The 212,196-nt window shown below is 38.2% G+C and overlaps 44 protein-coding genes, 2 long non-coding RNA genes and 5 pseudogenes across 67 annotated transcripts; 22 read left to right on the top strand and 29 right to left on the bottom strand.

The window, feature by feature from the left end:
- Positions 1 to 2,170: 2,170 nt before the first annotated feature.
- LOC111803103 (protein E6) lies at positions 2,171 to 3,214 on the bottom strand. Its single transcript, XM_023687376.2, has one exon. The coding sequence runs from the start codon at positions 3,148 to 3,150 to the stop codon at positions 2,344 to 2,346; it is 807 nt and encodes a 268-aa protein (XP_023543144.2). The 5' UTR covers positions 3,151 to 3,214; the 3' UTR covers positions 2,171 to 2,343.
- A 1,182-nt stretch (positions 3,215 to 4,396) lies between these two features.
- Positions 4,397 to 4,974, bottom strand: LOC147790443 (uncharacterized). Its single transcript, XM_087127806.1, has one exon. The coding sequence runs from the start codon at positions 4,969 to 4,971 to the stop codon at positions 4,507 to 4,509; it is 465 nt and encodes a 154-aa protein (XP_086983932.1). The 5' UTR covers positions 4,972 to 4,974; the 3' UTR covers positions 4,397 to 4,506.
- On the top strand, positions 4,818 to 7,000 carry LOC111803827 (uncharacterized). 2 transcript variants are annotated; one of them, XM_023688409.2, is made up of 4 exons: positions 4,818 to 4,958; positions 5,440 to 5,647; positions 5,868 to 6,307; positions 6,404 to 7,000. In XM_023688409.2, the coding sequence occupies exons 2-4, from the start codon at positions 5,483 to 5,485 to the stop codon at positions 6,840 to 6,842; spliced, it is 1,044 nt and encodes a 347-aa protein (XP_023544177.2). In that variant the 5' UTR covers positions 4,818 to 4,958; positions 5,440 to 5,482; the 3' UTR covers positions 6,843 to 7,000. The 2 variants fall into 2 exon arrangements, with proteins under 2 accessions (XP_023544177.2, XP_023544176.2); XM_023688408.2 differs by lacking the exon at positions 4,818 to 4,958 and having other exon boundaries at positions 5,250 to 5,647.
- Positions 7,001 to 7,121: 121 nt separating this feature from the next.
- On the bottom strand, positions 7,122 to 19,438 carry LOC111803826 (homeobox-DDT domain protein RLT1). Its single transcript, XM_023688407.2, has 18 exons — positions 18,608 to 19,438; positions 18,036 to 18,485; positions 16,559 to 16,632; positions 15,266 to 15,670; positions 15,074 to 15,163; positions 14,749 to 14,913; positions 14,415 to 14,637; positions 13,702 to 13,802; positions 13,026 to 13,112; positions 12,783 to 12,935; positions 12,531 to 12,686; positions 11,928 to 12,137; positions 11,161 to 11,829; positions 10,528 to 11,049; positions 9,553 to 10,185; positions 9,314 to 9,415; positions 8,529 to 8,792; positions 7,122 to 8,367 (listed from the first exon to the last, which is right to left on the bottom strand). The coding sequence occupies exons 1-18, from the start codon at positions 18,753 to 18,755 to the stop codon at positions 7,507 to 7,509; spliced, it is 5,313 nt and encodes a 1,770-aa protein (XP_023544175.2). The 5' UTR covers positions 18,756 to 19,438; the 3' UTR covers positions 7,122 to 7,506.
- A 448-nt stretch (positions 19,439 to 19,886) lies between these two features.
- Positions 19,887 to 23,197, bottom strand: APE2 (Glucose-6-phosphate/phosphate translocator-like protein). Its single transcript, XM_023688406.2, has 12 exons — positions 22,846 to 23,197; positions 22,696 to 22,770; positions 22,501 to 22,566; positions 22,341 to 22,419; positions 21,951 to 22,071; positions 21,764 to 21,859; positions 21,561 to 21,673; positions 21,412 to 21,489; positions 20,529 to 20,645; positions 20,337 to 20,436; positions 20,160 to 20,260; positions 19,887 to 20,084 (listed from the first exon to the last, which is right to left on the bottom strand). The coding sequence occupies exons 1-12, from the start codon at positions 23,121 to 23,123 to the stop codon at positions 20,067 to 20,069; spliced, it is 1,242 nt and encodes a 413-aa protein (XP_023544174.2). The 5' UTR covers positions 23,124 to 23,197; the 3' UTR covers positions 19,887 to 20,066.
- Positions 23,198 to 23,647: 450 nt separating this feature from the next.
- On the bottom strand, positions 23,648 to 24,493 carry LOC111803824 (protein DMP4 pseudogene; annotated as a pseudogene).
- An 870-nt stretch (positions 24,494 to 25,363) lies between these two features.
- Positions 25,364 to 34,169, top strand: LOC111803290 (uncharacterized). The gene is made up of 2 exons (XM_087127772.1): positions 25,364 to 26,525; positions 31,374 to 34,169. The coding sequence occupies exons 1-2, from the start codon at positions 25,768 to 25,770 to the stop codon at positions 33,604 to 33,606; spliced, it is 2,991 nt and encodes a 996-aa protein (XP_086983898.1). The 5' UTR covers positions 25,364 to 25,767; the 3' UTR covers positions 33,607 to 34,169.
- Positions 34,170 to 34,540: 371 nt separating this feature from the next.
- Positions 34,541 to 35,840, top strand: LOC111804231 (Protein kinase superfamily protein). The gene has a single exon (XM_023688963.2). The coding sequence runs from the start codon at positions 34,732 to 34,734 to the stop codon at positions 35,755 to 35,757; it is 1,026 nt and encodes a 341-aa protein (XP_023544731.1). The 5' UTR covers positions 34,541 to 34,731; the 3' UTR covers positions 35,758 to 35,840.
- Positions 35,841 to 36,935: 1,095 nt separating this feature from the next.
- Positions 36,936 to 44,216, top strand: LOC111803492 (NAC domain-containing protein 10). The gene is made up of 3 exons (XM_023687922.2): positions 36,936 to 37,112; positions 37,194 to 37,383; positions 43,629 to 44,216. The coding sequence occupies exons 1-3, from the start codon at positions 36,969 to 36,971 to the stop codon at positions 44,069 to 44,071; spliced, it is 777 nt and encodes a 258-aa protein (XP_023543690.2). The 5' UTR covers positions 36,936 to 36,968; the 3' UTR covers positions 44,072 to 44,216.
- Positions 44,217 to 44,406: 190 nt separating this feature from the next.
- Positions 44,407 to 53,883, bottom strand: LOC111803490 (uncharacterized). Of its 2 annotated transcripts, XM_023687920.2 has the most exons (14): positions 53,241 to 53,883; positions 52,076 to 52,237; positions 51,504 to 51,569; positions 51,151 to 51,294; positions 50,655 to 50,768; positions 49,619 to 49,720; positions 49,342 to 49,527; positions 48,954 to 49,043; positions 48,748 to 48,882; positions 47,484 to 47,606; positions 46,997 to 47,082; positions 46,299 to 46,911; positions 46,079 to 46,156; positions 44,407 to 45,748 (listed from the first exon to the last, which is right to left on the bottom strand). In XM_023687920.2, exons 1-14 carry the CDS (start codon positions 53,505 to 53,507, stop codon positions 44,705 to 44,707), a joined length of 3,210 nt encoding a protein of 1,069 aa, XP_023543688.2. In that variant the 5' UTR covers positions 53,508 to 53,883; the 3' UTR covers positions 44,407 to 44,704. The 2 variants fall into 2 exon arrangements, with proteins under 2 accessions (XP_023543688.2, XP_023543689.2); XM_023687921.2 differs by lacking the exons at positions 52,076 to 52,237; positions 53,241 to 53,883 and adding an exon at positions 51,647 to 51,761.
- Positions 53,884 to 54,052: 169 nt separating this feature from the next.
- Positions 54,053 to 54,672, bottom strand: LOC111803493 (monothiol glutaredoxin-S5). The gene has a single exon (XM_023687923.2). The coding sequence runs from the start codon at positions 54,603 to 54,605 to the stop codon at positions 54,192 to 54,194; it is 414 nt and encodes a 137-aa protein (XP_023543691.2). The 5' UTR covers positions 54,606 to 54,672; the 3' UTR covers positions 54,053 to 54,191.
- A 1,033-nt stretch (positions 54,673 to 55,705) lies between these two features.
- Positions 55,706 to 59,160, bottom strand: LOC111803310 (MLO-like protein 12). The gene is made up of 14 exons (XM_023687650.2): positions 58,817 to 59,160; positions 58,684 to 58,741; positions 58,432 to 58,589; positions 58,240 to 58,356; positions 57,787 to 57,847; positions 57,586 to 57,674; positions 57,414 to 57,488; positions 57,240 to 57,328; positions 57,095 to 57,144; positions 56,967 to 57,007; positions 56,710 to 56,883; positions 56,595 to 56,630; positions 56,391 to 56,519; positions 55,706 to 56,307 (listed from the first exon to the last, which is right to left on the bottom strand). Exons 1-14 carry the CDS (start codon positions 58,922 to 58,924, stop codon positions 55,879 to 55,881), a joined length of 1,614 nt encoding a protein of 537 aa, XP_023543418.2. The 5' UTR covers positions 58,925 to 59,160; the 3' UTR covers positions 55,706 to 55,878.
- Positions 59,161 to 59,623: 463 nt separating this feature from the next.
- On the bottom strand, positions 59,624 to 64,576 carry ETT (Transcriptional factor B3 family protein / auxin-responsive factor AUX/IAA-like protein). 3 transcript variants are annotated; one of them, XM_023688324.2, is made up of 11 exons: positions 63,131 to 64,571; positions 62,916 to 62,975; positions 62,418 to 62,597; positions 62,256 to 62,340; positions 62,037 to 62,127; positions 61,786 to 61,950; positions 61,583 to 61,702; positions 61,422 to 61,497; positions 61,081 to 61,240; positions 60,153 to 61,006; positions 59,624 to 59,929 (listed from the first exon to the last, which is right to left on the bottom strand). In XM_023688324.2, exons 1-11 carry the CDS (start codon positions 63,428 to 63,430, stop codon positions 59,885 to 59,887), a joined length of 2,136 nt encoding a protein of 711 aa, XP_023544092.1. In that variant the 5' UTR covers positions 63,431 to 64,571; the 3' UTR covers positions 59,624 to 59,884. The 3 variants fall into 3 exon arrangements, with proteins under 3 accessions (XP_023544092.1, XP_023544091.1, XP_086983760.1); XM_023688323.2 differs by having other exon boundaries at positions 59,624 to 61,006; positions 63,131 to 64,576; XM_087127634.1 differs by having other exon boundaries at positions 59,624 to 61,006; positions 62,916 to 62,972; positions 63,131 to 64,576.
- Positions 64,577 to 69,573: 4,997 nt separating this feature from the next.
- LOC111803180 (OPA3-like protein) lies at positions 69,574 to 73,002 on the top strand. Its single transcript, XM_023687469.2, has 4 exons — positions 69,574 to 70,029; positions 71,423 to 71,557; positions 71,690 to 71,776; positions 72,615 to 73,002. The coding sequence occupies exons 1-4, from the start codon at positions 69,901 to 69,903 to the stop codon at positions 72,774 to 72,776; spliced, it is 513 nt and encodes a 170-aa protein (XP_023543237.2). The 5' UTR covers positions 69,574 to 69,900; the 3' UTR covers positions 72,777 to 73,002.
- Positions 73,003 to 73,918: 916 nt separating this feature from the next.
- On the top strand, positions 73,919 to 77,810 carry LOC111803247 (transcription factor VOZ1-like). Of its 2 annotated transcripts, none has more exons than XM_023687570.2 (5): positions 73,919 to 74,272; positions 74,683 to 74,939; positions 75,129 to 75,278; positions 76,021 to 76,543; positions 76,664 to 77,810. In XM_023687570.2, exons 2-5 carry the CDS (start codon positions 74,712 to 74,714, stop codon positions 77,212 to 77,214), a joined length of 1,452 nt encoding a protein of 483 aa, XP_023543338.1. In that variant the 5' UTR covers positions 73,919 to 74,272; positions 74,683 to 74,711; the 3' UTR covers positions 77,215 to 77,810. The 2 variants fall into 2 exon arrangements, with proteins under 2 accessions (XP_023543338.1, XP_086983587.1); XM_087127461.1 differs by having other exon boundaries at positions 74,644 to 74,939.
- A 64-nt stretch (positions 77,811 to 77,874) lies between these two features.
- Positions 77,875 to 84,098, bottom strand: LOC111803246 (deneddylase). Its single transcript, XM_023687569.2, has 8 exons — positions 83,552 to 84,098; positions 82,807 to 83,010; positions 82,168 to 82,656; positions 81,376 to 81,486; positions 81,008 to 81,196; positions 80,688 to 80,912; positions 78,462 to 78,582; positions 77,875 to 78,376 (listed from the first exon to the last, which is right to left on the bottom strand). Exons 1-8 carry the CDS (start codon positions 83,978 to 83,980, stop codon positions 78,264 to 78,266), a joined length of 1,881 nt encoding a protein of 626 aa, XP_023543337.2. The 5' UTR covers positions 83,981 to 84,098; the 3' UTR covers positions 77,875 to 78,263.
- Positions 84,099 to 84,593: 495 nt separating this feature from the next.
- On the top strand, positions 84,594 to 87,363 carry LOC111803083 (uncharacterized). Its single transcript, XM_023687353.2, has 8 exons — positions 84,594 to 84,886; positions 85,538 to 85,575; positions 85,811 to 85,900; positions 86,018 to 86,098; positions 86,184 to 86,218; positions 86,365 to 86,450; positions 86,917 to 86,982; positions 87,082 to 87,363. Exons 1-8 carry the CDS (start codon positions 84,820 to 84,822, stop codon positions 87,114 to 87,116), a joined length of 498 nt encoding a protein of 165 aa, XP_023543121.2. The 5' UTR covers positions 84,594 to 84,819; the 3' UTR covers positions 87,117 to 87,363.
- A 2,937-nt stretch (positions 87,364 to 90,300) lies between these two features.
- On the bottom strand, positions 90,301 to 92,275 carry LOC111803909 (WUSCHEL-related homeobox 9). Its single transcript, XM_023688523.2, has 4 exons — positions 91,963 to 92,275; positions 91,088 to 91,867; positions 90,667 to 90,869; positions 90,301 to 90,585 (listed from the first exon to the last, which is right to left on the bottom strand). The coding sequence occupies exons 1-4, from the start codon at positions 92,072 to 92,074 to the stop codon at positions 90,580 to 90,582; spliced, it is 1,101 nt and encodes a 366-aa protein (XP_023544291.2). The 5' UTR covers positions 92,075 to 92,275; the 3' UTR covers positions 90,301 to 90,579.
- A 2,524-nt stretch (positions 92,276 to 94,799) lies between these two features.
- LOC111803913 (rac-like GTP-binding protein RAC13) lies at positions 94,800 to 96,106 on the bottom strand. Its single transcript, XM_023688526.2, has 6 exons — positions 95,951 to 96,106; positions 95,677 to 95,874; positions 95,547 to 95,610; positions 95,401 to 95,465; positions 95,260 to 95,325; positions 94,800 to 95,120 (listed from the first exon to the last, which is right to left on the bottom strand). The coding sequence occupies exons 1-6, from the start codon at positions 96,047 to 96,049 to the stop codon at positions 95,022 to 95,024; spliced, it is 591 nt and encodes a 196-aa protein (XP_023544294.1). The 5' UTR covers positions 96,050 to 96,106; the 3' UTR covers positions 94,800 to 95,021.
- Positions 96,107 to 96,878: 772 nt separating this feature from the next.
- LOC111803911 (Integrase-type DNA-binding superfamily protein) lies at positions 96,879 to 98,206 on the bottom strand. Its single transcript, XM_023688524.2, has one exon. The coding sequence runs from the start codon at positions 97,841 to 97,843 to the stop codon at positions 97,010 to 97,012; it is 834 nt and encodes a 277-aa protein (XP_023544292.2). The 5' UTR covers positions 97,844 to 98,206; the 3' UTR covers positions 96,879 to 97,009.
- A 2,425-nt stretch (positions 98,207 to 100,631) lies between these two features.
- On the top strand, positions 100,632 to 103,041 carry LOC111803908 (GDSL esterase/lipase At5g45960). The gene is made up of 5 exons (XM_023688521.2): positions 100,632 to 100,977; positions 101,055 to 101,185; positions 101,304 to 101,537; positions 102,298 to 102,568; positions 102,698 to 103,041. Exons 1-5 carry the CDS (start codon positions 100,674 to 100,676, stop codon positions 102,889 to 102,891), a joined length of 1,134 nt encoding a protein of 377 aa, XP_023544289.2. The 5' UTR covers positions 100,632 to 100,673; the 3' UTR covers positions 102,892 to 103,041.
- Positions 103,042 to 103,170: 129 nt separating this feature from the next.
- On the top strand, positions 103,171 to 105,624 carry LOC111803912 (ATP synthase F1 complex assembly factor). The gene is made up of 4 exons (XM_023688525.2): positions 103,171 to 103,668; positions 104,272 to 104,351; positions 104,432 to 104,490; positions 105,119 to 105,624. The coding sequence occupies exons 1-4, from the start codon at positions 103,366 to 103,368 to the stop codon at positions 105,421 to 105,423; spliced, it is 747 nt and encodes a 248-aa protein (XP_023544293.2). The 5' UTR covers positions 103,171 to 103,365; the 3' UTR covers positions 105,424 to 105,624.
- A 602-nt stretch (positions 105,625 to 106,226) lies between these two features.
- LOC111804270 (apoptosis inhibitor 5-like protein API5) lies at positions 106,227 to 113,839 on the top strand. The gene is made up of 16 exons (XM_087127628.1): positions 106,227 to 106,518; positions 106,621 to 106,782; positions 107,049 to 107,148; positions 107,232 to 107,297; positions 107,569 to 107,666; positions 107,761 to 107,835; positions 107,984 to 108,133; positions 108,814 to 108,879; positions 108,976 to 109,041; positions 110,006 to 110,116; positions 111,377 to 111,466; positions 111,598 to 111,704; positions 112,353 to 112,467; positions 112,575 to 112,640; positions 112,725 to 112,828; positions 113,294 to 113,839. Exons 1-16 carry the CDS (start codon positions 106,432 to 106,434, stop codon positions 113,487 to 113,489), a joined length of 1,659 nt encoding a protein of 552 aa, XP_086983754.1. The 5' UTR covers positions 106,227 to 106,431; the 3' UTR covers positions 113,490 to 113,839.
- Positions 113,840 to 114,575: 736 nt separating this feature from the next.
- On the bottom strand, positions 114,576 to 115,559 carry LOC111804186 (E3 ubiquitin-protein ligase ATL41). Its single transcript, XM_023688904.2, has one exon. The coding sequence runs from the start codon at positions 115,507 to 115,509 to the stop codon at positions 114,781 to 114,783; it is 729 nt and encodes a 242-aa protein (XP_023544672.2). The 5' UTR covers positions 115,510 to 115,559; the 3' UTR covers positions 114,576 to 114,780.
- A 1,916-nt stretch (positions 115,560 to 117,475) lies between these two features.
- LOC111803639 (magnesium-chelatase subunit ChlI, chloroplastic) lies at positions 117,476 to 119,468 on the bottom strand. The gene is made up of 3 exons (XM_023688143.2): positions 119,279 to 119,468; positions 119,008 to 119,114; positions 117,476 to 118,646 (listed from the first exon to the last, which is right to left on the bottom strand). The coding sequence occupies exons 1-3, from the start codon at positions 119,382 to 119,384 to the stop codon at positions 117,597 to 117,599; spliced, it is 1,263 nt and encodes a 420-aa protein (XP_023543911.2). The 5' UTR covers positions 119,385 to 119,468; the 3' UTR covers positions 117,476 to 117,596.
- A 527-nt stretch (positions 119,469 to 119,995) lies between these two features.
- On the bottom strand, positions 119,996 to 121,715 carry LOC111803637 (HXXXD-type acyl-transferase family protein). Its single transcript, XM_023688142.2, has 2 exons — positions 120,726 to 121,715; positions 119,996 to 120,641 (listed from the first exon to the last, which is right to left on the bottom strand). The coding sequence occupies exons 1-2, from the start codon at positions 121,679 to 121,681 to the stop codon at positions 120,092 to 120,094; spliced, it is 1,506 nt and encodes a 501-aa protein (XP_023543910.2). The 5' UTR covers positions 121,682 to 121,715; the 3' UTR covers positions 119,996 to 120,091.
- A 235-nt stretch (positions 121,716 to 121,950) lies between these two features.
- On the top strand, positions 121,951 to 131,433 carry LOC111803636 (uncharacterized protein At4g18490). Of its 7 annotated transcripts, XR_015422786.1 has the most exons (16): positions 121,951 to 122,134; positions 123,283 to 123,372; positions 123,736 to 123,862; positions 124,095 to 124,283; positions 124,411 to 125,163; positions 125,419 to 125,601; positions 125,998 to 126,099; positions 126,236 to 126,421; positions 126,542 to 126,719; positions 126,860 to 126,927; positions 127,016 to 127,055; positions 127,189 to 127,341; positions 127,598 to 127,710; positions 127,801 to 127,882; positions 129,970 to 130,079; positions 131,058 to 131,433. XR_015422786.1 is itself a non-coding variant. In XM_087127943.1 (15 exons), exons 2-14 carry the CDS (start codon positions 123,309 to 123,311, stop codon positions 127,862 to 127,864), a joined length of 2,220 nt encoding a protein of 739 aa, XP_086984069.1. In that variant the 5' UTR covers positions 121,951 to 122,134; positions 123,283 to 123,308; the 3' UTR covers positions 127,865 to 127,882; positions 131,058 to 131,433. The 7 variants fall into 7 exon arrangements, 5 of the variants coding, with proteins under 5 accessions (XP_086984069.1, XP_086984068.1, XP_086984071.1 ...); XR_015422785.1 differs by having other exon boundaries at positions 127,598 to 127,882; XM_087127943.1 differs by lacking the exon at positions 129,970 to 130,079.
- A 684-nt stretch (positions 131,434 to 132,117) lies between these two features.
- LOC111804106 (SGNH hydrolase-type esterase superfamily protein) lies at positions 132,118 to 135,585 on the bottom strand. Its single transcript, XM_023688799.2, has 6 exons — positions 135,242 to 135,585; positions 134,976 to 135,112; positions 134,597 to 134,827; positions 134,042 to 134,109; positions 133,776 to 133,940; positions 132,118 to 132,513 (listed from the first exon to the last, which is right to left on the bottom strand). The coding sequence occupies exons 2-6, from the start codon at positions 135,072 to 135,074 to the stop codon at positions 132,348 to 132,350; spliced, it is 729 nt and encodes a 242-aa protein (XP_023544567.2). The 5' UTR covers positions 135,075 to 135,112; positions 135,242 to 135,585; the 3' UTR covers positions 132,118 to 132,347.
- Positions 135,586 to 135,862: 277 nt separating this feature from the next.
- LOC111804104 (pyruvate decarboxylase 1) lies at positions 135,863 to 138,805 on the top strand. The gene is made up of 7 exons (XM_023688797.2): positions 135,863 to 136,569; positions 136,732 to 136,895; positions 137,010 to 137,571; positions 137,665 to 137,753; positions 137,832 to 137,949; positions 138,138 to 138,326; positions 138,407 to 138,805. The coding sequence occupies exons 1-7, from the start codon at positions 136,093 to 136,095 to the stop codon at positions 138,575 to 138,577; spliced, it is 1,770 nt and encodes a 589-aa protein (XP_023544565.1). The 5' UTR covers positions 135,863 to 136,092; the 3' UTR covers positions 138,578 to 138,805.
- Positions 138,454 to 143,384, bottom strand: LOC111804105 (GDSL esterase/lipase At1g28590). Its single transcript, XM_087127947.1, has 8 exons — positions 143,221 to 143,384; positions 143,013 to 143,128; positions 142,290 to 142,369; positions 140,429 to 141,122; positions 140,084 to 140,326; positions 139,856 to 140,007; positions 139,511 to 139,778; positions 138,454 to 138,930 (listed from the first exon to the last, which is right to left on the bottom strand). The coding sequence occupies exons 4-8, from the start codon at positions 140,697 to 140,699 to the stop codon at positions 138,683 to 138,685; spliced, it is 1,182 nt and encodes a 393-aa protein (XP_086984073.1). The 5' UTR covers positions 140,700 to 141,122; positions 142,290 to 142,369; positions 143,013 to 143,128; positions 143,221 to 143,384; the 3' UTR covers positions 138,454 to 138,682.
- A 2,474-nt stretch (positions 143,385 to 145,858) lies between these two features.
- LOC111804103 (protein INCREASED PETAL GROWTH ANISOTROPY 1) lies at positions 145,859 to 149,509 on the top strand. 2 transcript variants are annotated; one of them, XM_023688796.2, is made up of 6 exons: positions 145,917 to 146,056; positions 146,125 to 147,099; positions 147,631 to 147,944; positions 148,034 to 148,145; positions 148,870 to 149,007; positions 149,097 to 149,509. In XM_023688796.2, exons 2-6 carry the CDS (start codon positions 146,254 to 146,256, stop codon positions 149,226 to 149,228), a joined length of 1,542 nt encoding a protein of 513 aa, XP_023544564.2. In that variant the 5' UTR covers positions 145,917 to 146,056; positions 146,125 to 146,253; the 3' UTR covers positions 149,229 to 149,509. The 2 variants fall into 2 exon arrangements, with proteins under 2 accessions (XP_023544562.2, XP_023544564.2); XM_023688794.2 differs by having other exon boundaries at positions 145,859 to 147,099.
- Positions 149,510 to 149,964: 455 nt separating this feature from the next.
- LOC111804102 (uncharacterized) lies at positions 149,965 to 152,397 on the top strand. The gene is made up of 4 exons (XM_023688793.2): positions 149,965 to 150,305; positions 150,418 to 150,494; positions 150,921 to 151,032; positions 152,073 to 152,397. The coding sequence occupies exons 1-4, from the start codon at positions 150,043 to 150,045 to the stop codon at positions 152,200 to 152,202; spliced, it is 582 nt and encodes a 193-aa protein (XP_023544561.2). The 5' UTR covers positions 149,965 to 150,042; the 3' UTR covers positions 152,203 to 152,397.
- Positions 152,398 to 152,509: 112 nt separating this feature from the next.
- LOC111804101 (protein trichome birefringence-like 38) lies at positions 152,510 to 155,130 on the bottom strand. Its single transcript, XM_023688792.2, has 5 exons — positions 154,838 to 155,130; positions 154,545 to 154,716; positions 154,097 to 154,272; positions 153,865 to 154,023; positions 152,510 to 152,950 (listed from the first exon to the last, which is right to left on the bottom strand). The coding sequence occupies exons 1-5, from the start codon at positions 155,128 to 155,130 to the stop codon at positions 152,659 to 152,661; spliced, it is 1,092 nt and encodes a 363-aa protein (XP_023544560.2). The 3' UTR covers positions 152,510 to 152,658.
- Positions 152,759 to 154,831, top strand: LOC147790442 (uncharacterized). The gene is made up of 2 exons (XR_015422588.1): positions 152,759 to 152,900; positions 154,412 to 154,831. It is a non-coding gene; the product is annotated as an uncharacterized LOC147790442 (long non-coding RNA).
- Positions 155,131 to 156,194: 1,064 nt separating the features above from the next.
- Positions 156,195 to 157,445, top strand: LOC111804100 (large ribosomal subunit protein bL34c-like; annotated as a pseudogene). Its single transcript, XR_015422587.1, has 2 exons — positions 156,195 to 156,405; positions 156,904 to 157,445. The product of XR_015422587.1 is annotated as a large ribosomal subunit protein bL34c-like (transcript).
- Positions 157,446 to 157,812: 367 nt separating this feature from the next.
- Positions 157,813 to 160,157, bottom strand: LOC111804099 (uncharacterized). Of its 3 annotated transcripts, none has more exons than XM_023688790.2 (5): positions 159,807 to 160,157; positions 159,346 to 159,459; positions 159,080 to 159,239; positions 158,344 to 158,444; positions 157,813 to 158,109 (listed from the first exon to the last, which is right to left on the bottom strand). In XM_023688790.2, the coding sequence occupies exons 1-5, from the start codon at positions 159,894 to 159,896 to the stop codon at positions 157,966 to 157,968; spliced, it is 609 nt and encodes a 202-aa protein (XP_023544558.2). In that variant the 5' UTR covers positions 159,897 to 160,157; the 3' UTR covers positions 157,813 to 157,965. The 3 variants fall into 3 exon arrangements, with proteins under 3 accessions (XP_023544558.2, XP_023544559.2, XP_023544557.2); XM_023688791.2 differs by having other exon boundaries at positions 158,326 to 158,444; positions 159,346 to 159,390; positions 159,807 to 160,155; XM_023688789.2 differs by having other exon boundaries at positions 158,326 to 158,444; positions 159,807 to 160,145.
- A 289-nt stretch (positions 160,158 to 160,446) lies between these two features.
- On the bottom strand, positions 160,447 to 163,002 carry LOC111804098 (U-box domain-containing protein 45-like). The gene is made up of 2 exons (XM_023688788.2): positions 162,410 to 163,002; positions 160,447 to 161,737 (listed from the first exon to the last, which is right to left on the bottom strand). Exons 1-2 carry the CDS (start codon positions 162,886 to 162,888, stop codon positions 160,885 to 160,887), a joined length of 1,332 nt encoding a protein of 443 aa, XP_023544556.2. The 5' UTR covers positions 162,889 to 163,002; the 3' UTR covers positions 160,447 to 160,884.
- Positions 163,003 to 165,455: 2,453 nt separating this feature from the next.
- On the bottom strand, positions 165,456 to 166,531 carry LOC111803662 (dof zinc finger protein DOF1.5 pseudogene; annotated as a pseudogene).
- Positions 166,532 to 167,453: 922 nt separating this feature from the next.
- On the top strand, positions 167,454 to 168,517 carry LOC111803661 (protein LIGHT-DEPENDENT SHORT HYPOCOTYLS 10 pseudogene; annotated as a pseudogene).
- A 95-nt stretch (positions 168,518 to 168,612) lies between these two features.
- Positions 168,613 to 172,366, bottom strand: LOC111804357 (trihelix transcription factor ENAP1). Of its 2 annotated transcripts, none has more exons than XM_023689123.2 (2): positions 170,990 to 172,277; positions 168,613 to 168,944 (listed from the first exon to the last, which is right to left on the bottom strand). In XM_023689123.2, exons 1-2 carry the CDS (start codon positions 171,834 to 171,836, stop codon positions 168,931 to 168,933), a joined length of 861 nt encoding a protein of 286 aa, XP_023544891.1. In that variant the 5' UTR covers positions 171,837 to 172,277; the 3' UTR covers positions 168,613 to 168,930. The 2 variants fall into 2 exon arrangements, with proteins under 2 accessions (XP_023544891.1, XP_023544892.1); XM_023689124.2 differs by lacking the exon at positions 168,613 to 168,944 and adding an exon at positions 170,312 to 170,633 and having other exon boundaries at positions 170,990 to 172,366.
- A 1,665-nt stretch (positions 172,367 to 174,031) lies between these two features.
- On the bottom strand, positions 174,032 to 175,016 carry LOC111803203 (uncharacterized). The gene has a single exon (XM_087127362.1). The coding sequence runs from the start codon at positions 174,930 to 174,932 to the stop codon at positions 174,324 to 174,326; it is 609 nt and encodes a 202-aa protein (XP_086983488.1). The 5' UTR covers positions 174,933 to 175,016; the 3' UTR covers positions 174,032 to 174,323.
- A 1,878-nt stretch (positions 175,017 to 176,894) lies between these two features.
- Positions 176,895 to 177,619, top strand: LOC147790441 (uncharacterized). The gene is made up of 2 exons (XR_015422589.1): positions 176,895 to 177,032; positions 177,138 to 177,619. It is a non-coding gene; the product is annotated as an uncharacterized LOC147790441 (long non-coding RNA).
- LOC111803659 (uncharacterized) lies at positions 176,910 to 178,651 on the bottom strand. Of its 3 annotated transcripts, none has more exons than XM_087127359.1 (5): positions 178,412 to 178,651; positions 177,727 to 178,120; positions 177,573 to 177,649; positions 177,452 to 177,506; positions 176,910 to 177,373 (listed from the first exon to the last, which is right to left on the bottom strand). In XM_087127359.1, exons 1-5 carry the CDS (start codon positions 178,412 to 178,414, stop codon positions 177,018 to 177,020), a joined length of 885 nt encoding a protein of 294 aa, XP_086983485.1. In that variant the 5' UTR covers positions 178,415 to 178,651; the 3' UTR covers positions 176,910 to 177,017. The 3 variants fall into 3 exon arrangements, with proteins under 3 accessions (XP_086983485.1, XP_023543937.2, XP_086983484.1); XM_023688169.2 differs by lacking the exon at positions 178,412 to 178,651 and adding an exon at positions 178,212 to 178,400; XM_087127358.1 differs by lacking the exon at positions 178,412 to 178,651 and adding an exon at positions 178,212 to 178,398 and having other exon boundaries at positions 177,452 to 177,488.
- A 2,201-nt stretch (positions 178,652 to 180,852) lies between these two features.
- Positions 180,853 to 184,040, bottom strand: LOC111803148 (plant cysteine oxidase 4). 3 transcript variants are annotated; one of them, XM_023687434.2, is made up of 6 exons: positions 183,919 to 184,040; positions 182,996 to 183,159; positions 182,709 to 182,872; positions 182,462 to 182,609; positions 181,323 to 181,526; positions 180,853 to 181,243 (listed from the first exon to the last, which is right to left on the bottom strand). In XM_023687434.2, exons 2-6 carry the CDS (start codon positions 183,093 to 183,095, stop codon positions 181,113 to 181,115), a joined length of 747 nt encoding a protein of 248 aa, XP_023543202.1. In that variant the 5' UTR covers positions 183,096 to 183,159; positions 183,919 to 184,040; the 3' UTR covers positions 180,853 to 181,112. The 3 variants fall into 3 exon arrangements, with proteins under 3 accessions (XP_023543202.1, XP_086983486.1, XP_086983487.1); XM_087127360.1 differs by having other exon boundaries at positions 182,462 to 182,872; XM_087127361.1 differs by having other exon boundaries at positions 182,462 to 182,872; positions 182,996 to 183,244; positions 183,919 to 184,002.
- A 116-nt stretch (positions 184,041 to 184,156) lies between these two features.
- Positions 184,157 to 186,782, bottom strand: LOC111803170 (CBL-interacting serine/threonine-protein kinase 12 pseudogene; annotated as a pseudogene).
- Positions 186,783 to 188,727: 1,945 nt separating this feature from the next.
- LOC111804076 (shaggy-related protein kinase eta) lies at positions 188,728 to 193,444 on the top strand. The gene is made up of 12 exons (XM_023688758.2): positions 188,728 to 188,948; positions 189,906 to 189,998; positions 190,150 to 190,209; positions 190,301 to 190,573; positions 190,656 to 190,730; positions 190,855 to 190,911; positions 191,438 to 191,578; positions 191,650 to 191,700; positions 191,778 to 191,873; positions 191,992 to 192,075; positions 192,305 to 192,406; positions 192,818 to 193,444. The coding sequence occupies exons 1-12, from the start codon at positions 188,934 to 188,936 to the stop codon at positions 192,908 to 192,910; spliced, it is 1,140 nt and encodes a 379-aa protein (XP_023544526.1). The 5' UTR covers positions 188,728 to 188,933; the 3' UTR covers positions 192,911 to 193,444.
- Positions 193,445 to 194,237: 793 nt separating this feature from the next.
- LOC111804075 (protein CLAVATA3 INSENSITIVE RECEPTOR KINASE 4) lies at positions 194,238 to 198,180 on the top strand. 2 transcript variants are annotated; one of them, XM_023688757.2, is made up of 11 exons: positions 194,238 to 194,516; positions 194,611 to 194,743; positions 194,887 to 194,958; positions 195,174 to 195,317; positions 195,424 to 195,495; positions 195,569 to 195,628; positions 195,805 to 195,878; positions 195,959 to 196,105; positions 196,230 to 196,568; positions 196,691 to 197,082; positions 197,453 to 198,178. In XM_023688757.2, the coding sequence occupies exons 1-11, from the start codon at positions 194,420 to 194,422 to the stop codon at positions 197,774 to 197,776; spliced, it is 1,854 nt and encodes a 617-aa protein (XP_023544525.1). In that variant the 5' UTR covers positions 194,238 to 194,419; the 3' UTR covers positions 197,777 to 198,178. The 2 variants fall into 2 exon arrangements, with proteins under 2 accessions (XP_023544525.1, XP_086983801.1); XM_087127675.1 differs by lacking the exons at positions 194,238 to 194,516; positions 194,611 to 194,743; positions 194,887 to 194,958 and adding an exon at positions 195,086 to 195,116 and having other exon boundaries at positions 195,212 to 195,317; positions 197,453 to 198,180.
- A 1,502-nt stretch (positions 198,181 to 199,682) lies between these two features.
- On the top strand, positions 199,683 to 201,857 carry LOC111804074 (uncharacterized). Its single transcript, XM_023688756.2, has 2 exons — positions 199,683 to 200,691; positions 201,424 to 201,857. The coding sequence occupies exons 1-2, from the start codon at positions 200,165 to 200,167 to the stop codon at positions 201,641 to 201,643; spliced, it is 747 nt and encodes a 248-aa protein (XP_023544524.1). The 5' UTR covers positions 199,683 to 200,164; the 3' UTR covers positions 201,644 to 201,857.
- Positions 201,858 to 202,604: 747 nt separating this feature from the next.
- LOC111804073 (large ribosomal subunit protein uL5z) lies at positions 202,605 to 204,705 on the top strand. Its single transcript, XM_023688754.2, has 5 exons — positions 202,605 to 202,745; positions 202,852 to 202,959; positions 203,056 to 203,098; positions 203,210 to 203,405; positions 204,297 to 204,705. The coding sequence occupies exons 1-5, from the start codon at positions 202,743 to 202,745 to the stop codon at positions 204,490 to 204,492; spliced, it is 546 nt and encodes a 181-aa protein (XP_023544522.1). The 5' UTR covers positions 202,605 to 202,742; the 3' UTR covers positions 204,493 to 204,705.
- A 937-nt stretch (positions 204,706 to 205,642) lies between these two features.
- On the bottom strand, positions 205,643 to 207,147 carry LOC111804072 (receptor-like protein 51). Its single transcript, XM_023688753.2, has one exon. It carries the CDS (start codon positions 207,140 to 207,142, stop codon positions 205,856 to 205,858), a length of 1,287 nt encoding a protein of 428 aa, XP_023544521.1. The 5' UTR covers positions 207,143 to 207,147; the 3' UTR covers positions 205,643 to 205,855.
- A 200-nt stretch (positions 207,148 to 207,347) lies between these two features.
- Positions 207,348 to 207,836, bottom strand: LOC147790440 (uncharacterized). Its single transcript, XM_087127674.1, has one exon. The coding sequence runs from the start codon at positions 207,831 to 207,833 to the stop codon at positions 207,348 to 207,350; it is 486 nt and encodes a 161-aa protein (XP_086983800.1). The 5' UTR covers positions 207,834 to 207,836.
- Positions 207,837 to 212,196: the final 4,360 nt, after the last annotated feature.

Raw genomic sequence — 212,196 nt, 5'->3', positions numbered from 1 at the left:
CGAGTTTAACAGGGAGAGGTTGCCACACCCTTATAAGAAATACTTTATTCTCTTGTTCAACCGACGTGAGATCTCACACGATAGCTGCACGAGGAAGCTCGTGGATGGAATGAAAAGACCCCATATAGAAATCCTCACAAATTTGAAGACATTGGTTAAAAATAAAGTAAGCGAGCAAAGCCCAACACGATTGTTGGGTGGAAGCCGACCATGTCTTTCTTGACCAAACACACAATTGGGTCAGAGCAACTAAGCCCACAGCCAACCACAGGCCAAGAACCTCGCCCAAAAAGTAAGCAACCAAGCTAATCAGTTGATCTTCGAGGCCACATTTGCAAAAAATAAAAGAAAGTGGGCTGATTTTGAATGTCAGTAGGCATTGGCAGTAATTATTACACAAAAGTAAATAATGAATTGAATGAAATTGAATCGGGCGATATCTTCTTCTAATGAGCTATGTCGGCAACGCCTGAAATTGCACACACCCATCTAATTATTGTCTCTTCAATTACACGCCATCTCGTGGCTCCGCCATTACACATTATAATCCACCAACTCTTCATTTATTTATTTCTGAATCCCATTTAAATTTAATTCAGTTTTTTTGTACAAAATTAAATGTGGCTTCTTGTAATTATATCTTTTGTGGGGGTAATAAAATAATTTATATAACCCTACCTAAACATATCCTATTAGGTCACATTAGGACAATAATTAGGCCAACCATTACCTAAGCCATATTATTATTATAGTAATTATTGACTAAGGCATTAGTGAATGGTATATAGCTAAAATGGATAACATTGAGAGCTCAAAGCTTGGCTGAGATGAAATTAGGTCTTTCCTAGCTCAACCCATAACTATATATCTAAATCACCCACATGCTTGCATTAATTATCATTCGGTTACGTCTCAACATCAATCAAACATGTCACAATGCATGCATGCATGCAACATCCATTTTTTTAGTGGCAAAATAACCATACTTATAGTTTGTTATGACTGAATTGGTGGTGATGATGTGAAAATTTGAAATTTTGAATTTAAAAAAGAGGAACATGAGTCAATTATTTTCGAACCGTGCTCGTTTGACAACCACTCACTTTTAGCTGAACTTAGAGTAATAATAAACGCGTATTCGTCACTAGAGCCATGTTTTTCAATATAATTTGTCAAAACTCAAGACGTGAGCTCATATAATATTCAACCGATACTACAATAATGCTTAACAACTTCTTAGTTTATTAGATATAATTTCGATAAGTATGCAACAACGAGCAGACTGAAATAAAAAAAAAAAGTAAAATAAGAACTTATTTGGGTAACGTCCATTAATTCGAAAGGCGTGTAAAGTTGAATTTGTATTGTAATTATTATTATTATTATTGTTTGTGTGGTGTTTTTAGTTTGGGGAAATTAAATGGTGGGAGTGAATAATATTGTTGGAATTTATTTCAAAACGAAGACAATAAATTATAGACTTTATAAAATTTGTATAGACTGCGTCAGGTTTCATTTATTAAATGTCACACCCACGAAAGCCCCACAAAACCCAAAAGCGAGCCGCTTGGTTCGTTTTTTCGCACCGTATTCGTGGCTCAGCTTTAAAAAAGAAAGAAAAAAAGAAGTGAGTCCAAATCCGTCATTCACGGCGACACTCCCCAATCACACCCCCACCCACCTCTATTTTCAACCTCTTTTCTTAATAAACAAATAAATAAATAAAAACTTTAAATTTACTAGCAATTTTGAGTTATATTGTTACAAATGACTGCCAAATACAAAATGACAATGACAACGCGACGAACAACAAAAGAAGTGCAATTCTTTATGGACCACCGGCGTAGCTGTCCGACGGCCCCATTGAATTCATTGCTCCCCTACCCATCTTCTTACAACCTCATGAGACCGACTGGATTTGGATTTTCTTTTCCCAGATTTAAATTTGAAAATGGGGGTTTCGTCACTTAGCGACAATGATTCACAACACTCCCATCTGTCGTTGTTGTTACCATTTCTCGAGTATATATCAACCGGCAGGTCCTTGATAAGCTCCAAAATGGAGTCACGGATATCCTCGCCTTATCTACTCATTTATGGAACACTATTTTAACCACCAATATTGTAACAGTCTAAGCTAATCGCTAGCAAATATATTCATTGCATCATATGACTTAAAAGATATATTTATATTTATAAGTAATAAGCGCACATTAAAGATGTATGCTTTAATCTATGGTGGAGTGGTGAGATTCATGGTTTTTTGAACAGAGCACAATTAAATATGAAGTAAATAAAGCAAAATAAAGATATTTTTCACTTAATTAAGCAGTGGGTTGAAATTTATGGCACGAACTCATCGAGTTCCTCCTGGAATTCTGCCTCATCATTCTGATTCTGATACCTTCCCATGGAATTACCGTACTCGTATGTGTTCCCATTGTTGTTGTTGTTGTTACGGAAATAGCCCCGGGACCTGCTGTAATGGTGAGGCTCCCTGTCGAGGTCATAATAGTACTTTCCATTCTCCATGAATCTCGTGTCGCTCATCCCTTGTCGTACCACATTGTTGGCATTGTTGTTGTTGTAGTAGAAGTTGTTGTTGTCGTCGTCGTGGTCGTTGTGGTATTTTTCCTGGTATAAAGGAGTTGTAGTGTAATCATTTCGCGAAAGGCGGGTGTTGCGGAAGCTTTGTCGTCCGTTGTCGTAAAGATCCTTGTTGTAATAAAACGAATTTTGGTACGGCTTCGTGTTGCTGTTTTGGAAATTGTCGTTGTCGTCGTACTCCTCTGACTCGGATTTGTAAGGAACGGCGTCGTTTCTTCTGTATTTATTGTCGTCCGGGCGGTCACCGGAGAAATTGTCGTCGGAATTTGGAGGGAGCTGGCCGGATTCATGGCCGTAGAGGCCGTAGTTGTTGTCTTGGGTTTGAGGGAGGAAGTTGGGGTCTTGGTCTTGGTCTTGGTCTTGTGGCTTGGCGCTGGTTTTTTGTGGGTTTGTCAAAGGATCCTCGGCCTTGTTGGGGATTTGGGTTTCTTTGGTGTAGAAGGTGCCGCCATTGTTAGGTACTTTGCTGAAGAAATGGCTTTCCCTTGCATGAACTTGGAAGAACAGAAGAGCGAGAAGGAGGGTAGAAATGAGTTTCGCCATGGATTGATTGAAAGGATGTGTTGTGTTGTGGAACTGTGTTGTATAGTGAAGGAGAGGTGGATGGGTCGCGTTTTGTTCTTATAGGCCTTCACTCTTCTTTACTCATTAGAGTGCAAGTGGGTTGGAGCGAATTTTGATATTGGTGGACCCTACGCTTTTATGAGAACTTGAAAAAGTCGCTGTTTTAGTTACCATTTTCATGATGTTTCTAATTACGTGTCATTTGTAAATGGTTAATAATTATATTGGTAAATAAGTTGGGATGAGATTAAATATCCATAAATGATGAATGGGATAGAAAAAGGAAATTTATGGACATGAAGGAGTAGGACAATCATGTGGGGATTGTGGGAGTGGGTGGGACAAAACCCAAATAATGGCATTTACTGCAACCATCATGTGCCCTTCAATTCAAGCTTTTCTTTCGTTCGTTCTCCCCTTGAGAAGAACGTAAGATGCCTCTATCACAATCGCATTTTTTTTTTTTTTTTTTATAGTAGATTTTGTTAGTGTGCATCACTCACTTCCAATATCGAGTGAATCAAATCAATTTACATTCGTATTGCCTATGTCCGAACAATGCATGTTCAAGCTTCTAACATTGTTTTGAGAAGTAGGTTTTAAAAAACGGGAACAGTGAGATTTTTTAAAACAAGTTTAAAAGTAAGATTGACAAAAGGTTTTGAAGGCAATATTATAGACTATAAGCAAAATGTCATGATCGAGGTGTGTTGCCAATGACTGTATGCCCATGCTACCTTGCCTATTTTTATCAAACACAGATTGTACCAGTGTTAGTCTTCTAGAATTAAATATTGCAAAAAAAAGAATATATTTTTTTTCTATTGACCTACCCACCTACCCTCCAATAATTTCAAACCTAATATAAAAACCGAATTGAAGAGTTCAAAAGGGTAAAAGCTGGGCAGTAAGTAAGTAAGTAAGTAAAAAGAAGGCAGTAAAAAAGAAATTAAGAATAAAGAGAAAGTATAAAAAATAAATTAAAAAAAGGTCTAAAGGTTGTATTTTTATTAAAGATAAAGCTCTATTGCTTGACCAAACTTAAAAACCTTTCAAAAAGAAGTTCTAGGTTTTTTCTTTTTATTTATTTATTTATTTATTTTTAAGTTGACTATTTATGTGTTTTTTCTTGGAGTAAGTGAGATTCAGTGAGCGTGATTACCGGAAGAGTAGTTTTTATTTATTTTATTTCTTACAATAAAAGAAACAAAGAATAAAGCGAAACAATAAAATAAAATAAAGATAAAGTAAAGATAAAATCATAAAACAAAGAGGATCCAATGAGAACCTTAAATTTGTGTTCATTTTACAATTTCATATAATTTAAGAGTTGGATTAATGAGTGGAAGACAATGGCTTCCATAGCAGAAGACAAAACAGCAACATATTGGGAATCATAATTGGGATTAAGGGATTAACATCGCTGCCCAGACGCTTTCTTCTCAGCCTCATTCTCACGTACTTTCTCCTCTGTTCATCGTCCCACTGCGCGGCGTCGACGCCTTGAGCGAGAAGCAACGGCGGGGGGAGTTGATAAGGGCATTTGGATCGCCAAGAGGTCATGGGGAGCCCCAATCGGGAGAGTCTTTTCAGGAACAGAGAGAAGCCCCATTGAAGGTGAAGAGAGGGGAAGGGGAAAATAGAAGGTTTGGAGCAGAGGAGCGGCGGGTAGTCCCAATTCAGGTAGCAGGGGATCTTGGTGGCGATGAAGAACTGAGACGCAAGCGGCGGAGCGGTGGTGGGGCACACCAGAATATGCGTTAGGGCTTCAAGCTTTTCAGTCCACGGTGCGTCTTCCATAAATCTTTTTCACTCTAACAAACATGAACAGTATCTGAAAAAGGATTATAGAGAGAGATAGACCTGGGCCTTGTTGGGCCCATTTTATATTTGGGCCCATGAGTCTTTTGTTGTTTGGGCCTAATGGCTTAGTTTCTAGTCCATTGGGCTTGGGCTTAGGTGGATAAAATTAATGTTCCAAGATGATGGTTTATTGTTAATAAACCAAACTAAATTAACAGTTATGAAAGTTGATAAGAGAGAAAATGAATATTCAGTCACGTGCCTGGCCTTGCCTTCTAAATGAATCATTCAGAGAACCATCTGGAAGCTTCCACGGCCTTCTGGATCTCTGTGGTTCTTCCGGACTCATCCTTTTCTATGCCCCGACGCCTTTTTTCGGCACTCCAATTTTCCGAATCGCAATTAGCTCTCTGTAAAGTGTGTACAAGATTCCAATTCTAGCTTCGATTTTTTTTTTTTGTGCAGATTTTGAGCAACAACAACTAGGAGGTTGAGAAGATACACATACATGGGTGTAGATTATTACAAGATTTTGCAGGTAGACAAGAGCGCCTCAGATGATGATTTGAAGAAGGCTTATAGGAAACTTGCCATGAAATGGCATCCCGATAAGAATCCCAACAATAAGAAAGAGGCCGAGTCCAAGTTTAAGCAGATCTCTGAGGCTTATGAGGTAAACCCTACCGTTTCGATCGATCTTTCTTTTGTGGGAATTAGTTACTTTGCGATCGAATTCATCGTTTCGGTTTTTCGGTTTTCGTTTTCTTTTGGTTCAGAGGGTTTTTTTAGTCGAACAAACGGATTTCTCCGTGTGTTTTAGGAATTACTAATGGTTCTTTTCGATGTTTCGAATGCATGAATTCAATTATGGATTTTATTGAAACTTGTGGCAGGTTTTGAGTGATCCGCAGAAGAAAGCAATTTACGATCAATATGGTGAAGAGGGTTTGAAAGGTCAGGTACCTCCTCCGGGCGCCGGAGGTCCAGGCGGTGCATCGTTCTTCCAGACTGGGGATGGGCCAACGATGTTCAGATTCAACCCTAGAAATGCCAATGACATTTTTGCCGAGTTCTTTGGATTTTCGACCCCATTTGGAGGAATGGGCGGCGGCGGTGGCGGCAGTGGCATGGGCATGAGGGGCGGTTCGAGGCCATTTGGTGGCGGCATGTTTGGGGATGATATGTTCGCTTCATTCGGTGATGGCCAGGCGATGAGCCAAGGTCCGCGAAAAGCTGCTCCAATTGAAAGGAGACTGCCCTGTAGCCTTGAAGATCTCTACAAAGGCACCACCAAGAAGATGAAAATCTCCAGAGAAATAGCTGATGCTAGTGGGTATGTCCACTTCATTTCCATTATTTGCTTGTTTTTCTTGAGGTTTTGAGAGGAAGCAACTTAATGAATAACTCCTCGTTGTACTTCATATTGCAGGAAGACATTGCCTGTGGAAGAGATTCTAACAATAGAAATCAAGCCTGGTTGGAAAAAGGGCACAAAAATAACATTCCCAGAGAGAGGGAACGAGCAACCAAACATGATTCCAGCAGACCTGGTTTTCGTTATAGATGAAAAGCCACACAGCACATTCACAAGGGACGGAAATGACCTAGTCGTCACAAGGAAAATCTCTCTTGCTGAAGCTCTAACAGGTTACACAGCCCATGTCACCACACTAGATGGAAGGAGCCTGACCATCCCTATTAACAATGTCATTCATCCAGACTATGTGGAGGTTGTTCCAAAGGAGGGCATGCCAATACCGAAGGACCCCTCCAAAAGAGGAAACTTGAAGATCAAGTTCGACATCAAATTCCCCACATACTTGACTTCAGAGCAGAAATCTGGGATTAAGAAACTTCTGGTGTCTTAAGAATTTAGTATCGTATGAGGGTTTCTGTAATCGCAATGCAAATCTGTTTTTACATTGCTTTACTCGAGGCTTCACTGTCTCGAGGTGTGGCAATAGAAGAAACAATAAATGTGGATACTCATGCATGAAAGCTGAATTTGAGCTTGTTAAGTTGTCAATTTGTGTATGTTTACGTATATTTGAACAATAATTGTAGGTAAATTTTAGTATGATGATGAAATTCTGTAGTCGGTTCTTGTCGAAGTGCGCGCATGAACATGAACGTTGAAGACGAGTTGATGAACAAAGAGAATACCCCTTTTAAAACAGGGGAGTCCTGTGAAATTTCGACAATTCTACAGAGTAATCAAGAGAGGCGAAGGATTCCCGTTTCCCCCCCAACCTGTAGCAACTATATCTTTACAAATTTTTATTATCAAATAACACTACTCTAAGAGGAATGATACATTTTCGACCAATAAATTAGACTTAGACTAGGGATGATGATGATGATGATGATCTAGGAGGTAAATGGCAGACATGGGGGGATCTAAGACTAGAAATTGATATTTGGGTTGGGTGGGGGAAACTGCTATTTTGTTCCCCTGTACACAAATTCAGCCGGTAGTGAAGGGTATCTCAAAATTACGCAGCTTCTCAAGGTGGTGGTCTGATATTTTGTTATTTAATCACTATAGTCGTCGTCTGAAACACCGGATTCTGCACCACCATTGTTGTTGCCTACTATCCTCCTCCTATTTGGTGAACAATCCGACTCCTCGCTGGTATCATCAACATCTAACTCCTCCTCTATATCATCGTTTCCCCCCTCTTCAGTGCCATTGTAGTCCTCTGATAAATCCACGTCCTCATCGCTACCCATCTCTAAATCACCATTGTTCCATCTATTGGAGTTGGAGTTGCCTTCAAACCCAAATTCCCAACCCCCTTCCTCATACCCAACAACTCCCTGCCCATCCTCTTCCGACTCCATTGCTTCCACGTTGTTGTTCACATTCTCTTCATTCTCTTCATTCTCTTCATTCTCTTCATCTTCCATAACGTTCTCTTTATCTTCCATCACATTCTCCTCTTCATCTTCCATATCCATGAATCTATCCATTTTTTCATCCTCCCATTCCCCAAGATAATCTTTTGGGGATTCATCTATGTTATGAGCACTACTACTAGGCATTAGCCCCAGCAGTCCTTCATCTGGAATGCTCTTCTCAGCCCGTCTCTTCCTTACCGTACGGCGGCCCCGTATGCCCATAACTTGCGTTCCTTGTCCCAGCTCCCTCTGTCCTTGATTCATCTTCTCGTTACTCTTGACAGTTTGCCGGACTTGGCCAGATCTAGATCCGTTGACTTTTTTCTGCCACTTTTTGCGGCGTCCATAATCTCGACTCCCTCGACTGCGTTTGTAGCTGGTCCTAAAACCTTTTGGATTGGCTGAGTTTTCGTTCTTCATTAGATCATCATAATCCAAGTCGTTTAGTTTAGTCCGCTCCTCATTCTTAACCTGGACATATCTGTTGGAAAAGTTCTGCACAGAGACAAGTAAATTAGTTTGGAAGGATAATACACATTAATGGCAACAAGGCATATGTTCCGACTAAGAACAAAGCAAACATTGTATCAACTTATTTCATGATACATCCCCTATTATACTGCAATAAGAAAGCAATAAGAGAAAAAGTAACTTACTATATGTTCTCCGACTTCCTTATCCTGGTCAGGCTCTGGTTTCTCACACCCGATGTAATAAATTGATGCATCTACCTCACAAAGCCTTAAAGCAACAGCTGCACTAGTCCGTGGAATCCAGGGTAATGTAGGAACAGACCCAATATCGGATGGGTCATGCATAACAGTCCCAGAGACGGAACATGAGCCCAGGTGCTCGTCTGTTGTAGTAAAGTCTGATTTTAGAAAGTCTCGCTTAACCGCACTTTCAAACAGGGTTAATATCTGTAAGATTCAATAACAGGAGATAGCAGTTAAAGCTTCATCCATTGGAAGAATCATGAAAGCAGAAAAACTAGAAACGATTAGCAGATTTGATATGAACAGATCCAAAATTCAAATACAAAATACAAGATTGAGCAAATGATTAGACACAGGAACCCGTCAGGGATGCACATTGAACTGTGCATGTTAAATATGTTACTAGAATTTAAATATTTCCTCCATTTGGCAGCAGCATAATATGGCCATTTTCTTTCTGCTGCCAAACAGCACCAAATTAAGCATAAGCTTGCAAAGTCCATCAACCATTAATTTCTAGCATCCGACTGATGTCGAAAAGAAAACTTAGAAACGTTAACACAAGTTCCTGTTGGTTCAAGCACGTGGTAACAAATTACTTAAATTACTTTGGGAGAAGATATTCGATCATGGCACAAGCAACCCAGATTTAGGATGATGGGGGTTTATGGAAGTAACAGATAACCAGTAGTTTTGAAGATCAAGGGTTGAAGGTGCAGAATTACCTGTAGAAGCTCCTCAATAGATGGTGATAATTTCATCCTGACACCCCAATCTTTCCTATGCTCTGTCCAGAACGATTGAAAAGCTTCTAAAGGAACATGTACCTGTGAAAAAGTAAGTCCTAATGATATACAAGTGCCGAAAGAGGTAAAGGCAGCCAAAATTGCAGGCATTAGCCCTCAAATTTAAAAATGAAATAGGAATTATGTTGAATATGGCTTTAATGGTTACTGCTGCTCACCTCAATGAAAGCTAAGAGGGCCTTGAGCAACCTACTTTTGAGGGGAAGAGATGCATCCAACATGTGTACATCCAAAGGGTTAGACATCCTTTCCATCTCACAGTGACGTTTATGTTCGAGAAACTTAATATCATTCTCACTAGTGCCAAAAGTTTGATGGCACGAAGGACAGTGAGAATGTTGGGACTCAAACAAGCACAGACAGGAATCACAAATGTCCAGCAGCGATATGCACCTTTTTTCTCCAAATTTCATGGCACATAATGTTGATGTGCCAAAGAACTCTCTTAACATCCACCTTTGCAAGTCTTGATACCTTCTAAATGCAGCATTCTTTTCGTTTTCATTTCTCCCAAGCTCAATTCTGAATGAAGATGATGTTACCACTGTATCCAAATTTAAACCGCAAACGGTACTGCCAGGGCTGTTAAAACCAGTGTTGCAATCAGGACTAGAACTCAATTCATCGTTTTCATGTTTAGGTGCAATTCCACTTTGAACCATCACGTTGGCACACTGCAGACTCCTTCGAACATTTTCCTTAAATGACGTCTCTATCATTTGCAACATTATGCGTAGGTGTGATTCTCTAACCCCGCGTGTGTCCAAAGCCATTGAAAGAGCATCAAAGTCCTACAAATAAGAGAGAACAATTAATGGGCAAAGGTAAAAAGATGGATGTCAGAATCTCAACACAAAGGACAAAAAGGGTTGGCCCAAAAAAATCAGCCGTTTGAGAGATGAAATAGGTTAAACAATTGTAAGGATAACAAACATCTTACATGAGAAAATTCTAAAGCATATGCGTGAGTATTAACAAGTTTCACAAAGTAACTGCCAAGTTCTTCTTCCTCTTCCTCTAATGACACATTCTAGTATTGATTAATCTAATGCTAAAAAAGAAGGATCAAAGCATCTAAGACAGGCAGGATCTTATATAAGATTGACCAAACACCACAAAATCAATAAGTCTACCTCTTCAGAATCAATAAGCCTCCACTTTCCATCATACATTTCAACAAAGATTCTACCAGAACCAGGATCATTGCTTGAAGAGGACGCAACAAATTGCCAGTATCGATTATGCCTACGATCTCGACCAAGAGGCAAAGATCTGTATGTGTACATTTCTTCAGCTTTGTGGGCAATATAAGATTTTAACTGTGAACGTGACCTCTTTGAAGCATGTCCACATTGCTGAGCCAAAAAATTATCTGAGCCTGGGAAAAGATCTGGCACTAAAGTAGCCCTCTCATTAGACACATTACCAAGGTTTTCTACAGTGCTTGGGGTTGTTTCATCGTTCTTCTTTTCGGTAACAGGAAAAGGGCTTTGCCCACCCTCCATAGTGGAACCATTGTGTTCAGTTTCCACCTTGCTCACAATGTGAATTGGAAAATCAGATTTAGTAATGATCTCTTCTTTTAGACGAGATTTATCAATCTGAGCCTCTGCCAACATTTGCTTCTTAACAGCATTGGCAGCTTCCAAACGATCCTATATAATCATTATAATTGGAATTAAAATCCTCCAATAAAATAAAGAATCTAAAACATTTAATAACTATCATGAAGAAGTTCCATATATCAAATTGGAAGTAACATCTACCTCAAGAACAAGGCGAATAGAGTTTCCTTCATTTGCAATGCTGGTCAAGGCAATAAGGGCATTCAAGCGCTCCTCAACACTAAGATCATGATATTCACCTTCTGTAAGTCCTTGAATCCATGATTCACCTTCCTTGCTTTCATCAATCTCCATATTGTCTTGATCAAGATCACTAATATTAGTCTCATCAATGGCAGCATACTGCTCTGTGGGTATGTTTAAATATTTTGTGTCCTTGGAGCCACTTAGGGGGAACGACGGTATATCTTTGGCAACTGCATTTTGTAGATTTCCAGCAATATCATGGCATACATTCTCATTGTCAACTCCTAAGTTAGCATCTCCTTTGCTAACATCTTCATTCACCAAAGCTGTTGTCGCCATATCATCAACTTCAGGATCTTCATCAACATCATCACATTCAGATTCTTCGTCTCTTTCAACATCATCTGCATCTTCTCCAACCAAAAACCCATTTTGGAATACCTGAATTTTCTTTCTGGCTACTGAAAGTATTTCCTCGGCATCATCTGGATCCTTCCTATAAGGAGCTCGCACACGATATGTGGAAGGAGCAATTCTTTCAAAAAGCTTCGTATCCCTTGTCAAAGCAACAGAAATGGAAGCCTCTGGTGTCTTGCTTGTAGACAGATCTCTAAGTCCAGATCTCTATATAAATGACTTATGCGTAAGATTTCTTGTTAAAACCAGACAGCATAAAAAAGTATTTTATAAAAATTCTCAATCAACAGAAATATCAGGCTCACCTGTATCTTCTCAGCAAGTTCTAGTACTGTTAACCCCTCACTTCCTTCTAGTGAAAGGACATGAAATGCAGCAAATTTGACAGTTCCAGGAGTTAGCCGATGCCTAGATCTCCGAGGAGCTAGCAAACCTTTCTCTTGCATGATAGCAAATGCATTTTCAGCTGCTGAACCATTGCGGAGAGTAGAAACTACATCCTCACCACATTTAGCCTACAAATCAAGACTAACTCAATAAGAAATAAATAAATAAATAAATAAAAATTGACAGTTGAATTGAAAAGGTCCCATTTGAATATGAAAAGGAGAATTCTTGCAAGTACTAAAGGAAGGTCCATATTTATAATAATTTGGGAAGACGGATATCTATGAACAAACATTGCCTTGGAATCCAGAATATGTAGCTGATGCAAATGATCGATCAAAGATTTTTTTAGTATTAACAGTTAAACAGAATAGCCCCTTCACTATCTACAGTAGCATCTCCCTACTTGCTAGTTGACATTTCTACTTAGGGACAACAAATTTTCTGGTAATGAAGAACAGAAATTAGAGAGTTCTATTACATAGAAAAAATTCCCATTGCAAAAGAATTAAAAAATAGACCTCATCGTTGCTACGCATTTCAGACCATGCCAAACCCCTCTTCTTCAACTGAGGTCCAAATCCAGCTGATAGTGCTAGTTGTCTAAATATTTCTGGCCATGTTAATGGGTTTAAATGTTTCTGCCAGTTGCAAATGTCAAATCCCCACGCATATGCCTGATACAATAAAATAAATGGCAGATGGTTCTGAATAAGATACAGAAAGAACCATCTTAGAATATACAAATAATTTATATTATTCGAAGTGATTACCCCTTCGACAATCTGAGGATGTCCACCTCCCGAGTTGGCAATACCATTCTGGTTTATTCCCAATCCAGCAGAAGGTGTTCTTGCAACATCTTCGATATCTTTTACAATCAGACTCAGAAGACAAATGTGAATCTCACCCAGTAATCTTGAATCCTAGGATTGATTAAGAAAGGTGTCAAAATGGGTAGGAAGCAAACTTGAAAAGATTTGATTAGGGAGAAAATGTCCACATGGGTGGCTTACATAGTCATGAAGAGCTTGCACAAACTCGTCAAGGGTAAAGGGCCATAGCTCAAGAACATCAGAGAATGTAATGAAAAATCTCCATACCTGAAAAACAAACACAAGATATTTAGGTGTCCATTTCTCCTCTCAGAAAGATGTTTCAGCATCAAAACTTGACAAGTTTTTGCAATTGCCACTTGGCAGAAAAAAAGGCTATAAGATGAAGTTAATTGATGCAACATGAACTACAAGTTGCTTGAAGCACAGAACCAAAAGACTCAAAGTGCTAGCAGGGAGCCGACAGCATTTTGGAAATAACAGACATATTCTCAATGCACAATGTGAAATCAAATTACATCCTTAATCCCAGATAAATTATTGGGAATTTGATGAAGATACAACACTCGAAAACTTTCTAAAAGAAAAATTGTGCAACATTACAATCTTGTATTTTAAGAGAATAAGGTTGCATTTAACAGTAAACAAGTAACTTTTAAATTTAATGCATACATACAAGTAAATGACCCAAAAAATTCATATTCTAAAAAACATGGAAGTGCATTTACAAAAGCATGGGTGTAGAAATAATAACCTCCAAAAGTTCAAAAATAAAAAACCATCATGAGGCAACGACACTACCATGCCTCTTAAAAGGCTCATTAAATTATACAAAGAAGGAGATTTTGAGATGTACCATGAGAAGGTTGCCAATGTTCTCCTCTGAATTGATCCAAGGCTGAATGCCGAAAGGTTTTTTCAATTGCACAGACTTGGGTGGAAAAGCACCTAGATAATCTGAAAAATAATATGTCAACAGCTTATTGTAAGATTCAGAAACCTATAAAATAGTAATAACAATAATGATAATAGTGACAATAATGATATTAAGAAAATAGCCAAGTCAACCGAGAACAAGAGTCCTAAAAGCATCTTATCATAAGAACAGAAGTTACATTTTTTCTTTTATATATGAGAGTGTTCATGGACGCTTGCGCGCACATCAACTATTCTCACGAGACAACCGTCTTATCATATTAAATCCTAAGTAGGTGACAACATAGATTGAGCTCATTTTCTCTAAGCCATTTATTATTTACATGACCTTTATTAGTTTGGTACATGATTTGTTCTGTACATAAGTAACTGGAGTAATCTGATTTGTCATTTCGATGAACTAATTGGTATGCCAGTTTCAAAAATACAAATTAATTGGGCTATGAATATATATATATACTTCACTCATTTGGAGATACAAAGAAATGGAGGGAGATGGAATTGAACTGGCAAACAAGCAACGACATTGAGCTCACAAGCCTGACTACCAAGTACTACATAATCTTACAATATTTGAGTTATATAAAAAGATATTAGTTTCTTAAATAGGTGGCTATTCAAAACAATGCAAACCTTGGAATGATTCAAGATTCTGCAAAGTGTCATGATCAAGACTTAATATGGAGGAGAATCCTTTATTTGCAGCAGCCAGCTCCATCAGTTCAAGCTGTTCATCCTCAATAAGCTCCATAGACTCACGGGCAATCCTACGAGCAGTAGCCTTCTCAATAGCAGCTTGGCGTCTCACTGCTTCCTTTTCTTTGCGAATAGCTTCTTTTTGCCTCCTCTTTTCAGCCTACAGTTATAATAATGATGGTGAGCAATGAGCACTTATTACCTATTTTAGTAATTTCTGTAAGAACCCAGCAGCTAATGAGAGACAAACATTTAAACCTTCTTAACCTACCCTTAAATACTCCCTCTGCAGAAACTTCTCCTTCCGTTCATGTTCACGTCTTTCCTCACGCTTCAATCTCTCCTCTTCCCGCTGCTTTTCTCGCAGTAACTTCTCCTCTTCTCTCCTTCTTTCGCGATCTTGCTTTTCCATTTCTCTCCTCATTCGTTCTTCACTCTACCAGAAAAAAAAAATAATTGTTTTTCTGTAAGAGAAGTTTCTTTCCATTTTTCTCAGTAAAACAACGTACATACTGTAAACATAGTTTTTAATTATAAAATAAAATTATAACATAATTAATTTGAATAATTTAAATAATAAATGAGAAAATAAGAACCTTTTTCCTCAAAATATCTTGTTTCTCAAGCTCTTTCCGCATTTTTATTTCATGGGCTTCAGCTTCTTTGTTCAAACGAGCTTCTTCACTCTACAGAAGGAAACCATAAGAGGTAAGATGATTCCATTGACATTCACACACACACACACACAAAAAAAAAAACCATAGCATCTTTTGAATACTTGGGAATACCTTGCGTTTCCTTTCCATCCTAATCATGACGTCCTCTGGAAAAACATGCCCATCAGCCAACACATAATTTTCTTGTCCAACAATTGGGTGTTCAGTAAACTGAGAATTCATTCTGATACTTGCAAAAGAATCCCTTGGAGGGACACACGTGCTATCTTCAGCAGGAGATGAAATTGTAACTGCCTGTTTCTCCTGTTGAGACAGAAGACGAACCCTTGAGACCTGACCATGGTAATTGTGGCTCCTGTTCGGCTGTTCATGACCAAGCAAATACGGTGTCCTGGCTGCTGTAACCTCAACTAATGAATCTGGATAATGTGATTGGGCAACTGGACCATAGGCATCAGCTCTAATATTAGATTGGTCTGGCATAAATGGATGTTCTGTGAATCCCCTTGCAGTCACCTGCATGAGAATTCAATCCATTTCAACATGATAAACCAATAGAATTAGACAGCATACGTGAAATCTTTTTCCATAGTAAATATATTAACTAAATGTAACATCTGTGTTTGAGAATGATCAGATTGTATTTAAAATTCATTACAATCATCTCATTGCACCTTCTATAACGATTTCCTGTCTAGTTGTTTGGAGGTGGTGTTTTACCTGCTGTTTAGGAGGGAGGACCGACCCTGCTGTTAAGGGGAAAGGAAGAGCCCAGTTGAGGACAGCCTCTATTGCTATCACCTTGCGGATCATTTAGCTTGATAATATTTAGTGGGTTGAGATTTTATGGGACGTGTTGACTACAACACTTCCTTTGGGTTTATGTTACTACCATGGAGTTTTATAACAATCCCAGGTAAAATAAGAGCCCTTTCTTATAATAACAATATTTGTTTCTGTTTTCTGTATTTAAGCTTCTTTTGAGGTGAACTAATTGTTTTTGCATGTGTATTCCTTCATTTTTCTTAACAAATATTATATATACACACAAACAAACACACATGTACTGAAATTTTATTCAAAGAGGCTCACTACGGTAGCAATTAGGGGAGCTAAAAACATATATTCCAACTGTCAATGTGTTCTAAAGAATAAAGACAGTCTGAAGCAACTCTCAAGGGGATTAATGCAAAGGAAAAACGAAGTGAGGACCCTTTTTGTGATGTGCCCAATAGAAAACATTATACATAAAAATAAATAAAAAACTAGCGTTAAAAATAAATGAGATGGAGAGAATAGAAAAAATGAGGAAAGGTTTAGATCACGATGAATCACCATGTCATCATTGGGTAGAAATGCTAAAGTACAATAAAGCACCATATTCAAGTAACAAAATAGACTAACTTTATTTGATTTAGCATCCCGTTGTTCGTATTTTTCCCCATACGAATGGCCAGATCGCTTCTGCTGCTCAGCCACTGTAATCCAAAGAAGTAACAAAATGATCAGCAAAATACTAGTCATCAAGAATACTGCTGGAGTTTAGCATCAAGCCATACTGACATACTCAAGAAGATAACAAAACAACATTCTAGGAGGAAATGTGATCATAACAGAGTATGGCTAATGCAGAACAAATAGATTTTTGAGATATAACTAAACAAGTACAATGAACCAAGTAATTCTTCTCGAGCAGTTATTATCCATTAAAGAAAAAAAATTATGGAAATTTTTCTGTTCAAATAAATGAAAACCACAAATCAACTTTACAGCATCAGATGGTAGTCTGTATACAAGTTTGAAAACAACTAAGGTCAATAAGGATACCCTTTACATCACAATAGGTCTGGAGAGAAGTGCTTTTAACTAATTTAAAACGCTTCTAATCTTTTTCTTATATTTTGCGATGGGACCAAGCTAACACCAAGAGCTTTCCTGTAAGGCCCCTCACACCAAACACAAAAAAGGATAAAGCCGCCACAAATGATTCCTATCCAAGAAAAGAAAAAATAGGAGAGAGAAACAAACAGACAAACAACCCATCTAACAAAGAAAGACCGTTTGAAAAACTAATTGTTCCGAGAGTTCCACTTCACATCACCTTGGAGTCCCACTAGCAAGCCAGTGATACTCACAGTCACAATAACCTTATACCACAAGAAGAAGGAGCTAAAGGAAAACACTGAAACCAGTAAGCCAAAATAGCACTGATCTTTTTAACTGGCTTTGGCACAATGGCCCCTCACACCACCCTCAATCTCTTGGCTCGATCCTATAAATGCCAGTAACTAAACTAATCAGCCGAAAAACCTTCAAATAAGAAGTCTGACTTCTTAGGACATGAGCAAAGTTTAGAGGTTCAAATATTTCACCAGCATATCGTTGAACTAAAAAAAAAAAACAAGGGGTTCATTGGGGATCAATGAGGCTCCTCTCATAAAATTCTTGTAGAACTTAAACAAAGCCACGTTCACAGCCTCCCAATTAAACCAAATTCTTGGATAACATTAAGTAAGTCGACGATCAAAACCTCCTATTTGCAATTCAACTTTCATGTTCGGGTGCTCCGTTCTCATTGCTTATCAAACTGATATTTGACTTACCACAACATCAGAAAGGCTACATCTATTGCAAGAGCAGCTATAAACATGCTGCAATATCATAAACAGTACACTCCGATCAATGATTAATGCCAAATGAAGTTCTTTAAGTAACTCCTTTGGCTTTTCTAGAGCTTTTGTCCTCTTTATATACATATATACATCAATAAACTCATTTCTAAAATAAAAAAATAAAATGTCCATATACATGTAGTAGAAAGTTTTAAGAAGAACGGTTTAATAACAATAGAATAATATAAATAAATAAAAATCAGCCATACCTATAGGTGCTCCGAAAGCATCAGGTGGTAATGAATCAAATTCAATCCCAAGAATAGGTCCGTCCTCCCTCAATGGCTCTCCTAACTGCGATTCGACGCAAGCAATAGCTCTAAGTTCCATAACAGACCGTGAAGGTTCATAATACCTTCTCATCATTGGCATATCATCTCCAACACTTCTAGGTACCACATTACGCAACCCAACATCACCAAATGGACTCGAACCCGAGCCCGACCCCGAAGCGTAATCACTACCCGGCTCGGCCACTGCTCTCAATTCGTCAATGGGAGAATCAGGCAACGCCGGTGCCATCACCTTCCGGGGTTTCTTCGCCGGTTCCTTCTTGTCCTTCAACCTCCTGTGACAAAACCACATCTGCAATTGCCGATCGGTAAGCCCCAATTTCTCCGACAGTTCAGCCCTTGTCGACTCTGATGGGTATGTGTCCACTGATCAAATCAACCAAACACAACAAAATCAAAACACCAGAAGTTAAAAACAAATTCTCAAAATTGAAAGAAGAAGAATAAGAAGAAAAAAAAAAAAAAAAGGAAAGCTTTTGTGAACGAACAAGCATAGGCCTTCTCGAGGGTTTCAAGCTGGAAGGGAGTCTTCATCTGGCGCTTGGGCTTGCTAAGACCCTCCCTTGAGTTACTAATTTTGTTAATATCATCATTATTGTGGTTGTGATTTTCGCCGTCCGAGGCAGCAGCTTCCATGGAATTGGAAGATGAAGATCGAAGGAAGAGAACAGGCAAACCCTAGAATCAAAAAAAACCAAAAACACTTGCAAAACAAAATTGAAAAGGGCGAAACAATGGAATTACGAATTCCCTTTTCCCCACTTAACCTAAATACCGTAATAGTCAAGGAACAGAAAAGCAGTATAGAAGAATTATCATCATCGAATAACAATAACGATAATAAAAGAATAATAAATGATGAGAAAAGAAGGAAGAAATTATAGGAAAAAGCAAATTCAGGAACAAATAACCAACAGTCTCCTCTCACTCTAATCCAATCTCCCATAATTCTCTTTAATTTCTTTTCATTAAACGCTTTTAAATCAATGAATGTCAAACTACACTTTTTTTCTTTTTCTTTTTTTTTCCCCCGTTTTTTTTTTTTTTTTTAAATTTACCACCACACCATCCCCAACTCCTCTCCCCCATGTGCTTCTGAATTTTGATGAACTTTTAAGCCACCTTCATTCTTCCATCCAATCCATGAACCCTAAATTGCAAACATAGGCTCCAACTTCACGAATTACTTCTTCGGCCCCTTTACCCGCCAACCTCGCTGCTTCGTCTCTCATTGGTGCCTTTAGTCTTTTCACATCCACATCCAACCCAAACACGTTATGTTTTCGTTTTAATTCTTTTTTTTTTTTAAATCATTATTTACACATTAATTTTATCTAATTTATTTTCAAAATATAAAGAAAATCTTTTTTAGATCATAATTTATCTAAAATCTTATTAAAAATTTGAAAAAGAACAAATACGCTCTAATTAACCACACACACGAACCTTATTTATAAGAATTTATATTCGTGTCTAGCTAATTAAATATCAGGATTTTTCTATTAAATTCTAATTATATATTAAAATGGGGTATTTTAGACTACGAGAAAAATCTACCTCATGGTCCTAGATTCGTATTCTTTAGATAATACAAAATAAAATATATCTCTACTATTTTAACGAAGTATATTTCATGTGACTTTTATCCGGCAGTGCCGAGTACTAAAAATAAAAATAAAAATAAAAAATACATTTTTAATCCTTGAAATTTATGTTTTTTTTTTTTTTTTTAAATTAGTCCCGACAAAAAAAAAAAAAACGGAATAATTTGAACAATTTTGCGGATGTTATGGAGATGGCATTGTTTTAAAATAAATAAAATGAGACAGCAAATGTGTGGGCTTACAATCTGATCATAATTTTCTTCATCTTTTTTGTTGTTGATGGAATTATTTAAAAATTTACAACACCAAATCCACCCCTCATCCCCAAGCTGCTGCTTCTTCTTCAAGCCACCTTTGTTCGCTGTCCACAAAAGAAAGCTTGTTTTAGAGAGGAGAAAGAAGCAAAAGCAAGTAAGCTACTGTATATAGAACTCACTCGTTTCTCTTCTTCCATCTTAGCCTTGATGTATGAGTAAAGCGCCACTCCTGCAATGGCAATGCTGGTTCCAATACCAGTCTGGGTTGAAATTTTGTTGCCTGCCAAGCAACCACAATGTTTTAATGCCACATTACTTGCAGCTATTGAAACCAGAAAATGAAAGGAGTATTTTACCAAAGACAATGATGGAGAATCCGATCACAAATACACGTTTCAGCACATTGCCGACTGCGTGGGTGAGTGGTGCCACCCTCTCCAGGGTGTTGGTTGCTAACTGTCGAGTTATTCAAAGCAAAAGTGTTCGCTTTCAAACCATTGAACTATTCAGCCTTTCTTGGATACCAAACAGACGAAAAGGCAACGTACCTGATTGTAAAGGTGATAAAACATCCCTACCCAGAAGAGATCTGACACGAATTTGGTTACACCAACTTTGGCTATGGCATCGTTGAAACCAAACTTCAACAGCTGAGGCCCCTCCACCTATAAGACCACAAATTACATAAAATTTAATTATATCAATATTCTACGCTTCAACCCACTCATAGGATTGTAAATATATAGAGTTTTTAATCTGTTCGAGTGCTCCATAATATACTTTGTTCGAGGGAAAGATGGGTGAGAGGGCGTCTCACATTGGTTGATTAAGAGGATAATCATGAATTTATAAGTAAGGAATACATTTCCATTGGTACGAGGCGTTTTGTTCCACACCAGATTTTTGTTCTCATTGAGCTCATCATAATATCAGAGTCATGCCCTTAACTTAGTCAAGTCAATAAAATCCTCACATGTCTGAACAAAGAAGTTGTAAACTTTGAAAGTGTAGTCAAAAGTGACTTAGGTGTTGAATAAAGGGTGTATTTTGTTCAAGGGCTCTAGAGACGGAACCGAGCCTCAACTAAGAGGAGGCTATTCGAGGGTTCCATACGTCTCAAGGGAGGCTATATGGTGTACTTTGTTCGAGGGGAGAATTGTTGAAGATTGTTGGGAGGAAGTCTCACGTTGGCTAACTAATTAAGAGGATGATCATGGATTTGTAAGTAAGGAATACTATCTCCATAGGTACGAGGTATTTTAGAAAAATCAAAAACAAAGTCATAAGAGCTAATACTCAAAGTGGACAATATCATATTGTGTTATGTAATTCTTAACAGAAACCAATATTTGTTGGCAAGCAAGATATTCTGTCAGCAACAAAGGTAGAAGTTTAGAAGTTGATGGGTTAGTATAGGTAAGTGAAACTTACAATTACAGCAGGTGGAATGCAGAACAGGAGAGCAATGATGGAAATATAGGCATAGACGTTGGTGCTGTCCATGTCAGTCTGTAAACAAAGCATAGATCAGTTCAAGTTACAGATAGCAGAGTCTAAAAGAGCCAAGGGAAGAAGATAACCATGGCTTTCTTTGAGTAAAGACTTCTGTAGGTAAAGGAGATATTGGAAATCATAGCACTAATGAAGCCAGTCCAGTTAAATGAAAGCTCAGTCAAGGACGCCATTGACACACCTGCATTCATCAATCCAAAACAAAACCATCGTCACGTGAAACCAAATCCATATGACATTAAAATGCAGAGGTAAAGGTAGAAGGATTTACCAATGACAACGGGAGCCAATGAAAGCCACAAGGTAATGGGAATGGATTGCCCCAAAATGAATTGAGAAGCGGCGGCGTTAAAGAACGGTTCCAGAGCTGAAAATCATTGAACAACATTTATAGCGAAACAACAAAATCCAGGAACATGTCGCCGTAAACTGAATCGTTGGTAAATTTGGTGGTTTACCTTTGACTGTGTGTGTGAATGAGACAGCTACAGCTGCAAATGAGACATTGCTAGTGACATGGCCGAGTGCATGACAGAAAGCTACAGGGATCAGCAACTTCAGAAGGGTTGAGTCAATAGGCTGCATGCCAAAACAAACAATCCCTTGTGTTGAGAACAGAGCTACCCTTATACCAAGCTTTTACATACTAAAATATTCAATCAAATCGCTTAAATGTTCGAACCAAATAGGCTACATGACCCGTAAATTTAATTATATCAATACTTCAAAGTACAATTTATCATAAAAATCATTAGGAGAATAAATACCAAGTTTGTTGGCAGCAATTTGAATGAACAAAGTTTAAAAGAAGACAAAATTGGTATCTGGGCTGGAAAGAGTTGACTTACTGCTCGCTTAGGAAGACCGACAGCCCAGCTTATCAAACAGTACACCACTCCGACGAGCAAATGGATCACCGACACAAAACTGCCACGTAAACAAACACTGGATGTATTAATAACTATTTATATATATATATAGAAAACATAGAGGGATGAAATCACATACTATGGATAGGGGAAGTAATTATATATCTTCTTGTTGAGGATATTGAAAATCACGTTCAAAAAGTACCTACACAAAACAAAGGACACCACGGTAATTTCGCACAACCAACTCTAAATTGCCGTGACATAATAATTGCAATCCGGTCTCCGCCGTGCAGGACACGGGACCTACACTACAGACTACACCTAAACCTACCACATGAAGAAGAAGAATCCGGTGACCAACGCCGGATACTTCTCAAAGAAACCCACTGGAGCAACCTTCGCTTCCCTGCAAGAAAATAGGATCAGTTGGAAGGTGAATCTGGGAGCCAGTCCGGTTCATAACTGAGGAAACGAACCTCACCCAGCGGAATCGCTGCCTCCGGCGGGAGAAGAGGAAGCCGCCGCAAAGGCAGGCCGAAGGATCTCCCGTTTGGCCGAGGCTAGATTCTGCGTCGAGAGGTTATCGAGAAGTAGAGACGGCCGTAGTTGTCTTCCCCAAATCAAGTTAGCTCCCTCGGCGATCGGCCTGGTTTGAACGAAGGCGATATGGCTGTTGGTGGTGGTCTCCCTATGCAACTTGCGGAGACTGGAAATGCCGCCGGCGAAGGAAGTGGCGCGTGAGAGGACGTGGGACTCCATGACTACAGCAGCAGCAGCACAGTGTGAATATTAGCGAGAGAGACGCAAATGTTCTTTCGTTGGCTACGACGAGGATTTATTCTGGCGGTAATTTGTTGTGATGCGTATTATTGGATTCAGTGCATCAAGAAGTAGAGTATGGGCTCGTGCAACCGCCAGCTGGGAGGGTTGATGGGGAGGGAGAGTGACGTGGCGGCAGATGGGATGAAGAAAGAGAGAGAGAGGGACTGTGTGTGGCTGCGATTGGGGATGTGGTGGGGTCCAGTTATCGGGAAAGAGAGCGAATGAGAGATGGGAAGAAGCTGAGTTGTCAAAATCCTGAAGGGGTTTGTCTGTATTCAGATATCTCCTTATCATATCCACTTCCACTGTCTTTTCTTTGTGGTTTATATGCCATTGCAAACTCCAAAAAATAATAATAAATAAACTTACAAAAATTTAAAAAAAAAAAAAAAAAAAACATTCTAAATTTCTCCGTATAAAATTATAAACTATAAAAATTAAAATACTTTTAATCATAAACGTGTGAATTTTGAAGGATTTCTTCGTAAATACATTGATTAAAATAATGGGTGGGGGTGGAATGAGTGATGAAGAGAAAATAATGACAATAACAATGAGAATCACACGAAGTATCTCCTACTCCAAGTCAGCATCAGTGCCAGCAAATGGGAATGCCGGCGAATAATGGAGGAACTCCGCCGTTAAGTGGCAGAGATGGGGAAGCCAATTCCATGGCGTCTGGTCGGAAAAAGAACAAACAACATGCTACAAAACACGCCAATCCCAACCGGCAAAGACGTCAAGATCTCCTGCGCCTGATCGGACGGCGCCGGGTAAAAACAGCTCACCACATTCTCATCAAACAGAGCAATGGCTGTAAAAACCAGAATCGACATGAAAGCGTGCAAGAAATCAATAAATCTCAGCCGATACTTGGCAGCGTCCGCAGCCGGCAGCTCCTCGGAGCCGTCGATAATCCACATGCCTTTGAAAGTAGCGAATCCGTAGCAAACATTCCCCTGGCTGTCTCTGAAACTGTCAGTGAAACTCTGAAGAAAACAGGAGAGTCCACACAAAGCAACGAGCGCGGCGGTGAGGTAGCGGGAAATTGAGTCGCAGTTGCCCTGATTGTTGAAAATTGGGGAAAGAAGTTGAAAGGCGAGGACTGTTCCGGTGGGTAGAAGATTTGCCAAAGAAGCAGTGCTTCGAAAGGTTTGGGAAATGGCTTTTTGGATGAGGGTTTTTTCATCTCTTGATGGGATGATCGTTGTTTCTCGTAAAAGGGGTTGGTTTTGATCGTTTGGAGATTGGGTTTCTTGGTCGGCGGGTTTGATCTCCATGGCTTTGAAGGTTGAGTTGATGGAAATGGGGGAGTTTTGAAGTGTATTAATATGAAGTAGAGGAAGATGAGTGGAGGAAAAGTGAAGTTAGTGGTGGCTTGAAAGCAATTGAGACGCCGGAATTAGAAAATTTGTTTGGAATATAGAAAGAATGGAGTAAGATTGAGGCAAGGAAGTTTTGTTGCTTCACTCATATGTTCACGTTGACGCATATCCAAACGGTCGGAGTCGTTTGACATTATAGAACTCTCTAAAATAGCTTAAATCGAACCATATTGTAGCAATTATCATGAAACAACTATATTGTAAAAGTTGAATATATGATTTATAAATGAAAAGTAATATATAAAAAAAGAAAATTGTTCAACAATTCGATGGTTATGTATTCGTGCTTCTTAACGATTCAATGAATATATGATCGAACTATTCACAATATCAATAATAAATAAAATAAGATATGAAAAAATTAATTTTTGATTTACAAATAAATATATATATATAAACTTTGCCACTGAATTTTAACAATTTTCAATTTTATCTGAGAAAAACATCTTAAACTTTCATTATAAAAGAACATTTTTTATACGTGGTTTTTTTTTTTTTTTTTGTATTTTTTCTTTCAGTTTGGCTTTATAATTTAAAATTTTTAATATTTTGACTTTCTCATTAATATACTTTATTTTGAGAAAAATAAAATAAATATCAACCCTACAATTTATTTTTAAATTATTTGAATTTAAAATATAAATTTTTAAAAAACTAAAAAAACAGTTTACAAAATAATTATTTGATTTAACCCAACAAAATAGAAGAAAAAAAAAATAATGTAAAAAAACGAAACCCATTAATTGAAAAAGTAAAAACAGTAAAATTGGCAAAAAAAAAAAAAAAAAAAAGTCAATAATATTTAAGACATTTGTAAAAGATCTAAAATTGAAATGGTTGAAAAGATAAAAGGTAATTTTAAAACATTTATAATTAAGGATAGAATTAAAATTTTAGAGAAAAAAAAAAAAAGGAAATACGAAGGTTATTTTTTTAATAATTTAGTCTTCTTCTCTGTTTTTCATCTTCTTCTCTCCCACCAACCAGGATTTGCTTATTTACGGTTTGAAAAAGAGCTGTAACAATGCCTCAAAAATGGAAAATCCTCTGAAACAGAACCCCACCGCCTCCCCTACCATCTTCTTCACTACTCACCCTCTTCCCCGGAGCTCTTCTTTCAACTCACCCTCCTCCACCATCCTCCCGTCATCGGAACCCCACCGCCCACTCTTCTTCTTCTTCCCCCATTTTCTTCGATGCCTTTACGTCCCCTCCTGTTCCTCCTCTGTTTTCCTCTGTTTTCCTTCGCCCTCAACCAAGAGGGTCGAATTCTCCTTGACTTTAAGCGCTCCGTCGACGCTCATAACAATGCCTTCTCCTCCTGGCACGACGCCGACCCGGACCCCTGTTCCTGGTACGGCATCATCTGCGATGTAGATCATCACGTCATTTCCCTCGACCTCCCCAGCTCCGGAATTTCTGCCCCTTTTCCTGTTCATCTCTGTAACCTTCCGCTTCTCCTCTACGTTTCTCTTTACAATAATAGCTTCCATTCCCTTCTTCCGCCGGACCTCGTCAACTGTACAAATCTCGAGTATCTCGACCTGGGGCAAAATCTCTTAACCGGTTCTCTGCCTCCCTCCCTTGCTGATATGCCTAATCTCCGTTACTTGGATTTGTCCGGCAACAATTTCTCCGGCGAAATACCACCCACCTACGCTCGGTTTCAGAAACTTGAGGCGTTTTCCCTTATTTTGAATCTGATGGGTGGTGTGATCCCTCCGTTTCTTGGGAACATAACCACTCTTAGGATGTTGAATCTGTCTTACAACAGTTTTGAGCCGGGAAGAATCCCGCCGGAGCTGGGTAATCTAGTGAATCTTGAGGTTCTTTGGTTGACGGGTTGTAACTTACAGGGGGAGATTCCTGACTCGCTGGGACGGCTCAAGAATCTCGTTCTTCTTGATTTGAGCATTAACAATCTTTCTGGGTCGTTCCCCCCAGCGCTGACGGAGTTAACTATTAAGAGGATATTTTGCGGTGATAATTAGTTAGAATATATCTCAGATATTTAGGGAGTTGTTAGTATAGATTTGATTAACGGTATATTTTATTTATTTACCAGATTTAGTTAGATATATATTTTTTCTATTTTTAGGTATTAGTTGATAGTTTGTATCCTATATAAACGTGGTAAACCTGAATGAAGATCATACTTTCGATCCCAATTCTATTTCTATTTCTCATTCTTAACATGGTATCAGAGCACCGATCTTGGTGTTCTTAAATATCAAAATTTCCTTTATGGCGGAATCAGCCAAATCCAGCTTCAAAATTTCGGATGTTGATTTAAAACATCCGTACTATATTCATCACTCTGATCAGCCAGGATATTCACTTGTTCCAATCAAATTAAATGGAGCAAATTATCAATCCTGGAGTAAATCAGTTATGCATGCTCTTATTGCCAAGAAGAAAATTGGCTTCATTGATGGCACAATTCAGGAACCGTCCCAAGATGCAAATTCAACCGAATTCGAACTCTGGAATCAGTGCAACAGTATGATAATATCTTGGTTAACTCATTCCGTTGAAGCAGATATCGCTAAAGGCATTATTCACGCCAAGACAGCTCATCAAGTGTGGGTTGATCTTCACGATCAATTCTCACAAAAGAATGCTCCAGCAATTTTTCAAATACAAAACTCGATAGCAACGATGTCACAAGGAACCATGGCACTGTCAACATATTTCACCAAGCTCAAAGCACTCTGGGATGAACTGGAAGCGTACCGCACACCATTTACCTGTAATCAACGTCAAATACATATTGATCAACGCGAAGAAGACAAGTTGATGCAATTGCTCATGGGGCTCAATCAGTCTTATAAAACGGTGAGATCTAACATATTGATGATGTCTCCATTACCTAATGTGAGGCAAGCCTATTCATTACTTGTACAAGAAGAGATGCAGCGTCAGGTAACTTCCGAACCTACTGAGAAAATCTCGATTGCATCAGCAGTGCAAAAGAAAACAATATATTCAAAATTCGCCAAGGACAAATTGTGTGAACACTGCAATAAAAGTGGTCATACAATTAATGAGTGTCGAATTCTTAAGTTTCACTGTAAGTTTTGTGATAGAAGGGGCCATACAGAAGATCGGTGTCGACAGAAAAATAATTCTGGAAGGACAAGACAAGACAATCAACACAATAACCGTGGATATCGATCATCTGCAAATATGGCCGATGTTTCACAGTTGAATACAGAAGAACAGTCACCTAATTCCATTCCAAATTTTTCTTCTGAGCAATTACGACAGATAGCACAAGCCTTATCTGCAATCAATCATCACCCTTCTGGTAATTCTGATAATCACATCAATGTTGCAGGTTTGTTTCCCATATCTACATTATCTATTAACTCTGCGAGTTCTAATTCATGGATTCTCGATAGTGGAGCTACAGATCATATAGTATCAAAATCTTCTGTTATGACTGAACCAAAGGCTGCCATCATGTCTACAATAAATTTGCCTAATGGAGAGACAGCACGTGTGTCACATACTGGCAATATTTCCCTTAGCCCTAACCTTCAATTAAACAACGTTTTATGTGTGCCTTCATTCAATTTAAACCTAATGTCGATCAGCAAACTTACCAATAACTTGAAATGTTATGTCACCTTCTATCCTGATTCTTGTGTTATGCAGGACTTGGCTACGGGGAAGATGATTGGCTCGGGTAAACAATTTGGAGGTCTCTATCATATTTCTTCATCTCCAATCAAATCTTCAGCTCATCAAGTATCTCAGTCATCTGATTTGTGGCATTTACGCCTAGGTCATCCTTCCTTTTCTCGTTTTAAATTTCTAGCTGATCAATTGCATCTTAATAATGCGAGTTATTCTCATAATTGTAGTATCTGCCCGTTAGCAAAACAAACTAGGTTGTCTTTCCCAAGAAGTTCAATAACAACCCATTCTGCTTTTGATCTGATACATTGTGATGTTTGGGGACCACATAAAATTCCTACCCATTCTGGTTTGCGTTTTTTTCTCACTATTGTTGATGATTTTACTCGATGTACTTGGGTTTTTTTAATGCAACATAAGTCAGAAGTACATCATTTGTTAATGAACTTTGTTAAATTCGTTCAAACTCAATTTCATACTACTATCAAGATAGTTCGATCAGACAATGGGACTGAGTTCCTATCTTTGCAACCATTCTTTACTTCTTGTGGTATTGAATTTCAGCGCACTTGTGTCTATACTCCACAACAAAATGGAGTCGTAGAACGCAAGCATCGCCATATCCTAAATGTAGCTAGGTCTCTTCTTTTTCAGTCACAGGTTCCACTTAATTTTTGGGGAGAGTGCATTTTAACGGCTGTTTATCTTATAAATAGAACGCCATCACCATTATTATCTAACAAGACACCCTTTGAAGCACTCTACAAACGACCACCTACATTTCATCATCTTAAAGTTTTTGGTTGTAAATGTTATGCAACTATAGTACATCCTAAGCAAAAATTTGAACCTAGGGCAACTCCTTGTGTTTTCGTAGGATATCCTTGTGGTCATAAAGGTTACAAGTTGTATGACATGCAATCTCAGAAATTCTTTATCAGCCGTGATGTCAAATTTTGTGAAGATGATTTTCCTTTTTCATCAGCTTCACAAACTTCGACATTAGTTCCTTCGACTCCTATTGTACCACTTCATGATCCATCCTACTCAAACATCCATCCTCCACCTTCTATTCCTTCACCTCCTACTCCTCCTTCACCTCCTATCCCTTCACCTACTACTCCGTCGTCTCCTCCACCTTCTCCAGATTCGCCCACTAATTCCAATCCTATCCCACTTGATACATCAGCTCCACTTCGACGTTCTACTCGTACTAAACAGCCTCCAGCTTGGCATAAGGATTATGAGATGTCTTCTGGAGCCAATCATTTAACCTCTAGCTCAAGTCCCGGCACTGGCACCAGGTATCCCCTTCATCATTACCTTTCATTCTCTCGTTTTTCTCCTACTCAACGTGCTTTTCTAGCTCTTATTACATCCCAGACAGAACCTAAAACCTATGACGAGGCAGTTGGCGACCCGTTATGGCAGCAGGCTATGAATGATGAAATTGCAGCTTTGGAACGTAATCATACATGGTCTCTCGTTCCTCTACCACTTGGTCATAAAGCTATTGGTTGTCGTTGGGTGTACAAAATTAAATACAACTCTGATGGTTCTGTTGAACGTTATAAAGCTCGACTGGTAGCAAAGGGATACACTCAGGTTGAAGGTATTGATTACACAGAAACATTTTCCCCTACAGCAAAACTTACTACACTTCGTTGCTTACTCACTGTTGCTGCTGCTCGAAAATGGTTCACCCATCAGTTGGATGTTCAAAATGCCTTTCTCCATGGTAATCTAGACGAGGAAGTTTATATGTCTTTACCACCAGGTCTTCGCCGACAGGGGGAGAATACAGTATGTCGGCTCCATAAATCTCTTTATGGATTGAAACAGGCTTCTCGCAATTGGTTCTCCATATTTTCTACAACTATACAAAATGCAGGCTACACTCAGTCCAAAGCAGATTACTCTTTGTTTACTAAGAGTAAAGGTATTTCTTTCACTGCAGTTCTAATCTATGTTGATGATATTCTGTTGACAGGCAATGATCTCGAAGAAATTCAATATCTCAAGACTAGTTTACTCCAGAAATTTCTTATCAAAGATTTAGGAAATTTGAAATATTTTCTAGGCATTGAATTTTCTCGATCTAGAAAAGGGATTTTTATGTCTCAAAGGAAGTATGCTCTAGACATACTTCAAGACACAGGTCTTACAGGAGCACGTCCAGACAAATTTCCTATGGAGCAAAATCTGAAACTTTCTTTAACTGAAGGAGAGAAGTTGAATGATCCAAGTAAATACAGACGGTTGATTGGCAGATTAATATATTTGACCGTCACTAGGCCTGACATAGCTTATTCAGTTCGTATGCTTAGCCAATTTATGCATGAACCAAGAAAACCACATTGGGAGGCAGCTCTTCGAGTTCTGAGGTACATCAAAGGCACTCCTGGTCAAGGACTTCTACTGCCATCTGAAAACAATTTAAGATTACAGGCATATTGCGATTCTGACTGGGGTGGTTGTCGAACTTCCAGACGATCTATTTCTGGGTTCTGCATTTTCCTCGGAAATTCAATTATTTCTTGGAAGTCTAAAAAGCAGACTAATGTGTCCAGATCATCAGCAGAAGCCGAGTATCGAGCTATGGCAAATACTTGTTTAGAGTTAACTTGGTTAAGATACATTCTTCAAGACTTGAATGTTCCACTGTCCGAACCAGCATTATTATATTGTGATAATCAAGCAGCATTACATATAGCAGCCAATCCAGTTTTTCATGAACGTACGAAACACATTGAAATAGATTGTCATATAGTTCGAGAAAAGTTACAAGCTGGAATCATCAAACCGTGTTATGTTTCGACCAAAATGCAATTGGCAGATGTTTTTACTAAAGCTTTGGGAAGACAGCAATTTGACTTTTTGAAGGACAAGTTGGGTGTGATCGACATACACTCTCCAACTTGAGGGGGAGTATTAAGAGGATATTTTGCGGTGATAATTAGTTAGAATATATCTCAGATATTTAGGGAGTTGTTAGTATAGATTTGATTAACGGTATATTTTATTTATTTACCAGATTTAGTTAGATATATATTTTTTCTATTTTTAGGTATTAGTTGATAGTTTGTATCCTATATAAACGTGGTAAACCTGAATGAAGATCATACTTTCGATCCCAATTCTATTTCTATTTCTCATTCTTAACATTAACCCACATGTCCCAGATTGAGTTGTTTAGCAATTCGTTGTCCGGTGCGTTACCAGATGGGCTTTCGAAACTCAAGTCGTTGCGGTTGGTCGATATTTCGATGAATAAATTCTCTGGGCCTATTCCGAGCGACTTGTTTGAGTTGCCGCTCGAAAGCCTTAATGCGTTTGAGAATAAGTTCGAGGGTAGCTTGCCGGAAAGCATGGGGAGGTCGAGGACTTTGACAGAGGTCAAGCTATTTTCAAACAGATTCACGGGGGCGTTACCAGGACATTTGGGGAAATATTCGCCTCTGGAATCGTTGGACATTTCCAACAACTTCTTTTCCGGCAGGCTTCCCGAGGCCTTATGTGAGGATGGAAAACTGTTGGAAATAATGATGATCAACAATTTCATTTCCGGCGAACTCCCGTCGAGTCTCGGTGATTGCCACTCCCTAACCAGGATTCGATTAGGGAACAACAATCTTACGGGTCATGTACCTGAAAATTTATGGGGACTTCCAGGTGTTGTTCTGCTTGAACTTGCAAACAACAGCTTCTCTGGTCCAATCTCTAAGAACATAGCCAATTCCAAGCGGCTGAGTTTGCTTCTTATTTCTAATAACAAATTCTCAGGAACAATTCCAGAGGAGTTTGGGTCTTTGGAGAATCTGGTACAGTTCGCCGGTGACAATAACAAGTTCGTAGGGAATTTCCCTGAGAGCCTCACGAAAATACATACGCTTGCCAAGTTAAATCTTAAGAACAACATGCTTTCGGGGTTGATTAGCAGCAGGCTTGATGCCTGGAAGAGGCTAAATGAGCTGAATCTGGCTAATAATAACTTTTCTGGGCAAATTCCCCGGGAAATTGCTAACTTGCCTGTGCTTAATTACCTCGATCTTTCAGGCAATCAATTTTCAGGGGAAATCCCATATGGGTTACAGAACACGAACCTCAATGTTCTTAATCTATCATACAACCACTTAAATGGGACGCTTCCTTCCTATTTCGAGAGTGAAGTGTATAGAAATAGCTTTCTTGGTAATCCTGATTTGTGTAGGGATGGAAATGGAGCGTGTCGTCCAATTAAATCTAGTAGAGGAGGAGGAGGAGGAGATTGCGATGGGGATGGAGTTTGCATTTGGATGATGCGTTCCGTTTTTGTATCAGCAGGTGTAATTTTCTTTGTGGGAATGGCTTTCTTCCACGTCAAGTACAAGAAATTCCTCGCCTCAAGAAGTCTAAACAAATGGACAATGACATCGTTTCAAAAGCTGTCTTTTAGCCAGGACGAGATTGTGGGTTCCTTGGATGAACACAACGTGATAGGCAGTGGCGGCTCTGGCCAAGTTTACAAGGTTGCTCTCACCAATGGTTCCACCATTGCTGTTAAGAAGCTTTGGCCCGAGGTGTCGAACGACCGCAAGAGCTTCGATCTCGAGAAAGTTTGGAGTGAAGATGATGTTTTTGATGCAGAAGTGGAGATTTTGGGTAACATCAGACATAAAAACATAGTGAAACTATTGTGTTGTTGTAGCAATGGAGTCAGCAAGCTTTTGGTGTATGAATACATGCCTAATGGAAGCTTAGGTGATATGCTTCATGACAGTAGAAGTGCGTTATTGGATTGGCCAACAAGATACAAGATAGCCTTGGATGTTGCTGAGGGGCTGTCTTATCTTCATCATGATTGTGTTCCTCCAATCATACACAGAGATATCAAGTCTAATAACATCTTGTTGGATGCTGATTTCGGAGCTATGATAGCAGATTTTGGAATAGCTATGGCTGTCGACGTATCCGAGGTTAAATCGATGTCGGTGGTTACTGGTTCTTATGGTTATATTGCTCCAGAGTATGCTTATTCATCGAAAGTGAACGAAAAGGGCGACATATTTAGCTACGGGATGGTGATCCTTGAGCTGATAACAGGGCGGCGGCCAACCGACCCCGAGTTCGAAGAAAACGGTCTAGTGAAATGGGTATGCAGCAGTTTAGAAAAGGAAGGCATGAAGCATATTGTAGACCCGAAATTGGATTGGTGTCACATGGAGGAAATGTTGAAGGTCCTCAACATTGGGCTCCAATGCAGCAGCCCTCAACCTGTGAACCGCCCAGCCATGCGGCGAGTGGTTAAGCTGTTGGAAGAAGTTCGTATGGATAGCCACCCGATGATTGGAGGGAGAGAGGGAAGATTGAAGCCATATTGTTTGGATGATGTTTCAGATAGTGAAAATGTGGTATAGTTCTTTAAGTTGATATCAGTTCGAAGAAAACGGTCTAGTGAATGGACTCGCTACGTATCGTTGTCAGTCAGCCTCAGTCTCAAGGGTTTCAAAATGCATCTACCAAAAAGATGTATTTACACGCTCATATAAGAAATGTTCCGTTCTCCTCTCTAACCTATGTTGGATTTCACAATCCACTACCCCCTTGGAGGCTAGTATCTTCACTGACACATCGTTCAAGACCTAGCTCTAATACCATTTGTAATGGTTCAAGTTCACCACTAGCAGATGTTGTCCATTTTGGCTTTATGTATCATCATCAGTCTCACGATTTTGAAACAGAGGTTCCACACTTTTATAAAAAAAAAAAATGTTTTATTCCCCTCTCCAACCGATATGTGATCTCATAATCTATCCTTCTTAGAGGCTCAGTGTCCTTGCTTCGACATGGAATCTCACAATCCACTGTCTTTAAGGGCAAGCGTCTTTACTGGCACACCTCTCAAGACCTAGCTCTGATATCATTTGTAACACCACAATTAGCAAATAGTATCACTTTGGCCTGTTACATATTGTTTTCACACCACTTATAAACAAGGTTTTGTTCTTCTCTCCAATTGATGTTAGATCTTGACAATCCACTCGAGTGGTTAAGTTAGGTTGGTAGTTTAATTAGAATAATTAATTGAGTTCTAAAAACTTGTTAAACCAGAACCAAAACACATGCACTTTTTATAAAAAGTAGAACATAATTAAATGCTTAAGCTATGATCAACTCAAAGTCAAAACCATGGTCCCGCAAAACAAAATTAAAGCATTAGAAATGGTAAAAACTATGTTTTAAAAAAATTAAATAAATTAGGGTGAAAACTATCCTGTATTTATGAAATTATAAAATAAAAAAAATTCTAGAATTTTTTAATTTAATTTATTTTGACATTTTGATTTATTAAATTGGTGGAAGCAGCCAACTATGAACAACCACAACTATAAACAACGAAAAGTTGAACATTTCTCACCCAATTTTCAAACCCCTTTCTCATCTTAATCTCAATCTCTCTCCCTTTCCTCTGTGATTCTTTCTGAAATTCTCTGTTTTAATGGCGGAAACCCACTTCTTCTGTTTTATCCATTAACGCCAAAATGAAGCATACCCAAAAGCTTGCTTATTACTTCATCTTGGCACTCTGTTCTTCCTCTTTCATCGCACTTCTCTCTGTTCTCCTCTTCTTCATCTGCAGAAACAGCCACCGTCATCGCCAACTCGCCGACGAAACCCCGCCGCCGTCAAAGCCCTCTATCCGATCCTACACGCTAATCGACATCGACACCGCCACTGAAGGTTTCAGCCACCGCCGCGTCATCGGTCAAGGCCGATTGGGCACCGTCTACGCTGCCTTATTGGACACGGGCGAGCTCATCGCCGTCAAAAGAATCTACCCATGGTTGGTTCTAAGCAATAATAACGCTGGATTTGGATTCTCTTCTGTAGTTAAATCCCTCTCTTCTGCCCAACACCCAAATCTCGTCACCATCACCGGCTACTCCGAAGCTCCCGGCGAACGAATCATCGTGATGGAATACGCCGGCGTCGTGAATTTGGACATGTACTTACACCAAAACCCAGATGGGGGATTCCTCTTAAATTGGAGCCATCGTGTGAAAATCGCAGCAGGGACAGCCAGAGGACTTCAATATCTACACGAATCGATGGCCCCTAGCGTGATCCATGGCTGCGTGAAGCCCTCAAACATACTAATCGACGCCAAATTCAGCGCGAAATTGAGCGATTACGGGCTGAATTTCTTAGCTGCGAGAGAGAAAAGGGGATTGGTAGGGTATGTGGACGAGGAATACTGGCAGGGGAAAGGCGGGCAGGGGAGTTGCAAGGAAAACGACGTGTACGGATATGGGGTTGTGCTGTTGGAGCTTTTGAGTGGAAGGGGCTGCGAGGAAGGGTGGCTGGTGAAGTGGGCGCTGCCATTGATAAAGGAGATGAGGTTCAGTGAGCTACTGGACCCAAGAATCGAGTACCCTTCTGATTTGAAGCCATTGATGAGAATGGGGAAGGTGGCTCTGGCTTGTGTCGGGAACTGCAGAAAGAGCAGGCCGGCGATCGGTCAAGTGGTTGCCATTTTCAACAATCTGGAGGCTCAGCTATGCGTTTGATTAATTAATTAATGAATCAATCTCCTTTTTGTTATGTAGATATATTTAATTACATAATTAATGCGATCTATTCTTTATGTTCATGTCCTCTTCATAGTTCTTCTACGTAACCTTATTAAAATTTTAGTATATAATAAAATTAGAAAAAGTTGGAAATATTGACTTTTCAGGGAGTTGATTCAATTTACAAGAAAATTGAACAAAATTTTTTAAATTCTTTGAATATTGGAATATTATAATCTTCAAATCAGAGGTGGAATTTGGCTGGAAATTTGTGTATAAATTGGAGGATTTGTTATGGCGGTGGAAGGGACCCGTTCTCTCAACCAATTTTTGTTTGACATTTTTCGCCCTTTGACCGAGGGGGACTTCCCTACTTGATTAGTAGTGTCACAATCGCACTTTTGATGGCAGCGGATTTGCGATTGTGCAGCACTCATTTTCCAACGACAAGTGAGCTAAGCCAATTCATTCTTACGTCGCCTACGGCCAAGCTAAGCCAATTCATTCTTACGTCGCCTACGGCCAAGCGACGTATACTCGAGCCTCTAGCCTCGGTTTTAAGAGAATGTTTTAGAAAACGATGGCAGATTGAAAGTGACGTTATGTAAAGAAGCAAGAGAGAAATAACAACGGCTCACCATATATAACTTTGAGTAGGAAGAAGTTGACAATTAGTCGTATCCCCTATAGTACATTATGAGGCATTTATGTCAGACATGCCTAAACATCATACTTGTTAGAAATACAAAAGTAAAACACTAGAATATGAAAAGACACAAAGGGTTTGACTTGTCATGGGCATGCGGTCATGGACAACAGGTTTTGGACGAGCATGACCGTGACACGTGGCTCGTATAATTCCGAGTCTACACTATTCATATATTTTGGTAAAATTGAAAGTAAAGATGGGGGTAAAAGAGTCCAAAAAGTGAATTATGGGTGAAACAAAACTCCATGCATGTATACTCGCTGGCGCAGTGTGGGCCTGCACCCTTGGCGCACAAGTTTGTTTGTAGGATTGGCGTGTTCAACAACTTTCTTTATTCCCAACTTTGCCCCTCCCGATTCCAATATTTATTTATTGGGTAAAGTCGATAGACTTTGGAAGGGGAAATGAGTGGAAGTGTCCATCCACTTAACTTGGGGTCCAAGTACATGGGGTTTGCATTTAATCAAAACCTGGAAGTGGAAACAAATGTGGTGGTGATATGATGATCTGGTTCAGTAACACAAACGACGCCGTCTTCACAGACGGAAACCACCAAGATGACCGATCACCCGTCGCATTTCCAGCCCTAGCTTGCCCAACCTGCGCACACTCTCTTCACTTCCAACTCCAACTCCAACTCCAGGTTATTTATTTAAACATGATGAACGACACGAGATGATAAGATTTTGGAGTCATCTGTGATATATTTGATTAATTAATTTAGGGCGGATTGGAAGATTGGGGGAGGGCTCCGGCGGGAGTGAAGTTCGATCCAAGTGACCAACAAATTCTGGAACACTTAGAGGCGAAAGTGGAACGAGATAAGCGAAAGCTTCATCCTCTCATCGATGAATTCATTACTACATTAGAGGGAGATGATGGGATTTGTTACACCCACCCTCAAAATTTGCCTGGTACGCAAACATTGTTGAACACAACTCACTGTGGGAAACACTCGCACTCTTTATTAACACCAATCGAGAAGAGAATACAAGACACTCTGTAGAATACTACTGCTTTTTATTGTTTTTGGATTTCTTGGATGAATAACCTAGGTAGGGTGGAGAGGTATTTATACTAAGAGTAAGCAATCTATATTTAACCAATCTAAATCTAGACCTAACCGATTTGAATCTAGACCTAACAAATTTGAATATTTCTCCTAAAATCTCTACTAAAATAAATATACTGAGCTCATACAATAATTGGGCTTGACTCTATTGGGCTAGTGATGATATTTCAACACTCCCCCTCAGCACTAGTCCTCATTCGCTGCACCATGTTGAGTTGACAGCGAAAACTCTCATGTTTGCCAGTACTCAGCCCTTTTGTAAACAAGTCTGCCACTTGGTCATCTGTCTTGATCTGCTGCATCTCGATTTCTTCCTTTAGGACCTTCTCTCTAATGAAATGGTAGTGCACCTCCACATGCTTTGTTCTAGCATGAAACACTGGATTTTCTGCAAGGCGAATCGCAGATTGGTTGTCGCAAAGAAGTGATATTGGATAGTCAATTTTCTGGTGCAAATCTTCCATCAAGAGTTTCAGCCATGTACTTTCCTGAGCTGCTCCAGCCGCTGCTCTATACTCTGCTTCTGTAGTTGATAATGATACTGTTGGTTGTCTCTTGCTACACCAAGAAATTGTTCCCAAACCAAACTTGAACACATACCCAGTGGTTGACCTCCGAGTATCGTGGTCTCCTGCATAGTCAGCATCACAGTATCCAACTAGCTTGCAGTCTTTGCTTCTTTTGTACAAAAGACCATAGTCGATTGTACCTTTGATATATCTCAAGATCCGTCGAGCTGCATCCAGATGAGACTTCTTTGGACTTTGCATGTATCGACTCATAACCCCAACTGCATAAGAGATATCAGGTCGAGTTAAAGTTAGGTAGATAAGACTACCTACTAGTTGTCGGTACGTTGTTTCATCGTTCAACTCTTTGCCTTCATGTGCACAAATCTTGGCATTTATCTCCATCGGTGTTGAAACTTGCTTGCACTCTAACATGTTGAACTTCTGAAGCATATCACTTGTATACTTTTGTTGGCAGAGAAACAGTCCTTCATCTGTGCGATCAACTTCTAGGCCTAAGAAGTGTTTAAGCTCTCCTAGCTCTTTCATCTGAAAGCGTACTGATAAATTTTCTCTTGTTTGATAAATTTCTCTTTCATCGTCTCCGGTGATAATCAAATCGTCCACGTAGACCAACACAATTGTTAAATTTCCTTCTCTTTCTTTGATGAATAGGCTAGAGTCTGCATGCGCAACTGAATAACCACTTTGGGTAAGAAATTCAGCAATTTTACCATACCAAGCTCTCGGTGCTTGTTTCAGTCCATAAAGAGCTTTTCTAAGCTTGCATACATAATTAGGATTAGCTGCACTCTCAAATCCCTTTGGTTGGTTCATATAAATCTCCCTGTCTAACTCTCCGTGCAAGAAGGCATTCTTCACATCCATTTGCCACAGTTTCCAATCTTTACTTGCTGCGAGTGCTAGCAGGACTCGTACGGTAGTAATCTTTGCCACTGGACTGAATGTTTCATCATAGTCTAGTCCATATTGTTGAGAAAATCCTCGAGCCACGAGTCGAGCCTTGTATCTCTCGATTGATCCATCCGGTCGACGCTTTATTTTGTAGACCCACTTGCAAGAGATGGGTTTGACATCTCCTAGTCTTGGCACTAGTTCCCAAGTTTGATTCTGCTCCAAGGCTATAATTTCTTCCTCCATCGCTTTCTGCCAAACCGAGTTTTGTGATGCTTCTTCATATGTCTCTGGTTCGTAAACTCTATCTTCTACAATAGCTGCATTTGCATACTTAGGATTTGGCCTTCGGATTCTATTTGATCGCCTAAGTTGTTGATGTGTCGTTTCATTTTTATCAGATTCGCTTTATTGAGTCACCTCTTGCTTGTCAATATCAATGTCACTTGGATTTTCAGGTGCATCGACATTTGATTGAATTTGTGTAGTTTGCTCCCCCAGCTTCTGTTGTAGAATTTCTTCGATGTTTGAATCTGGTAAGACTTTCTTCTCCGAGGACCACCATGTAGATGCTTCATCAAAAACTACATCTCTTGATGTATAGTATTTTCCACTTGTTGGATCACAGCACCTCCATCCTTTTCTTTGATTGTCGTATCCAACAAATACACACTTGACTGCTTTCTTGTCAAACTTGCTACGTAGATGGTCAGGCACAAATACATAGCAAACACAGCCAAATACTCGGAAGTAACTAATTGTAGGTTTCATATCCCATAGTATCTCAAATGGTGAGACGAACCCTAGCTTTGGTTGAGGAAGCTTGTTGATCACATGGGCAGCAGTTCGCATAGCTTCAGCCCAAAATCTTCCTGGAACGTTCTTTGCGTGTAACATGCTTCGACAGGTTTCTGCAAGGTGTCGATTCTTTCTTTCTGCTACACCATTTTGTTGTGGCGTGTTGGCACATGTAAATTGACGTCGTATCCCACACTCGTGTAAATATTGATCGAACTCATCTGACGTGTATTCTCCGCCATTGTCTGAACGTAGACAACGGATCTTCGCTCCTACTTCTCCTTCGACCATCATCTTGAATTCTTGAAACTTTGAGAACGTGTCAGACTTTTCTTTCATAAAGAAAATCCACACATATCTTGAGTAATCGTCAATAAATGTCACCATATACCGCATTCCGCTGATCGATGCTTGTTTGACTGGGCCGAACAAATCAGAGTGAATTAACTCTAATGGTTTCTTTGCTTTGAAACTTGACTCTTTGTATGGTAATTGATGAGCTTTACCATATTGACATCCAGCGCAGACAACGTCTGTTTTGACTTCAAGTTGAGGTAGACCTTTGAGCATAGATTTCTCCATAATCAGCTTCAACTTATGGTAGCTAATATGTCCCAATCTTGCATGCCATAGATCTGTCGTCTCATTCTTTCGGGTCTTGTCAACATAGGCAGACTCTGCAGATAGGACGTAGACAGACTCCACTCTTCGTCCTTCTATTGTCGGCTTTCCTATTATCTTAACATCTTGATAAACTTTTACATCTTCTGGCCCAAATAAGACATAGCTTCCTGATGTTGTTAGTTGTGACACTGACAACAAGTTCTTCTTTATACCCGGTACATGGTAAACATTATGTAGCGACACTGTATCAGACTTATTGCCAGGCATGATTGTCGTATTGCCGATTTGAGCAATTGATAACTGTGTGTTATTTGCTGTACGTACCATACGACTTCCTTTGTACTCTTTCTTGTCTTGCAATTTTCTCTGATCGCCAGTCATGTGATTTGAACATCCTGAATCAACGATCCAGTCATTCTCATAGTTGATATGGTCTTCCATTGTCGCCATGAGTGCTAGCTCGTCTTCTTCTATGGGACATAGTACCTCTGCATCCCATTCATCTTCTATCTTCTTTTTGGATATTGCCACATTGTTTTCAATGGACTTTTTCCTGGACCAACAATCTCTAGACATATGGCCCTTTTTCCCGCAATTATAGCAAATACCACCAAATCTCGTTCTTTGGAAACTCTTGTTGTCGTTCTTCTGAGCTCTCTCAGGTTGTGCAATCCCTTGGTGGCTTCTTTTGTCACCATTGTATCCACGTTTGGTAGACGGCCTATTATTGCTCCGACTTTCACTCGTGTAGAGTGCTTCTTCTTCACCCTTCAATGTGAAGCCTCCCATTTGTTTAGCCATGGCTTCTTGGCTGGCTAACAAATGTTCGAACTCTACAAGTGTTGGTTGAGTGGACCATCCTTGTACAGCAGTAATGAAGCTTCGATATTCCGGTCGTAATCCGTGGATTATAATCCTCTTCATTCGAGATTCTACAATGGCGGACTTTGGGTCTAGTTCAGTAATCTCCCGACAGATTGATTTGACCTTGTGGAAGTACTGAGCAATTGTCATATCACGTTGTGTAATTGACAACAACTCATTCTCCAGAAGTTGTAGCCTCGTATCGTTCTTCTTTGAGAACAACATCACGAACGTGTCCCATGCTTCTTTCGGTGTCTTGTCATCCCAAATATGTTCTAACATCTCTTCTCCGATTGTGGTCTTCATGGCAAACATTGCTTTGCCTGCTTTGATTCTCCATTTGCGCAAGGCGCCGTTGGAATCATCCTCTGGCGGCGTAGTTTCGCACCCGCCAACGATCTCCCAAAGATCCTGTCCTTGTAAATAGGACATCATGCATGTTGCCCATGTGTTGTAGTTGTTGTTGTTGAGTTTCTTAATTCCTCCAACGATTTGGAAATCACCCATCGTGTTGGCCATACCTCAGTAATACCAAACAAGTTCTTTTGACACAAGACTTGCAGAGTCACAGACTTCTCACGATACAAAAGAAACTCACTCACTACTAATCTTAAGAAATCGTTTCTGATGTGGAAGATCAGACAGAGCTGCAACCACAGAGCATACTAAGAATTCCAAGAGATCAGATAACCTACACTCACCTCGCTCTGATACCAAATGTTGAACACAACTCACTGTGGGAAACACTCGCACTCTTTATTAACACCAATCGAGAAGAGAATACAAGGCACTCTGTAGAATACTACTGCTTTTTATTGTTTTTGGATTTCTTGGATGAATAACCTAGGTAGGGTGGAGAGGTATTTATACTAAGAGTAAGCAATCTATATTTAACCAATCTAAATCCAGACCTAACCGATTTGAATCTAGACCTAACAAATTTGAATATTTCTCCTAAAATCTCTACTAAAATAAATATACTGAGCTCATACAATAATTGGGCTTGACTCTATTGGGCTAGTGATGATATTTCAACAAACATATCATGAGTACATAGTCAATCCTACTTTTTATGTCTTTGATGTCATTAGCATAGTTACTATTAGTATAACCAATTAGACTTTTTCTTCTATTCTCTGATAGAACGTTCCAAATTCGCATGTTTCTTTGAGATTAACTATAATTCTCTTCACTTCTTGCCGGTGGAACTTCTTTGGACTTTTCATGCATCTACTAACTTTACTCATAACATACATGATGTCTAGTCGGGTAGCTACTGCATACATTAAACAATCAATCTTTTTTTTTTTTTTTTTTTTTCAGAGCATCTTGTTAATTTCTTTTCCATCTTCATCTTTGCCCAATTTACTTCTTGGAACCATTGATTATGAATAGAATTTGAATGGATCATTCCAGAGATTAGCCACATACTTATTCTAACACTGAAAAATACCTTCCAACTTTATATATTACTTACAAGATTAAGAAAAAAATTTATTTTTCTCCGGTCAATCATGGGAGATTCTGACCTCATTGATTTCTTGAACTCCATCATCAATGCACCGTACTTTCTATAAAAATCAAATCATACTAATTTTCTTCTCATCCACCTTAGTGAATAAAGTGGGTTTATGCTCTGATTTTGTAAATCCACACATCAAAAACTATACCAAACTCAATGTGCTTATTTTAGTCCATATAAAGCACGAACTAGTAGACTTTTTCTCCGGTTAGATGTCAAATTTGTCTTCTTGCTTGGAAAATTAACTGAATATGTTTTTGTTCAACAATCACATGGATTTGAAAGAGGGGAGAAAGGAAAAGTCTAAGTTGAATCATGTTTTGTATAGACTATACTTAGCCTAAGAGCCTACACATAATTGAATTTTGGAGTCATAGAGCGCAATATCTTTTCCACTACTTCGATATCAATTTTGTTTCAGTAGCCTTCATCTTGTTCATAATTGCAGAAATAGTTGTTGATAGTGACTCCTATCTTCATGTGGAGTGTCTCAAATTCTTCCTCAATGTTTGTCATTGAGCTCGTTTAACCCGAGTTGAACTTTGATATTTTTTCTTCATAGAGTCCCATATATCTTTGGATATGTCTTTTTTGAGAATTATTTAAAGAATGGAACGATCCAATGTCTAAACAAATAATTTTTTGTTTTTATGTCTTGGAGCTTTTGATCATCAAGTTAATGTTGCTATGTCTGTATGTCGTTTTAAAACGTGCAATTGGGATTCTCCGTCAACCTATTAGAATAGAAAATAGTTGCAAATGTATTTAGTGATATATTTAATTTAAAATTTTAAGAAGGAAGAGGAAGATTAAACGTACATGAAATTCGAAAGCTTTGTGCTTGGGAAATTGCAGGAATGAGGAAAGACGGCCAAATCCGGCACTTTTTTCATCGCCCATCAAAAGCATATACGGCCGGCACAAGAAAACGCAGGAAAGTTAAAGCAGACGAAGAAGGCAGCGACACAAGATGGCACAAAACCGGGAAGACAAGGCCAGTCATGGGCGGCGGCGTTGTGATAGGTTTCAAGAAGATTTTAGTTCTGTATTCCAACCATGGGAACCAAAGGAAGCCTCAAAAGACAAACTGGATAATGCATCAGTACCATCTGGGTGTTACAGAGCACGAGAAAGACGGCCAATTGGTCGCTTCAAAGGTCTTCTTCCAAAAACGGCCTCGCCAAAGCTCCTCCCATCAGAACCCGACTACACAATGGGATGGCGGTGGCCATTCGCCTGAAATAAGTGCAGTTTTTATTGATTGCAGCAACCCAATGATGAGTTCTAATTACGTGTAATGAATAATTAACTAGTTTTAAGAAGTTGAATTCAACCATAGTGTTGATAAGCTTAAAATGTACGTTGTTAGGTTCAAGTTGTAAGGTCCAAACCCTCAAAAAAGCCTCCGGCATGGCAACTGTATGGTATTGTTCATCCTCCTCATCTTCTCTCTCTCTAGATTACGCATGCAAACCCATCCAAAATGCCTACAAGTGAATCACATTAGAGTACTAGTTACATACAAATTATCCAATAACACATGGATTTAAGAGTTCTAAAGCTAAAATTCCATCAAAGAAAAGTTGCTGCAGAAGAGGAATGTAGAAGAGAGGCACTGTAAAAACAGATCTAGTGAACCCAAAGCTGAAGGCATTCTTGGCTGTCAAGTTAGATACATATTTGTTCCCAACTAACAAATATAACCCACAATTTTTCTTCTTGATACACGGGCATAGACTCGCAAAAGGTCAAACACTGAATACACAAAAATTCAAACACATTCTAGAAATCAGATGGTGAGAAAAATCAGCGCCAAAATCCATAATCCAGACTTGAAAACGCTCTCTAATCCTACAGGATAGATTAACAATTTCGTCTTCATGTAGATTACATTCATCAACCTATACAAATCCTAAGCACAAATCTACTTATCATCGTTTGAGTACGCATTTCTCATAGAGCGCAAGAATGTCCTTTTTGTTGGGATTCTTCAACTGAAGCAGTTCGGCACCAAAATTATGTTTTGTGAGTTCTTGCCTAAGCTTCTGGACAGTGAACTTGGTATAATCCTCCTGATTTGGTTGTTGGCTATGATGATTATCCTCATTGCCCTCGAAAATTGATCCACCATCCTCCGGCTGGGTGTACCTCATGGGACTGTTAGTGCTTCTAGATCTTTTGTTTACTCTTAAAATTCTCTCGCTTGTATCCTTGTCTTGAACGTGTTCCATGCCCATCTCACCATCATCCGCCCTAAGCCGTTTCGCATGAGAAGCAGTCTTCAGCTTACTATCTAAAGCTGTCTCATTAAGACGAATTTTAGTCACCTCTTGTTGGAGTAGATCAATTTTTGCATGAGCAGATTGCAACTGAAGAGAGAGAGCCTCGGCCCTATTGTTGGCCTCTGCATGTGCAGAACGTTCTGAATCCAGAAGGCCCTGAAGAACTTGAACAGTGCTTGTACGCTGCTCATTGTTTGATTTCAATAGAGACTCAATTTCTTTTTCTCTTTCTACAACTCTGGCTTCCAATGACGCAACTCTTGAACGAGCTTCCATTTCTGACCCCCGAATTCGTTGCACCTCTTCCACCAAATCTTTATTCTGCCTTTCCAGATTTTCAATTTGCCTCTCTGCCCTCTCGATTTGGGCCAACCGCTCCATTGCCAACCTCTGCATCTCATTCTTTCCCTCTTGAGCAGCACTAGCTTCATTTCTTGCTTTATCAGCAATTTCAGTAGCCTTCTTAGCGCCAAGTTCGGCAAGTCTACACCTTTCCTGAACTTCATCAAACCTTTGGAATTCAGATAAGTACTTCTGATCCAAATGAACCTTTTCTTGTTGCAAAATCCTTGCTTCTTTCTCAAATGATTGAGCCCTTGCATTTGTTGTTTCCAACCTCTCTTTTAGTTCTTCTATTTCATGCCTCAAAGACGATACTTCCACATCATAACTCCCAATTTTTGACTCGGCAGCCTGCAGACGAAACATTATTTATACATGAATGATATGTTTTGTTTTCATCATTGAGATGCAAACTGATATCCACATGCTGTGGCATGCCAGCATATAAGAAGTTGAGAATGATGGGAAAAGCCTTGAAACATAATATCGGATGGAACTAAAATTGTCGCAATATTCCATGATGGCTTTGCTTATTTAACTACTTATTTTTTTCACTAAAAAAGTGAATTTTGAATTTCAAATCATCTACTGTGCCACGAGACTGACTTCAGTAAACACAAATCATAAATAAATGGGCTAAGAAATGTCCTGTCAACATCTTTTGAGATCTAAGAAGTTTACCTTCAGCTCAAGCCGTAAAGTTGTCAAATGCTGCTCGGCTTGCTCAATTTTTGTTGCCTTGTCCTTCAGTTCATCCTCCTGCATCATGAAAAAAAAAGAAAAAAAAAAAAAAGAGAGATCAGATACTTCCCATTATAGCACTCCAAGAATTCAAGTGTAGAGGTAGAATATGCTTGCAAATGTTTGTGAGTTGTGAATGGGGTGGGTGATGAAGGCTCACCTTTTCAGCCAAAGTAATGGAGAATTCTTTCCTCAAAGTATCTTCCCTAAGCCTTGTTTGTTTATTCGTGCGTTCTTCTGCAAGTGCAGCTTTCTCAAGAGCAGCTTTAGTATCTCTTAAAGCAATGTCAAATTTCCTCTTCCACTCTTCTGCCTCTTCTTGTGCAGACTGAGATTGTTCCCGAGCAGCCGCCAGCCTTGCTTCAGCAGCACTACTCCTAGACTTCAAAACAGCAATTTCTGAACTAGCTTGATTTTCCTCGGCTTTTAACTTTGACAAGACAGTTTCATATTTTCTTTTCCAATCCAATGATTCTTGATTTGCTTGGTCCAATGTTTTCTTCAGGCTAGAGCATCTCTCGTCAAGAGAACTGCAATTACCCTGTAGATTAGATATGCGGTTCATGTAGTCATCAGCAAGTTTTTTCTTATCATTGATGGCATCCTCGTATCGCTTCAGATATTCAGACTTGTACTTCTCACTGGCTTCCAGCTGCTTCTTAAGCAAATTCAGCTGATCTTCAATTGAGCGGCACTTCAAAGCGAGGGAATTCTTCTCTGATCCAACTTGATCTATAAGTCTTTTTATAAGGTCATGTACAGGACCATCCAAACTGCAAAGTTCCATGGTATTGGTCAGGTCACAATAATTCAAGAAAAGATCCAAAAAAAATATATGGGACAAACACTAATATAAACCTCCGGTGTAAGAAAGTCGCCAGTTTCTGCCACTTTCCAGGACCGTGGGATGATGCTTCGTATTCAGACAGAAGAGCGCCAAGAACCTGCACAGGCATGCCAATAACCCAAAGCAAAAGAGAAACTCAATTATGAATCAATAAGTACATGGGAGAAGAGACTTTGACAAAGAAGGATGAAGGTTCAATAAATACAGTAGATGAAAATATGTTCAGCTGATTCAATCACAGAAAAGAAACAGAGACCAATAATTCAACAACAGTTTATATTTGTTATGTTATCGCAAATCACAGTTTAGGTGCAAATCACAGTTTATACTTTCCAATAAACATAATTAATTCAACAACTAGAGTTGCTTCCAGACCACCAAAATCATCAGCATAGCTGAACATTATTTTGTTTATTAATAAACCAAACTGTGCCTGTCAGAAGCTGACCACAAAAATAGTTCTTAACCCAAAATAATGACAAATAAAATCTAAATTACCTTCACAACATTATTTATATTTGCATCAGAAGCATGGCAAGCAGCTCTCAACCTCTGTTCCATGCTTTGTATAGCATTTGTGCATTGCAAGTCTGCTTCTGTGTATGCATTTCTTTTGTAATCCTGCATTAGACAACCACCAACTCATGTAAATAAAACAGAGAGCAGAAAATATTCTTTCTAAAGACCAACTTCCAGAAAAATTGGAAAATAAAATATTACGTGAAAACTTTGACAATGTCATATATAAGATGATATGCAGTTCCATACTCTAGTAAAATTGCTTCATTTTGTACATTGATAGCGCACAAAAATGTCCAAAGAGAAGAAAGAATGTCCCATCACATATTTGTGAACACTAAGCTCAGACAATTCTACAACATCGTCATTACTAATTTGTAGGGGAAAGTTCAAATTCACTCCTTTACCTAATTCAATATCAACCTTCTCAAATTAAATCCTAAAACTCAAGCAAATGAAGAAATTAATACCTACTTAAAACAAATTAGAAATTTATTAGGAAATAACTAATAAATAATAGAAAGTTCAACCAACAAAACACATAATATAAAGTCCAATTAGGAACCGGTAAAGGAGGCCCAAATAATCATCACAAGCAAAACCAGCTAAAAAGACATCCAAAGAAACAAGGAACAATGCCCAAAAATAATTCTAATCAAGACACAACTATACCTACATGAAGCCACAATTTACAATGGTATAACCGAACTAATGGAGAGTCTTAATTTTATCACTTGAAGTTCAAGGTTCATTCGGGAAGAATTAATGACTTGAAGGCTTAACTAAATACAAGGGTAAAAGTGAATTCTTTTCCTCCAATTTTAACATGAAACCAAACGGTCGTTAAGATATAAAAGATAGGTTGAAAAAAGGGGCTACCAAAATCATATTAAAACTTATGACAAGAAGTTGTCAATCTAAAAATAGAAAATAGAGAATTCTTAGAAAAAAGTTGGGCCATAAAGACTCGAGAAAGACATTGAAACCAGTCGGTCTGCAGTTTCTCCAAAAATTCCAATACACCCAATAAAATTTTCCCGATTTAGCCAAAAATCAACTTACCAAACAGCCTTTCCTTCAACAAAAAAGCATATGTAAGATTACTGTCTCAAGCATCAGAGTCTTCATTCCTACTTGGACCAACTCAAACAAAATGTTCGAGGCCTCATTTCATAATTTTCTATTTCCAATTGACCATACACAGATAAAAACATAGAACTAACAGATTCATAATATTCCTTACCTCAAATGCTTTTCTATAAAATTTCTCCAGTAATCCCTCGTATTTTTTCCTCACTGGACCAGCGCCTACAGCACCCAAATTAAATGCAGCAAGTGATTTTTGAACAGCAGTTTCATGGGCTTCCCTCAAGGCTGCCTACAGAAAAACCATGTTATCAAGCAACAAAAACATCTCTAATGAAGATGTAAGTTAGCATTTGCACGTACTTCTTCTGGTGGCTTTGACCGGTCAAAAGTAGACGTATAGACTTCAGCAGCATGATCATACGCCCTTCTACACTCTGCCTCTTCAACACTCTGCACATTAATGATATGGATGAGAATTATCTTCTAGTTTCTTGTTTAATTCCTAATTTGCTAAAGGTGACAACAATTTCAGACATGATTGCACTCCACATAATAAATCTCAATGAAAGGAGAGAAATGTGTGCAGACAATGCAGACATCTGTACATTCAAATTGAGAAATGAGAAAAATAAAATAAAACAAAATAAAAAAAACTGCTTACAAGCATCTCCAGAAAGTACATTACACAAGATTTCATAAGATATGTGTTCCCTGAAAAAAAAAATAAGAGTTCATAAGATATACTAACCTGCCAAGAGGAGGTTATTGTAGGCACTGCACCCTGATTTAGAGCATCAAGGTAGGACTCTGTAATACCCACCAAGACTGGACCTGTCATAACAGTTGCTCCTACTTGCTTAGGCCTTGTCCTCTCAAAAACAAATTTAGTAAATGCATCAAGTCCAGACCTAAATTCAGGCCTTAGTTTATCCAACTGCAGAACCACAGAATATCAAGGAAGTTTGGTTAAATTTGGCTTCAAAAGAAAATTATGTAAAGAAAATCCATAAGCCCAAGTTACTTACAGAAATTTGATCAAGTCTTTGGAGATCATTTTCATTATTCAAAGGACGCACAAGCGTAAAGCAGTCTCTATCAGGAAACAGAGCTCTAATGGAATCACGAATCTGTCAGAAAATGGATAAAATTACAGATCAGACAATAGTTGCAAACAAAAACATTCATTTTTCGACAACAAATACAAGTACAAATGACAGCGATCTAATGTGTTCCAAAGTCATAAAAAGCAGAATTTTAAAATTCTATGTTCACGAGCTAACAGAGAGTAAATATCAGAAGACATTGGAAAACAACAAATCTTACAAACTAAACAATTGGGAACCCTCTCCTTTTCCAGAGGACCTTAAATGATGTTATTATTTTGTGAAGAAGAAACAGGCTTTTCATTGATTAGCGAAAAAGATCAAATGATCATGATAGAAACTCTGAAAGGAGAGAACAGAAGGAACAATGCAGAAATAAAAACAAAGAAACCTAAGAAAGAGCATTAATAAGAAGCCTTAAATGATGTTGCTATTACTTTTTCCTTTCTTTTTCCTTTTTTTTTTTTTTTTTTTTAAATAAGAAAAAGAGGTTTTATTGAGAAAATTTAAAGAATTATACAAGAGCAACAAAGAAAACAAGCTCACAAAAAGAGAAGCTAACCTGCACCCACTGGAAAGGACTCGAGTCCAAAATTATCAACTCATGCTCATAATTACAAAAGAATGAGTAATAGAAGCCCAAAAGGACACATTAAACCTTAAATGATATATTAATTAACAGAATCATTAGGAAAAAGAAATCCTTAGAAATCTAACTGATAGGGACTAGTTTATTGAAGAAATAAGTACAGCCAAAAGAGATGCATCAGCTACCTACTCTCCCAAGACTCACTCAAGTACAAGTAATTATGAACTAAGAGAGAGTTCTAAAAGAACTTATACGACTTAAATAAGAGTAGCTTTTTCTCTCTTTTCTAGACCTAGAATATGTGAGAGCCCAAATAACAGAGAAAACAAAGTCAACAAACCACAAAGGTGATAGATGTCCATCTAATACCTCGTTCTTAGCAGCAATGTCTCTTCCACTACCTTGAACCGGCCTCAATGCAAGCTCCAGATAATCCCGAGGCGTTATTCTCCTATTATCCTCTACTAGATCCAAATAGAAGTCCTGCACATAATTCTTATTTTAGATACGACCACATAATATAACTAAAAATAGATAAAATTAAACCAAGTAGAGGATCTAACATGATAAGAAGGTAATGGTGAAGTAATTCTCTTTTCATTTTAAAAAAAAATAAGCATCAAGGTTAGCAAAATGAAATAATTTTAAAGTAGACCACATAAATACAATAGCAAATAGATAAAATAAGCACAAAAAAAAAAAAAATGATCTAACGTAATAAGGAGGAGAAGGATCTTACATTGAGAAGTCATGTAATCAGAAAATATTATGCACGTTACAGAAAAAAATTAGAAAACATGACCTAATGTCTGAATGCACTTTGAAACAAATTTATGAATATTAATAGTAGAGAAGTGTATTGTACCCTGAGAAGCCAAACAAAGATTGGAGAGAATTGACCAAGTTCAGCAGATGTAGTTCTGCCAGAAGCAGCCCTAACACGAATATGTTTAGTCATTTGAGTGACAAGAGATAAACGGTCAAGTGCGGCTTCATCTATTCCACCCATCTGAACAGAGAAAAAAAAGAACGAGTTCCATAAAGAAAAATGAAGTTGTGAAAATGATACAAATTATACAACAAAGAGAGAAGCATTAAAAAAAATTATTTAAGTATCATATTCCAATTAGAGAGAGATAAAACAGAGGAAATGTGCAATTCAACATAGTCAAAAAGAGAGGTTTCTAAAAGATAAGGATCAACATCAGTTGCCTCTACCTGATTATAGACAAACATGCTAGATAAGAGAACAGCCAGAGAAAAAATCTGGGTGCTGTAAGTTCCCTGAAAAAAAATTGAGGAACAAGTAAGAAAAATAGATGGAACAAATTAAATAGAAAATGAAATTTGTAATACTGCACCTTCAAAGGAGGCAAACACACGGTGAAAGAAGTACTTCATTACTATAAATTAACATGAAGCAGATTTGAAGCTCAATACACGAAGAACTTAAATAACAGCACCACCATCATTCGTATCAACGTCACATCAACTAGATAATTGATAACCAGAAACAACATAAAATAGTGGACTGAAATCATACTGTAGTGTATTAGTTTGAAGAGTTACCTTAGTTTCCCTTCTTTACTGTGCAGATACTGTTGTATGTTTTTAATTGTTAAGTTGATTGAACATTTTCATTCTTTCGATAAGTTTACAGAGTAGTTACTTAGGTTAATTGTGAGTAACTATTTAGATGGCCTAGCTACCTGTACAAAGAAGCTTTAGTTTGTTGTTCGGACATCGTCAAATTAATGAAATTTCTCAACAAGAATTGATTTCTATCATACCGTTTGATCATAGGCATCAATTCCTTCACTATCCAATAGTAAAAGATTGTACTCAGTTCCATCAAGGGCAGTTCTTTTCAAGGGTGTACTCCAGAGCCATAGCCCTTTAGTACAAGGTCGATGGGTAGATGCTACTTGAAATCCACTACTCCTCCCAAGAAGCTTCAAAAGAAAAGAGCTGATTGTAAGTCCACAAAATGACACTACAAATGTAGGGAGGCAAAGTGCTCCACAAAATATCGTGAAAGTTCTATGTAACAATCACAATATCTTGAAAATGATTTGCATAAAATCAAACGCTGAACCCCACCTCCCCCCCCCCCCCCCCCAAAAAAAAAAAAAAAACATAGCCGTCTTCAAGCAAATTAATTTACACTTTAAATACAAGATAGATTCCATCCGTGAGTCATGAGAAACAAAACTAGCTGTAGTGAAAAGAGAATAACCCGAAAAATTCAAATTGCATGTGTCTACAGGGATCCACAAAAATTATCCCAAGAAAAAGATAAGAATCTTGAAGGGCATTTGGTTCAAAAATTGAGTTTGTATAACTTGGAGTTGAAGAGCAAAGCCTATAGTTTGGTACATAGATTTGCTAATTCTATGCTATAAATTGCCAATACACTAAGCTATATAAATTATTGCTACATACTACGCACTTACCTTTACAAATCACAAACCAAGGGGGGGAAAATACATAAACCCAAGCTTCTAAACTCATTTCGTTTCGCAATCTACACGTAAGTTTCAGTATCCTAGCTTTCAAACCCCGTTAAGCAAATGCACTCTCATAATATCGAACTTAGGAACTTAGAATTAGAGTTTTCAGTTATTTAGCATAGTCCTAAACAAATACACAAGGCAAAGGCCCACATTCCCACTCGAGTACTACAATTCAGAAAGAAAAATAAACTCGATGTACACGTGCCACTTCCTCGCACCTACACAGTGATAAACTTGAATTCCAGCTCAGAGACGTTTCTCTTCAGAGCTACCTATTTACAGACCGAAACCATAGAAACAAACTAAAAAAAGTGCAACACCTCCCAAAATCTTGACTTAGAGGCCAAAACTCAAAAACCCTAGATTTTGAATGAACCCACCAGATGACAAAGGTAATTTCCAGAGCATATTCTACACAAAATAAAGAACAGAAGAGACTAACTTGATTCAAAATGAAGCTCTTGCCCTGACGAGCACGGCCACAAACGGAAACGACACCAATTGGCTCTTTTACAAGCTGTAAGGTAGCGACAGCTTCAGGATCCATCCGAAACTTTCCCTTCTCATCGCAGTAAACAAGACGAATTGGCCTCGGAGGACCAGTCCCCGTCGAAGACAAGGAAGACGGCGAAGACGCAAGAGAGGGAGAAGGAGACTGCGTCGAGGATACATCGGCGGAATTCTCTTTCCCTCTGAAAAACTTGATCATCTTCTTCTACAACCCTTCTTCCTTCCCGCCTCTCGAGATCAAATTTCGCGCCCTACACAATCTTCAAAGAACAAAAATCTCCACTTTACCCACAAATGTCACAAATAACAATGGGAAATAGCGGTTTAATTTACGTCAGTGGGTGCAATAGTGGAATCGGAAGCGGTAGAAATCGGGGAGGGAAAAGCAGCGTACGGGTTTTTCCGGGACTTTCATGGTTGCAGTGCCCGAATATGATCAGTGCAAAATTACCACGGAGCCCAGGAAATTGGGGGTATTGGAGGGGCTTTTCAGTCATTTCGGCTTAACCGTCCTTCAAGCCGATGACACAGCGTGGTTACAAGGCTAGGCTGGCAGCTGGCAGCTGGCAGCTGGGCATAAGTGCTTCTCACATTGAGTATTTTCATTTATTTTCCTTATTTAAAAGCCCAGCACGCGATGAATTGCCCAAATTGTTTCATGAAAATTGTGACGGCCCATTTATATAATCGGCCCAATAAGAAAGGCCCAATTAAACGATTCATGAAGCATCTGCCACAATAAAAGGGAGAAAAAGGTGTGCTTATTTTTATATATAATTTTTTCACTTAAAATAATTTACATGACTTTGAATCTCCTCTGAATCAGAAATTTAATCCAATGGGAATTCAAGATTTATGAAAATTTGAATTTCCCCTTTTGTAATCAAAGCCACAAAGCACCCGCATCCTTTAACGCCGGCACCAATTCGCCTGCAATATGAGCCGCCATCACTTTTTCCAACCCACCAAACATTTTCCCGCCGACAAACACCACCGGTAACTGCACTCTTCCCTCATTCCCATCTCCGGCGCCGGCAACAAATTTCCCAATCTCCCCGGCAATATTGACTTCATCTTCCTCACCGACGGCGAAGACGGCCGGGTTCGCCCCGTGGCCCAACAACAGCAGTTTCAAAACATGGCTCATACAACACCCATGCCTCGCCAGAACCACAACCGCGTTCTTGGACACCATTTTTTCGACACTCGCAGCAGCCCCATCGGCAGAAGCCTCGGGTGCCTTGCGGGAAGACGCAGCGGCCGGCACCCACGTCCTGTACGGAATTGCTTGGTGCATATTGTAAATTTGGTCGAGAAAGAGAGAGATTATGTAGGGTATTGGCACATTGGCATAATGGCATTGGGCATTTATTTATATTCAACAATAACCGATTGGGCTGTGGAAAAGTTAAGCGTCAACGCGGGTAACGCAATCTAGGACGTAACCGAAACTGTGGGTGACGATTAATTGCGTCACAGCTTACTTGGTCAGACGGATTCCATTTGGCACCGTATTAACGCCCGATGACGATTTTATTTAATTTCATTAGGAGCTAATTAGGTGTTAATGATGATTGGTGTACAAAGCAACCCATCTAATCTCTCTACCTTTCGGATGGGGACATTTTACGGAATTCAACTCCCATCTATAAATAAAAGTTAACTTATAATTTTGGTATTTAAAATATGAAAAGTGACATAAATGAAATAAAACCCAAAGGCTATGGGATGGGACTTTATTTAATGATAGTGACGTGGTTGGATTTATTGTAATCGTGGAAATTAGGAGAGGAATTGACGTGGGGTTTCTTGGTTTGGTTTGCTGAGATATGGGTGACAACGAAAAAGTGGTTGGATGACGTGGGGGGTTGTGGAAATCTCACGTGGCAGAATGTTCTTTTGTGATTAAAGGGCTAATTGTTTTGTAAGGAAGTTAAGTTAATTCCGGAAGGCCCAGCTGCTTATGTGGAAGACCACGTACTAAGGAATATGATTTAATATTACCTTTGGGGGTGAGATGAAAACCGCAAGTCTTTTACGTCCCGTCCTATGAACATCTCTATTCTCTTTACCCTACTCGGTGGGTGGCCATATGTACTCTCTACCGTCTCTCATAAATAACCAAATTAAAGAGGTGGTTAATTCAAAATAATAATAATAACTTACATAGTTGATGACATCAACAGAATTCATAAATAATTTGGTTGAAAGTTGAGTTTTAATTTTATTTTCAATAAAAATTGATTAAGCCACCCTCTTAGCTACCCTTCCTAATTTCCTCTTCAGTCAAACTCTTTAAGTACGGCATAATCGTAATTAAGCTGATTATAATTCAAAATATGTACTTATTTCAATTGATTAAATAAAAACTAAGATATTTGAATATTCGAAAAAATGTTGATGGAAGGGCCAAACTTATTCAAAATATTAATAAAATGTACAAATATATAGAAAAATATAATACAATATATAGTAATCAAATTCTATCCTTCTTTCTGCACGTTCCCAAAAAAGGAGAAAGAAAAAAAAAAAAAAAAAAAAGTAATATTTAAATTGAAATAGAGCACGTGCTACATTGCATGTCGTGAAAAATTGCGGTGTATTTTGGTAGCCCAGTCAAAGCCATCGAAGGAGCTGGGCTTGTGATCCGGCTCGTCCACTGGACGTTTGCCTTTTAGCTTATCATCATCATCACAACTTGAAAGAGCAGCAGAATCCGAACAAGTATTATAATGTTTATTGTTCCCACCCGCCCCTTGTAAACGACCACAATCCACAGATGCCATTCCCATTGCCGCTGCCTCAAGTCTGAAAGAAGGCGGCGAGTCAACCCCCGCGTCAACTGATGCACGCGGCGACGAATGCGGGAAGTTGCAGTCGCAGCCATGGCGCCCTCTTTGCCTTCTTCGAGCTACCCTTTTCTTCGCTCTCCCTTTCCATTTCCTCAGCCCTTCAACTACCCCCTCCGTGAACACCGTTTTCTTCATCGAGCTCCCCATCTTTCAACACCATTATTATAACCCACGTTCAGTATATGAACACCCATTTCAATTCTGTGAAAGCAGGGGAATTTAGTACTTGCCTGAGCCACCAGAGCATAGAGAGGCAGAGTGACATAGCCACAAATGAACTGCACCAGCACACCCACCGCAACTCCTATTACCCAATCTGAAATCTCTCTTTGAAAGCACGATCTCATCCCAAATTTCAGCTAAGTCACCAGTTCATTAATTAGCTTTGATGCTACAACAATCTAGCAGAAAATCAAAGTATCCTGCATACTTACCCATGCCCATGCAAAGAATGCTAATTGAAAAGAATTCTGCAAAGATAGCAAAAACTTAGAATCCGGCTTTTGTAAACAGTTTTAACTTTGGACAAAGATTATTGCAAAGAATTGCCTGGAAGAAAATGAAGTGTATGAAATACAGAAGCAACTTAGGCCGGCCCAACCAAAAATATTGGTCACTGGGCCTAACGAGCAGAGTTCCTCGGACGACATGGGACTTCCCATGGCTGTCTAAGCACATCTCAGTCATGATGCCTTGTAGCTTTGTCCCAACCAACAAAAGCATCTGAGAAGTAAATTCAAAAGAAGATTACACAAAACTATCATTCCAGCTCAAAGCAGCGTATAAAAGGTATAAGAAAATCTTACTAATAATGGAATAAAGGGAAGCCATAGATGGCTGTGAAACCCTGTATCAAATTGAATGGACCTTGCACGTTAAATTTTTTAGCTTCTTGTTTGGAAGAGAAAGTAACAAAGAGGACTTTGATTGTTACCATGTGCACTGAAGAATATGAAGATAACAGAAAAAATCCAAACCCACCAACTGCAACAAGTAAACATTCACATAAAGGGTCAGAGGCTTGATTCATTCAAATGAGGCTACGATACTTGAAGAGATGGATTGAATAAAAATGCGACCTGATCCCCACAACCACGCTGAAGTCATTATCTAGAGCTCTTGTTATATAGTTTTGGAAATCGAAGTTGGTTCCTTCCCCAAGATGGGCCTGTAACAATTTTCAGAGATTTAATACACAATATTAGTCAAACACTGCTACTTGATATCAAATACAAACTCAGGGAAGAAGCTACCGCAATGAAACCATGTCTAAGAGTGAGATAATCGGCTGCGGAGACAGATTCATAAAATTGTCTAAGAAAACAGGCCTACAGTTCAAACACGCACAACAAGAACAAGAAAGAAATGAACAACTTTATGTGGGAAGAAAGATGATTAATTGAATCAAAAGAAGAACAAGGATACCGGCCATCGAAGAATGTGATGGTCGCTCCAGAATTTTAGATGCCTCTTTCCAAAGGATGTTTGACGAGCAAATTGAAATCTTCTTGGATCTTATTAATTAATTATTGTCCCACATAGAAACAAGACAAAACACAATAGTCAATGGGGGGTGGACCAGCTCTGAGATTTTTGTAAATTGATATTGATATCATTAAGTATTACCGGTTGTAAATTGATACTCCAACGTTCTGGTTTTTGCTTCCCAGTACTGCCATCTCCTCATCTGCAACGAACAACATCACTTGTGAACTTAAATTACAAATTCAGAAACTTAATGAATAAAACTTCAAAAGTAATTGAATTATTAGAAAGTTTTGAAAGAGTCACGGGACTTATTAAACCAGAAGATTATTGAAGATTAGTCAAGAAGCTTATCTCAAAAGTCTTCCTCACGTGCCAATAAATTCATTTAAACATCTACCCTACACGTAATTTGCTGATGATCATCAACGCTACTCTTTTTCCAACATTAAATGAATACCTATCCAAATATCACTTTCTTTCTTTATTTTCTTTGAATCAGCTCGCTCATCTTTCAAATTATTTTTCTGCTAAATATTTGTTGTTTATCAGTTCCATACCAAAAATTACGGGAAGGAAAAAAAATGAGGTTACCTTGGCGATTCCAAGACTGTAGGTGAGGAGACTGGAAAAGATGTGAACAAAGGCTAAACAGATGATCAAATACTTGACTTGCTTTGCACCGTCTCTAGATATCAACGAGGCTTTGGCCTAATGAAGCGATTGAGTTAAGATAATAGCTAAGATCTTGCATATGGTTTTATGAACTATGATTCTGTGGCGGACCTGTGAATCACACTTGGGTTCTTCCACGAAGTAAGTGGCCGAATTCGTAGTCGGGCAGGGAAGAAATATTTTATTCGAACTCTTAGGGATGCAAATGTTAGCAATTGCTTTCTCGCTCACCGTCAATAACAACGATACGAATCCCAAAAGCATCAACTCTACACAAATTCATTCAAACGCAACACACACACATAATCAAAACTATATATGTACAGAGAGCTAATTCGGAATACAATTTTTGTAATATCTGACCCGATTTGATATTGTCCAGAGCCCGCCTAAGCGATTTTCTCCTCTTCATGCTCAAAAACTACAAATCAAATATCGGAGTTAGTTCAGATGCATTTCCAAATCGAATTAATAATGAACAATATACTAGTGGTACCCGTTTCACAAGGAAGTGAAGCAAATACTCTGTGCAAATGGATATCAGAATCAGCAAAAAACACACTGTCGCCACTGCCCATGTGGGAGTCCGTTCCAGGCTCACCATTTCTCTTTTCTTCTGTGCTTTCTGAGAAATCTTGCGAAAGACGACGCTGAAATGAAGAGACGGTAGTGGGTTTTAATGCAGAGAGACAGAGAGAGAGAGACGACAAGCGTAATGGAAAAAATGTTCTACGATCATGCCATAACAATATTATTATGCTTGGGACCTGATAAACACAAATTTAATGCACAGAGAAATTTTTTTCTTTTTTTATTATTTCAAAATTATCTTTAGAATTTAATTTTCATTCATGGAAAATCAAATGAATAAGAAGTGGAATAATGTGAAAAGGGATTAATGCAAGAAAAATAAACGATGTGAACAAAAGAAAATGGAGGGAGGCTTGTAGAAGACTCCAGCGAACGAGGCAGCCATTTGAGCGGGGCGCTCAACATTGTTGGTACCAACACTATGGAATCTGCAGTCATTGTCATAGGAGGATGGACTTGTGTATTTGTAGCTTTTAAGAATCACAAACTTACTTCCACAATGATACGACATTATCCACTTTAAACATGAATTCTCATCTTTGTTCCTGATTTTCCAGAACCGCTCACGACAATAGTGATGTACTTTTTACTTATAAACTCATAATCATTTTCTTAATTAGTCGTTCAACGCTTCCCATTCAATGATTGAAGCGTCCTTGACTACCCCATATATTCAAATCTCTACCATACATTTGATATGCAACATTCAAACTTCTACAAACTGGCATAGCTGCTGCAACTTATAACATTCATTCTAAACAATACACAAATTACAATCTGAGATAGAACAACAACAACGACAAATGGGTATCATTACAATCAAAACAAAGCGCCAAGCGTTCTTTTCATTCGATAATCGACGTCCCAAAAACTAGAGAAGGTTTCAAAGTAACAAGCATTGTTTTTTAATTCAGATACAAACAAAACTAGGCAGCAGTCTTCTTTTGTTAACCCCAAATAAGTCAAGAGCCATTCAGTAGTAGGTACTGTAATTTGCATAGTGGTACTGAAGAGCCCCCTGCATAACAATGCAGATCAGATTTATCAGGCCGTGACACTCTTTCTTATCCCACCTTTCTTGCTTTGAAACACAAAAAAATTAAAAAAAATAATTAGAAGCTGAGCATCTACATAGCCTGATTGTAGAGGGGCCTCTCATTGTTCGATCTCGAAGATTCGATCGTCGAATATGTTTATGCAAAATATATTGCCTCTACGGCACGAGCAGATATGTTACTTACTTTGGTACAGTTGCTCCCAACCACCTTGCTCATCAGAGGAGACTTCAAAGGACATTGAGCTCCAATGGTGGTTCCTGCATGAATGGGAGTTGTTGCTGGAGAACCCTTGTCTGTATTCCCAACATTCTTTTCCTCTGTCAATGAAAACCCAAACAATCTGCAGCCAGCTTTGGTAGTTGAAGACAGATCTTTACTGCCTGAAAACGCTGAAGCTGTTGTTGTAGAAGGATGGGATAGGCCCAGCAGATTCAGCTCGCCCAATGAAGTGGGACACATGCTATTGTCGGTCATAAATGCTGTCCCAGAATTATGGGATGTACTTTTGTTCATAATCCCACGGTTATGTGAATCAAAGCTTAGAACAGGAACCATTGACTGCTGAAACATGAATACAGAAGATGGTGATGAGACTTGAGCAGAAGGAATGGAAGAGCGTGTGTGGAAATTTTCACATTGCATTGTCGTGGGCCATCCATCTCTAGTCGTAGACAATCGAAAACCATCGACAGGACCGCAACCACCACTTTCCTTAACTTCATTGGTGGCCATGGCCCTACCATAAAAGGGACCTGGAAATATTTCTTGACCTTGCAAGACCTTTTGGAATTGGAAGGATTCATCAAACACGAAACCCCGTGAGGAAGTTTCGGAGTTGATAAGTCGGTTTCTGGGACCATTTCTCATCAGAGCTATACCAGAACCATGTAAGTCAGGCAACAATCTCCTCTTCTCAGGTGGATGATAACGAGTGTTGTCATCACAGTCAGTGGGAGTATTGTAGCCTAAAATTTCTTGACCTTGCAAGACCTTATGGAACCTTAAAGATTCACCAAAGTCTGTTGCTCCAATCCCATCTGCAAGTAATAACAGATAGAACAAATGAGTGCTTGTGTTATAAACTATCTGGTGGTGTAAATGACAGACTCACGTGGAACTGGAAACTCTAGTTTTGTGGAAGAGAGACCAATCCTGGATCTTTTCAGACCAGGTGGAACCAAGTTGCTAGACATAGAAACAGAACCAGAGGGCTCGATCTCCCAAGGCGAAACCCTGCCATGCCTGTTGATTTCGCCATCGTCCCACCTCACCTGAGAAAACATCAGATTAGACAGTATAGATCAACGTTATTGAACCTCTGTGATTCTCAAAATTGGACAGAAGAAAACAGAAGATGCCATGCAAAACTTTAGTGAGAAATGAATACTTTATCAAGAACTGTATGAACTTAAACTCTTCTGTGTAAAAGGAAAAGTTGTCAATGTTTCATACCATAAGGGACCTCCACCGTGATCCCGGCCATCCAATAGGATCAACATCGCCAATTCCAGTTATATGTCCAGTGTGTCTGTGAATAGGAGTATGATGGAAATATCAGTGAAGATTCCAGCACCATATTTTATCTATAAAACAGCAAACCATTAATAGCACACCTCAGATCAGCAGCATCTTCGGTTTCGAAACTCAGCCTAAACCTCATTCCAACAGAGAAGGAACGGTTCATGCTCTTCAAGAACTTATGAAAAGGCAAGACAAACTGTGAAGAGGTAGCCCTGCATAAAAAGGCAGAGATTCAAAATCCTTAAGAACCATGCGATATGAAGGAACTAAATCAAATGGTGTAAGAATTAGATACCTAGGATTGTAGCATACGCTGAAGGAACTTTTGGAAGATATTGCATTAACCACATCCATGATACTACTAGAGTTGAGCTTCTGACTGCAAATATTAGAAAATGTAGAACCACTTTTAAGCTGTGCAGCTCTTCGTATTCCCAGTCTTAATTCACCATCGTTTCCCCTATAAGTAAAAGCATATGATAATCATACACAAGGCATGTGTTCCTCAAAGTTTGAAATTTAACCAGGCTCCCAAGTCTTAGATACCTAAGAAAAAGCACTGCATCACCAGAAACAAGCCTTTTCTTGTTCACAAATGCACTCCATCCAGTGGTTAGCAAATGCCTTCTAGGCTGCCCTGCTCAAATCAGAGAGGGAACTCAGAAGCACATACTAGGAAAAACGAACGGCTGCGGTCAAGTAATCGCATAAAAGGATTCATCTCCGAACGTAAGGCACCAAATATGTGAGATTCCAATGTCATACCACGATATATGTGCCTGAACTTCCATTTTAGCCCAAGGAGATCCTTTGCAACAAGCTCTTGTGAAGGCCTCTGTTGATTATAATCCTGTTGAATCAACAAGATTCGAGAATGTTGAATTATCAATAAGTGTTTAAACAAAAAAGCTTGAGCTTAACAATTACCAATGGCGGGAAGCAATCCTCCGCTGCACGCCTGGGGACGGAGAATCCTCCATGAGTACTGGTGTCTGAAGCAGTAAGGGTCTTGCAGAACATGTGAGGTGTTGTGGTCTTCTCACCTTCTTCGACATCCTCCTCCTCAATGTCATTGCTCATCTCTTCCTGCATCTTGTGCTCCATTTGCTGTAAAACAAGAATGATATTCAGAAACAAAATCTTCTCATCTGATTCATAGAAGCATAAGGGGTGAAGGAAGAAGAAAATAACGCGCATTACCAAATAGAACAGAAATTATAGCCTACTAATAAGAGATAAGATTCGTATTGTGCAACAGAGTTCATCCAAGCCTTGTTTTGGGAGTTTCAAATATCATCTTTTCGACTAGAAAACACCCTAAATGATCAAAATCAGCCCCTTCAAGCCTTTTCTTTTGGTTGGAGGGGGCACAGTATCTTCTCCGAGTGGAAACGACACATAAAAATGGGGAAAAAAGAAACTCACCTCGTTTTCAGGAAGCAATGAAACCTGAGCATAAACCTCGTCACTCCCAGCCTCAGCCTGCTTTAAAAGAGCATTTTACAAAGAGTTAGTGAAACCCCATCATCCCAATTCAATTGCTAGAAATCAGGCAGAATCGGGAAAATGGGATGAACAGATCATGAACACTGCAAAAAGCTCACACCCAAAAGAGAAAGAAGCAAGAAAAATGGGCTTACGTGAAGCTGAACATCAATGACGCGACAGAGGATGTGGGGAGGGAGATCAGAGGGCGTAGCCGGAAATTCTTGCATCTGCTCCAAGTGACCCTGCGGCAAGTAGACAACCAAGTTCCCTTTCTTGGGCAAAGAGGTGAGAGGGCCAGCACAAGCATGCCATAGCTCCAAGCAAATAGAAGAGGTAAGAGAAGGCGAAGGAGAGGAGGTCAGAGCAGAAGCAGAGGAAGAAGAAACAGAGGAAGCAGCAGAAGAGGGAGATTCATCTTCTTCAGTGGTATTAAGATCGATGAGAGCACCCATTTGAATCGTAGCCCTAGAAGAAAGAAAAGAGGTGCAATAAAAGTAGAAGAAGAACAAAAAAGTTCTTAAATAGAAGCCTGAAGAGATTAGGGGTTTCAGAGAGCTTCAGAAACTGAAGAAGAAAGAGTTCGAGGTAAGAGGAGAAGGAGCTCATGCCTGCATTTTTAGAAATGGGTGCACCTTCGCTAATGCTAAAAGAGGGTCTCGCTCAGAAAACAACACACTCCACACCCTTCTGACCCTTCTCCCTCTTTCTCTCTCTCAGCTCTGTCTCGCTCGACCCTTTTACGCTTACACCCAAATTTCGTATTTTTCTTTTATTTTTGGATGTGGGAAGATAGAATTAGGGAGAAATGGGTTTGGGGGATATCAAATCAAGATTTGATGTGTTAATTAAAACAAAAGTAACAAATTTTCACCTCCCTTTTTCTCTCTCTCTGCTTCTGCAGCAGAGACTGAACTGGAGCAGTACTGCAGCCGCTGCAATACTGCGACTGCAAGGAGTGATGTATGACAGAAAGACGAAGAAGAAGAAGAAGAAAGAGAAAGAGAAAGGGGGGGAAAATTAAAAAGAAAAAAGAAAAAAAGAAAAGTAAGTAGAGGAGTGTCTGTAGTGCATTGGTTAGTTAAATTCCAGCATTATTATAATATCACGAACTGAATAAACAGCGATTTGTGTACGGCTCGCCCGTATTTCCGGTGGGATGTCTATCCTGTCCCTTTCTACCTCCACAAATCCCCCTCGTATCCCTCATCCCTTTGCATTGCTTTCCTCTGTTTCCCTCTCTTTCTCTCTCTCTTCTGCTACAAATTTTTAATTCCGTTTCTTAATCATTTCTAATCAACTTCATGTTTCTTTTTTCTCTCCCTTAATCATCATCATCCTCTTCTATTGTTCTAGCTCTTCATACCTCTCATCAGATCCTTGTGCAATCCTGTAGATCCCTTGAAAACGAATTGAAGCAATAAGAATCAACAAAAACCATTCAAATCCTTTTCTTTGAGACTTACCCACGTTTTCTAGCAACTCGATCTCCGTTTACGATCTCTATCATCCCCTGATTCTTCCACGAAAATTGAAGAGCTTGAAACTAGGATGAATTTAGCTTAAGAACATTCAAGTTTAAACCCAGAAACTAATTTTTTTATAACAAAATCAAAACTCCCTTTTCTCATACCTCTTTGTCTAAATTAACTCCAATCTCACTCTTAATCCGTGTCAATAGCATCCGTTCGAGAGAAAACGAAATATTTCTTATTCAGCTATTAAAATCTCTCCGCTATACATGTTTTAAATTTGCGAAGTTAATAGCAATACATAACGGATCAAAACGAGCGATATATATGTTAACGGTAGGCTTGAGCTGTTACAAATAGTGTCAGAGCCAGACACTAAATGGTGTATCAATGATAATGTTGTGCCAAATGAGATAGATTATGAGATCCCACGTTTGTTGGAGATAAGAGCAAAACATTTTTTTTACAAGAGTGTGAAAATCGTGAGGCTAGCCATAGATAACAGACAAAAGTAGACAATATCCACTAGTAATAAACTTAGGTTGTTACGTTACATTGTTCGACAACTCCTCCATCTTAAACTCCCTCATCCTTGGAAATCCAGCGTTGCCATAGGTTATACCATAGTACAATAAAATATTCCAATATTTATTTATTTTAAAATATTACGTAAGTGTCTTATCGAGCAAACGATGATGGAATAACGTGTATATAACTTTTAAAATATTAATTATTAAAGCTTAGAGATAAATAAGCCAATGTGTTATGATTTCCTTTGACAAAAAAGTAAGGTACCATATGGAAATAGCGTAATCATTTCTATCCGAATTAGGGACACTATAATTAATTAGTGGTTGGGACAATATTGATGTTTGTTAGTTACCAACTTATTTAAACCTCTTTTTTAAGATTCTTTCCCTATTTTGCTTACACCATTTTGTCATTATTACAACAGCTGATTAACTTTTCTAATAAATGAGGTTAATTAACCTTATTTCAAACATTAATTACCTTTCCACCCCCATTAACTAACATTAATTCATTACTTTCCAATATTAATTACTAGTTTTCCTAAAAAAAATATTAAAAATAAGAAAATAAAACTTTTAAAAAATATATATTAATAAAATTGAATAAACGTTGTATCACAAGCTTACTTCACTTCACAACATCTCTCTCTCTCTATTTTGATTTTCTCTCTCTCTCATGCAATAGAAAAGTTGGCTTTTTGTTGTCTTTCTCCTTCAATTTCCCAAAAAAGACATTAATTGCAAAAAAAAAAAAAACACTACTTTTCCAATTTTAAAATCAATTATTAATATATATATATTAGACTAAATTAATTTAAAAGGCAAACAGACAGTTTTCATTAATATATTTATAAAGATAAAGGGGGTTAAATGTTACTTAAATTACAAAATTTATAGGTATTTTTATTAATTTAATCGATATTTAAAATACGAGGAGATGGAAAAAAACATAAAGTAAAATGACGAGAAGAAATGGGAAAGCAAAATAAATAAAGGGATTGTAGGTGTAGACATTATAATTAGCAAAATTCATGTTCATTATCATGTGGGAATCTTTTTTCCCCAAAAGGAAAAAGGGGCAAATTTGTAAATATGGTACAAAAGTTTGGACAAATGTGTCAACAGCAATTTTAGAATGGCAGGTCACTTTCAGAGTCATCAATTGCAATAAACCCAAAATACAGGGCTACCCAGACCAGACTTTTTTTTTTTTTTTTTTTTTTTAATTAATTTATTCAATAAATTAAATTATAAATAAAAAAAGGTGGAATAGATGGACTAGGAAGCTCCATAACCCGGACAAAACGGGTTACAACTCAATGCCAATCCGTCCTCTCTCAGTCTCTGCTTTTATCCTTTACTGGTAGCCTTTCACCCTCACGCGCCCTCTGCCCCGCGTGTTTCTCAATCCTTCCACTCAACCATCTTCCACGGTTTTAAAACGTGTCACCCAGAACTCAATAATTTTAGTATTAAATTTATAATTATGAGGAAATTAGTGAAAAATTAGTACATATAATTAATAATTGAAAAAGGAAGAAATAGGCGAAGATGGAAATTATGCAAACATTCCGATACTATTTTGCTATTCTCTTGTAAGTGTTTTGAACCAAACAAGACATAAAGGTGAAGAGATCCTTTACCTAATTTGCTCGTGGTTTAAAGGATACAACTCGTTTTTCCCTTGTTTTCATTCTTTTTATTTTCTGGGATTGCGCACTATTTATGAGTCAAACTAACCCGCAACATAAAATCTATCTTTTCACTAGAGTATACCTAGACATGATTCTATATATTACCAAAGAAAGAGGCCTAGTATGAACAGAGGTATATCGTCATTAATGAGATCTACCCCATCAACTATGAGTTATGATGTCCCTCTATTATTCCAGCCACTGTGACAATTAAAGTTTTAATTTGAGTAATGATTCAATTAATTGCTTAAAAGTGGGCGTAAAGAAGGATTAATGTTAATAATTAAAATGCACCCTTTGTTGAAAGAAATAAGATTTAAAAAGTGTACTTTGGAATAAAAATGGATAATTAAATAATTTGTGTGTTGGTGGCTATGAGTATAGGCCACAGCTATTGGTCATTGGGAAACATATCACCAACACATTATTACAAATATAATCTTTATAATAAGCTTTTTTGTACCATCTACATCTACGCCTCCCTAAGCCCTACGCCCCTCCTTTTAAAAAAATATTAATCTCTATAATAATAAAAAATATAATAATTTCATAGGATGTCTCTCTTTAATCAATACCATCATCATTCATTTCAATAAAAGACAAATTCTTTATTTAATTAAATGTTTTTTTTTTCAAAATTCATACCCGCAAATAACTTTCCAATCAATTAACGTTCATCTTGTTCTCGATCAAAGAGAAGTACTTATTATACCCATCGATTTTAGCTATTATTTTAGAATCTACGTGTCCTAATATGAGAAGAATCATTGAAAAGTCGTGTAAATTGAAATGAGTTATGTGAAATCCCACATCGATTGGAGATGGGAACGAAACATTTTGATAAATTTAATTTTTATTATTAAATAATTTAAAATTAAGGTGGGTGAATAATTTTAGAACTGGTTGGGTTTATAAATCAATTATTGTGATGTAGGGAGTGGAAGGCTCACGTGCAAGGCATATAGGGGCAAAGGATAACAAAGAACAAAATGTTAGCCCCTACATGTGGACACATCAATTTGTCGTTATTATGATAATTAAAATTCCCATAATCAAGTTGAAAGCGTTACGATATAATGTGTTTGACCCACCGGCCATAGGTTTAACCACGGTCAATTTCTCAAGTCAAAACTATATATTATAATGAATTATTATTAAAAACTTATAAAGTTTGCACGAACACTCGACTTCATTTCACCATGAATCACTCGAGAATTGGAATAATATACCAAAAGTAACCTTTCTTTTTTACCCCAACTTTTTTGAAAATTTGAGATTGGATTCACTATGCAATTTTTTTTTTCTTTGGACCAAAATCAAACTACTTATACTTTATTGAAATTCGTCAAACTCATCTAATGACCCTACGAATTACACTATAATTTAGTTTTGTAAGTATCTTAATTATTACTCCACGCAACAATTTACTTTTAAATCACTTAAAAAAATAAATATATTAAAATTCTTTCGTCCCTTAAGTATTGCTATTGCTGTCAATCTCACAAATTTAAAACATGTCTATTGGGAGGAGATATCCACATTTTAAGAATGACTTGTTCCTCCGATACGAGATCTGACAAATATATTCACGACCATTATATAAATTTATATATATTTTGTTTTTCAGTGATGAAGATGTGCATGGTATGACGATAGAAAATTTGGAAGAAGAGAATGTGAATAAAGTGATGGGGTTAGAAACAAATAAGTGCTCGTTATGAACAATCATTTTCTCTTTTTCTCTTTTTCTTTTTTCTAATTAAGACGTGGACCATTGTGACCCATTGATTACCGAGGGTTGTATAAAAGTTTTTTCCTTCTTTGTTCCTTTCTAATTTTTCTCAAATTATTGTGCTTCCAATACCTTTCTCTCCCTACCAATTTTAACTTCCACAGTTGAAATTAATGTTACTAAAGGGGGAGGTAAAAATCAAGAGAGTAAATAAATTATTTGAATAACCTTAAACTCTTCATCATTTTCAAACAAACCTCACTTTTTACCATTAACTTGATAAAAATACTTCTAAATTTTAATTAATGATCTCAAATGACTAAAAGTATTTATTAGTGACAAAAGGATAAAACTAAAAATAAAATTAAAGTATAAAAAAGTAATTTCCTTTTTATTTTAAAATTAAACCACAAGCCCTTACTTTTTTTTTAATCTCAGAAGAAAAATAATGAAAACAATAGGGGTGGATTAATAGAAGCCCACTCTAGAAATAAGGCGCGTGTGAAACAACGCAATAGAAGATGGGGGCTTTGAGTAACACGCGCGTTGAGAGGCGTGGAAAAGAAAACTAGGGGGAGATTACATGTGAAGGAAAAAAAGGGAAAATGAAAGGATCAGAAAAAGCAGTTGTCTTTGTTGGCAGAGAGAACCCTCGACTTTTACGCGGGTGCTGCTGCTGCTCCTTGTCGTCTCAGCCTTTCAGCGTACTTTACACCCTTTCCCTTCCCTAATCCCTTCAATCCCTTCAATCATCTCACCTGCACTACACGCGCCACCGTCGAAATCTTCTCGAAAACTCCACCGGTTACTCGTATCTGTATGCCATTCGTACACGTGGCGGCAAGTATGTCCAGAACCAGACCCACATACGACTTGCCAAAAGGAACTAGACCGGTCTTTGTCGTAACAGAACCTGTCGGCTACTTATATAAACCCTCTCGTCTATGATCGTACGGTCCGCACCAGAAAATTAGTGCTAATACTCACTAAATTGTATTACTTTTAAATTTTTCCAAAATTGCCCTTTCCTGTGTCGGATTAAAGCCCGGATCCGACGCTAGAAATTTGTTAGATTTGGGCCTTTTTTTTGGCTATTTTGCCGTTTGGGCCAGCCCAATTACTGGCCCATCGTTTTATTTTTATTTTTATTTTTTTGAGATCCGGCGTCGTCTAGGGTGGCTTCCGACTGGTTGAGATGAGGTGGCGGCCAATTGTATAAAAAGTCAAGTCGACTTTGTCTCGTCGGCGTCGGTCCCACAATCCAATTAGCAAATCGAAAATTCGTCAAGTTTGTTCGCGGGGAACCTACACTCTTGCTCATTTGGCGAATTTTCTCCCACATTTCCTCATTTCCGAATCAGTGACTCATCTTCATGTTCATCTTCTTTGACGATTTTTGATTCGTTGATCTCTATTTTCTTTGACCGTCTGTTGTTTGTTTCCAAATAACAGCAAAATCAAAGCGTTCGAATCAGATCACCCCTTTTAGCTGTAGGTATGGTCCTCCCGTTACTGAAGCTCGGAACGCTAGCGTTGAAAACTCTGAGCAAGCCACTCGGTAACAGGCTCAAGAAGCAAGCTGCGTTGCACCCCAGATTTAGGCAGTTCATCATCAATGTCGCCCAGGTATTCTTTAATTTATTTCTGCATCTCCTGTTTTTTTTTCTTCTTTTGAAATAGGCTCCGTGGATTTCTGCTCATGGGTTCTCGATTATTTAATTGTTGTTGATTATTCTGTACTATTTATATAAGATCGCCTGTCATTGAGCTATTGCTATTATAACCAATAATTCAGTGCCCCTTTCATGGTCTACTTTCAAGTTTTTCCTCTGATTGATTGGTTTTGATCATTCATTGATGCTTTATCTTCTCCTCAAACAGTTGTGCTTGTTGGATTAAGAAGCTCTTCAATCGTGTCCCATGCCAAATGAAATTACCGAAACACTCGTATATGTTAATGAATGTGAAATTAAGGAATTTCCATGCATTAAAATTTCTGTGCGTTCTCTGGAGATGGTCACTAGTTGTAAAAGTAATGTAATATTTTCAACACCTTAAGTGACTGGTAATCTCTCCTAAATCTACCTAAATTCTTGAATTGCGTCCCTCTACTTATAACCTCCAAACTCTAGCGAGCTTCTTTAACGAATTCACCAATTTCTACCAATACTATTTATCCATCCAAGATCAATCCATTTTTGCTCCATTTTTACCTCAGAAAGCCTTTTCAGTATCTAGTTGGAAAACCAGCTATTTTCTTCCTAAACTATGAAGACGGGAACAATAACTTGACAATGTCCTTTAAATGCAAACTAAGCTTCAGAAAGAGTGCAAGGAAGAACTGTTATCATTCTATTGGTTAGAACACTTGGACAAATTCACACTAATAGGTTGCAAGACTTGTAGTTCAAATAAATTCCATTGATACCAAAGTTAACAATGCCTGCCTAAGAACATCATGGAACAACTAACAAGTACAAGAGGTTGGCTTTGGGAGTATTTCGTAATTCATCTCTTATGAAGTGCTTTACCTATCGGGACTAGCAATTTCATTATTGGTTTTTTTTTTCTCTCCATGCCAGAATTCCCTAAATGATGCTAGAGAAGAGTTTTTTTTTTCTTACCCCTACTAAAAATACTTCTATAGAAAACGTAGTGATATTCACTCAAGACTCCGACCTTTGAGGGGAAGAAATTTGTGAATGGACACTTCCAAATATTCGTTTATTTCAGGTACTGTGTTTCTCCTTCACAGACTTAGGCTTCACCATCAAGGAATGCCAGCCATCGATGAAGTTTTACCTCGAGTCATATCAAGCGATTTGTTTTAGCCTGTCCAATTGTAGATGCGTTAGAAAGTACAATCTTCAAAGGGTTAAGTTGCATTGATTGTTTAGGGCGACACTCAAGTATCAGAATTGAAGTGGGTGCTTTATGTTTGAATGTATATTTGCATACTGCAAGTGTCACTTTATGAGTAATTCTTAAGACTGCATTTCTTCAATGCTGTAACTAACAGAGTAACCATCGGATGTCAACTCAAATGCAAAGACGCATATATAGTCATGCCACTGATGTAGAAATTCGCCCTCTGGACGAGGAGAAAGCAGTTCAAGCTGCCGTTGACCTGATTGGCGAACTTTTTGTCTTCTCGGTAAATACTCATTTTCAAGTAGAATCACTTCCTTTTCTTTTGGTTGACAATGTCTAAGCTGAAACATATTATATACCTTGGATGTGTATGTGCTTTTGATCTCTTACAGAGCTTCCTTCACGTTGGATATAGGTAGCAGGAGCAATAGTGATATTTGAGGTTCAGAGAAGTGCTAGATCAGAAGCCAGAAAAGAAGAAGTACGCAGACAAGAAATGGAGGTAATGATATAGCTATTTTCTTCAGTGGCATAACAGCACAAAACTTCGTAGATCACATTTTGCTCTTTAGTAGTATGGCTGTTTGAATTCACGTACTGATAGAGCAGCGAACTCTTCTGGGAGAATTGTCTTTAAAGAAGATTTTTACTTTTTAAGGCTAAGATTCAGATAAATATTTCAGGTAAAATACACTTTTGGTTTGTGAGATTTGAGCTTGGTGTCTATTTATTTGGAAAATTGTTCTAAATTGTCCCTTAACCATTAGATTACCAACATAAACATGACCTGCTGAAGGGCATGGCTAGAATCCACCAGACTATCCAATCTACATGATCTCTTGTTAGAAAGAAAGGGAAGGTCGAAGAAGGGAGGCGCATCTTGGGTTTGGTTTTGTACTGTGAGGAAGGAACTGGGTTAATCTTTGGAGAAGGAAAAAATAGTTGCAGTGATAAAGACTTGAGAGAGTTGAAAGTTGTGGACAGACAGAGACAAAGTTAGTATTAGCTAACACACACCCCCGAGTAGAAAGTTTGGTAACCACTTGAATTGAGGAGTTGAACTGAGGTAAGGTTATGATGCAAGGGTATAGGAATGAATCCTTCGACCATAAGAAATATTATTGTTGGAATGACTGATCAGGGGTTAGCGACAGAGTGAACTTATTCCCATACGAAATCAACACCTATATTCCTCACCACTTCTAGCTTTACCCATCCAATTGTGTAATCTTTTGGCCAATCCAACCCCACCTCCTCCCAAGAAAAAAAAAAAAAAAAAAAACTCTTAATATCAGGTTTCTCGTTTTGTAGTTTTTTCTGATGTGATTTATTATATTTAGGCACTGAGGCAAAGAGACGAAAGTTTATTAGCAGAAATGGAACTTCTGAAGCATAAACTTGTAGAATTGAAAGAACATGCCAGAGGACGAGGTCTTGGTGGTATTTTGAACTTCAAACATGCTCATTCAGAAAGTGGGAATTCAGCAAAGCCGCTTGATTAAGTTGCAAGTTTGTGCACTGAGGGCGGGATATGGATATGATCTAATCAACATGCTTTTGAACAACCAAGGTGTATTTTCCTATTTCTATTGACATTGCACCATTTTTAACCCTTTTGCTATTGGTATTAGTATTTTACATGTGTAAATGAATAAAATTCTTTCTATCACCCTGCAAAATTGGGGTATAAACTGTGGAAGTATGGAGTTAATGAAGAATTTCAGGATCTCTCTCTTTCTATCTTCTGGTAGAACTAGAAGTGCTTCAATATTACTACTCTCCTTTGTTTACAGACAAGTGTTATCTTTTTGGTCTTGAAAAGTAGATTTGCGGATCATATTGTTATTTACAATTCTAAATTCTGTAGAGATTAGCATCACTCCCTTTTCAATTCTTTAAGTGGGAAAGATAAAATTTGAACATTCTGAGACTTTGATGAGTATTATGAGATGTCAGTGAGCTGAATTTATGAAATTATTATAGTCCATAGCTTATTATTCCTCAGAAAAAGTGATGATTATAACACACACAACCATGTGGATCATTACTCTCCCGAGCTCGATTGGGTATCTCTCTGTTCTGAAAGGAGAACTATGTTGAAGAGGAGATAGAGTTGGTGGGAATCTAGGAGATGGATAGTGGAAATTTCCTTTATTCTTTTATTCTCATATTTAATCTTTATTTATTTATTATTTTTTTTTTTTTTTGGTTTGCTTTTGAAAAGTTTTACCCTTTTTCTAGCTTTTCCTTTCCATGCCTTGTTTTCCTAAGCAAAGCATTCATTGGTTCTTTTTTTTTTTTTTTTTTTTTTTTCTTTTCTTATTTCAATAATGATTTTTTCACTGAAACCCATGGACAAAAATAAAAAATTAATCACGTTTTTTAATAATAGCATAATGTAAAATCATATATTGTCTGTTGTCTTTTAATTTTAAATTAATTGTTGGGATTAATCGTTAATTACTATTATTTTTTAATTAGTTAAATCTTAAATGTGTATAAAAAGATGAAAGAAATAGGGAAAATTTGGAGAAATTAATTTTTGAGAAAATAAATAGTAAAAAGGTGGATTTTACAGCGAGTAAAAGAGTAAAAAGAACAATAATAATAAAAAGTGAATAATATATATATATGAGACGGTGGGAATGAAAGTGGAGGGAAGACGAAATGGTTACAGAGTTCTCAAAAGCAAAAATCATCTGTAACTGTAACTCTCTTTCTCTCTCTATCTCTACTTCTCTCTCTTCTCTGCGCCTACAAAATGAGATTTTAGAGTGAACAAAATTGGGGCTTCCAAGGTATTGGAGTGAACAGCATCTGCTTTTCGATCACTCCCTTCGACGCGAATATTTCACTTCCATTTGTTCTTCTCTCTTTTCTCTTCTTCCACCCGGTGTCTCTGCACTTTCTTGCTCCATATTGTTGTGGCAGCTTGAAGCCCTGTTCATAACTAGGGCTTGCGACTTCACCTGCTCCCAACTCTGCTGCCACTTCCCCGGTAATTTTATGTCTGCTCTATGGGTTTTGATCTGATGTGGAATTTGCTTTCTTCGCTTCTTCCAGTTTTTTTTTCTTTTCTTTCGTGTCCATTATTTCTGAAATTTGGTTCCTTCATGCTCATACTCGTGGATCGGCTTGATTTCGATTATTTCTGAAATTGACCACTGCTCGGACTAGTGTTGAATCGAACTTGCTTCAAAAGAATTTTGGGGTTTTGTATTTTTTTCAATGGGTTTGTCTATAATCGATTTTTTTTAATTAGTTCTTCCGGTTAATATCGCTTCTCCTTTGATGAATTTCTGAGCATCAGTATACCTCAGTTGGTTTTTTGCTGCCTCTCTGCTGAAATTAATGGATGATTTTCCACAGATGTTACCTAAAATGCACTTGTTTGGCTGAACCTCGTAGGGTCTTGAAGAAAAGTTAAGAGTTCTGCAATGGGAAAACATTCGAAGACCAGTTGCAAGTCGGCTTCCCACAAGCTATTTAAGGATAAGGCAAAGAACCGGGTCGATGATCTGCAAAACATATTTGTAGATTTGCAGTATGCAAGGAAGGAGAGCCGCACGGTTGATGTGTCAGTTCTTGAGGAACAAGTCCATCAGATGCTTCGTGAGTGGAAATCTGAGCTGAACGAGCCCTCTCCAGCATCCTCTTTGCAACAAGTTAGCGTAGTATATTGAATTCCTTTTCAGTGCTTAAGATGAAGAGAAATATGATAATCTGCATAATTTAAGTATGTGGTATTGATGATGAAAGCTAGCCTAATTGAATTTAAGTGGTGAATCATAAATACTTCAATGAGAAGGCATGCATTTTTGGATAATGATTATTTTAATGTATGTTTGACTTAGGGTGGAAGTTTTGGGTCATTTTCATCGGACATTTGTCGATTGTTACAACTTTGTGAGGAGGATGATGATGCGTCTAGTCCATTAGCTGCTCCTAAGCCTGAACCTAATGAACAAAATTTGCAGGTTGGAGATGCTATGGCACATCAGGAGGTGGGATTTTTTTTTAATGTTCATTTTACGGATAGATTTTACATCGTTTGTGTCTCAGTTTGTCGTTTCCGTTTTTCTTTATTACTGTGGCCCTTGATAGCTGTTGGATGTGATGGAGTATGTTTAAACCAAAGATGAAAGGTCCAATTGTTTAGAACTTTTCATGCTATTTTTGTCTTGATTCCGGCTTTTGCAAAACATAACTGCAAACAGCAATTTTAGATTTGAAAATGAATTATCCAATTGTATTTACTAGGAAAAAATAGTTATTGCCTGTTTTGCAACGTGGCTCTTGGCCACGATCAATTCTTGACGCCCTATTAGATTGGATATGGGAATCATAGCAAAGAAATGAACTTGATATGCATCTAGACCCTTTTTATGCAGTCGCGCCATGCATGTCAACTATGATAGTTGGTGAAATTACAAATTTTGCTTCCAGCACCATGTTTTCCTGACCATCCCTTTCTCTAACACAGATGAACATTGGGATACAAGCATGGAGTTATTGATACATGCCTTTATGGGATTTTCTATCTCTTGCCCCATGACCTGGACTTTGACCATGCAATGTGTTTAAACTCTAAAAGTTGCATGAATATAAATTTTGTTGGGGAAGTTGGTTCCTTCCCTTCTATTTTAATTTTTTGTGCTTTTATTGAAAGAAAGTACGTGTTTGAAAATCTGCTGCCTTTCATGCTTGTTATTATAGGTTCTTAGTATCACTATTAACCTACTTCAGGGATTTAATGTGAATCGTATACACCAAGAACCAAGCTTCCCTCTAGTTGATCAATGCAAGAACTCCCCATCAGGAGTTCATGGTATGGTTATGAATAACATGGAAGGACCTACACATTCGGAGTGTCATCCGTTTGATTTACAGCAAGGCATTGAGCACAACTTTTACACTATCCTTAATGCTAGAGGTTTGTGTGGAGAGGGTGCAATTCCTCATGTTTCTGGCTACTGTCCCAGCATTTGCCCTCCACCTGCTGCTTTTTTAGGCCCAAAATGTGCGCTTTGGGATTGCCCACGACCTGCCCAAGGGATGGATTGGTGTGGGGACTACTGTAGCAGTTTTCATACTGCCTTAGCATTGAATGAAGGCCCTCCTGGAATGGGTCCGGTGTTACGACCTGGTGGCATTGGTCTGAAGGATGGTTTGCTTTTTGCTGCTCTTAGGGCAAAGGCACAAGGGAAAGATGTTGGTATCCCTGAATGTGAGGGAGCTGCCACGGCAAAATCCCCATGGAATGCTCCTGGTAAGTTCTTGCATTGATATGAAATGCACGTACTATAACATAGTTGAAATTGGTTGTATTGAATTGTTAAATATGCTTCGTTGAACTACATTTACCCAACATCTCTTTCTTATATTGCAGAGCTTTTTGATCTGTCAATACTGGAGGGTGAGATGATTAGGGAGTGGCTATTCTTTGATAAGCCTCGTAGAGCATTTGAGAGTGGGAATAGAAAGCAGAGGTCTTTGCCTGATTACAGTGGACGTGGTTGGCATGAATCAAGAAAGCAAGTGATGAATGAGTTTGGAGGACTGAAGAGATCTTATTATATGGATCCTCAGCCACTGAACCACTTTGAGTGGCATCTTTATGAATATGAAATTAATAAGTACGACGCCTGTGCTTTGTATCGATTGGAGCTGAAACTTGTCGATGGGAAAAAAGGTTCCAAGGCAAAGGTAACCAACGATTCAGTTACTGATTTACAGAGGCAAATGGGGAGACTGACTGCTGAATTTCCTGATAATAAACGCCTTGTGAAGGGGAGGACCAGAATTAACACAAAAGTTGGTATTGGAAATGTTTACCCCTCAGCGAATAGAGTCATGCCACCCAATGGAACATATGACTATATGCTTCATGCACAATATGATTACCTGGTGGAGAATTTGAGCGAATATTACCTTACATAGTTATGAAGCTCTGCTGTTGAATGAATTGCAGGCTGATGGTTTCAATCGGAATATGATGGAATCGAGTTTACGGTTTATTCTTCCAGAATTCGGTTTTTCTTTTTGGCCTCGAAGAACATAAATAACTTTTTTTTTCTTTTTTTCTTGTCTCGTGGTATACCATCTGATACTCATGTCATGGTAGCTGCAACAGATACACCCTCATGATGGAGCTTGTAACTTCTGGAAACGGTAAGGCAGGTTGTTTCCCTGATATTTTGGGTTACAATTTGCAACTGGAATATTCTTAGTCACTGTAACTCCGCAGAAGACTAGTAGTGATATACATATTTGTTTCCGCTGGTGATACAAACTCCAATAATGGTTTAGGTCCTCTGGATTTCGAGTAAATGTAATCCGCCTACACTATGTTATGTATGCGGATGATACTAGTTTACATTTTATTTGATGTCAATTGTCAACATACACATCTTGAGTAATCTTTTCAGTCATCTCTCAAGATATTGAAATTTGTATATGGCTCGAAGGTTACAACCTTGTTAACCATTATCAGAAATGTAGATTTAATGCATCATTTCCTGTTGCATCCTTCTCTATTGTCCTGTCTTTGATATTCTTAATGCAAGTGGGCTGAATATTAAAAAATGTTGAAGAACAAGGGAGGGGGGTATTTGTAGGTTTCATTTGCAAATAGGCTAAAATCTATCTTTAGCAGATGTCTCATGCTTCTCTGGACCCAATTGTCTGTCTTACATGAGTTGTGTCACAGTAATACATACAGTTGCTTGTAGCCTCTGTATTTATTAAACAGGAAAACTAATCTGGACAACATTAATACAAAATTTCCTAAGCTATCTGAATGACTATCTATATTGACGACATTGAGGAGATCTGAGCGAAATGCATGCATGGGATGGCAACTTCTTTAGGAGGGGCTGAAAGCCTGTAAGATTATCCAGAAGCGGCATTAGTATCTGAATATCCAAATTTTATGTTGAGAATGGCGTTTCTGCAAATCAATACTGCTGCCTGCGAACTCGGGGTATTGACTAATATGTGGGCCTTGCCAAAGCAAAGTAAGCATCAGTTTTCACCGACATAAGCAACTCTATCACAATCACCTCATTCGGGCGTCTGATCCTTAACCCAGATTCAAAAAGGCCTGCTTGATACACAGAAAGATAAATGCACAAGTTGAGGACAATTTATTAGAGAGAGAATTTACACGCAAGAAGAATTTAGCTTACCCGGGGACAAGTTCCTCCCACCATATAATTGCTTTGCTAAAGGATTTGCAGCCCAATAGTTAACAGCAACCCGACTGGTTGGTTGGAATCCTACAATCTTTCCTTCAGTCGACAAGACCACCTAAGTTTTTACGAGCAGGTGAGCAAGCACAACATATATAACCAATAAGTAAACAAAAGGTACTTAATAGTCAATTTACTCTAGTAAGAGAACTTTTGATATTGAGCATGCCTTATGCAGAGTCTTGGACTTCGAGAAGTATTCTATTTAAGACTAACCAATATTGCAGGCAAAGGTGCTGAAAGCCTTATCAAAGCTTGAAACATCTTCAAACCAAAATTTTGTGGAGCAGTTTCACAAATATTTAAGGAATGGACACTTTATACTTGCCTAAGAGAAAATATAATTTGGCATGTCAAAAAGAAATAAGTTATTATCACAAAAAGACCATTAAGGTTTAAACTTCAGACCAATTAACTTGATGAAAGAAGATAAGGCCTTGTTGCATGTATTTTTTTTAAAAAATTGATCTACGGTTTCTGCAAGCTAGATGGCACTGACTGGAGGAACACAAATAATGGAATCCATTGAGATAGATAATGAGGTAGTTGTGGAAAGGATGAGGAAGGAAAGTGGTAGGATTTTCAAATTTGATCTGGAGAAAGCTTACAACTCCCGTAGAATGAAAGTCCCTTTTATAGAGAGATCTTTCGTTCCAATCAGTTAAACTGAAGATAGAGATGCATTTAGATTTTAGACCCAAGATTGTTGATCCTTCTTAACGGAAAATCTAGATTCATATTTTTTTACCTTGAAGTCTGGAGAAGTTTAAGCCAAGCGGTACACTTTTCCCTCCTTATTAATCCTACTGAGAAACATGCAAAGTAAAATGCTCTATCATATGGCTAGGCGGGTTAAAAAGAAGGCTCTAGGATTGATAAAGATAATGTCCATCACACCTTGCAAATCACACAATTCTATTTTGACAGGATAAGCATGGCTGAAAAACTCAGTCTTGGAAGCTGGCAGAAAGAGAAAACTGGAAAATAGAAGGAATGTGTCCATAAAAGGGGGTTGCAGTTGGCACCATTTTGGAAGAAGAATGTACGATTTGTATAGAACGAGAGATTGTATAGGGTCATGAGATGATTGGAATAGTTGGCTGTCTGATCAGCTTGAACACTAGTTTTGTCCCTTTGATCCAGTGTGGTTTCTGTACTGGTAATTTGACAGAGAAACCTAGCGCTGATGGCAAAGTGATATGAAAAATTCACGGCTAACCTAATGAACTTTGACATAGGATCATTGTGTTTCTGATGGAAAAGAGAGATAAGGGTAGTTTACAGGAGAACTAAAAAGGGGAGGCTGCTACAGTCCTTGACGTAAATATTTTAAATCCCAGGGTATGATATCACGAGACTAGAATATGGTAATAAACCGGCTTTGGAAGGGCGGATGGCAGGTTGAGCAAGCACAGATGCAGAAATTTCTTGCTTTAGCTGTCACAACCTCACAGGGGATTCAGCGAGGCTTGGAAGAGGAAACCAAGTCCTGGAAAATATTATCCCGAAGAAGTTTGAATTTAGTGAAACTTCGTGACTTCCGCAATTTCTTGTAGTTGCTGAATGGATTCGGCCCTACAAATGGTGAAGATAAAAGGAGGTGAACACTTGAATCATTAGGTGAACTCTCTGTGAAGACCCTGTTTTCAAGGGTCGTGGATACCAAAAATCTATGTTAGCTAAATTTCAGCACTATTAATATGGAAAGTTAGAAGGATCAAAATTCAAAAAGGTGAAATATTTCGGTTAATTGGTTTCTCATGAATACCTTAATAGAGCTGAAGTCTGCTGAGTAGAAATGCAGATGAAACCCAAAGTCATCTAGTCTTCTTGTGTTCTTATTTGAAGTAGGAAGTGTGGGAGTTCCTTCTCCTTTGTTTCAATTTCTCTAGGATCCTTAATCTCTCAGCCAAGTTTATATAACTTCAGAGAAAATCTAATTTGACCTTAACGATTCGTTTTTCTGAGGATAAAAAACACCCCGTTGCAGAAATAATATATTTCAAAATTCAGTTTACCACACCGCTTACCAGGAGATGAAAGAAAGTTTTATCGGCATGCTTAAGTTTCACTACTTGCATTTGAGCAGACAATGCTCAGGTCTTTGCACACTTTTTAACAAAACGTGAAACAATGCAATAAACAAATAAAAATTCAGATCACCTGATAACTAGCTATGTCCTGAGCAGAAGATTTCACTCCATCAACATTATCTTGTTCTATCGTACCAGATGGAGTATCTTCACTACCTGTATCAGATTCAACCACCCTCAAGTAATCAGGAGCTTCCCCAATCCACGCACCAACTCTCTTATCTGTGTGTACATCACCATGCCAACCGAAGGCATCTTTTATAATATTTACAACTGAGATGCAGTATTCTTCCAACTGTCAATAAAAGGTTCATATATTAAACTTTACATCTCAATAAAAATATGGATCATGTCAGAAAATGGAAAATAAAGGGGAAGTCTGGTGAATACCTTTTCTGCTTCTATAGCCTGATTTTTCACAGAGCTAACTCCATAAAGTGATGAAACCGGCTGTTCTACATTATACCTCCCAGACACATGAACGCGAGGCAAAAAATATTGACCAACAGCAATAATAGTAACAAAAAAAATTCCACCAGCTAAAGTCTTGGATAGAAACCCCCAGGAGGAATAGTTTCTCTGCAACATGTGGAGCATATACTTCAATAGCAAACAACTTTTGTTCCCAGAAGAAAGAAGAAAACAACTTTCCTTATGGTTTGCAAAGAAACCAATAAACAATCAAATACATACACACAAGTAGGCACAATGCACATACATTTATAATTACATATGTGTGTGTACATACAAGCAGATACCTTTTTGTTTAACAAGTTAGCAGAATGCACGATTGCACCACATTGCAGTTGTTTATCAGGCAGAGAATATACATCTTCATAGAAAATGTCTAATATGTTCGCCAATCCTACCTGCATAACGAATGGTCAGATAGTCTTAGAATAAGAAGTATGAACACTGTTATAAACAGTGTCTGCATGTCTAACGTACCTTAAAGTGTTAGATTGATTCCTATGTAATATATCTTGGATTCAATACGAACATATTGAAGACATGCAACACTAACATGGAAGAATATTTAAATCAAGGAACTGAGATATGCATGAACAAAAGCACAAGAACATGCAGAAACTAAAATAATAATGATAATGTTAAATTTTACTGGATAAAATTTAAAGACGTAGTTCAAAAATATTACATTCTTGAAGTTATATACATTAATATTTAATTTCTCCTGAAATTGAATAGATGTGAATACAAGTTTGTATCCTTAATTCTATACACCACACAAATTATTAAATCTGAGATTGTTAATGTGCAAAATATATAAAGATAATATTTTGTTCAGTACTCGCCATGCCTGAATCTATAAAGATGTACTCTCGTGTCCATATCTTGTGTTTGGATTGATAAGTAAGTAGAGACATAAGAGTGTGTCTAACACATATTTATGATAACATAACTATTGCCCTCGGCGAAAGGTGCACTCCAAGAAGGTAGCTCTTGAACTAGGCTAAATAGTGAAAATACCATCACTGGACACATTAAGATAATACAGAAAGATAACGGCTGAGAAGGAAAGATCAAAATACCATTTGGGAGTGGGTCAAAAGGACTTCCCACCTATTCTCAGCAGATTCTCTCCAGCCTCCAAATTTTAAACCATTGAACTGACGAGCATCAATTTGTAGCCTGTAAGAAGGTACATACTCGCTAGCCCATGCACTGAATTCAGCCCCACCAATTTTTTCTAGTTCAGAGAGTTCAGAAGGCATCCACCAATAGTTCTTCGATTGGAAATTCCTACGTTTCCAGCTCTCCTTATTTGAATTAAACTTTTGTAATAAACTTTTGGCATCAGCTACCTCGTTGTCCAATAACTTGTAGATAATAACTGAAGAATCCTTTGATGCAACAATTGTGGACTTCCGGAACCAATCAAAAAATCTAGTTGAAGTTCCACTTGCTGTACCATTGACAAATTTTCCTTCTGTATTTCGAAGAGCGCACATGCAAACAGCTTCTGCAAGTACAGAGATGGCTCGTTCCTCGGATGAACTGAGAGTGAAAGACATTGGAACCTGCCGATATGAAATGCATAAGAGAACTGAACCTATCAGTATCATGCGAAACCTGCAGCATAGACATGCTACTGTGATGTTTCAATTTTTCAAACAAACAAAAAATCAAAAAACACGAAAAATAGAGGAAAATAAGGCGAAATGACAAACCTCTCTTGGATTTTCAAGATCTTCCATATTCCTTTCAGATCCAGGTATAAAGATAACCAGTTCAAAGCTCCAGAGCTGTTGCAATACTACTTGTCTAAATGTCATAGCAAGTATATTTTTGGACGAGGTACTCAAATTAAAATCTTGAGCGAGAGACTTTTTGAGATTCCTAGCCTTTTCCTTGACTTCTCTGGCAGGTAAAAACTGTTAAAACAGTTAACTTAAGAACGACAAGTACAATCAGAGGTCTAATTTTTATCTAACAAATTGACGATATTATAGAAAGAGGGAGGAACAGATACCATGTGACAGATTATAGTTAAGTTGTTGTGTTATACAACAGGACTCACATTTTCATATATGAGAACATTATACTACAGTCGACATAATTGTAAGCGAACATCGAACAATACTTGAAATGGACATATTAATCATGGAGCTATTAAAGATAGCAAAGAACTAGAGATGGAGAACGCTACCATATCAATCACATACATCAATTACGGAGTTAATTGTTTCGATGGTGGAAATCAAAATAAGTTTTTTTTTTTTTTTTTTAAATGCAAGTAAAAGTGGCGACTCCTGAAACTAACGTGCCAGGTGCAAACGTTCGGGGGCAACGCATTCACGTCAAGACTCGAATTCATTCCAATATATGGAAACTATAGTGATGCCAATGAGTATTCATAGTTGTAATTCGCAGATAGAGCACCAAATTACGCAGCCAGGTTAGCAAATAACACACCAGCCGGGTCGAGACCGTGCTGTGCTCGTCTGAAGTTCCCGGAAATACAGTCTCCACAACCATTGCAGACATACCAGAATCAAGGTGCTCAGAGGCGGCTTCACCGCCGTCAGCCGCAGCTGCCGTAACAGACTGCCGGAAATCGACGCCTCCGACTAGAGTAAGCCGAGACAAATCATTCTCGTACGTCCGAACGCAAGGAAGAATCTTCTCATCGGACTCCAACACAGCTTGAAGAACCTCTTCCTCCGTCGTCGGGATTGGCCTCCTACCAGAGCAAGAGATTGTAGAAAAGCAATGCCTTGAGTTTTTCAGAACAATTTTGGGAGTATGAATTGAGGGCATAGCAGACAGTCGGTGAGTTCTATTGGAATGGAGAGGAGAGCGCTGGATAAAAGACGAACTCAACGCCATTGGCGACATGGCCATGTCTGAGCGAGTGCTAGGGCTTTCGCTTTACAGTTCTAAATATGGTCTCGCTGCTGGAGAAGCGATGTTCCATGTCCAGATTTTTTTCCCTCCCAAATTCTTTTTTCGAGGGTTATTTCTCCATATATACCCTCCCCAAAATACCGTAACAACTGCACCAAATATCAACTATACCGTTTATATTTAATATGATTATATATTTATTATTATTATTACTTCCCCGTATGTCTCATCTTAAAACGTATGGTTTCCACACTCTTATAAAAAATGTTTCCACGCTCTTATAAGTAATATTTCAACCGACGTGTAATCTTACAGTCCACTCCTTTGATGCCCTAGCGTTCATTCTCGAGTTTTCACACTCTTACAAAAAATGCTTCAAGCGATGTGAGATCTTACAATCCACCCTTTTGGGGTCCAGCGTCTTCACTGGCACGTCGTTCAGTATCTAGTTCTTATACAATTTGTAACAACTCGAGCTCACCGCTAACGGATATTGTCTGCTTTGATTAATTACTTTTATTTATTTATAATGGTAAATGTATTATTAATATGGAGGGTGAAGATATAAAGGAAAGGATAAGCAGGTGATTATTGGGTGGCGGTTCGGGTAGGGTTTGGGAATCCGGTTGGCGATTTGCACCGCAGAGAGATGTAAACGGGACGGGAACAAATAAGCCAACACAACTATAAATTCACTTCTCGGCGGAAAGGCGGAGAAGTCACTAACTTCGTCTTCCACAACTAAAACTAAGAGGGGACTTCTATTCTACGTCGATTCTGCTTCTCTTCTGCTTCTTCGTCCGTTTCTACCTTCTCCCTGCTGCTTTTCGTTGACGATGGGAAGAGGAAAGTACAAGAGCAAGCCCACCGGTCGGCGCCAATTCTCTACCCCTGAAGACATGCGTAAGCAATATTTATCTCTCGTTTCTTTTTAACCACCTTCGGTCGATTATCGAGAAAGTCAAGATCACGAGATCTTTTTCTGCGACTGCTATCGTCTTATTGCCTAATGTGTTGATTTTATATATTTGAGGTGATAAATTCGAGTTGTTTTGTTAGGATATGAGATGGTAGTGGACATGGAGAGTCCAGTAGTTGGAATGATGCTGGATATATTAGTGATTTTAGCTGTTTTATATGTTACTTCTTTATATTTTAGATCAGTTTCGCCGACTATGAGGAGGTGTTTGGTGGTGAGATCTAGGCTTAGTTGATTGTGGAAATTGTTTCACTTTTTGATGTGGATGCTGAAATGATTGTAACCTAAATGAAGCGTCGTGGTTATTGTGCGTGGTGAACGCGTTTTGCTTTGGAATTGCTTCTTAAAACTAGTAAAAGTTGGTAGAGATGGATGGTGTCGAAGAATTAATCTTTTAAAGCAAAACCCAAAACTTGATCACAACGCATTATGTAAATACGCTTGTGATTAGAGTTCTTCCGTTCTTATGATTCACCATTAGAAGAACTGCCATACTAACTAAAGATTTCATTGTTGAGAAAGTTTAAGATGGCTGAAAATTGCACTGCTAACTTCAGTTTCTAAATTAATTGTAGTTGCCGGAACCTCCACGCGTCCACGCACGTTCAAACAGGTTCTCTCTCTCTCTCTCTCTCTCTCTCTCTGTATCTTAAGACACGCACACACTTAGTTCCCTCTACCAACAACATATAATTACAATGCCCGGTAGTTGGGTTTGTCAATTGGGTATGGATAATACTCTGATGTGTTGCAACTTTTCCTTCTGCTTCTGCTTCTTCAACTGCATGGTCTTGTTCTTTCTATTTACTTATTTTTCTGCACATGATGTATTTAATTTATTATTATAGGTAGAAGCTGAACACAAGGAGGAGGAAGAATCTGAGGAAGGATCCGAACAAGAATCGGGAGGTGAAACTGATGATGAGGATAAACCTAGAGTTTGTATTCAGTCACATTTTTTTTCTTTAATCTACAAGTCTGATTGTCTACATATTTTGTTGTTTGTTTGAGCTGAGCGAGACTAAGTCACTTAATATGTTGTTAAATTCTGCCAGAGGAAAGGCACTCAAGGTATTATTGAGATTGAAAATCCTAACTTGGTGAAGCCAAAAACCTTGAAAGCTAGAGATATTGATGTAAGTTAAATAATCATCCTTACGGAAGGTTTTGCAATTTGAACATTGTTATACAGTGGAGGAGTAATTTCACTTCATTTTGCAGATTGGGAAAACAACTGAACTTTCAAGGCGTGAAAGGTTGTTACAAAGCTCTATTTTCTTTGTTTTAACGAATATTTAGCATTTACTTAATTTTTATGATTATTATTCTGGAAACGCAGTATATAGATTTAGGTATGCACACAGTTTATAGTTTTTTTTCTTTTCTTTAATTCTTTTTCCAGAGAGGAGATAGAGAAACAAAAGGCTCATGAGCGATACATGAGGCTTCAAGAACAAGGGAAAACTGAACAAGCTAGGAAAGATTTAGGTAATCCTCTTTCGATGATCAATTCTCTGGTTTAAGTGTGTGTTCTATGCTCTGAGGATGAAACCTTTCTATTATCGATGTGTCATCCAAGATTCGTATGTGCATTTTCTTTTCATTCTTTTCCTGAGTTAAAAGAGAAAAACATATGGGAATGCTCAGAATGATCACCTGCTGTTGCACTTGCTTTGTATTCACGTCTTGCACATTCACATCTTTTAAATTTGGTTCAAAATGCACTTTGTTCGATAACATCATGGGGAGCCAATGCTCTGTCCTGAACAACTTTTGTCATGTGTACTAATGGTAGCTGCTGAAGGGTGTGAAAAAAAATTGAAGGCATTACTTTCATTGCACTGTCTTAGAACTCAACAATACAGTTATACAGCCTATAGAACAGATTCTGTTCAAATAAGGTCATAATTGGTTTGTCTGATATTGAAATTTTATTTCATCATATGCTGTGCAGAACGTTTGTCTCTTATTCGTCAACAAAGGGCAGAAGCTGCTAAAAAAAGAGAAGAAGAAAAGGCTGGTAATATATACAACAGAACACTATCACTATATAGTTCTTATAGTAACATTTTCCTTGTAACATTGAAACTGATATCCACTTTCTCCCCCTCACTTTCAGCCAAAGAACAGAAGAAAGCAGAAGCTCGCAAATGAGCTCCGGGACCCTCCGAGTTCTTTTCTCTGGGACGAAAGATATGTAATCTCTACAATTTTACTTTCTAGTTTGCCTAGACTAATATTGTCAGCAACCAAGTAATGTTCTCTTCTTTGGCACAGAAGTGACCATAGTATTAAGCCGTTTTACATTTATAATTTACGCAAGTATACTTCTGATATCTCTACGGCATAAGAGGTTTGATTCAATATGACTTTAATATTAGGTTATAACCTTTATTCTCTACGCCTTTATACCTTATCAATTTAGAATATGTTTCCATTTTCTTCTTTAAATATTGGCCTAGAATACTGCTGAGAATTATTAGATTCAACATTGGATGGCTGAATTTATAGAATCAGCGTATCAGGAATAAATGTAGTCTATATTTCTGGGAGGATATATATATATATATATATATATATATATATATATATATATATATATATATATATATATATATATATATATATATGTATGTATGTATGTATGTATGTATGTATGTATGTATGTATATATTGCTGGGCACTATTTTTTATGCCTCCTGGTTCTTCACGCGATAAGGAAGGTGAAAAAAACAGAAGAAAAGTAAACTTGGACTACATCACTAGGATGCAAATCTCGAATGTGGTGTTTATTTTGTGGAAGGATCCCTTCCCATATTGGAGAAATGGGGATGTTTTAATGGCATGGTAATTTCTTTACCTTACTTTTTCTTCTCAAAACAACTCTTGTTTTCTTGTTTTTTCTTTACGAGAAAAATTAATTGATCCATCTTAATTTTATGCTAATGAAACTTTGAATATTAAATATTCTAGATTTCACAGATTATCAATTAAATAGGTTAAAATTTTCTAGGTAACAATATCATAGTAAATATTAAATATTATCATCATAAGAAATAGTTAATTTTCTTTTCGCTAAAAACCCATTTTGTGTTTATCATATCACCCTTAGTTGGATTAATTCAATATTAATCGAATACTTAATATTGCTTACAAAATTATCTCCAATTAAATTAGATATTAGCTTGTTAAGAAAAATTCACTACTGACCTACATATAAAGAAAATCAAATATTCTAAAATTGAAATATTTAGTATATGTTTTTTTTTAAGATAAAATATAGTTTTGTTATATTTATTCTTTTTTTTTTAAAGTTAAATATCATATTAAAAACAAAATCAAACATTTCGTAAAGCTTCATCTACATTCGATGTCCTGATTAAATATCAAATTTGAAAAGAAACTAAACAATAACTATAAAACTAATAAATAATATTCATAAGTGGTTACCTGATTCCCCTAACCAGTAGAAGATTCTAATGCTAATATAATGTCAACGTATTTGAAAATAATTTCATAAAAAATTGAAAATCCATTTTTAAAAAATCTAATATTTACATCTGACCAAATTAAAATAAGTTGATAAATCATAACATATGAATTAGAAAAAAAAAAAAAAAAAAAAAAAACATTAATAATGTGAATAATTGGGTAACTCTTTGGGAGCTCTCTAATCCAAACTTGAATATCACGTGTAATGCACGTGGTAAAAGAGTATATAAAATAATCAAAAGGGTAGAATAGAAATGTCCCTCCGGGTGAGAAGTGCAGATTTTTGTTGGTAAAATTGGTGGCCTTCACCATCACAGATGAATACATTTGTAAGTCACTCCAAGTTCAAGTTGTTTCCTACTCATGACTTGAGACAACCCACTCTGGAACTTGCAGCAAAAAGGGTTCCAAATTTGCAGCAAAAATGTGGCAGAAAATGGAAGAACAATCCAATCAGCTCGACTGTTCTACTGCCAAAATCCCAAACAATCCTCATCTGTCGCCTTTGATGATGATGAGGAAGAAGAAGATCAAACCTGATGGTTCATTCAATATTCCTAAAAGGCAGGGCTACTTCTGTATGATTTATTGGTTGGTATTACTTCTTGTCCCACTTATTTAAATTCAATATCTTGTATGGTGGGATAATGATTGTTCGACTTTTGTTCTAGCCTCGCGAACAAGTCAGTCGTGTGAAAAATTGAATTTTACAGACAATCTTAACATATAATGAGCCTTGAGTCATGTTTGACATAAATGTTTTAGAAAACGTGAACGAGAAAATGCGTTGGAAACAGCTTGAAAGAAATCAATGTTATGAATTAAAAACGAATTAGCAACAACCACAACTTTGATAGCAAATCCCCTATAGTATAGTTTCGAGCATTTTAGTCATGACAAGTGTAGACATGATTTCGGTGAGCTGTCACACACCCTTGTATTGATATGACATGAATAATAAAAACCTAACTACACATGACGATAAGTAAAAGAGGTTTGGAACGAGCACACAACCATGAACAAGACGTCCTAGCCAAGTATAACCGGAACATTTGACAAGCAGCCACAAAGAACACGCATTGGACAAGCATGACCATGACATGAAGCAGTCTTGCTTACCAAAAATTCTTTACATTCAAGGGAAAGGAAAAATTCTCGCATATAAATTTGAATTGCCATTGGCTCAATCTATCCACCTCAAAAAAGTTAATAATATTCCTCGATAGAGCCGTTAGATTCTATTTCTCGAGATTATAAAGTCTATTAAATACTATAAGGAAGATCCAAAAAAAACCAAGAGATGTGGGTAAGTATTTTACCATAGGCGGACCGCTGAGCCAATTCTAGCTCGAAGACAAACTAGAATAATATCCGATCTTGTTTCTAAACGGTTTTCTTCCGAAAAGTATCATCAAAGAGTTGAGTTTGTTTATCCCTCTCTTTCACCATGAAAGAAGCTGAACTATTACTATGAAAAAGGATTACACTCTTAAACACAATGATTAAAGTCTATATTGATATCAGCAATCAATTTCATTGCAATAAGGAAAAACCAAAACCAAATTTGAATCAATTTAAAACCAAAACAAGGATTACAAAGCAATAAAACTTGCTGAATTTGATTAAAAAAGGGATAATAATTAAGCACTGCCTTAACTAGCCCAAGGTAGTGGTTTTAATTTAAAGTGGGTGCAAACCAAAAAAGTAACTGAAGTGCAAAGCCAGTACCTTTTTGACTCAACAAATTTGGCAACTTGAACTGAAATTAGGGTTTCATTTCAAGAACAAGAAACAAGCAAAAAAAAAAAAAAAAAAAAAAACCCTAAAAACCTGGTAGCGTTTGAACCAAATGATATCATCTAATTTGGCTGTGCATCCCAGCCCAAGTTCATTTTTTTTGAATCGGATGAACACTGACGGCATGCTTAACACATGCAAGTTAAACGGGAGGTGGTGTTTCCGCACACATAGAAAACTTGGATATAAACGGGTCGATACAAACTAGGTTGCATCATGGATTTATAAATAAAGGTCGGTCAGAAACAGTAAAATTTAAACCCTAACAAAGCAAAGAAGCACATGCAGCAGCTAACATTATTCCCAGTACTTCTTCTTCTTGTTCTTCTTATATCTGCAAATGCAAAGTGAATATCATAAACCAAAGAAATGAGTAATAAAAGTAAAGAGGAGGTGATAGAAGCAAAGGGCCAACCAGATAATAGTAAGCGCCATGTTGGAGTGAGTGGAGAGTGAGGCCCCAGTCATTGGTCAGGACAGGCTGACCGGTGGAGTGAATCAGAACGGCATCATCACCAAAAGCCTCACGAACATTAAACGGCCCACAACCAACCTCGAACGCTACACCATTGATGAACACCGTTGATTTTCCTCCTACTCCATAAACTTCACCTACACCTGCAAACACACAATCATTCCTGCTCAAACCCCCATGCATACGTCCATCTAACGCTACATTCTTCAAATCATAACCTAAATCATACTCATATCTCTCAAAAATTTCAACTTATTTACCTTTTTAACATCCTTTGTTTATTTACTCTCAAACCCATTTCACAAAATCCTTCCTTTTATGAAATAAATGATTTTTTTTTTTTTTTTTTTTTTTTTTTTACCTTGAGGAATTGCGGTGGAAATTGTTGTTTGGGGAAGGCTTTGATCCGTAGAGATATTCAAATAAGGATGATAATTCATGAACTGTGGCTGTGGCTGTGGCTGTGACTTCATCAAATCTTTCTTAAATGGATCAGACTCACTCAGCAACAGGTTTGTGCAAGACTCGAACCCATGGTCAGGAACGTGTTGCACTACACTACAAAGCTCAGAAAAGCAAAACCCTTGACCCAAATTAGAGATTACACCGCCGCCGTCGCCGGTTTGTGGCATTGGGAAGAAGAAGGATTCAGGCAAGAGCTCGTTGGTGGGTTGTTGAAGGTAGCTCTGAGACACCGAATTGGAGGTGAAACTTTTCATGGGTGATATTTTGGGAGAGGATTTGTCGGAGGAAGAAGAGGAAGAACAAGTGGCGGCGGGGTTGGTGGGGTTGGTGGGGTTGGCGGCGGTGGGAGAAAGAGTAGTTGTTTTTGTTGTTGTTGTTGTAGGAGCGGCGGCGGCGGCGGTGGTGGTGGTGGTTGGGGAATTATGATTGGATTTGGAGTTATGGAGATGGCGGAGTTTGTTTTTGCTTCTTGATTTTCTGTTTTGAAACCAATAAAAAACATTGGCATCACCCACTTGGCCATATTCTTGTAACTGACCTCGAATTTTTCTAATTTCATCTCTTGGAGGATTCACCATCCCTGAATTGAAAATCGCTTCAAGAATCCTAATTTGTTCAGGCTTTGGATTCCATCTTGGCTTTGGGTCTGGACTTTTCTCTTCATATCCACCAACAACTGTAAAAACAAACACAAAAATTGATCAAAACATAATAACAACTAAAAAAAAAAAAACACAGAGACAGACAGACAGACAGAAATTGAAGAAGAACCTGTGTTGTAAGGGGCAGATCTGAGGCAGTTGATGTCATGTTGCCATTGGTGATGGGAATTGCAGGGCTTGGACTTGAACATGCTTGGCCAGTGACTGTTTGATGAAGCCATGACGATATCTGTCTCTGAATACCCTGTTCTTGAATTTTATAGGGCTATTCAAAGATTCAATTTTTATGAAACCCCACAAGAGGAATGGGTTTTTGAAGAAAGTTGGTGAGGGAAGATGAAAAGGAATGGATGTTGGGGGCTGAATTAGAATCTTTTGCTCAGCATACACACCCCTTTTTTTTTTTTTTTTTTTTTTTTTTTCTAAAGAGACTATTGTAATGCAAGGGTTGTTGCAAAACATAAATAAGGGTTTTTTTTTTTTTTTTTTTTTTTTCAAAGTCAATAGGAATATGAAATGGAGGCTTAATTTTGATTGGAAAATGGTGATGGGGTATAATAATTGCAAGCTTTACTTATATTGGCCAAAATAAGGTGAGTTTTGGATTGACTCGAGGGATTATTATTTATTGTCCCCTTTTTATCTTTTTAATCAACTCTTCCCTCACATATATAATACTTACCATTTTTACACCACAAAAAAACCCAACCCCAAAATTTCAAACTCAAATCATCCGTTCTTGCTCCTAAATTCATGATATTTCTCTTAATCAGTCGACGTGGGACTATTCTACTCAATAATCCTTGACGTGGGTTGTCCTTTAGAAGATGTAGACTCGATCCTAACTCATCAACTTTTAATGAAGTGTAATAATAAGTAGAAAAATGCATTGTATGGGGTTTGGTTTTATTAGATTGGTGGAAGAGGAGGAGTAGGGGAAGTAAAGATCGTACCTTTAAGTGAAAGTGACTTTTCACTATCAAAGCTTGCACGCAACACACACAGTGGCGGTGGCAGATAGCAGAGACAATATTAATAGACAGAGAGAGAGGCAAAGAGACAAAATAAAAGAAGCAAGGTTAGGTTATGGGGTATGGCTGCTCAAGGATTTAGTTTCTCATTTGTACCCCTACTCCCATAATGGAATATTTTCGACCACATTCTTATTCTTATGCAGATATTGTCTTAATTGAGCTTTTCCTTTCGGGTTTTCCCTCAAAATTTTTAAAACTCGTCTGCTAACCGATGTGAGATCTCACAATTCACCCATTCAAGCCCAGACGAGATTTTTAAAACATGCTTACTTTGGAGAGGTTTTTCACACTTTTGAAAAAATGTTTCGTTCTTCTCCTCAATTGATGATGTACATTTCATTAATCCGTGTCTCCAAACCCTAATCTCCACATGTGTGAGTGTTGAGAAAGTGTGGTATTTCCAACTCCCCATGCAAATACCAGTTGGAAAATGAAGTTCATGTCGGCGCAATTCCGACATGCTAACCTCATCAATCATCATCCCGCCGGTGGGAGCCATCTCTTCATTACTTCTATAAATTCTTTCAATCTTGTTTTTAATATTCTCATCCCATTCAAAAATCTTCATGGATTATTTGTAGTTTAAACCCCACAATTGATGTAGAATTTGACGTTAAAAGCATAAAAGTAATGAACATTAGACATAAAATCAAATTGTTGTTGAGATTTATAGACTAGATTCACTTCATCTTAAAAGTGAAGGTACAAAATACCCAATTTTGAATTAAAATCCTGTTTTTAGTAAGTTGTTAAGCTGATTATGTTGATGTGAATGAAGTCATTGATGAGGTGTTCGTAGTAGAGAGATATGGTTTGTTGATTTAGGCATCAATCAGTGGGGCCTTGATGGTAAGGGGTAGGCCAATGAGGAGGCCCTGAGTGTCCTCCTCTTACACAACAACCCCCTTAATTTGAAAGATGGTATAAGATGGGTCACTGGAGGAGCGTGATGACAGCCCTTATCTGCGCCTATGTTTGGAGCAGACACACACCAAAGTTACCAGAAACTAAGGACACAACAATTTTAGCAACTGGAAGTAGACTTAAACACCCTCCCATTCCCTTCTTTTATTAACCCCATTTCTACACGTTATGTTCTTACATCGAAACTCCCCATCACTTCGTCCTAATCTAAAATTTAGAGGTTCAAATGTTCGTATGGCGCATGAGGTAAGGGAGGGTTTTGAAGTTGTAGGTTTATTAAAATATAAGCTAAATTTGCGGCAACAGAAGTCAGTAAATGCTAACGTGCATGCAGTAAATACACATAACATGCTATGGTTTAATTGCTTTTTGTTGACTCCACTTCTACTCATGCACCCACCCACTCCCTCCTCTTCTTATATAATACTGCCTTAATTAATCTCCCTCGACTCATGAATTTAAAGTCATAAAAACTTATGTCAAATAAGCTCGTTCATATTCACACGACATAATATTTAATTCTCTGGACAAACCATTTGTAATGTGACAAAACATGTCGTAAGGAATAAAAACATAGAATAAACAAAAAAAAAATGTGTATTGATTGATGGTCAACTACCTCCCATTTTTTCTTATTATAATATTATATGTTTTTAAAAATAATATTGATATACTTTTTAGTTATGGATACCATATATATCCGCGCGAATCAAGGAGGCGTCACCTTGGGAAGTTAAAAGGGTAACGATCTTCTAGAGAATACGTTTTGATTCTTTTTTTTTTTTTTTTTTTTTTTTTTTTTAATTTGTAATTAGTAACTGTAATAAACCATTTAATTATTAATTAATTAAAGGGAAATAGGAAAGGCAGCGGTCAATAGAAAACGAAAACCAAGGTTGTGGAGATTAATGAAAATTTTAATTCTATAAACTTAATTACTAAGGAATTATTGTGTTTTAACTTGTTTATTGATTTTTGTTACTAAGTGTTTAATTTAATCATCTTTATTTCGTTTGACTGGGCTACTACCATATCAAAGCCCAATGGACAGTGGACGTTCTTGATGTGGCCCAACCCAAGCGATTATGGGCTCATCACTAGAAGGCCCAAGGTGTCCATTGGGCCTAAAAAGCTGCTCACAATAATAAAATATATAATTTAAATGGATGGGAAATATTTTTTTTTTTTTCCAATTATTTGAACTTATTTTTCAAAGCAAAGCACAAGTCCTCTGCTTGCAAGGCTTCTTCTTTGGTCGTGGAGGCCTCAATGCTACCTTTATTGCTGCATCAAATACATTCTTAACGTTCTGCACCCAAAAAAGAATTCAATGGTGAGGATGGTTAGGACAGAGTCCCACATCGATTAATTTGAAAAATGAATACGAGTTTATAAAGGGAAAGATTCAATTTAGTTAGGGTCTGGCCTTTATGGATCAATCTCTATACCTTTTGGGTTTTGGAGCTGCATTCAATGTATGTAATTCCCCCGATCATCCGCCTCAGTTCCTCGCCCTGAAGAACAACCTTCAGTCCAATCAACAAACCCAAAAACAGAATCCAGTTTTTTTAAGTGATTAATTTCTTTACCTCAGCTGTGGTTATGGGTGTTGCGGTTGGATGATCAATCAGATACTGCCTGTCGTCTCGTAGATCTGCAAGTTGTTGATTTCGTTGAATGTTACCATAATTCACTCAATTTGCGGGTTAATGGTGTGAAGTTAAGGAGTTCTTACCAAGCTTAGTCCCAACCAGAACGATGGGGACGTTTGGAGCGTAATGTTTAAGTTCAGGAATCCACTGCAACATAAAGGAAGAGGGCTTACCTTTATGACATAATGGGAAATTTGAAAGAATTTAAATTACCTTCTTAAAGATGTTCTCGTAACTGGGTTTGCTGATGAGAGAAAACGACAATAGGAAGACATCAGCTCCTCTGTAACTCAGAGGCCTCAGTCTGTTGTAATCTTCCTGTCCGGCAGTGTCCCATAAGCCAAGATTGACAGTGCTGCCGTCGGCTACCACATTGGCGCTGAAGTTATCGAACACGGTCGGAACATAATCCTACGAACAAGAACGAATGAAAAAAGGAAAAGAAGCGAAACCCATTATTTGAAATAGGGAAATGGGAAATGGGTACCGTGGGAAAAGTGTTGGTGGTGTAAGAAATGAGCATACAAGTCTTCCCGACGGCGCCGTCCCCGACGGTGACGCATTTGATAAACCTGGCGGTGTTCATGGTTTGCAATGGAGGCTTCGTTGTGTAATGGATGGGTTTTAAAGGACATAGAGTTGTACAAAAAGAGAGAGGAGGGGAAGAGCAGAGAAAGCAACAAACTCCAACCACTTGGAACCGAAAGGAAAGTGATCGAAAATGGAAATGATTGCAGAAGGGGAAAGTTGAGCAATTGTTTTTGTTTTGATTTTGGGTATCTTTTTCTTCAAGTGGAAGATAAGATATAGAAGGGGGAGTTTGGGTCTTTGGGAGTTAAGAGTTGGGTGAAGTTCATCTATCTGGGCTTCGGCTTTAGCAGCTTAGATGGGGTTTGCCTTTTAGCCTCCCACCCACTTTTTCCTCTAAACAAGCCCATCTCTTGTTGCTTACACACACTGAGACCGACGCACCCAATCAGCTTTGGACTTACCCCAAAATGTGGTAAAGTTTCCAATTTGCAAGTGGTTGTACATTTGTTTCCTTTCGTGTTAGAGCAGTTGGCAAGTAACCAATAAATTTCGTTTATCGTGGATAAGAGATTCCATGTCGGTTGAAGAAGCGAAAGAAATATTCGTCGTAAGGGTGTGGAAATTTCAAAGCTCTCCAGCTTCTCAATTTCCCACGGGCGGTGGTGGCAGTGACCGTGAACATGATAACAACGACAACTCCTCCACAGTTGAAGGGAAAGCTTAAGACTGAGTCGACTGGTAATAGCTCGAGCACCATTGTGCTTAATAGAATTGGATTGGAGTTTGGTATATTAGTTCATCATTGTCATACATTATTGTTTGTGTTTCTCTCTCTTTTTTTGTGTATATTTCGAGAAATAGAACAAAAGTAGACAAATTTGATTGGAGTAAATGGTGTTTTAGCTTAAAAATGAATTATGGAAGTTATGAAAACAGTAATGGATCACAAATTGATTTAGTGACAAAAACCTTGCTGTTACCGATCCAATTGGAGGAGTTTTTGGACAAGATGTTATCATAAAGAAGACAACAAGCTGTCTAAATAATCACTCCCCAAGTCTTGAAACTCGAAAACGTCGAAATCGTCGAATAACATGTTGTTGGTGCTGCTTTTTCTCTTTGGAGTTGGCTGTTCCAATTCCATGATGCTGAAATTGAGATTGTCTTCCCAATCCCGTGTCGATCGCTTGCCCGTGATCGACACACTTCCATGGCTGCCAAGAGGCGAATAAGAAGAAGAAGAGTCATGTCCTTGAAAAGAAGGCAAATGATCATTCTTTGTTGACAAATGCATTCCCATAGCCTCAGCAACTGTCTGGACAGGGAAATTGAGATGTGCCTTTGGACCTCTAATTCTGAGTGCAGCTTTGTCATAAGCCAATGCAGCTTCCTCTGCTGTTTTGAATGTCCCAAGCCAAACCCGAGCGCCTTTCCTCGACGAATCTCGAATTTCCGCTGCATATTTCCCCCACGGTCGTCGCCTCACACCACGGTAGTGTTTCGTCGTCGCCACCGTCTTCCCCGATCGCCTTCTATCAACATCGAAACCAGAATTACTAAATGGGGTGTTCTCCAAATTCTCATTAAAACATTGCTCTGCATTGCTAACAGGAACAACCCCATCAAGCAGCTCCTCCCACGCCTCATCTCCCATGGATACCCATCTTCCAAGACTTGGTAGCCTCTCAAGAACCCCCTCCATGGATCCATCTCTATAACGAAGACTAGGTAGCTCTGTCCAAGATTTGCCACTTTTTTTCCCTCCTTGTCCATCCAATCCACTTTGGCCTATAAAGTTGGCCCAAACATTCTCTAAGATTGCTTCAGATTGATCCTGTTGGATACCCATTTGCAGTAAACAAATTATAACACAGATCCCACATGAATCAACGAAGTAAGAGAAGAAGACAGAGGCATCGGTAACCGAGCTTTATAAATAAAGGCGACCCATGTGAAGTTGATACAGCTCAGATTAAGCGCAATCCCACTCCATTCCATCAGGAACACAAAAGGAAACTTGGCCTTGAATCCAGTAATCACCTAAATTGATGGGAAAGTAATGGGGGGATTAATTTAAAGCCCCTTCAATTGACTTCTGTGGTTCCCATCTAATCATTGAATTAGGGTTTATCCATTTGATAAACAGAGAAGCAACCCAGAAAAATAAGCTGGATACAGTGTGTATTGGCGATTCTTATGATTGGAAAAATTATGAAAAATAACTCCCAAGTTCTTACGGAATTTGGAAGGGAGTTGATGCTTTATGTAGCTCCGAAAACAGGAGCTGTTGAAGCTTTAAGGAGTTTCTTTTAAAATGATCATATTCCCATTTCTTAACAGAGCAATAAGCGAGTTGACATTATCAAAAAAGGAAAAAAAGACAGAAACCCCTTTCAGACTCGGACATTCCTTTTCCGGAGAATTTAAAATTTCAAAGACATGTTCCTAAGAAATACACAAAATGGCTGCGCGCCGACTGTGTAAGGTGTCTGGTGTTACCTTAATCCGCCGTTTTGATGCTCCGGTGGTTGAACATTTAAAATTGCAAAAGTTAAAATAAATTTATGAACAAGATGATATTTTAGTTCTTTTTAAGTCTAGAAGCATGTTAAACATAACTCCAAAATTGTTTTTTTCGTTATTTAATTCTCTCGCCACTAATAGATATGATGTGATGTTGCACGTTGGTTGGGGAGGAGAACAAAAGACCTTTTATAAGGGTGGGTAAACCTTCCCCTAACAGACAGGTTTTAAAGCTTTGAGGGGAGCGTGAAAGTGAAATCCCAAAGAGGATAATATCTGCTAGCTGTGGATTTGGGTCGCTACAAATGGTATCAGAGCCAAACATTGGACGATGTGTCAGCCTTCTCGATGTTCCCCAAATGGGGGTAGACATGAGGCAGTGTGCGAGTAAGGACGTTGGGCCCTAAAAGGGGGTGGATTGTGATGTCCCACCCTTTATAAGGACGTGGAAACCTTCCTCTAGCAGACGCGTTTTTAAAGCCTTTAGGGAAAGGCCAAAGAGAGAGGACAATATTTGAGCGGTGGATCTGAGTCGTTACATATTGTTGTCATCATCGGCCTCATAGTTGTAAAACATACATAGAAAGAGATTTTCACATTCTTATAAGAAATGTTTGATTCTCCTTTTCAACCAACGAGAGATTTCACAATCCATTTCCTTAGAGTCAGAGTGTCCCAGTTAGAACGATGAGCCTCCAATGGGGTGAATTGTGAGATCCCATATCAATTAGAGAGTTAGAATAGTTTAAAAACCTCTCTTTAACAAACGTGTTTTAAAGATCGTGAAGTAAACGACGATACGTAACGAATCAAAGCATACAATATTTAATATCGGTGGGTTGATGTCATAATTGTAGTTTATGTTATTAAAAATTGGATGAAATAACTTTTGACAATTATGAAGACATAAAATTTTCTTGGAGGTGAAGGCATGAAAAGAGGAAGAAGATATCATAAATAAATGGAATGCAGAGCTGTGAGTTCAATGTACAATCAAATGAAAGCAAAACAAGTAATCTAATTTGCTCAAGAAATTAGAAACACTTCCTGTAAACGAACGCGTTGACTTTTTAAATTTGACATTTTTTGGTTGACCTGAATCCATACATGATAACGAACAGATGGGTTTCCAGAAGTTTCAAACTCTGGATCCATTTGGGCTTCAACACAATCGCTTTATTTGGGCTTGGCCCACTTTTTATCCAGCCCAGTAGCCCATCAAATTTATTATTTGATTTTTTTTTAATAATTTATTCTATTGGCTAGACTTAATCGAATAATTACGTGCTTGTCTATTATTTTATTTAACAACTTAACGATTGCATTTATTATTATTATTATTATTATTATTTGTTTCCTTTTTTAATTATTTTCTTATCCACCCAATTCTTTCTAATTATTTATTTAGAATTTTAAATCGATAGTTTATTTTTCCTAAAAGTTATAAAATGGATCAAAATAGTAATTTAATTCAATTAATTGTTAGTTGAGTAACAAATAAAAATGGAATTACTAGAATTAAAGTATTTAATATTACTTAGCCATTAAGCTTAGCTGAGTGTATATTAAAATATGAGTGTATCTAGAGCAGCACCCATATATTCTCTTTATTTGTTTTTTTATCTGGCTTGGTAAATAATTTTTAATTGTCAAATATATATATTCAAGTAGATACATGAAAGATTTATATAGTTTGTCAACTTGAATGGGTTAAGACATAGTTATGGAATTTATCTATTTATTTTTAATTTAAAAGATGTCAGCAAATAAGGTAAGGTACATTATTGTATTAATGCTCAATTAAATTCACCGATGTGACTAGCAAACGGACACCCATCCATCGCTATTTACGATCAACAACTAACTTGCTTCAAAGTCACAGAATTCCACAAAAATACACTATAATGTACAAACATTGACACATTGTGTGATTTTTCTAACACATTTTTTTTTGTTGGAATTTGGCGCAGTAAAAATGTAAATTGACATTAAACGATTTAAAATATTCATGAAAGACTCTCTACAATGATATAATATTCTACTCACATATAGATATAGATAGGGTATTATTTGATCATAAAATTCAGAGGAGCCACTTTGCACCTATTTTAACTGTCAAATAGGCTCATTCTTTCCCATTTCTGACCCACGTAGAAATGTCGTCCTCCACTCACCAACCAAGCCCTTCGCTTCTTTGTTATCAGCTTCTATATTGCTTCCTCGCCGTTCTAACGTTGCCCGTTTCCGGTGGCCGGCGCTCGTCGGAGCAGCAACATTCTGGGGTTTTCAACACTTCAACCACCACTATTTTAGTGTTCGGAGACTCCACAGTCGACCCCGGAAATAACAACTTCATTCCTACCGTGTTTCGGAGCAACTTTCCGCCTTATGGAAGGGATTTTCTCAACCACGAGCCCACCGGAAGGTTCACCAACGGCCGACTCGCCACTGATTACATCGGTAACGCCCGCCACAAATAAATTAAACTTAGAAATCCCTAAACATTGATTTATTTAATTATGTGTCTGTTTGGGTAGCTTCATATGCAGGCATCAAGGAGTTGATTCCTCCTTATTTAGACCCAAATCTGGAGATGAAGGACCTATTGACCGGAGTCAGTTTTGCCTCGGCGGGTTCTGGATTTGACCCACTTACCCCAGCCATTTCTGTAACATCTTCGTTGAATTTGCATTTTGCATTAATTTTAATTTAATATATGTAAAAACTAGAGGAAGAAGGTGAAAGATATTTGAATTTAAGTTTGTGATGTGTTGTGTTGTTGGCAGAATGTGATTCCATTAAGAAAGCAATTGGATTACTTGAAAGAGTACAAGAAACGGGTAGAGTCGGGGATTGGCAAAGACAGAGCCGAGGCGCACATCAAGAAAGCAGCGTTTGTAGTCAGTGCAGGAACAAATGACTTTGTGTTAAACTATTTTCTTCTTCCATTTCGACGCCAAATCTACTCTGTTTCTTCTTACCAGCGCTTCGTTATTCAGCTTCTCATGGACTTCCTTCAGGTTCATTTCCCCCCCCCCCCCCCCTAACCCCACCATTCCATTTCTACTGCTGCAATCAAACTAGTTGGTAGCTTACATAATTATGGCACAAGTTTGTGGGAAAGTTATATTAGAACTGTTCAGGCCAGAGCTGCCCACCCAGCCACCGGTTATTGTCCTTTTTACTTTTCGTTTACTCTTAACGTTTTTAAAACGGGCCATGTCTATACCCTTATATAAAATACCCTTAAGATCTTACAACCCATCTTTCTTGGGGCCAGGGTACTCGTAGGCACATCAGCATACTCGTTGAGACTAGCTTGACGCATTTTAAAAACTTTGAGGGAGTCTGAAAGAAAAAATCAAAAGAGAATTATGGTAACCGTTGGTTTGAGTTGTTCTCTTTATTTTCGACCGTCAATAATGAGAGTGGGGACAAAATGAAGCAGAGTGGGTGGTTGCCATGCCACTGCAACATGAACTCCTCATTCTGTTCCTGTCTCCTTCCAACTTGTCTGATGAGTTGTTTGGAATTTAAAGCATACCCTTTTAGTTTTGAGAGAATTTTATAGTACTATACTCCCATCTTTCGAGCGTTTCTTTCAAGACAAATGAGTAATAGAAACATAATGGGCAAAATCTTGTAGCTTGGATTGTGTTTTTTATTCATATACTGTGGTACCATACTTTCATGCCTGCCCTGTATGTGGAAACTTTATTGAATGGTTTGTGGTAATAAATGAGGAATGGTCTTTTTTTGAATCATATTGTTTGTTTACAGGGCTTATGGGAGGAAGGTGGTCGAAGAATTGCGGTGGTGGGGCTACCACCAATTGGCTGCCTGCCTATAGTCATCACCTTGAACTTCGATAAAACCACGCTCCCACGGGGCTGCGTCGACTCTTATTCCGCCGCTGCAAGAGGCTTCAATCAAATTCTTAAGAAGGAGTTGAAATCCATGCAGTCAAAGTTAGCCAAAGATAACGTTAAATTTTATTACGTTGATTCTTATGGGCCACTTGCCGACATGATCCATAACTTTCATAACTATGGTATTTGGATGAAAATAAGTTGAAATTCATGGGATGAAAATGTTTTTTTTTTTTTGTTTTTTGTTTTTAAAGTGAAGGGTAAATAAGTAAATGAAGTAATGAGAATGTACACGTGTTGATCTGTGATAGGGTTTGAAGAGGCTGGGAGTGGATGTTGTGGGAGTGGGTACGTGGAGGCATCGTTCTTATGCAATCCGAAAACCTACACGTGTCCTGATGCCAGCAAGTACGTGTTTTGGGACTCCATTCATCCCACTCAGACGACCTATCACAATATCTTCCTCGCCGGTCGGCCAATCGTCGATGCTATGTTAAAACACTAACGGCATATATTACATCTTTATGTTTTTTTTTTTTTTTTTTTGATTGTCGTTAATTTTTTTACGCTTTTTATTTTATTATTTCCAGTCTCGTTTCTGCATCCAATAAAATGAGGATAATACACGTAATTTTATTTTATTTTATTTTATTTATTCCTCCTTATTAATTTTTATACGATGGAAAAAATTGCAATATTATGGGCTGGTGCCTGATGTTAACGGGACTCGGTCCAGCCCAATCTATCAGCCGGCCGCCTTTCAGGTTTGGTACTCAAGCCTGCATTCTTCGGACTCGGATTTCAGGCGCCCTTTTTTTGCTCGACAGTCTTCGGGCCGCTATCTCTCGCGCTTTTCGCGGTGATGATGTTAAAGCGGAGTTGGTGTTCGAATCGCACATAAACTGTTTGGGAGTGTGAATGTTCGATGTGATAAAAAGTATTGTTTCCCCGATTGATTTTTTTATTTCATTTCTCCGCGATGCGAAGCTCTTCGTTACGAACGTTGAGGACCATTGCTGGTTCTGCGAAATTTTCTCTCGCTAGTGCTTCGCCGGCGGTTCGACAATCTTCTCGTTCCTATTTTGCTAATGTGAGTCTTGAGAAACTGCAGAAGGAAGCTATTCCTTGTGATTTCCTCAAATGGTGTTCGATTGGTTTCTTTCGGACTTCAAGATTCGCTTCGGGGTTCGCCCCCTTGCAACAAAAGCCGTTGGATTCGATTATGGATATGGAGAGGGCGAAAGATCGGTCACCGGAGGACCTCGCTTCCATCTGGGATGATGTAAGGTTTCTTCTTCTTCTTGTTAATTTTGTTTAATTTTAGTCACAATATTCGTTTCTGTTTGTAGGATTCCAAAATTCTTTATAGTCGAAATGTGTAATCTCTAGGATCGGTTAATTTGGTAGAGGAGATTAATGTGCGAGAAAAGACAGGTTTCATGAATTCGAGTACTTTGGAGTATTGTTAGAACTTAAAATCGGCGGAACCTTTGTACTTTGTAGTCATGAATGAGAGAGCTCCATTTTGAATCTAGTCACTTGCTCCTACGAATTCCAGATGAAATGAATTTTATACTACACACTTCCAAAGTATGTTCAAAATTTCCAGAATCTAGAACCGAGAAGCGAAAGTGCCCCCCCTTGGATGGATAATCCATTTATTGGGACAACGACAATGGCTTCGTAAATTGTTCTTCAATGATTGTTTACATTTTTTCATTTAGAGGTTCTTCAATGGAAGATATTTTTGAGCTAACTCAAACCTTGGTTAAATGTTATCAGTGTTAGTAACTTGAGTGAAACCATGGATGATTTTATTGTTGTCACTTTTTCACCAAAATGTGCAATTATTCTCACATTCTTTTGCGGGGTTCTGCTCTACCAGTATCATTTGGGAAGAGGTCATATTGGGGCATCGATGAAAGCTAAACTATATCATTTATTGGAACAACGAGCAGCAGATTGGTAATTATCAAACATTTTATAATTCCCGGTTTGATTCATTTTCAGTATTTTGCCGTTCTAAGTTTAGTGCAATCTTGCAGCCGACACTTCGTCATTCCTTTGTGGCGTGGAAGTGGTTATACTACCATGTTTGTTCAAGGTTTGATCCTTAACTCGTGGCTTTAAGTTATCTGTTTATATTAATTGAAAGAAAGGGTCCTTATCTGAAAGTTATATAATTTGATGCCGTTACTTAATCCCTTCATGTGTTTTCTTTTTCTCCCCCTCTCTTTGTTTAATAGAAATAGGAATAATATTTGAAGAAAAAATAAATACACAGAAATTAGAATACCATCAAGGGATTAATCAAAGGGTTATTCTACAGTCATCCATCGGTTTATTTTTTCTTCAAATAAACCTGATATATTTGAAACACCAAAGCTTGATGGTAAAGACCAAACCTTGAAGAAACATGTGAATTACCATCAAGCTTTGGTGTTTCAAAGAAATCAGGTTTCTTCTACAATAATGAACTTCAGGTTGCTATGGGAGAGGGTCTTAAATCTGGATGAAACGATTTCGTGGTCTTATCTTTGCTCATTGTAATTGTTTATAGTTTAGAAGTTTGAAGTCTTGCTTAATCAAAACAGTGCTGGAAAATTGTTGGTGATCGAGATCTTATGTATATTTGGGCTGTGGGATATAAAACATAGAATTTAGTCTTGCCAGCAATGCTTATAGTTCAATTTAAATGCTTAACTCGGTTATATATGCAAATCATTTTGCAGTTCAAATGCCGTATATCCTTTTCACTGGCCTTGAAGATTACAAGGCAAGAGGAACTCAAGCAGCTCCCTACTTCACCGTGGCCTATTACAAAGAATTTGCAGAGAGCAAGGATTTAGTGCTTATTCGAGGTGATATTGTGTTTACAAGTAAGCTCACCGACCAGGAGGCAGAATGGCTTTTAGAGACCATACAATCCTTCTATCTGAACGATGCTCGGTACAAGCTGGTTGAACGGTTTAACAAACAAACACGTGATTTTGAGTTCAAGGATGTCTTACAAGCACTGGAAATGCCCATTTTATGATTTCTGCGGAGCTTAGCAGGAAATAGTGCCTTCTTGAAGGTAATAATAAGAAATTTAGGAAAACATGACCAGCCTTTGTAAAGCTATCATTTATAGTTCCTCATAACTTTGTAGGCTGTTTTGACCTTTAGAAAGAACCATCCTAGTTCATAAATTTGAGAACAACGTCATAAATTGAATCCCAAAATTTAATTTGTCTGATTGGGTGAAAATTGGATTATGAGATCAATTTTTTTCTTTTAAATTTAATTTATAATTTTTGAGTTATTTAATTTTCTTCACCTTTCAGGTATATAGTTTGAGATGTATTAAATACTTTAGAATATTACTTGAATAGAACTAGAAATAAATCGAGCGAACAATTATTCTTATCACATAGTGAAGAGTAACTCGTAACTCCTAAATATTAAAACTCATCTAAATGCAAATTTGTGTTTCATTGATTTTTTTTAAATATAATTAATGATAATATTAACAAATAATTAAATATCGTCCAAAATCTAAATAAATTAGCAATAAAGTTTTATGCGAGTAGAATAAATCGAAGTAAAAAAAAAAAAAAAAAAAAGATAAACTGAAAAAAATAGAAGTGGAAAAACTAGAATCTAAAAAAGGAAAAAATATAAAACGAAAAAAAGGAAAACAGTAATAATTAAATAGCAAAAATAATTAAAAAGTAAAATAAACAAAACATTTTAGTAATGCCTATTATTAATATTGAGAAAGGCCCAAGGAGAAAAATGGAAAGTTAAAGACGACGTCGTTTAGGGAAGCAGATTAAAATGTCTCGGACGCGATGTTAGAAGAAACAGACACCCCCTTTCTCTCCTTTGCTTTCAACACTTCAAAACCCTCGGTAACTCTTTCCACTAACCTTCCAAATCTCTCTGTTCCTTCGTTCACAACCTCTTCTCGCACATACATTGCCCCTGCAGTCTTCTCGAATTCGCTTTGCCGCCATTCCTCCTTCTTGGCGAATTGCAGTTCCAATTCCTGGAGTTAGCGTCAATGAGTGAGCCCTCCAAAGAGGCCCTGCACATCGAGAAGCTCTATGTGTTCGGCGAGCGTCTCAATGTGGCGGAGGACAAGTCTCAGGTTTCCTGCTCATTCCACTGCTCCTCTCTTTCTTTTTAGATTTTGAAAATATGTTGGGGCGGGTTTTGATTCTGGGATTAACTCTGTTGCCTTTTGTTTCAGCATGTGAAAGATTATCAAGGGATTATAGACGCAGCAAAAACGAGTACCAAAGCCAAGCAATTGGCCGCTCAACTCATTCCAAGGTTCTTCAAGTTCTTTCCCAGCCTTTCTGGTCCTGCCATCGACGCTCATATCGATCTGATTGAAGAAGAAGAGCTGGCGGTTTGTATATCTCGAACTTCACAATCCGTTTTAGTTATCCTGTATGGTCGATAAACTTTGTGAAAGAAAGAAGTTACGGAAAGAAAGAAAATAACATAAAATTTATTAAATCTGCTTGCTTGATTGGTTATCGGACGTTTCTAGGGCGGTTCTCCACTCTCCTCGTGATGATTTTTTTTTTCTATACATTTCTTGAGCTGGTTTTATTAAGTGCTTTTTTTTTACGTTTGATTTGTAAGGCTTCTTCTGTTTGTATGACTTTGCAGATACGAGTTCAGGCAATTCGAGGACTTCCTCTTTTCTGCAAGGATACACCAGAAAATATTGGCAAAATTGTTGACATTCTTGTTCAAATTCTTGCATCGGGTAAATTATTTTTCAGTTCTAAAAGGTATTACAGATTACTATACTTAATTGGAAAACTGATTTAGTGATCTTTAATGCCTTAGAGGAATTTGTGGAGCGTGATGCTGTTCATAAAGCTCTAATGGCTCTCTTGAGGCAGGATGTTAAAGGTAGATACTAAATATTTTAATATGATGTCCATTTTTTTTTCTAGTGTACATGATGATACATACATAGTTTAAACTTGTGCATGACTCAACTAGCTATGTCATTTGATCCAATGTCAGAGGTTTGAATCCCCACTCCGTTGAACTTAAAAAAAAAAAATAATAATAATCATGCATAAAGTGTCAGTGATGCAAATTTTCAAAATAACATGAACGTTTCTGTTACAAAATTTTAAGTCTTATCATCTTATTATATATGTGTGTGATGATGCAGCCTCATTGACAGCGTTGTTTAAGCACATTGGCAGTGTTGATGAACCAACTACTGATGAAGTTATTCGTGAGAAGGTCTTAAGCTTTATCAGAGATAAGGTGAGAGGGTGATATGAGCAATGTCATTTGCAGCTAATATTAGTTATTCGTTGGTACAAGTTAGTGGATCATTATCTTCCATTTATATCTGTAGGTTTTCCCTAGCAAATCTGAACTCTTGAAGCCCCAAGAGGAAATGGAAAGACACATAACAGATTTGATAAAAAAGGTAAACTTATAAAAATACATACATTTTAATCTATTTAAAGCTTCTTCTTCCTCTTCGGCTATTTATCCATTCGGAGTTTATACAATACAGATTTAATTTTATTGCTTTACTAGAGGATGAGCAAGTAATGTTATTAAGTTTATTTCAGAGTTTAGAAGATGTGACTGGAGCTGAATTTAGAATGTTCATGGACTTCTTAAAAAGTTTGAGTATATTTGGAGAAAAAGCACCCCCAGAGCGATTGAAAGAACTTATCGGAATCATTGAAGGGCAAGCTGATTTAGATGCTCAGTTCATTGTGAGTATCTTTCGCTTATGATAACATTTTCACATTTGTGAATGATATTTTCTAACACAATGTGCAGTGATGCATATACATTAACATCTCTCTGCTCTATTTCTTTACATTTCCATCCTGTATCACTCTGTAATGAAAGCTTTATACTCTCATGAGTGCCTACTACATCGATTTGTTTGATTAATAAGTAATTTTTTTTTGTTTAAATTGATTCCTTTAACAAGTAGTAGTAATATTTGAGGAAAATGTGACAGTATTTAAAATAGTTTATTGAACAGTATCCTATTTGAAATTTGGAAAGAGTGTGATTCTTCAATAACCAGTTGTGCATTGAGAAGCTTTATGACAGATTGTGAGTGTAAAAGTTTCACAATCATGAGTCTGCTGCACTATTAATTAGATTAGTTGGGTTTAGGACTGAAATGAAAAATACAGCTCTGTTTGAAATATATGAAGAGGAACACGATGATTGTCTTGTTCATGCTTTGGACACAATAGATTATTTGGTGATATTTCTGTGTCTGAGTTAAATTATTATCTTGTTGCCACTATCACGTTACTGAGTTAGTATCAACAGTTTTCTTTTTGATATTTGCTGCCAAATATAATTTCCCCTATTCATTTTTCATTTTTACTTCTATTTTATTAATTACATTCCATCAAATGGGGCTTTAATGCAGGTTTCAGATGCAGATCATATTGACAGGTTGATATCATGCCTTTTTATGGCTATCCCTTTTGTTGTGGTATGTACATTTTACCTTGTACATAAGTGAATGATAATTTCACCATGTTTCTAATACTTTTGTGAGACTACTTACCATCCATGTCATCATATACAGAGGGGTGCGTCAAGTTGCAAGTTCCTCAGCTATCTGAACAAACATGTTATTCCAGTTTTTGAGAAGGTGATAATAATTTCTTTATTTCTCTCCATGCAAACCAAATTACAGTTTGTTTTTCCTAGTAAAATAAACCATTTTCCAGCCCTGATCTATTTGCAATCATATTTTATTTAAAGGCTTATTCCTTATGTCTCTAATTTTGGAATATGATTGTTTTGATTGTTAAATGATAACTATGGATTGGAGCTAGTGGAAAAACAAATGGGCTTAAGTGATTGGTTCAAACTATGGTGGCCACCTTTTGAAATTCTATGTGTTCCTTTGGCAACAAAATGTGGCAGGCTTAGCTGGTTGTCTTCCCAGATCATTTGAGGTCTGACTATGTTGACTATGGCCCTCATGAATCAAAAGGAAAATATATGTCAATGACTACTCTTTTACAAACAATGTGTGTACATATTATTTTTTACTATGACTGGCCGAAGCTGAGTCAAGAGCTTGTTACTTCTTAGTGGATTTGAAGTCTTGGTGATGAAATTAAATTTTTTTTTTTTTAGTTCTAGAAAAAGGTTTTTCTTTCTCAATATGTTTGCATTTGGATATATTCTTAGGTTTTGGTGATCATGTGAAAAATAGTTAACAGGGTGGGATGGCATTTATATTTGAGGTTTATAATTTATCCTTTTCCCCTATTGATATTTGAACACGATTGCAGAATTTTTTTAAATTTCCACATTTACTTTTTCCAAAAAAAGGAAGATAAAGTTAATCATAAATCTATTTTCCAATTATTTGTTGGATTATCTATTTTTAAATGAAGAGTAGAACATTTCTTTTCCTCTGAAGATGTCTTATTCCAATTCAATGGCTGCCTTCCGCTATATGAAATCTTCACAATGCAATCATTATCCTTGTACTGCCTGAAGGATCTTATTCATAATCCTTCTGATGTTGATGTCTAAAATTTTTGTCAATACCCTATGTCTGAAATTTAATCTTCTAATTTTTTCTCCATTCTGCTTTTCAGCTGCCTGAGGAACGCAAGCTGGATTTGCTTAAAGCCCTTGCAGAATTTTCACCATACACAACACCTCAAGATTCACGTCTATTCCTTCCTTCTGTTGTTCAACTCTTGAAGGTAACTCTGACTCCCATCTTTTTTAAATAGTGACTGAGGAGATTTGGCATGTGTGGGGTGGACTAGATATCATTGTTTGAAAAAAAGCGTCTCTATAGAGAAAGGCTGGTAAACTGTGCTTTGCTTCAAGAAGCAAGGTGTCCCCTCTGGGGTGTGCTCTCTGTCTCATGGTGCACCTGTTTTTTCAATTCTTTTTGTGAGAAACTAAAAAAAAAAAATTCCAATATCCTTTACTTCCCCTATTAATTTTATACGACAGTTATAATTTCTTAAACATTTCATTATCTTATTATTAGTAATATGATATTTTTAATTTCTTAAACATTTCATTATCTTATTATGAGTAATACGATACTTTTTTAATGACCTTCCTCGGCTGGCTTTGTTTTATACGTTATAGGTTGTGCAATTGTGTTATAATACCATTTTGTTTCCATATATAAACACTTATTTATATTTTCTGTCATGCTCTCCACCCAAAAAAAAAAAAAAAAAAAAAAATATCCACTTTATTTTTTTCTTCACAGGGTATTGCACTTTAGTACCCCTCACGCTCTAAAAGGTGCACTCTTAAATAATGATTCATAAGGTTGTTAAGAACAAATATTTTTATCCACTTATTGATGGGGCAAAAATCCTTTGGTCCAATGGTTTCTTTGTCATCCTTTGGAGACTTTGGTTTGAAAGAAATTTTAGAATTTTTCGTGATCAAGAAAACTAATGGGAATTTTTTGGGATTTGGTTATACTTTTTGCTTCTACTTGGTTTTCTACCTTTTTTTTTTTTTTTTTTTTTTTTTTTTTTTTTTTTTTTGTAATTGTAGTCTAACTCATATTTACACCAATTGGGAATCTTTTTTTAACCCATTGATGTGTGGCGATATCTCATCTCCCCCACCTTTTTTTTTTATTTTCTCTCTTGATAATGAAAGTTACGTTTCTTATAAAGGAAAAAGAACAAGTATTTTGATAACTATCCTTTTCTAAACTGTCTTGGGAAGTACTTTTGCAATCCCTCAAGCCTTTAAGAAGTCATCCCTTTTTTTTCCACTTTATAGTTTTTAATATTCCGTTGCCTCTTATCCTATGTATATTTATAGGATATATCTGTCTTATGCAAGTATTAGTTTGTGTTCCTTGGAAGAATTTCGGACTGCCTTTTATCTCTATATTCTTGTCAAATATCGGTTGGTTAAAAAAAGAACTTGGTTATTCTGCTTATTAATCTATCATTAAAAGCATTGGACCCTTCTATTCACAGAAGTATATGCCTGGGAGAAAGACGGGAGAAGAGATGAACTTTACTTATGTTGAGTGCCTGTTATACACGTTTCATCATTTGGCTCACAAGGTTAGTTTTTTTGTTTTTTTTGGGGTAGTAGAAAGCAGTAATCTTTGTCCCCGTTCTAGTAATCAGATTATAATGTTAGAATCCTTTTGAAGTCATTGGTGTGGCATTCTTATGCTATATTCGTGCTCTAGGTCCCCAATGCCACAAATAGCTTGTGTGGTTACAAGATTGTTACTGGCCAGCCTTCAGATAGACTGGGGGAGGACTTCTCTGGTAACTACAAGGATCTTACAGAAAGGTATTCATTCTTTAAGTAGTTTATAATTTTTGCTTAAATATCTTTTTTTCTTATATATAAAAAAAATGGAATTGAAGTCTCCTCTTGCTTATAAGACAGGTCACTGTGGTAATATTATTATTTGTCCATGAAGGGACTAAACTAATCTGGTTAATGTGTATCCTTCAAAATTTTTCTTTTTACCTCTTTATTCGCCACCAATTTCTTTATCATGTGCCAACTCTTTTTCTCCATTTATGCAATTCTACTTCTCCATTCATGCAACTAATCCCTTCATTCTTCTCATAAGACTCTATTTTGTGATGGTCTAAAAATTAGTAGCTCTTCAAATTAATTAACAACTCCAACGATGGACTCTTTTATTTTATTATTTTTAGTAATAGGTTTAGTTGATTAGGCCATCTCATCCATGCAGAATCTCGTGATTATTGTTTTTTTCAGTTGTTCCGAAACTAGAATTCTGGAAATAATCATTTTAATCCCCTTTTCCCCCTTTGGTTTCAGTTATTCATCTGATTGTTTGTCATTGAATAGTCAGTAGGGTGTCCCATTTGCTGTCTTTTTCATCTTTAAAGCCTTGCTGAACCTTCACACCCCCACACCACCACCACCACGCTGATTGATGGTTGATCAATTTCCGACCTGCAGGTTAACTAATATCGAGGAGTTGACTAGAGCTACCATTAAGAAGTTAACTCAAGGGATGGATGAACACAACAAGGCGATGGCAGCAGCCAAGTCGGAGGAAGCAAAAAGTAAAATTGTGAGTGCTTCTCTCATTAAACCTATGGTCTTTCACTTTAGTTTGCCATAAACATGTGGTCATTGTTCTTTTTTTTATTTTTATATTTTTGTCTTCTTGTTTTGTAGAAAACCCAACAGCAAAATGCCAAAACTGGCTTGCGGACCTGCAATAATATTTTAGTGATGGCAAAGGTTAGAAAGCAGTGTGCTTCGTAACTTTGTTGTAATATTTTTGATATTTGGTTCGTCTAACCCAATCTTTATTTTTATTTTCAGCCCTTGCACGCAAAGGCACCCTCATTTATTGGGGATAAGAGCATCAACCTATCTTGGAAGGAAGTAACAAAAACTCACGTGTCCACTACCACAACCGCAGCTGGGTAAGTTAACTAGTAATTTAGGCCCTTTGGTCAATGATTGTTCTCCCTTTTACAGATTATGTGCTACCAGTAGTGTTTCTTTTTTGTTCCTTGGATGAGTAGGTGGTTAAACGAGTGTAGTCTAGAAACTTTGAGGTTTATGTTTATTTGGTCCTTGAGTTCAAGAGTGTTTAATGGGTTCCTAAACTTTCAACTTTGTAACTAGTAAATCTGTGAAAAACATTTGAAAGCTCGAGGACTACGTTTGTAATTTTTAAAATTCAAAGGCCAAACTGACATAAATCTCGTAGTTCATACTAAATTTAATAACTATTTGGTTCTCATTGTAGGTTCTTACATAGGCCTAAGAGACTTTTGGACGATGAACTTCCTATATTCACTTTATTTTTATGTAACATCCCACTAGAGCGGTCTGCAATGAGCGACATCTGTGTTCTTAGAAAAAAAAAATGTCTTTCTGTGCAGGGGAAAACGGCCTGCTGCTATTGCAGCTAATGTATCAAACAACATACCATCAAAGAAAGGTCGTGGACCGGGTGGTTTGCATAATCAGCTTGTTAATAGGGCATTGGAAGGGTTATCTTATGGCGGCCGTGGAGGGATGAGGGGAGGTCGAGGAAGAGGTTGGGGTGGACGGGGAAGAGGAAAAGGTTACCGTTAAAATTTTGTGTGCAGCAGCTAAAGAGATGGAGGACATCAGATATTCACGTTGAGAAGAAATTGATGATATAGTAGGAGGCATCACTGAAATGAGTTAATCTGCCGAAGAAGTTTTGATATTAAGCTTATATGGTGATGAGTTTGCAGATTCAAGGTGTAAAATGCTAACGATTGAAAGTCTCTAGAGACTGTAAAAGAATATTAGATTGGTTTCAGGCTTTGGGTCATTCTTTCCCCGAGTTAGTGACAGAAAACGGCGAGATGAGTTAACTAAACACTCTTAAATGTGGATGCTACTACGATTTGCTGACTTTCAATGTATTTTTATGACAGCCGACGACTTCAACAGTAGGATGATGTTCATGCTTCTATTCAATATTTATTTCCCTCTAGTTGTTGATGGCGGTCGACTGCCTTCATTGTCTACTTTTAAGGGAAAAAACGTGTATTTCATTATAGGCTTGGGCAAGATTTGTGTTTCTTGCCAACTTTTTACTATTTTACGTCTACGATTTCTCTTTAATCTGGTTGTTGATTGATTCATCATCAACAATAAAAATACCAACCACACTAAAAACACCAAGGAAAATACGTAAGAATATGAATTAAAAATATAAAACTGGATTCAAATATTGAGCAGGTGAGCTATATTCATACGTGAGTTTGACCAAACTGTTATTATTTAAATCAAATTGAGAATAGCAGGTTTAAAACTCCTTTCATACGTACCATAATGGTAAAACATTCAGAAACAAGAAGCTATTATTTCAATAAAGTAACCTAAGATCCTACGCGGCTTTGAAAAATCTTCATATTGAAATCAACAACTTCCTCTAGAAATTTGATTTGAATTTCCCTAACTAATCTTCCCAAGGGTCACAGTTTAATCTTATATCTAGACCAAGTCACATGAATATAAAAATTAATTTGAGTATAACTCACGATAATGATCAAGAACCACATATTCTACTCTGGGATATTTACTCATATCTTTTGAAGTCTGGGAAATTAAATTTTCATATCTATATATATACATATGCATGAAAAGCAAAGGCATATGAAGGATTATAGCGGAAAGGGAAGAAAGTTGCAAATAATTGAACAAAAAATACATGTAAGCAAATGTATAAAGAATAAGTAGGCGAAGTGCAAGCAAAAATCCTGAGTTATTAGAACAATATTGGAACACCCAAGAACAAAAACAGAGGCAGTGATGGTTTATAAAATTGTGTTCATGCAGCACGAACCTGTAAGCCAATAACAAGTGTGTGTATGCTGTACAAAAATTGAAATCATTGCCTCTCCATGTCTGCTGGTCGAACCGAACCTTCTCCACAACTGTGAACCCTAAACGATCTCTCTCTGTCTCTGCTCATCATTCTTCTAAAAGAGCTCAGCCGCGAGCTCGATTGCTCCTCCGTCAATGGCGGAGCCGTCGGCTGAACTGTCTGAGACCGTTCTCTGCTCATTGTCCTTCTAAACGAGCTGAACCTAGACCCGGATTGCTCTTCCTCTAATGGCGGAGCCGTCGGAGCCTCGCCGTGCTCCGTCGCTGTAACTATCGGCTCCACCGCCGTCCGGCAGACAGGGCAAGTTGTGTTGGAAAAAAGCCACATATCGATGCACTCCACATGGAATATGTGCTTGCAATTGGGGAGAATCCTGACGGTGGCTTTCTCTTCGATGTTGCTCAAGCAAATCGAGCACTCCACAATTTCACCGTGATGATCGGCTTGCTTGTGGATAGATTCCTGCAGAAGTTTGGCTATAAGAACAGGGTCCAGGCCGGCCTTAGGCGCCAGTGCCGTCGCCGCCGTATGATTCTGGCGATCGGCCCGTGAAATCTGGTGTTCGAGATTAATTAATCTGGATTGCCTTCGGCGCCTGTGGAGATATCTGAGATAAAAATGGAGGAAGAGGATGACCAAAACGACGACGAATAGACTGAAAATTGCAGAGATCATGATCTTGTGGCGGGCTTGGAACTTCCGTAAGTGATGATCTTCGTCGTCGGAACCCATGATTGAATCAAGGGCGTTTTGTGTTTTGGTTTTAATTTCATACGAATATATATATATATATATATATTTATTAATTTAATTTAAATTTTTTTTTGGAGAACTTTAAGTTTGAAAGATTAAAATTTCATTATATTTATTCGGCAAAAGATGACTCTTTAAGTCTTTCATAGCCGTCGATTTCAGTATTGACTTTAATTACGTTAAAATTAAAACTTGGTCTCAATTTTATTTTGGGCCACAACTTATGTTAATTGTATTTTGGCCCCCTCTTTTAACATTTATTACTTATAATTTTCAAAGTTTTTTTTTTTTTTTTTGGTAATATTTTCTATTTTTTCTTGGTTGAATGTACGATTTTTTTGGCGCAAGATACATATCTAGTTGGGATAATTGAAAGTAATTTTTGTTATTTAATAAATAGATTAGGTTATTAAATAGCCTATAATTGCGTTATGAATGCAATAATTATTTACTAAATAAGTATACCTGGTGCAAGGCGAGTCCCTTCATTACAACTTTAAATAAATATATACATTTATTAATATTTAATTTTGCAATTTAAATGTCCAACCTGGCTGATATTTGTCTATTTTGGGCAGTTACATGTGTTGTTTACAGTTTTAAAACTTGTCTACTAAGGAGAGTTTCCACATTTTGATTAGGAATACTTTATTCCCCTTTACAACCAATGTGAGATCCCACAATCAACCCTCTTTGGAGCTTAGCGTCTTCGCTGGCACACTGTTAGGTGTCTAGTTTTGATACCATTTGTAACAGCCGAAACCAACTGCTAGCAGATATTGTTCGGCTTTCTTTTCTGGGTTATGTGAGATCCCACGTCAGTTTGACAAAGGAACTGATCATTCCTAATAGACACATTTTAAAACGGTAAGGTAGACGACAATATATAATGAACTAAAATGGTGGCTTGAGCTATTACAAATGACAATTAACGAACAATATAATTCATATCCTATATTAGCAATTTTATTTTATATAATTAATCATATTAGCTCGAGTATATTGTATTTATTTATTTATTTTATGTTTATTCTCATCGCAATAATAAGATGATTAATTTATTATAATTAATGTCTAATGGACTGTAGTGTGTTTAAATTAGATTTGAAAAAAGATTTATTAAAAATTTGTAAATGCGCTGGAAATAATGAATATGATAAAATAAATAAATAAATAAAGTATCCTAGGCACGTGTTGAGAGACTAAATAATAAAAAAGATTTAATTATAATAAATAAAATTAATTCCGAATAAAGGGGCGGAAAATTGAGGCATTACGATATTACTTCTAATTTGACTTCACATTTCTCGTAGGGAATTTTCTATGAATTTTCAAATTGAACGGTACATTTTTTAAAAAAAAATTTATTTTTTGGGGAAAAATAAATTGGCGCTTTCAGTTTAATTACACAGAAAACTAAATCTTGACTTTTAAAGCATCGTTGGAAACTGGGAACTTAAATAACAAAGATGATTTTTCTAAGATCATTCATGTTTTATTACACAGAAAACGAAATCAAAGACAGATTCCAAGCTTCGTGTTCGAAACGCAAGAAAAGAAACATATTTAGGTTTCCGTTCATTTATTAACACATTATAATTTTCAAAATTCTTTCTTAAAAAAAAGAAAAAATGCTGACTCAAGAGAGTGGACGGTGAGATCCCACACATGAGTTGTGATGATATTCAGTATGGAAATGAAATGGAAAATCAACTGGTTATGGATGAAGAAAAAGGTGCCAAAAAAAAAGCGTTGAAGATGATGAAGAGAACACTAAGAAAGAAGAAACAGCACCTTACCTAATGGATGCCATTATAGAATGCAAAACGTGTTAATGATTTTGAAATTATTTTAACTTACAATGCTTAAGCTGAAGTACCATAAATGGCTTCAATTCTACTGCTTCTTTTCCTGTATCTAAACAGCATTACCTGTGCATTGCAAATCTGTAAAGTTCTGCTCATATAAATGCAAAATGAAACACTACAAACAAAAAGCACAATGGTGTCACTTTGTAACAACTTACAAAAGGAGTTGCAAAGATAAGGCTACCTGTATCACCTTTCTCAGCTAAATACCTCATAAAATTTCTCAATCACAAGCAAACCAGAATCAATGGACTCCAATGGGTCTTTTCTAAGACGGTGTCTTAAGCAGTTGGGAATCACGGTAGCTATGTCCTCAGCAGCAACTTTATCCCTTCCCTTCAGGGCTGCAAGAGCCTTTGCAGCTCTATTAGTCACGATGTCGCCTCTCAATCCATCGACATTCAATTCCGCGCAAACTCGCGAGATTTTCACTTTCAGATCCTGATCTATCTGCACAGAAGAAAGTGAACTCCTAGCTGAGGAAATTTGTTGTTGCAACTTTTCTTGCTCAACCTTGTAAGATTCACGGAACTCCTTAGGATTCTGGTCGAACCGGGCCCTCTCCTCGACAATCTTCACTCTCAACTCGGCATCCCTTACAGTGCCAACTTGTGCATGCATTCCAAACCGGTCGAGCAGCTGTGGCCTAAGCTCCCCTTCTTCTGGATTACCTGAACCAATCAAAATGAACCGAGCAGGATGGGAAATGGAAATGCCTTCTCTCTCAACTGTGTTCCAACCAGAGGCAGCAGAATCCAGTAGGACATCAACTAAATGATCATCCAAAAGATTTACTTCATCCACATACAGAATGCCTCTGTTAGCTTTAGCAAGAAGGCCTGGCTCAAACGCCTTCACACCTTCAGTCAGTGCCTTTTCAATGTCAATAGTCCCACAAACTCTATCTTCAGTAGCACCCAATGGGAGATCAACCATATTGATTTTGGTCATCACCACTGAAAGTTGCTCTCCTTTCCCCAGACTTTCCCTCACTTCAATACCCATTGATTCAGGGTCCTCAGGGTCAGAATTGTAGGGATCCCCAAACACAACTCTGATTTCAGGGAGCAAATCGACCAGGGACCTAACCGTGGTTGATTTTCCTGTTCCTCTATCACCCATGATCATGACACCTCCGATTTTGGGGTCAATAACGTTCAGAAGAAGGCATAGTTTCATCTCATCCTGCCCTACTATGGCAGCAAATGGATAAACAGGCCTCTGACTCTCTTCTGAGATATTCGCAGCCTGAAAAGTCATGAATATATTATTCACTCATCTAATCTTGAAATCCAATCGTTCTTATTTTCCCCTTTCTTTTCATTCTAAAGAAACTGTAAAAGAATTGTTTAAAGCAAGATCCTCTAAGTTCATTAACCAGCTAAGATATCATAGAAGTAAAGTTCTTATCAACCATTGTCCTCCATCTATTGCGATATTCAAGAAATTGTAAATCTAGTCGAAAAGGCTTAAATTGTATGCCATCAAATTTTCTTCAGTTTACAGTTAGCTTACTAGAACTGGAACACAAAAAGTAGTTTTAAAGAGCTTCATGAATGCAGCTTGTATACACAGAAACGAACTAAATTGTAGGTGGTGGGAAACAAACCTTCTCGACAGTGTTTATTTCAGTGGCAACATTGCATTGGACCTGAGGCCTTCCTTTCTTCCCCTGAATCCCAATACTCCCAAAAGACTTCTTCCCATTACCATGACCTGCAAAATTATCAACTTCTTAAGAACTGCTGAAATTCAAGATTCTCATCATCAGATTTTCAAATATTAGGGTTCAAGAGAGCATAAAAGAAATTAAAAACGAATTAAAAGACGACAATAAGCAAAACAAGAGAGAAAATTGGTTAGTTTGTATGGAAATGTACCTGGAGTTAGAGACAGAAGAGGGGCAAAATGCCGAGGGGAGGGAGAAGAGATAGATCGAGAGGCCAAGATCGCAGTTGAGGAAGGTCCTCCCAGAGCGAACGCCATGACTGAGTTCTACTGTGGGTGCGAATCCTTGAAAACTCCTTCTCAACCTTAATAAATGGTTTGTATTGGTTCGTTGGGTTGCGGATAAGAGAGTGGATAGATTTCTCTCCAAAGTTCTGCTTATTAGCCTACTCATACACTCATACCCACCCTTAAAAAAATTTAGGCTAAATTAATACCCTAAATTATAATAAAATATCTTTAATTATTTAATTAATTTATTTTTTTTTTACTCAAATAATATTTTTTAAGTAATTGTAAGAAATTAAAAATAATATTACAATTAAAAAAAAAAAAAGATTTTGAATACAAAACAAAATTTAAAAGTATTATCTGGTGTTAGATGAATTCAGACTCCATAATAGTATGATGGTATGATAGTATGATAATTCTCATGACCATTGAGTTTCTCCAAAATGGCTCAGACCAATAGAGAGATAATATTTTTTTATTATAAATTCATGATGAATATCTAAATTAGCTCTCATGACTTTGTTGGACTTCTCAAAAGGCCTCTGGTATCAATGGGGACAGTATTAGATGATTGGGTAGTGAAATATTAATAACGATCTAGATTACTAGAAAGGGCCGATGATGTTGGAATATAGAAATGATAAGTTAATAAAAAATGTTGCTTTTTATTAAAACTTCCAAGAACAAATTGACAATTTACACAATTCATATATAATTTGATCGAAATTTGGGTATTAGAGAAGCGAATTTAGCTCAATAACCCCGAAATCATCATCACCAAACTTCTTCATCTCCTCTCTGAAACAGGGCATCGCCGGTTTCCTCAAAGCGACGGAGACCTTAAACCCAGCCACGCTCGAAGTTGCAGAAGAATGAGGCAAGAAGAAGCAAGGCTCCACACTCCCAAGAAGGAAACGAGAAAGTGGCAGTACCGTAACCGGACCTCCCCAACCGAAATCCACCGTCGAATGCCCCAAATGTCTCCAGTCTGTGAACGCGCTCACTTCTTTTCCCGAAGTGATTCCATCCCCACAATGAATCTCTTGAAAGTCAATGAACGACCGTACATACTCGTCGCTTATATTAATCTTGCTCTTCTGGATCTTCTTCGCCGTCTCCCAAATGGGTTGCTCTCTGACCTCCTCTGCAGTGAGTGTAACGTAAATTGGAACGCAACCATTGCCATAGTAACCCACCGGTAATGGCGGCTTTAGTTGTTTCCGTATGTTCGTCGAATACACGAATTTCACCTTCTCATTGCCTGCAATTTCCGAGGCTTTCACTCTGGGAATGGGAGGAAGTCCCAAAAGTTAGAACAATCAAAGACCAGGAACACAAAATTAACAGACATGGAAGAATTCGACTCACTTGGCGCGCCATATATATGCACCCAGGGCTTCAAACGCGGTGAATCGAGAGCCAGATTGTTTGAACAACATGCTCTTGAACCTCTCCAGTTGATCGTCCGTAACAGGGAAGCATTCTCTCACCACCGCACCAACTTCTTGACTGTAGGGTAAATTTCCATGTTCTAAACTCAAAAAATCTGCGATTGGTACCTCAATTCGGGGCGGATTCCTCGGGCCCAACAAACTAGCCCTGTCCCAGACTGGTTCGATCGACACCGTCCTCGCCCCACGGGCTAATTCAGCCACAGCATTGAAAAACTGAGTTGCCCCAAGTCCGTCGCACACAGAATGATGAATGGAAGCCCCGAGAGTGAACCCACCGCATTCGAACAGAGTCACTTGTAGACTACAAGGGTGGTTCAGCCCCTCATTCTCGTCCGGATCGGGCACCAACTGCTCCACAAAAGTTTCGTCCGGGTTATCGAGGTAATCAACAGACGCGAGTTCACAGTCCGCGGTGGCGCGGATGAGAGGGACGCCTTGGCCGTGAGCACAGAACATCTCGAGGCGGTGATTCTGACGGCGGAGAGTTCCAGCGAGTGGGTAGTAATGGAGGAGGGCGGAGGAGAGGGCAGTAGCAATGACGTCGACGGGATCGGGGGTAGGAGATTGGTGGGCGTTGGTGGAGACATAGGCCCGAAGGTAGCGGAAACTGACACGGAGATTGGGATCTGAGTCGAGATGAGAAAGAGGGAGGACATGGCTGTGAGCGAAGGCGGGATGAGAGGGAAGAATGGGAGTGGTTGCTGATACTGTGACTCGCATGGCTGTGCTGTTCGAACGGCGGTGAGGTGGTGGCCCGGTGGGGATGCAAATGGTGCATTTTGGTCTTGATTTTGTAGACTCTCGCTTGGCGCGGTTGGTGGAGGGTACGTTGCCGTTTGGTGTGTGGTAATTGGGGGCGACGTGGAGCATACTGCGTCTCTTATAAATTCAGCCTAACATTTTATTTCAAACTAAATATTTATTTTTGATCTATAATTTATAATGTCTTTTAAATGATAGTTAATGTTACTACTGAAATTACATTTGAATACACGTCGCTAATATATACTTTATAAACAAAATATAAACATTTGTTCATACACTAAGGGTAAAATTGGAATAATATACTGGCAAAAAAAAAAAAAAAAAAAAAAAAAACTCGGTAATATATTATTTTTTCTTTTTAAAAAATATTAAAAAAAATGAAGCTCTTGACAAATGATCCCAGCGCTGCCCAGCGGTCAGTCGATGTAACCGCTGCGCTAATGATCCTTGCGCGCCATAAACACGAAAATTGCATATAAATGCAGACAGTTGAATAAAGCTTTGCATGTTCCGCACACAGCCACAGTTAGCATCTCTATCCTATCGGTGAAATTCCAGGTCTCTCTCTATCTCTATTTCTATCGCTCTGACATTGGATCAAACTCGCACATATTGTTGTTCGTGAAAATGTCATCTCTTATTTTGCTTCTTCGCTGAATCCGTAGTCGTTTGATTCTGTATGATCAGTTTCCGTTATTTTCTTTTGAGGTTCATCTGTCATCCTTTGGAGACCTTTGTTTCTGCATGCTTTGCATTTTGTATTTGTAGGACTAATTTGCTTACCTTCTGTGCTTAACTTCATGTTTTTTAGTCATTAACTTTCAGCTGATTGATTCATTTGATAGTTCGTTGGAATTTAGTCATGTGCTCCTCTTTTGCCGACTACTCGAATTCCATTGTTTGAATCAAGTCAATCTCATTCGTCCACTTCTCATTTTTCCAAAATTGATGTAATTTTGATTCCGTTGGAATTTACTACAGGTCTCGTCTTCTTCTTCTTTTAAACGCTAATTACGTAATTACTACCTACGAGTTTATCATCTTATAATGTGTATTAGTATAGGTGTACAATGTACATGGTACACACAGAGCTCTGCTCAATCTTGTTCACTTTATAACCTACCTTGACCTGGAACATCATTCTCAGAAATCTGAGTTGATGCTTTCGTTTCAACTTTCCACAAGTGTTCTCTGGAACACTTCCTCAAGCAATCTGGTGTCGAATAATGGCTGGAGTTTGTGATTCCCCATCAGAAGAATTACCTAGTGTTATTTTGCACCTTGTGTGTGCTTAATCGTTAATTACATTTCCATTGAAGAGCAGGTTAGTGCAGTTCTGTTGCTGTTTAATTTTAAAGGTTTTCACTACGTTTCCACAGAACAAATTGGTTTAACTTAACATCCTATTTATTTAATATATTAATTTGAATCTATTATCGACCCAACTATGCACAAATTTCAGATTATTTCAGGTGAGAATAAAAGAGAACTGACAATCACTTTAAATAGTTTACCATTTTATTGGCCTTGTATCTTTTGTTGTCAAGTCGCCTGTTGTTTTCTCATTTCTGTTTTTCTTTTGGGGTGGGGGGTGTTGATAGGAATAGGAAAATTTTGAGAAATTCAGATGAATTCTTAGTGGAAACATCGTCTTCTAATAGTTTATTCTCTGTCGAAACGTCATCTTGTCCGCTCACCATTTGTAGGAGTCAAACAAGTCCAGTACAAGTGGATGGCAGAACCAAGGAAAGGAGCATCTTTGGCTACTGATCCTAGAAAAAAAGATTCCCTTCTAGGTATGCACTTTTAGCTTACATATGTAGAGGGAACATAACTCAGTGACTTGTTTTGATTACCCTTCTTAGGGAAGGAAGTTTAATAACTTAATGTTTGATTTCTCTCAGTGCTTACCATAACTCCTTATCAGTTAGTGGTATACAAAGTTCGAAACTATGATACGCGAGTTGTTATAAATAAGAGAAAGAATACCTTAGAAAGCCACATTAGTACTCTATGCATAGAATGAAGTGTAATGAAGCAACTTGATCTATCTATTTTTTAGATGTCATGTTCAAACTACAAATAATGTGAAATGGCTGAATCCGTAATTTTAAGGTCCTAAAAAAAATGTAATAGAACCTCTACTAACCTTGACACAGATGAGGACATTGGTGACGAATTTATGAACTCCTGGAAATCAATATCAGTGGCAGAGGATGACATGGTGGACTTTAGTTTTGGTACGGTCTCCAAAGGCAAGAATAAGGCCTTTGATTTTGGAACTTTGTAAGTATTGGCAATTATTTGAGCCACTATTAGAAAATTGGATCTTTTTAATAGATTTCCTCCTATCATCTTTCAACCCTCAACAGTCTCAGTTATGGATATTTGTCCTGCTACATGTTCATTTCATGTTCGTGCATTACAACATCAAGTGGAGTGGGATCTCAAACACCATGTTAGAAAATAATCAATGGAGGCTTCATGTTACTGAAAAATATTATTTCTTTTCTTTCAGGGATGTTGATTTCAATCTGGATGGAAGTTTTAAAAAGTTATCATCGTTCAAGATTGACATGCCAGATCTTGACTTTTCATCCCCGCCCAAAAAGAATGAAAAGGCTAGGAGTAGTGGTAAAGAAGGATCACCCAAAGAAAATCTTCAAAGGGATATGGACAGCTTAAATTTCTCTTTTGATTTTAAAGAGTAAGTGGAGAAGGCAATTAGGGAAACGCTTGGACCTTATTTCTTAAGAATCATGTTTAATTTTTAGATAGCCATGACCTTGAACCTTAACTTACAACTTCTCATTATTACTTATGTCTGGAATAAGACTGGACAGCTTTGATGTTGATAAAAGCTTACAAAATGGAGAAAGGACTTGTAAACAACAGCAAGATACCGAGGCAGTTTCTTCTTCTAGAGTCGAGCATGAAGCTTTTAATATCCATATAGGTGAAGAAAATACTGCAACTGATAATACTAGTATAGCCAAGACACTTCCAGCATCAGGAAACGAGACCAGTTCTAGAGTTGAGATTTTTCATGGAGATCATGGTGAGCTAGAGTCAGAAGTTGCTGATGGTACATCACATGAAGCAAGAAATACAGCACCAGCTACAAATGAAAAAGGTTGCTTACCTGAAAAAGAATTGTCAAAGGGTAGTCATCAAGTCATTCATGATGTTCCTGTCAGGTGTATTGCCAGAAATTATGCACCTGAATGTACTTCGGAACCACAGTCTGAAATTTGTGCGGAAAAAGGAGAACTAACAGTAGTTTCAGGTGGAACTGGAAAAGTTATTGATGAAATCATAGATTCTGATGTAGCTTGCTGTAAAAAATTGCCTCATAGCTATTTGTCTCCGATAAATCTCTCTGCAACGGAGAGAAATCCAACAGAAAAAAATAAGTCGGAATACAGTCATCTGAATGAAGTTGTTGACAATGTTCAACTGGCTGAAGTTCATTTAGTCCTCAAAGATTGTTCCAATTCAGATGCCCCGAGGAAGCTTCTGCTTGACACGCAGGAAATCAGAGAAAACCACAATTTGAAATTGAAACCGTCTATGGTTCCTTTATGCAGGTCAGATGTTATGCTTTATCGTATTATAGTAATAGATGAACAAAATATTTTAATACGAAACTTCACTAAGTTATATTAGTTCTGATCGTCTGAATTCGAATGTGAGGGTCGTTGAAGAGAAATGCACAGCTGGAAATTATTTACCTCATGTATTTACACAAACTCATTTTAAATGAGTTAATCCGTTATTTGAGCTTTTAAAGAAATGCATGATGTTATCTCATAGCATTTGTTTTTCCGAATTTCCTGATGCAGAGGACTACCGGTAAATGAAGTGACAGTGAAAGAAAAAGAAGTGAGAGGGAATTACTCAATTTCAAAAACAGACGTTGTTAGGAAATCTCAACTATATCAAGCATCATCTATCAGTACGAAACTTTTCACTTTAGGGAAGAATAGAATTGATGCTCCAAATCAAATTCCTGCAGCTGGAGACAGGTACGCTGTTTTCTAATAACCAATGCCTCTTGTTTATCAAAATGTACTATATATTACAATCGCACTATTGGAGCTTTGAGACCAGTTGGTCGACTATATGATATGATATTTGATGGTAGACTAATAACAAACACGATAACTGTAGCATATGGCCATGGAAAGACTTCTAGCAGCCTCGGTAATGTGAAGCAAGGCTTCTTAACATAAACTTTTCAGTTTGAGCCACTACAGCTTTGCAGCATTGGCTTTGTTAGATGTCCTTGTACTATAAAATTCTGGAATTCATAGTTCACAACAGTTGAAAATTACACTTTCTCCATGATCGTATGGTCATGGCCATTCAATAAGATAATATTTGGCTATGATGTTTTTGTTCTGATTATATACGAATCGCAGAAATCGTTGCAGAGACTCTCGACCACAAAATAAATTAGCAAACACAGCACCGCCAGTTGTAGTACAAAGTGAAAAGAGCGTAGGAAAGCTTCGAGCTTCAAGGTGACGTATATTATTGGTTTTCCCATTTTATGTTTGGACTAAGCCTTAAACTTCATTTTGAGATGGAATCGTCTATTCCTAGCAAGCGTATGCAGAATAGTATATTTTTTTTTTATGTTAGTTCTTTTCATTGTAGTCCCAGAGTTAAACCTGGCAATTTATGTGGGAAAACAACTACTCAAGCATATTGCAATCCGGAACTATGGAAACTATCAATGATACCTAATCGAAGCGCAAAGACCATTTCAGCCCAAGAGAGTAAACTTTGTTCTCTTAAAACTGGCTTAATATTTCCCGGTCTTTCCAGTTTGAAGACTTATAGGTATGCTGTTCATATATATATATATATATATATATATATATATATATATTCTTTTTTTCAAACATCTCTTCGAAATATACTGGTTAATATTGTATGATCACATCATTCTTCTTTGTCTAGGGCATTTGGAGGAAAGCAAGTTCCAACTAGTACTGGAACTGTGAAAGAAAGGAAATTAGGAGAATCAGAACAAACTACGGAAGCAGGACAAAGAAGTAAAAAGTTAGATATTGGCTATTGTACTGAAAACGAGAAACAAGAACTTTTAATCTCCAACATGAAGCGCAAAGCCCTAGAGGTTTATATCTTTAGCTCATTACCCCACGTTACTGAGGTGTCTAGAATAATTATGCTTTTTAATGCCAAAACCTCAAGAAAGTTCTTTCTCCATAAGTTTCAAGTAGATATCATGGATATTTACTTAAAAATTATTTACAGGAACCAAATGCAGATCCAAAGGGGTTAAAACCTCTAAAGCACCTCTGTGTATCACCTAGTGGATCTAGGTAGCAGCATACCATTAATCTCATTCATCTTTTTTATTTACTGTGATGATTCTCTTTATTAGTGAGTTGCTTTCCAAATCACTTGCAGAAACACTAAAGAGCCGTTGAAGAAAAAGATAGAAGAACAGGTTTCACAGTGAATTGGAGTTTCTAATTAATATAAATGAGAAAGTTGAATGGGGCATTAAATACTTTAAGAAAACAAAAACGAGACATTGTTAGTCATTATTCCATTCCGTTTTTCTTTTATGTTGCAATCAGGTTGAAAGTATGACTACCGCTTCCCATGACCAATTAGCTTCCAATATTGAAAATCCTCGCGTGCCAAAGACGATGGAATTGGAAATATCTTTGGTTTTGGAAAATGATCGAAATGTTGAAAAAGCAGAAGCCTATTCACAGCAGCTGGAAGATGTAAGTAACTGTAGATTATTTTGTCTTTTATCAGATTGAACAGTAACTTTCTGATTCTTTTCATTTGGAAAAAGGAGCTAGAGACATACAATAACCACTAATCAAGTGACAAAATATAAACTTCAAAACATCCTTTGAAGGGGATATGATCAGAAATTTAAATGCTTTCAGTAATGTTGCAAATACAATCATTACACTTTTAAGAGTAACCTGATATAGATACCTCACGAATCTGTTAGTTTTATTTTCTTACCAGATCTGTAATATGCTGAGAAAGAAGCAAGAAGAGGCCAAAGAAATATTAGTCCGAGCTATTGTTAACAACAATAATCTGCTCATGCTCAATCATCCCATCTATGAGGAGAAAATATCCTTCCATTGCATTTCATTTTATTTTCTTTGGGTTTTTCTTTACTCGTTCCCTCATTTGAAGCCCCATTCCTTCACAAGTTCGGACATTATGAAGCTTCAGAAATTTGCTGCCAAAATGTTGTCCAAGGAGCTTCACACAAAAGCAGCTTGAGTCTTAGTCAATTTACAGGTACGCATATATCTAACCACTTCGAGACCCTATGAACATTTTTGTTGGGTTCTTTAGGTACAGAGTTCGTACATTTTTTGCATTGTCAGAAGTAAATGGAAAAACTAGAGAAGTATATCAGGAATGGTGCGTTCTCATTTTCCTAAGTGATAGACTGATGAAATATGGTTTTCTAGCACAATGAATAGTGTCTACACATAAAAATATGGAGAGAAAACTTTGGTTACTACGCAGCTGGCAGCATTTTATCTTTTGCTTGTCTGCTCCTCGAACCGCAGATTGCACTGCAGATCAGGAGCGAAAACTTGGGATATAGGTAGATCTTATTTTTCTGATAATAGACTGAAGAAACTTGATTCAACAGACATTTGGACGATACAGATTAACTTGATAAAGAGTGGATTTGGGTAGGCGTTTGAAGCGGGTATTTTTATCATGATCATTTTTAAAATGCATTCAGATTAGCTCAAAGCAGCAGAGACGTGTTTGGAACCAGCTCAGTAGTTCACCTTCATTCACTAGGGACGAAACTAGAAACCAAAATGGCACTTCCAGTTCAGTAATGAAAAGAGGAAAATGACTTGCTGAAATAGGAATGCACCTAAAATAAACTCCATTTCGTCATTTGGGTCAATTTGTTGCGGTGGCCAACTTGTCAGGTGCCGAATTGCCATTTCTAGCATTAACTTCTTTTATTTTTGGAAGAAGATAATTTATATTATGGAAGATTGGTATTAGGACTCGTCAGATTGGAGCTATGGCTTTGTGGCCGCTTCTTCTTAAACCTCATCCAATGTCTACATTCCTTTTCCTCTTCAAACCTTCCAATTCTTTTGACTGCCCTCCCAAAATCTGACATGTATACGATATCAAAACGTGGCCATAAGGAATAATAAGACAAATTTGTTTTTTGGTGTAAATGCAAGTCACCATCAAAAAAGTCTTAACCTAATGACAAATATAGAAAGGCCGAACTCGCACTAAGATGTATTTAATTTCTATTAGTTCTCTGCGTTGATAAGTTGGATTAAATTGAGATTCTCTCCTAGATCAGTAGGAGTAGAAGAAAAAAGTAGTTCGGCAGACCATTTGTCAACTGAAAAGGAAATATGGATCATATGAATAACAAATCGGAGGGATGAAGACCATCTTTACAAATTTGGCTAGCCAGGTAGACAAATCCAATTATCACTCAATACTTTATCATCTACGTATCCCAACCCAATAACAACCTATGTAAGAGCATGACATTGGATTTCTCTTTGGGATGCATTTATTTATTCAAATGAAATCTCTCTGTGGTATATTGGATCTGATTTTATATAAATTAAAATCCAGAGTAGCTTCATAAGAGAAAATCTAAACTTCCGCATTGTTTATCCTTGGGGCATCGTCGATAGATAACTAATAAACACGCACAACCAATTAAGAGAAAAGAGATGAATAAGACCAAGCCGCCATGGTGATCTTAAAAAGAAGGAATAGATAAAACAAGTATATTCTTGTTTTTTTATGATTCCTCTTCTGTGGGCCTCAAATACTCTGGCAGTGCCTCGAGGATTAGCTGAAAATTTTATGGCAGTTTATGGTCCTGGTGCTTTATATACGGCATTGAATTGTTACTTGGAGCCTTATTTTATCATCACAAACTTCCAGTTGCCAATTAGGTTCAGCCTCTAGAGTATTATCAATGCCTTGGAACCCTTTATTGCAGAATATTAGGTCATGGTAGGCTGTATGGCAAATTCAGTTAAAGGAGGGTAAAATTGCAAATATTTTTAGTGAAAACAAGATAGTGTTCCTTACATTAAGCGGAGAATGGATACTACTGATTTCAGAAGCTTTCATTACTTCGGAAGTTTTCATTTACCACAGGTTCTTTCCAATCATATATGATTCCCCTTGTCTCTTCTCTTTCATGGTTAGTTCTAGTCCAGGCTTGCCCTTCTTGTCTTAAAGAACTAAACGAATGATTTAGCATTTTTTTTTTACCTTAAATATGGATAATATTTGAGCAGTGGAAATAGCTGCCAAAGTGCATGCACCAACTTTCTCGAAGTATTTGTAAATGAAAATCTGAATTGCAGTATCACAAATCCACTACCTCTTGAAAATACCATGTGCTCATTAGAGAATAACAAAAACAATCATCCCTAACAAGGATCGAGGAGAAAAGTTCTAGCACGTCTAGTTACTGGTTAGTGGTTGATTTCTATTCATATTTAATTACAGTATTAGTTGTTTTAATACATGTTACATTATATTTCTGGCTTTTTTAACTTTGTAACTTGTGTTTATTTAATTTTGTTATTTAAAAGTTAAAAGACCCAAAAAAAAAAAAAAAAATTGGGTAGAAACTTTAAGGGTATAAAGATTACCGATTTGAGCATGATTAATTAGTTAATTATGGCATTATAATTTTGAGCAAAAGGTTAAAGCTTTAAATCCCCAACTAAAGGAAATTAAAAAAATTAAAAATTATAAGACCACCACAAGTGATTGTTATATGAAATTACTTTCAGTGTACTAAGAATATTTTAATTTTAGGAATGAGTAAAGAAGCTTGGTGAACTGGATGGAGAGACGGAGCTGACTGACAGTTGCTCCTCTAGTTTGTTTTCTATTGAGAAAATTTATAAACTTTGAAGTTTTTATTTTTCCATTTAATTTTTAGGATTGAGTTGTCATGCGTCAAATGCCTCTTCTTTAAAAAATAATGACAATAAAGTTTTGGAGACTTTATATAATTAATTAGGATGTGTTCTTGTGTAGACCTTTTTTGTTTTTGTTAGGCTTCACTTCGAGTTATTCGTTGGTTGCCCAACTAATCCCAAGTAGAATTACATTTCCTTTGTTTGCTGAGTCAAGTACTGATCAACACACATCACAGGATTTAAGACTTTCAAATTTTTTGGTTAACTGGCGCCGACGGCTACCATGTTAACGTACTGTAAGAGGGCAAGTTCTGGATTCTTTAAGTTGAGCCAATAAATCCAGTAAGGACAAATCAGATTAAAAAAAGATGGTTTTGGCGAGTATAAAAACCTGCCATACCCAAGATTTATTTAACACATACCCAAGATTACTTAACACATCGCTACAAACTGATATTTAGCAATGGCCAACTTTAGCTTGTGGGTCTGCCTGATCTTGTTGGTCTCGAACTGTTTTGCAGGGGCTGATTCTCGACGACTTGTTGGCTTTAACTCAGACCCAAACGTTCCGGCTAAGACATATCGGCCAGCGCTGTTGGGTTCCAAAGAGAACTTTCACATTGGGCTGGTCGCCGTCGAAGGCTCAGGAAGCATTCATCAACGTGGGGTGGCGCGCCTGTCACCGGGAGGCCCTGATCCCCGCCACCATTAATCTTCAGAATCCTTCTACCTGTGGTTTAATCAGTTTGTCGATCAGCTTCAAATTCTGTTGACCGTTTGATGTAGAAGATCAAAACTAAAATTTTGTGATTTTACAGAATTCTGAGAAGGGTAGCAACCAGGATGAATAATTTTGTGTTTCTGACTAAGTAATGGCAATCCTTTTTTGTTTTTTCTCTTTATATAATTTCGTACCCTATGAAGTTTTCCTTCTACAACAATTACTCGTTTATGTTGACACAGTCAACAAAGTCCAAAACCTTTTGAAATTATTTCAATATTTAACTCCAGACATATTGTTGTTTGGAATCTAATCTTTTCTAAAAGAATATCTTTTGTTTGTTTTGTGTAGCTTGCGTTAGTTCTCTTTTCGAACTCTTAAATATTTATTAAGACAACTCATTAAATGATACTCGTCAAGATAAGACTATGCTTGACAATCCTCGATTGTTATATAAGGTTCAATTTGACCAAAGTATAATTGTTAATTTGTATTTGGTCTCAAAATAAAAATACAAATATGTAACTTATTCTTTATTTTAAAATAATGTATAAATATGTAACATTCTTCAATTTAAAATAATGTCATAACAATTTGTAATAGGCTCAACTAATATTATAAGGGTAACGATTAGACACTACCTATAACGTCTAGACACTACAAAAATTTAAGTATCATTAATAACTTATTTTGATATCGATGCATTGCCTTTAGCGTCTTAATGCGATTAGGATTCCTATAAAAAAAAAATCTATTAAATTTTTGGGGAAAAAGTTTTTGACACAATTTTTACGTAGTATTGAGGATATATGAGACATTCTTGGTCTAGGAAGAGATTTGAAGTTCGGGATCACATCAAATAACGACATGAACGAGGATTAATACATGATCTCATTGCATGCTTACAATCCCATAAATGTACATAATGCAGTTGTGAAGAAATAAAATAAAATCCAAGTCCTAATAGAAATCATTATTATTCTAAACAATATAAATCATTTATAGGATGAGAATAAGTTGCAGTCACATTCGTAAGTCTAACCGATTAACATGACCAGGCGGCTATGGCTGAGAGCTGCACCATTGAAGATTATCGTAATTCTTCAAAGGCTTTGAGAGGATCATTATAGTCCATTTCTGAGAGAAGTGGAAGATCAGCAGGCAGCATTTCTGGACTCAATCCTTCTTCTTTCAGCTTCTGGACAACCTCCTCGAACACGATCGTGTTGCCATTTCGACTCAGGTGCAACCCATCACTGCAACCAAATGGACGAGCAAGAAGTAGTATACATAAATGCACATTCAGGACAAACATGATCTCATAAAGCAGCTTCTAAATGTCTAGAGAAAAGACACCCAAACAGCACCTTAAGCAGGAGCATGGACAATAGATGTGCTATAGGCTTTTAGATACTTATAGATATAAGCACAGAGAAGCCCTGCTGTCTCTCTTAACATAGTCTCCCATTTGGTAAACATATTCAAGGAAAGTGAAGGACAAAGCAAATCAAATGGTTATCACGCCGAACCTAAATAATTTAAAGTAGCTCATTGAAAAGTAAAGCGGAGACACTGGAGTAGTAGTGTAAGATCCCACGTCGGTTGGAGAGGGGAACGAAGCATTCTTTAGAAAGGGTGTGGAAACCTCTCTCTAGCAGATACGTTTTAAAACTTTGATAGAAAGCTCGAAAGAAAAAGCCCAAAGAGAACAATATTTGTTAGCAGTGGGCTTGAGCTGTTACAAATGGAATCAAAGTTAGACACCGAGCGGTGTGTCAGTAAGGACACTGGACCCCGAAGGGGGTGAATTGTAAGATCCCACATCGATCGGAGAGAGCAACAAGTGCCAGCGAGAATGTTGTGCCCTGAAGGGGTGTGGATTGTGAGATCCCACGTTAGTTGGAGGGAAACAAAACATTCTTTATAAAGGTGTAGAAACCTCTCCCAAGTAGCGTTTTAAAACTTTGAGGGGAAGTCCAAAAGGGAAAGCCCAAAAACGACAATGTCCGCTAGCGGTGAGCTTGAACTGTTACAAGTAGTCCTCTCTAACTACGTGTTTGTTACACCAAATGGCCCCATTTTTCTTTTGTTTTAGCTATCTAAATAATAGCCACAGAAGCTTTCCAATCTAGTGCTTGGTATGTAACAGCATATAGAGAAAAATGTTGGGAAACATAATTGTCGACTGTGATGTCCCACATTGGTTAAGGTGGAGAACAAAACACCATTTATAAGGGTGTGGAAACCTTCCCCTAGTAGACGCGTTTTAAAGCCTTGAGGGGAAGCCCGAAAGGAAAAACCCAAAGAGGACAATATCTGCTAGCGGTGAATCTGGGCCGTTACAGAGCCCAACTGTCTACCAAAGGGAAGGGAAAAAGGGCAGCAATCTATAACATCTAATTCTAATCAGAGTTCAAGAAAGCTTACAAATAATATAGTAATGATGGCATCAGATTATCCAAACCAATTACTAATCTAAAAGATATCTGCGCAAACATAGGAGTGAACACATAAATACCTCAAACAAGCCTTTTCCCAGCCAGGAAGTTGCTGCATCTTAGTCCAAATATCAATCACAGAAACCCCACATTCTGCAGCAACAGCAATGCAAGCCTTGGCATAATCACCAGCTGCATTGTTAGTCCTCTCAGGCTCATTTAATGGATTTACAAGGTAAGGGTTTCTGCACACACCGTTTTCATTTCCCATTATCAGAAGTGTTATTTAAAAACTTGAGACTTCAGATCTCTCAATAACCAAAGATAATAGGAGAGATAAGCATACTGTAAACGCCCTTCTTCATCAATAGGAGGAGGGGTGATCAGCAGAATACGAGTTGCAGGCCATTGCTTCTGCAAATCAAATGGAAGAAAATTCAGACTCTGTTTGAATTGGTAGAAAGAGAAGTTGAATAGATTAGATCATTGTGTTTTTATTTTGTTTGTGAAGACATGTAAGCAAAAAAGAAAAAAGGAAAAAAGTTCGTTTCCGAGACGGGATCTCACAATCCACACTTCTTGAGGGCCAACGTCTTTGCTGGCACACCGCCGGTGTTTGTGAGATCTCACAAATACTATCCATTGAACCCTTCAGACCTAAGCTCAAATTGTTTTACTTTTAGAATCCACCAGAAAAGTTTCATACTGATAAAGACATTATCATTCATGCCTCATGCATCTAACATCTTCTCCACATCTAACCAATGTTCAAACTAAAATAAATCCAAAACGTTGGGGGGGGTGAACCGGAGAGCTTATTGCTTTTCAACAGAACCTTGGCTAAATCAATGGAGAATGTACCAGATAAAGAACATAGCAGACGCGTGGAGCAAGAGGATACCTTGAGAAAGGAGACGATTGAAATAAGGTTTTGCTTGTATTCATCGAGAGGCACGTGTTGGAAGGCACCATATCTATCTGGAAGGCAAGCGTCATTAGCTCCAAAGAACACCGTCAAGGCAAGTGGATCGCCGGCGCCGCTATGTTCTTCTGATGCCGGGAAAACTCGTTCAAGCACCTTAAGTGCCCATCTCGTATTGTACCCACTGTAGCCTCTAACCACCACATCGGCCTAATCATATTCAAAAACAAAAGAAAAGCACCAAAAATCCCACAGATTCAGATTCAGAATCAGAAACGAACAATAATGATGAAAAGAAAGATGGGAATGATTTTTATTGCGGCTCAAGGCAAACAGTGAAAAGGAAAACAGGCGATACCCTGCGAGAGAAGTGATTGGCTAAAGCGGCTCCCCAGCCGCCATCAGCAAAGGAAAATTCTGTAATGGAATCGCCGAAAAGATAAATCCTTGGTCTCATCTTTCAAATGGGTTATTTGCACAGAAACAGGCCGAAACCTAACAGAAATTCAATATCCCACGAGATGACTAAATACCCTTTCAATTATAAACTTTATAAAATTGTGCAACTCCCATATATATATATATATATATATATATATATATTCCTGTTCAAAAGATTCTCACCCAAAACTCCAAAAGAAAAATCCCATCAACATCATCGACTTCTCCTTTTACTCTGCAAAATTAATGGCCCAATTCCGAAAAGCTATTTATTTTGATGGCTCATCGATGGCCGAAACAATGTATATATAAATACCCATCTCCACTTCTGAGCATCGAGAAGCTTCATTATTTTGAAAAAAGCACACGAATAGTTGAAGTTAAGATGACATGATCCAAACGTATGCGCTGATGGAAGCTTTCAATTGCAATTCCTAATGGAATAATATAATCCCGAAGATGGGAACAGGGAAGAAATTCTGTAGAATGCTCGTCATAAACAGCGGCATCGCATTCGGTATCAGATTTGAAAAAGAGGTCAACCCTCGAGACCACGACAACAGTCAACAATAATACAGCAGAAATACCTCCCATTAAAATATGATACCTCAAGGAGTTATCCGGTGCAGTGTTTCTGTCCGGAAAGTCCGAATATTTTAAACCAAAACCACGGTATAGTGCTGAAACCAAAACCACGGTGCTGACAGACAACTGGTCATGGATGGAACATCATGAAAAGAATCCACCGATTGAAAAGGGCTGGCTTTTTCTTAAGCGGCGGCAAATGGAGAGTTCCACTTTAGAATTTAACAACCACTCCTACGCCCATGGTATCACAAACCCATCTCAAGTTTCAGGCTTTCCTGACTCTCCAATAATCCTATATTAAGAACACCAAAACCCACAAATAGTAACCTCTTAACCTCCTCTCAAGTTTCAAGCTTTCATCATTTTCCAATAATCCTGTAGTAAGAACACCAAAACTCATAAATAGAAACCTCAAATCAGATCTTTTAACTTGACTTTCCTTTCACATGGAAGCTGCTAATTCGATTGGCTCTGCGGCTCATCCCTCTTCAGTTCCCGTGCCGGTGGTTCCCAGTGTCTCAAGCGGCACGCTCGGCAGTCACCTCGCTCGGCGGCTCGTTGAGATTGGAGTCAGTGACGTGTTCTCTGTTCCTGGGGATTTCAATTTGACCCTTTTGGATCACTTCGTCTCCGAGCCTGGACTCAACTTGATCGGCTGCTGCAACGAGCTCAACGCCGGCTACGCCGCCGACGGCTATGCTCGAGCTAAGGGCGTGGGTGCTTGTGTGGTCACTTTCACCGTCGGTGGGCTAAGCGTGTTGAACGCTATTGCTGGTGCTTACAGTGAGAATTTGCCAGTGATTTGCATCGTGGGAGGTCCGAATTCCAACGATTATGGCACTAACAGGATCTTGCATCATACAATTGGGCTTCCTGATTTCACCCAAGAGCTTCGATGCTTTCAAACAGTCACCTGTTACCAGGTAACTCCCAGATCTAAGGATTTTAATGGAAATCTGTTAATGGGTTTTACTTAGGAAGCTGAATAAATGTCAATTCAGGCATTAAACTCGACAAAAGTGAGAGTATTTCATGTTTTTTCCATTTGGTTTAGTTCGGTTTATAAAGTGGTAATAATGTGGCAGGCGATTGTGAATGATTTGGATGCTGCGCACGAGTTGATAGACACTGCGATTTCAACAGCTTTAAAGGAGAGCAAACCAGTTTATATCAGTATAAGTTGCAATCTTCCTGGAATCCCTCATCCTACTTTTGCTAGAGATCCTGTTCCCTTCTTTCTTGCTCCAAAGTATGAAAATTCTTCTTCAATCATCTTCCAATTCCTTTATTGTCATTAACATTGTTTGAATTGAAGCTTATTGTGGCATCTAACTTAAAATTCTTTATTCGCCACTGGTTTCAGAATAAGCAACCAATGGGGGTTGGAAGCAGCAGTTGAAGCAACAGCAAATTTTCTCAACAATGCAGTGAAGCCAGTGATTGTGGGAGGTCCCAAGCTAAGAGCAGCTAAGGCACAACGGGCTTTCGTCGAGCTCGCCGATGCGAGTGGCTACCCGATCGCCGTTATGCCATCCGGGAAAGGGATGGTGCCGGAGCACCATCCACAGTTCATAGGGACGTACTGGGGTGCTGTGAGCTCCAGCTTCTGTGGGGAGATAGTTGAATCAGCTGATGCTTATGTCTTCGTTGGTCCTATTTTCAATGATTACAGCTCTGTTGGGTACTCATTACTTGTCAAAAAGGAGAAGGCTGTGATTGTGAATGTGAACCGTGTGACCGTCGGCAATGGGCCATCCTTCGGCTGGGTTTTCATGGCTGATTTTCTAACTGCATTGGCCAAAAGATTGAAGAAAAACCCCACTGCTCTAGAGAATTATCACCGAATATATATCCCTCCCGGCATGCCTCTCACCTACGCAAAGGACGAACCTTTACGAGTCAATGTTCTCTTCAAACATATTCAGGTTAGCCATAGAATCAAATTTAAAACTTCGAATGTTCAGAGGATAAAGTGTCCAATTTCTTAACGATGGGTTTTGTTTTTAACTTCCCAATAGCAAATGTTGTCCGGTGACACTGCGGTGATTGCTGAAACTGGTGATTCATGGTTCAACTGTCAGAAGCTTCGTCTTCCTGAAAATTGCGGGTGAGGCTTGGCTGTTGTTTTTGTTTCCGGAGCCTTTTCATTTACAGTGGTGTAACCCTTTTGTGTTGATGTGTTCAGCTATGAATTCCAAATGCAATATGGATCTATCGGATGGTCCGTTGGTGCCACTTTGGGATATGCTCAGGCCACTAAAGATAAGCGTATAATCGCCTGTATTGGTGATGGGAGTTTCCAGGTTTGTGCTTACTCTGATTGACTTGCTTGATTTGTATAACTCAATATCAAGAACTCTAATGGAATTCATGAATTCTCGTTTTGAACTCTATGTGTGAGATCCCATGTCGTAACGGGCTAAAGGAGGACAATATCTACTTGCAGTGGGCTTCAACTGTGAATTTAACAGGCTTAAACGTTGGCTTTCAGGTTACGGCTCAAGATATTTCAACAATGATTAGATGTGGACAACGGACCATTATCTTCCTCATCAACAATGGTGGATACACCATAGAAGTGGAGATTCATGATGGTCCATACAATGTTATCAAGAACTGGAATTATACTGGACTGGTTGATGCCATCCACAATGGTGAAGGAAAATGCTGGACTGCCAAGGTTAGCTCGAAGTTCTAACTCGCTCCTAATTTCTTAACAAACCTCATCGTGCTGATTCGACATTCCCTCGACCCTTACAGGTACGAACAGAGCAAGAACTAATAGAAGCAATCGCAACCGTGAGCGATGAACACAAAGAGTCATTATGTTTCATTGAAGTTTTAGTACACAAAGATGACACAAGCAAAGAGCTGCTGGAATGGGGGTCTCGTGTGGCCTCTGCCAACAGCCGCCCTCCAAATCCTCAGTAACTCGCTGTTAGTGTAACATCAAATAGTGAACAAAGAGAATAAAAACAGCAGAGCCTGCTCTGCTCTGCTCTGCTCGTTGGTTGTGTTGTGAATGGTTGGATATTATTATTGCGATTGAAGTAAGGTAGTTGTGGCATTCTGTGAAATGCAAGAGGTTTTAATTTGAGGAGTTGTGTATGGGCCTTCCAACAAAGCAATGGCTATTACTTCGTATGCTGCTTCTGTTAAGTGCATGCCATCCCAACTAACATATTCTGAGGGATTATCACACAGCGATGAATATCCATACTTTCTATGTGTGTTTAATGCTTCCTTATCATTCACCAAACAAATCTGTAGAGTATTTGTCAATCCTGCATTATAAATTTACACATTCGAAGTCAGTCACTACTATTAGCACAAAACACAAAACCACGTGTTAGAGAGAGGTTTCTACGCCCTTATAAGGAATGTTTCATTCCCTAACCAATGTGGGAGCTCACAATCCACCTCCTTGTGGGCCCAGCATCCTCACTGGCACGCCGCTCGTGTCTGCTCTAATACCATTTGTAATTGTCCAAGCTCACTGCTAGTAGATATTGTTTGTTTTAGTCCGTATTGACCCTCTCCATAGTAGACACGTCTTAAAACCTTGAGGGGAAGTCCCTAAGGGAAAGTCCAAAGCAAATAATATTGGCTAATGGTAAGTTTGGGCTGTTATAAATGGTATGAAAGCTTAGTCATTGGATAGTGTGCCAGTGACGATGCTGGCCCCCCAAGTGGGTAGAGATCCCACGAAACATTTCTTGTAAGGGTATGGAAACCTCTCCGTAGTAGAGGCATTTCAAAATTTTGAAATTGTGAGAAGAAACCCGAAAGGGAAAAGAAAATAATGTGGTCGGAGTTCCAACTACGGAAAAGAATGGAAGGAGAAAAGTAAGACAAAATGCGTACCAAAATCTTGTGGGGCATCATAGAAAAGCATGGCAGAATTGTAATAATCTGCATATATGATACGGATACGAGGATAAAGAGCTCGGATTTGTTTCAATTCTTGTAGAAGCTGTTCATTGTGGTACTCAGAAAATTCATTGAGCCAATTTACGCAACCATTCTCTGAGTTCTGGACTGAAGTTCCATAAACTTTGAGATAAGTAGGATTGCAACCAATTGGAAGGTTACCAGGAACCATTAGAGTTTGAGCTCCAAGCTTAATCAACTCCTGTTGCAAATTAAATGAAAGGTTTTAGCTTTCTTTAGAATTAATGGCTAGAAATTAGAAAGGAGAAAGGGTCATACGGTGATTGCTGAACCAATTGCTTTAACCACTGGTGCCACTAATGACTTAATTTCTTCAATGTTTTGCCGTTCGTCGATGAATGGATAGTTGTAATCATTGCCTCCTATTTCTCCCACCACAATTAGCGAGCTTTTGAGGATCGCTCTGCACTCTGTAAATCAAGATGATATTAGCGAGCTTTGACTCGATTGTTAGTGGGACAGCTGCAATAAACGAGGGGAACCTACTTGCCGTTGCAGTAGAAGAGGATTTGCAGACGGAAGAATATGTGTTTTTGAACCATTCCAGTTGAACCCCAAGAGAGTAATTCGTGGCTAAATTAGTGATCCCCTTCTCTCGGAGAACCGCCTCATCCAGCGCCGTTGCTCCCGCAACTGCGAAATTCAATCCCTTCTCGAAATCCTGGATGCTAATCCTCCGTCTTCCCACACCCAGATATGGCTGTAGCAATGGAAGCCCCAGTGATTGGGCTGAAGAAACACATACATACATACATCCATCAGAATAATCGTAACAAATAGGAAACAGAGCAAAACAGAGTAAAACAGAGTGTCGAGAAAAGCAAAGCAAACCGATGAAGTCGATTATGAGACGGCCATTGGAGAAGCGGCCGGTGGGGTGGTGGAAGAAGGCGTCTCCATAAGGAGGAAAGCAAGAGTGGGGAGGTTCCTCGGAGACACAATTGCCGAAGAGGTTTCCGGTGTCGGAAAGAGAATCTCCGAAGTTGAAGATGGAAGTGAAGCATCCGAAAACAGGAGGTGGAGCGAAGGTCAGCAATGGCAGAACAAGTATGATGAATAACCGATTCAGTGATAAGATGGGGGAAGAATTGGAAGAACCCATGGATCACTCAAAGCTCTGATTCAGATTCGGAGATGGGAAGTGGAAGAAAGACGAATTTAGTGGTTGGATCTTGGACAACTCACTCTGACTCTGACATATATGTTAGAGCACAAAATTTGAATCTCGAAATTAAGGGCTGGACCACATTATATATATGTCATAGCCCAAAATTTGAATCTCGAAATCAAGGGCCGGACCAATTGAGTATGCAATAAAATCGTGTAAAAACAAATAGAGAAGATTACAAAAAAAATTTTAGCAATTATGTAAAAGGTTTGAAATACGAAACAAAGTTCTTAAGTATGAAAAGTATGTAAACGGTTTACAAAACAATGCATGACAAATCTAAACAAAATTATGCCAGACTCCTAGACGCTCCGGGACACTCCTGCATTAAGATTCAGCATGCATGGCATCACTCACCTGAAAAAAAAAAAAAAGGAATGAGTATAAAAATGCTCAATAAGCAGTCTACTTGTAGGCTCTTTTCGCATCCTTATCTTGGTGGGTAACCACGGTCTTTCTCGGGTTTCTAAAGAGAGTGATCTAAGCTGCAACTCTCTTTTCTGTATCGTAGGAGGCTTGCCCATCTTAAGCACTGAAATGATAAGTAAATCTGAGGGGATTGTATGGCTAGATCTGAAAACGTGACTCTCTCTGAACATCATCCATGGAGGTTAACTGACGACCCTCACACAGGACCATACATCCACTAAATGGGGTGCGACCCCCTGTGTGCCGGTCAGCTACTGAGTCATCCTATGTGGCTCCACGTCCCCCGCTAAGGGACGGGTTTCTACGGCCCAGGAGTCCTGTTCAGAAGACCCCTTTAGCTATCACCACTAGGTCTAGGCACCTGTCACACTTCCCTATCCGGGTCTGCTAAGCTCAACGATCACCGTACCGGAGCTCTGTCTCGACGGTACGATATCGGAGGAGAGAGGAAAGTGGAGGTTCTGATGACACTATCTACACTGCTCAACTCAAGCGGGCTACCTACAGTTACCGTGGTGACCTATTATTCTTTCCAGGGTGGAACCTGGTGGCTTAGACTTAGATTCATGTATCTCTAGGATTTTCGTGCCTGGTCTCACAAACCTATCGTGTTTGGAATTCTGGGCTCTGGATTCGCCGATAATCATTTCGCATGTCTAATTGCACGGTATTCTAGAGGTCCCCTAAACTAGGGTCTCGTCTAGCCTACTTAGTCACAAGCACCCTAATCTAAGCTCATAATTTCTTCTTATTCATCAAGAAAGATAATACAAGCAATCATCGTGCATAAGAGTTTACACGCAGCAGTTCATGCAATATTAACAAACATGCTCAACGGGAAGATAACGTCCATCTTTACCCAGAGCGCAGATTTCACAAGTTTCCCATCCTACTCATGCATACCTACTTTATCAGATTCTCTATCAAACATATTTAATAAACATTTAATAACTAGCTTTCCTTAATCATATCATTTTCGCAGTTCCCATACTAATATACTAGGTCCGGCTAGCTGAGTTAATGGGTGGTAGCATGCATGCTCGTTCCTAGCGGTTCCTACAAGTACTGCTCGTGGGAATCCAAATAGCTACTTACTTGGTTGACGCGTGTCTTCCCGAGTTCGAGTTTTCTTGACCGAATGGATTCCAACAATTCTGAAATTTCCTTCACAGGTCCTAATTCACATAATAATAGGGTCAGCATCAAAATCGGGTCGGAAAACAAGCAAACAAACCGAACGGGAAGAAAAAACGGTATCTCACGCACGCCCCACGCGCCATGGAGGGTCACTACGCGCACTTCGTACGCGCGCGTGCCCACGCGCTGCTTCCCGAGCAGGCGCGGGTCAGAGGCGCCGGGTCGGGCGCTTCGTGTGTGGCGCGGATCGGGCCGGCCGGATCCGCGCGCCTGACGCATGTCCGCTGCCGGGTGAGAACGCGACTCACCAGCCGGTGGTCGACACGTGTCGATCACCGGTTCCGCCACTCTCCTCCGCTCGCCGACCGACGCGTGGCAGCCCTCATCCTCTCCCCTGCGTTTTTTTTTTTTTTCCGTTCTGCCGGTCTCTTTCACATTTCGATCTATTTTCTTCCGATTTTTTTATCTTCCAATCCGTAATTGGATTCGACAAATTTTCTACATGAACCTTATAGATCTCATGTTCTACTCGTTCAAAACAATTTTCTTATATTTTTCTGATAATCACAGATCTTATTATTTCAGTTCAAATTCGGAGAAAAACATGAATTCTTACCGAGAATCACGTTTTTATTGAAACTACAATTGGTCTTATATTTTTTTGATAATCATAGATCTTACTATTTGAGTTCGAATTCGGAAAAAAACAGAGTTCTTGCCGAAAATCACGTTTTCTTGAAACTCCGATTCAAACGCCAATCTTGGCCGCCTTCACTCCAGAACTTAACCAGATAGCGCTGTTGAGAATAAGAGTCCAAGGATCAACACAAAACGTTGCTAACACACGAAAATCTTGATGATTTCTCAATGTAGACACTCGTGGACTAACCTGAAGTTCTTGGACGTTTTGACGAAATAGGAAGGTGCGATTCGTAAGAGCGCCTTGCCTCGGACTATTGACGGTTTAGATTGGGGACTCGGATCTCCGGCGTCGGTTCTGATCCGATCTCCTCCTCCTTCCTCAAAACCCTAATCTTCTTTCCCTCTTCTTTCTTCCTCTCTTCCCTCTTCTTTCTCTTTTACCAATTATGCTTTAGTCACTAGTTTGTCCCTATAGTGACTTTTTTTTTTTTTTATTTATTTAATACTCAGGCGCTACAAAATATATATATATATATATATAAATAAATGTCAGTTGAGGTTGGAGGTCGCGTTTCTCTAACGGGTTGTCTATCCGTTTATCGATCGTTCATCACAGAGATTGAAGAAAAGCCGTCCCTGCGGAAAAGAAACCCATTTATATCTATTTTAATTCTAAGAAACAGCCGCAAAAATGGGAGGGAGAGATACTGTCAGATGGTGGGTTCGGTAATACGAAAAATATGAGAAAATAAATATATATTTAGGTTATATTACCATTTTTTGGTTTTTTTTTAATTCGTCTCATTTTACCTCTTAAATTTAGTTATTTATACCCATCCTTTCATAAATATAACGTGACTTTGCAAAGTGACTATTAGTGATTGGTTACCCAACTCACACGACATGTATGATCACTGGTTACCCGATTCACACTATATAGTATGCATACATTAGATTTCAAAACATACCTTATATTACACAACACATAACCGAGTTGTAATACTTTGGTTTTTATTTTTATTTTGTCTAGGTTGATAATTTCAAAGTTATATATTTATTTTGTCTGAACATCTCAATTACTCATTAAATTATTGGAGAAAACAATATTATCATTAGTACGTTGAAATGACATTAAAGCATCGAAATATAATTAAACATTATTGGCATGTGTTTCTTACACATCGTGGTCAGAACAATTCAATAACCCATTAAATTATTAGAATAAAAAATAATATCGTTGGCAAATGGTCATATCGACCCAAATGGTCCGATTAGTCCAATAAATGGGCTGGGTCGAGTCAAGCTTGACAAACTTTAATTTTGGGTCGATTTTGAATTAAACATAAGCTATACATGGGCCGGCCTTTGAACACTAAATTCCTTCCATATCCTTTATGTATTAATATAAAATGAAAAAAGAAAAAAATCTTATAATATCATTAAAAATATCCTTTCATATTTGCTTTTTGGCATTATATATTTCTATTAAAATTTGTCCATACTCTAATTTTATTTTCAACATTAGGTGACGATGTTGACTTATTCGTATGCCAATAAGTCTTACGCGACGATGTTGCCAACGAGATGGCCCTTGCCAATTGCCATTATCTTTCAATAAAAAAAGATTAAAACGTTCCAAATCTAACTCTAAATCGAAGGGGAAACGGAGGATGGTGTTGAACACAACTCTTTATGGAAAACACTCGCATTCTTTATTAAGACCAATCGAGAAAATATTACAAGACATTTCGTCAAACACTACTACATACTAGATAAAAGGTGTTTGGTTAGTTAGGCAAATTATAGAAGAAGGACCACTTCCCAGCTCAATTTCTCTCTTTTGCCAAGTGTAGATTACATTATTATACATAGAGTGATGAGACGAGGGAGGGATATTAATTGTATCTTTGTGGCATTCCTTTTCATGCTACCTACTCTCACATGATACCCTAAACCCTTCTCTCACATTCATTTATTATTGTTATTATTTTTAACCTTATAACTTCTAACTTTTGCAGTCAATTATTGAAACAAGTATTAAACCCAAACAAAGCAAAGTGTTGTACATTGAACAAAAAGCCCATGAAAAACAGGAAAGGAGTGTTCTTTCCTTGTTTATTTAATCATAGACTATGGGTTTAAATGTGTGTGGTGGATAGCTTTCGAATGTTTGAACGAGAATAATTGTAAAAGTCCAAGGCCACTACTAATAGATACTGTATACTTTGGCCCATTACGTATCGTCGTCGTGAGCCTAGTAGTTTTAAGACGTCCGTTAGAGAGAAATTTCAACACACTTATCATAAATGTTTTGTTCTTTTCTCCACCTCCATTAGAGAGAGGAACGAAACATTGTTTATAAGAGTCAAAAAATTTTTTTAACGGAAACATTTTAAAATTGTGAGACTGACGATAAAAATGGTCGAGGAATTTAGGCCTATATTCGAGCTCTCTCAACAAACTTCGTCTTTCTCCGTTGGAAGTTCAATGTTTGTTATGTCTTAATAAATGTGCTTGAGTCGCAATTTTTTCAAATTTATTGGATTTTTATAATATACGTTTCATTGACTTTTTACACAGTTCATTAATAAACTTTTTTTTAAATTTAAAATTAATGGTTGGAATCCATAAACGAAACATATTTTTATATACTATTTGACATCGAAGTAAATACTTTTTGACATATTCATTAATTTTAAATGATTTATTTTATAAAATAATAATAAGTGTTTTTTTTTAATACCATTTTAAGTCTCATTTCGTAATTTAATTTTGTATTTACAATAAAATTTAAAATTAGTATTTACCTTTTGTTTGAATTTAATTTTGACAATAAAATATTTTAATAATTTATATATATAAAAAAAGAGTTAATGGATACAAAATACAAAATTTAAGATAAAACAATAAAAACAGTCTATCTTGCCCTGAAGCAGAGGGAGAGAGAAAGAGAGAGAGTGAGAGATTAGACATGGTAGCTGGGAAGGTGAAGGTCGCAATGGGGCTGCAGAAGTCTCCGGCGAGTAGAAAGGCGGAAAGCACACCGAAGCCGTCGACGCCAGCTCAGGCTTCTCCAAGCTCTGGTAAGGTTTCTCAGAAAACAGTCTTCTCCCGCTCGTTTGGTGTATATTTCCCTCGCTCTTCTGCTCAGGTTCAGCCTCGACCGCCTGACGTGACGGAGCTTCTCCGTGTGGTCGAGGAGTTGCGTGACAGAGAGGCACGATTGAAGACTGACCTATTGGAGCACAAGCTGTTAAAGGAATCTGTCGCCATTGTTCCTATGCTTGAGAATGAGATCTCTATGAAAGATGCAGAGGTTGAAAGAGCGTCTAAGCGAATACTGTTCTTGGAGGCGGAGAATGAGCGATTGAGAGTTGAAATGGAGGAAGTTACACAGAGTTTTGAGGAGCAGAGGAGAGAGGGACAAGAGAGAATAAAGGCAATGGAAGGTGAAATCACGGAGCTGAAGAAAACGGCGTTGGATCGAAGTAGAATGGAGCTTATTTTGGAGAACGACGAACTTTCGGCGTCGCAGAGGTTTCAGGGATTAATGGAGGTCTCTGAAAAGTCTAACCTAATCAGGAATTTGAAAAGAGCGACCAAATGTTCGGATGCTGTTGTTAACCAGCACAATCGAAAGGTTGAACAGCCAGAGGCAAAGAATGACGAAGTTGTAACTGAGGGACCGAGACACTCACGATGTAACTCGGAAGAACCCGCAGAATCCACTCTCTGTAACGTAAAATCGCGAATACCTAGGGTTCCAAAACCTCCGAAACCTTCTTCATCTCCCTATTCTTTTGCCACTACTTCCTCCTCCTCATCAACTGTCTCTTCTGGTGATGTAGAGAAAGCGATCCCAGCCCCACCCCCTGTCCCAACCAAGCAAATGCAGCCGCCTTCGAAGTCGGCACCGCCTCCCCCTCCCCCTCCGCCGCCTCCTAAAGGTAAGTCGCCGATGCCGGCGAAGGTAAGGCGAATTCCGGAGGTTGTTGAGTTTTATCATTCGTTAATGCGGAGAGATTCACGGCGAGATCTCGGCTCCGGCGTCATGGACCCGCCGTCGACCGCCAAAGCTCGTGACATGATCGGAGAGATCGAGAACCGGTCCGCTCACTTACTCGCTGTAAGTCACCGGTCATGTACACTCTGTCCCTTAAATTTTCTCAGTTATGTAATTTACAATAATGTCACTAGGCGGAGCTTTTTGTCAGTGAGAGTTGACTGGTTTTCAATTGTTTTTATTAAGTGCCCCTATTGGTTTTCTTTGGATTTTTATTGTCAAAGTCGGAATATTACTGTCTTTTTGCATATCCTTTCTTTTCTCTCTCTTTCCCTCAAGATTTTTGCATTTTTGTCATTTCAAGTTGAAATGTTTACTCAATTCGTGGCCTTCTGGAAATTGATTAATTCAAATTTACCCTTCCTCTTCCATCTCTTGCTTTTTTAGGAAAATAATAATAAAAGGTAATCATAGAGATTATATTTTCTTTGAAGCCACATAAAGATTGATTTTAAGAAAATATCAACCTCTTGATGATGAACTGACTGCTTTAATGTCAAATCCAACATCAAGGAAAAGTTACTTTAATTATTAATCTCATGGGATTTTGATTTAATTATGATTTTCATGATTAATCTCCCATGTTACTTGCAGATAAAGACGGATGTAGAGACTCAAGGGGATTTCATAAGGTTCTTGATAAAAGAAGTTGAAAATGCTTCATTTACGGACATTGAGGACGTTGTTCCATTTGTCAAATGGTTGGATGATGAGCTCTCATACCTGGTAGATGAAAGAGCCGTGCTTAAACACTTTCAATGGCCAGAGCAAAAGGCCGACGCTCTGCGTGAGGCTGCATTTGGATATTGCGATCTTAAGAAGCTGGAATCCGAAGCCTCTTCGTTCCGTGGTGATGCCCGCCAGCCCTGCGCTTCGGCTCTCAAGAAGATGCAAGCTTTGCTTGAAAAGTATTCGAGACTTTACCAAAGTCTACATTTAATCGATTTTGTCCTTTGTTTTTAGCTTCATTTCTTTGTTTCTGTTCTTGGTGTATCAGGTTGGAGCATGGTATCTACAATTTGTCTAGACTGCGTGAATCTGCAACGAAGAGATACAAAGCATTTCAAATTCCAGTGGAGTGGATGCTTGATACTGGAATTGTGAGTCAGGTAAGTTCCATCTCTGTCCAATTTAACAAATATAGCTAAATTCTAGGTTAGTTCGGCGTGTGGTGGGAGGTATCCAAGAAGAGATGACTGCTGATTTAATAATAATTTCCTTGACTTGAACTGCAACGATTATTAAAATAATTAAGTTGTTCCATTTAGGTGTCTCCCAGGTGGTCCCTTTTAATGGATCCGTTCTGGAGAGACAGGGAAATAAGTCTGACAAAGTCTACATAACAATGTAACACAACAATGGAGAATGGTTAAGAAGATGACAAAAAGGATGTTTTGATTTTGCCTTATTTTCCTCTGCCCCTTGCCTGCACGCGCACATGGGAATTCCCAGATTTCTAAACTACATCTTCTTGTCTGCTTTATAGTTTCTTTTTAAATTATGGGCTAACAAGAGAATCAGATTCTGCACGTTTTGCTGTATGCAAATTCGTTTCTTTTTTACAACTTTCTTCCGAATGATCACACTGGGATTTGTTTGTTAGTATATATATATTCATTCACTTCATAACTCAATTTAACCCTTGAAAGCTCCAGAATCCCATCTCTCAAGCAATGCATTATTTAGAAAGGACAAATCGTTTTGTCTTCATAATATGGCATGGTCCCCTAGGCGCCAAGTTGGGTGTTGTTTAATATTTTCGCGAAGTAATAGTTACTCGGTTGATACGTTTCTGATCCGAGTCAATTGTGTGCTTCAATTAATGTGTCACAGATCAAGCTTGTCTGTATAAAATTAGCATTGAAGTACATGAAAAGGGTATCCGCAGAGCTTGAAACAGTCGGTGGTGGTGGACCTGAAGAAGAAGAGCTGATTGTCCAGGGCGTTAGATTTGCCTTCCGTGTGCATCAGGTAATGTTGAGAGGACCCCTCTTATTGACATAAGTGGTTATTGGACCTCCATGATCGTGTGGTAAAGTTCTTCAACTTGTTATGTGCAGTTTGCAGGAGGGTTTGATGTAGAAACGATGAAGGCGTTTCAAGAGATGAGAGATAAGGCAAGTTCATGTCATGTAGAATGCCAAAACCAGCAACATAAGTACGTGGGGTGTAGCAGAGCTACAACTTGTTAAACTGCAGCAATATCAGCTTCAGAGGTCTCTGGTTTTTGGGTTGTATAGATAGATTGCTATCATGTCTGTGAATATTAATGCCAGCGGCTATCTTAGGATTGCATTCCAATTGATTCATTTGAAAGGAAATGAACTGAGGCGATATCATATTGGAAAGTAAGGAAATGAACTCTTGCAACCTTTTCCTCCTTATAAATAGGGTTATTGTAAAAAGGACTCCTTTACGATTTCGTATTGGACAAAAGGACCCATTTGAAAACAACCTAGTAATTATTTTTGGACTCTTTTAACTTTTAGATAATGTGAAGTTATGATTTTAAAAAATCATAGTTTTTTTAAAGGAACAAAAAAGGTCAAAACATCAAACATTTTGAGGGCTATTTTTACCACTTTGGACGACAGCCCAACGTTGAGTTTTGATACCATTTGTAACGGTTCAAGCCTACCACTAGCAGATATTGTCAGTCCAAGTCTACCACTAGCAGATATTGTCAGCCCAAGCCTATCATTAGCAGATATTGTTCGGGATGGAGCACTGCCCATTGTCGGGTTTTGTTACCATTTATAAACAACTCAAGTCCACTGTTAACAGATATTATTCGCGTTGGATCGCTGTCAAATGTTATAACCGTACAAGCCGACAGCAAATAGATATTACCTGCTTTGGTTCATTACGTATCTTCATCGATATTGTAGCCCGATCTTAAAAAAAAAAAAAAGAAAAAAAAAGAAAAAGAAAGAAAGAAGATGACAGGCTTTCCAAATATGGACATGGATTGGATTCGCAGTTTCTTCTAGGCATTTAGCAACACAGATGACAGGCTCCATAGTCCTAAATCTACAATTCCCGCGGGTAACTGATCTTAGGTTTCGTTCTTACCCTCTTTCTAATCGACATTCTTCATCATCTGCGCATTTGATTTGCTCTCCTACACGCCCTCCAATTTCTCGCCTTGTCAAGGTTACTGCTGCGTCGTCAATGGAGGTCGAGCAGGGTGGAAAATCTGCGCCTGTTGGCAGCACACCTCCAATGAAGCTCTTATTCGTCGAGATGGGTGTTGGCTACGATCAACATGGGTGAATTTTCAGCTCTTTTCTTATTTACAAGTATTAATTTCAGGATACAATTACAAGCTCGTTTTCTGTTGGAAAACAATGAGATTCACGAGGGATTTCTCTTTTGTCACAGCCAAGATATCACGGCGGCTGCAATGCGAGCCTGCAGGGATGCCATAGCTTCCAATTCGATTCCAGCATTCCGTAGAGGTATGTCCCAGTGGGTTTTATATCCTCGCGCTATTTGTTATCTGCATAATTAATCATATTTGACAGGAGATATGAGCTTCTGGATTTAGCTCCTCCTTCTTGGTAGCTTAAATTTATCTTAGATTTTAAGCCACGGAGTCTTTCCCTAATAGGCTGTTCCTGTTCTTTCTGCTTATTTTTGTTGATAATGCTTGAAGCAGTGCACTCTACCTACTATAAATTACCTTCATACAGGTATATAATGTATCGCGTTTTTATTTGGGTAGAATAATCGTGTATTAATCACTGTTCTGGGTTTATTTTAGAATTCAGAATCTCATTTTTATGGTTACTTCTGGCTTCTGCAAATTAAGTTTATGTTGAAAATTGTTACTGCTTTCATTATGTTAATACTACAATGAGGACTGATGACGATGTGTTATGCAGGTTCAATTCCTGGAGTCACATTTGCAGAGATGAAACTACAGATCAAGCTTGGAGTTCCACACTCTCTTCAACAATCCTTGGATATTGAAAAAGTCAAGTCCGTCTTCCCATAGTGAGTGCTCAACTATTTTAAGTTTGTGAGATCCCACTCGGTTGGAGAGGAGAACGAAGCATTCCTTATAAGGTGTGGAAACCTCTCCCTAATAGATGTGTAGAACACTTTTTCTTGTTAACAGCTACACCTTTTTTTTTTATAAGATGCAGCGGCTATCAGCTGCACCTTCAGTATTAGGTCAGGCTCATTAGTGTTCAAATCGTCTTTTACAATTTCTGATTCCTTGCTTATCAAAACTTGAGGGGGACAAGCTTGCACCTCATTATAGGTTAATTTGAGATGCATCTCTTTTTACTTCCATTACCAAAAAGCAATTACATTCATCAGCATGTTTCCCGGCAAGAAGTTTGAACAAAATCTTTTATCCTTATTTTTGTTAGTTCATGTGATTAATATGTCGTTCAGCATCATTAAGAATATAGACAAAGTTTAATACCTGTGAGCACAAGTACGGAAGAGCCTGATTTAGAGTTATTAGAGCCTAACTAGGAAGAATCGTTCTCAAGTTTTTGAGCTAGTTTCTTGTAGCTTGTTTTAGCTTTACAAGGCGTTGTTTGGTTTGCATACATCAATAAATCTTTCTGGGTCAATATATCCTTCTGATTGATCTCTCTATTAAAAGAGGCGTTATTTATGTCCAGTTACTTCATCTTGCCCTGATAATCTATCATGCTTGATGCCCTTTCTTTGTCGTCTGGATTTTAAGTCTCAAGTTCTTTACCCTGGCTTTACCCTAACCACCACAATATCCTTCGAGCGTTTTCCAAGTTCTTCTCAGCTACTTGTGCTGCAACCTCCAGAGTGAGTGGAGTGTACAACCAAGGAGAAGTTGATCATTAGTTTAGTTAACATACTTCGTTAATTTGGTTCGAAGTCTTTTTTTCTGTTCTGATTTTCATATTTACTAGTCTAGTGCTTGCTTTCCTGTTGGTATGCTACTTCGATTTAGTACTTTTGGAACCAGTTATGATAATGAACGCCTTCAAATTATCCTGTTCAAAAGAGTATTGAATCTTGCATCATTTGATTTACTGCAGTGGAAAGATTATGAATGTTGAGGTCGTCGATGGTGGCTTAATATGCTCCAGCGGTGTGCATGTGGAAGAAATGGGAGACAAAAATGATGACTGTTACATAGTAAATGCTGCTGTTTATGTTGGCTACTAATTTTTGTTGCCTTATATTCGTAAACCTTGAGAATTATTCACCCCTCCTCGGAGACAGCTGAACAGTTCTATACCATGTATTCGCTAAGTGCTTTGTCATCTACGATTGTAACTATACAGTTAGCTCAGCTTGATGTATGCATCGATGTTTCAGTTTCCTTGGGGATATTGCGAGACCACATGGTTAATTCGTCTTTGATTGTGCGCTCAATTTTAGATTTTCTTGATTTCAACATTCTGCAACATATTGTTGGAAACTCATTATTTCCTTATGGATTTGAAACTATTTTTGTGAAACTGCAACAACTAAAATCATCAATTACTTTATACAATTGCTTTGTTGCCATTACATTTCTTGATTTGAATTGCCGTTAAGGTGGTTAATGAAATGAAGGAAGTTCTATCTGCTAACACTCCCTTTGAGGAATTGTAGAGACGAAAAGAACTTGATCGACCTTCACATGGTGAAAGCTGCATAGAGAAGCTGGTTCCAAGTGTCGGGCAAACCGGGAAGGCACCAGTGGCTGCAATCTGTTCCTGCGTGCTCGCCGCTGTAAATAGAGGGATGTGAATCTTTCCGCAGTTGCGACAACGTTGTGATGTCTAGCAAGTAAACTGGGGTTCTCATTCTACTCAGCACTCTCTTCACAATTTCTGCGGCGGGTGGCGTCCCTGCTGGATACAGTGACCCCGAGAGAGGTACGCTTTCTCCATTGCAACTCCTCCTTGGTTGGTTCCAATCCTTTCCCCTGGTAACGTAGAAACAAAGTAATATTCTTAAACTCTGAGCTCTAAATCTAGTTTTCTGGTCTGAAAATTACTGCCCAATAGTATTGCATTAAATGGCTACACAACTTGTTCTTCGTCGGCAGATGAAAAGTCGATTAAAATAAGTTTTTTGTCCTTGAACTGCTCTACCCAGTTTGACGAAATTTATTGCTACCTACTACCTATGAGATCACGATAGCAAATATATATACTCTGAATTTCATGATAAGGTTTTATCGATTATTGTAACGGCCCAGACCACCGCTAGCAGATATTGTTTTTTTTGGACTTTCCCTTTCGGGTTCCCCTCAAGGCTTTAAAACGCGTTTCCTAGGGGAAGGCTTTCACACCCTTATAAAGGGTGTTTTTGTTCTCCTCCCCAACCAAGGTGGGACATCACAATCCACACCCCCCTTCGAGGCCCAGCGTCCTCGCTGATACTTGTTACTTTCTCTAATTGATGTGGGACCCCCACCAAATCCACCCCCTTTGGGGCCAGCGTCCTTATTGGCACACCGCCTCGTGTCTACCCCCTTCGGGGAAGGGTGAGAAAGCTGGCATATCATCCAATGTCTGGTTCTGATACCATTTGTGACATCCTAGATCACCGCTAGCAGATATTGTTCTATTTGGGCTTTCCCTCAAGGCTTTAAAACGCATCTCTTAGGGAAAGGTTTCCACACCCTTATAAAGAGTGTTTTTGTTCTCTTCCCCAACCAACATGGGACATCACAATTATTAATGTCACACACACTATCCGACATGGATACGTGGCAATGATGCCTTCTCCATCGACAGAAATATCTGTACATGTTCAGAGCTTGCCAAAATGCTGGAAAGCATTAAGAAATTAATTTGATAGAAGAAGGAATCACAGCCGCTGATTGTTACTTACTCATAATGGGTGGGGGAGATTCCCTGGAAAATGACACTGGTTTTACTGGGATCAACGTTCATTTCCACCCATCTTGCCCAGGTGGTCAAACCTTGATAGAATGCCTCTAGACGGTTCATATCTTTCTTTACTGTATTTCCTACTTGCACATAATCCCACCTGATCCACAACACTCACAACCGTCAGATTTTTACCATATCAGCATGATCATGAAAAAAGAGATTGATCATACGGCTGGGATCTCCCAGTGTGCGTCCACCAATGCCAGGAGTTGAATATGAGCACATCCATTCCCTTCCACACACTGCCTCCTTCAATGGAATCAAGCTTTAGGACTCTTCCAACCCTCTCTTTGACTACGTCAACAAGGTAGGGCGTTCTGTGAAGAAGCACGCTTACTCCATAGTCCTGCACACACCATATCATTCCTCTTCTTCATTGGTTTTGTATATTATTAATTATAGAACATAGAAAGTTATTATTGGCGTTTATTAGTTTATTATTACGCTTATGGTTTTCTTATATTATCTGTTTTGTTCTTTTTCAGGATACCAAGCACAGCATACCCCAAAAAACAGCTTTTGAAAAAGTGAACAAAGGCAGCACACAATTAGTAGACTGTGAAGCGGGAGATTTTGAATCAGGAAATTTGAGAAAAAGAAAAAGGGGAAAGAACTCGCCTGGAAGATCACAGTAGAGAGTGAGTCCCGCCTGACTATGGAGGTTTTGGCTTTTGGCGCCGACGCTAGAATCATACATGTTAAGGACTGCCACATGTTGAGACTCAGTGAGTCGCCTACAAACATTATCTTCTTCCCTCTCCACCGCCTCAGAAGCTCCAACCCGTCAAACCTTCAAAGAAATGAACACACTTTCTCAGAGAAGAAAGCTTGAGATTTGCATAACAATGGCGCATAGTGAAGGAAAGCAGGAAAGTCTAAAATGGAAGAAAAAGGAATGAGGAAAGTAGTACCTTGGAAGATCACACAAGTCTGGTTTCCAAATGTAGTTGAGGTAGGATAGATCTGGTCTGCCATACTTTTGGCAGTTAAACTCAGGGTCTATGAAGGGACAGCTTGAAGATTCATAAAGAGGTAAAGAAGGATCAAAAACCCATCTTCCTTGAAACAAATTGCACGCCCTCTCCTGCTTCCTACTTCCCACATTGCTTCTGTTGTAGAGATCCTCAGCTCTTGCAGTTTGTAGTGAAAAGAGAAACAGAAGTTGTAAAAGTAGGAGGGCCAGAGCTCTGAATGGAAGACCCATCCCAGATTTTAGGCTCTGACTGAAAAGAAGGGAGAGCCTTGGGGAATACAAATAGACAGAAGCAAGTGGGTGTATATAGAGAGACAAACGAGAGAACCAGCAGAGAGGACCTTCCCTGATTATTATTTTAATCCTTAAAAATTTTATGCCATGAGCTGGGAATTGAATTATGTTGGCTGGATTGATTAAGGGAAGTACAACAGATTGCTGGCCCTTGATGTACTAACCAGCACGCTGCAACCAAATCAACCTTCCACAAAAACACACACACAACTGCTCAGGTCATAAGCAATTGACAAGCTCATGAATTATTTTGCTTTTTTTTTTTTTTTTTTAATTTAAATTTATTTTGAAGTTTGTGAATCAGTTTCTACATTAATGATGATTTTTGTATTATTGTTCTATTAAATTATTATAGTTGAATTTAGGAAAGGGGTTCAACTTTTTATCTCTACTTCATAAAAGTCTTCGTCACATTTGTGGTTACGTGAATAATTGTTGAATATTTGTGGTTACGTGAATAATTGTTGAATATTTGTGGTTACTTGAATAAATGTTGCTACTTCTATTTCACACACGCGAAAGAGGCAGAAATTCACATCGGTTGAACAGTGGAACGAAAATCCACTGTAATATTTCTTATAAAGGTGTAGTAATCTCTCTCTAGTAGGTAAACAGTGAGGCTCGTAACGATATGCAACGAGCTAAAGCGGACGATATCTATTAGTGGTAGACTTGGGCTATTATAAATAGTATTAGAACTAAACGCAACGAGCTAAAGCGGACGATATCTTGGGCTATAAATAGTATTAGAACTAAACACCGAACAGTGCGCTAGTAAGAACGTTGGCTCCCAATGGAGGTGGAGGTGGATTGTGGGATGAAAATTAGATTGCGGAACCCGTAGACATACGCTAGAAAGAGGCAAATGAATGATGGGCTTCCAAGAGTCCATATCTTGAATTGGGCTTGTTCGGACGCTGGCCCTTATAAAGGGATTCCTGGATCTAGCAACCCGACCCGATTAAGTTCAACCATATCAGGAGGGAACTAACAGTCTAACAATGGCAGCCATATCAGTGTTAGCGTCCCCATGAGTATCCAACGGAGGCATGCCCATACGCGTTCCCTCAGCTTCTCGTGTATTCTCCGCCGCTTCTACAGGTTGCTGCTACGTATCTCTTAATACCGCCAACTACACTGCCGCCCGTTCTGGACTGCTCCATTCTTCATTTCTTACATCTTCCTCTCTTTCGTGCTCTTCATCTTTTGCAGGTGAGGAATTTATACTCTCAAATTTCTGTATCATTCGAGTAACTTTACGATTTCCCATTATTGCTTGCTCATTTGCCAATGTGATGGAGTCTACAGCAGTTCACTGAAGTATTTATTTGCTGTCGTGTGCGTTTATCACTTTCTAGGCCCTTGCATTTCGAATTCTATACATTCAAGCTCGTTTGATTTAATAATTTCTCGGTTGGTCAATGGCATAATTGTCGGTGGTCGATTTCTGCTTGCATTTGATTTGTTATGACTACTCTCTTATTTTTCTTTTCGTGATTTCCAGTAATCGAATTGTTAGTGAAAAAGTTGCTGGTGGCTGCATATCTCCATTTTTTATATTACTAATAATCCATTGTGTTTCACATGTTGAGGGGAATATAAAAGAATATGCACCCTCTACTGCAACATTGCCGAGCTTCTCTTACGATACCTAGTTCTATCCATCAAGATTTTGTAATATTTATTTTATGGGAATGTACACATTTGCAGGCTTATCTTTGGGTTTGGATTGGAGCTCTAAGATTGGGGTCGGCAAGGGAAGCGTCGGAGCTTAGTGGTGAGGGCTGGCAAGGCTGCACTATGTCGGACTAAACGAAACAGATCACGTAAATCCTTAGCTCGGACTCATGGTTTTCGCAGACGAATGCGAACCACCAATGGTAGAGCTGTCCTAAAGTGCAGACGTGCCAAGGGTAGGAAGGTCCTCTGCACGAAATCCAACCCAAGCAGTGGAAAGGGTGCTTAAGTATTTCTCGCTTAAACCATTTCTAGGTAAATTAGGCAATGTTGTATAATTCACTCTTCGAATGACTGGTCAAGATAGCTCATTATATTATATGATGCTCTGTCATTGGTTCATTTGAAAGGCTGTTAATTATCAATGTTAAATTGAAATGACTGGACCGGACTAGCTTATGTGATTGATGCTTTCGCATTGTTCATTTGAAAATTTCCCTGAACTGAAATATGTATATCTTCTGAAACCTGAGGTTTGTTGCTACCAATCTAATATTAGGCCTTCTTGTCATTCATTTTCTTGGTGTGAAATCTGAATTATATCAGTTTCTCTCTAATATAGTTTTTGCTTGAGCTACTCTGCAGTTTTACGTGTTAGAACATTATTGTTATTGGCATTTTGACGTTGAGAATGTTAACCGTTGTGCTGTCTGACAAGGCCGAAGACATTGTAGGGAAAGAAAAGGATGGTTGCAGTGGTATTCATTAGGTACATGGAAGGCCAGTTGTGTGGCTCTGATAGAAAAGACCTAGAAGTTAGAAGTTCCTTTTCATGCTGGGTTATAGAATTTAATTATTTTCTTTTTGATAATAGAAGAAAACTACATCCCCTATAATCTTGAGATTACTAGTAGGCAGAGAAAATTGAAAAACACTGAAAGCTACAAAATAACTAGCATAGCATTACAGGATAAATCCTTGTGGGATTATTATTGGGAGCATCACATGAATTTAGTTGCCTTGTGTTCACTTCCTCTGCTTGTAGAAGGAAGGCAATACTAAAATTAGCTTACTGATGCCATTTATTCCATAGATCTAAACAATCTCCCAGTCGGGGAATTCATCATTTTGTATGGTGGATGGAGAACACTTAAGTATTTCATCGGTAATTGCATTTGGTTTTTGGCTCTGCTTCCTTGATGGCCATGATATATTTGCTTTAGCATTCTTGTTTTCAATCTGAAAGAATGTCAAAGAGGCCAAGAAAAATAAGTTGGTTCCATGCGCCAGTAGAGAGCATAAATTTAAGCGTTCTTTAAGGTCTATAAACAAATAGTTTGATTTCTAATTTGGCAGAAACAGTTTCATTCTGGAATACCATGTGTTAATTCCAAGCACCAGGAAATTTCAGAAATTTTGTTATTTGCATGCTTACTTAGATGGTAATGATAATACCTCGTGAGCTCCACATACTTTTTGGTTAGCTGAGAAATGGTTTGGTTCAATAATGAGATGATTCTGTTTTTTAGATGCTTGAATTGTTTTTCCATCTTCTGTCTTGACAAGATGCTCCCCTGTAATAGTAAGATTCAATTACATGAATGATGTAACAACAAAAGCACATATTATTGCTCTTTTTCCTTTTCCAAAGCTGATGGATGTCCATTTGCAGGTTTTTACATCTGTGCCTGTATCTGCTTTTCTTTACAGGAAACGACAACCAAGAATTAAATATTATCATAGAAGCGTCTGAAATCCTGATTTTTTCGAGAAATCCAAAGATTGTCTAATCTGGTATGTAAAATTTTCACTACTTAAGAATGTAGATAATATGATTGCATATGTTATTGAATTAGAACCTACATGATTGTCTACATCTGTCCGTTCCAGGAGAGAAAACTCTCCACAATAATTGCATCTTTTCACTGAAAATGTCACATTCTAATTGCAAAAGAATTAGACGGTGTGGTTGTTGCTACTTGAGCCCAAACTAAACTGTCAAACATCCACATCTCCCATCCTTTTAAGGATTTGGATTCTTTTTTCTTTATTTGCAATGTAATATCCTTTTAAATAAGAATAATGCTATTAGTGGGATAGGGTTTTGTGAACCACAAAAAAGAGCCAAAATAAGGAAAAAGCTTTAACCAAACTGCCGATGCAGAAAACCAAGAGCAAAACCCACTTCACAAATTTCAATCAGAATCACCTGGAACATTCCCAAAAGCGACCGAGGAAGATGCATTTTGATTTGCACAATACGCCTTCTCAGGAGACTGATCTTCTCCAACATCCAAACGTGGCTGTTGGAAGTGATCTTCATTAATATCAACCGAATTTAGCTGGCCTTCTACATATTTCAAGACTTCCTGCTTAAGAATGTAAAGTTGAGTTAACAATTTTTAAGAGCGCTGAGTACTAGCCAAAGATTTGGGGAATAGTGAAACTGTATGAACAAGACATTAATAGTTTTACCTTCTCCAAGACATCACACATCTCCAAGCATCTGTCCTCCATTTTCTTGAAGACATTCATAAACCATTCCAAGCCATTAGAGTTTTGCCCCATGTTCAGATGAAGAAAAGAAAACTGAAGGCCAAAATTCGAAATAAAACTTGGAAGTGATTAAAAGGTTTAAACTACGGGGCAGAACAGAAAACTACAGCAGACAACAAAATAAAATCCAAAGCAATCTTCTGGATTCTGGAATACCAACTCTGTCTCCCCATTCTCTAGAAAAACAACAAATGGCAGTAGGACAACACTCGAAAGAATAAAACCGTTCCAAAACCAAGATGATCCGCCACGTAAAAATGATAGCTAAAATTCAAATAGAAAAAAAAAAAAAAAAAAAAAAAACCCTTTTCGACTTCATTGTCTACCAATATGCAAATTCAAACGAAAGCAAATAGAGGAAGAAGGAGAAACCCATGAACCTGAGTGCAAAGAAGTTGAATTGCAAAAGTGAAGTTAGAAGTAAAAGCCTGAAGATGGTAGAGTTCCCGATTCATAAATTTTAATTTCATATTCTTATAAGGATGAGAGAGAAAATGGTGGGAGAGAGAGCTTTGGCAGTGTCCAAAAAGGAGGAGGAAGGGACGGTGTCCAAAAAGAGTTCTGAGAAGAGAGGGGCCCCTGAAAAGAGACTCCTGAAATATTTACAGTACACTCTTTAATTACTTGTACTTTTCAATATTTTCTCTTCTTGTTTGTTCGTCAATCAATTTATCTTCTTTAAACATTGAAATTTTCTGAAGGGATGATTGGCAATTAATAACGGCAAATACAAAATGTTTCTGTGCTATGACCATATTGATAATATCATAATGTACAGTACACTCTTTAATTAGGACATGTTTGGTTTTTAATAAGTTTTGGTTTATAAATTTTGAAATTAGGAATATTTAAATTTGTATTATGTATAGAGAGAGTTCAACAAATATCCTTGAAAGAGATAAACAATGTCTCATTTACTAAGCTGAGTTCAGATTTGTGTAACATTTGTATTTAAATTATTCGATTGAACAAGATATTGAACCTTGAGTGATTATAACATATTTTCATAATTTGGCAAACTAAAAAGTTTACACAGTTCATAGGATTAGTAATTCTCTAGCAAGGCAAACCATCTGCAGAACAAAAATTTGACTTGGCCTCAAATTACTGTAGTCTAACTTATAATTTGTAATACTTTCTTTAGCTTAGTTTTTCTTTAAGGTAAATTTTAAAAAACACCCTAAAGATTACCTAAGTTCTAAAAAGATCAAATTTGATGACAAGAAGAAGGTCTTCTTAGGTTTTCTTTTCTTACAAAGAATAATTGAACAAAAAAATTCTTAGGGGTCTTCTTCTTTTATTTTTCCACATGTTCAAAGCTGTACAACAAAAATAAGGACCCTTGCTGCAAATTCTCTTCCTGCTTTCTTCTGATCATCTTCTGCTATCTTAGGGTCGTTGCTGAAGAATATTTTCGTGCATCCGTTGGAAAAAAAATATGGAGCACAGAAATTAAGATCAGAAAGGTAAACTCTTGGAACTGGTGCTAATCACCAAGTTCTTCAGCTTTGCTGAATCTCCCGCACTGGCTCGCCCAGTAATCAACTCCAGATTCTTATACAAGCTCTGTTTCACCAAATTCTTCATCATTTTTCTCCCTTCCTGAACTTCTCTTTGATTTACAGGCGACCCGATCACTATTCTTCCTGTCTGTGGCCCAGAATGTGGATACATTTTTGCTTGCTTCTCATTCTTAAACCATTGTAATAGCTTTAGGGCCCTCTTTTGAGCCAGTGGACTACCTAGTAATCCCACTTCAAGAAGCACTGCAACAATCCCAGATTTCGCCATCTTCTCTCTCTGTTCTGAGCTCTGATGTGCCAATATCATTAAGATATAAGCGGATAACTCAATAGATTTTGGTTTGTCCTCCCATGTCATAATCTCTATCAGACTATCCGGGACCATTGGGCTGCTCTCCATTGCCCTTTTTCCCTGTGAAGTCACCACCAAGTTCCCCAATGCTGCGAGGGCTCTATCCGAATGGCCTTTGGATGAGGACATTTTCAAGAGGGTTTGCACCACACCATTTGAGACCAGAGGCCCTACATTCTCTAGCACTGTGGAGATGTTATACAGAGTTTCAAGGCAGCATCTTTGGGTCTCGAAATTTGAGGTTAATTCTAGAACCCCCAAAAGGAATGGGATAACACTTTCATTCGCCTGTAAGGCAATTGTGAAATGGGAATTGATCAGAGACGACAGTGACAGCAGCAATCTTGCAAAATCATGTTTTGCTGATTCATCCATGGCTTGGATGTTACTTGGAAGTTTGTGTAAGATTCCTGCTTCCACCATGAGGGCCTTGTTCCTAAAGAATGGTACAGAGAAAAGTAAGTCCAAGTCAGAGTCGAGCCACATGGCAAATGCTGGTTTTGGCCAGAACGGTTCAAAACTTTAGAGGCAGATGAAAAACCAAACCTCAAACCCAGTAGGCATAACCTTGAAGTAGACATCTTTTCTATTAGTATGATGCCCAACTAAACATTTGATTTATAATTTCAATTAGGACAGATCCAAAACTTCACTGCACTAACCACATGCCTATCTTGCCAGAATATAGAGTTGACCCAATATGCTTAATATTTTTCCTCTTTCTCTCTCTTAATTAATACCTTACAGCTTTTGGTTATTTATGTATACCCTTTTTCAAATTTTGGGTTATCGAGGACATCCAAACTACTGCACATCTTTCTGTAAAGTTTCTATTTTTAATTTGAATTTGGGTTCTGTCTGCCTTAACTGTTCCACTCTCTCTTTTATTTTGATACCATCTGAAGGTGAAGCTAATCTGACCCTTTAAAAATTGAGATGATCATTGATGGAAACTCTCAAATGAGAAGAAATTTCCCATCAAATGACTTCTATTTACCATTAGGGGAAGTTTTTTTTTTTTCTTTTTTAGCTAAGAGAACAAACACATGGATCGATGCACGTAAAACAGAGAACACAAAATTTTGAATGATTTTAAAGTATAACTTACTCGAAGCTTCCTTTGGCAAGCTCAAGCAACGCTTCCACAGCCACTTCCGGTCGCCCTACGGCGTCGGACGTCACCATCAAAACCAAGGCCGGTACAACCCGGAGCTCCACCATTAACCTTTTCACCTTCACGTCCTCTTTAGCCATATTCACAATCACCTTGGCTGCTATCTCCTTCTCTTCCCAGCTCCCAAAGTGAAGCTTCTTCACTGTCCTCCTCAACGCCACCGCGAATTCATCCGCGCCACCACCAATTCCACCGGTACAGTCGCAATCAGGTTCTGCTACGTGTATAGCTTCATTACTGGTTGGTGTAATATTGGGTGAAATAGCGATGGATTCCGTGGGAGAGACATACGGCTTTTTGGGCGTTTTGGAACGAAGGAACCTCCGGATTCGATTGAAGAATCGGAGCTTCACGTATGAATATACCCAAATGGGTGTTTGAGCAGAAGAAGAAGAAGAAGAACTTGGATTCATGGTGAGAGATAGGAATGGGGGTTTAATGAATTATGAGAGAGAGAGAGAGAGAGAGAGAGAGAGAGAGATGAAGACACAGGCACCCCCAAACCCAATAGCAATATCATCCCATGCCTCCTCAACGATCAAGTATTTAAATTTTAAAACACAAACGATTCGATTAAATTAAATAAAATAAAAAAGAAATAACGTACGAAGGACACCGCCCTTAAGTCTTAATACAACACATGCTCTGTTTATTATTATTATTAATTAGATCACCTAATTATATAATCATTCAAAACCTTACACTAATTTGTTTCATTAATTTCCTATCTTGGTTCATGAATCATGTATCATCCCATTTAGACAATAATCTTATTTAAACATATACTTAATTATTGTGTGGGCTATGCATCAGACGTGATTCAATAAAAATTGCTTCCTGGAAGAATTAGTGTAATAATGGAGGCATCCAGATCTGTTAATAATACTCGTTGTGATTAAGTGTAGATTTAATTTGTTTTTGTTAAAAGATTTTGTCGGTAAAAGAACACCAAAAAAAGGGAACAAAATTCATCTCCAGAAGTCTACGAAGACAGAGATTGTGTTATTTAACTTCCAGATTCCTTATTTGCTCATTAAATGCATTTGACGTCTCCTTTGTTCTGTCTGAAATAAGTCAACTCATTGCTACAACATTAAATAACCAAAATTCTGGGTTTTTTTTTTTTTTTTTTTTCTTTTTTCTGTTGAGATTATTGTGTTTTTATGATAAAATCTTACCAAAAAGTTAAAAATCTTGGATTATATAGATATTAGGGCACACTAATATGTAATTTGAGTGGGAAGATTTTATTGGATTCTTTTTTAATCACCAATTTTGACCACTCTAAAATGTTTGGTATAAAATGTGGGTGGACTTCCAATACATATTTATATATAGAGAGTGAGAGAGAGAAATGCACACTTCTTCTTCCAATTTGCAATGCCTATCCCCACATCAGATTTCCACTGCCTTCTTTAATTTCAATTTTTCTTCCCCGAGTCAAATAATTAAAATTATTCAATGAATTTGTAATAGTCTGAGCCCACCGTTAGGGATTGTTCATAGGGAATGTTTTGTTCTCTTCTCCAGCCGGTGTGAGATTTCTAAAGGGGTGTATTATGAGATCTCATGTTGATTGGAAAAGGAAACGAAAGCGTGTAAACTTGTCTCTAACAAACCTGTGTTCATAACGACCAAAGCAGATAATAATATAAAAGTATGGATTAGATTGTTTGGTTTTGATCAAATAATTAATAATTACAGTGGGAAAGTTTATCCTTAAATAAGTGATGGTTTTGAAATAGGAGGGGGGAAAAGTGCAATATGGTGGTTTTATGAGGTGTGCCATAGCCACAACCAACCTATTAAAAGGGCTGCAATTTTTTTCTTGTGATGATATAAATGTTTTACTTCCTCTGTTTCTCTCTGTCTCTGTGTAAAGACTGTCAAAAGAAAAGAAAAGAAACAGAGAGTCGTAAAAAGGCTTCAGACTTGGGATGGGGAAGTCATAAGAATCCTAATTTTCCACGAAAACCCATCATCACAAGAACAACTTCTTCTCTCTAAGCTTTGCCACTTTGACTTCGCCATTCAAATTCAAAACCATTATTAGGCTAATTGCACGACGTTGTAAGAAAGAAGGGAAGCATGGAAATTTTGAAAATGGGAAACAGAGCATACTACAGGGAAAGGGAAGGCAGGAGAAGGAGGGCCGAAATTGACCCAACCCCGGAAAAGTTATGGACTTTGGAATTGGATGAACTTTCTTTGAAATGGGTTTTTGTGTTGACTCATGATTGTGTTCTTTTGTCTCACTTTTTTGAATACTCAAAGATGATAAAAGAAAAAGGGAAACCAAAATCCACTATGTGTAACACATGGGCTTCAGAAATTACAGCCCAATCTTTGCCTGGTGTTCGTAGCAGTTTAAGGAAAGTTTAGCTATATTGGTTTCAAATATGATTATGAAGTTGGTTGAAGCTTTTTTGATTCGCCAAAGAACACAAGCAATCAAATCCCTCCTACAGAACGCAAGCTCTCTTCCACGGCTGCAATGGCATCACAAAGCCCTGTTCGTCAACCCAACCCGCTCACCTTCATGGGCTTCTCTTTCCACGAGGCTGGGCTTCTCCTTTTGTTTCACCTCTTCTCGTTTGGACTGAGCTATCATTTTCTGACCCACCCCAAATGATGGGGAGCCAATCCTCACTCTCTACGTGTGCGTAAAAAGGAGCACAAAATTTCCTCCCCGTGCATCCCACGCTATATATACATATATAACTCGGGGAAAGTTTCAAAATCAGACACTGTGCCGGTGAGGACATTAGGCCCGAAAGGAGTGGACACTAGGTGGTATGCAGCGAGAAAAGCTGGTCCTAAAGGAGGTGGATTGTAAGATCCTACCTCGATTGAATTGAGAAACGAGTGCTAACGAGGACACTAGAGAGGGAACGAGTGCTTGCGAAGATGCTTAGTCTCGAATGGGATGAATTATGAGATCTCATATTAATTGGAGAGGGAAACGAAGCATTCTCAAGAGTGTAGAAATCTCGAACACGTTTATCTTAAAAATGAAGAAGGTCACAAGAGAGCCTAAAAAAGACCATATTACAAAATATTGCAAATGTTGTACTGTCCTGTTACATAGCAATATTGTTTAACTTATCATTAATTTGCGTTGCTGAGTTGACAAAGCTTGAAACTTTGAAACTAATCCTCTTGGTTTCAATCCCACACCGCCCATCCGGCAATATGAATCATCGGATCATCATCCTCAGCCACAGATAAATATTTACATAATCACATGTCAAATACCTAAATCTGTATATCTAATTTCCACATAAAATCATCGAAGCATTAGAAAAAAAAAAAAAAAAAGGGAGATGTTAAGACGTTTGACCGTATTGACCGATAATTTTCTGGCGTTTGAGAGGAAAAACTTGGGTAAAATCCTGTTCCGCCACCGCCAGATGCCACCCCTCCACCGCGTCCAATTCAAGCTGATGAATAATCCCAGAAGCAGCATCGTACAGTTGCCCATAATCATCGGGCAGCTCGCCGGAAAGCGTCCGGCAATTGGGCGGCGGCTTGGCTCTCCGTCGTCCAGCTCCGATGGGGACATTCCGGAGCGCCCCACCAGCAGTCCAGTACCTTTGACAACCCTTACAGAAATGTCTGGGCTGATTAACATTGTAATTGTTAAAGTAACAGAATTTGGTGTCCATGCTCTTACATCTCGGACATGGAATAATCTTTTCAGGCCTCTTCATCTCTGTTTGATCACCTTCACCGCCGCCGCCTTTCTCCGGTTGATCCTTGACTTTTCTGGTCTGCAAAGGAATGATAGTGCCAAAAAGCTTAATTCCAGCCGTGGCGCTACCATGAACCTGAGCCATATGTAAAACAGAGAGAGGGAGAAAAAGAAGAGGATTGTTCCTAATTTATTCTTTTTTGGGGAAGTGGTGTGCAGAGAGGACACATAGGGAAATGGGTATATATATATGTGTGTGTGGAAGTAAAAGCTCATAATACAAAGCAGTAACACATGAGAATCGATGAGACAAAACAGACGGCAATTAGTCAAATTGATAGCTATTATGGTGGGAAAGAGTGAAAGACTGGGTATCATCCCCTTTTTCTTTCTCTCTTTTATATATATATATATACATACATCATTTGCTTCATGTCATCATCAGATTCTCTATCAATAAAGAGAAAGAGAAAAAAAAGGAGAAAAAGGAAAAAGATGTGAGAAATTTTTATTCAAATTTCTTTTTTAAAAAAAGTATAAAAAAAAAAGTAGGGTGCTTTTGGTAGAAACTTAAAGAGATTGAAAGGTTATTGTATATATGGAAATTTAAGATTATATTCACAAGTTTAGGAATAAATACTGCATCTGGTCTCCTTCTTCTCTTCTTGTTTAAGTTTCGCATGATTCTGTGCGGGTTTTTTCTTTCGTGTTCATCTTTAAAAGACTCGACTTTTTGAAATTTTTTTATAGTGAAAAAGTTGCATTGATACTTAAAGGTAAGAGCTTTTGAAGCTTTTGATTTGTTTGTTGATGTGGGTCTTCCAAAAAGCCTCATTTTATGGTGGAGATGATCGACTTTTTTTTGTGGGTATTAAAGTTTTGAAATTTGAGTTATGGACAAGTGTACACACTATCCTTCTTATTGCAAATTCAAATTATATGATAAACATAAGAAAGCTACCTTTTTTTATTTATTGCTTTATTTAACAACACTTTTTAATTCTATATATCTAATATCTTCCTTTCTTTTGATGGAAAAAAGATGCACTTTCTTTTTCCTTTTCCTTTTCCTTTTACTTCTCCTTTTTGGGAAGGAAAAAGGAAGCCACATTAGATGAAAAAAAAAGGCATCCTTTATCTCGAGTGCTTTCTCTTTTACTTGCATTAGATTTGACGTCTTAACGCATATGTTATAAGTTTAATTCTGAACTTTTTAGCTTGTATCTATTTAGATTTAGAATGTTTAAAAGTTATAATAGGTAGAACCTCCGTGAGTCTTAACGCATATGTTATAAGTTTAATTCTGAACTTTTTAGCTTGTATCTATTTAGATTTAGAATGTTTAAAAGTTATAATAGGTAGAACCTCCGTGATTTAGTAACGTTGGGTGTGGATGCACAAATTACACGAGGCTAACATTTTGGTATGTGGTTCGGTCATCTGAGTCAATGCTACTCTTGCAGGCCTTCAAGCTTATGTTGTGGCAGGGTCGAGAGGCTATGGGTAGTGTCTCATATGATCATCTTGTATTTGGTTTTCTTCTCTTGGTTTTAACGTTGTCCTTTATGCCATCGTGCTGCCAAGAAACGGGCTGGGCCATAAGCGTCGGCCCAAATATGTGAATGGGCTAAAGCATTTTGCAAAATTCTTCCATCATTATCATGTTAGGCGACAGGCCAAGCTGTGACGGCTCGTCATCTCGGTCGCCCACCGCCGATCAGCAACAACAGCTGCAGCCGCCGTTCCTTTGAGCCGCCACGAGTCCCAAAGCGGCGTGATTGGAACACTTTCGGGCCATATCTTAAAAACCGAACACGCCCAGTATCGTTATCCCACTGTAGCTGTAACCATGTACTTGATTTTCTTCGATAACTGGACCAGTTCGGAAAAACAAGGGTTCACTCACATGGGTGTGTCTTTTTTGGACAACCCGACCCACCTGCCCTCTGCCCTCTGCCCTTTCCCCTTGAAACATGCTTGGGGCAACCTGGACGCCCCGATCGGCCGCCTACGAGGAGCACAGGGGGTCGCCGGATACCAACCCTTTTGGAAATGGAGCTATTCGAACGTGCCTACGGGAGTTGGAGTGCCAGGCGAAGGCGAGAAAATTTGTGTACAAGAAGAAGAAGATTAGGCTTGTAGTCTTACAAATTTATAAAAATTTTCCGAACTAAATTTGTAATTTAACACATTTCTATTCCGCACGAGTACGAGTAAAATAAATGGATGTGCAAGTGCAGTAGTTCAAGGCAGACAAGAAACAAGGACTCGAGCAAAAACCTGAATTATTCTTCGATCCATGATCCTGGATATCGAAGACGTCCTCGAGGTGATCTTGTAGTTTCTACGGGGTGAAGATGATGAGGTCGGGCATTCATGCTAAGCTAATCTATGAATTCAAAATTGAACTTAAAAAACTATTAATTTAAATTTTAAAGCAACAGGATAAAACAATATATTAGTAACTACAATGGCATTTAAAATTTTATAAGAAAAATCTGACAATATTACAGCTAACTTGAATACATTGGGGACTAAATACAGGTCCAGCCTGCTTCCGAATTCAGGTTCCTTTTCTATTCAATCAAAAAAGAAGAAAAAGACGAGCTAAGAACACTGTAAGAATATTAAGATAGCTCTAACAATCTGCTTTAGCGGTTCACTTATACCCATATATCAGCTGGCTGCAATAATATGTACTCGGGGAAGGACACAGACAAAAGTTGAATGCTTCCATACAACGTTCCAACACTGCCATATGTCACTAACCATAGATGTCTGCAAAATTGCAACCAACATGTACGCAAATGAGAAACAAATAACATCTTATGCCAAAGTAAGAATTCCATACACACCACAAATGTTAACAATAAACATGCAAAAGGAACTAGCAATCTGAGACATTTTAAACCATTCTTACTTCACCTTGCTGCTTCTCATGACCATCTCCCAATACAATGCACTACTACAGTTTATCAAACAGCTGAGTTTGAGGCATCCTACCGGACAAGTTTTGAAAAACTTGTTCAAGTCTGTCTATAACAGCCCAAGCCCACCACTATCAGATATTATCCTCTTTGGGCTTTATAAGAGTGGGTAAACCTATCTCTAGCAGACGCGTTTTAAAAACTTTGAGGAGAAGCCTAAAAGAGTAAGCCCAAAAAGAACAATATCTGTTAGCGGTGGGCTTTGGCTGTTACATTGTTGATCCCCGAGTGGTTTATATTCTAAACAATCTGATTGGATAGTTTTACGAATTCTTCCAGGACAGACAGCACAGAGAGAGAACTTTGATATCCTTTTATCTTACAACTTTAGACAGGAATATAACTTGGAACATATTTGGCAGTATTCATAGTTATTAGACCAAACATAAGTTGACAAAAAGAAAAAAAAAAAAAAAAAAAAGAAGGAAAAGTCTCCAAAAGTAATGCATTCCAAAAAGGCCAACTATTCATCAAGCATGCCAATTCTATATTCAAGCAAAGAACAATATGCAAGCAGCAAAAGGAGGCAAAGACAACATCAAAAGGGAGAGGGGGCATAAGCTTAAAGGAGACTAATGGAACACTGAAAGTCCTTGGTGATTAATGGCTTTGGTTTGGGTGGGGGATCAAAACCATATACCTGCCCTCCATGTGAATCTATATCCCATAAGCTATTTCTCGTAACCAAGATTTTATAAAGATCCGAAATTAACCGTACAGACTTTCCCTGAATCTGTTCGTCTCTTGTATATAACAAAGAATGTTTTCCCTCATCTCTAAACGTGCTATTAAAAGCTTCCAATATTAGAATGATTACAGCATCAAACCTCATGATCTAACAAATGAATCAAAATAAGAATGATCAGTTAATGATACACACTAGTAATGCATATAAGTTGCTACTTATGATACCAAATGTTTCCTACAATCTTCATCAGTAGAGAAACACTATAGAAGGAAATTGGAAACTGGAAAGACAGCAGTTCAATGATCTCCATTTTCGAGTTCCTAGTACAAACAAAATTGGTAGCAATTTCTCATTGGGGTAATAATTGGTTATTTAGACTCCTCAAATACTTGTTTATAGTTGGAATAATAAAGAGAGGAACGGAGGGGAGTGCTCTGTGAAGGATCAGAGGTGAATCGACACATAGAGAAAAACAGTTTAGACTCTCCTTGAGTTCATAGATTTCCCAAATCAACAACAGTCCACCACTAGCACTAGCACATATTTGACAAAGCGAATCAGGGGAAACCAAAAGCAAAAGTAAATAACAAAAATGAATAACCTCTTCAAAGAAGACCATTCCTATTAGACATCATCATTAAAGGGTATGTCTCTTCAAAGGGTTAAATCCTAATGCAATTAGAAACAACGTTGGTAAAACTCCAGAAGTTGACTCTGTTACTTCTCACGAATACTTGACGTAGGAAACAAGAAGAGCTTCAAACAGCAGATCCCTTCAAAACGAACTTCAAACTTTGACAGTATACAAGCAAAAGTGCAGATCATATCAGCCTCATGCATATTCTAAGAGGACTAAATATTGAGTATTAGATGCAGCAAGTACCGAGTGTAACTTTAATCCTTCACATCAAACGTATTAAAGAAGTACAAAAGAGTAGTGGTTAAGAGCAAGGCATATCTGATGGGTGGACAGAATGTAATTACATTAGTATTTACACTTTAAAAAAAAAAAAAAAAAAAAAAAAAAAAAAAAAAAAAAAAATCATTTTTAAAGCTCTAATGAATGGCGAGTTCTTCATTTTACAGAGTAACCCAGAACCCACAATTAAAGAAAGGCAAAAATAAAAAGAATTGGAGATTTTTCTTACCATTGGAACCCGATTTCTTCCCGCGCTTGATCCTCTCGAGCTGAACTTGAGTTTCCGTAAACATCTGCATACGCTGAACCTCCAAGTCCTTTGCAAATTGCATCCTCTGCTTCTCCAATTCCACCATCTGCCTCAACTTCTCTGCTTCCACTCTTTCGTACATCTTCCCAAACCTCTCTATTGCTTTGGCCAACCTTCTCATGCCCTCTCCTTCTCCCTCCTCATCCTCACTTCCCCTCTCCTCCGCCTCCGCTTCCGCCTCCTCCTCTTCCTCGTCCTCCTCTGCTTCTGTAGCAGCAGCCGCGGCAGCCATGGCTGAATAATTCCTGCGAAAAAACCCATCATCCACTGCCGCCAATGGGCGCTTCTGCGGAATGGCAACAGAAACCGCATTTGCAGTCCCCGAAGACGGCGCTTTCCGGTAGGAGAGAGGACGAGCCATCGGCGGAGATTGAGACATCGAGGTGGATGGCTTCTTCTGAGAAAAATTGGATCCAATCAGACCATCGAGGCGATCGTAGAAGGGCCAAGACGAGGTTACAGATCCGTTGGAAGCGGATACTCTAGCCTTCTCGATCTTGTACTTCTTCTTAATGGTATCGATTCGGTTTTTGCACTGGACGTCAGTACGGTGAGTCTTCTTGGAGTGGCCATGGAGGGCATTGACGGCTTCAGCCACATCTTGCCAATCTTTCTGGCGAAGATTCCCCCGGTTGAGCTCGACAAAACGGCGGCCCCAAACGTCGACGAGAGTGGAGGTAGCCTCCTCGCTCCAGCAGTCTTCACGAACGGGCATGGGCCGGGAGTGGCCCGATGACGGTGTCAAGGAATCGTTCAAGTCGCCCATAGGGAGCGGCGGCGGCGGAGGCGACGGAGATAAAAATACGGCACGTGATCGGTGATTTGAGATTTGGGTAGTCGGGATCGTGATCGGGAACGGGATCGGGGGTGGAAGAGAGAGGGAGTTGGTAGGGTTAAGGGGTAAAGGGTTAAGGGTTAGAGGTTAAAGAGGTTGCGTCGGCGACGAAGTGCCGGACGCGTGAGCCGAATGTGTCGGGGGGAGAGTGAGTAATACGGTACGGTCGAGCCGTTGAAGTCACCGGGCCGGGAGAGGGGGGAGCCGTTTAGCATCATTGGCAATGGCTTTGGGTTGCATGACGGTTGAAGTTGACGGTGAGAGAACGGCTCGGCTAGGGTTGGCTCGGCTTGATCTTATCATATTTGAGAATTGAAACATAAAAATTCAAATAATTGACAACAACTGCATGTCGTTGGGTAATGGCGTTATTATTATTTCATATTAGGGGAGATCCGGTCGGAGTCCGAGTCCGAGTCCGAGTCCGTGTCCGAGTCCGAGTCCGATGTGGGTGACAGAAGGAGTTGGGGTCACCGTTCCCATCTTCTTCTCCACCGAAGCTCAACCCCTAGTTCCGGTTGGGCCTGGACCTCCCTTTTCTTTGGATCCGACTCCCGCCCCATCCCTCCTTTTCGTTGGATTCAACTAGTTCATAATAATTTAAACATTTATTTCATAATAATTTAATTTGAACTAAATACTTAGTTTTTCATAATTAAAATTATAATTTAATAGAGACGTCCATACACCAAACTCTTAGATTTCAAATGATCGATTAATAAAAGAGAAATCAAAGTTCGATGTATATTATTTTCTTTTGGAGTACAAAGTTTAATGATTTTTCGTCTGACAAAACTAAAGATAGGAATAAATCTCTCTGAACTTTATGAACACTAACATTGAACATATATGAACATTAAAAGGTAAGACATTCAATCTTATGAAATCAAAAAGTATGTTCATTATGATGAGACCTTTTTTGAATACATAAAATTACTCGAATGATGAGATTTTTTGACAAACTAAGATTTTATCTAAGAAAAAAAATTCAAGTCATTCAAATATGAATATATATATAAATAAATGATTTGGAGAAGATTGAGAATAGGGGTTTTGTGTGATTGCATTATGTGGGAGGGGAAAATATTAGAAAAAGTAAATAATAATGTGAGATTGAGCATATTAAAAAGGCGAGAGCAAAGATAAAAGACTTAGATAGTGACACTTTACCTTACCAATCAGGGGGAAGTTGTGTATAGGACTACGAGGGGACCCTCAAATATATATATATTTCTTTTTCTTTTTTTTTTTATTTAATTTTTTTAAAATAAATCTTAAAAATTAGATAAATATCCATATTACTTTTCTTCTTCCTCAACTTTACACACAAAGTCATTTCATTCTTATTTCACATTTCATTGTTATTTCACATTTCATTAAAGACCAAATTTATATATTTAAAAAATAAAAAAGAAAAAAAGAAAAAAGAGAGGTAATTATTAGGAGGGGCCAATATGAGTTGTTGGGAGGGATGTGATATCTAATCCAAACTGTATAAAACTTTACAGGATTTCAATTTCCCAATCTCTCTCATGCCTCCTAATAATCATATCTGGAGAGGAACACGACCAGCCGCTGGAACACCATTTTATTATTATTATTATTATTATTATTATTTTTAATTATTTTAAAAAATGAGAAAATAATGGGGTTTGAAGATTATGCCCACTTGTATGTGCAACGCCAACACTGCGCATTATTCTATTGTGGAATTTTGAAAGCTATGTGGGGACTATCATTTCCTTTCCCTCTTTCTTTATCCACCATTTTTTTTTTTTTTTAATTTTTACTTTTACCTTCCCGTAACTAATATTATATACTCATTTAACCCAAATTTGTACTCATTTTTCATATTTTTCTTTTAATTAGTTCATAAACAAATTTAAAAGTGAATATATTTCATAAACCATTAATTATTTATATTCTCGTGTTTTTTCATTGTTCATATAATTGCAAATAAAGTTTAAAATTATGATTTATGACATCATCCAACCAAGAACAAGATGAAAGGAAAGACTGTTTTAAGTGATTTCTTGTAATTTAAATTGCTTAATTTTATGCTTTCTAAATCTTTTTTTATGATGCTTATTAAAAAAAAAAAAAAAAAGCATAAAAAGAAATAAAAAGAAAAGAAAAAGAATTATACTGAAATTGTGATACAAACACAAACACATATTTGCTTTCCAATTACTAACGATCTGAATCACTGTAAATTCCAACTTTCTCTCCCTCTCATCTCAACCCCTCCAAATTTACATCCTCCATTGCCTGATCTTCATTTATACACACACACATATGATCAAACGGAGAGATTTTGATTTTTTTTTTTTTTTTTTAAGAAATTTAAGAAAATTAAACAATTTCGGGAAGAAAAAAAAAAAAAACCCCCTTGGCGAATGAACAAGCTGAATTTCGAGTTTAAAGATCAGGTGGGAACTCGGAAATGCTCTCTAAATGAGGCCTCCACACTCCGACACGCCCCCGCCGTTTATCCTTCTGACCCGTCGACAATTTCTCCGACAGTATATCACTCAGGTACCGATCCGAAACCACCAAATTCGTCACGGATATACCCGAACCGACATCGGTTCCCGGTGTTTCCCTCTTCTTCTTCTTCTTGGACCGGGTTTTTTCTGGGGATGGAGGAAGGGGCATGAGAAAGTAAATTTTTCCTCGTTGGAGCTCGGCGTCGGGCGGGAGGATCACGATCTTGGGGACCACACCCTGGTCGGAGGGGGAGGTGGGTTTTTTGAGGACGTGTTTAGGATTGGCCTTCATGATATCACTGGCCCGGATTGAGCCGGCGATCTCCTCCACGTGGCCGTTGCAATGGACGATTCTGATCACGTCGAGAGACCCACATGGGAATATGCAGGAGATGCAGCACCGAATGGCGTTCTTCATAGGCGCCGATTTTAAATGGATGCTTTGGTTTGTGATGGGAAGTGGTGGTTTGTCATAAAGAGAGAAGAATAAGAAGAGATGAAATGGGTCTTTTGGGTTCCAAAAATTTGTGTAACCAATCATGGCTCTGTATATATATATATTATAATTTACATCTCAAAAGTGTGTTTGTGTGTTGTGTATGTATGAAGAGAGAAAGTTTCTTTCTTATTATTCTTATGGGGTTTGGATGAAATTGATGGGATTAATAATTGGGCGTTTCCACCACCTGTTCTTTCCCCCTTTGGATCCTCCATCACACACAGGGTCCCCTCTCCTCCCCACCCAATCAGGTGATGTTCCAAGTTTGTTCACTTGAACCAACATAGGGTCCCTCAGACAACTAAGAGAAGTACTTTGAACCTAAGCTTTCGTGGCTTTGCTGGACTCACTCCCAACAATTTTCTATAATATTTACTTTTATTATCCCTCCCGAAACCCTAAGCTTTTACATACACTTTGTTTTGAGTGGAGTGGTTGTATCTACTCCATATCTTTTGTTTGTACACCCATTTGAGAACTCAAACCAAACCAAGCGTAGAATCATTGTTTGACTTTATCCATAAACAAAACCTAATAAAACATGTTATTTTGGACATTGAATTTGTACCATAAAGCTTCTTCTCAGTGTCATTCATTCTCTTCATTCTAATTTAAATATGGAGAATTGAACTTTTGATTTTGGGTTAATGTCCCATCACCCATATGCCCCGCCCATTTTGATAGTGGGCAGCATGTGAATTTGTGGCATGAATAGAGAAGAGGGGTCCCTCCAACACCTTTTCTTCTTCCCTTTTTACCCTCAAAAGTACTATAATAATTCCCTTTTTTTTAGTTCACTATATGTATATTTGAGTCCATTGGACTTGTAGTGAAGATTACACATGTCACCACTAGGCCCAATTAAGTATCAATATTACTATTAATTTTATGTCTTCAACTCTGCCACCTATTTCATAGAATTGGATCAACATTACCTTCGAAAATTTGCCAAGATCTAGTTCTCTTGATAATTTTTTCATATTTATTATTAAAAAAAAAATAATTATTATGGTTAGTTTTCATTTTTCAATATATTTTTATTAAAAAATTGTAAAAAAAAAAAAAAAAAAAAAAAAAAAACTAATAAACCAATATTACAACATAGAAATAATTTTAATAAGCCTACGACATAGTTTTTAGTTTAAATATTATAATTATAATCTCAAAATTAACTAATTAATTTTTTAATATAATAAAAAAAAAGCGTATATACATATATATTAATATGTGTTGAAAATATATTTATATTAAACGAAGTGAGAGACATGCGGTTGGGAAATTGGGCGAGGATGGAGACAAGACGGGAAATATAGTCACATCCTCAGTCTCATTTATCTTGCGGGTAAAAAGTATTCTCCACTCCCTCTGCTATTTCTCGACTGAAAATCTTTTCCCAGTTCGAGCAGGTCCACATGTATAAAATGAACATGTTTAAATTGAATATATATAAAATCATTGCAAACTAAATTTAAGAAACTTATAATAATTTTTTTATTTATTTATAGAGATAATAATTTGGTTACTAATTATGGAAAGGGGGTGCAATTTGTGGCAGATAAAAAGATGTGCAGCTTCCAACAAACCGAGACAGAGCTGAGTTTCGAACCCGAGTTCTGTCTAACTATGCCCGTCTTTAAGACCCCTTCAACGGCTACTCCGTCTAGTTCATCCCCTTCTACGAATCCCACACCGCCGTCGCCACCGCCCAAAATTTCGGAATTCTCGGCAATGGTCGACTTCACGTCCTCGATCTCAATCCCGCCGGTCCTATATCAGAGCACATCGCCTTCGACAAGCGCCGACGGAGTGTACAACCCTGTTCGTCGCGACTCCTTGGGACGATTCCAGCAAGCTCTGGACTCTAAACCGTCCCATCAATGTCGGGACATTCAAAGAGCAAGAAAAAGGAAAGATTTTGGTAGTTCCTAAGAAATTTTCATGTTTTCATGTTACAGAAAATGAAAGCGCGCTACTTGTTTGGTGGCAGAATAGATGTGTGCTTTTTGTTATGCAATGCAATGAATGGCAATGCCAATGGCCCCAAACTCAAACAGCCAGAGACCTCAATTATCACTGATTTTGCAATAAGAGACCGCATTATTCTATAATCACCCTGTGGCCTTAGCTTCAAGAAAGGGAAAGGTCAGTGGTAATCCGTAAACCACATCCCCAACTCTCTTTATCACTACTACTACTACTACTACTACTAATACTCTTTGTTGTTGTTGTTGTTGTTGTCTGCCTCAGTCCTAGCTCCAGCTCTGGTTCCCAACAATGATTTGGTCTCCTCAGCTGCCTTGTCTTTGCATGACAACTCGTTGGATCAAAGGGTGAGTTTGAGGGTAACAGTTTTGCAACACTTCCAAACTGGATATGGAAATGCCAACGAGAATAATGGTGGCTCACCCTGCCGCCATTCTTATTGTTGTTGTGGTATCCCCCACCTCCTTGCATCACCCCACCCGCCCATGCTTCTCCTATAACTATTACAGACAAAAACAAATGAAGTTGCATAACTACTTTATGATATTGAATTATGATGAACAGTTGCTTATTTGTACCTTGCCCTGTTTGGTCAAGCTTCTTGCTTCTATACATCTGAAAATTCAATGCTTCCTATGTGGTCAATTAGTGTTCTTGAGAGCGAAAAAACTCATCAAATTATGAAAAACAGATCAGTACCTGTAAATGGCTTTTGACATGGGCAATGCTAAGTCCTTTTACATTCATCAGCTGAAGAACCAACTTGGGTGTTGCTCCTACAATCATAGATTATTATCACAAATTGAAGTTTATTGTAACTTAGTTGAAAAGAAGGAATAGTGATTGTTATTACTCTCTTGGCCACCGAGCCTTTGAACGGCATGAACAAAGTTGAGATGAAGCTCAGGAGTCCAACGCAGGCGAGGCACTTTAGATCTAACATACTGTCTCACTGCTGTTCTTCTTCTTCTTCTTCCTCCATTTCCTTCTTCTCTTGATGAGTTATTTGTATTCTCATTGTTATTGTGCTTTGTTGAAGTTAGTCCATGCTTTCTTTCTTCACTTTGCTCAACTTCTACACTAATGTTATGATCACCATCTTCAACCCTGGCCTCCTCGTTCAAATCAAACAATGACCACTTTCTTGACAAGGTCAATGGATTCAACTTCTCTTCGGCGGCTACGCCTTCATCGGTCCGACTCCATCTCCGTCGGTCTCGAAAATTCAACAACAAGTTTCTGGGATACTGAAACAAGAAAAGCCAAAAAGATCAGCAGAAAGAGAGACATAGATATGCATAAAGGTTTTGATCTTCATTTTGTAAAATATATACAAACCATTTGAGACCAAGATCTGAACTCAGTTCCAATTGATTGCCTCAACAGATCTTTATAGGGAAGAACAGAGAGAGAGAGAAGGAGAGTATATTGATCTAGAAGTTTGTTGGACATACGTTTGTTTGTAATAATGTAATGAGTTATACATTCTTGGACTCTGATTCATGCACATTTTTAGTGCCAAAAAAGTAAGAAATTACCATTTTTTTGGAACTGAATAATAATCCAATAATGCTATCCAATGGGTTTAATTTCCACAAAAACTGTTCAAAAACACTCACGTCACTACTGCTCTTTTCTCTGTATCTCACACCTTAATTGACTGAGTGCCTTGTAGCTGGGACCTTTGTCCTTCACAATATATCAAGATTCAAGGCCACGGCTTCCCTATACGTATGATGCAAATAAGCATTAGCTGCCTCCAGAATTGGACATAAAAGCAGGAAACAGAAGAAAAGGTGAGATTTTTAGGGGTTCGTAGCTTACAATTATGTCAATATGTTGTGTAATGTGACGTTGGAAAAAGAATGAATTGATATCTATAAAGTCATGCATTTACTCCATTTCTTCGCACACTTATTCTTCTTCTTTCTCCTTCCTCACGTATCTGTATAATAAATAACCCAAGCTTAGCTTATTTATTGGTTTCCTGTGTACAAACCCAACTCCCAACTCCCCACACCAACAAAAACTAATAATAATTCTTCATTCGTTTCAGTAGCTACCCTTTTGTTTTCCTACATTATGTAACGGTCTAAGTCTACCACTAGTAGATATTGTTCTCTTTGTCAGACTTCTCCACAAGATTTTTAAAACATGTCTACTAGGGAAAAGTTTTCACACCTTTATAAAAAAGACTTCGTGCTTCTCTTCAACCGATGTGAGATCTCACACATTAACTTGATTGATCACAAGTAATGACTTGTTCCATCTAACTTTGACGAACTAAAACACAATTATATTGCATAATCTAATCTAATCTTAATATAAACGAGGTATTATCTCATCCACACGAGTGAGCTGAATACTTAGACAGGCAAAACTGGCCCCTTCATTACCTACCCGATTGACTAATTATTATATGCACCTGTTTCTATGCCAATAATTGGAGGGGGGCGAAGTAGAACTAAATGGGTCCCTAAATTAATTCTTCCCACTAACAAGCTGCAACTATTCCTTACATAATTCTGCAAATTCGCATTATTTATGCTACTCTTGTGAGTACCATAATGCTATCACACACACAAACACATATATATATCTATGAGAATTGCTAGTGTGTGGGTTTGTGAGATGAATTGTAGGTAGCATGTGGGTTCTACTTTTTGGCTAAGAAAATGCATCAAAATCCATGTGGAACATCAGGAGGTGTTATTTAATTACTGGTTTCTATTATTTGTGTATCATGTAAGTTGTTTGGTTAGAAAGTGGCAAAGTTATAATGGGTTTAAGAGCTTGTGGGCATATATCATAGCAGGTAGGTTAATTGGCTGAATAATTTCCAATGGAGTACTTAATTAGGATGCTAATCTACCTCAAAAGTGGACGCCTAAAACTTGCTATTCTTTTACAGGTTCAAGGAATGTCAATTCCTATGATCTATGAAATTACTGAGAGCTTGGTTGATTCATGATTTTATTTAACTCAGATAAAGCACATTTGAATGATTCTATTCTTAGGAATAACAGTCTGTTAAGTTTTAATTATTTGGTCACCTAATTATTTGTGTTCTTATGTTCTTCAGATGCTTTGAGATTTTCCATTTTCCATTTTCCAGTTTTTTTCACTTTCAGTGAAGAATGAGCACGCTTCACTGTTTGATTGATTGATTCATTCTCGTTAGCAAATATTGTCACTTCTAGACTTCTCCTCGAAATTTTTAAAATGCGTCTAATAAGGAGAGATTTTTCGAGTCTTATAAATAATGTTTCGTTTTCCTCTTCAACCAACGTGGGATCTCGCATTAATAGCCATATGATTACTATGGATAATGACATTTGAATAATTGAAAAAGTAAAATAGTTCTTTTCATTATTAAGAGAAGGGATTGACATAAAGCTTTCGTCAAGTTTAGTTCACATCCTTCATTCGTTTATTCAACTAGATTTCTTGTTGAATGTTGGTGAAATTTCAAATCTTTAATGAACACAAACCCTCTCTTGTTACAAAAACTACACAAGTAAGCAAGATAGAAAGTTAATATTGGCGGCTGTTATTGTATCCAAGTAAGCTTATTTTAATTGGAAGAGTTGATCTCCGGAAGAAAAAAATAAGAACAGAATCTAAAAGAATTGAATGCTCTGCTTCACTTCAAATCCCGGATAAGAACCAGAACCCTTCATTCTCTGTTTCACCGTCAAATTTTGGGTACAGAAGGCTGGAAGTTTTCCTAAGTTTGGTATGAAAAGGATATGCAACTGTACCCTATGAAATGGGATGGCTTTTAAATCTGGATTTTATTGAATCTTTACCATAAATGTAAAGATATAGTTTTGTTTTCAGATGATACAGATAGATAGAGCTGTTCTTCTTCCTTCACAGTAAAGATGGCATATCATTATTCATCCAACCTACTGTTAACTCCTAATCCTACCTACCCTAACGCTACTCCAATCTTTATTATTATGCATTAGGCTGAGTGCAATTCAAATTTAATCACATTAATTCATTGCTACCAAAGTCAAATCCAGCGTTCCAATCTTCTACCACAGACATTTTTCATTAATTATTCAGTCTTTTTCTAACTTACAATTATACAATTCAATTACATCGAAGAAGAATCCCTCCTCAGTATTCTTAACATACAATTATTGAACCAGTTAAGAATCGCTGGTGTAGTTTGTTTAACTGGATGGTTCGTTGTTTTTTCGAGCCAATCCCACTAAATGATGCTCTACAGTATTAACTCCATTGTCTAATAATGGGGCCTTTGTACAGGCCCCGCCGGACCACGAAGTTTTCAGGTGGCTGAATCTCGTCCAACCAAGTAACTTCTGAAGGATCAGTTTCAGTTCCACACAGTTGGTCAAGACCTTTTGGATGGGATGAAAACGGAGATGATTATATGTAGAAGTAGAAGCAAAAAAGAAATCAAGAGGGAACAAATGATACCTGAAATCTCTCTCCTAGGTGACCTCCCGAAATAAGAGCAGTGTCGCCCATCTGCGGACGAGTAAGGCGGTGAAAGAATGTCGAAGATTGCGCAGGGAGTTATGGCTTTGAAACGATGAATGTTGCCACCTCGATCTGGATAAAGAACTGTAGTTCCACAAGTTGCAATCATCTCACAGTCCCTAACAAGTTTTGCAGGTCTGGCTGAGGATACAACTCAATTAAAATTTTATACTGAAACTTTTACTCAAAGAGAGGAAAGTGAACAAAATAACCAAGCCCGGAAAAAATAACGATTTCACATTCGTCCCAAAAATGGATCATTTCAAATATATCACTACATCAAATGCTATTCACGGAATGAGGAAAAGATTGAACTCAAGCAATTTCTTTATTTCTTCCCAGGGCAGATGTTTAGAGCAATAACAATTACGATAAACAATGCAGACAATTGCATGAAATTCTACCATACATAAAATGCATGGGAGGATATGTATTCGGGATGTCTGAGTAGCTACCCTTCACCCTCCCAAATCACGAAATATTCCCTTCAACAACTCGCTTTATGCACTTTACCTCATGCCTCCCTCCTACCATACATAAAACAAGGGAGGATATGTATCCTAAAAGTACTTCCTGCCCAAGCTTTTACCTTGTCCTCAGGGTGAAAAGATGGAAAGTGTTGTGCTATGATGATACATAAAGGTTCCCACCAAACTTCCTCTACTAACTAGCCTTACTATGGAAAAACCTCATCATGGCTTTCTTTTGGAATCATGGCTTTCTTTTGGAATATTTGGAAAGAAAGAAATCAAAGAATACTTGCGAAAAAGACACAAGATTTATACAAAATTCTTCGACAATGTTGTTTACCAAGTTATATCTAGGTGTAAACTGTCTAATATTTCTACTTCCTATAGTTATACATTCACTCATGGTAAATTGGGAAGGTCCTTTGTAAACATCGTAAATTTCAATCATCGATGCAATTGTCTCTAATCAAAAAGTCAATAATAATAGCACTGCTTGACAATTCATTACATAAGCACTAATAAATTCTTAATTTTCTGATCTCACAAAAAACTAGAACTGGGCTTCTATCAAGCTTGAGGTGGGTTCCATGTATGAGAAAGAAATACCTTGAGAAAGATCTATGAACTCAGGTAGATCAAGCCAATCATATGATCGTACATGTAATGCACCATATAGAAGCTTGCTCAATACAGTCATTCCAGGATGATTATGAAGTGGAATGATAGAACCTGGAGGCATGCAAAAGATTCCGATCTGCACACAACGAGAAATAGTTCCTTCGAGAGATGGCACTAAAATTGGAGCAGGGGGTGGGGAATAACCAGAAGTTAACATATCAATGCGATCATTTACCGAGAATCTATCACATTCATGCAAGTGTAGATATTGTATAGTTGGTGGATATTGGTGTACGCCCTTTCGACCTTTCTTCCCATTAGTAACATTCAGTGAACCTTTCCAACCACGAGCTAACTGCGACTCTCGTTCGAGACCCACATTAGATAGCTTCAGTTCATCTGAAACAGCATTGTACAAACTCATAAAGATACGCGATGCATCCTAAAAAACCAGCTTATTGAGTGAAATTTTGTACGAAAAAGACTTATCAAGAAATAAGCGAATTACTTATTTGCACACACCTAAGAGAGTAATGACCTTCTGCAGAGCCTCTTCTGACACCGGAACACTGGTAGAAAATGATGCCTTGCAAGCATCATACAATTTTTGAACTACGGGCATACTTTCAGGAGTGTATACAAGATCTTGTTGTTTATGGACCGCTCAAGCAGAGTCAGAACCTTATCTGTCACCGGAATTTGAATTTCAATCAAGGATAGAGAATTTTAAGAGCCTCCTAGACTCCTCCAACCCAGAATAGTACTACTACACTGTAAATTCCATACTCAGTTTATACATCAATCCAAAGAGTAGTACTAACATTTTGGTAAGTAATCAAACCTCCCCATCTTTCAACAGCATCCATTGGGTATATTATAGAAATACGCAACACACCAAATAATTTTCTCGATAGAAAAAGATATCTTTACTTTCATTATAAGTTCAATGGCGATCAAGAGTAGACACAAATGACCGAGAAGTAAAAAGGATATGTGAACCCCAGCCCTCATTTGCCCATCAATAAATCGAAAATAAGCTCATCACTATCAGAAATTACAGAGAGCGTTTTGAGTTCATGAAATTTCTACACTAAAACGAGCGTCACAGTTCGAATTGAATATTATACAAACAAATTAAATAGAGGGAGAGAAAATTCAAAAAAAAAAAAAAAAAAAAAAAAAAAAAAAAGAAGAGTAAAATCAATGCAGAAGGATGCATTGAAACCAGAACCCTAGATAGAAATCCAAGTTTTCAGAAAGGCAGAACAACCGAGTGAGAGAAACTGATGAAACACCCAAAGAGAAGAGGAAGGGACTTCATCAATCCCTTCAACATTCAGAAGATCAGATTCCAAAAAATACAAACACAGAAAGAAAGAACAGAGGTTGGAAAAGATGAAACAATCCCAAAAGAGAAGAGTAGGGAGGATGAGTTGGGGACAAACCTGAGAAAGGACGGCGAGAAGCCACCGGTTGCCGCAATCGGCGAGTTTTCAACCGCGGGATACGGCTGCGTCGCATGGTGTTTATTTATTCTTTTAGGAATGCCACGTTTCCACCATTTCTTTTTTTTTTTTTTTTTGTAATTATCATTGACCACCAATTACCAATCCGAAATTTGAAAAAAAAAAAATTAAAATAATAATAATAATAATTGTATTTAATTAAAGTGGGGAGAGAAAAGAATAAAAACAAGAAATAATTATTTGGGTATTTTTAAATTATGTGTTCAAAACTATATACGAATTTGGAATTTTATTTTGAATTACATGCAAATATATATTAATGTTGAAGGGCATAAGGGTAGCATAATAATATCCTAAGTAAGGAATTAGTGTGTATAAGCAGCTCTAATAGTCCAAGAGATTGCGTGAGTCATCTCACGCACATCACATCAATGAGAACAATTATTATTTGAGGTAGCCAATGCCCTTTCTCTCTATCTCTCTGAATCAATATCTCTCCATGCTTGGTTCATTCAGAATCTGAAGGTATGTGTGACGGAGCACCTGCCCCCGCCTCCTCCTTCAGATTCAACAATGCCGGTTTCAATTCCTTGTTACAGAACTCTTCATACTCTGTTTTATCGCCCCCTTTCCTCTTCACCTCCACCATCACCAGTTTCGTCGTCAACTCGAACACCTCCGCCGCGATCGTCAATGGCCCTTTCACGCCTTCCCGTGTGCCCTCTAAGCTAACCCTGCAGTCCTTCTTCCTCACGCTAAAACTCACCAATTTTGCGATATCTTCCAGCTTCGATATAATCTTCGACACTGGAGCACTGGACACGAATCTTGCCTCCTCCCCTCCATCCTCGAACAGCCCGGAAAGATCAAATCCCGGGGAAAATGATATTATATCGAATGCATTCAAACTCGCCGGTCTTGGGAGTGAACCCATCTTTCTTCTTGTCTCAATGAATTCAGAATCCGATTCCGATTGAGATTGATCCGACAAGGAATCCACATCTTGGGTGTCGTCCTCCACGTTGCACACCTTATCATCTTCGATGTAGAATTTTATATGCTTATACCTCTTTTTGAACCATCGATTCTCCATGATTTCTGGAATTGTGAAACGGGTTTCCAGATTTGTATCCAAAAGACGAGACAGGAGTCGAACTAGCTCCGGCGAGAACCATCTCGGACACCGGAACTCCCCCTTGTAAATCTTCTTATACATTGCCATGATGTTTTGGTCGTGGAAGGGCAAATAGCCTGCCATCAGAACAAACAGAATAACCCCACATGACCAAATATCGACCTTAGCGGCCTCGTAGCCTTTGCGGGCCAATACCTCCGGAGCAACATACGCCGGTGTACCACAGAAAGTATGGAACAACCCATCTTGTCGAATTTGATCGGAGACGGCGCTTAGGCCAAAATCGGAGACCTTAAGATCCCCATTTTCATCGAGCAATAAATTCTCCGGCTTAAGGTCGCGATGATAAACACCACGCGCGTGGCAAAAGGAAACGGCGGAAATTAATTGCTGAAAATACTTTCGGGCGACCTCTTCCTTCAATCGGCCCTTGGAGACCTTCTTGAAGAGCTCGCCGCCACGGACGTATTCCATAACGAAGTAGATCTTGGTCTTGGTGGCCATAACCTCAAAAAGTTGCACAATGTTGGGATGTCGAACCCGGCGGAGGATTGAGATCTCGCGTTTGATGTGGGCGATTAGTCCGCCCTTGAGAATCTTCTCCTTATCGATGACTTTAATGGCGACACCTTCGTCGGATTTGATGTTTCGGGCATGATAGACCTTTGCAAAGGTCCCATGCCCAAGGAGCTTCCCGATCTCGTACCGCCCCAAAAGAAGAGCCGGCATGTCCTTCCTGGTGCTTTCGGACTTCTTGTCAGAGTCCGGCCGATCGGCCATTGATGAAAACAGAATTGAGGGAAATGGGGAAAATGCAGCAGAGGCGGCGGGGGGAGAATTGTGGGGTTGATTGGGAGCCTAATTCTCTGCAATTAAACTATACGGGAGCAAATTTGGGATGAATTTTGCCGTATTTGGGGTTTCAGAGGAGGCGTGATTATGAAAGATGAGCTTTATTTTTCTTCCAATTTTGGTGAGAGAGATGAAATAAAGAGAGAGAGGAGGAGAGGGCGGGTTTAAATACACGAGGGCTAACAATGGCATCCAAGGGTATATACCATTATTTTATAGCTTCCTTTGCCCTCTTCATCGCCACGTATTCCTGGAAAGTGTTTGTGTAGCGAGGGACACCACATCCCGAGTATTATATTCTCAAAAATTCTTGGTATTATAGTTAGGAATACGCCATATTTGATCTGCAAATTCAATCTCGAACATGGAGCGATCTGTTTTTGAAGACACTATTACTGGATTCAATGCTAGAAATCGTTGGATTTTGGAAGGCTCAAAAGGTGCGTGCAGTTTGAGGAGAATGATTGAAAGTTTCTGTAATTAACTTTGGAGCTTCTATCTAATCTGAAACCAGCCGAATGATAGGAGTTGGGCCGAGGAAACAGTAAAACGTTATTGTGTGGCCAAGACAGGGTTTCGTTGTGGCCCACGCGTGCCCAATTTAAATCTGGTAATGCTGCTCGCATCATACCTGGCAACGCCCTCCCCTCCCTCGGCGAATAAGCTGGATCCGGCGGGGGTAAAGGATGCTAAGCCTGATGGACGGTGTGTGATTCGTTGACATGCTATGTGTACGCAGCTCCCCAACCTTTTCATTACGCCAAACTGCGGTGACACGTGACCGTGAGCTGATAACAAAATGATCTTTCCACGCCTCCAGGGGGCACCTCTACTGTTTTTAGGACATTAATATCACCCATAGTTTACAAAATAGTAAAATATTAATTATAAAATTTTTGTTCAATATACTTTTGACCCATATGTCCTGTTGAGAGCTCACCAAAAGGAGTCAAATCTCAATTAAGAAGAGATTCCATACGCCTTAGGAAAGACTCTATGATGTACTTTGTTCAAAAGATTACTGATAATTGTTGGAAGAGAAGTCTTACCTTGACTAATTAAGGGGTGGTCATAGATTTATAAGTAAGAAATACATCTCCATTGGTATGAGGTAATTTTGAGGAAACAAAAAATAAAGTCACCAGACATTATACTCAAAGTGGATAATATCATATTATTGTGAAGAATCGTGGTCTATAACATATACATCGTTTTAATTGTTATTATACAAGTATGTTGGTAGCATTATTGACCTAACTACGTCTCGTTCAAGTAGGAATGTTCTAGCAAACTCCACGCAAGCACTGACTTATATTTCTTCGATCAAGAAATTGATTGTGACGAATATAGTTTGAATTAAATAATTTATTTATTTTTAAAAGCAAAGATGGAAGAGTACTTGAAAGACCCAACGAGGATAACCGCCCAACCACTCATCAGCTTATTGTTGCAACAAATTAATAAGATGAATGATAGGAATGCCACATGGATATGTATATTATAAGTACATTTTGACAATTTTAATATCGCTCTTGTATTTAAATAATTAAAGTCAACAATGTTAGGAATTATGTCGGTTATTTTGAATTTAAATTTGATGACCTTGACTTAAAACTGTGACAGATGGATGCTAGTTGGCTAAATTCAAAATAAAACAATATATTTATTACAAAGAATGCGCTTTGGATAAGGAAGATATAAGGTTCTCTAAAATACATATAAAATATAAAATCCAAAGAGACGTCCAAGTGGAAAATTCAACCTTTCATGGTATAAAATAATGTCTTGAACTTAAATAGGCTTTTGAACATAGCCTGTTGGGTCGAGTTGGGGTGTCGTTCTTCATGGGCCTTACCGCCCAGAGAGACGTCCAAGTGTAGATGTTGGGTGGGCCGTTGAGTGGAGGATTGTGGCCTAAATGATTGGGTTGAGTTGAGTAAAAGTGATGGATGGATGTGAAGAAAATAATAAGACGAATAGAAGAGTGAGCAGGGCAGAGGCGAAGCATGATGATTAATTGGGGGAGGGCCTTTTTTGCACCCGCCCATAAAGTGCTTAAAAGGAAGGGAATTTGAAGGGCGGCATGTGGTGAAATCTTTTATCTGATGCATGGTCAAGGCTTTCCCTTGAAATTCACAAACTTACTTTAACCCCACTGCCACCACTGCTCACTCCTAATTCCAAAATCCCCTTTCCTTCCCAACCTCACACGCTTAGACTCTCTTTTTTCCCTTTTTCTTCCTACTTTTCAGACCATTTTTCTCCTATCATGTATAAACAGACCATATCTATTGGCGGTGGACTCTAGAATTGTGGTGAGTTGGCGGGGCGATGGAAATTAATCCCTTTACATTATAAGGAAATGATTAAAGAAGAGGGGGAAGTGTGGACCAAGCGGTTGGTGAGGAAGAAGGGCGAAGGGGCTGGGGTCGAAGCTGAATAATCATATTACATTTGGAAAATACAATTTAATTTAGGGAATTAATAAACAAATTATGATTAATTATGATTAATTATGATTAAAGGGGCACCCAAATTTACAGATTTTCACATGGACCCATGTATATTTATGAATAAAAGAAAAGGCAAAAAAAGGAAAGAGAATCAGCAAAATTGATATTTTATGATGTCCACTTAGAAAGAGCAATAATTAGGGACAGAAGGAGAAACACAGCAGGTGGAGAAATTATTGGAAGCTGGGGGCATTTTAGTCACATAGGCGTCGGCAGCCAGTCTTCGTAATTCAGAAGGTTATTTCCGTCATTTCACAAACTCTCTCTCTCTCTCTCTCTCTCTCTCTCTCTGTGATACAGTGAAAAAAGAAGAAGCAAAGAAGAGAGACCAAGAAGACAGAGTGCTGGAATCACATGGCCTTGTTTTTCTGTCACCTTTCTCTTTCTTCTCCTCCCTTCTCATCACTGCAATCCCTTTCTTCCTCTTCTTTTTAATCGCCAACTCAACCAACCACTACCTTCCCTTTCCTTCCTTCCTTCTCTCCCATTCGGCTATGGCCGACGTTAAGGTACGTATCTTTTTCTTTTTTCTTTTTTCTTCTTCTTTCTTTCTTTCTTTCTTTCCTGGATTTGAATGTTGCGTTGCGAGATTAGTCGGGGAATATGTGTACATAAGAACATTGCCTGAAGTGTTTCAGCTTCCTCCCGTTTCGTCTCTTCTGTTCTCTTCTTGCGTTTTGTTAGCAGCCTGGACGGTGATCTCGTTCCGCATTGTGAGAAGAGGATCGGGAATACCTTACTTATTCTTCTCTGCCTCGATCTGTCATTTAGATGATTCTGTTTCTGAAGAGTTTCTTGGCTGTATTTGTTTCAATTTCTGTACAGTTTCTGAGAGGTTCTGATCATGTGTAATTTTTAGCTCTTGATCTCTTTCCAGTACTCGAGATTTTATTATTTAATTTCTGTGGCTATCTTTTTGGGTTTAACTAAGCTGATGCATCTATGTTAACTCCATCGATTAAACTTAATACATATATTTATTTATGCTTCGTGAACTAATTTAATTTATGGATCGCACTTGTTACCCTTTGTTTGATATTTGATTAATCTTAAATAACTTGCTTGAGCTATATAGCTCAAGCCTATCTGAAATTATTTTCTTATTATTTTTCAGTGAAGATTGTCCTCCACAGGTCCATGCATTTCAGTTCTTATTTTATTTGGTTTCAGCAACTTCTTTCCTTCGATTTCTTTTCCTACCCCCTCTCTTTTTGGCACTTATTAGGGATCTCTGTTTGTTGGTCTTTCCATTCTTTGTTCTTCTATTCATTTAAAAAAGAAAAAAAATCTCTTGCTGTGGATGTTAGGGCTTCTTTGTGATAGTTGTTTATTAGTGACTTAAACATAGTTTCTATTCTAACATTGGTTATCTTTTACGTGATCCCTCCACTCTAGACAACCAACGTTTCAGTTTCAATTTTCCAATCGATTCCTTCCAGCCTCGTAACACAATATATACTTTGCAGGAAATGTCAGCCCCTGTCATTGATGGAAATGACCCAGTTACTGGTCACATAATATCAACGACTATTGGAGGCAAGAATGGGGAGCCCAAACAGGTTAACATTCACGTCAATCCCGTTCCTCTTACATTCTATTTTCCTCATGTGTATGCTATAAAACATAGAGACTTAGAGATTTCATGTTGTTGGCCAGTATTTATGTTTCTACACAAACTTATGATACTTCTGTTTTTTCTTGGTCCTGTAGACCATAAGTTACATGGCAGAACGTGTTGTTGGAACTGGATCATTTGGTATTGTTTTCAAGGTATTCTAAATGTTACTCCTCTAGCACTTCGATTCTTTTGATATTGTCTTTGATCAAGTAATATATGATGCATACAAGTCCTCTTTGTCAGGCCAAATGCTTGGAAACGGGTGAAAATGTGGCTATAAAGAAGGTTTTGCAGGACAGAAGATATAAGAACCGTGAACTCCAGTTAATGCGTGTGATGGATCATCCAAATGTCATTTCCTTAAAGCATTGTTTCTTTTCCACTACTACGAAAGACGAGCTTTTTCTCAACTTGGTTATGGAATATGTTCCCGAAACCATGTTTCGGGTATTGAAGCATTACAGTAATGCAAATCAAAGGATGCCAATCATCTATGTCAAATTATACATGTACCAGGTATAGATAATTCTCCTGTATAATTTCAATTTTTTGATCAACACACTTTTCTTTTCTCATGGCAACTGTTGTTTTTTTCCAGGTTTTTAGGGGCCTGGCCTATATCCACACGGTTCCTGGAGTTTGCCACCGAGATTTGAAGCCTCAAAATATTTTGGTATTGTTCTTTGATGGTTTGAAAGTGGATATGGAAGTTGAAATGATTTTTTGTTGAAAACAACAGTTTATAGAGGCCTATCCTTGTGTTTGATGATTGCCTAATGCCTGTTTGCTTTCTGCAGGTGGATCCTCTTACTCACCAAGTTAAAATATGCGATTTTGGAAGCGCTAAAATGCTTGTACGTTGATAAATTTTCAATATCTTGTTTCTTTCACTTATTTTGTTTCTGACACTTCCAGTGTGTACATTGAAACTTGCTATTTACTTCGTTAGTTTAAAGTTCCTATTTTCCTTTAGAAAACATATTTGCTGTTGTCATTTAAGATTCAAGACTGCCTTGTTACATTGGACGTTGGACTTACAAATCTTGCAAGGTTTTTCCATGCTTATAAGTGAGAACTCCAAACAAACATACCAGGACCAATTGGAGTAATCTCTCGGGTGTGTGGGGTGTAGGTTTCCTGTCCATATGTGACTTTTGCTTATCATAAGAGATCACCAATTCTTTGGATTGGGGCATTGGCTTCCGAAACTTGTTTCTTAGATAGACAGTAGACAATCACTTTTACAAATCTTTCCATGCGGTCTATTTGATTAACAAAACCAGCAGTGAATCACCATGGTTAAGTAGCAAATGGTATATTTTCTTTGGCCCTTTTTCTGCGTTGAGTCTTATTTTGTGTACTCTTATCCGTGTGCTCCAGATGAAAGGTGAAGCCAACGTTTCATACATATGTTCGCGCTTCTATAGGGCACCAGAACTCATCTTTGGAGCTACAGAGTACACAACCTCCATAGATATTTGGTCTGCTGGTTGTGTCCTTGCTGAGCTGCTTTTGGGACAGGTAAGCATTTTCAACATTTCTTTGACTTGAACTTTATCATAACCAGTTTAATGATATTTATGTTTCTGTAGCCTTTGTTTCCTGGAGAAAATGCAGTGGACCAACTCGTAGAGATCATAAAGGTACTATTGATATTATTAGTTCATTACCATTTCCAAATTGTGTACAACTTACCTACTTTGCGATGGTTATCTTTTAGGTTCTTGGTACACCAACTCGTGAAGAAATTCGATGTATGAATCCAAGTTATACAGACTATAGGTTTCCACAGATAAAAGCTCACCCATGGCACAAGGTCAGTAACAAATTCAAGATGATCCTGGGGCCTCTTATCTCCCATGATCTTGTTACTTTTGAGCTTTCTCTACGGGAAGTTGAGCTTTTTCTCTTACATGCTTTATGTTGTTGATCAGGTTTTCCACAAACGGATGCCTCCCGAGGCAATAGATCTGGCTTCTCGATTGCTTCAGTATTCGCCCAGTCTTCGCTGCACCGCAGTAAGTTCAATATGCTCCAGTGTCTGTCTATATAGCTATGTGACATCATCTGTGCACTTCTTTTGAACAGTGGGACCTTTCCATGCTAGAACTTAATCTTTGTTGATTCTTGACCGAATGTAAAAGTAGTTCATTTTTTGTCCTAGTGTATGAACTACACATTTATTTGGCTTACTCTGCAACTATGGTTTATTTTTCTCTTCTTGAGAGTATCTCTTTCTCCATGCAGCTGGAAGCTTGCACGCATCCTTTCTTTGCCGAACTTCGAGAACCCAATGCCCGCCTCCCAAATGGTCGACCATTTCCACCCCTCTTTAACTTCAAACAAGAGGTCTGTTTACCATTTCACCATCTTTCTATGAAAATTTCCTATTCTATTTTCTTGAATTGTATACAACTGTAATTTAGGCATTTTATTGCATGTCTTTTGAGCATCGAAGGCATATAGTTCTATTTGCGATTAAGAAAAACATTCTAAATGGTTTAGTTGTGCCTGTTTTAGGGAGTAGATGAAGGTCCATATTGAATTCAACTGCATCGTGCTATGCATCTGCATTGATAACGATTGAAAATAACTGAAATTATGCTATTCCAATCAATAAATTGTTGTGGATGACTAGCAGTTTACTAGGTTACTCGTCCATTACTATTTTATTTCCATTAAAAAGGTGATTTTTTAATAAGAAACCAAACTTTCATTGAGATAGATAAAAGGTGATGATAATTGAGATTTCTGTTGCAGCTGTCGGGGGCTTCTCCAGAGCTCGTCAACAAGTTGATACCTGATCAAGTGAAACGACAAATGGGTCTTAATTTGCATCTAGCAGTGTCGTAAATATAGGCGTATGTGCAGTTGGATTCTTCTTGTTCATGCGTGGTGCAAAGCCTACTGACCAACTCTAAGTTCAACTCCGCCTGTATTAAACTGGGGCCATTTACATCACTATACTCTGAGACTTGCAGGTCGGGGGGGACTATATACCAACTCTTCCTCGAAATGTTGCCTTGTTCTGTCCAGCCAAATTCCACCCATCCCTCAATCTTAGTTCCGATGATACCTCAAGTTGTTGTATATGTTTGGTAGTATATTGAAGGAAGCCAGAGTTTGACTTAGCAGAAAGCTGCTAGAAGAGGGATAGTAGTAGAGGCCAAATTGTGTATCTTTAGTTAGGAAGAAGCGGGTATCTAATTCTATATGCGGCTGAAGACAAGCAGGGTTAAAATCTAGTTGGTTATTGAGTTTTGTTACCAGTTCCAGGGTGGTTTCAACATGGCTGACTTTAAATTGCAAAAACCTGTAGTTATTATTGTGTTCTAAGAATCTCTCTTCCCTTCTTTAAATTAAACACGAATCTATTTGTTCTTCACATATTCATTTCTTCCTGTTTCTGCTCTCAATCACTGAGAGAAAAAGCTTTGTTCTTTACGTTTCTCAATGGAAAATTTCTGAATTATGCGTAGTGAATTGTTAGCCAACTCGTTAGATTAATAAACGAGAAGTTGTCGCTTTGAACTTTGAAGTAAAGTAATTGTCTATTTGGACATGGTAACATTGGGGGGCTCGTGGCCACTGTCCCTGTCATTGCCCTCTCGAGCTCCTTGGAGCTGCCCCTGCTGCTACTGCTACGCCAACACGGACATGGAAAAACGACGAAATTTCAATATCGAGAGAATAAAAAGAAAAAGAAAAAAAAAGGGGGGGGGGGGGGGGGGTGGTGAACTGGCCATTATCTCCGAGAATTGCGTCAAATTCTAAAAGCCGGAATCATTAATGTTGGCGCCACTGGGGCGCAGAGAGACATCGAGCTCTGAAAATTTTATATTCGAGGTTCCCCACTTCCAGTAATGACGATTACATTTCTAAACTGGTATAATCAAAGCTTTTGATTTTCTGTCCATTAATGTCAGAAATCCAACGGCTCATTATTGCCTTACTCATCTGCAGTTCACAGCGAAGATGGAGAAATTACGGTCTTTCACTATCAGGTTTGTTGTTCAATGTGTTTGGCAGGGCAGGGGACAATCTCAGCCATTAAATTACTCCCATCTCGAGATTTCCTGGTCTTGCGGTTCATTTTCTTAATCCACCACTACTTTTTGTCTTTTTCTCTCCGCTTTTTGTACCAGAAATCTAGTTTGTTTTTCAACGCACTATAGCTAGTAGAAATTCTAGAATCAAGATTTTTCAAGCTTGTCATTATTTGCAATTAGATATGGACTCTATACTTTATCACCCGAAAAATTCAATCAAACCTATTATCCTGCAGTTTACCCTACCAAAAGTAGTGGGTTCTAGCTTTTTTCACTTGGGGAACTCTCGCTTTCGTTTCCCCCCCGCTTGGTAATGGAAGTTGTCAAAGTGGTTATATTGCTGTTCATCCTCATCTGGGTCGTCTCTGCCTCAGACAGTCATTTGTCTCCGAAAGGAGTAAACTATGAAGGTCTGGCCATGGCCATTTTATGAATACCCATTTGATGTTATTCCAAATTGGTTGAATGTTTGTGTCTGTATCTCTGATTTCTTGTACTGTTCAGTGGCGGCGTTGATGTCGGTGAAGAGTTGGATACGGGACGAGCGGAGAGTGATGCAAGGATGGGACATCAATTCGGTTGATCCATGCACCTGGAATATGGTTGCTTGCTCTGTTGAGGGCTTTGTGATTTCTCTGTAAGCTTCTCCATTTTGTCTTAAACCTGGTTTTCTATCTCTTTTCTTTCTTTTTTTTTTTCTTGATTTGAATATATTTTGTTGGAATAAATGTCAGATAAAGCTCAAATATGTTACTAATTATTGTTGTTGTTGCTATATAGCGAGATGTCAAATATGGGCTTATCTGGAACGCTTTCCCCTAGCATTGGGAACCTGAGTTATCTTCGGACAATGTGAGCAGTGAGCCTCCCTCTCCCTTCATTGTCTCGAAATCATTTGTTAGACGTCTATAACTATTGTTTTCTGAAGTGAAAATTCAGTGGTTGTTCTTACTCATCTGTTCTTGTCCCATTACTTGGATAGCCTAATGTTAGAATGTTTCTCATTCAAGGTTTATCTCAATTCTTTGAAAGTTCTTTTTTCATGTATTCTATATAAATAATCGCAGGTTCTTGCAAAATAATGAATTATCTGGTCCAATCCCAGATGATATAGGAGAACTTTCAGAGCTTCAGACTCTTGACCTTTCTAACAACCAGTTTGTAGGCGGCATTCCAAGTTCTTTGGGGTCTCTCACTCATTTAAATTACTTGTAAGTATGACTTGATATGCAAAGATTTTTCTTTCTTTCATTCTCTTCTACTTTCTAATTATTGATTCTATTGTTGTCATGTAACCTTTGCCTGCCAAGTTTTCAGGAAGCTCAGCAGTAACAAGTTAAGTGGACCAATTCCGGAATCTGTTGCAAATATTTCAGGCCTTTCCTTCTTGTAAGTATTATTCTATTGCAATTCCTTGTGTTTTGCTGAGTTCACAGAAGTGACCAGATGGTTTGCTCGCTAGGGATCTATCGAATAATAATCTCAGCGGCCCAACTCCAAGAATACTTGCCAAAGAGTACAGGTGAGACTTCATGTCGAGTTAACTTGTCAGAAAACTTGATATCATTCCAAATTCCATCGGTTACTTATAATGATCAGAATAAGCCTATATCTGAGAATGGTTTGTAAAGAGAGGGAATTATGTTTTCCTCCAATGCCATTTACCACCTTTTGACAGTGCTTGCCTTGTTTCTGTAGTGTTGCAGGGAATAGCTTCCTTTGTGCATCTTCATCATCTAAAGTTTGTGGAGTAGTTCCAAAGCCAGTTAATGGTAATACTATTTTATTCTCCCTAGTCGTTGTATCTTGAATGTCAATGGTATAAAACTCATGAATAGCTGTTATCGTTCAGAAACTGGTTCGCCTCAGAAAGATAATGGCCGACATCACTTGATCCTTTCCATAGCTCTAATTGTCAGTTTCACATTTGTGGTTTCTGTTGTGTTACTTGTTGGCTGGGTGCATTGTTATAGATCTCATCTTGTCTTCACGTCCTACGGTACTTTCTGAACTTTGGGATGAACCGATGCCCTTGTACTTTTTTCTTCTTCTTTATTCTCTCTTATAGTCAGAGTATAATGATTGACTCTGCTGCACTTCATTATGATGGTTCATATCTGCAGTGCAGCAAGATTATGAATTTGATATAGGTCATCTGAAAAGGTTTACATTCCGTGAACTACAAAAGGCAACATGTAATTTTAGTCCCCAAAACATCCTGGGACAGGGTGGTTTTGGAGTAGTTTATAAAGGTTATCTTCCAAATGGAACATATGTTGCTGTCAAGAGACTGAGAGATCCAAATTATACTGGAGAAGTGCAGTTTCAAACAGAAGTTGAAATGATTGGCTTAGCCGTGCACCGCAACCTCTTGCGTTTGTATGGCTTTTGTATGACGCCAGATGAGAGATTGCTCGTTTATCCATATATGCCAAATGGAAGCGTTGCTGACCGCCTGAGAGGTTTGTTTTAACAAATGACGATGACATATGTATAATCTGCTTTGGACAAACTAGATTGAATAGTGCTTCTTTATTTGTATTTACTGCTATATTTTGGTTGTTTATATGCCATCCACTTTCAGATGCAGGCCAGGAGAAGCCAACATTGAATTGGAACAGAAGATTGTGTATTGCCCTTGGTGCAGCTCGTGGACTTGTATACTTGCATGAGCAGTGTAACCCAAAAATTATTCACCGGGATGTGAAAGCTGCAAATATTCTTCTAGATGAAAGCTTTGAAGCGGTGGTGGGGGATTTTGGTCTGGCAAAGATGTTAGATAGGAGAGATTCACATGTTACTACTGCTGTTAGGGGCACTGTGGGACATATTGCCCCGGAATATCTTTCAACTGGACAATCTTCAGAAAAGACTGATGTTTTTGGATTTGGCATATTGGTTCTGGAACTCTTAACAGGCCAAAAAGCACTAGATGCTGGCAATGGCCAAGTTCGAAAGGGAATGATCCTCGAATGGGTACGTAGGGTCTCTCCTGTTATGCGTTGTTTGATTATCTGTAACAGCTTAAGTCGACCCCTAGTAGATATTGTCCTCTTTGGACTTTCCTTCAAGGTTTTTAAAACGCGTCTGCTAGCCTAAGCCCACCACTAACAGATATTGTCTTTGTTGGGCTTTCTATGTCGGGCTTCCCCTCAAGGTTTTTAAAACGCAGCTCCTAGGAAGAGGTTTTTATACCCTTATAAAAATGCTTCGTTCTCTTCCCAAACCGATGTGCGATCTCACCTTAAACAAAGATAACTACGTGCTTTTATAATTTCATGAAGAGTCTTCATTTTTAATCTCAACTTCATAATGATATCTGACAAAAAAAAAGTGAAATGAGCAGGTTAGAACATTACATGAGGAGAAGAGGCTAGATGTGCTGGTGGACAGGGATCTAAAAGGATGTTATGATGCAATGGAGCTGGAAAAAGCTGTAGAGTTGGCTCTACAGTGTACTCAGTCACATCCACAACTCAGACCGAAGATGTCCGAGATCTTGAAGGTTGTAGAAGGTCTGGTTGGACAGTCGAGTCAAATGGAGGAATCACCAGGTGGAGCAGGAAGTGTTTATGAGAATAGAGCTCACAGTTTCTCCACAAAGTACTGTGATATTCATGAAGAGTCTTCATTTGTCATCGAAGCCATGGAGCTTTCAGGACCCCGTTGAAAGCAAATAGTTTATCAAAACATAATCAGTTTTGCATCTCACAAGAGATGGAAAGCATTTACGTCCATCACCAAATCCAGAAAGCTAACGGCGGGCCCTCGTGATGACTGATGTCACTGAATTTATTTTGTATTGTAGGATTCGTGAAAGAAAAAAACATTCAGTCACATGAAAAAATTTCCCAAAATCAATGAAGAATTAACTTCAAATGGTGAAGTGAAACGATAAAGAGTTACCGTTCTTCTCTCCAATCGATGTAGTATCTCACAATCCACCTGTTCTCGTTGGCACACCACTCAGTGTCTGGCTCTAATACCATTTGTAATAGCCCAAGTCTATTGTTAGTAGAGAACTTTCCTTCGAAGTTTTTAAAATGCATTTGCTAGAGAGAGGTTTCCACCTCCTTATAAAGAATGTTCCGTTTCTCTTCCTAATCCACGTAGAATCTCATGTTAACTAATTTTGAGGTTTGAGATTCTTTACGGGACAAAACAAAGTAGGAAGAGGAGGAACGGGGATAAAACAAAGTAGGAAGAGGAGGAACCGTGATGATGGAGTTGAAGAAGCTTTATCCAAGCATGGCTGTAAATCATGTTTGAGAAGAAGATTGTTTCATCTCTTCCCTTAAGGAAGCAAAATAAAACATGGGATTAGCCTAATACCTCCTTTCATTGCCTGCCATTAGTTTTGTTATTTGGAAGTCACGCTGTCTTCTGACTTGTGACAACTCTAATTCCCCACTTCCCTTCTTAATCATTTTGGTTCCTTTGCATTCAACTCTCCTCTTATTGGAGCTTCCTCTAATAATTAGGCATAATGCATATGAGTCTCAAGAACGAGCATTTAAACTCGGTCCTACCTTCCTCTTTTAATTTCATATTACTATCCCAATCAACAACATTTAGGGATAGAGAGATTCAAATCTTTAATATCTTAATTATAACTACAAAAAAGAATGATATTTATGACCCGAAAAAGTAACAAATATCTTGTGGAACAAACTTATATTAATTGGATTGTATCCCTAGAGAATCTGTGCAATAGGCTTTTAAAATTGTTTGTGGATGATGAGGTAAGTAGAAGGGTATGTTGAGTGCTAGGTGGGGGAAAGAGACATGGGCAAGGATTTAACCGATGGAGATGGGCCTTTTTGTCACAGAGAAAAGAATTAAATGCAAGGAAGGGGAAGACCAAAGAAAAAAAAATGTATATAAAAGTGAGATAAAAAGGGTTCCAATTGGTGCAGGTAGCACAAAGTTTTGTGTATGGATAAAGCAAGTGCCCAACTTGTGTTCTTTTTTCCAGATTATCTTCAACTTTTTAAATTCAACTAATGTTGGAAGTTGTCCAAATTGAATATGGTAATCTCTATTTGTTTATTCCAATGCCTTCTGTAACTAAAACAAGTTGAAAGTGTCAAATCAAAGCTTTGGAATTTAAATAATGATTCATAGTTTGTTCTTTCATTGATTTCTTTACCTTATCATGGCTGCCCAGAATATTGTATATGCCCTCTCATACTCTTTTTTTGCCTTTTTTGTTCTTGGTGGTGGTAAAGTATTGTGCTTTAATGTGTTAAGCTTTGATAAATAACATGATTTTCAAAACCCATAAAAGATTAATGTCAATATTCGAGAATATTACATTACAAAAAGAGGAGAAAAGAAGGAAGAATTTGAATATAATATTGTTAGAGAACATCTTCTTTACTTGATCTTCAATTGTACCAATTACTTTTTGGTTCATTGCATGAAAAGAATTAAAATTTGAATTACTTAGAATGCATCCAACTGGGACATGGAGGAGCTGAGAGACATGAATAACGACAAGGCGTGGAGTGAAGTCCGAGGACAAATTGAAGCTTAACAAATAAAAATGTTGGATATATATTTTTTTTCCTTTTGTTTTAACCCAAATTGTCGCCTATTCAACTCCCCTCGGTTGCACACTTTTCCCCTCGGAATATTGATTTTTTCTTCTTTAGTTTTTTAAGGTCACATCGAGAGATCAGTGCCGGAAAGAGATAGAGAGAGGGAGGGGGAAATAGGGTCTTTCAGCAGTGGAGGAATCCAATTGGAGACGACCCAGATGGCCAGAGCTCTTATTTTGTTCATTTTCAATTCCTGAAGTAAACGCTTTCGCCTGAAGAAATTTCTGCATTTAAAAGTAAACTCTCCACTCTCCTCAGCAACAAGGCCTTCATATCTTTCTTCCTTTACATGATTGATTACCCACTTGGATTTTCGTATGCATTTTTCATTACGTATCGATTGGTTTGATGGAAAGTGATGCATTCTGATGGTGTGTTGAGTTATTAGTTTTGTGAACGAAGTATTTCAGAACAACTTCTGCGGGTAACTGGGTTTCTGGGGAGAACCCTTTTGTTAGATGGATCGAGAAGAACCAGAGGGTCCTAAACCCATTGTTGATTTGGTTAATGGCGATAGGATCGAGGCCACCATTGTGGTAATCCCAGAAGGCGCCGCCTCTGCTGGCGGCACGCCGGGGACTGAACTGGTTAATCGAGAGACAAGAGAGGGTTCGAATATGAACCCATCAGAAACTGTAGTGGTTATTGATTCAGATAGAACAGCATGTGGGGTTGTAGATGGAGAATCGATTGAGAAGAAGAATGGAATGGGGTTGAGGAAGGATTTTGAAAAGAGGAATGTAAAATCGAATAAGGAGAATCCGGTGTTGATAAATGTAAGGCAAAAAGGGGGTAAAGGGTTTAATGAAGAGTGGAATGGAGAAAGGGTGTGTAGGATCTGCCATTTGGCTTCCGACCAAGCTTCAGGGGCTAAGACTGGGACCAGTACTTCAGAATTGATTCAACTTGGCTGTGACTGCAAAGATGAGCTGGGAATTGCGCATACTCACTGTGCTGAGGCATGGTTCAAGCTCAAAGGAAACAGGTTCTTCTCTCTCTCTCTCTCTTCTGGTTTAATGCCTTTTGCTCTGAGGAGATTAAATTGCTATGAACACGAGAAAAAACTTAGTCTACCCTTGAATTTGTCTCATACTATCAATTTAAAGCCATCGCTGCTACACCTACTTGGTTGTGAAATACCAAGTAGTCTACCCGTGAGGGTTTCCAATTCAGTTGTTCGTTGTAGCCTTGACGAACTTTAACTGGTTTTTTGGGGTAGTATCCGCTGTTGATAAATTGATTGTTGATTGTGAGAGAGGAACCAGTGCGAGCAAGATATGGAGCCCCAAAGAGAGTGGACACTGGACAGTGTGTCAGCGAGAATGCTAAGCTCCGAAAAGGGTGGATGATGAGATTTCACATCGATTGGAGAGAAGAACGAGTGTCAGCGAGGATGCTAAGGTTCGAAGGGAGAGTGAATTGTGAGATCCCACGTTTGTTGGAAAGGGAAACAAAACATTCTTTATAAGAGTGTGTTCCTTCTAACCTCTTAAGTGGAATACTAACTGTTGTTGAGTTGAGAATGATATTTGATGGCTGATTGTGTTTGTGATATATTCAAGGATACGTTCCTGTTTCAGAGCTTTTGGCATGTCAGTTACAAAGTGCCAAAACTACGGCATGCCGATTAGAAACTCCTGCTTTTAAACTACATTGTCTTTCATATTGTGAAATGAGCTGATGGTTATCTAATCACAATGCTTATTGCTTGCCACAGAATGTGCGAAATTTGTGGCGAGACCGCGAAGAACGTCGAAGGAGTCGGGGACAACCAATTTATGGAAGAGTGGAACGAGGGAAGATCAGTAGATAGCAATGGAAACATATCAAACAGGGGTGGGAGATGTTGGAGGGGACAGCCATTGTGTAACTTCTTGATGGCATGTCTGGTAATAGCTTTTGTTCTTCCATGGTTTTTTCGTATAAACATTTTCTAGCAAGTGTGGAATAATAGAAATGATTGCTCTTTTCCATTTTAAGTTTGGTTGAATGCTGGTGGTTTAAACCCTGTAAATCTTACCATCTTGCTAAACCCATGAATTTGTGGCTGTTTCTTGTTGCTTATTCACTGCAGTTTCTGCAGCTTCTGCCTCATGAATTGCTCCAATATTTATCATATATTCGTTTATCACAGTTTGTATTTTGGTTGCATCTGAATTTTGTTGTTAGTAAAGCTTTGGTTAATGATCCTTCATACTAATGTATGCACTTTTAAATCCATACGTAACTGATAGATGCAGACAGATCTATGCTATTATAGATGTATGAAAACGAGCATAGGTTGCTACTATAACTTACTCACATATGGATCTATAAAAGATATTTGTGAGATCTCGATATTTGCTACTAGAACGAACATTGTTTACAAAGGTGTATAAATCTTTTTCTAGTAGACACGTTTTAAAATCGTGCCGTTATGTAATAGGTCAAAATAGACAATATTTGTGTGAGTTTGGGCTATTACACTTTTCGAACTTTTTTTTTAGTAATGTTTGAATTTTTCGAAATGAACATATGGTTGGACAAAACTTGGTTTGGACATATGGTCATTTTCAATTTCATGACTCATTTCAATAATACAAATAACTTTCAAATTTTCATTCCTTACCGGAGTGTGAAAACCTCTCATAACAGACACGTTTTAAAACTGTGAGGTTGACAACGATATGTAACGAGTCAAAGTTCTAATAAACACACTTTAAAACAGTGAGCTTGACGACCATACGTAACGAGTCAAAGATGACAATATCTATTAAAGGTAGGGTTGGGCTCTGATAGACGCCGTCTTAAAATTGTGAAACTAACAACGAGACCCGTTTTAAAATTGTGAGACTAACAACGTACAAAATTGTGTAAAAGATAAATAAATGTGTGTTTTTTTTTTTTCCAATTTGACCCTAAACCATGAGGGGGCAGTTTCGTCAATTGATTGTCTAAGGGAGAGTATTAATAGCTTTAAAACCCTAGCATTTACTCTTCTCGCACTTGTCTCCTTCCCGAGCTTCGTTTTCTGCTCTGAACTTCGAGACGGCTTTAATGGTACCTCCACCTCTTTCGTTTGATTTTGGTTTGGATTCAAGCATCCAATACGTTTTTGCGTGTTTAGATTTCTAATTTAGTTTGACTGTACAACATTGCATTTCAGGCGTCAGAGAAGAAGCTATCTAATCCTATGCGCGATATCAAAGTCCAAAAACTCGTTCTCAACATCTCTGTTGGTGAAAGTGGTGATCGTCTTACCAGAGCCGCAAAGGTTTCTTTACCGTCTGTTACTTGTCCATTCGGTTCTTTTCTGTATAATTTCTGTAAAATCTTAACAATGATTATGGTATTTCTTTTTGTACTTTAGGTGCTCGAGCAGCTCAGTGGGCAATCTCCAGTCTTTTCCAAGGGTATAATTACCTTTACCTTTTAGTCACTGTTATGAATTCCCGTTTCTATCTTCTTCATTCATTTCCTGAAATTTGTGGGCATGTCTTGCTGGAATGTTGTGATTGAAATAGCTCGGTATACCGTTCGATCGTTTGGGATCAGGCGTAACGAAAAGATCGCGTGTTATGTGACCGTGAGGGGTGATAAAGCAATGCAGCTTCTTGAGAGTGGTTTGAAGGTTAAGGAGTATGAGCTATTGCGCCGGAACTTTAGCGATACTGGTTGCTTTGGTTTCGGAATTCAGGAGCATATTGATCTCGGAATTAAGTGAGTTGTCTAACATTTCTCTTGTATTTTTCAGTGATTTTTTTCTTACCATCTTGTTATTGTTTATTTTTCTTGTAACGGTTTTGTTTGTTGATGATGCTGATTAATATAGACTTTGTACAAATCAGGATTTCGGCTTATAATATGCAAGTGTGCTCATAGAACCTTCGTGAAATACTTAAGAAGAAGAGAGGGAATTGAGGAATTTTAATTTTAGAACTATAATAACTTAGTTCCGCCAGTTGGCTTATAATAATCATACTTTGCATCTGTGATTGGATTTGCTTCGTTGTCTGACCCGTAGTTGGATTCAGAACATGGGTTCTTCAACTGTTGTGCGCACAAAAATTATTGTGACAGACCAATCCAAGTCATACACACCTGTTCTATGCTGGGATTTATATAACTAAGATAGAAACTTTCATTCATATAAAGCATGGATTGTGTAAGCTTTGGAGAGAGATACGAACTAAATGCAAACGTACTTGATGCTGTTGGATAATGATGTTGTAGGATCTCAAATTATCTGCGAAGTGATGTCCAACATATATTTCAGTGTCTTATTTATATCGATCTTGAACCAAAACCAAGGAGAATATTCACCTTTAGTCCAACTTTACAAATGCTCAGCTTTCATTTCTCGAGGCTTTAACTATTTTGAGTTCATCACTGACGTTCATTGTCTTCAAATAACTTTCTGGTATATCATGTGTATCTCAATGCCACATTTTTCTATTCTCGGAGTAATTTTTTATGCAAGAAGAGTTCGGTGGTGCAAATGCTGGCACCTACGAGTTTTGTGACAATGAAATATTATTGTAAAACAGTTTAAACTGACAAGTAATTTAGTTTCTCTTGTTCTAAACTCCTCTTTTTCAAACTTTGCTACAGGTATGATCCTTCTACGGGTATTTATGGTATGGACTTCTATGTTGTTCTGGAACGACCAGGTTACCGTGTAGGTCGTCGCCGTAGATGCAAATCAAGTGTTGGAATTCAGCATAGAGTCACTAAAGAGGATGCCATGAAGTGGTTCCAAGTCAAATATGAAGGAGTTATTCTGAACAAGTCTCAAAATATATCCTAGAAAAGGTTCTCTACTATCTTTGATGGCATGTTCAAATTTTGGCAATGTGTTTAGTACTTTAAGATTTGTCTGTCAGAGCTATTTCTTTTTTAAGGAGAGTTTAAGCATTTCTTATTCTATAGTGTACTTTGTTTCAACTCAGTATACAATTTTTTTGGTTGATAGGGTGCCAATTGTTTTGTTATGAAACCATAGTACGTTAGCTGGCTTTTAGTAGAAGTGTTTCGTTCTCTAAACTAACATCAAACCTCTAGATAAAAGTTCTCTTTTAACTTCTCACCCCAACTAGAATTCCGTAAACCTCCCTACCTTTTTTCTCGTGCGAGACCAAGACGGGATTTAAATTTTAAAAAGTTCTAAAAAATTACCTTTACTTGCATCACCTGGCCTATTCCTCCCTCCCGAGTAGTACAACTCCTGCAGGCGTTCTCAGCAGTGGTTCTTCCATCACCTATCAGTCGCCTCCCTTCATTTGTTAAGCATCCCAACATTAATTTGACTGATCGATTGGTTTATTTCTTCTCAAACTTGTTTCTGACCTAAATTTCACTCCTGAATTGCAATGTTATAACTTGCACAATCTTGGCCGGCTGATGCCATTTTTGTTATTGAATTACATAAATTTCGAACCCGTTCAACGAACATGGGTAGGTGATTCTGGTGCCTTGCCCCTTCGGACATGGAAGCCCTTCTTCCACCCCCCACCACATTATAATTATGCCGCTTATAAATCTAAGGAGGATAGAATAATGTTTATATTTATGGGGTTGATCATGAAAACATTAGGGTCCCAGACAACTCTCTTCTGTGACTTGAAGCAAAGGTTGATTGACATACGCATTCCATAAGCAAACTGTGACCCCATATCATCAAAATGGGGGGGGGGGGCCCTTCAACTCTACTCCCACTACTTTTTCATCATTCTTAATCTAATTGCCTACCCTATTCCCCAATCGCCCCGCTAACCCATCTTACAATCCATTCTGTTTTGCTTCTACTAGATTGATTGTATGGTTTAAGACAGAATCTTTCTTTAGCTTCATCAACTCATTATCCCATTCACCAATTAAGCATATATTCAAGACAAATTAAACAACACTGGGCCACACATTTTCGTTTTTTTTATTACAAAATGGATATGCTTCTAATGTAAGCAAAGTACAAAACTGAAGATAACATTTCTCTCATTATGAATTACATTTTTTTTAGAGAGATTTCTCCATAAAGCTGAGAAAATAAATAAATCATTGAACAAAAATCCCATTGACAAGTGTAATATGTGTGTAATTAAACAATGATGCTTCTAACTCTAATCCAACTTCAAGAGAACCGAGAAAACAATGAGGGATAATGAGAAATAATCTCAACGACAACACTTGGACAAGAGAATCCAGAAAACAATGAGAAATACCAAGGAAGAAAGCCCAATTGCCACTCCAAGAACTACCTTGTTGGGCCCGTGATGATGATTAGCCTCCTTGTGACTAACATCATTCCCATCATAATCACTCCCACTATCATCCGCCATTGAATCGTCGCCGTCGTCTTTAGCCGGCGGTGGGGATATCGGCAAACCATGTTTGTCACAAGGAGCAATGCCGAGCTTCAACTTTGACGATAATATCGAATGGTTATAACATAGATTGTTATTCCCCTGAATCTTGAACACCTCTAACCCCTTGATGAATGACTCGTTGAAAGGAATTACCCCATGAAACTCATTGTTCTCCAGATTCAAGTACTTCAAGCTTCTCATTTCAGAAATGAACCTGGGAATGGTCCCATTCAACTGGTTTGAACCCAAATCAATATGAACTAGCCCTGGGATGGCTGAAAAAGACTCCGGGATCGATCCCGACAGTGAGTTGGATGCTAACGACAAGTTTTGCAGCGAAATCAAGTCCCCAATTGAAGAGGGGATCTCGCCCTTGAGCCAATTTAACGATAAATCCAAGGTCTCGAGATTTTCAAGCAATGTAATGGAGGTGGGTATTTTCCCCCTGAGCTTGTTGCCGGAAAAGTCGACATGGGTGAGGTTCCGATTGAGGTGTTTAGGAACAAAACCCGTGAGATTGGCGTGAGAAACGGTAAGAGACCTGAGAGATTTCATATTGCCAACAATGACATAAGGGCCAGAGGCAGTAATAGAGACATGGGAAACAGTGAGATCAGTGAGGTTCCGGAGGCGGCTAAGCCAAACGCCAGTAAGCTTACGGAGACTGCGAATGCAAGTGAAGGAGCGGAGGGAAGTGGCGAGATCAGAAGGGAAGCGAATGGGGGAAATGGGGCAGTTGAGGAACTGGAAAGATTGAAGAGTGGAGAGGGATTTGAGGGCAGTGAAGGACAAAGCAACGTCGTCGGAGCAGTTGGCGAGGCGTAGGGAAAGAAGGTGGCGGAAGGGGGCAGAGGAGTCGCAGAGAGTGACATTACGAAGAGAGGACGGCGAACATGGGTCTCTAGAAGTGGGAATGTTAAGGGATTGAAGGGCTCTAAGTTGCTTCGGGTCGAGGGTCGAGGAGGACGAAGGCGGCAATGGGGAGGAGGTCGGGGCGGCGGTGGGGGAGAGGAATGAGGAAACAGAGGATGTGATGAGAAAGAGGAAGAGAAAGAGAGGACATGGAAATGACGAGGGTTGTTTGAGTATCATCATGGGAGCATTGAGTTAAGAGGGAGAGAGGGGTTTGATATTGAAGAGAAACAGAGTGAGGGGTGAGAGAAGAATAAGAGAAGAGAAACAGAGGAAGTGAAGACGATGGCCCACCAATCGAGAGCTTTTAGGGAACGTGTCATCTTTTGTCCTAAGATGCCCCCTGGGCCTTTTGAGGCCCATACAGTATACAGTAGAGAGAGAGCCATTATTGAACAGTGGAAGCAACGGTATGAGCCCACCACCTAAGATTTTGTTTCATGTCAGTTTCACTCCTCATGGAAGGCAGCTTCCAGTTCTTTAACAATGGACTTATTTCTTCTCTTCTTCTATCCAAAGCTAACATTTCCCATACCTCTGATAGATAAGCTCTCGAGATCCTTGACTCTTCTTCTTCTTCTTCTTCTTCTTCTTCCTCTGAAAAAACAAACCCCACATCCTTAAATCCCTTCACCGAATTGGGTGAAACAGAACCAGACGTGGAGATTGCTTCTTCTAACGCCTTAACGCCATTTTCACCATCTGGGTTCGCTTCAGAACTGGAAGAACATGGAAAAGTCGATTCCTTTTGGAAGATAGGGCGCCGGAACCAGACCCAATCGTAGAAATTCAAAACCTTCTCCGCTTCCATTAGTGAGGGACTGAAGAAGAAACTTGAAACCCTGTGTTGCCTGGACAAAGTGGGGATTGTCATTATTTATTTATTTATTTATTTATTTATTTATTTATATATGAACACCAAAATAGTCAAAACAACCACCTAAAATAGTTGAATTTTGTTGGAGAGACCACGTTTATAATTAGGATTATGGTATGCTTCAGAATTAATATTTTAGTCGCAAATTTAGGAACATGTGTGGTTAAGAAAAAAAGGCAAGTGTGAATCAGTTAGGTTTATTAAAAGGATTTTAATTGACAGCTGGTTTAGGGTTTTGAAAGTCAACTCAAAATAAGGTTGACTGAATAAACAATAATTTACTCGATTTAATAAATAAATTAGTAAATCAACAATTATCTCCATTTTATTATTTTGGAAAACTAGTTATTAAAATTGACCAAAATAATAATAATAATAATAATTTATAAAAGCATGCATTTCATTTTTATTTTGGTGGACCCACCGTGTTCTCTAAACGCAGCGCTTCTCCGCCGTTTCATACATACTTTCACACTTTTGGTTTTAATTTCCTAATTGCCTTTGCTGCTTGCTTCTGAGTTATTCCTTCTCATCTTCTCCTTAGCTTCTAAACGTATGACTCCTCTCCTCTCTATTTGTAATGTTAGGAATCACGATTCTTCACAATGGTATGATATTGGCCACTTTGAGCATAAGCTCTCATGAACAATCCTCAACAATCCTCCCCTCGAACAAAGCACACTATAAACCTCCCCTGAGGCTTGTGAAGCTCTCGAATAGCCTCCTCTTAATCGAGGCTCGACTCCTTTCTCTGGAGCCCTCGAACAAAGTACATCCTTTGTTCGACACTTTAGTCACTTTTGACTACACCTTCGAGACCCACAATTCTTTGTTAGACATTTGAGGATTTTATCGACATGACTAAGTTTAGGGCATGACTCTGATAACATGTTAGAAATCACGACTCTCCACAATTGTATGATATTGTCGACTTTGAGCATAAGCTCTCATGACTTTACTTTGGGCTTCCTCAAAAGGCCTCGTACCAATGAAGATAGTATTTCTCACTTATAAACCGAGGATCTTCCACTAAATTAACCAACGTGGGACTCACTCCCAATAATCCTCAACATGTAATAGCCTTTGTTCCCCTCTTCAAAGCTAACGTGGGATCTCACAATCCATCTCTATGGAGGCTCGCTCGATAACAATACTATTTCTAAACGGCACAAGGCCCAATACTATAATAGATATTGTCCTCTTTAGCTTAAAGTTTTAAAACGCGTCTGGTAGAGAGAGATTTTCACACTTTTACAAAGAAGATTTTGTTTTGTCTCGAATCAAACCCACCTACTTGTGATATCACAATAGTACTATGAGCAAAAAGGAGGGGGGTAAAACAATGGTGTGATGTGGCTGTTGGTGGTGGATTCCATTTTGACCAACGCACCAACATCAGATACTGAAAAAAGGAAGCATTAAATGTTATATTTAATGGGTATGATCTAAATAATCTTTGTTCCTCAACCTTCAAATATCCCCTAAAACTCTGCCCTTCTGCTGCTGATGTTGAAGTAAATGAGGCAAAGGTTGTGATCTTAAAAGGCTTGAAAAGTAAAGGAATCAGGAGCAGAGAGGCAGAAAAGAAGAGGCCTAAAGGAAAGGGGAGCAGCTGGCAGAGGCAGTGGGAGTGGCAGTGGCATATACTCTTTGTAAGAAAGAAGCATATCCAACACTTGAGAGCTTCAACACTATGGACAGGGAATATAGATCTTTACGAAAAATCTCCATATTCGTTTGGAAATATAAACATAAATACAAATGAAAGAGTCAATTTGGGGGAAAAGGAGATGCGCCCCCTTGCCTAAGAAGAAGAAAATTGAATGCAGAGAATGATCCTCTGGATATACAGTGAGAGTGTGAGAGTGATAGCATATCCAACTCAATGTGCGAATCCCAGAGCGTTTAAATACAGCCAAGGAAGTGGAGGGTACTTGGAAACACATAACCAACTCAAGGATGATGAATTTGGAGAAGGGGTAGCCAAGAATAACAGTGCGAGTCTCTATTGGCAGGCAGAGATGATATTAACAAAACTCTGCTTCTGCTTCTGCTTCTGCTTCTGCTTCTGCTTCTGCTTCTGCCAAAAGAGACTTGCCCTGCAATTCCGCTCAGCTACACACCCATAGTCGCATGTTTATACTACCTGTGTGTAAGTGTTGTTGTTAATACAGATGATCCAAGGGAGGCACTCGAATTATAGAAGACTCTGCCATATAATCCTTACCCAAAAGGAGTTGGGTGCATGCAGTTGCTGGAATGAGGTGTCACTGATTGAGGCTGCTCGAGTCTGTGACCAAAAGGAAGCTCTCAACTGATTGGAGTAGTAGTAGTAGTTGTTGTAGTAGTAGTAGGGACTGTTCAAAAATGGTTGTAAAACTGTATTGTTGGGCCAATACTAAATTTTATTTGGTTTTCACCAATTTCCATTGTAACAACCTCGGGAACATAAATTTAAAACCTAATTTTTCATTTTAAAACAAAATGGTAAAATAATTGACCTATTTTGTCATTTTTACCAACTATTCCTAGTTAGGGTTCTTTATTAGTTAAGGAAAAGAATAAGAAACACTAGGGCTCAAACACTGTGGACAGAGAGAGTTAGAGAGAGAAAGTTAGTTAACATTTGACAGAGTTTCTTAAACTCTTAAGAATTGCTCAGTCGACTCGGAAGAACCATTACGGGCTTTTGAATCACTCAATTCTGTCAAGAATCGAGGAAGAACGGAAAATATGGTTTTTGATTCCGAATTTTCTTCAAATTCAAGAGTTGTTCTTAGAATTATGTTGGATGGATTTTACACAAGTTTTGTGAAAGAAGTTTGAGTTGATTCGAACTAGAAAGTTGAATTCTGATGAACATCAAAGCTGAAAATCTTTGTAAGTCTTAATTTTGGGCGATCTTTGGACTCGATTATTTGTGGGTGTGATTGACTAAAAATTATGAGAATTATATCTTAGTAAAGATGGATTAAAATTCTACAACTGTTGTGAACAACCTACGTTAATTCAAGTTGTATATAGAAAGTTAGGAAAATTCAAAGAAAATAGAAAATAATCGAAAACTGGTTTGAAAATCTTGAAATTTTGACAAAAGAGTCGATTGCACCGATGATAACATTTGAAATAGAGGTTTTAGACATTTTGAAGTTTCTAACAAGCAGAAAGCTAGCTCGGGAAGACACACACATCATCGATGTAAGTAAACCACACGAATTTTAGACAAGTAATACTTGTAAGAATCGCTAGAACGTGCTAGCATACAAGCATTCTTTACCTTAGGTGGTTAGGTAATGCATGTTAAGGACCTCGAAAGGGTAATTAGTGGATAAATATGAAATGCATGTATGTTATAGTAAAATTATCGTTATGTCCCTAGGTTGAGATTTCCAAAAACGAAGTTGTTGGGTGTACTATGGATGAAGGTGGTGAGTCACTTAAGGCACTGTATAAGATGTTAGGGTGACTTCCTCATGCAATCAAGAGGTACATAGTCTCATGAACATGTGGCAACATTAGAAACTAAGAACATTATAAACTGAAAGTAGAAGATATGATGAACCCTAGTGAGTGGGAAGGATGAAGATATGATGAAGATATGATGAAGATATGATGGCAACATACACATGAAAGTGGAAGCAAAGTATAAAGAAGAAGTTCCAAATATTATCCCAAGAATGATCCAAAAGCATATATGTGAAATGGGCTACACTATACACACTGGTACGGCCTCAGGCATATTCAAGGCCTTATGTGCGAATCATGGAGCCTTTAAATCTCACCTCCATCCACACCCAACTCTCTCAACACACCAAGCATTACTCTTTCAGGGGTAGAGATGAATGAGAGGGCGGACCTCCTTTGGCAGACACATCATTCAATAAGTTGGGTTCATCTGCCAAAAGAGACTTGCCCTGCCATTCAACTGTTCTACCACACACATATATATATATATATTCTTCCTTCCTCCTAATCATACCATGAATGTTTGTGATTCAAGGTTTTGAGTTCCAGTTGGAAGTGTTAATTAAGGGGTTGATCATGAGTTTATAACTAAGGAATACGTCTTCATTGGTACGAGGCTTTTGGGGGAACCAAAATCAAACCCACGAGAGCTTACGCTCAAAGTGGACAATATCATACCATTGTGGAGGTCCATAATCCATAACATGGTATTAGAGAGTCATGCTCTTAACTTAGTCATGTTAAAAGAATCCTTAAATGTCGAATAAAGAAGTTATGAGTCTCGAAGGAGTGCTCAAAAGTGACTCAAGTTTCGAACAAAGGGTATACTTTGTTCAAAGACTCTAGAGAGAAGTCAAGCCTTAATTAAGGGGAGGTTGTTCGAGAGTTTCATAGG

The sequence above is a fragment of the Cucurbita pepo genome, chromosome 10 (genome assembly GCF_057944985.1).
Source record: "Cucurbita pepo subsp. pepo isolate OVF chromosome 10, ASM5794498v1, whole genome shotgun sequence".
In the NCBI taxonomy this organism is placed as follows: Eukaryota; Viridiplantae; Streptophyta; class Magnoliopsida; order Cucurbitales; family Cucurbitaceae; genus Cucurbita; species Cucurbita pepo.
Note: the sequence above shows the minus strand (reverse complement) of the source record. Positions and strands in the feature narration are given on the sequence as shown.

Bases quoted from the DNA above. Each gene is read 5' to 3' on its own strand.
- LOC111803203 (XM_087127362.1), bottom strand. From the start codon at position 174,932: ATGATTGGTTACACAAATTTTTGGAACCCAAAAGACCCATTTCATCTC.
- LOC111804098 (XM_023688788.2), bottom strand. From the start codon at position 162,888: ATGAATCCAAGTTCTTCTTCTTCTTCTTCTGCTCAAACACCCATTTGG. The intron at 161,738-162,409 runs GTAAGTTATACT...ACCATTCTTTAG, and splicing joins CTTGCCAAAGGAAGCTTCGA to GAACAAGGCCCTCATGGTGG.
- LOC111803493 (XM_023687923.2), bottom strand. From the start codon at position 54,605: ATGCACCAAGCAATTCCGTACAGGACGTGGGTGCCGGCCGCTGCGTCT.
- LOC111803637 (XM_023688142.2), bottom strand. From the start codon at position 121,681: ATGCTCCACGTCGCCCCCAATTACCACACACCAAACGGCAACGTACCC. The intron at 120,642-120,725 runs GTGAGTCGAATT...TCCCATTCCCAG, and splicing joins GCATATATATGGCGCGCCAA to AGTGAAAGCCTCGGAAATTG.
- LOC111803636 (XM_087127942.1), top strand. From the start codon at position 123,309: ATGGCAGAACCAAGGAAAGGAGCATCTTTGGCTACTGATCCTAGAAAA. The intron at 126,720-126,859 runs GTTTATATCTTT...AATTATTTACAG, and splicing joins TGAAGCGCAAAGCCCTAGAG to GAACCAAATGCAGATCCAAA. The intron at 127,342-127,597 runs GTAAGTAACTGT...TTTTCTTACCAG, and splicing joins ATTCACAGCAGCTGGAAGAT to ATCTGTAATATGCTGAGAAA.
- LOC111804076 (XM_023688758.2), top strand. The intron at 189,999-190,149 runs GTTAACATTCAC...TTGGTCCTGTAG, and splicing joins AGAATGGGGAGCCCAAACAG to ACCATAAGTTACATGGCAGA. The intron at 190,574-190,655 runs GTATAGATAATT...GTTTTTTTCCAG, and splicing joins TCAAATTATACATGTACCAG to GTTTTTAGGGGCCTGGCCTA.
- LOC111803246 (XM_023687569.2), bottom strand. From the start codon at position 83,980: ATGGCCATGTCGCCAATGGCGTTGAGTTCGTCTTTTATCCAGCGCTCT. The intron at 82,657-82,806 runs GTTTGTCATTTC...TCATATCGGCAG, and splicing joins ATCTTGAAAATCCAAGAGAG to GTTCCAATGTCTTTCACTCT. The intron at 81,487-82,167 runs GTATTTTGATCT...TTCGTTATGCAG, and splicing joins TTTTGACCCACTCCCAAATG to GTAGGATTGGCGAACATATT.
- LOC111804074 (XM_023688756.2), top strand. From the start codon at position 200,165: ATGGATCGAGAAGAACCAGAGGGTCCTAAACCCATTGTTGATTTGGTT. The intron at 200,692-201,423 runs GTTCTTCTCTCT...TGCTTGCCACAG, and splicing joins TTCAAGCTCAAAGGAAACAG to AATGTGCGAAATTTGTGGCG.
- LOC111803639 (XM_023688143.2), bottom strand. From the start codon at position 119,384: ATGGCGTTCGCTCTGGGAGGACCTTCCTCAACTGCGATCTTGGCCTCT. The intron at 119,115-119,278 runs GTACATTTCCAT...ATAATTTTGCAG, and splicing joins TCTTCTGTCTCTAACTCCAG to GTCATGGTAATGGGAAGAAG. The intron at 118,647-119,007 runs GTTTGTTTCCCA...ATGACTTTTCAG, and splicing joins AAATAAACACTGTCGAGAAG to GCTGCGAATATCTCAGAAGA.
- LOC147790443 (XM_087127806.1), bottom strand. From the start codon at position 4,971: ATGGAAGACGCACCGTGGACTGAAAAGCTTGAAGCCCTAACGCATATT.
- LOC111803148 (XM_087127360.1), bottom strand. From the start codon at position 183,095: ATGCCCGTAGTTCAAAAATTGTATGATGCTTGCAAGGCATCATTTTCT. The intron at 182,873-182,995 runs GTGTGTGCAAAT...ATGCTGTTTCAG, and splicing joins GAAGGTCATTACTCTCTTAG to ATGAACTGAAGCTATCTAAT. The intron at 181,244-181,322 runs GTATCATTTGTT...CCCATCCAAAAG, and splicing joins ACCTAGGAGAGAGATTTCAG to GTCTTGACCAACTGTGTGGA.
- LOC111803490 (XM_023687920.2), bottom strand. From the start codon at position 53,507: ATGATCAAGTTTTTCAGAGGGAAAGAGAATTCCGCCGATGTATCCTCG. The intron at 52,238-53,240 runs GTTAGTCTCTTC...TTTCTTTTGAAG, and splicing joins AGAGCTTCATTTTGAATCAA to CTTCTTGGGAGGAGTAGTGG. The intron at 45,749-46,078 runs GTAAACTTCTTA...TTTCGTCTGCAG, and splicing joins CTTTACGGCTTGAGCTGAAG to GCTGCCGAGTCAAAAATTGG.
- LOC111804073 (XM_023688754.2), top strand. The intron at 202,960-203,055 runs GTTTCTTTACCG...TTTGTACTTTAG, and splicing joins GTCTTACCAGAGCCGCAAAG to GTGCTCGAGCAGCTCAGTGG. The intron at 203,406-204,296 runs GTGAGTTGTCTA...ACTTTGCTACAG, and splicing joins CATATTGATCTCGGAATTAA to GTATGATCCTTCTACGGGTA.
- LOC111803659 (XM_023688169.2), bottom strand. From the start codon at position 178,325: ATGTCCAACAAACTTCTAGATCAATATACTCTCCTTCTCTCTCTCTCT. The intron at 178,121-178,211 runs GTTTGTATATAT...TTCTTGTTTCAG, and splicing joins TCAGATCTTGGTCTCAAATG to TATCCCAGAAACTTGTTGTT. The intron at 177,650-177,726 runs GTAATAACAATC...CTATGATTGTAG, and splicing joins AAGGCTCGGTGGCCAAGAGA to GAGCAACACCCAAGTTGGTT.
- LOC111804101 (XM_023688792.2), bottom strand. From the start codon at position 155,130: ATGGGTCTTCCATTCAGAGCTCTGGCCCTCCTACTTTTACAACTTCTG. The intron at 154,273-154,544 runs GCGAGTTCTTTC...TGGTGTGTGCAG, and splicing joins TCTCTACTGTGATCTTCCAG to GACTATGGAGTAAGCGTGCT. The intron at 154,024-154,096 runs GTATGATCAATC...GTTGTGGATCAG, and splicing joins CACACTGGGAGATCCCAGCC to GTGGGATTATGTGCAAGTAG.
- LOC111804102 (XM_023688793.2), top strand. From the start codon at position 150,043: ATGACAGGCTCCATAGTCCTAAATCTACAATTCCCGCGGGTAACTGAT. The intron at 150,306-150,417 runs GTGAATTTTCAG...CTTTTGTCACAG, and splicing joins GTTGGCTACGATCAACATGG to CCAAGATATCACGGCGGCTG. The intron at 151,033-152,072 runs GTGAGTGCTCAA...GATTTACTGCAG, and splicing joins GTCAAGTCCGTCTTCCCATA to TGGAAAGATTATGAATGTTG.
- LOC111803083 (XM_023687353.2), top strand. From the start codon at position 84,820: ATGGGAAGAGGAAAGTACAAGAGCAAGCCCACCGGTCGGCGCCAATTC. The intron at 85,576-85,810 runs GTTCTCTCTCTC...TTATTATTATAG, and splicing joins GTCCACGCACGTTCAAACAG to GTAGAAGCTGAACACAAGGA. The intron at 86,451-86,916 runs GTAATCCTCTTT...TATGCTGTGCAG, and splicing joins ACAAGCTAGGAAAGATTTAG to AACGTTTGTCTCTTATTCGT.
- ETT (XM_023688323.2), bottom strand. From the start codon at position 63,430: ATGGGTGCTCTCATCGATCTTAATACCACTGAAGAAGATGAATCTCCC. The intron at 62,341-62,417 runs GTAATTGTTAAG...TTGATTCAACAG, and splicing joins AGGATTGCTTCCCGCCATTG to GATTATAATCAACAGAGGCC. The intron at 61,007-61,080 runs GTGAGTCTGTCA...TATTACTTGCAG, and splicing joins ACTAGAGTTTCCAGTTCCAC to ATGGGATTGGAGCAACAGAC.
- LOC111803310 (XM_023687650.2), bottom strand. From the start codon at position 58,924: ATGGTGAGCCTGGAACGGACTCCCACATGGGCAGTGGCGACAGTGTGT. The intron at 57,848-58,239 runs GTAACCTCATTT...TGTTCGTTGCAG, and splicing joins ACAGTCTTGGAATCGCCAAG to ATGAGGAGATGGCAGTACTG. The intron at 57,329-57,413 runs GTAGCTTCTTCC...AAATTGTTACAG, and splicing joins TTAGACATGGTTTCATTGCG to GCCCATCTTGGGGAAGGAAC.
- LOC111804099 (XM_023688789.2), bottom strand. From the start codon at position 159,896: ATGAAATTAAAATTTATGAATCGGGAACTCTACCATCTTCAGGCTTTT. The intron at 158,445-159,079 runs GTGATTCTGATT...TTACTATTACAG, and splicing joins CGCTTTTGGGAATGTTCCAG to GGGAGCATCTTGTCAAGACA. The intron at 158,110-158,325 runs GTATTATCATTA...ACATTCTTTCAG, and splicing joins AAGTATGTGGAGCTCACGAG to ATTGAAAACAAGAATGCTAA.
- APE2 (XM_023688406.2), bottom strand. From the start codon at position 23,123: ATGGAGTCCCACGTCCTCTCACGCGCCACTTCCTTCGCCGGCGGCATT. The intron at 22,420-22,500 runs GTATGTGATTTC...TTTACGTGGCAG, and splicing joins AATTACTTCCCCTATCCATA to TTTTGTGTCGGTGATCCATT. The intron at 21,674-21,763 runs GTAAATCCTTCT...TGATGAATGCAG, and splicing joins ATTGGCTCCCGTTGTCATTG to GTGTGTCAATGGCGTCCTTG.
- LOC111804105 (XM_087127947.1), bottom strand. From the start codon at position 140,699: ATGGGTTCTTCCAATTCTTCCCCCATCTTATCACTGAATCGGTTATTC. The intron at 140,327-140,428 runs GTTTGCTTTGCT...GTGTTTCTTCAG, and splicing joins TCTCATAATCGACTTCATCG to CCCAATCACTGGGGCTTCCA. The intron at 140,008-140,083 runs GTAGGTTCCCCT...CTTGATTTACAG, and splicing joins CTCTTCTACTGCAACGGCAA to AGTGCAGAGCGATCCTCAAA.
- LOC147790440 (XM_087127674.1), bottom strand. From the start codon at position 207,833: ATGACAATCCCCACTTTGTCCAGGCAACACAGGGTTTCAAGTTTCTTC.
- LOC111804075 (XM_023688757.2), top strand. From the start codon at position 194,420: ATGGAAGTTGTCAAAGTGGTTATATTGCTGTTCATCCTCATCTGGGTC. The intron at 194,959-195,173 runs GTGAGCAGTGAG...AAATAATCGCAG, and splicing joins CTGAGTTATCTTCGGACAAT to GTTCTTGCAAAATAATGAAT. The intron at 195,629-195,804 runs GTGAGACTTCAT...TTGTTTCTGTAG, and splicing joins ATACTTGCCAAAGAGTACAG to TGTTGCAGGGAATAGCTTCC.
- LOC111804231 (XM_023688963.2), top strand. From the start codon at position 34,732: ATGAAGCATACCCAAAAGCTTGCTTATTACTTCATCTTGGCACTCTGT.
- LOC111803827 (XM_023688409.2), top strand. From the start codon at position 5,483: ATGGGTGTAGATTATTACAAGATTTTGCAGGTAGACAAGAGCGCCTCA. The intron at 5,648-5,867 runs GTAAACCCTACC...AACTTGTGGCAG, and splicing joins AGATCTCTGAGGCTTATGAG to GTTTTGAGTGATCCGCAGAA. The intron at 6,308-6,403 runs GTATGTCCACTT...TTCATATTGCAG, and splicing joins GAAATAGCTGATGCTAGTGG to GAAGACATTGCCTGTGGAAG.
- LOC111804103 (XM_023688794.2), top strand. From the start codon at position 145,945: ATGGTAGCTGGGAAGGTGAAGGTCGCAATGGGGCTGCAGAAGTCTCCG. The intron at 147,945-148,033 runs GTATTCGAGACT...TTGGTGTATCAG, and splicing joins ATGCAAGCTTTGCTTGAAAA to GTTGGAGCATGGTATCTACA. The intron at 148,146-148,869 runs GTAAGTTCCATC...AATGTGTCACAG, and splicing joins ATACTGGAATTGTGAGTCAG to ATCAAGCTTGTCTGTATAAA.
- LOC111803912 (XM_023688525.2), top strand. From the start codon at position 103,366: ATGCGAAGCTCTTCGTTACGAACGTTGAGGACCATTGCTGGTTCTGCG. The intron at 104,352-104,431 runs GTAATTATCAAA...GCAATCTTGCAG, and splicing joins GAACAACGAGCAGCAGATTG to CCGACACTTCGTCATTCCTT. The intron at 104,491-105,118 runs GTTTGATCCTTA...ATCATTTTGCAG, and splicing joins TACTACCATGTTTGTTCAAG to TTCAAATGCCGTATATCCTT.
- LOC111803492 (XM_023687922.2), top strand. From the start codon at position 36,969: ATGATGATCTGGTTCAGTAACACAAACGACGCCGTCTTCACAGACGGA. The intron at 37,113-37,193 runs GTTATTTATTTA...TAATTAATTTAG, and splicing joins AACTCCAACTCCAACTCCAG to GGCGGATTGGAAGATTGGGG. The intron at 37,384-43,628 runs GTACGCAAACAT...GGGAAATTGCAG, and splicing joins CCACCCTCAAAATTTGCCTG to GAATGAGGAAAGACGGCCAA.
- LOC111804186 (XM_023688904.2), bottom strand. From the start codon at position 115,509: ATGGGTTCCGACGACGAAGATCATCACTTACGGAAGTTCCAAGCCCGC.
- LOC111803290 (XM_087127772.1), top strand. From the start codon at position 25,768: ATGCCTTTACGTCCCCTCCTGTTCCTCCTCTGTTTTCCTCTGTTTTCC. The intron at 26,526-31,373 runs GTTAACTATTAA...CTCATTCTTAAC, and splicing joins TTCCCCCCAGCGCTGACGGA to ATTAACCCACATGTCCCAGA.
- LOC111804357 (XM_023689123.2), bottom strand. From the start codon at position 171,836: ATGGGCGACTTGAACGATTCCTTGACACCGTCATCGGGCCACTCCCGG.
- LOC111803247 (XM_023687570.2), top strand. From the start codon at position 74,712: ATGGGAAAACATTCGAAGACCAGTTGCAAGTCGGCTTCCCACAAGCTA. The intron at 74,940-75,128 runs GTTAGCGTAGTA...TGTTTGACTTAG, and splicing joins CAGCATCCTCTTTGCAACAA to GGTGGAAGTTTTGGGTCATT. The intron at 75,279-76,020 runs GTGGGATTTTTT...AACCTACTTCAG, and splicing joins ATGCTATGGCACATCAGGAG to GGATTTAATGTGAATCGTAT.
- LOC111804072 (XM_023688753.2), bottom strand. From the start codon at position 207,142: ATGATGATACTCAAACAACCCTCGTCATTTCCATGTCCTCTCTTTCTC.
- LOC111803908 (XM_023688521.2), top strand. From the start codon at position 100,674: ATGTCGTCCTCCACTCACCAACCAAGCCCTTCGCTTCTTTGTTATCAG. The intron at 100,978-101,054 runs GTAACGCCCGCC...CTGTTTGGGTAG, and splicing joins ACTCGCCACTGATTACATCG to CTTCATATGCAGGCATCAAG. The intron at 102,569-102,697 runs GTATTTGGATGA...GATCTGTGATAG, and splicing joins CCATAACTTTCATAACTATG to GGTTTGAAGAGGCTGGGAGT.
- LOC111803180 (XM_023687469.2), top strand. From the start codon at position 69,901: ATGGTCCTCCCGTTACTGAAGCTCGGAACGCTAGCGTTGAAAACTCTG. The intron at 71,558-71,689 runs GTAAATACTCAT...CGTTGGATATAG, and splicing joins GCGAACTTTTTGTCTTCTCG to GTAGCAGGAGCAATAGTGAT. The intron at 71,777-72,614 runs GTAATGATATAG...TATTATATTTAG, and splicing joins TACGCAGACAAGAAATGGAG to GCACTGAGGCAAAGAGACGA.
- LOC111803913 (XM_023688526.2), bottom strand. From the start codon at position 96,049: ATGAACACCGCCAGGTTTATCAAATGCGTCACCGTCGGGGACGGCGCC. The intron at 95,466-95,546 runs GTAAGAACTCCT...AACAACTTGCAG, and splicing joins TCTGGTTGGGACTAAGCTTG to ATCTACGAGACGACAGGCAG. The intron at 95,121-95,259 runs GTATAGAGATTG...TTTTGGGTGCAG, and splicing joins GCAGCTCCAAAACCCAAAAG to AACGTTAAGAATGTATTTGA.
- LOC111804104 (XM_023688797.2), top strand. From the start codon at position 136,093: ATGGAAGCTGCTAATTCGATTGGCTCTGCGGCTCATCCCTCTTCAGTT. The intron at 136,570-136,731 runs GTAACTCCCAGA...ATAATGTGGCAG, and splicing joins AAACAGTCACCTGTTACCAG to GCGATTGTGAATGATTTGGA. The intron at 137,572-137,664 runs GTTAGCCATAGA...ACTTCCCAATAG, and splicing joins TTCTCTTCAAACATATTCAG to CAAATGTTGTCCGGTGACAC.
- LOC111803826 (XM_023688407.2), bottom strand. From the start codon at position 18,755: ATGGAAGCTGCTGCCTCGGACGGCGAAAATCACAACCACAATAATGAT. The intron at 12,138-12,530 runs GTCTATTTTTTA...CTTGATTTGTAG, and splicing joins AAATGCGTAGCAACGATGAG to GCTAAATGTGGTGAGGATGT. The intron at 11,830-11,927 runs GTGAGCCTGATA...TCATTTATATAG, and splicing joins AACTTGCTGAGAAGATACAG to AGATCTGGACTTAGAGATCT.
- LOC111803909 (XM_023688523.2), bottom strand. From the start codon at position 92,074: ATGGCTTCATCAAACAGTCACTGGCCAAGCATGTTCAAGTCCAAGCCC. The intron at 91,868-91,962 runs GTTCTTCTTCAA...TTGTTTTTACAG, and splicing joins ATCTGCCCCTTACAACACAG to TTGTTGGTGGATATGAAGAG. The intron at 90,870-91,087 runs GTAAAAAAAAAA...GTGTGTTTGCAG, and splicing joins TTCCACCGCAATTCCTCAAG to GTGTAGGTGAAGTTTATGGA.
- LOC111804270 (XM_087127628.1), top strand. From the start codon at position 106,432: ATGAGTGAGCCCTCCAAAGAGGCCCTGCACATCGAGAAGCTCTATGTG. The intron at 107,149-107,231 runs GTAAATTATTTT...TTAATGCCTTAG, and splicing joins TGTTCAAATTCTTGCATCGG to AGGAATTTGTGGAGCGTGAT. The intron at 112,829-113,293 runs GTAAGTTAACTA...CTTTCTGTGCAG, and splicing joins ACTACCACAACCGCAGCTGG to GGGAAAACGGCCTGCTGCTA.
- LOC111803911 (XM_023688524.2), bottom strand. From the start codon at position 97,843: ATGGGTATCCAACAGGATCAATCTGAAGCAATCTTAGAGAATGTTTGG.
- LOC111804106 (XM_023688799.2), bottom strand. From the start codon at position 135,074: ATGAGACCAAGGATTTATCTTTTCGGCGATTCCATTACAGAATTTTCC. The intron at 134,110-134,596 runs GTATCCTCTTGC...TTTGATTTGCAG, and splicing joins CAATCGTCTCCTTTCTCAAG to AAGCAATGGCCTGCAACTCG. The intron at 133,941-134,041 runs GTATGCTTATCT...CGGTGTGTGCAG, and splicing joins GATGAAGAAGGGCGTTTACA to AAACCCTTACCTTGTAAATC.
- LOC111803103 (XM_023687376.2), bottom strand. From the start codon at position 3,150: ATGGCGAAACTCATTTCTACCCTCCTTCTCGCTCTTCTGTTCTTCCAA.